Here is a 288,358-nt window from a genome sequence, read left to right as displayed (position 1 = left end):
TTTGTTCTGTTCATTTCAAATGAACATGTATTTGAAGACTATTAACCTCTCTACAGTATGAGCTCTGAGGGACACATCTACATTTCTAGCATACAACCTTCTATCTGTCTACAGAACTCCCTCTCTCCATCTCTCTCTCTCTCTCGGCCCCCCCCTCTCTCTCTCAACAGTCACAGCAAATTCTCTTTTCACAAAATGTTTCTTCAAAATGGCAACTACATCCAACCTCGATTTCTTGTTTATCCAAGGCCAAGTTTTTAGTGAACCTTCCAGTGAGCCTTATCTCCAGGAGACCTGAGAGAGGGAGAGAGAGAGAGAAAGATAGAAAGTGAAAATGAGAGAGATAGACAAACTGACAGAGAGAGAGCCAGAGAGAGAGACATACAGAGATAGAGAGAGAGAGATAAAAAGAGAGGGAGAGATACAGATCCCTCTGATAATCCCTGAACTCTCTCCCTCTCTCAGGGAGACTGCCTTTGAAGAGATAGATCACCCAAGTGTGAGGCTTGGGTAAGTGAAGTCACCGGGGGGAAGACAGTGAAGCCTGAAAATGATCTCTCCCCTTCTAGATCAATCATCCCCACACAAGCAGGATGGTAAGGTCCTGTCAATACGGCCCATCAATATCACTCAGCTCAGACTGGGAGTGAGGTAAGTAATGGCAACATCTTTTAATGGGCTAGCTATACTCCTGGTCTGCATCCCAAATGGTTCTATATTCCCTATTTAGTGAACTACTTTTAACCTGTGTCTATACGGATCTGGTCAAAAGTAGTGCACTACAGTTTATAAGAAATAGGGTGCCATTTGGATCACGGACCAGACCTTTATGATATGCATCTGCCGGACTTCGTTTGCTTCCACGTCATGTCTTCCTTTGGCACCACCGACCGGCTGGATGGCTGACTGGATGGCTGACTGAGTGGCTGGGTGGTTGGCTGGCTGGTACTGTTAGCAACTTTTCCTCAGTCTAGTCTGACAGTTTTTTCCATTCTCTTTCTGACAGTTTAGAGTTCTTGAAGACTAGTTGGTCTTCATATTGCATGTTCCGAATTGTTTTAAACTGAATCTCAGCTTACAGTATTGTTTTAACTCTTTTGAACTCTGTTCAATAACTGGTTAGAAGAAATGGAGGTTATGGTACTTGTGTAGATGGGCACAATCCACAGTGCACGTTCGATTCCAGTGAGGAGATAAAGATGGAAAACTGAATTAAGTGAGCCATCTAAACCTATTTCATTTCATTACAGAAAGTAAGAACAATGGGAGGGAGTCCTGAGAAAGCCGAAACAAATTGGATCCCAAGACATTTGTTCTTTGAAGACACTTCAGTCCAACAAGTCTCCACTGGGCACAGTTCAATGTCTAGTTTTGATTTAGTTGTCAACTAACATGAATTAAACGTGAAATCAACAAAAAAATTCACCATATCATTGGATTTAGGTTCAAAGTTGGGTGAATCAAATCAAATCAGTTTTCCACGTTGAGTCAACATCATCACATAGAGTTTTGTTGTTGAAATGACGTGGAAACAACATTGATTCAGCCAGTTTTGCCCACTGGGTCTGCTCAACCCCTTCAACTTGATCTTATTTAGGTCAGACATGTTGTAACAGTAAAATCCTGCAAAATACAAATCTTTAAAACCAAGTTGTTGTTTGAATCTTTCCTGGCAAGTCTTGTGGGCTAAGAGAAATAAGCAAGACATCTACGCTTGTGAATAGTTAGGGCTACAAATATATAAATAAGTGGATAGATGAAGAAGCATAGCAGGTTTTCTTATTCACATTGAGTGGGTTGGCATGGAGAGAGAAAGACAGCGAGCGAGAGAGAAATGCTTTGTTGTAAGAATTTTGATTTTGAAGCATTGGCCTTGGAACTGTTTTCATGTTGTGTCATAAGCTATTCTCTCCCCGGTGCAGAGGCGCGTACTGCATGCCACACATGAGTAAAGGTATTAGCAAAGAAATGCATTACAACCACCCAGTATATCAATCAAAGGGAAATACATTGAAATTAGATGTCCATTGTAGTTATATGCTACCTCAATGTTATGTTAGTTATATGTTTACTTTCGGTGACATATTACTTATATGTCACTACGTATGTATAAATTGAAAAAGACATTATTTAATCAAATAGCATAATAATTGTTGTGATATTACCTCAAACATATTTACCAGCCAATACTTATCATCCTCCTACTGCAAATGACTTTGCAATAATATGATACTCATTAATACGATTTCCCAATTCAAATGTGTGTATCAAGGCGCAGACTCTGAAACGACACTAATGGTTTGGATAGTCCTCAATCACCATAAAACAAGGACACATTAGCAATTACATTAGCATAATAATTTAATCAAGAAATACTTGGTAATGATTTAAATTATTTTGAATCGTCAACCACAAAATATGTTTTTGTGCAGATTAATGATTTGTAAATTGAGAGAGTTTTGCTCAGATTAAGACTGTGTCACGTCCTGACCATAGAAAGCTGTTATTTTCTATGGTAGAGTAGGTCAGGGCGTGACATTTTTTTTCTTTCTAGTTTAGATTTTCTATGTTGTTATATTCTAGTTTTGTATTTCTATGTTGGGCTTTGTTTGGGATGATCTCCAATTAGAGGCAGCTGGTCATCGTTGTCTCTAATTGGAGATCATACTTAAGTAGGTGTTTTTCCCACCTGGGTTTGTGGGAGATTGTTTTTGAGTTAGTGTATGTTTCACCTCTTTGTCACGGTTTGTTGTTTTTGTTCTTTAGTTTATTTGTATGTATTGCATAGTTTCACAGTTTAATAAAGAAAATTTGGAACGATACACACGCTGCGCTTTGGTCCGCTCCTTCAGCATACGACAACCGTGACAGACTGATGTCCAATGAAACAGGCAGCGATAAACATTGAGTGAGAGACTTGGTATTAATACATTAATCATATGTAATTATGTTTAGATCAAATAAATGTAAGGCTTATTCCATACAAAGTACCAATTCATAATTAAAAAGAACAAGGTTCCAGTAATGAAGGTAGCTAACAATACAGAATACATTCCTTTACGGTGTCCATTTTAGGACAAATTCATCCATCAAAGTCAGAAGGTGTCCTAAAATGGACTGTAACTGAATCGTGTCTCTTTACCAAAGACAGTGAATAGAACTAGGGCTTTGAAATGTAGAGTGCCTTCGGAAAGTATTCAGACCCCTTGACTTTTCCACATTTTGTTACGTAACGGCCTTATTCTAAAATGGATTAAATAAATAAATAAATAATCCTCAGCTGTCACGTGTGCACCCTCTCCGGCCTCTAGGTCACCAGGCTGCTTGTTATGGCGCACACCTGTCACCATCGTTATGCGCACCTGTGTGTCGTCAGACTCACCTGGACTTAGTCACTTCCTTGATTACTTGCCCTATATATGTCACTCCTTTTGGTTCCGTCCCCAGGTGTCACTGTTTCTGTTTCTGGTCTGTGCGTTGTTCGTGTTTTCTTGTTTTGTATTATGTTACGTTTATTTATTAAAACACTCACTCCCTGAACTTGCTTTCCAACTCTCAGCGCACATCGTTACATCAGCAATCTACACACAATACCCCAAAATGACAAAGTGAAAACAGGTTTTGCTAAATTTTTGCAAATGTATTAAATCTAAAATACAGAAATACCTTATTTACATAAGTATTCAGACCCTTTGCTATGAGATGCAAAAATGAGCTCAGGTGTATCCTGTTTCCATTGACTCCATTAGTAAGATGGCGCCGGAGAAGAAGGCAGACGTTTTACGTGCCCTCATGCGATTTTATTTTTTGTTTGTTTATAACTTATTTTTTTACTTATTTTGTACATGTTGTCGCTACCGTCTCTTATGACCGAAAACATCAGGACTGCGATTACTCACCACGGACTAGCAGAATCCTTTTTTTCCATTTATGACTCTGACGAGCCCGACGCGAAGGATATACTGCGTCCTCGGGAACAGGCCCTGATCCCCGTTATCTGCGTGGAAAAAGAATGGCCGAAGGTCCGGCTGCATTCTGAGAATAAACCCCCACTAACCTCCATTCTGCTAGCAAACGAGCAATCTTTGGAGAATAAAATCTACGAGTTACGCGGAAGATAAAACTACCAACGGGACATTAAAACTGTAACATCTTATGCTTCACGGAGTCGTGGCTGAACGATGACAACATACACATACAGCTGTCTGGTTATACGTACCGGCAGGATAGAACAGTGGCGTCTGGTAAGACAAGGGGTGGCGGTCTATGTATTTTTGTAAACAACAGCTGGTGCACGATATCTAAGGAAGTCGCCTGAGGTAGAGTATACCACACTGTATTCTTTGTAGCTGTTTACATACCACCACAGTCAGAGGCTGGCACTAAGACAGCATTGAATAAGCTGTATTCCGCCATAAGCAAACAAGAAAACGCTCACCCAGAGGTGGCGCTCATAGTAGCCGTGGACTTTAATGCAGGGAAACTTAAATCCGTTCTACCAAATTTCTATCAGCGTGTTAAATGTGCAACCAGAAGAAAAATAACTCTGGACCACCTATACTCCACACACAGAGACGCATACAAAGCTCTCCCTCGCCCTTTATTTGGCAAATCTGACCGGAATTCTATTGTCCTGATTCCTGCTTACATGCAAAAACTAAAGCAGGAAGCACTAGTGACTAGATCAATAAAAAAGTGGTCAGAGGAAGCAGAAGCTAAGCTACAGGACTGTTTTGCTAGCACAGACTGGAATATGTTCCGGGATTCCTCCGATGGCATTGAGAAGTACACCACATCATTCATTGGCTTCATCATTAAGTGCATCGATGACGTCGTCCCCACAGTGACTGTACGTACATACCCCAACCATGGATTACAGGCAGCATCCGCACTGAGCTAAATGCTAGAGATGCTGCTTTCAAGGAGCGGGACTCTAACCCGGAAGCTTATAAGAAATCCCGCTATGACCTCCGACGAACCATCAAACAGGCAAAGCATCAATACAGGACTAAGATCGAATTGTACTACCCCGGCTCTGACGATGTGGCAGGGCTTGCAAACCATTACAGACTACAAAGGGAAGCACAACCGAGAGCTGCCCAGTGACACGAGCCTACCAGACGAGCTAAACTACTTCTATGCTCGCTTCGAGGCAAATAACATTGAAATATGCATGAGAGCACCAGCTGTTCCGGATGACTGTGGGATCACGCTCTCCGCAGCCGATGTGAATAAGATCTTTAAACACGTCAACGTGCACAAGGCCGCAGTGCCAGACAGATTACCAGGACGTGTACTGTGAGCATGCGCTGACCAACTGGAAAGTGTCTTCACTGACATTTTCAACCTCTCCCTGTCCGAGTCTGTAATACCTACATGTTTCAAGCAGACCACCATAGTCCCTGTACCCAAGAACACAAAGGTGACCTGCCTAAATGACTACCGACCCGTAGCACTCACGTCTATAGTCATGAAGTGATTTGAAAGGCTGGTCATGGCTTATATCAACACCATCATCCCAGGAACCCTAGACCCACTCCAATTTGCATACCGCCCAAACAGATCCACAGATGATGCAATCTCTATTGCACTCCACACTGCCCTTTCCCACCTGGACAAAGGGAACACATGTGAGAATGCTATTCATTGACTACAGCTCAGCGTTCAACACCACAGTGCCCCCAAAGCTCATCAATAAGCTAAGGATGCTGGGACTAAACACCTCCCTCTGCAACTTGATCCTGGACTTCCTGATGGGCCGCCCCCAGGTGGTAAGAGTAGGCAACAACACATCTGCCACGCTGATCCTTAACACTGGGGCCCCTCAGGGGTGTGTACTTAGTCCCCTCCTGTATTCCCTGTTCACCCATGACTGCGTGGCTAAATACGACTCCAACACCATCATTCAGTTTGCTGACGACACAGTGGTAGGCCTGATCACCGACAACGATGAGACGGCCTATAGGGGGTAGGTCAGAGAACTGGCAGTGTGGTGCCAGGACAACAACCTTTCTCTCAATGTGAGCAAGACTAGGAGCCGATCGTTGACTACAGGAAAAGGCGGGCCGGACAGGCCCCCATTAACATCGACAGGGATGTAGTTGAGCGGGTTGAGAGTTTCAAGTTCCTTAGTGTCCACATCACCAACGAACTATCATGGTCCAAACATACCAAGACAGTCGTGTAGAGGGCACGACAAAACCTTTTCCCCCTCAGGAGACTGAAAAGACTTGGCATAGGTCCCCAGATCCTCAAAAGTTTCTACAGCTGCACCATTGAGAGCATCCTGACCGGTTTCATCACTGCCTGGTATGGCAACTGCTCGGCCTCTGACCATAAGGCGCTACAGAGGCTAGTGCGAACGGCCCAGTACATCACTGGGGCCAAGCCTCCTGCCATCCAGGACCTATATAATAGGCGGTGTCAGAAGAAAGCCCATAGAATTTTCAGACTCCAGTCACCCAAGTCATAGACTGCTTTCTCTGCTACTGCACGGCAAGCGGTACCGGAGTGCCAAATTTAGGACCAAAAGGCTCCTCAACAGCTTCTACCCCCAAGCCATAAAACTGCTGAACAATTCATAAAATCGCCACCGGACAATTTACATTGACCCCTCCTCCTGGAGTTCAATGTCTGTGATGAGAGAAAACTGAGGATGAATCAACAACATTGTAGTGACTCTACAATAATAACATAAATGACAAAGTGATCCAAAACACGGCAAAGGAATGCACTTTTTGGCCTAAATGCAAAGCCTTGTGTTTGGGAAATATCCAACATAACACATGACTGAGTAACTGCCTCCTTATTTTAATGCATGGTAGGGGCTGCATCATGTTATTAGTATGCGGACATGGGCAAAAACCGGGACGTTTTTTCAGGATTAAAAGAAAGCTAAGCACAGGCAAAATCCTAGAGGAAGACCTGCTCCGGTCTGCTTTACACCAGACAGGCTGAATCAAATGCTCAAGAAAATAAATACTATTTATGAATCCAGATCATCAGTGTCCTCTATTCGAGGCCCTTAGTGGTGACAAGAGTTAGATGTGATCAAAGAGGAGCCACTAAAACTTCTTAGCATACCTTTGACATTTACCAATTATGACATCTAACTGGAGGGAGTAGCTTTGTAGTCTACTGATATACTCTATCCTCCTTCTCAGCCTTTGTAGGTCAGGACAGAGAGAAAAAGAGAAAGACTGAGACAGAGAGAGAGAGAGAGAGAGAGAGAGAGAGAGAGAGAGAGAGAGAGAGAGAGAGAGAGAGAGAGAGAGAGAGAGAATGAGACAGAGGAAGAGGAAGAGGAAGAGAGAGAAAGACACACAGAGAGAGAAAGACCGAGACAGAGAGAAAGAGAGCAAGAGAGAGACAGAGAGTCTGTCTGCCTGTTTATCTCTGTCTGTGCATAGCGGAGCTTAGACTAACAGAAAAACAGATGCAGACGGCTTTATCTGCCCCCGTTACTGGGACATGTTCATGGCCCTCGCACCTCCAGCTGAAGACACCCTCCACTGCTCTGGGTTGGAAGATTAGTGAGGGCCCCTCTCTCTGTAACCTGGTGACTCAGCCCTGGCTCTTTATCACACTAGCCGAATGTACTCCCATTTTGCAGTTTTCACTGCTGCCATCCCTTGTGTCTCTCCAATGATGCAGGGAGATTCACAGGTCTACTGTGGTTAGGTTTGCTGAAGCTCTGTCTGACACTCCCAGAGCAATGCCCTGTTTGTCTAAGGTGTTGAAGTTGAGAAACGGTGTTTGAGATTGCAGCGGGCGGCCATCTCGATTGGAGTATACCAGTGACATGGCATGTTGGCTTGCTTTCCATAGCAACGATAATCAAAATTGGAAAAACATTTTAAAAACAATTCTAATAAATACAACAGCCAATGGTTGAAAACGAAAATACTCCAAACTTTATAGATTTTTTTTATCCATCAGATGTCTGAATTATAGCACATAATACATTATCGTTACGACCACAGAAACATTTGTAATGACCTGTCAAACACACTTCGGTAATGGCTAGAGGAAGACCTGATGCTCCTGTACTGCCCGCATTTGAGTGATGGAAATGCTGATGATCTTCTTGGCCTTCCTGCGACACCTGGTGTTGTAGATGTCCTGGAAGCCAGGCAGTGTGCACCCAATGGTGCGTTCGGCTGCAGCGTACCATCCTCTGCCTTACAGTCAGCGGCGGTGGAGTTGCCGTACCAGGCTGTGATGCAGCCCGACAGTATGCTCTCGATGGTGCTCCTGTAGAACATTGTGAGGCCCATCTGGGAGAGGCGTGTGGTTTGACCATTTCCGCTCCTCAGAGTTGTGTACACCGAGGAACTTGAATATTTTGACCGACTAGCCCTTGAACATGTCATATATCTAACTGAGGCACATATACTATTCTTTTTGTATCACAGAGTATTTTAAAAATACCTGATATGCTAAGACGATAGTATATGAATGCATCATAAGAAAAACAAGTGATATTGTACGATAAATGTAACCCTGAATTCATACCAAAACCAGTATAACAGGGAAAAACGAATGGCACAAGCAAGAGTGGGGAAGAGTTGCCAGAGCAAAAATGAAAGCAATCAACCCGGTGAGATTTAAGTGACAAGTGGATTTTGCGCCTCAAACACAGGAAATAGATGGCTGAGACACAGGAAATCAATGGCTGAAACAGGAAATAGATGGCTGAAACACAGGAAATAGATGGCTCAAATACAGGAAATTGATGGATGAAAAGGAGAGATCCTCAGGTGGACGAGTCATGTGCGTTGCTACAGTATTTTCCAGGTGGGGATGCAATATCATTATCACATATCATTATCACATTATCCTTCTCACATATCATTATCACATTATCCTTATCACATGTCATTATCATTGTAACACATCATTATCACAACCGCATATCATATTTCCATGATCATTATCACATATCATTATCGGTATCATTACCTAGTTAAATAAAGGTTAAATTAAATTAAATAAAATCATATATCATTATCATGATCACATATCATTATCATTAGAATTATCATGGGGATCCACATGTTGTAGATACTCTACACCACAGCCTACTGTATGGCTAGTAAATGTCTTAATAGAGTTAACTTGTGGCAATTTCTCATTCAAAGCGACAGATGAGCTGAGAACCAATTAATCCAGAAATTAAAGGATTGGTGCGAGATTCTGGCAATTTTATACTTACCCAGTGTCAAATTGCATGCAGTTTGAAGGATCTGAAGGTGATATGCTAACTAGCAATAGCGCAATGACTGGAAGTCTACCAGTACAGCTAGCGCTAACACTAATGCAAACTATCTTCAAACGACTCAAAAAACTACCTTAGGCATCCTTCAAACTGAGTTCATCTGAGTTCATCTGACTCTGGGTAAGTAGAAAAACAACTTTATTGCCAGAATCTCACACTATCCCTTTAAAGAGTGTACTAAAGAAGTAATGAGTGAAGGAATGAATGATAGAAGGAAGGAAACTGTCCTTGTTGTCCATCAGTAACCCTATATGTAGACTCTTTGCCATCTTGTCATGATTAGCCCCATACAGATGAACTGAACCATACCACCAATTCCCAACATGTCCCAATGATTTACTATGCATACTCCAAGAATATAAAATCAATTCCCCTGCAGTATCTTTTGAGAAAATGTTTTGGTATCTGTTCTAATGAAAAATCTATGTTTTCTATTGTTTTTCTAATCTTGTTGTTTCTACAGCATTTCTGTATTACATTGTTTGTTGGTCATACAACTTTTTGTTCTCAGGCCTTTGTTTGTTCTCTGTTTCTCCATAACACAGATATCAAAAGAAGTATACCTCAAAGATACACTCAGGAATTGAGGTTGCATATCTTACCTGAGAGGATTAGTAGCTAGGACAGAAAACTACTGTTCAACACTGTGCTTTATTTCTATGAAAATAATCTAGAAGTAAATAAATTCGTACTCACAGCACCTTACAACAATGCTGCCAGCTCAAAGATCTATGGGTCCATCATGGATGACCAAGTTGAAGGTGAACGATAGGACGAAAACCTTCCTGGTATGTCTGTCAGCAGCATCAATATAGAGCATCTCAAGTTTTAAGCCAGCCAACATTTGTAATCAATAGCCTCAAGGTTAGAGAAGCAGCCAAGCAACTGGAGGGTTGTCGGTATGAATCCCACTGCTGACGGGGGGAAATCTTGCGAAAGTCATTGGGTGCTTCACTTCGGCTGCTCCAGCCTCTTCAACCTTATGTGTGTGTTTACCGAAGGGGTTGGGAAAAAGCAGAAGACACATTTCCATCTTGTAGTAGGACATGATCTGCTGTCCCTACAGAACATTCCCTAGTCCCTACAGAACATTCCCTACTCCCTAAAGTACATTCCCCACTCCCTACAGTACATCCCCCAATCCCTACAGTACATTCCCCAATCCCTACAGTACATTTCCCAATCCCTACAGTACATTCCCCAATCCCTACAGTACATTCCTTATTCCCAACTCCCTACAGTACATTACCCACTCCCTACAGTACATTCCCTACTCCCTACAACACATTCCCTACTCCCTACAGCACATTCCTTACTCCCTACAGTACATTCCCCACTCCCTACAGTACATTCCCTACTCCCTACAGTACATTCCCTACTCCCTACAGTACATTCCCCACTCCCTACAGTACATTCCTTACTCCCTGCAGTACATTCCCCACTCCCTGCAGTACATTCCCTACTCCGTACAGTACATTCCCTACTCCCTACAGTACATTACCCACTCCCTACAGTACATTCCCTACTCCCTACAGTACATTCCCTACTCCCTACAGTACATTACCTACTCCCTACAGTACATGCCCTACTCCCTACAGTACACCCCCCCGTCGCCCTAAAGGTTCATTCATCTCTAATCAGACTACATGACTCATTGTAGAATCCTCCAATATATGGTTAGGGTTAGTAAAATGAATAGAACAACTCATTTCACTTTATGACATAGACCTGGTGTTCACATCGATACAGGTGTTGGATCTCAATTTGACCAGTTTCTCACAGCAGGAAAATAATCAGTCAGCAACAGGAAGTGAGAAGTATTGTGTCAATTATAATTAATGTACATTTTTGTAGGGGTTGATATATTTTTTGTGACATTTGAAAGTGGAAATTACAAACTTTAGAAGCCTTTTTAAACCTTGAATACACTAGAAGTTTGCATTTCCTGCTGTGCATGAAAATTCTCAGCAACAACAGGGGGATCCTACATCTGTAAGATCCTACATCTGTATGTTTTCTTATGCTAATATATTTTCTTACGTGTTAGGTTCAGAAGTATTTGGATTTCTTTCAGAGCTATGAGCATGGCACGCCCTCTCAAGATCAGTTAATATGACCTATTGTCACAGGATCCAACGAAAGTGGCGCCCCTCCTCGGTCGGGCGGCGCTCGGCGGTCGTCGTCGCCGGCCTATTAGCTGCCACCGATCGTTGTTCATGTGTCTTTTAGTTTTGTCTGTCTGTTCCGCACCTGTTTTGTGTCTGTCATTAGTGGGGGCTTATTTAATGTGTGTTTTCAGTTGGGATTTTGTGCGGGATTGTTTATTGTCCACTCAGGACGGTGGGAGGTATTTTGTGTACGTTGTGTTTTCCGACAGTTTTTGTCAAAGGATTTACCGGGCTGCGCTCCTTGCCTTTTGTGCCGTGGAATATATATTTTTTGTGTTTTATGGGAAAGTGTTTCTCCCAGGCAAACTTTGTGTAGCGCCCTGTGCTTTTCGGCCTTTGTGTGTGTCAGTTCATTAAAAGACACTCACCTCCAGCACCTCTGTCTCCTGCATCTGATTCCGCCTCTACACCAGTCCAAATCAGTCGTGACACCTATGATGAGTTCTTTTGTCTCCCAGTTCACCTCTGACGAACTGACGTTCATGGTGTTATGATTGCAGCTCATTGGTTAGTCCTTGAGAGTCTATAGCCATGAATAAACATGCACTTCATAAGTCTCTCCCACTTCCCACTGTGATCCTGCGGTGAAAGGTACATTTTCTAGGACTTCATCTCCATAAATGCACCTATTCAACTAAAAACCTACAGAAACAGCTAACTTCGGGATCCTTTATGATCCTCCACCTCTAACTTACCCTGATGCAGCAACTGTATCTATCAACTCTGAAAGGTGCCGAAAGGCCACCACTTCTGTGGCCTCTGGGGGGGGGGGGCACATGTTTTCCCCTTGTCAGAGCTCTCCCACTACTTCAGGATTGTATCCAAGGTGCCATTTTTCCAATAGATTCATCACCTTTTCCTGTACCGTTGAATATACATCAGGGCATACCTCTCTCTCTGGAGAGCAGTGAAATCATTCCCCTCCCCTCTTCCCTTCCTCCTTCTCTGCTGCTCCGAGACTGTCTAAAGGCATAAAGCACCTCCACTTCGATGACAGATGGGAAATGTGTATTGAGAGTTCTGCTTGGTGGAAAGCCTTTAAGGTAATGGGAAGCAATATCTTAAAAAGCGCTCTAATGCACTTTTGAAAACACTTACAAAAAGTCTCTGAGGGGATGACTATTAAAAGTTACGGGTTTGTGTGTCAAGTCTGAAATTAAATGACGTAAAAATGCCTTTTTTTGGCTGTACCAATGTTGAGTTTTGAGTTTTGGGGAACACATGGGAGAGAATTTTAATTTAGCTAATTTACACCCAGAGCTAACTTTGTTCTATCCCCTGGCCACAGTCTCAAGAATTCATCTGCAATTGCATTCACAGACAGCGATACTGTAGTCACTGCATTATTATACACACTGCAATTGCTTTTCATAAATCATTTATCCAAAAACTAGATTGCCTTTTAAATGCCATTTGTATAGGGGTTCAAAACTGAAAAGGTCGTCCTATCACACTCCATGAAGTCCTACCACACTCTAATCAACCTACAAAGTCAAGGCAGTACAATAGGATCCTTCATGACTCTAATTGGCCTATAATAACAGGGCAGTTCGATGGGATCCTTCATGAATCTAATCGGCCTATATTAACAGGGCAGTACAATGGGATCCTTCATGACTCTAATTGGCCTTTAATAACAGGGCAGTACGATGGGATCCTTCATGACTCTAATCAGCCTTTAATAACAGGGCACTACAATGGGATCCTTCATGACTCTAATTGGCCTTTAATAACAGGGCACTACAATGGGATCCTTCATAACTCTAATCAGCCTTTAATAACAGGGCACTACAATGGGATCCTTCATGACTCTAATTGGCCTTTAATAACAGGGCACTACAATGGGATCCTTCATAACTCTAATCAGCCTTAAATACAGGGGAGTACGATGGGATACTTCACGTTCTAATCCAGTGGTTATCAAACCTCTCCCTGGGGACCCACCAGCCATTCCATGTATTTAATCTAATCCAGAGCAAGAACACCTGATTCAACTTGTTGACTATTCATCAAGCCATTGACTGAGTCAGGTGAGTTAGTTCAGGGCTACAACAAAATTGTGAAATGTCTGGGGGTCCCCGAGGAGAGGTTTTGAGAACTGCTCTAATCAGCCTATAACAAGAGGGTACTCCAATGGGAACCTTGATCGCTGTAGCAAGGTGAGAAAGCTAGAAAGCAAGAGAGCTGACCCTGGCTATCAGGGAGCCAATGGCCTTTGACCAAAACATTTAGGTGATCACAGATAAGCATAATGAGCTATTGCTTCCAAAATGACTCACTTTAACGCCTCGGAGAGCAATAGCCTTCACAAGCACTTGAGGTTGGAAATAACCCAATGTATGAGAGGGTTTTGACCAATGAGGAATTAAGACTGTGTCCGTCTATCAGTTTATTTAATTACCCCTATACTGACTTACTGACTTCGCAGTTAAATATGTCCAAAATGTAAATCCTCAAAGAATCATCTGGCTGATGAATAGAAATATAATACTACATCCACAGAGGACATTTCTTGTATTATACTGTAGACCAGAGGTGTCAAACCCAATCGACGGAGGGCCGCGTGTCTGCTGGTTTTTGATTTTTCCTTTCAATTAAGACCTAGACAATCAGGTGAGGGCAGTTCCTTACTAATTAGGGTCCTTAATTCATCAATCAAGTAGAAGGGTGGAGCTAAAACCCACAGACACTCGGCCCTCCGTGAAATGAGATTGACACGTGCTGTAGACTGTAGATGCCAAAATGATTTAAAAACCTTGTGTACAGTACGTTATGTTCGTTAAATATGACATGAGACCATTGCAACCAGTATAAAATGGCGCCGTAAGAAATGGCATCAGTTTTACGGGCGCCCAACCAATTATGCTATTATGTGTTTTTTCTCTCGTTATTTGTAACTTATTTTATACATCATGTTTCTGCCACCATATCTTACGGCAGAAAATAGCTTCTGGATATCAGGACAGCGATCACTCACCTCAGATTAGATGAAGATTTTTTCTTCAACAAGCAGGACGCACAGGACATACTGCTAACTCCCGACAAGGCCAACATCCCCGTTTTTGCAAGAGGAAGAGACGCAGATACAGAGGACACAGAGCCGGATGCCTCGTGAGGGCCCGCAGAAGGCGAGTGGGAAAGCTGCCGTTCCCGGCAATATTACCGTCAATATCACTCGCCAACGTGCAATCATTGGACAATAAATTAGACGAGGTACGATCACGAATATCCTACCAACGGTACAACAAAAACTGTAACATCCTATGTTTCACGGAATCGTGGCTGAATGACGACATGGATATTCAGCTAGGGGGATATACGCTGCACCGGCAAGCTAGAACAGCGCACTCTGGTAAGACGGGGGGGGGGGGGGGGGGGGGGCGGTCTGTGCAAATTTGTAAACAACAGCTGGTGCACGAAATTTAGGAAGTCTCTAGATTTTGCTCGCCTGAAGTAGAGTATATTGTGATAAATTGCAGGCCACACTACTTGGCTAGAGAGTTTTCAGCTATACTTTTCATGGCTGTTTATTTACCACCACAGACAGATGCTGGCACTAAGACTGCACTCAATCAGCTGTATAAGGAAATAAGCAAACAGGAAACCATTCACCCAGAGCCGGCACTCCTAGTGGCCGGAGACTTTAATGCAGGGAAACTTAAATCAGTTCTACCAAAATTCTATCAACATGTTAAATGTGCAAACAGAGGGAAAGAAAATCTAGATCACCTGTACTCCACACACAGAGACGCGTACAAAGCTCTCCCTCGCCCTCCATTTTGTAAATCCGACCACAAATCTATCCTCCTGATTCCTGCTTACAAGCAAACATTTAAGCAGGAAGCACCAGTGACTCGGTCCATAAAAAAGTGGTCAGATGAAGCAGATGCTAAACTACAGGACTGTTTTGCTATCACAGACTGGAACATGTTCCGGGAAACTTCCGATGGCATTGAGGAGTACACCACATCAGTCACTGGCTTTATCAATAAGTGCATTGAGGACGTCGTCCCCACAGTGACTGTACGTACATATCCCAACCAGAAGCCATGGATTATAGGCAACATTCACAGTGAGCTAAAGGGTAGAGCTGCCGCTTTCAAGGTGACAGGCTCTAACCCAGAAGCTTACAAGAAATCCTGCTATGCCCTGCGACGAACCATCAAACAGGCAAAGCGTCAATACAGGGCTAAGATTGAATCATACTACACCGGCTCCGATGCTCGTCTTATGTGGCAGGGCTCGCAAACTATTACAGACTACAAAGGGAAGCACAGCCGCGAGCTGCCCAGTGACACGAGCCTACCAGAGGAGCTAAATCACTTCTATGCTTGCTTTGAGGCAAGCAACACTGAGGCATGCATGAGAGCATCAGCTGTTCCGGACGACTGTGTGATCACGCTGTCCGTAGCCGACGTGATTAAGACCTTGAAACAGGTCAAAATACACAAGGCTGCGGGGCCAGACAGATTACCAGGACGTGCGCTCCGGGAATGTGCTGACCAACTGGCAGGTGTCTTCACTGACATTTTCAACATGTCCCTGATTGAGTCTGTAATACCAACATGTTTCAAGCAGACCACCATAGTCCCTGTGCCCAAGAACACAAAGGCAACCTGCCTACATGACTACAGACCCGTAGCACTCATGTCCGTAGCCATGAAGTGCTTTGAAAGGCTGGTAATGGCTCACATCAACACAATTATCCCAGAATCCCTAGACCCACTCAAATTTGCATATCGCCCAAACAGATCCACAGATGATGCCATCTCTATTGCACTCCACACTGTCCTTTCCCACCTGGACAAAAGGAACACTTATATGAGAATGCTATTCATTGACTACAGCTCAGCGTTCAACACCATTGTACCCTCAAAGCTCATCACTAAGCTAAGGATCCTGGGACTAAACACCTCCCTCTGCAACTGGATCCTGGACTTCCTGACGGGCCGTGCCCAAGTGGTGAGGGTAGGTAGCAACACATCTGCCACGCTGATCCTCAACACTGGAGTCCCTCATGGGTGCGTGCTCAGTCCCCTCCTGTACTCCCTGTTCACCCACGACTGCATGGCCAGGCACGACTCCAACACCATCATTATTAACCTGTTGGGGATAGGGGGCAGTATTTGCACGGCCGGATAAAAAACGTACCCGATTTAATCTGGTTACTACTCCTGCCCAGTAACTAGAATATGCATATAATTGTTTTATTTGGATAGAAAACACCCTAAAGTTTCTAAAACTGTTTGAATGGTGTCTGCGAGTATAACAGAACTCATTTGGCAGGCCAAAACCTGAGAAGATTCCAAACAGGAAGCGCTCTCTCTGACTATTTCTTGGCCTTCTTGATCATCTCTATCCAAAACAGGGGATCTCTGGCATAACGTGACATTTTCTAACGCTCCCATAGGCTCTCAGAAGGCGCCAGAACGTTGAATGGTGACTTTGCAGGCCATGGTTGAAAAACAGTAGCGCATTTGGATAGTGGTCGATCTGAGAACAATGAGACTGGGGCGCGTGCACGTGCACGAGCCGACACCATGTTTAAATTTTTTCGTCTTTGAACGAAAACAGGGTTTCCCGGTCGGAATATTATCGCTTTTTTACGAGAAAAATCGCATAAAAATTGATTTTAAACAGCGTTTGACATGCTTCGAAGTACGGTAATGGAATATTTTGAATTTTTTTGTCACGAAACACATCGGGCGCGTCACCCTTCTTTACCCTTCGGATAGTGTCTTGAACGCACGAACAAAACGCCGCTATTTGGATATAACTATGGATTATTTGGAACCAAACCAACATTTGTTATTGAAGTAGAAGTCCTGGGAGTGCATTCTGATGAAGAACAGCAAAGGTAATCCAATTTTTCTAATAGTAAATCTGAGTTTGGTGAGTACCACACTTGGTGGGTGTCAAAATAGCTAGCCCGTGATGGCCGGGCTATCTACTCAGAATATTGCAAAATGTGCTTTCACCGAAAAGCTATTTTAAAATCGGACACCGCGATTGCATAAGGAGTTCTGTATCTATAATTCTTAAAATAATTGTTATGTTTTTTGTGAACGTTTATCGTGAGTAATTTAGTAAATTCACCGGAAGTGTTCGGTGGGAATGCTAGTCACATGCTAGTCACATGCTAATGTAAAAAGCTGGTTTTTGATATAAATATGAACTTGATTGAACAAAACATGCATGTATTGTATAACATAATGTCCTAGGAGTGTCATCTGATGAAGATCATCAAAGGTTAGTGCTGCATTTAGCTGTGGTTTGGGATTATGTGACATTATATGCTAGCTTGAAAAATGGGTGTCTGATTATTTCTGGCTGGGTACTCTGCTGACATAATCTAATGTTTTGCTCTCGTTGTAAAGCCTTTTTGAAATCGGACAGTGTGGTTAGATTAATTAACGAGAGTCTTGTCTTTAAAATGGTGTAAAATAGTCATATGTTTGAGAAATTGAAGTAATAGCATTTCTAAGGTATTTGAAAATCGCGCCACGGGATTCCACTGGCTGTTGAGTAGGTGGGACGCAAGCGTCCCACTGGCCCAGAGGTTAAGTTTGCAGATGACACAACAGTGGTAGGCCTGATCACCGACAACGATGAGACAGCCTATAGGGAGGAGGTCAGAGACCTGGCCGGGTGGTGCCAGAATAACAACCTATCCCTCAACGTAACCAAGCCCAAGGAGATGATTGTGGACTACAGGAAAAGGAGGACCGAGCACGCCCCCCATTCTCATCGATGGGGCTGTAGTGGAGCAGGTTGAGAGCTTCAAGTTCCTTGGTGTCTACATCATCAACAAACTAGAATGGTCCAAACACACCAAGACAGTCGTGAAGAGGGCACGACAAAGCCTATTCCCCCTGAGATGGGTCCTGAGATCCTCTAAAGGTTCTACAGCTGCAACATTGAGAGCATCCTGACTGGTTGCATCACTGTCTGGTACAGCAATTGCTCAGCCTCTGACCGCAAAGCACTACAGAGGGTAGTGCGTACGGCCCAGTACATCACTGGGGCTAAGCTGCCTGCCATCCAGGACCTCTACAGAGGAAGGCCCTAAGAATAGTCAAAGACCCCAGCCACCCCAGTCATAGACTGTTCTCTCTACTACTACATGGCAAGCGGTACCGGAGTGCCAAGTCTAGGACAAAAAGGCTTCTCAACAGTTTTTACCCCCAAGCCATAAGACTCCTGAACAGGTAATTGAATGGCCACCCGGACTATTTGCATTGTGTGCCCCCCCAAGCCCTCTTTTTACACTACTGCTACTCTCTGTTTATCATATATGCATAGTCACTTTAACTACACATTCATCTACATACTACCTCAATTGGCCCGACCAACCAGTGCTCCCACACATTGGCTAACCGGGCTATCTGCATAGTGTCCCGCCACCCACCACCCGCCAACCCCTCTTCTACGCTACTGCTACTCTCTGTTCATCATATATGCATAGTCACTTTAACCATATCTACATGTACATACTACCTCAGTGTATGTATGTAGCCTCGCTACTTTTATAGCCTCACTACTGTTATTTTTCACTGTCCTTTTACTGGTGTTTATTATTTCTTTACTTACCTATTGTTTACCAAATACCTTTTTTGCACTATTGGTTAGAGCCTGTAAGTAAGCATTTCACTGTAAGGTGTACACCTGTTGTATTCGGCGCACGTGACAAATAAAATTTGATTTGATTTGAACCACTCCATCATGCTTTTTCCAAACCAAGAATCAAAGTTCCATAGCTTTCATTTATTATTCAAAGTGAACAGCTATAGTAATGCATACATCAGTGACACGGTTGGAGTCATTTTCATACTGGTCCCCATTGAGAGTCAAACCAACAACCCTGGCGTTGCAAATGCCATGCTCTACCAATTTGGACTGAGCGAATCCCTATAGTACAGTCCCTTCTCCCTGTAGTACAGTCCCTAGTCCCTAAAGTACAGTCTCTAGTCCCTACAGTACAGTCACTAGTTCCTACAGTACAGTCCCTACTTCCTACAGTACAGTCCGTAATCCCTACTGTACAGTCCCTACTCCCTACAGTACCTAATCCCTACAGTACAGTCCCTAGTCCCTACTGTACAGTCCCTTCTCCCTACAGTACATAATCCCTACAGTACAGTCCCTAGTCCCTACAGTACAGTCCCTAGTCCCTACTGTACAGTCCCTACTCCCTACAGTACCTAATCCCTACAGTATAGTCCCTAGTCCCTACAGTACAGTCCCTAGTCCCTACAGTACAGTCAGTTCTCCCTACAGTACAGTCCTTAATCCCTACTGTACAGTCCCTACTCCCTACAGTACCTAATCCCTACAGTACAGTCCCTAGTCCCTACAGTACAGTCCCTAGTCCCTACAGTACAGTCAGTTCTCCCTACAGTACAGTCCTTAATCCCTACTGTACAGTCCCTTCTCCCTACAGTACCTAATCCCTATGGTACAGTCCCTAACCCCTACAGTACAGTCCCTAATCCCTACTGTATAGTCCCTTGTTCCTACAGTATTCAGGTACACTGGGGGGGGGGGGGGGGGGTGAGTGGGGGAGAGGGAGAGGATGGAGGACTGGGGATGATGGGTGAGGGTGAGGTGGAAGGGGTGATGGGGGAGGGGTGATGGGGGAGAGGTAGAGGAGGGAGGCACAGGGAAGGGAGGAGGAGTGTTGACTATTCCTGTGAACTGTGCCAAAACTTCTGAGAGAGAAAGACAGACTGCACGAGATATGGGAGATTAGGGTATCAACAGAACATGTGTTTCCTGAAATAAAGAGAGTCCTTTTAAAAAGTAAAAAATAAATAGCCTCAAAGAACATTATAGGGAGAACACAACTATGATTTTTCATGCAATGTGTTTACCGGTACTGAGAGCTTTTTGATTAGCTGAAAAGGTGCTGTATGATGTATTGTAGATGTTTCAAAATTCCAACTACTCATTCACTGATGGACAGACAAGAGGCAAAACAACAAGTGGAGTGGTGTGCAGACAGTCTATCTAGTGCAGAAAAAAAAAAATTTACGGGGGAAAAAATTCAACAAAATCATCACCCTCTCCAAGAGCTATAGTGGTTGCCATTCTACAATTTTTGTGTATAGCAGATTGAACTCTTCTCTCCCAGAAAGTCATATGTCAATGTGTGAAGGCTAACCTTAACAAACTGTCTTATGAAAAATACAGTGGGTATGCACCAAATGGCAGCCTATTCTTTATGTAGTGCAATACTTTTGAACATACAGTGTATTCAGAAAGTAGTCAGACCCCTCGACTTCCGTCCTCAATTAAAAAAAACTGTTTTCGCATTGTCATTATGGGTTATCGTGTGTAGATTGATAAGGAAAAAAAATAACTTAATACATTTTAGAATAAGGCTGTAACGTAACAAAATGTGGAAAAAATGAAGGGGTCTGAATACTTTCCGAATGTACTGTAGATAGGCCCTGGTCAAAAGTGGTGCAAGATAAAGGAAATAGGGTGCCATTTGGGATACAGTCAGGGTTATTTCAGGCTGCTGCTATTTGGGATACAGTCAGGGTTATTTCAGGCTGCTGCTATTCGGGATACAGTCAGGGTTATTTCAGGCTGCTGCTATTTGGGATACAGTCAGGGTTATTTCAGGCTGCTGCTATTTGGGATACAGTTAGGGTTATTTCAGGCTGCTGATATTTGGGATACAGTTAGGGTTATTTCAGGCTGCTGCTATTTGGGATACAGTCAGGGTTATTTCAGGCTGCTGCTATTTGGGATACAGTCAGGGTTATTTCAGGCTGCTGCTATTTGGGATAAAGTTAGGGTTAATTCAGGCTGCTGATATTTGGGATACAGTCAGGGTTATTTCAGGCTGCTCCTTATATGAAAAGAAACAGACTGGCAAGTTCTCTCACTGTGATTGATCAAGTCAATGTGACCACTAGGTTTCTTGATCATAGCCTCTACCCTCTGTCCCCTCGTGTCATGAGCTCGTGGAAGAAGCAGTTACCCCTCCTTTCTCTTTCCCCCTATGTCCCTGCTGGCTTGTGGATATAGCTCATTTAGTAGGGCCGTTGGAAATATCTGCCAACACTGCTGCTCTCTCCTCTCTTAAAATAACCTCTGAAGCCAGGCGAAGCAATGTGAAGGGCCTCACTTCAGGGCTACAAAAGGTAGATTGTGTCTTTTCCTCTTAAAAGAAAAAACGAACAATTTAAAACCCATGGGGTGGTTGTCAACAGTGGCTATCCATCCAATGAATACACAGGAAAATGGTGGCCAACTGAAAGATGTCCCTTTGAACAGCTAGTGGCTATGAAAAGCAAATAAACAAATAAAATAAAATAAAATGTTATTGTTCACATACACATGGTTAGCACATGGATGAGCGATGGCCGAGCGGCATAGGCAAGATGCAATAGATGGTATAAGATACAGTATATACATATGACATGAGTAATGTAAGATATGTAAACATTGTTAAAGTGGCATTATTTAATGTGACTAGTGATCCATTTATTAAAATGGCCAAGGATTTGAGTATGTATGTAGGTAGCAGCCTCTGAGTTAGTGATTGCTGTTTAACAGCTGTTTTTCAGTCTCTCGGTCCCAGCTTTGAAGCATCTATACTGACCTCACCTTCTGGATGGTAGTGGGGTGAACAAGCAGTGGCTTGGGTGGTTGTGCAGACCGCACCACCCTCTGGAGAGCCTTACGGTTGAGGGCGGTGCAGTTGCCGTACCAGGTGGTGATACAGCCCGACAGGATGCTCTCAGTTGTGCATCTGTAAAAGTTTGTCAGGGTTTTAGGTGACAAGCCACATTTTTTCAGCCTCTTGAGGTTGAAGAGGAGCTGTTGCGCCTTCTTCACTACACTGTCTGTGTGGGTGGACCATTTCAGTTTGTCTGTGATGTGTACACAGAGGAACTTAAAACGTTCCACCTTCTCCGCTACTGTCTGATGTGTGTGTGTGAACACCTTAACAATGGAAACCTGTGAGAGTGGCTCTTTATATACATTCTATTGATAGTCTGATATTTCAAGGTTATTGAACTGTTGAAGGAAAATATTATTTCAACCCAGCGGGAACATCTGGTTGAAATAAGTCGCCATACTGCAATTTCAACCCCAGTAGCACAGGGACAAACCATACCTTGTACAAAATTGAAAAACAAAAGAGTGAATTGAATGAATTCATTCCAATAATAAACTGATCCTTTGCCCAGGGAGAGACACACAGACATCATTCAGTGTCTCTAAGTCTGCTCAGGCCCTGCATGACATTAGATAACTCATGTTAGTAACAATGTTCCTACTGGGAACACTGTCGCACAGCATGCAACAGACTATGAAACGTGTTGTGTCATCGCTCGTTAATTAGCATTGCCTGTGACTCTCTACTGAAAAGGACACAGGAAAGTTCAATGTGACCCTATGAATATCCTTGACATAATGCATTGTCTTATAACACTTTATAAGCGATGTATGATGTATTATAATTCATGACATAATTACCATACTATTATTTTCAATAATAATAATAATGACTAAGCAACTCTGAGAAGAGGGGGTTAGAAGATTAGTAACAGTTCTCAGAATCGAATTATATTTAACACCTGAAAATGAATGGCAAACCCCCAACTCTTTCTCTTTCCTCACTTCGGCATATAGATGAGTTCCCCTTATCTGCTTCTAACACAGCGGTTGCATCTGCCTTGGTTTTGTTTACCTGTCAAATAAGAACTAATCTATGCCAGGGTTTGGGTTGGCAATGTTATGTTTTGAAACGGCTCACCTTTGACTCAAGTACGCCTGCTACATGTTTCTGTTTGGAGTTGAATATATATTTATATTCTTGATGTGTACAAGAGGTTGCAGATGTTTTGATCTAAGACAATGGCCTTCCCTGTGGCTCAGTTGGTACGGCATGGTGTTTGCAATGCCAGCATGGTGTGTACAACACCAGGGTTGTGGGTTTGATTCCCATGGGGGGCCAGTACAAAAAAAATAAAGCATGAAATGAAATGTATGCATTTGCTACTGTAAGTCGCTCTGGATAAAAGCGTCTGCTAAAATATATAATATAAATATACAATGTGGCTTCTACTTTGGTCAATAATTGATGCCAAGGACACATTAATAGGACTTTGATTTCTCTCTCTCCCTCTCTTTCATTATACCTCTCTCTTTCTGTCTCTGCCTCTCTTTGTATCTCTCATTCTCTCTCTCCACCCCCCTGTCCTTTCTTTTCTTTTCTTTTCTTTTCTTGTCTCTCTCTCTGTCTCTCTGTCTCCCTCTTTCTCTCACTATTTTTCTCTCTGTCTCTCTCTCTCTTTCTCTTTCTCACTCTCTTTCTCTCTCTTTCTTTCTCTCTCTCTCGCTCTCTCTCTCTTTTGCTCTCTCTCTCCATCCCCCTGTCTTTCTTTTTTCTCTCTCTCTCTCGCTCTCTCTTTCTCTCTCACTTTCTTTCTCTCTCTCTCTCTCCCACCTTTCTCTCTCTCTCTCTCTCTCTCGCTCTCTCTCTGTTCTTTAGGCGTTACTGGAGATGCGACAGATCCTCTCTCTGGTGACACGTTTCGGTGGTTGAATGAATCATCTAAAGGCCATTGTTTCCTATCAAGCAGAACCCCAGTCAGATAGGGATGAATATAACTACCTACCTATGGAGAAGTTCTTCTTTATTTCTCTTTAATGACTAATTGAGTTGGAGCTGAATCAATGTTTGTCCTATGAGACACAATCAGAGGCATGAACGTTGAATAACACTGTCACATAAATTAACTGGGAAAGTGCATCAACCCTGACAGGCACCAAAGTGATTCATCTCGGGGGAAAATAAATGATCAATTTAAACAATTTCATATATATAGCCGCGATGATATATGCGTTCGGTTTTAAATGCCACATCTGTGTAGGTACCGTGTGCATCTGAAACGCACCGCCACCACCAACCATCATTTTTCTCTAGAATAATCCTGGTCTTTACAGCATTAGAGAACTTGTTATTGTCATTATATTTTGTGTACGTATATATGTGTTGAATCACAAGACCTTGACATTTGCATGTTGTTTATTAACATCTCATTGAACTAAATGGGAACCGGATGAAAACATTTCTAATCTTTTTATACCATCGTGCTCCCCTGAACCAACGCCCCATCCAGAACTTCCTCCCAGGTCCATTTCTCCCGCCAGTCCAACTCGAAATCCCTTTTCTTCTGCTGCTTGGTCCTTAGTTGGTGGGAGATTCTGTCACAGTTTTCGTCGGTAATGGAGGACCAAAACGCAGCAGGTATGTGTAAGCTCATCTTGACGTTTATTAACTTCCCAAAATGAACGTACAAAAATAACAAAACAAGTGAACGAACGATATACAGACAGTCTGGTAAGGCACAAGGCTAAACACAGAACAATCTCCCACAATTAAACAAACAAACACACCCAACTAATATAGGACTTCCAATCAAAGGCAACACCACACAGCTGCCTTCAATTGGAATTCCACCCCAATTAACCAAACATAGACATACAACTAACTAGATAAACATAGAAATACGTAAACAAAGATCATAACCCAAAAACCCGGAAATACTAAATCAAACACCCTTTTTCCAAAACACCACCCCGAACCACATAAAACAAATACCCTCTGCCACGTCCTGACCAAACTACAATAACAATTAACCCTTATACTGGCCAGGACGTGACAACACGTCTGTACAACAACCCTATTCTAACCCACAGAGAGACCTTGAGAATACGTAGCACCTGAAATCACTGTCATTGTGAGGAACACGTGTCATACCCTGCTTTACACCACATATTACAGACACTAAATGCCATTCACAATTAGTTCAAGGTTTAATGAATTACTCCTAGTGATTTATCAACATGATTTAGTATCCATAATGACCTCCGTGGCTACCCACAAGCCACCAGGAGACAGTAACCATATGGCATACAGTAACCATATGCCATTAATGTCTCTGAACGGTCCCACTGTCAAACTGAACTGTCTAATGCCACACCTCGATGGACACCCTTCCATGACGTAAATTATCCCATACAGGCCCTTTCTGATTGGTCAACACATATAGGCCCGATCTGATTGTTGGTTAACACTTTTAATGCGGGGATGAATAGCCTAAAAAGGTTACCAATGTTATTATTCACCAAGTAATAAGAGGGGGGAGGGAGAGGGACTGTGGTGGGAGATAGAAGGCAAAAATATTTGAATTGCCTTGCTTTGCCAAGCACCCACTTTGTATCAGATTATTGGACTGGTATGCTACTCTGTATATCATACTTAATTCATCACATCCGAGACCTTTAGAAGAGACATGATCAAACAGAATAGACATGACCAGACAGACAAAGAAATTGGAATTGCTGAGACATCTTCTTGTTTCTGATCTTAGATTACCCCAACAAAATGGTCTGGCATTACAAAATAAAACTGAAGCGTGGTATTTACTGTGACCTATCTCAACTCCCCGTTGAGGTGTCGGTCTCTTGACGTGTGTCCATAATGTTTAGACACCAACCAGGGATCTCAGACTTCAATGCACTCACAGCAACCGTGATCAAAATGACGCAACTAGAAAGGAGTAGCTGGAAGTATATGTAGGCCTACACGTAGTAACTGCATAGAATAAGCTGCTAGTAGAAGTTGTAATAGCTACATGTAGAAGTACAGTAGCAGTAGAAGTGGTAACCAGTGGTAATTAGTAGTAGCTAGATTTGCTATCGAACTACGTTTGGTGTTCAAAAGGACAAGATGAAGGTCTCCATGTTTCTCAACACCGTGGCTACCTTCCGTTTGAACTCTCACCTCTAGAAAAGCCTTTCTGAGACATTCCTGTAAGCCCTGTGTCAGCGGTTATAGGGTGGCTTGGCTCGATACACAAAAGCAATTAATCTGGCCCTGTATTCCTCTGTGTGTGATTTGAAGCCTGGGTGACCTTCACCAGTAAATTGACCGCCAGAAAGACCTCTTTTATAACCTTACATGGCAGTCTTGAACCGCGTGTCGGCATGAATGATCTGACTCTGGGTTTGTTGGACTGAAATAGTCTTTCTGGAAAAGGGGGGGTTGAAGAGCGCACTGGTGGTGGTGAGTCATGGCTAGTTGTTTTCCGCTAAGGATTGTGCTATGGCAAGATCACATTGGTTTGATCTACAATGAACAAAAAGATAAATACGTTTACATTATGGCAGAGGCTCTTATCCAGAGGGACTTACAGTAGTGAGTGTATACATTTTAATTCATACTGGTCTCCCGTGGGAATCAAATCCACAACCCTGGCATTGAACGTGTCATGCTCTACCATCTGAGCCACATGGGACCTGCAACATGTAAAGTGCTGGTCACATGTTTCATGAGTTGAAATAAAAGATCCCAGAAATGTTCCATACGCACAAATTAGTTTACATACCTTTTAGTGAGCATTTCTCCCTTGCCAAGATAATCCATCCAACTGACAGGTGTGGCATATCAAGAAGCTGATTAAACAGTATGATCATTACACAGGTGCACCTTGTGCTGGGGACACTAAAAGGTCACTCTAAAATGTGCAGTTTTGTCACACAACACAATGCCACAGATGTCTCAAGCTTTGATGGAGTGGTCAACTGGCATGCTGACTGCAGGAATGTCCACCAGAGCTGTTGCTAGATAACTGAATGTTAATTTCTCTACCAACGTCGTTTCAGAGAATTTGGCATTACGTCCAACCGACCTTACAACTTCAGACCACGTGTATGGCGTCGTGTGGGTGAGCGGTTTGCTGATGTCGACGTTGTGAATAGAGTGCCCCATGGTAGGTGTGGGGTTATGGTATGGGCAGGCATAAGCTACGGACAACAAACACATTTTATCGATGGCAATTTGAATGCACAGAAATGAGATCCTGAGGCCCATTCTGAGGCTCATTTTTTTTAAGGTGTCTGTGACCAACAGATGCATATCTGTATTCCCAGTCATGTGAAATCCATAGGTTTTGGCCTAATTAATTTATTTCAATTGAATGATTTCCATATAAGGGAAAGGAAAAGGGGGATACCTAGTCAGTTGTACAACTGAATGTATTCAATTGACATGTGTCTTCCGCATTTAACCCAACCCCTTTGAATCAGATATGAACTGCAACTCAGTAAATTCTTTGAAATTGTTGCATGTTGCGTGTATAGTTTTGTTTAGTATATTTCTTGGGTGACTCAATAGCTGTACGTTTGCCATTGCCTCAAAATGGCGGCCTATAGTAATGGACTCATCAAACCTAATGTGGATTTCCCGTTTGGCAGGAAAACGCTGTTGATGTGTCCGAGCCCTAAAGTGGAGATAAGATAAGATCATATTCCCTAATTAACCAATTGCTCTTTTGAATTGAGACAACTGCTTTTGCACGATAGGCATTATCTTTACACATACAAAACATTGATGATAATAATTTTACCATCTCCTTGGTTTTATCTACAGACAATGCAACACACATTACATTCTGGATGAAGTCATCACAATTGACTAAGTTTGTCCAAAGACGATATTATCACCTAGGCCTCTTTACTCAATCATTATTCTCCCTCCCTCCTCATTATTCTCCCTCCCTCCCTCCGTATTTCTCTGTCTGTCTGTGTCTCTCACTTTCTTTCTCTCTACTCTCTCTGCAAACAAAATGGCTTATCCAGTGTTCCATCTGAATGACATGGAGATAATTATCGAAGTAAGGCCTCATCGGAATTCACCAGAAGCCCTCTCTTTCTATGAGACAATGTTACTATTGTGCTAAAATCCCTGTCAGCTATTTTTATCATATCAGCAGCCAGATCTGGTTGTCACTGAATTCATAGCAGAGAGTAATGAGTTTATATGCTCTGGAAAAATAGGGCGGTGGCAGTTGACAGCTTGAACGAGAGGAGTTTCTCGATAAACCAACCAACACCCTAGGGTTGTCTGGCAACTGAGGGGAGGGATGGAAGGATGGGGGGGGGGGGGGGCAATGAGAAATATAGTTATAATCAGGGGGGAGAAAATGAGATGAAGAAAAATATTGCATGATTACTATTCTGTCCAATGAGTGTTTACTGCGAGGAAACAAAATGACGGACGGCGGCCTGTGATGAGTGTGATTAAGTCGTAGTCCCTGATCGAATTAGAAGGTGAGCCACTGTGCATTAGGTTGGATTGCGGATTTGGAATTGTGCAAATGACTTGTCGCTGTGTTCTGGTAGGAAAAACACTTAGAATTTGTGCCATTTTATGGTGATGTTTGGAAACTGGGGTCTCCAGAACGGTTGTAACGAGATACATTTCTCATGAAGTTAATGTACATTATCTGTCATTACAGATTGTTGGCGGTGATGTTTTTGATAGTTTTCGATAGTCCTATAAGCATCCAAAGAGACACAAAAACAGCAATGGTGTTATATGTAATGATAACTGACCTTAAGCTATACGGAATCACCAGTGCTTGACTTGAACTGAAATAGGCGCCGGTACTCATTTTGGTTGGCGGTACTGTTTATATTTAGGTGCAGGAGCTCCACACTACTTTCTATAAGAGGAACAGGAGCTCAAGCAGTAGATAGTGTGAGGTGCCGTTACTCGGCTCCGGTGAGCTCCTGCCCAAGTCCTGAGAATCACAGTAACATACCTTTATGGTTGAAGAGAACAGCCTACATAATCTGTAAGCCTCACGTTCACTACAAAAACACAGAGGAATGATTCAGTCTGTTTTATTTCCTCGCACCCTATCCATCACCATTCAGGTGAGACACCTTTTTAATGAATCTGGATCACATCAAATGATCACATTCATCATGTAGACACGCACAATTCGCCAAATTGTTGTTTGAAATGGAAAGAGGGACTGACAGGAGACATATTCCCCCATCAATCGTCCCTCCATCCTGGGACTAGAATAGATTTGAGAAGTGCCGAATAATAATGTTTTGTTCTCCCCATAGACACATACTTAATGAAACGCGCTTTTGGAAATGTCGTTTTGTAAAGTAGCATGGAGTAGTCTGAGTAGTGCTTTATTCTCTTATCATCAAGCTGAACTGTATGTAGCTACTACAGAGGAAGACAATGAACAGCACAGGTCATCAAACTCGAACCAGGCTAACATTTAGTCGTGCAATTAATGAGAGGAAGCTTAAATAAAAAGGAATGTTGATAACAGGACACAGAGCATTTATTATGTAGCAACCTCCAAGGATGATTGGGTGGGAAAACATGGTACATTTGACAAGATTATTTGAAAATAATCCCCAAAATGACATCTAGAACCTAAATAGCCTCAACATCACTACAGTAACTCCAAATATATCACAGCATTTGACGACTGTGGCATGACACTCAAATCAAATCCAATTGTATTTGTCACATGCCCCGAATACAACAGGTGTTGAACTTACAGTGAAATGCTTACTTACAAAACCTTAACCAACAATGCAGTTTTAAGAAAAATACCTAAAAAAAAATAAATAAATAAAAGTAACAAAAAGTAACAGTCTACACCCGTCTCTCGCAAACGTCAACATGAAAAACCCAGACACCTATCTGCGTCCTATCAACTGGTGGCAATATGAGGCAGTACAATCTCGTCATAAAGACTTCCTTGTTTTTCCATGGTGGTACCAATGATCCAACGGTCCGCAGCCCTCTCTATCTTTCACAGCCCAATCAGAGCTTCCCATTCTGGAGGCGTGCCAGGTGAGAGAGTTGGTGAATAACCAGCTAGGCAGAAGACCACCCAGTGTTTATTTAGTACTGAGAGAGAGAGAGAGAGAGAGAGAGACTGAGAGAGAGAGAGAGAGAGAGAGAGAGAGAGAGAGACAGAGAGAGAGAGACTGAGAGAGAGAGAAAGGGAGAGAGAGAGAGAGAGAGAGAGACAGGGTTTGTTGGCAGGGAAGATGGCATCAGGGAGATTGATGAGGTTGCTGGATTTAATTACTTTTATTGGTGTTTTTGGCACAAGGTATCTTTGAGCTGTTTTTAGGGAATACAAATCACAGGCGTTGCAGGATTCACAGAATGGGCTAATCTCTCTTCTTCTCTCTAGCTTGTCAGTCATCATACCTGGAGAGAGACATATGTAAGACATGCGTTCCTCTCTAGGAGGTGTGGAAATATCAATGAAATACAAAGGTTTGGGAGAATTTCGGACACGTTTTGTGTCTGTTTGAGGTATCAGGATAGAATGAGCAGCTGTCCTTACATGCACCCAATATAGACCTCTATAAAGTTTTAGTTCAACATGATGTTGCCCAATAAAAACACACCGTAATATTGATATCTAGGGGTCATCTCTTTATTATGACAGATGTTACGCCCAGTGAGTCAATGGACAGATGTTGAGAGAAAGAGAGAGAGAGAGACATAGAGACAGAATAACATAAAGACAGGGACAAAGAGACAGAAAGGGACAGAGAGACAGAGAGACAGAAAGACAGGGACAGAGAGACAGAAATACCAGGACAGAGAGACAGAAAGACAAGGACAAAGAGACAGAAAGGGACAGAGAGACAGAAATACAAGGACAGAGAGAAAGAAATACAAGGACAGAGAGACAGAAATACAAGGACAGAGAGACAGAAATACAAGGACAGAGAGACAGAAATACAAAGACAGAGAGACAGAAAGGGTCAGAGAGACAGAAATACAAGGACAGAGAGACAGAAATACAAGGACAGAGAGACAGAAATACAAAGACAGAGAGGTATATTGTTGAAAGGACTCCTATAGGTTGGCTGGTAATTATTTAGCCATATTGTGTGGGAGCAACAGTGAAGGATCTCCTCAGGTTTCTCAGCTGGCAGGAGATAAAGAATAGCTGCATTAGAGGAAATTCATTGGGGTCCTGTGTGTGTGTGTGTGCGTGTGTGTGCGTGTGTGTGTGCGTGTGTGTGTGTGTGTGTGTGTGTGTGTGTGTGTGTGTGTGTGTGTGTGTGTGTGTGTGTGTGTGTGCATGAGTAAGTTAGTCTAGAGAGGCTGTGTGCGTGTGCGTTTGGTCGGTCTAGATTTGGTCGGTCTAGAGAGCCATAACCTTCAGAAGACTGGTGATCACCCCCTTAGCTGTCGGTAGTAGAAGAGACACTCAGTACAGGAGTCTCTGTTGATGTGGTGATGACTGATGACAATAGGTGTTATTCTGAGGTGTGGATTGTACAAGCAGGTAGGGGGGATTGTAAAGAAGTATCCACTACTAGATAAGTCTTGTTTATGGAAATGATGGCATGGGTGTGTGTGTGTGTGTCTGTGCTTCCGTTTGTGTGTGTGTGTGTTTGGGTATGTGTGTGTGTTTGTGTTTGTATGAACTAACTATTCAGCACATTGTTTTTGATAAGAACGGATATATGAGGTCTCTTAGGAGCCACAAGTACTGCAATGTTTTATTGACTCGATAGAGGATTGTGAAACTCCTGTCAGATGTGGAGAGGACGAGCAGAAACAAAGGAATGATGCACCCGCGAAGAGAGATAAATAAGAAATGACCTTCGGTTATTAGTGTTCATTTTGTGTGCTGCTGGAGTCAAAGCGTAAATTATTACTTCACATGAACATCCTGATGCCCTGAGGGCAGTTCACTACTTCCATTTTGAGGCAAATGTCCTCACTGTCAGATTTCAGTACCGTATCCCTCACCTTGCTCAGCTAGCATAGCAAGTATGATGGAAATGTGGAAAGTCAGAGTTTATCAGGAAATAGGGATCCCCAACCTCCAATTCCAAAGAAATGCATGAGATTACAGTGATCTTTTTCTTTGTTAGAGTGAAGTAATGACAGCAGGGAGAAAGAGCTTCAAATGAGACAACATGGACTATATCACAGAAAAAGTATTGAATATGTAACATATTAATCAGAGAATTTGGCCTCTTAGTTTACATGTTAATCTCCTGCAAACAGTCAGACACACATATAGAGTACAGAGCCAAAACAACCAAAAATGTGTCACTGTCCTACTACTTTTGGACCTCAGTATATAACCACCTGTTTAGCTGCGGAGCCATACTGCTTACTAAGTATTGTTTGGTAAGGACAAAACATAGCATCCCTGAGGCGTTACTGTTTTCAGTGCATCAGAAGCAATCTGCCTTGCTCGATACTGTCTGTCACCACATCCCGTTTCTTTTCTCCTCGCAAAAAAAAAAAATAGGGTGCGTCCCGAGTGGTACCTTGTTCACTTTTAAGTGCACTTGGCAACACTTGCCCCTATGGACCCTGGTCAAAAGTAGTACACTATATAGAGAATAGGGTGCAATTTGGCACATTGCCTAGTCCTAGGTCTTCATTAGTGATGAAACACTGCAAAAGAGGTAATTTGCAACAGATTTGTACCTCGAGGGCCAAACCATTGTCACCCAATTTCAGCTGTATTATTCTGCACCCCTAGAATCAAGTGACCTGTCCTCTGCCTCCTCTCCCTTTTTCTCCTAATCATTTTCTCTAAAGAGAGAGGCATAGACGTGTGAAGAGTTCTGTTTGGGAGGTTATTTTGTCCTGGCTGGTGATTACATAGGCTCCAGATAGTGTGTGTGTGTGTGTGTGTGTGTGTGTGTGTGTGTGTGTGTGTGTGTGTGTGTGTGTGTGTGTGTGTGTGTGTGTGTGTGTGTGTGTGTGTGTGTGTGTGTGTGTGTGTGTGTGGGTGTGAGAGTGCGTGTGGTGTGTCCAACTTGAAGTGGCCCTTTGGTTGATAGCGCCTCACAGGACGCCCTGCTCTCTCCAAGAAACGGGCAGGTTTTCCAGTCTTCAATAACATCCCTCCCCTGAGGAAAAGTCATTGTCATTTCTAGTTGTTTGTCTGCTCAGTTTTGAGGACGGCTACGTGTTCATCAGTCCCAATTCTGTTCAGTTTGACACTTTGCTGATACCTCGGTGTGTCTGGTTCCTGGAGAGGAAACGGGAAACCGAAAAGGATCCCCATATAAGACAGTCATAGGTGTGTATGTTTGATAATGAGTGTCGGGGACTGAACCAGGCAAGTGCACCAAAACATAGGACAGATTGATGAGGCATTACGTGATGTAATCTGGCACAAAATGGCAGAACATGGACAGATTGATGAGGCATTAAATGATGTCATTTGGCACAAAATGGCAACCCTGCACCTGAGACTATTTCTCCCAGTTTCCCTAGGGATCACTGATTGATAGGTGTCACCGTGGTGGTAAGGTTTGTCCAGAGTACCGCCCATTAACCTGACTAGGAAGAGTTATTCACCTCAACTTCAGTTTAGAGAGATGGAGGAGCAGGTCAGAGGTATTGAAATAATAAGCAACTGAAGATAAAGTTGATATAAACTTTAAAGGTCTCAACCTATTACAAAGTTTCCATTGTATAACTTGAACTATGTTGATTTTTCTGTTCAAAGAAGATAGGTTCATGCCTTGTGGGTATATTTACTGACTGCAATTGAGAGCTACAAGACTGATTAATTGAATGCATGTTTCCAGATCCGCGAGACTATGTTGTAATAGGTCAACAGGAATATTCCATATACTTTGAGGGAAGAGGTCTTAAATTGTCAAAGTGTTCTTGTCCTAGCCAATTGAAGGATTAAGCTGGAGGGATTAAGGGGTGTGTGCATGCATGAATCAAAGGTCTTGTTCAAATACACCCTCTCTGTTTGGATTTCAAATGAGTTGAGGCATCAACTACTTTGATAATGCGTATTGGTTCTTTTCTTCTACTTTCACTTTGCATTTCAAGGACTTTTGCCGAAGTGTACATATCACTTGGCTACACTTGCAAAAAATACTATATCTTACAGATGACAGAGAAAAAAATATGCTTTGCTTTTAGATGTCAGGTTCGCTCTTGAAGTGAAAAAGATTTGTTTGCAGGTGAATTTGTTCTTTGATTGTGACAAGGCTCCATTTCTGAAAAACATGTCCTGATCATAAATTAATCTGATGACAACTGTACAGAGGCCACAGGCAGAAATTGTCATATGGCTGGGCCTGAGTAAAAGTGACTGGGCCAACATTTTCCAGCCAAAATACAGCAAAAATACCCAAACATCAGTCGTGTAGTCGTGGTGCATGGAGAAGTGGGTATACTCCAATTTTTTCCCAACATTTCCCAAACGTCCTGCCTGGCGAATGAAAGGCGTGAAATATTCTATGAGAAACAGATGTAGGCTACACTGAATGACCTAAAATCATGGCAATGAGAAATACATCCACCATGATATCCAGAACTAAATAATAGACCTAGCCCTTATGGCTGATATGTTAAGCTAAGGGACCAGATAAGCACAGAGGTAAGAAAATAAACAGATTTCTGTGGTGGTGCGTTACATGAGACCGGGATACTGGAGGAGTTCCTACACTTTACAGCAGCTGAAAGCTTGGATGCTAGTCGCTGTTTGTTCATCTCTGTATTGTGCGTTTTGCTAGAGGAGAATTATTGGTTACAAAAAAAAGCCTAGGCCACATTAAATTCCATACACCATGGTTTTCACATATTTCTGCCCTAATATTACTATTATTGTATAACTTTTCTAGGCTGTAGTCTTTGCCACATGATGTCTGTCGGCCTAGGCTATTTCATCTATAAGGGAAATGGTGATCGCTACCTGGTCAGGGCCCTGGCCTAAACCTCATAGCCTGTCCCTAAAGCTCTTCTATCGAGAAGCAAAATGAAGAGGCTAAACAATAGAACTCGTGAGACATGGGAATAAATGCACAACTCTCTTTTTGAATGCGAATATTAGGACTCAGAAAACAGAAAAGAGTGCAGAGCTGTCCAGTTCTGACATCTTTGATCTGATTCTCGTGCGCTCAGCCAGCACCGGCCAAGTCACATTACCTGCCCATGTGGCTGAATGATATAGGCCTTATGCTATGGTTTCACACTCACACTTTTCAAACAAATATTGATTTGTGTTTTTGTAGGCGCCTTTGTTCATGATTTCTCTAGTGTACGACATAATTGATAGGGCGTATGCCTCCGCTACACCACTTTGAGACGCATTAGTGGGGGATTAAGAAAAACTTGACTATACACTCCACTGCCTAACGTATTTATGGGAAAATGTGTGTGATCACATTGCATCATTTAACGCATAACACAGGATAAATGTGACCAAAAAACATAACAAAGTTGCCTCGACAAACAAGCCCGTTGTAGCAAAATAGGCAACGACAGAGCCTTTTAAAACAACATTGCTTACAAAACAGCCCGATGAATGTCTGAATCTGACAGTAAACAAACATAATGAAATACACAACATGTCTATCACTTACATATTCAGAGAGAGAGAGAGAGAGAAGAGAGCATCAGGCAAGTGTGCAGAGGTAAAATGGGAAATAATATGCTGTCACAAAATACAGATGATGGATGAAGCGTTCAGTCTGACAGTCCAACCTCATGAAATAATCAACATATTATCAGATCAGGTCGACCACTCCCACTCAAAGGAGCGATCTACAGTACAGGTCGGTGGATTCAGGACCATGGTCAGCGCATTGGCCGGACACCAGCTCGGCACTACATTGGAATATGGGCAAACAGCTTATTGCACAAGAAAGAATATAATGCCCTGAAAGTGTCACCATTTTTTCCATATGAAAACAGCCAAACACAATACAATGCAAACACTTTGGGCCTGTATCTCGAACTGTATGGCGGGCATAAAATGAATAGATTACTTTGAATTAGCAAACGCTGCTGTATAGGCATTCAGACATGAAAACATATTATCATTAAATATAATACCACAGAGGGTATGAATATAATTGCTCACTTTAATAAAAAAGCCTGGCCTACCAAGGCAGGCATGAAAACATGAAAACATCACACATAGCCTAATATCACGGTGGGTATGAATACAATAGCCCACTGGAATCAAACACATACAGTGCCTTCAGAAGGTATTCATACATACGTATTCCACATTTTGTTGTGTTACCACCTGAATTCAAAATGTATGAAAAAAATAAAATAATTCTCACACATCTACTCATAATACCCAGTAACGACAAAGTGAAAACATGTTTTTCAAAGTTTTTTAAAAATGTATTGAAAATGAAATACAGAAAATCTCATTTACATAATTATTCACACTATTTTTCTGTGACACTCCAAGTAGAGCTCAGGTGCATGCAATTTCCATTGATCTTCCTTGAGATGTCACTACAACTTGATTGGAGTCCACCTGTGGCAAATTCAAATGTTTGGACATGATTTAGAAAGAATCGCATGCGTCTATATAATTTCCCACAGTTGACAGTGCATGATAGAACAGAAACTATACCATGAAGTCCAACCGGGCAAGAAGGACCTTGGTCAGTAAGGTGACTGAGATGGGAGAACCTGCCTGAAGGGCAACAGTCTCTACAGCACTTCACCAATCTGGGATCCCAGCCACTCCTGAGAAAAAGGCACATGGAGGTTGCAAAAGGGCACGTGAAAGACTCTGAGAGCATAAGGCAAAATATTATGTGGTCTGATGAGACAAAAATATAACTCTCTGGCAGGAATGCAAAGTGCTAGAGAAAACCAGGCACAGCTCATCACCCGTCTAACACCATCCCTACTGTGAAGAATGGTGGTGACAGTATCATGCTATCGGGATGCAGGGACTGGGAGACTGGTAAGGATAGAGGGAACAATGAATGGAGCCAAATACAGGCAAATCGTTGATGAGAACCTGCTTCAGAGTGCAAAGTCCTTAAACCAGGGGCAAAGATTTACGTGGACAATGACCCCAAGCCTACAGCAATAGCAATGCTGGAATGGCTTCAGAACAAGAATGTGAAAGTCCTTGAGTGTCCCAGCCAAAGCCAAGACTTGAATCCCATTGAAAATCTGTGGAAAGACTTGAAGATTGCTGTTCACCGCCGCTCCCGATCTAACTTAAAAGAGCTTGACAAAATCTGCAAGGAAGAATGGGAGAAAATCCCCAAACTCAGATGTGCAAACTCAAAGCTGTAATCGACACCAAATAATGTCATAACGTCATAATGTCATAACAGCTGACGTAACTTGTCATAACCTGTCATAATATGGTCATAACACTGTCCTTACACATATATTTAGACCTGGTGTGACATTATTGCATTATTTTATGACTGGTTATGACACCTACATAAGAGTGTAAAAGCCTACAAAACCTACCACACATGGCAAAACATTCCATTACACCATAGCCTACTTGTCAACAGTATGTTTATGTTATATAACATTTTATGAAATTGTCCATAATAAATGAACATTGAAATTATGCACACATTGATGTCAGACATGCACCTACCCCAATGCTCTGTTCCTGATGACTGGGATGAATGCAGGAGCAGATTTCAGGAGCAGGACAAGACACCATCTTTTTTTACTGATGACTATAAGGGCATGTACAGTACGTGATAGGCCTATCTGGCTTATATGATTATGATGGTCATAATGCTTCTTGACAGTGCCACAAGAATGGCGCCAAAGGGGATGGCTCACGTTCGCGTTGTTTAGAACTTATTTTTTTACTTATTTTGTACATAATGTTGCTGCTACCGTCTCTTATGACCGAAAATAACTTCTGGACATCAGGACAGTGATTACTCATTTCGAACTGAACAAACATTTTTTCTTAAACGAGTCCGAAGCGAAGGATGTATTGCTTCTCGGGAACGGGCCCAAATCCCTGTCATTTGCGTGAAGAAAAGACAGAGAAAAAGGGGGCGGAGGTCAGGCTGCCTTCTGAGAATTCGTAGGCGAGTGAGTAAACCTCCACTACCATCCATTCTATTGGCCAACGTGCAATTATTGGAAAACAAAATGGATGATATATAAAATCAAGACAATCCTACCAACGGGATAGTTGGTAGGACTGTCAACTCTCCTTCCAGACCCACATTAAGCATCTCCAATCCAAAATGAAATCTAGAATCGGCTTCCTATTTCGCAACAAAGCCTCCTTCACTCATGCTGCCAAACATACCCTCGTAAAACTGGCTATCCTACCGGTCCTCGACTTCGGCGATGTCATTTACAAAATAGCCTCCAACACTCTACTCAACAAATTAGATGAAGTCTATCACAGTGCCATCCGTTTTGTCACCAAAGCCCCATATACTACCCACCACTGCGACCTGTATGCTCTCGTTGGCTGGCCCTCGCTTCATACTCGTCGCCAAACCCACTGGCTCCAGGTCATCCACAGGTCTTTGCTAGGTAAAGGGTTGAATAAATAACTGCTATAGCCTACTGCTCTTCTTTCAAACTACTCGTGTATCAGGGCACAAGGCGAGACCCAGATGCAGACACAGGAGGCAGATGGTTGGAGTGTTAGATGTTTAATGATCCAAAAAGGGATAGGCAAGAGAATGGTCATGGACAGGCAAAAGGTCAAAACCAGTTCAGAGTCCAGGAGGTACAGAGTGGCAGGAAGGCTTGAGGTCAAGGCAGGCAGAATGGTCAGACAGGCGGGTACAGAGTCCAAAAAAAGGCAAGGGTCAAAACCGGGAGGACAAGCAAAAAGAGAATAGAAAAGGCAGGAGCATGGGAAAAAAACGCTGGTTGACTTGGACATACAAGACGAACTGGCACAGAAAGACAGGAAACACAGGGATAAGTACACTGGGGAAAACAAGTGACACCTAGAGGGGTTGGAGACAATCACAAGGACAGGTGAAACAGATCAGGGTGTGACACCGTGAGTTCTATTGGGTGCTGAATATAACATTCAGCAAAAAATAGCTTGATCTGTCACATGATCTCAGTATATATACACCTGTTCTGAAAGGCCCCAGAGTCTGCAACACCACCAAGCAAGCGGCACCATGAAGACCAAGGAGCTCTCCAAACAGGTCAGGGACAAATAATATGGCACCACAACAAACCTGCCAAGAGAGGGCCGGCCACCAAAACTCACGGACCAGGCAAGGAGGGCATTAATCAGAGAGGCAACAAACAGACCGAAGATAACCCTGAAGGAGCTGCAAAGCTCCACAGCGGAGATTAGAGTATCTGTCCATTGGACCACTTTAAGCCGTACACTCCACAGAGCTGGGCTTTACGGAAGAGGGACCAGAAAAAAGCCATTGCTTGAAGAAAAAAAATAAGCAAACCTGTTTGATGTTCACCAAATGTCACGGCCGTCGTAAGGAGTAGATCAAAATGCAGCGGGTCCGTGAAGGCTCATATTTACTTTATTTAGAACACTACACAAAACAAGAAAACGAAGAAACCAACGACAGCTAAACAGTTCTGCAGGCTAACCATAGCAGTGCAAAAACAACACCCACAAAAGACAGGTGGAAAAAGGGCTACCTAAGTATGACTCCCAATCAGCAACAACGATGTACAGCTGTTCCTGATTGAGAGCCATACCAGGACAACACAAAGAAATACACAACATAGAAAGAACATAGAAATACAAAACATAGAACAATACCCAAAAACCCCTGACAACACAAAACAAACACACCCCTGCCACGCCCTGACCAAACTACAATAACAAATAACCCCTTATACTGGTCAGGACGTAATAGTACCCCCCTGCCCCCAAAGGTGCAGACCCCGGATGCACCTGAAACAAAAACTAATAAAAAACAATAACCCACAACAAAACAAATCCCCAAAACTACAGGGCAGGTAAGGGAGGGTGGCCACTGTCACCGACGGTTCTTGTGCAACACCCCCCTCCCCAATCCTCCTACCACGGAGGTGGCTCAGGCTCCGGCCTTAGTCCCCAACCTAACCTGTCCACCCCCGCTGAAGGCTCAGGGCTAAGGCGCGTCGCTGGAGACCTCAGGCTGATGCGCATCGCTGGAGACCTTGAGCTGATACGCGGCGCTGGAGACCTCGGGCTGAAGCGTGACTCTGGAAGCTCCGTACTGGAGGGCATCTCTGGCTGTGCCGGTTCCGAACTGAAGGGCGACTCTGGTTGCGCTGGTTCCGGACTGAAGGGAGACTCTGGCTGCGCCGGTTCCGGACTGAAGGGTGACTCTGGCTGCGCCGGTTGTGGACTGTAGGGAGTCTCCGTCGGCTCCGGACTGTGGGCCGTTTCTGTCGGCTCCGGACTGTGGGCCGTCTCTGGACTGTGGGCCGTCTCTGTTGGCTCCGGATTGTGGGCCGTCTCTGTCGGTTCCGGACAGTAGGACGTTGCCGGACGCACTGGATGGGGAACTGTCGCGGGAAGCTCTAGACGGGGCACTGTCGCCGGAAGCTCTAGACGGGGTACTGTCGTCAGAAGCTCTGGACGGGATACTGTCGTCGGAAGCTCTGGACTGGAGCTGCGCACTGAAGGCCTGATGTGTGGGGCTGGCTTAGGAGGCGCCAGACTATTTTCACGCACCACAGGGCTAGTGCGAGGAGCAGGAGCAGGACGAACTGGACTGGGCTGACGCACTGGAGGCCTGGTGCGTGCGGCTGGTACTGGAGGTACCAGACTGGAGACATACACCCTAAGGCTACTGCGAGGAGCGGGAACAGGACGTACTGGACTTGGCTGACGCAGTGGAGGCCTGGTGCGTGGTGCTGGCTTTGGAGGCGCCAGACTGGAGACACGCACCTCAGGGCTGGTGCGGGGAGTGGGAACAGGATACACTGGGCCGTGGAGGCGCACTGGCGATCTCGAGCGCAGGACTGGCACCACCCATACTGGCTGGGTGCCCGCTTCCCCCCGGCAACGCCAGCAACGCTGGCACCGAGCACACCGGCCTGTGGATGCTCGGCCTCAACGCCGTGCGCATCACCCCATAGCACGGGGCCTGACCAGTACCACACTGCCTCCGGTAAACACGGGGAGTTGGCTTAGGGCTCAACCCTGGCCCAGCCTCTCAGGCTTCCATGCCAGCCGGGTTCCAGCATAACACTCCCGGTCCTCTCCAGCCTTCCTCCATGGTCCCTCTCCGGCTAGGATCTCCTCCCAAGTCCACGACTCCAGATAGCTCCTCTCCAGCTCCTTACCCCGCTGCTTGGTCCATTTGTGGTGGGAAGTTCTGTCACGGCCGTCGTAAGGAGTAGACCAAAATGCAGCGGGTACGTGAATGCTCATATTTACTTTATTTAGAATACTACACAAAATGAAAAAACGAACGACAGCTAAACAGTTCTGCAGGCTAACCATAGCAGTGCAAAAAATAACTTCCCACAAAAGACAGGTGGAAAAAGGGCTACCTAAGTATGGCTCCCAATCAGCAACAATGATGTACAGCTGTTCCTGATTGAGAGCCATACCAGGCCAACACAAAGAAATACACACATAGAAAGAACATAGAAATACAAAACATAGAACAATACCCAAAAACACAAAACAAACACACCCCTGCCACGCCCTGACCAAACTACATTAACAAATAACCCCTTATTCTGGTCAGGACGTGACACCAAAAGGCATGTGGGAGACTCATACATATGGAAGAAGGTACTCTGGTCAAATGAGACAAAAATTTTGCTTTTTGGCCATCAAGGAAAACGCTCTGTCTGGCACAAACCCAACACCTCTCATCACCCCGAGTAAACCATCCCCATAGTGAAGCATGGTGGTGGCAGCATCATGCTGTGGGGATGTTTTTCATTGGCAGGGACTGGGAAACTGGTCAGAATTGACGGAATGATGGATGGCACTAAATACAGGGAAATTCTTGAGGGAAACCTGTTTCAGTCTTTCAGAGATTTGAGACTGGGACGGAGGTTCAACTTCCAGCAGGACAATGACCCTAAGCATACTGCTAAAGCATCACTCGAGTGGTTTAAGGGGAACATTTAAATGTCTTTGAATGGCCTAGTCAAAGCCCAGACCTCAATCCAATTGAGAATCTGTGGTATGACTTAAAGATTGCTGTACACAAGGAGCTGGAGCTGGAAGGGTTTTGCCTTGAAGAATGGGCAAAAATATCAGTGGCTAGATGTGCAAAGCTTATAGAGACATATCCCAAGAGACTTGCAGCTGTAATTATACAAAAGGTGTCTCTATAAAGTATTGACTTTGGGGGATTCAATTGTTATGCACACTCATGTTTTCCGTTTTTTTGTATTATTTCTTGTTTTTTCACAATAGAAAATATTTTGCATCTTCAAAGTAGTAGGCATGTTGTGAAAATCAAATGACACAAACCCCCCAAAAATCTATTTTAATTCCAGGTTGTATGGCAACAAAATAGGAAAAATGCCAAGGGGGTGAATACTTTCGCAAGGCACTGTACATAGGGCTACAGTGAGGGAAAAAAGTATTTGATTCCCTGCTGATTTTCTACGTTTACCCACTGACAAAGAAATTATCAGTCTATAATTTTAATGGTAGGTTTCTTTGAACAGTGAGAGACAGAATAACAACAAAAAAATCCTGAAAAACACATGTAAAAATGTTTAGAAATTGATTTGCATTTTAATGAGGGAAATAAGTATTTGACCTCCTCTCAATCAGAAAGATTTCTGGCTCCCAGGTGTCTTTTATACAAGTAACGAGCTGAGATTAGGAGCACACTCTTAAAGGCAGTGCAATTATTCGCAAATGTAAGAAACACAAAAGAACTGTCAATCTCCCTCAGCCTGGGGCTCCATGCAAGATCTCACCTCGTGGAGTTGCAATGATCATGAGAACGGAGGAATCAGCCCAGAACTACACGGGAGGATCTTGTCAATGATCTCAAGGCAGCTGGGACCATAGTCACCAAGAAAACAATTGGTAACACACTTCACCGTGAAAGACTGGCAGTGCTCCTCCTGCTCCTCCTTGCACAAAGGCGGAGGTAGCGGTCCTGCTGCTGGGTTGTTGCCCTCCTACGGCCTCCTCCACGTCTCCTGATGTACTGGCCTGTCTCCTGGTAGCGCCTCCATGCTCTGGACACTACGCTGACAGACACAGCAAACCTTCTTGCCACAGCTCGCATTGATGTGCCATCCTGGATGAGCTGCACTACCTGAGCCACTTGTGTGGGTTGTAGACTCCGCCTCATGCTACCACTAGAGTGAAAGCACCGCAAGCATTCAAAAGTGACCAAAACATCAGCCAGGAAGCATAGGAACTGAGAAGTCGTCTGTGGTCACCACCTGCAGAACCACTCCTTTATTGGGGGTGTCTTGCTAATTGCCTATAATTTCCACCTGTTGTCTATTCCATTTGCACAACAGCATGTGAAATGTATTGTCAATCAGTGTTGCTTCCTAAGTGGACAGTTTGATTTCACAGAAGTGTGATTGACTTGGAGTTACATTGTGTCGTTTAAGTGTTCCCTTTATTTTTTTGAGCAGTGTATAGATAGATTTTAAGCCATCTTGATTGGGTGGGCCAGTTCAAGCTGGCCCTGCCATGGCTTCGCCTCGGCAACTGTGTAAATGAACTGCAAAAGTGACTATATTCTGATTTTAAACCATATTCTCAATATCTAGCTCTCAGCAGTTAGCAAACCATTTCACATAGAGCAAGCACACTCTTACAATATGTTATCCCTTTGTTAAAAGAGACATTATACAAAAGCTTGTAATCATGAAAATCACCATTATTTTGTGAAGTTTACACATTACCCTCTTCATGTGGCTATATAAAACAGTCTTCACACGAACATGAAACATCAACGATTTTGCCAGCTTATGATTATGAATGAGGTTTTGAATGTTCAATAATGTTGTTCCTAGGAGATAAATTAATTCCAATAAAGCAATCTCCACTAATCGTTTTAATAATCACCTTGGCTGAAGCACACTTCAGGAGCGGTAGCTACTCCTACGTATTGTACTCAGGCTTCATGTTGAGAGGAGCACTTGTACAAACACCACAGGGACTCTCAGTATGGTTGAGAAAAGGCAGCAGTCACTAGATTCTTTGATAGGTATTTCTCTCTTATATACCAACCTGAGTCATTACACAATAGATTGAAGAGTCATTTTCTCTGGCACTAACTTACCAGTCATTTTGGATATTTTCCATTCAGTTTGGATTCAAATCCTGCACTTTTAAGAGTCTACTAGGAATTGTAGAACAGTGTGCCTTATTATGACAATTTAATATAGTCAGCTCACTATAGCACCCCAACATGATTGGTTAGTTGATTGATTGACAATTGATTGACCCATTGGAAGGTCTCATCTACTGTCTACGGTCCTTTCCCTCTATCCTGGGTAGGAACTGTTATGTTAGCTGATGAATGATTGTAAGGAGGCTTGCGATTCCATTACAGTATTGACTATAGCTACTGGATCAATATAATACACAAGTGGACATTAGATGCAATTGCATGTTGATTGGGTTGATCCGCATTGATGAACACCCATTCACCCAACCATGGTTCATCCACCCTGACCACATGACCAATCCCTCTGTGTATCAATCAATTAGTGACCAGTTGAAACTAGTATTTCTCACATATACATTACCAGATGTACAACCCTTCTAATTTATGTGAAGTTAACATGCTTGGATATTTCAGTTACCTATTTAGCTACAGCGCCTTTAGAAAGTATTCACATCCTTTGGCTTTTTCTGCATTTTGTTGTGCTACAAAGAGGGATTCAAATGGATTTCATTGTCATTTTCTGTCAACAATCTACACAAAATTCTCTGTAATGTCAAAGTGGAAGAACATTTCTAAAATGTGTAATAAAATACTAATATATCTTGATTAGATAATTATTCAACCCCCTGAATCAATACATGTTAGAATCACCGTTGGCAGCCATTACAGCTGTGAGTCTTTCTGGGTAAGTCTCTAAGAGCTTTCCATACCTGGATTTTGCAGCATTTGCCCATTATTCTTTAAAAAAATTCGTCAAGCTCAGCCATATAAGCTTGATCATTGCAACACCACCACTTTCAGGTCTAGCCATAGATTTCCAAGTAGATTTAAGTCAAAACTGTATCTCAGCCACTCAGGAACATTCACTGTCTTCTTGGTAAGCAACTCCAGTGTAGATTTGACCTTGTGTTTTAGGTTATTATGTCTGGTGGAAAGCAGACAACCAGGTTGTCTTCTAGGATTTTGACTCTGCTTAGCTCCATTCCCCAGTCCTTAACGATTGCAAGCATACCCATAACATGATGCAGCCTCCACTATGCTTGAAAATACTGAGAGTGGTGCTCAGTAATGTGTTGTATTGGATTTCCCTTTGTATTCTTTGTAGTGACTGGGTGTATTGATAACCCATCAAAAGTGTAATTAATAACCTCAACATGCTCAAAGGGATTTTCAAAGGCATTTTTTACCCTTATTTTTCCAGGCAAGTTGACTGAGGACACGGTCTCATTTACAGCAACAACCTGGTGAATAGTTACCAGGGAGGAGAGGGGATGATGAGCCAATTGGAAGCTGGGGATGATTAGGCGGCCATGACGGCATGACACCAGGGTTAACACCCCTACTCTTACAATAAGTGCCATAGGATCTTTAGTGACCATAGAGAGTCAGGACACTGGTTTAACGTACAATCCAAAAGACAGTGTCCTACACAGGGCAATGTCCCCAATCACTGCCCTGGGACATTGTGTTATTTTTTTATAGACCAGACAAAAAAGTGTCTCCTTCTGGCCTGCCAAGACTACTTCCAGCAGCGTCTGGACTCCAGGGACAGACCAGGACCAACCCTGTTTAGCTTCAGAGGCAAGCCAGCAGTGCGATGCAGGGTGGAAGTGGGATGCACACTTCCATCTACCAATAGGAGTTTTTCTTTTTACATTTCTTTTTTGTTGCCTGGTCTTTGTGGTTGAATCTGTGTTTGAATTTCACTGCTCGACTGAGGGACCTTACAGATAATTGTATGTGTGGGGTACGAGATGATGTAGTCATTCAAAAATCATGTTAACCCCTATTCAAATCAAATCAAAGTTTATTTGTCACGTGCGCTGAATACAAAGGTGTAGACCTTACAGTGAAATGCTTACTTACAGGCTCTAACCAATAGTGCAAAAAAGGTATTAGGTGAACAATAGGTAGGTAAAGAAATAAAACAACAGTAAAAAGACAGGCTATATACAGTAGTGAGGCTATAAATGTAGCGAGGCTACATACAGACACCGGTTAGTCAGGCTGGTTGAGGTAGTATGTACATGTAGATATGGTTAAAGTGACTATGCATATATGATGAACAGAGAGTAGCAGTAGCGTAGAAGAGGGGTTGGCGGGTGGTGGGTGGGACAGAATGCAGATAGCCCGGTTAGCCAATGTGTGGGAGCACTGGTTGGTCACGCAAATTGAGGTAGTATGTACATGAATGTGTAGTTAAAGTGACTATGCATATATGATAAACAGAGAGTAGCAGCAGCGTAAAAGAGTGGTTGGGGGGGGTGCGCATACAATGCAAATAGTCTGGGTAGCCATTCAATGACCTGTTCAGGAGTCTTATGGCTTGGGGGTAAAAACTGTTGAGAAGCCTTTTTGTCCTAGACTTGGCACTCCGGTACCGCTTGCCATGCGGTAGTAGAGAGAACAGTCTATGACTGGGGTGGCTGGGGTCTTTGACAATTTTTAGGGCCTTCCTCTGACACCGCCTGGTGTAGAGGTCCTGGATGGCAGGCAGCTTAGCCCCAGTGATATACTTGCGGTCAGAGGCAGAGCAATTGCCGTACCAGGCAGTGATGCAACCAGTCAGGATGCTCTCGATGTTGCAGCTGTAGAACCTTTTGAGGATCTCAGGACCCATCCCAAATCTTTTTAGTTTCCTGAGGGGGAATAGGCTTTGTCGTGCCCTCTTCACGACTGTCTTGGTGTGTTTGGACCATTCTAGTTTGTTGTTGATGTGGATACCAAGGAACTTGAAGCTCTCAACCTAATCCACTACAGCCCCGTCGATGAAAATGGGGTGTGCTTGGTCCTCCTTTTCCTGTAGTCCACAATAATCTCCTTAGTCTTGGTTACGTTGAGGGATAGGTTGTTATTCTGGCACCACCCGGCCAGGTGTCTGACCTCCTCCCTATAGGCTGTCTAGTCGTTGTCGGTGATCAGGCCTACCACTGTTGTGTCGTCTGCAAACTTAATGATAGTGTTGGAGTCATGCCTGGCCATGCAGTCGTGGGTGAACAGGGAGTACAGGAGGGGACTGAGCACGCACCCCTGGGGAGCTCCAGTGTTGAGGATCAGCGTGGCAGATGTGTTGCTACCTACCCTCACCACCTAGGGGCGGCCCGTCAGTCCAGGATCCAGTTGCAGAGGGAGGTGTTTAGTCCCAGGATCCTTAGCTTAGTGATGAGCTTTGAGGGTACTATGGTGTTAAACGCTGAGCTGTAGTCAATGAATAGCATTCTCACATAAGTGTTCCTTTTGTCCAGGTGGGAAAGGGCAGTGTGGAGTGCAATAGAGATTGCACCATCTGTGGATCTGATTGGGCGGTATGCAAATTGGAGTGGGTCTAGGGTCCATGCAATTTATTATGTGACTTGTTAAGCAAATGTTTACTCATAAACTCATTTAGTCTTGTCATAACAAAGGGCTTGAATACTTATTGACTCAAGATCTTTCCATTTTTTATGAATTAGAAAAATAATTCAAAAACATAATTCCACTTTGACATTACGGGGTATTGTGGGACAAAAAAATCTAAACGTAATTCATTTTAAATTCAGGCTGTAACACAACATAATGTGTAAAAAGACAAGGGCAGTGAATACTTTCTGAAGGCACTTGATAAAACAACGTTTGGCTAAATCGCCATTAAATCGGGACATTATCACCAGCATTGATCTGCGGCCAATTTGTGAATCAGCAAAAAAGGTGTTGGGTGTGGGGAGGGAAAAACCAATCGGCCCCCTGTCCGCCATGATATTCACTCGTTTATGAATCCTCGGAGGGTGTAAAGGTTAAGAACTGTCATCAGATTAGCCATTGATTTCAATTAGTGCTGCCTGCTACTGAACAACCTTTGTCTGTCTGCGATCACTGCTCAGGTATTGATTCGCCAGGCTTGTTCCATTACGTTTGATTGCTGCCGGGGCACTGTCAGTTCTGAGAACCTGATTACCGTCTTTTCTTGCTCCCTCACATTTCCAACCACCCCTTTTTAGATAGATCCATGAATAAAGGTTTATAAAGGTTGCTAATAAGGTTAACCCCCGCATTGCATTCATATATGTATTTCGAAAGGTCAAACGGAGATATTATGGCTGTGGTAAAGGAAACAAAAAGGCTGGGAATGGCTCATTATGAACAGGGTACAGAGAGGCCTGGGTACCTGCCAACAGCACAGTCAGGTCAGACAATACACTATATACACTGGCTGACTAAGAATAAGGACACAATACAAATAGTCTTACAGCAGTGTTATAATAGGACAGTAGCTAGTTGAAATACATAGAGTTGTAAAGTGATAAACCAGTTTCTGGTTTCAAAACATTTTTTCGGATAATTCTGATTTCATGTAAAGATTTTGTTATATTATTGAAGAGCAAGGCTAAAACATTTCATCATTTCTCCAACATAGAGAAATATACTGATATCTTTTCCCACACAAACTGAAGTCAATTAATTGGGCCCCCACACTGGTCTACAGTACATCAATATTTTAGCCTATTCCACCATAGACTATACTCAGTGACAGCCATGCTAGTACAGGGCATTCAAATTGGAACTGAGCCTAGTCTCAAAATAGCTGCATCTACAAATCCACAAACATCACCACTCTGCTTGGTTAAATTAAATGCATTTCAGGCAATTAATGTCGTATAAATACCTATTACCATTCTGACGCTTGGAAGTTATGGAGTTTCTTGAAACTTTGAAATTAGTTTATTGATCCTCTTTGTTCTACCTATAACACGTTCTCTCGTCGAAATAAGTATTTTCATAGAAAATGTTTTATGTGTTTTTTCCCTTTGTTTTGCAGCAGAAATTGGTTAAATGAATACCAATGTAATTATTATTTACTTGTCTAAGTTAACGATCATTTAATAAAATTCAGCAAATGTATAAGTGTACATGAAATAATTCATTTTTACTCTGTGATCTGCACCACGATTTTACATACACCAAGTTAACCACTAATTAAGGCTTTAAAACTTCCAGCAAATGTTTTTTTTTTACATTGGTAGAACACTTTAGCAGAAGATGAATGCTTTTGTCAGACCACACTCCCACAAACTCCCCCAAAATAGAAGCATGACTGTCATTTACAAGTGTTCAAGCCTTCACCCACTTCCTAGCTGCCCAAAATCAATTCTAGAACGTCGCTAATTGGCCAGTAATTTTTGAATTTCCAGGTGGACGTTCAGAGAAGAAAAGTTATGTTTGAACTGTATAGAATCAATCAAAATAGTCTTCTATAAAAATATACCCATTTTCCTTTATTTGTCATTAAGGACCCAGGAGTTTCAAATAAAAAGGAATACTTCATACAAAATATTCCAACTGCCTACAAGGCCACTCATTGCTGCCCATTCACTGGGCTCTCATTTGAACACATTTTTAGCTCAAGAGAAGTCGGGGTAAGGCATGAAAAATACGAATCAATTACGATATTTTTCAGCTTTCGCTTTTGTTAAAGAACAAGAAACGACTAGTCTGGAATCCCTGGAATCCCTGGGAATCCATGGTGTGTCAGTATATTTTCTCTTCTGAGGTCTGGCATAACACAAAGATACAGTTCAAAGCTCCTCCATAGCTCAAAACCATTTAGTATTAAAATAGAGAGGGATAATCAGGATTTTTGACATGTATCTTTTTCTTTTATTCTCTGCAGGCCATGGCGTTATAGAGGACAGAGGACATTCCAGTACAGCTATACACAGGAGGAATCACGTAACCCTAGAAATGTCATCATCTTAATCACCTTTACCAAGCCCCAAAAATGGAAAACAGCATTGTTACACAGTACAGTAGGAGCCTACGATCTAGATATAGTCCACGTCTTATACGTCCAATGAATGTCCTGCTTTGAAAAGCCTCCATGACAGAGGAGGACGCCACAGACCTGTTACACCAGAGGACTGTCTCTCTCAGTGTGCCCGTCCATTCAGGTCACCCGCTGGAAAAAAATATGAATGTTTTTCATCCATATTAAAAGTCCTCTCTGTAGCTCCCTTTGGGGGAGTGCTTCACCCCTTCAACATTGTGGAGGGAGAGTGGTTAGTATTCCGATTGATAGATTACAAGGCTATAATCTCACCTCTTGAAAGGCACACAGTGTTGTAGGGATGGGATGCCACAGTGGGAGATAAAAGGATCTTCATGTCTAGAGCATTGGGCTGATTTAAATATAAGCAATGCTAAAACACAAAGTAGAATAGAGACGAGTTGAAGAATATATTAATTTTCAAATATGAGCAAAGTGTAGCCTATTCCACTGTGACCAGTTTCGGCCCAGTTTGGGAAACATGTTTGATTTAAATGTGTTTTTTAAATATCTGAATAAGTCTAGGTTGGCTCTGTCTTGTGGTTAAGTAATGCATTAATACTAAGTATAGTTAATTACAATAAATTGAGTCCATGTTTTATGCACAAGGGTAAACAGAAGAGCAGATTATACAGTATTTTAAAAATAAATCTAAGTATATTGGAATTTTTTGGATCAAAATCTTATTGTTAGATCTTGTAAATCATATTAATATGATTGAAGATTAAATTAACATTATACATTCATTTAAAATTAAAACAGCTCTCTATATTGTCATAACTGGTGAATGAACAATAGCAGTATCAAAGGCAGGTAAGATAGCTTCATAAATCATATTCAGGGCTAAAATATTTGAGTCCAAATTTGAGACTTCCCATTGAATTGTTTGTTTCATAGGTACCTACCTATAGGCCAATATGAAGTCATGAGTTTTAACCAGAAATTCATTTGAGTTCTCTCCTTTCAATCCCACTCCCGTTTACTGACAAGGGAGTCTAGGACATTTGTCTGTGTCTGTAATAAGCTTGTGGTTTTACATATTGCACAAGTAAGGATGTTTGATTTGTAACTCCAAAGTCTATCAAGAGATATTTACGCCTGGTTGATTTAATACATCTGTAGTGCTGTAGCAGCTATAGGGCTGCTTCCCAAATGGCATCCTATTCCCTATATAGTGCAAGAGCCCTGGTCAAAACTAGTGTACTAAATAGGGAATAAGGATGCCATTTGGGATGCAGATAAGGATTTCTAGGACTAGGAGGTAAAGGAGGCCAGATTTACGGCATAAATTTGCCAGTTCCAATGTTCAGCCCTTTTCAGTAGATCTGAAGGATTAGTCGACAGCTAACGCATCTGCTCAGACATAACTACATGTATGACTACATCTGTATGGAATCAATATCTCATACTTTTGTGAAATTGAGTTTGGGAGCGGGTATGGAAGAGATGCTGAGATGGCCAGTTATTGGAGAACTTAGAGAATGTGATTTCACCCACAAAGGGGTTGGAAGAATTAAGATTCTTGTTTCTTTTCATTGTTTCTGTCTCCTTTTTATGAAAACATGCTTAGCATTTTAACTAGATAATCGCCTTCATAAGAGTCTAGCATGCTAAACAGGTATTTATGGTTGATACATGATTCCATATGTTCCTATGCTGTTCTTGACTAGGTACAGTATAGGCACTACATTTTGGGGATTATTCTAATACAATTTATGCAACAGTACAACACAACAACACCTACATGTCTCAACCATCCTACTTACTGTACCCCTTACCGCTATCTGGTCCAGTTTCATCATCACAAACTTCATACTGAATACTGATAGACCCGTATACCAACACACAAAATAGACAAGGAGTGCACATTCACTTTTTTTGTCCCCATGCAGTGTAGGCACTGCAGATAACCGGCTCTGAATGATTTGCACTTTCTTTTCCCAGTAGGACAAAAGCGACATGAGAATCCTCTCAGACTTCTAATCAGCGCTTTGGCTTTAGTCTCTGCATGGAAAACACTTGGGCAGAGAGATCTACTCTTAATAAGGATGGATTGTTAGATCATATGCTGTCTAAATTTGATCACTCTGTTATCGCAGAGAATTTTAAAATGCAAACGTGTAATGTATTCTATGTTTAAAAAGGCTTCAAAGTTTGCCATTTAAAATGTCAGATTGCCCTAATGAAAAATGTATCAACCCCTTCAAAATTATAATTCACATAATAATGAAAATGTCCTGTTCTTACAATTATTTTCCTGCTGTGAGAAACTGATCAAATTAAGACATACTATGTCTGTAATATAGGCCTAATCAATACAATTATCAGCAAACTCGGAAGCACTGTAGCTATACAGTCTGTTGATGTAGATCCAGGTAAAGCCCCCCCATATGTTACAAAACCAGCCAGCCAGCCTGTGAATACATCTACTCTTGCTATGTCTTAGGGTCCTAGGCCTGCCTATCTATGCCTTAAAGCAGTGTTTCCCAACCCTGGTCCTCAAGTACCCCCAACAGTATACATTTGTATTGTAACCCTGGACAAGCACACCTGATTCAAATTGTCAGCTAATCATCAAGCCCTCAATGAGTTGAATGAAGTGTGTTTGTCAAGAGCTACAACAAAACTATACACTGTTGGGGGTACTCAAGGACCACTGTTGGGAAACATTGCCTTAACCTGTCTGAATGTGTGCATTTGTATTTAAAATCATACATTATTTCCCTATCCATTCAACTCTATTTGGATTTTCTGAATACCCGGTATGTATTAGGGAAACAGGGCTATACATTTTGTTCAACAAGTGACTTAGTTTGACAACATTTGCCCTTGTAAATACATCTATAATGTATTCACATTGCACAGAAAATGTCATTGCACAACCCCCCCCCCCCCCCCCCCCAAGTGCTAACCAACTGCTGATTTGTAATTCTAATACAAGGCGGAAAAAAGCGGTGTTGTTTTCTTGTGCGAGGTCTAGCTGGAGCAACTGTGATTTAGTTTGCTCTGATACCCACCTCATTATAATGACAGCAGCTCTTGCAAAACAACAGGGAAATAACCATCACCTAACTATTAACTCTAATTAGTAACTTCATGCACACTTCTCAAGCCTCTAACAGCCATGTTCATATCAGAGCGTCTTGATCCATCAACATACGATACAGTATGTTACACATGTAAGACATGATAATACAAGGTTCTTCCCTTGCTGCTTCGGTCCCCGCTTGTCACAGAAACGATTATCTCTCACACTAACCGCATCAACAGTAGGGTTCCCCATTTAATTTGCTCAATGACGGAGGATAGTAATGAGCCTTATTCAATTTTCTAGCATGTTGTACAGTACATTAAGGCTGCGGGTAGAGCTTCAGCCTCTTTATCAATGTTCTTGGACATTATGAAGGTCCACATGTGTAGTGTTAATGTCTTTATGATAAACTCTACCACCCTGTAAACCTTCAACCTTGTAAACTGGAGCAAAAATAAATCCAACATGTATCTGCATTCATCAATGTGATCTAATTCTGATGAACAATTTTTGATTACTGGATGACTATGTAACAACATATTACTGGAGTAGTCACACAGTTATTGCACAGGTATATGATCAACTTAATGTAAAATAGAAAATAAACTTAATGTAAAGGTAGAAGAAAAACATACAGCAAAGGTATAAGAGAAGCTTAATGTAAAGGTACAAGAGAAACGTAATGGAAAGTTATAAGAGCAACTTAATGTAAAGGTATAAGAGAAACTTAATGTAAAGTGTTACCCAATAGCATCATAGTTTTGACATGTTTTCATATGCTAATTAGGAACCATGGCCTTCTCCACTTGTAATCTTACTGGCAAGAAGCCTACATAGCTCTCAAGGCTTTTCACACTGATGAATAAATGACAAAAATTCTGCCGTTCCTTTCAAAATCCCCTGCAATATCTTAATTCACCCCCTTCTCCTGGGAGTTGTGTGAGCAGCAAAGGGCCCATGATTGGCTTCCTTCTTGTCTTATTAAAGGAGAACGCGCCAGGTAGGCTCCCCTAAGCCTTTCCTCTGGCCTTTATTAGAATCTTGTGCAAACACAAGCCACACAGAGACGGATAAACGGTTGTATACGTAGCCCTTACCTGCAATCAAATGACCTAGTGGCCTCATGGGTGGAAGGTTATTCATATTTTTCATAACTTCATATTTAATAAACATAAAAAAAATATCAAATAAACACAAAAAATCTGGTGTTTCTATGTCAAACAGTTTAGTTATAGTTCAGTCTTCTGTACAGTATATAGAAAGTGTAATATTGGGAGGCAAACCCAAAACTGAATACATTTCAACTGTATATCTGACATGGTACAGGTGTCCTCTTTTTAAGCCCATAACCATGTGTGTGAGGTGTAGACTTTTGTTTCAAAGTAGATTTGTTTAAGACAACCAAGAAACACTCTGTGTGACCCTGATTTAGCCCACAGCAGTAAAAGGTTAGGTGTTTTTAATTTTCTCTGTTGTTCATTAAGGGTAAATACTACTTACGCATTATACGACAAGGCTTAGAAGATGTTAATTGGACTCGTTATGTGAAAGTTTAATGAATTATCGCAGTAAATTGACTGAAATAACAAAAACATACAAACACTGCATTCCTTTCAGTTATATTATGCACATTGTCATTGATTCAATCATCAACTTGATTTTTGGGATGATAAATGCAATTACAATTTGTGGCCGTTTCAGCCACATGATCTGTCAATGTTAAATCAAACGCCATATCGTGTCTTGGGCTAGTTGCTTCGTCTATCCTTCTCATTAACCTCTTGGCCCCAAAATGAAGTCTAACTGTCATCCAAAATGCTCAGCTCACATTTCATATCAAGATTCAGAACTGGGGACTTATTGTTCCTATCCAAAAACGTACATTTTTGGAGCATTTTCTTTCTACTTTCTCCTTCTGTTCTCTTGATCTGTCTTGAGGCTTCTTAATGCAGCAGTGATTTGTGAGGTCCACAGACGAAGACAGGGTTGATGGACTCACAGCAGCCACCCTACTATAACATCCTTCTGGTTCAGTAAAGCGTGTTGGTTTAACAAGTTCATGACAGCCAATGTTCAAGAATTGAATCCCTCCGGGGAGGCAACAGAAATATCCAAACTTTTTCCTGTTGCCTCTGTTGTGTGTATCTTACCTCACACGCACACAGAGATGAGCACATGCACGCACACACACACACACTACAGCACTTCTCTGCTAACAGTAGAGAGGCAGTACAGTAAGCAATCTTAACTGACCCCCCCTCTCCCACCTCCACCTCCATTAACGCTCTTGGCTGCGCTGGCAGATTTCTTCTTCATGGCCCTATTTAAAATAACGCTGACGTGCTAACAAATCTGACAATTAGCTATTTTTCTGTTTTAGTAACTCCACTGCAGTAACAATGAGTTCATATTTCCTTCTACTCCACCACACGCCGAGGAGGAGGGTGGGGACCTGAAGGAGAAGACGGCCCCGGAGAAGAGTTAATATAGACGTCCTTGTACGCAGCTACTTCGGCTTCGCTCTGCGACAGGCGTTTTTTAAACGGTGGTTATTAAACACCACCAGTGAGAAAATCACTATACATAGCACATGTCTCTGACCACACTATTAGCAGTGCAAAGCAAGACCTTTCTACAGTGTGTATCATCAGTGGCTGTTAACAATGTTTATTTTACACTTTTGTCATTTAGCAGAGAATCTTATCCAGATCAACATACAGTAGTGAGTGCATACTTTTTCATACTGGTCCCCCATGGGAATCAAACCCACAATCCTTGCATAGCAAGCACCATGCTTTGCCAACTGAGCCACATGGGACCATATCTGACGTTTATGAAAGAGCAAGGGATGTTGTGTTAACATGCCCTCAGCCTGGCCTACTGTGGAGGTATATTATCTTGATGTACTGGCTACTGGAGCCTACTCATCCTTCCTTACATTCATTTGACTCCCTGTGCTATAGCAAATTTGTGTTTGCATTATCGGCATGGATCTGGACTTCTGCGAGGGATTGCAGACAAAGGCATTCCATTTTCTTGACGAGTGAATATTTAGTGTTCATTGCAGGCCCAGTTGAATGGACCGGGTCCTTTTGAAGAGAAATCCTTCACAAGCGGTGCTACTGTCTCTATGCCTCCGGGTCTCCCAGTGTGTCTGAATGCACCGTCTCCCTGCTTGGTATTTCTATTCACCAAAATGATGTTTCTGACACTCCGAATATAAGCAATAATTGAAAACCGTCTTTGAAGAGGTTTCTTGCAACGTTGTGCAAAAAATGACAAGGACGTAAAGGCCTACAGTGTCACTCTCTAACAAAAGGGCATTGTGCTAATGCATCTAAGCTACAAAAGGCACATTATAATATTTATGATTTGATCTAATTAGTTGGGCAGAGGCATGGCATTGGCTCTTGGTAACGGTTGCTGTGCTTACTGGCACATGCTAATTTCTGTAATTGTGTGAGCGGAACAAGACCATTTATGGGCATTAATTTGAAAAACAAATTAAAATAGTTTTTACGTGGTACCTTCTCAATAAGATACATTCATTTGTTAAGGGTCAAACATTCATTTCAGTTTATGTGACTGGGAGAACCCTTAGCCTAGCATATTCCACTTTATATTAAGTTGTCCTACACCTGTGGAGTTACACTGTAATTAATCGAGTAATAACATGTTAATAACTGTGACTTTGATGTGAGGTTCTGCTCACATTATGTGCATAACGTGGTAAACTATTGGTGAATATTTGATTTTCCATACCACTTCCACATTTACAAAGGTAACTCTCCCATATATAGTCAGGATGGTAACCATTCACAAGATACCAAGACCGAAGAGTATTAAATTAATACAATATAAGAACTCTGATGATACAACCGGGAGAGTACTTTTTCAAGGACGACATAAAACATATTTCATTTACATGGTTTTTAAAGATGGTGTATATTAAAGGTATAAACTAATCCAATCAGAACAGGCTGACAAAGAGCTTGATATTTCAATAAACATCAAAGCCTCAAAGAGCCTGCGTTCGGTTTTGATGCTGAAAAGAAATGTTATTCAAGATACTGACAATGTAATTTCTGAATAATATGCTCGTGCAACCTTGATGTGTTAGCCACGTAGATTGTTTCAAAGAGGGTTTTGAGTTAAAGCTCTGTTTTTTCTTCCTGAAGGCAATTTCGTTGTTAAGAATCTCCTCATCGACAAGATAATAGTCAACAGTGTAAGGGTAGTTGTCGGGCTTGAGATAAAAGGAAGAGGACATGTAACTGGTCACTGGTGATGACCAGAATCACTTGGTCTCTGATAACCGTACTAGGTCATGTAAGGGTCTTAAAGGGAAGTTCAGTATTTTATAACATAATGCTGATAACCGTACTAGGTCATGTAAGGGTCTTAAAAGGAAGTGCAGTATTTTATAACATAATGCTGATAACCGTACTAGGTCATGTAAGGGTCTTAAAGGGAAGTTCAGTATTTTATAACATAATGCTGATAACCGTACTAGGTCATGTAAGGGTGTTAAAGGGAAGTTCAGTATTTTATAACATAATGTTGGATGGTTCCTCACATTGACAGCAGTCTATTGGCCTGGAGAAACCATCAACCATGGTTTGGTTTTCTTCAAACAGCCACTGCCATGTCAACTACCAGGTCATGTAAGGTGCTTAATTCAGTTGTATACCAGCATTGCCTGCAATGTGTTACCCAAAAGTGTGTTACCCAAAAGCCTATACAAAGCGAGTGTGACCAAAATGTGTTTTCATCAATGAATTCTCAACTTATGTCACTTAAAACCATTTAAATGCCTTCAATCTTAATCAGCAAAGTGGTCCGTCAAGGAGCAGGAAATACGTGCCAAATTCTATCTTTCACACACGAGCAATAAAGCATGTCGACTAGTCTAGTGGCTGTCTTAATATTGGCAGACGTAGGTGAAAGCGCTTTCATGACTATAGAAAAAAAAACGTCTCTCGAGTGTTATTGTCTGTGACAACTAATCTCCATGCATTATTAAGAGACTAAACCAGAGAGTGATTGAGAGGAAGGAAGGAGAGAGAAAAAGGAGAGAGAGAGAAAGGAGAGAGAGAGAAAGGAGAGAGAGAGAGGAAGGAGAGAGGGAGAGGAAGGAAGGAGAGAGAGAGAGGAAGGAAGGAGAGAGAGAGAGGAAGGAGAGAGGGAGAGGAAGGAAGGAGAGAGAGAGGAAGGAAGGAGAGAGGGAGAGAGAGGAAAGAGAGAGAGAGAGAGAGAGAGAGAGAGAGAAAGAGAAAGAGAGAGAGAGAGAGAGAGAGAGAGGGAGAGAGAGAGAGAAGATATGCAAGCCGATACAAGCCATGGCCCCAGATTTTGATCTGGAGGACTTGTGTCAAAAATGGTGACATAAACAATGTATCTCGCAGGGCCCATCAATAACACCCAAAGAGCTCCTAATGGAGGTATAAAGCTGGACAGATAAGAAGTTTGGCCAGGGGCATCCATAAATCACCGCCTCAGAATGACCTATATAAAAGTGAATGGCCGTGACAGGCGCACATAAATTACAAATGGATACTGTATTATAAGAAGTATTACTATTATTATAATTATCAAGGAGCCATGGACACCTTAAGTACATATAATATATTAAATATTCGGGGTAAGTGCTGCGGGTTACAGCACATTGGGGCAATGTGATTTATAGTACATAGACAATATTGTCAGCAATTGAGGCCTATGCTATAGTGATTGATTGATTTGTCCTATTAATATCAACACTACAGTTGTCATTGTTGGTGTTAGATATCTGTTTTTGCATGACCATTATCTCTGGGCAATTTCCTAGAACAACTATATGTCTGGTTTACCAAATACCAAATATCCTTTGTACAAGGATTTATAACTAACTAAACTAACTAACTAATCCCTGTTGTTTACATGTGGCTGTATTTGTTTGATTAATCAGCCAAAACAGTTTGATGCGTGAGGATCAGGAACATTTGTATCATGACCTTGAAAAGATGTTGACTTTGCGGTTTAGAGTTGAATCCCTGGGGGATACTCCATTATACTCCATGAGATATATTATCACCTACTTCTTCAATCTAACAAGAAAATGACCTTTCAACATAACATAGAGTTGGAGATGAGAATGAACTCATCAAAGATGAATTGCAAAACCGTGTACACTGCCTTCGTACATCAAACTTCACATCTTGCCTCAAGCCACCATTCCAAACCCCAGACAAAATTATTTCTGAATCTTCACTGTGGAGCCAAACATGGAACAAATGCCATTTGTGATGAAATTCTACATGATCGGTTTGATCTCACAGTGCATTACTTCACTGTTCTTTTAATCTTTCATCAGCATCAACCGCTTAAAGCTCCAACTGTACTGTCCCAATCACTATTACTATAATGAAGAACGCTCCAGCCGGCCCATTTATGACTAGAGCCTACATCAGCAGTATGGAACTGAGTCAGACAGTAGTTGCAGTGAAGCCTAGGCTTTAATGCTTCCTACTTCAGATAAATGTCTGTTTTTTAGTCAGAAAGGTTAATTTCCCAAAGACATCAGGTTAAAACTTTTTGGATGTGCCAAAACTTCTATCAGACTCCTTTTTCCCCATCCAACCCATGATAAGATGTCTGGGATTTGCAGGAAATTCAGCTGAACTGCAAACTTGCATCATTCCCCGTCCTCTAGCATAGGCCCGGTAATCAAGTGGAACTGGTTGAGACAGCTCTTCCACCTTGCATTGCTAACAGAGCTGAATGAAAGAGTTCTGGCCGCTGACTGGTCGGTGAAGTAGTTTGTCCCATTCTGTAACAAGTTCTGTCCAACGCTTGAGCAATGGGAAAGGCAGCTGCCTTTACCTCACTCGCCACAGAGAACGATAAAGAGAGTGAGAGATGGAGAGACCGAATGAGTGAGAGAGCAAGAATGAGGAGAGAAGGAATGACAGACAGAGAGAGAGAGAACAAGACAGAACACCAGAGAGAGAGAGAGAGAGTTAGAGAGAACAAGAAAAACGGAGAGAGAGAAAGAGAGAAAGAGAGAGAGAGCGCTGAAAATCATTTAAAGCTAAATGGCAACTAAGAATAGACTTTGAATCAATCAAGCACAGCTGTCTGGTGGCAGAATTAATATGTCCCTTAGAAAGCAACGCCTTCCCCCAAAGTCTGCAGCCTGAGCCAGACATACGTTTTCACAGCACATCGCTGAAATATTAGCACGGCCAAAAGACCAACATTTTTCTACTTCTAGAGCTTCACTTTTGTGAACCATGTAAAATGAGATAACAAATTAGGCATTTCTGAGGACGATAATAGCCTTCCCTGTGGCTCAGTTGGTAGAGCATGGTGTTTGCAACGCCAGGGTTGTGGGTTCGATTCCCACGGGGGGCCAGTATGAAAAAAATATATATATATGAAATGTATGCATTCACTACTGTAAGTCGTTCTGGATAAGAGCGTCTGCTAAATGACTAAAATGTAAATGTATAGTCTAACAGTCTCCCCTATAATTACTTTCAAAACTATGAAATGGTTGATAAACAGAGCATCTCTAAAACATTAGCAGTCAAAGCACTTTTTTTTTTTTTTACTTCTTCTGCTTCACTTCTGTGTCTAGTACCAAACATGTAAAACACAATATCCTACACAAATTGTGATTAAGTATCATTAAAGAAGAGTATGACTTGGTTGATAAAAGACGAGAACATAGTGTTTTGTTGATTCCTGTTGCCTTTTAGCATGCCTTCAAGCATGTTTTCACCAGATACAAATACCCAGATGAAAATAACTTTAACACATTCTATTTTTGACCACTTATAAAGAACATGAAATCCATCATACAGCAACTGCATTGAAAATGTACCTCCAAACAGCTCCCCTGTCTTTGTACCAGTATGTCAGTTACTGGTCTTGTGTTCTTGCTTTGATTTAACAACCCAGAGCTGCTAGCTACCTATCTCCTGAGAGTTAGAGTGACCTGTCTTGAAGGACCACTGTGATTCTAAGCCTGTGTGATGGACTCTCTGTATCCCTTCTCTCCAACAAAAAGGTCCCTTTAAACCTTACAAGCTAGTTGGAGCCCTGCAGCTTTGCACATTTCTCAGATGTATTTTGTGGAATACAGGTCTAGTTTCTCAGCACTTACAGCTATTGAGAAAGAAGCTAAAAGAAGTCCTGGAGTCTAGACACAGTGATCTGGTGTAACATCTCTGTTATGTGTCAAATAATGAGAAATTCACATGTGCAGAGGTTAACGCCATTAGTTCATTGCATGCATAATGCCATGAACATTAAAGACAACAAAGTCTGGTCCTTAACTTGCAGAAAGACACTTTTTGCATGTATCTCTCAGAGAGCTACGTAGAGTTTTACAAAGAATACTTAAGCCTCCTTCCACTTGCGCTTGTGAAAAGCTCATCGCTGCCAACGATGATATAATGGATGTCAAGTGAAACTCAGGCTCGCAAAAATCCCCACGTCCCATTTATCACTCTAAATCATTTCCTGCAGATTTCTCAAGACTACATTTATTGAATGCATCCATCTTTCTCTTGCTGGAGCTGCAGACAGAAATGGATGGTCAAGGAGCCTGGAGATTAAAGGACTACCCTAGCCCCACAGAGCAAGGTTGACAGTTCCTAAATGCTAACCACTGTTCATATCAGGTGCACATTTTGCCAGCACACTCACACACAGGCACATATGACTTGAGAGATAAAAGTGAAATGGCTGTATATTCAACTCTGTTGATTGGAGTGCTTGAGATCAACAATGCTTGTTTTCAGTGTTGTGAAATGTGAAGTGCTTAGTACAAATCAAAGACATGTCCTGTAGCCTACTGTAGTAACACAGCTGCAAATTTCAGCTCATCAAACATTGATTACATTTTGCTAACTTTAGGTAACCATGAATTGCTGTGACAGGTTGATACCAGTACAGAAACAACATGTGTGATGCTATGCTTTGTCATTTAAAGTCTGCATTAAGATAGTGCTTAACACAGCACTGTGCCCGGAGTCTCAAGCTCAACCACTAAATGGGTTAAAGAGATTTTGCACAATTGAAGATATTGACCGCAAGTGTTAACTATGCCCCCTCAGTGTTCTGTAGCTTAAAATGACTTGAAATGTATTCCGCCATTATGCATGGGTGCACCCCACCTCGCACCCTCTCGACCGACCCTCCGTAGAAATTGTTTCCTGCTTTTGCATGTGACCAGCCAAGAGGTCGTGACCCTCATTAAAAGATGGAGAAGCGGAGAGGGACCTTTTTTAGATTGCTGAATAGACTGCAGCCGAATTAGAATAAAGCTTTGAATGTCGAGCTGGCTGCTGCTGGCTGCTGAGAAAATGTTTCCTGTTTCGCCCGCAGTACCATTTCTATACGTAATCACCTAGCTCATGAAAATTGCAAAGGTAGCGGTGAATTATTTAAAGTGCCTAGCGTTGAAAATGATGTGTTGCACAGTGTCATAACTATCTATGGTGGTCCAGAGTAGACATGGAAGTCAAAGAAGCGAGGGAAGTAGATAAAAAGAAATCTTCGTAACTGATTTTTCTTTCTCATTCATTTATAGTGCTTACATTGGGTATTCCTCTGTTCTCAATATTTCTTTATTGGTACTCAAGGGGCTTTCTTAAACCCGAGCCAGGGTACTGTAGGACTCGAGAAGAGATGGAACGAGGAGAGAGGGAATGGAATAAGAAGTCGGAATAAAAACATATATGCATATTTGACATTGCTAGAAAGGGGTATTATATACTTATATGTTTCCTAAGGGTTATTCATGTCCAAGATTGTTTACCATAGATACACTACAAATATGTTGTTTTTATCTCATTATAATATATTCATTAACAGTATAAGAGTTCCTTGTTTTCTTTCCGCTGACCAAAGAGGAAACCCAGTCATTTTACCTTTATTTAACTAGGCAAGTCAGTTAAGAACAAATTCTTATTTTCAATGACAGCATAGGAACAGTGGGTTAACTGCCTGTTCAGGGGCAGAATGACAGATTTGTAGCTTGTCAGCTCGGGGATTCAAACTTGCAACCTTTCGGTTACTAGTCCAACGCTCTAACCACTAGGCTACCCTGCCGCCCCATTAGGAGAGAAAATATTGAAAATAGTTTGGTGTTTAACACCAGGGGAGTTCTGGGCTGATATGAGATGATTAACTGCAATCTTAATGTAATCCTTCAGGTTTCTGACCTCTTCCTTGTAATACAACCTTTTGCAGTAAGAATATAAATAGGTACGAGTCAAGCTAGGAGTAAATTAAAACTATGTTTCATATTGTGTTAGTGCAGATATATAGGTTATTAACTACGAGAGTAATGATGCAATGTTTTATGATATAAGGTAATGGCTATATTGTGTAATCGCAACAGCTATCAAACCAAGCCAGGCGTGCATTAACTATGGGTTGATTCAAACAATATTTATTTGTAATGAGATCATAAAGCATTATTGGTCATAAAACTGTGCATATCTGATCCAGTGGTTCTTGTGCTTGTTGAGTCATGCTTAGGTCCTCATAATTCTGGTGGCTTATGAGGTCGGTCGCTATAATGCTGGTGGTTGATGAGGTCCTTATAAATACATATTAATCACTGAAATATGAATCCCTTTCTGTCTGCGACGACAGGGAAGAGGATGGAATGGGAATCTGGCATTTTAATGAAGGTACAGTACAGGCTAAAAGTCATGACCACTACAGCAGAGGGGAAGTACCTTAGGTCTTGGATTTGGTTCCCCTAGCAACCTTTTCCTGTCTTTTCAATGCAACTAACGACTCACAACCAAATAAGTCAATTAAGACCTAGTTCATTCACAATGATGTCTTTAAATACAGTTATGGGGTTTGGCCAGGAGAATAAGTGTGATGACATTATATTTCAACACAGATATGTAATTAGGCAATGACCTTTTTATGCTGTCTGGTGATTTTATCTGTTGTTTTCTTCCGCCGAAAAGATATTCTAGTCAACTCACTGCAGCTACGGTGATTTGCTTTTCCCTCAGATCTAGTCACTCAGCCCAGGGTAGCAACTGGCCTCACATAATCACTGCCTCATGGGCATAGCCTTCACAGCATTTATATGCAGATTGCTTGTTAAACATTTGAAGACCGAACACTACCAGTGCCTTGGCAATTTCCCAACCCCCTAATGTCAAATGCAGTGCGCGTTTTAAACTGAGCCTTCACCAATTCCAGAGTATCTATTTTTTCTTACAGAAATCTTTAATTAACTTTCCATAACTACCTAATAAAATGGACAAACTTTGTCAACTTCTGCCACCTTTTCCCCTGCTTCATTAGTGAGTTTTTCACTGCCCAAGTGTCACTGGTACATTTGCATGCTTTAATTAATTTGGCTTTTTATGATAATAAGACACCTGAAATATTATCGGTGACATAATCCATTTAAACAATGACCCTATGGTGATGTATGTTTCATTCCGAAGTCTTTATGATGAGCCATTTTCCCTGCAATATACGATCCGAGGGTGTGTGTTTGTGTTATGAATAACCATCCATCTCACTCCTATTTAAAAAGCCAGTTACCCAGCTGTATTCTCAAATATATTTTAATACTGCAATGGATGAATAAGAGGTATAAATTGTGCATAATGGCTCATATTTCATGGCAACCCTGCAAAATATTAATGGCTATATACCGAGGTGTTGCTATGCCGTGCACATCAATAGTGGAATCAACAAGCAAGCAATCATATTTCTTAGTAGTTTCTGTGACAGGCCTACTGGAATGCCTGTTTTGCATTGTTTTCCCTAAAGTTTAATTTTGGCTACTACATGACGGTTAAGTTTTGCAGAATGATGATTGTTCAAAACAAATCTTTCGTTTCCCCATTTGCCTTTTAAATGTAGGTCGTGCCTCCCGAGTGGAGCAGCGGTCTAAGGCACTGCATCGTAGTGCCTAGAGGCATCACTACAGACCCGGGTTCGATCCCGGGCTGTGTCACAACCGGCCGTGATCGGGAGTCCCATAGGGCGGCGCACAATTGGCCCAGTGTCGTCTGTGTTAGGGGAGGGTTTGGTCGGGGGAGCTTTACTTGGCTCATCACGCTCTAGCGACTCCTTGTGGCGGGCCGGGCGCCTGCAGGCTGATGACGTCTTCAGTTGAACGGTGTTTCCTCCAACAAATTGGTGCAGCTGGCATCCGGGTTGAAGTGAGTGGTTTGGTGGGTCATGTTTCGGAGGACGCATGACTCGACCTAGGCTGTTAGGGAGTTGCAGCGATGAAACAAGAACGAAATTGGGGATATAAAAAAAGGGAGTAAAATACAAAAAATTCAATAAAAATTACACAATTGAATTTTATGTCTAAAAGTAGGACGTTTTAGTTACTCAGTGGCATATAGTGAATGACTTGGAAACACTATTAAGTCATAACTTGTAATAAAGTATAACTGATAATAAGTATAACTTTTCTGTGATGCAGATCCTTCAGGTCTTAAACAGTTGATCAACTCAAACCTCTACTAGTTGTTGCAACATGTTGGCTGCAGCACCATGTAGCACACTGCAGATTCTAAGAATACTAAAATAACGGAATAGAGCTTTTGCTCCATTCCAAGTTCTCTCAAATTCAAGTCTGTCGACACCTGTGTTTAGTCAAGGTGTCAAACACACAGAACGCTGCAATTTCTACCTCCTCATTACCCATCATCCTTTGCTCCCTTAGCTCCTTCTCAACCCACACGTTACAAAGCAAAACAACAACCTCGATCCGACACAACCCTATTTAGGCTGCCACAGTGAAATACGCACTGACACAGATTTGGCACCTTGCCCTTCCAACCAATTTGATTAAATATAATCTCATTGTCCAGGCCGGGCTAATGAATGAGTCACCTTTGTCCAATAAACACTACAGCCGGCTAGAGGAACATGATCTCTTGAAAATGCATCCAATCTGATGATATATCAGCCAAACAGAATGATTGATTAACTGTTTTGCTCACCAATGCCCTTTTATAAAGCCATAGATTGCCAAGCCGCCGTTTTAGCAGCCTTACCCAAAACAACGATCCCCGCCGATAAATCGTCCATGCCGACCGATAGGGCGACTATTTAGTCATAAATATGCATAGTGAACTCAATCACTCAACATGTCATATATACACAACGGTCCTAGCCAACAATCTAAGCCTCTGCGTAAACAAATGTGTTATTTATTTAGGTTCATGTGTGGGTGTGAAGACGTTTGCGGTGTGAAATGTGAGGGTCAGCTGTTTTCAGGTGATTTGTTTTTCTACTGTGTGTGGTTTGGGCCATGTTAATATGGCAAGTGTGTACGAGCTATTTCCATGATTGAAAATGTTCTAGTTATAGCCCTACTGGAAATAGAACACTTAGTTGTTTTCCTTTAAGGAACACGGTTTCTTCCATCATGTACACACTGCAGTATGTGTATCTAGCGTGTTGGGTTTTCAGACGATTTGGTAGTAAACTAAAACCAAAATGCATTTAATATGTACAGAGCTCCGTCTGCTTTAGGGAATAAACACATTATCAACACATTGAAAATTCCGAACCACAAACTCTCTGAGTGAATACATTAGGAGGAGCATGGCCATGAAGAGCCCCAGGAGACCCAGTACTAGTGCCCCTTGATGAAACCAAAGGAAACCCCAAGTGAGTGGATCTATGTGTATTGGTAACAGCTTGACTCTGGGTCTGAGCTAGATAGTTTACGGTCACAGAGCTGTGGAGCCGGGTGCTGCGATGCAAACCAAACCATGAGATCTCTCTACAGGCTACGAGCATTTTTCACCTCTTAATTACAAGACATGATGCATTAAACCTGAATGTTACATGTTGACAATCTGCATAGTAAACAGGTGGGATAGTCAGCATCATTAACACTTTGAAAATTCCTCCCTTAGACATTAATATTGATACATCCACTTGTTCTATTAATTGAGTTAATGTGAAATTACACAGTCAAAACATTGAGGGATAATTTTGTGATCGTTTCTCACATTGGTGGTCAAAGAGGGACTAAAGGTGAGAATGCAGTGATGGCAACAATAATATTCGACTAGCTTCTCTGTGCAATTATTCACCAACGCATCACAACAGGGCATCACTGCTAACAGTTCGTGAGAAGCAAGACACATCTCTTATTAAACGGTTTTCTCAGACTGGCACAACAAGAACACTGACCGTGTTGCAATTAAATTCTGGCCCATGCCTCATATTAGTGCTTAATTAAACTTTTCACAATTATATCATTTGCAAACTCTTCCCTGGGTCAAAGTTGTCAGGGTGGCGAGGGGGGTAGAAACTTAAAGACATCATTATCTCGGTTCCACTAATAATTATTCTCTCAGGCTGGTGACTCTGTTCAGATGTGAGGTCAATTACAAATATACTGCATAGAGGTGCATGCAGTAGATGCATATTCAACCTGAGGAATGACGACATTGCTACCCTGCTGCATAAATTCCTCCACTGAACACGTTTGGTACATGGTAATAGGAGGTGGTGTGTGTATGGACCAACTTGGCATATTAGCTCAGTTTTGTTTTTAGTCAATACATTTAACAATTTTGTTTAAAGGCTTTTTAAAAACGAGTTTTCGATCGCCTAACTGTAAAAATGGACCCCTGCACAATCGTCACTTGCTGTAAATAAACTTCAAGGCCCAGGCATTTCAAGGATCGGTTGCGTGCAGGGTCTTCCTATCAGACTACCTATGCCCTTAGCGTTGGATATCCTGACTCCATTCATATGCAGGTTGAAGCTCTTGGATCGTGATCCATTGATCTGCTGGTTTAAGAACAGCCAGTGGTCGTGAAAAATAAGACGTCACTCTTTCAGCTTTAACAGGGGACTGAAACACTGTCACAGTGTGTAGAATAGCGGACCCAGAGTAGCCAATGGAGGTGATAGGTGGGAATGAGGAGGACCTGTGGTTGCAGAAAAAAATTGTATACGATATATTGCACATTTGGGATTTTCAGGAAGCATGGCTTGGCTTGAAAAACAGTTGTCCATAGCAACTTTTAGGATACAAGAAACTCACAAAAATGACGGATGATGGCGACTCTAAAGCTCAGCCTCTCAATTAGCTATAAAAAATATTTCCTAGTCAGACCATCATTAATCTGTTCAAAACAAATCAAATTGTATTTGTCACATGCGCCGAATACAACAGGTTTAGACCTTACCATGAAATGCTTACTTACAATCCCTTTACCAACAATGCAGTTCAAAAAATAGAGTTAAGAAAATATTTACTAAATAAACTAAAGTACAAAATAACACAATAAAATGAGGCTATATTCAGGGACTACCGGTACCGAGTCAATGTGCGGGATTACAGGTTAGTCGAGGTAATCTGTACATGTAGGTAGGGATAAAGTGACTACGCACAGACAATAAACAGGTGTCCTGGCTAATAGGCCTTATTTAGGAACATACTGTTAACCTCTCTGGTATCATTGGGACGCTAGCGTCTCACATCGACAACAGCCAGTGAAATTGCAGGGCGCCAAATTCAAACAACAGAAATCCCATAATTAAAATTCCTCAAACATACAAGTATTATACACCATTTTAAAGATAAACTTCTTGTTAATCCAACCACAGTGTCCGATTTCAAAAAGGCTTCACGGCGAATGCACACCATGCGATTATGTTAGGACAGCGCCTAGCCGTCCATACAGACATTTTCCAGCCAAGGAGAGGACTCACAAAAGTCAGAAATAGCGATTAAATTAATCACTAACCTTTGATGATCTTCATCTGCTGGCACTCCCAGGACTCCATGTTACACAATAAATGTTCGTTTTACATTTACATTTACGTCATTTAGCGACTTACAAATTGGTGCATTCACCTTATGATATCCAGTGGAACAACCACTTTACAATAGTACATCTATATCTTTTTTTTTGGGGGGGGGGGGGGGGGTAGAAGGATTACTTAATCCTATCCCAGGTATTCCTTAAAGAGGTGGGGTTTCAGGTGTCTCCGGAAGGTGGTGATTGACTCCGCTGTCCTGGCGTCGTGAGGGAGCTTGTTCCACCATTGGGGTGCCAGAGCAGCGAACAGTTTTGACTGGGCTGAGCGGGAACTGTGCTTCTGCAGAGGTAGGGAGGCGAGCAGGCCAGAGGTGGATGAACGCAGTGCCCTTCTTTGGGTGTAGGGACTGATCAGAGCCTGAAGGTACGGAGGTGCCGTTCCCCTCACAGTTCCGTAGGCAAGCACCATGGTCTTGTAACAGATGCGAGCTTCAACTGGAAGCCAGTGGAGTGTGCGGAGGAGCGGGGTGACGTGAGAGAACTTGGGAAGGTTGAACACCAGACGGGCTGCGGCGTTCTGGGTGAGTTGTAGGGGTTTGATGGCACAGGCAGGGAGCCCCGCCAACAGCGAGTTGCAGTAATCCAGACGGGAGATGACAAGTGCCTGGATTAGGACCTGCACCGCTTCCTGTGTGAGGCAGCGTTGTACTCGGCGAATGTTGTAGAGCATGAACCTACAGGATCGGATCACCGCCTTGATGTTAGCAGAGAACAACAGGGTGTTGTCCAGGGTCACGCCAAGGCTCTTAGCACTCTGGGAGGAGGACACAATGGAGTTGTCAACCGTGATGGCGAGATCATGGAACAGGCAGTCCTTGCCCGGGAGGAAGAGCAGCTCCGTCTTGCCGAGGTTCAGCTTGAGGTGGTGATCCGTCATCCACACTGATATGTCTGCCAGACATGCAGAGATGCGATTCGCCACCTGGTTATCAGAAGGGGGAAAGGAGAAGATTAATTGTGTGTCGTCTGCGTAGCAATGATAGGAGAGACCATGTGAGGATATGACAGAGCCAAGTGACTTGGTGTATAGCGAGAATAGGAGAGAGCCTAGACCTGAGCCCTGGGGGACACCAGTGGTGAGAGCACGTGGTGCGGAGACGGATTCTCGCCATGCCACCTGGTAGGAGTGACCTGTCAGGTAGGACCAGGGGCGGAAATCCCGGGGGGGACGGGGGGGACACGACCCCCCCATCCTGGGAAAAATATGATTTGTCCCCCCCCAATATATCACTGAAACATAACTATGTAATTTAAATAATATTAATAATACGCAATGAAAGCAATTGTGCTGATTATAGACACTTAATAGTGCATTTTTAAGTTTCAAAACATTGCGACCCCCCCACCCTTTGCCTCACAATGGTTTGATCCACTGCCAGATCCTTAGTTGGCAAGGTAACAGAGGGGTCGTGTCCATTGTCTGAAAGGCACTCAATGAACGTAACTGACATAAGGTTAATCCAGTCAATCGCGCACACACAATAGCTAAATATGCAGAGCTAGCGCGCAAATATTAACTATTAAGCTAGCTAGTACCTATTCCATTTATGTGGCGTCGTCAAAGATGGAATCTTTGCTATCGTCAATTTATTCCAAGATCAGCATGCAGAGTCCCTGTGATAAGGTTAGCGATACACTGAAGTCCAAACTGAACAGAACTACACTCTCTTCTACCATTGTCTTAAATATATTTAATGGTCTCGTTGCAAAAGCTAAATTGTCGCAAGGGAACTTTTATTTATTTATTTTATTTCACCTTTATTTAACCCGGGTAGCAAAGATTATAGCAAACACCACTGAAACTGAATTGGTGCTCGCTAGCTTTGCAAATTCAGCTATTGTTGGAAGCCAGCCAATATGAAACAAACTATTAAAATTACAAAAGGTTGCAGCATATGTTGTGTAAATGGTGAACTCATACAGCTGTCAACTCTTGTCATTTTAATCCGTTTCACATTTGCTAGCTACCTTTTAGATCGAAGCCCAAATAGAATGATAGAAGATGATAGAAGCCCATCTCCTACTGTAAATAACCTACACACTGTGTGTGTGTAGCCAGCCAGCCAGCCAGGTAGAAAAATGGCAGAAAAATAAAAGACGGACATCAGAGTATTTTTCAATACACCAAAATGCATAGTAAGAACCCTAGTAGCCTAATATCTCAAAGACTAGTTGATAAAATGTTCATAAGAAAGAAATGAAATTCTAATGGAAATGTTTCACAATGATGTCATTAGGCAGAGCAGGCAACATATGGCACACAGACAGCAGAGTTGGGGACAGATATGCAGGGACAGACTGGCAGAGACAGGGAGTCTCAGGTAAGTTTGTTGAGTCTTTGTTTGGCAACATTATGAAAGGTTCTCCATTTTTTTGACTTGTAAAATAGGAACATAATTGGAAAATGCCATGGATACCCCCACTCTCAACTTAAACTGGTGACTGAACTAAGATTTGTTAAAGGCAATGGTATTGCTGTTGTGATTAGTTGTGTAGTTTTGGGTACCGGTAGTTAGGAGTACGGCAAACACCTTATTTCTTTGGTTCCTCAATATACATTTACCATATTACAATGTAGGCTATGTGTTACAGCACTACTTTCGGTGTCCCCCTCAGGAATTGCTCTTGAGAAAATTTCATGTAATTGTCCCCTCCAAAGTTAATATCAGATTTTCGCCCCTGGGTAGGACGCAATTCAAGAGTGAGCCACGCCGGAGATGCCCAACTCGGAGAGGGTGGAGAGGAGGATCTGATGGTTCACAGTATCAAAGGCAGCAGATAGGTCTAGAAGGATGAGAGCAGAGGAGAGAGAGTTAGCTTTAGCAGTGCGGAGAGCCTCCGTGACACAGAGAAGAGCAGTCTTGAAAACTGACTGATTTGGATCAAAAAGGTAATTCTGAGAGAGATAGCAAGAGAGCTGGCCAAGGACGGCAAGCTCAAGAGTTTTGGAGAGGAAAGAAAGAAGGGATACTGGTCTGTAGTTGTTGACATCGGAGGGATCGAGTGTAGGTTTTTTGAGAAGGGGTGCAACTCTCGCTCTCTTGAAGACGGAAGGAACGTAGCCAGCGGTCAAGGATGAGTTGATGAGTGAGGTGAGGTAAGGGAGAAGGTCTCCGGAAATGGTCTGGAGAAGAGTTGAGGGGATAGAGTCAAGCGGGCAGGTTGTTTTGTTCAATAAAGTCCCTCTTTATGTCCAAAAACCTCAGTTTAAATTGACGCGTTATGTTCAGTAATTGCAGAGAGCCAAATCAAATTACAGAAATACTCATCATAACCATTGATGAAAGATACAAGTGTTATACATAGGATTAAAGATACACGTCTTGTTAATCCAGCCGCTGTGTCAGATTTCAAAAAGGCTTTACGGCGAAACCACACCATGCGAGTATGTTAGGACAGCGCCTAGCCACAAGAAACCATACAGACATTTTCCAGCCAAGGAGAGGACTCACAAAAGTCAGAAATAGCGATTAAACTAATCACTTACCTTTGATGATCTTCATCTGGTGGCACTCCCAGGACTCCATGTTACACAATAAATGTTTGTTTTGTTCGATAATGTCCCTCTTTATGTCCAAAAACCTCAGTTTTGTTGGTACGTTTAGTTCAGTAATCCAAAGGCACAAAGCGCGCTCTCAACATCCAGACGAAAAGTCAAAAAAGTACAATAAAAGTTCGTAGAAACATATCAAACGATATTTAAAATCAATCCTCAGGTTGTTTTTGTCATAAATAATCAATAATATTTCAACCGGACAAAAGCTTCGTCAATAGAAAAGGAGAAACAAGAAAGGCACGCTCCCGATCACGCGCTGGACTCATGTCTGGAAATTTCCACTGTCCACTCATTGAAAGTGCTCTATCTCCCGCGTTTTTCAGAGTAAAAGCCTGAAACAATGCCTAAAGTCTGGCCACATGTAGAAGAAGCCAAAGAGATTGTGAACTGGGTCCTAAGTCTTCGTATGGTGGATAGGCTGTCAATGGAAAAACAGCCTTTCAAAATAAATCAAATCAAATTTATTTATATAGCCCTTCGTACATCAGCTGATATCTCAAAGTGCTGTACAGAAACCCAGCCTAAAACCCCAAACAGCAAGCAATGCATGTGAAAGAAGCACGGTGGCTAGGAAAAACTCCCTAGGAAAAACTCCCTAGAAAGGCCAAAAACCTAGGAAGAAACCTAGAGAGGAACCAGGCTATGAGGGGTGGCCAGTCCTCTTCTGGCTGTGCAGGGTGGATATTATAACAGAACATGGTCAAGATGTTAAAATGTTCATAAATGACCAGCATGGTCAAATAATAATAATCATAGTAGTTGTCGAGGGTGCAACAAGCACGTCCGGTGAACAGGTCAGGGTTCCATAGCCGCAGGCAGAACAGTTGAAACTGGAGCAGCACGGCCAGGTGGACTGGGGACAGCAAGGAGTCATCATACCAGGTAGTCCTGAGGCATGGTCCTAGGGCTCAGGTCCTCCGAGAGAAAGACAGAAAGAGAGAATTAGAGAGAGCATATTTAAATTCACACAGGACACCGGATAAGACAAGAGAAATACTCCAGATGTAACAGACTGACCCTAGCCCCCCGACACATAAACTACTGCAGCATAAATACTGGAGGCTGAGACAGGAGGGATCAGAAGACACTGTGGCCCCATCCGATGATACCCCCGGACAGGGCCAAACAGGCAGGATATAACCCCACCCACTTTGCCAAAGCACAGCCCCCACACCACTAGAGGGATGTCTCCAACCACCAACTTACCGTCCTAAGACAAGGCCGAGTATAGCCCACAACGATCTCCGCCATGGCACAACCCAAGGGGGGGGCGCCAACCCAGACAGGAAGACCACGTCAGTGACTCAACCCACTCAAGTGACGCACCCCTCCCATGGACGGCATGGAAGAACACCAGTAAGCCAGTGACTCAGCCCCTGTAAAAGGGTTAGAGGCAGAGAATCCCAGTGGAAAGAGGGGAACCGGCAAGGCAGAGACAGCAAGGGCGGTTCGTTGCTCCAGCCTTTCCGTTCACCTTCACACTCCTGGGCCAGACTATACTTAATCATAGGACCTACTGAAGAGATAAGTCTTCAGTAAAGACTTAAAGGTTGAGACTGAGTCTGCGTCTCTCACATTGGTAGGCAGACCATTCCAGAAAAATGGAGCTCTATAGGAGAAAGCCCTGCCTCCAGCCGTTTGCTTAGAAATTCTAGGGACAATTAGGAGGCCTGCGTCTTGTGACCGTAGCGTACGTGTAGGTATGTACGGCAGGACCAAATCGGAAAGATAGGTAGGAGCAAGCCCATGTAATGCTTTGTAGGTTAGCAGTAAAACCTTGAAATCAGCCCTTGCCTTAACAGGAAGCCAGTGTAGGGAGGCAAGCACTGGAGTAATATGATCAAATTTTTGGTTCTAGTCAGGATTCTAGCAGCCGTATTTAGCACTAACTGAAGTTTGTTTAGTGCTTTATCCGGGTAGCCGGAAAGTAGAGCATTGCAGTAGTCCAGCCTAGAAGTAACAAAAGCATGGATTAATTTTTCTGCGTCATTTTTGGACAGAAAGTTTCTGATTTTTGCAATGTTACGTAGATGGAAAAAATCTGTCCTTGAAACAGTCTTGATATGTTCTTCAAAAGAGAGATCAGGGTCCAGAGTAACGCCGAGGTCCTTCACAGTTTTATTTGAGACGACTGTACAACCATCCAGATTAATTGTCAGATTCAACAGAAGATCTCTTTGTTTCTTGGGACCTAGAACAAGCATCTCTGTTTTGTCCGAGTTTAAAAGTAGAAAGTTTGCAGCCATCCACTTCTTTATGTCTGAAACACAGGCTTCTAGCGAGGGCAATTTTGGGTCTTCACCATGTTTCATTGAAATGTACAGCTGTGTGTCGTCCGCATAGCAGTGAAATTTAACATTATGTTTTCGAATGACATCCCCAAGAGGTAAAATATATAGTGAAAACAATAGTGGTCCTAAAACGGAACCTTGAGGAACACCGAAATTTACAATTGATTTGTCAGAGGACAAACCATTCACAGAGACAAACTGATATCTTTCCGACAGATAAGATCTAAACCAGGCCAGAACTTGTCCATGTAGACCAATTTGGGTTTCCAATCTCTCCAAAAGAATGTGGTGATCGATGGTATCAAAAGCGGCACTAAGATCTAGGAGCACGAGGACAGATGCAGAGCCTCGGTCTGACGTCATTAAAAGGTCATTTACCACCTTCACAAGTGCAGTCTCAGTGCTGTGATGGGGTCTAAAACCAGACTGAAGCGTTTCGTATACATTGTTTGTCTTCAGGAAGGCAGTGAGTTGCTGTGCAACAGCTTTTTCAAAAAAATTTGAGAGGAATGGAAGATTCGATATAGGCCGATAGTTTTTTATAATTTCTGGGTCAAGATTCAGCTTTTTCAAGAGAGGCTTTATTACTGCCACTTTTAGTGAGCTTGGTACACATCCGGTGGATAGAGAGCCGTTTATTATGTTCAACATAGGAGGGCCAAGCACAGGAAGCAGCTCTTTCAGTAGTTTAGTTGGAATAGGGTCCAGTATGCAGCTTGAGGGTTTGGAGGCCATGATTATTTTCATCATTGTGTCAAGAGATATAGTACTAAAACACTTTAGTATCTCCCTTGATCCTAGGTCCTGGCAGAGTTGTGTAGACTCAGGACAATGGAGCTTTGGAGGAATACCCAGATTTAAAGAGGAGTCCATAATTTGCTTTCTAATGATCATGATCTTTTCCTCAAAGAAGTTCATAAATGTATTACTGCTGAAGTGAAAGCCATCCTCCATTTGCGAAGGCTGCTTTTTAGTTAGCTTTGCGACAGTATCAAAAAGAAATTTCGGATTGTTCTTATTTTCCTCAATTAAGTTGGAAAAATAGGATGATCGAGCAGCAGTGAGGGCTCTTCGATACTGCACGGTACTGTCTTTCCAAGCTAGTCGGAAGACTTCCAGAAGACTTGAATACACTATCCAATCTCGGAAGACTTCCAATATAATAGTACTTCCTGGATGGATTTTCCTCAGGTTTTCGCCTGCCATATCAGTTCTGTTATACTCAGACATTATTTTAACCTCTATGGGCTAGGTGGCACGTCACCGTCCCACTCTATTCAGCAGCCAGTGGAAGAGCGTGGCGCGAAATACATAACCTCAAAAATGCAATAATTTCAATTTTTCAAACATACGACTATTTTACACCATTTTAAAGACAAGACTCTCGTTAATCTAACCACATTGTCCGATTTCAAAAAGGCTTTACAGCGAAAGCAAAACATTAGATTATGTTAGGAGAGTACATAGCCACAAATAATCACACAGCCATTTTCCAAGCAAGCATATATGTCACATAAACCCAAAACACAGCTAAATGAAGCACTAACCTTTGATGATCTTCATCAGATGACACTCCTAGGACATTATGTTATACAATACATGCATGTTTTGTACAATCAAGTTCACATTTATATCCAAAACCAGCTTTTTACATTGGCATGTGATGTTCAGAACATGCATTCCCACCCAAAACTTCCGGTGAATTTACTAAATTACTCACCATAAATGTTGACAAAATACATAACAATTATTTTAAGAATTATAGATACAGAACTCCTTTATGCAATCGCTATGTCAGATTTTAAAATAGCTTTTCGGCGAAAGCACATTTTGCAATATTCTGAGTACATAGCTCAGCCATCACGGCTAGCTATTTTGACACCCGCCAACTTCGGGGCTCACTAAACTCAGAATTACTATTAGAAAAATGGTATTACCTTTGCTGATCTTCGTCAGAATGCACTCCCAGGACTGCTACTTCCACAAGAAATATTGTTTTTGTTACAAATAATCCATAGTTATGTCCAAATACCTCCATTTTGTTTGTGCGTTCAGGTCACTATCCAAAGGGTAACGCGCGAGCGCATTTCGAGACAAAAAAAATTGAAATGTTCCTTTACCGTACTTAGAAGCATATCAAACGCTGTTAAAAATCATTTTTTATGGTATTTCTCTCGTAAAATAGCGATAATATTCCAACCGGACAATAGTGTATTCATTCAAAGAGGAAAAGAAAAAACAGCATGGTCGCGGGACCGCGCATATCCAATCTCTTTGTCACCAGGCAGACCACTGACAAACTGAGCTACCATACTCTGCCCAGAGACAGGAGACGCCTCAATACACTTTCTGAAGGCTTTAGAGAGCCAATGGAAGCCTTAGAAAGTGCAACGTTACCCCAGAGATACTGTAGTTTCGAAAGGGACTAGAAAGAAGAACTACAAATTGTCAGACAGGCCACTTCCTGCTTGGAATTTTCTCAGGTTTTTGCCTGCCATATGAGTTCTGTTATACTCACAGACACCATTCAAACAGTTTTAGAAACTTCAGAGTGGTTTCTATCCAAATCTACTAATAATATGCATATTCTCGTTTCTGGGAAAGAGTAGTAACCAGTTTAAATCGGGTACATTTTTTATCCCGCCGTGAAAATACTGCCCTCTAGCCCAGACAGTTTAACAGTTTTGGAAACTTTATAGTGTTTTCTATCCAAATCTACCAATTATATGCATATCCTAGCTTCTGGGCCTGAGTAGCAGGCAGTTTAATTTGGGCACGCTTTTCATCCAAAATTCCAAATGCTGCCCCCTACCCTAGTGAAGTTAAGAGTAGCACCGAAAATTTTCGACCAACCTTTAATTGGCGATACTCCTCAATTACCAACTTGGAACACATGTCATTTTAAACTTCCATGGCTAGTTTCAAGGGGTTTGTTTGAATTTACAAAATGATGTGTTATTTATTTTGCTACATGAAGTACAGTGCATTTGAAAAGTATTCAGACCCCTTGACTTTTTCCACATTTTGTTAAGTTACAGCCTTATTCTAAAATGAATTAAATATATAGTTTTTCCTCATCAATCTACACACATTACCCCATAATGACAAGGCAAAAACAGTTTTTTAGAAATGTTTGCAAATTTAATAGAAAAGAAAATGGAAATATCTAATTTACATAAGTATTCAGACGCTTCACTCAGTACTTTGTTGAAGCACCTTTGGCAGTGATTACAGCCTTGAGTGTTCTTGGGTATAATGCTACAAGCTTGGCACACAAGTATTTGGGGAGTTTCTCCCGTTCTTCCCTGCAGATCCTCTCAAGTGCTGTCAGGTTGGATGGGGAGCGTTGCTGCACAGCTACAGTATTTTCAGGTCTCTCCAGAGATGTTTGATCGGATTCAAGTCCGGGCTCTGGCTGGGACACTCAAGGACATTCAGAGACTTGTCCCGAAGCCACTCCAACGTTGTCTTGGCTGCGTACTTAGGGTCGTTGTCCTGTTGGAAGGTGAACCGTCACCCCAGTCTGAGGACCTGAGCACTCTGGAGCAGGTTTTCATCAAGGATCAATCTGTACTTTGCTACGTTCATCTTTCCCTCAATACTTATTTGCCTCCCAGTCCCTGCTGCTGAAAAACATCCCCACAGCATGGTGCTGCCACCACCATGCTTCACCGTAGGGATGGTGCCAGGATTCCTGCAATGTGTCACTTGGTCTTCAGGCAAAAGAGTTCAATCTCAGGTTCATCAGACCGGAGAATCTTGTTTCTCATGGTCTGAGAGTCTTTAGGTGGCTTTTGGCAAACTCCAAGCGGGTTGTCATGTGCCTTTTACAGAAGAGTGGCTTCCATCTGACCACTCTATCATAAAGGCCTGATTGGGGGAGTGCTGGAGAGATGATTGTCCTTCTGGAAGGTTCTCCCATCTCCATAGAGGAACTCTGGAGCTCTGTCAGAGTGACCATAGGGTTCTTGGCCACCTACCTGACCAAGGCCCTTCTCCCCTGATTGCTCAGTTTGTTTGGCCAGGCGGCCAGCTCTAGGAAGACTCTTGGTGGTTCCAAACTTCTTCCATTTAAGAATGATGGGGGCCACTGTGTTCTTGGGGACCTTCAATGCTTCAGACAATTGTTGGTACCCTTCCCTAGATCTGTGCCTCGACACAATCCTGTCTCAGAGCTCTACGGACAATTCCTTCAACCTCATGGCTTGGTTTTGCTCTGACATGCATTGTCAACTGTGCGACCTTATATAGACAGGTGTGTGCCTTTCCAAATCATGTCCAATCAATTGAATTTACCACAGGTGGACTCCAATCAAGTTGTAGAAACATCTCAAGGATGATCAATGGAAACAGGATGCACCTGAGCTCAATTTCAACTCTCATGGCAAAGGGTCAGAGTACTTACGTAAATAGGTTTTTCTGTTTTTGATTTTTAATACATTTCTAAACATTTCTAAAAACCTGTTTTTGCTTCGTCATTATGGGTTATTGTGTGTAGTTTGATAAGGATTTTGTTATTTCATATATTTTAGAATAAGGCTATAACGTAAGAACATTTGGAAAAAGTCTAGGGGTCTGAATACTTAACAAATGCACTGTAATCCATCAATGTGTATGCCACCATCTTATCTATTTCAAATCTTCTCGTATTGATCAACACAGGCGAGTGTCATGACATGCAGCCGTTTCCGGCACACACCCACCCACCGCAATCAATGAGAGAAGATTAGACATAGACAAGATGGTGTCGTACACATTGTTGGACTACATCATGGAGCAAACATTTATTTAATTTAATAACGGGGCAATTTCTCAATTCTAAGTCCCTGCAACTTGACAACATCACCTACCTAATAATGCCTTCCAGCCAGCTGGAACAGTAATAATGGTCTGACTAGGCAATATTTAATAGCTCCCACTGAATAGGGTTCCTACTGCAGCGAAGACGAGGCCTAAACACTAAACAGCATAACTAGGAATTACCCCTTTTCCAGCTCTAAACAGAGCCTACTGTAACTCTGACCTTTACTAGGACTAAAGAGTCAATCAGGACAGCTAAGGTCAACATGGAGACAGTTGTAAAATGGAGTTCAACCCTGAGCTGAGAGAAAAGGACAGCATTTCTACCTTTGCTCCTGAAGCTCAACACAACGATTAACCAATGAGAATGTACATTTAATTAGCTGAACTTTACTTTGTTAATTAGACAAGGCAATACTGTAAAAAACTTGATTTAAGTTAATTGCATGTATTACTTTAAATTACCATATTTAGTCAAGTACACTAAAAGACATAGAGCTGCATAAAATAGAACATGATTAGAGCTATTACTTAGGCACACTGAAAGCAAGGCTGAGAAGCACACTAATTATCTAACTCACCACACCTGTGCAATCAACTTGGTAGCAAACAATAATGTATATAAACCTTGGATTACAGATGGTATGTATTGGCCAATGAGAGGCTTAGAAGTCACCAGTCGACCATATTGGCACTTCCCAGAAGAAACAGTCCTCCATAGGAATGTTTCAAGGACAACATTTCATGTGTTTAAGTCATTTTTGTTGTTGTAGTGGGGACAGTAACATTAGAACTTTCAGAAAAATGACACTTTAAGGAAAAATAGTTTTTTATATTTATATGTTTAGCTCACATAATATAATTTAAAAGTATGCATTAAGGTGTCTGTAACAAAACAAACGTGGCAAAAACAAATGTAGACATTAATATATGCATTTCTTAAGCTTCCCAAAAAAAAATATTACGGTGAGGAAGTGTCCAGATGGAGGCACATTGTCTTCAAAACAGCGCCCCCAGTTAACCATCTAGTGTATATATAAATTATTGGTAGCAAACAATTAAAAAAAGGTCTATAGCCAGAGATCTGCATATAATGATGAGGTGCTCATGTCTCCACTCTAACAATGGGAGTCGTTGTCTCAAATGTAAGAAGGCAGAAGGTCATTAGTTACCAAAGCCAAAGTCATAAACCCCGCCCATTTCTACAATCTTTGAAAGGACATCCCAGCATCAGTGCAACAGAGCGAGAGACTGATGCGCCTATTGAAATAAAAGCCAGGCATCTGTCCTATTATTTTTAAAGACACTTGATTCATGAAAAAGTCATCATAGCATGGTTGAGGTAAACAATTCAAAAAAAAAGTCACAACTGCAAGATCTAAAACTGTGATCCCATAACAGATTGTTCTGTTCTAGTCTGGTGAGTCCAAATTTGAAGCTATGCTTTCCTCTTTCAGTACAGTGGGCTTCTGAAGTAAGAGTCATTAATAATTATCATTGCTTCACTCCGAAGACTCCCGGTAATGTTCAGTCTGCAGCAAAATATTAATATTTCAGCCCCGGTAGTGAAAGCTTTTAAAGTAGTCGCTCATCTAATCCCTCAAATGGATTAAGAGTGATCTTTTTCCCCCTCTTACCTGGGCTCCTCCAAAAAACTTTTCAGCAGCAGATGATGTTGATGAGAGTGCTAGGAAGTTTAGTCTAGAGCTCTGTTGACAGACTGCTTTTTTTTCTGATGGTGGATGGCTCATCTTCAGTCCCTTTGTTCTTTCTTGTTAGCAGGGCACTTAGGAACTGAAATAAGTTGAATTAAATAAAAATGAACTGTATGTAACAAGTTGAACTAAATACAACGGAATTGTAAGAAGTTTAAATAAATACAATTGAACTGTAATAAGTTGAACTAAATGAACAATAGGGCTTAAGTGTAAAAATTGTACTGTAAATAACAGTAAATCAGACATCAAATCATTCACAAACTGTCTTTATGGAAAGGACTCTGTTAATATTCCGGAAGATAATTATTTATTCTCATTGTTGTTGATAATAACTGCAACCATTTACAATTTGCAGCTCTATAGTCCAATTAAGCACCCTGAAAGAAAACATACATTTGGAGGCTTAAGTGAATTAAGGAGAGTACAATAAGTGCTTGATCAAGTACAAGTCGGTTGCTCCCGAACTGCACAGAGTGGCAAAACAAACCTTCTTCAAGATCACCCAATGTGAAAAATTTGGAACAATTTTTTTTTTTTATATTAACTTTCCACAAGGTAATCAAAACAACAATAACAACAAAAAACTATCTGGTATTCTAACACCATTCAGTGTGTTGAACAAGAAAGTCTCTGATGATAAATTCTATTGGCTGGCTTCAGTGGGTCCTTGTTATAAAAGCTACTGTACATGTCTAATGCTTTTATGACTGAGGCTTTTGGTTTTAGCTGGGTGACATCATTGCTAAGCTCTGGCTTGGTTCATTAGGGGAGATCTCTCATTGCCATAAAACCTGGGTCTCTCAGTTCTGTTTAAACGGATAATCCAATTAACCATGTCCCAATGTCTCACTATATTCACTAGACATTGGGGTCGATTCAATTCAAACGGAGCCAATTTAGAAGAAAGGAATTGAAATTTGAATCATGAATTGGAAACGGGGGTCTTAACATAACCACCCACGGTCAAGCCTACTTTTGTGACTTTTCATTATAGCAATTGGGCTTCTGATTCTCCCAAAGTCTGACTTTGGGTTTGAAACCTCATATTGTTATGGATGGACGGTCGGGCAATTAATCTTTCTGAGAAACAAACATCCCAAAACAGTGGAAATTGAAAGTGTTGAACTCTGCTGTTGAACTCTTCTCAATGAGTCACTGCCAACTGATTGCTCCTGACCTGATGATTGAACCCGGCAGAACCACACAGAGGGTGAATACCAAATAAAGGCTGTAATACGGGAAACATCTCTATTCAATAGAACTCTCTGTTTGAGACTCCACAAAGTAGAAAGAAAAGAACCATTCACTTGATCTCTTGTCTTTTCTAGCTTTTCCTGGAGCTGGAGACATTCGATTTTTTTCCCAAGACTTCAGTTCTTCCTTTTCCCTTTATTCTAGTCACCACTCCTTTTACCCCTTTAGAAAAAGATCCATTTGGCTGTGTTTAGACAGGCAGCCCAATTCTGATCTTTTTTTTTTTAACAAATTGGTCTTTTAACCAAAATATCTGATGTGAAAGGATCTCATGTGATAGGTCAAAAGACCAATAAGTGGAAAAAATATCAAAATTAGGCTGCCTGTCTAAACGCAGCCTATATGTAGATCATGTATTGGACAACTTCCTTGTTCGAGAGCTACTTTTATGAAGGGAATGTTTTGGCAGATAACTATATAAAAAGCCATGGCTTTTCTAGGTTGTGTCTGGCGATTTCAATTACTTGTTTGTGTTGGTGTTGCAGGCCTGTTTAATAGAGCCTATGGTTTTTATGATAGGCTATCTGTTGCTGTGGTGTTGAAATGTGGCCCTGGGAGCTTCACTAGGGAAATGCAGGGCTGCAGTAAAAGTAATTGAATCCCAAATGTATGAGTAGAAGTTGTAGCTATGTAGCATGGAGGCCCAGTTGATCATCGGTCACAGAAACTTCTAACCTGAAATAACAATTATAGCCTAAAAAAGGAGGTTCCGTGACTAAGTTACATTTCAATCAACTATTTGGATTACAAACGAGACATACATTTTCTTGTTTTTGAAAGAGTCCTTCAGTGAAGTTTCTTGTATGTCCTTCAGAAATCTTACTCAAAATATTCAAAGGGTAGTCTGAATCACCCACGCTTGACACACCTCTACAGTCACCTTCAGTCAGATGGCATCTTATACTTAACCGCCCTCCTTATGCGTCATGATACTGTACCTCCTCTCTCCCAGTCCCTCTTTCTGTGTGACTCATTGACCTTGTCGTGCATTCATAGTCCAAGTGCATACGAGAACACTACAACTGGGAACAAATCAGACAAAGTAGGGTCTGAATATCATATTCCGCAACATCCTCCAAATCAATTTCTGCTATTGACAGGGCATTGATTCTATGTGAATGGATGGCGTGTCCAGACATGGATGTGAGATGATGGGGTGTGAGACTCTACCACCCACTCACACACACACACACACACACACACACACACACACACACACACACACACACACACACACACACACACACACACACACACACACACACACACACACTCTCAGCCAGGCAGCCATCTCCTCAATCACTCCCATCATCATGTCTATTGCTGTCTGCCTCAGTGTGTGTGTGTGTTTGTGCCTGTGTGCACACTGGGGGAAGAAAGGTGTGATAAGTGTCTTCCAGCCACGTGGGGCCTGCCCATCGCAGGACCATTAATCCAATCCAAAATGTCTGCTTAATGCAGTGTGCCATGGAGAGAGGCAATACTTAATATATTTTAGGTCTATGGTAGGACGTCAGGGGATTTAACACTTTAGGCCACCAAGAGAGGAGAAACATTCCAGTACAATGGGAATTCTATACCAATGACGGTGAATGAAACATTAAAAATACACATTGGGAATTGGATAGCCCACCACTGATCTAAAACCTTAACAAATACCATTAGATCGGTTTTTCATCTGAGGCCGACGTTATAGGCTACTTGGATGAAAGCCAAGAAAATCCATATTTTTATATCTCCATTTATTGTTTCAACAACTCTTTATGTTCTGAATATTAAGAAAAAAACAACTATCAAGGTGGTTTGTGTTAGTTTGTATTTCACGCTATGCATTTAAATGCTCATCAGCGCAACAATTATCGCATACATAATATATAGCGTATCACGTCATTAAAAGGCAGAGAAAAACAAACAGCTACATTTCTGGCGTGTTTGTGTTTCCCCCCCAAGTTACTGACATTGACCGTTTGCCCAGTCTAGGGACCTATGCCTTTTAAATGGTAACACTCTTCTTTCTGATGTGTGAAGAGAAATTAACATTATCTCATTATGATAAACGTACCTAGGCTATATGTTTACTCCAGTGTTCTTCACTGGCGGCATCTCTCACGTCATGAAATATTTTCAGATAAAAAAAATATTTACGGCGTCAATTTGGCACGGAGGCACGTTCTAGCAAGTCCCAGGTGACCTTGAGTCTCTTTTAGATGTCGGATGTATCGTGTAGGCAAGTGAACGACCTCACATTTCATATGATGTTCTCACATCACACGTAGAGAGATAATCTAAAGCAGTGATTTCAAACTCATTCCACAGAGGGCCGCGTGTCTGCGGGTTTTTTGGTTGTTCCTTTCAACTAAGACCTAGACAACCAGGCGAGGGGAGTTCGTTACTAATTTGTGACCTTAATTCATCAATCAAGTACAAGGGTGGAGCGAAAACCCGTAGACCCTCGGCCCTCTGGAATGAGTTTGATACATGTGATCTAAAGTATATATTCTATAATAATTGTCATGCCCATATAGAGGTTATTTAAATCTTAATTATTGCTTAATACGTCATACCTCTGTGATCCGTAACATTATGCATAATTTGAGTTTAATTAATATTTTCTAATTTCGGACCCCCCCCCCCCCCCCCCCCAAGAGCAATATCACGACTATAACTTTAAAGCAATTAAAAAGATTCATCTTTCATCTTCTGAGAAATGTGATTGAGAAGTTGACTCTTATGCACAGTAGACCTAGGCCTACTGGTAGATACAATCTACAGCTGTTAGGGACATTGTTAACAAGACCATAGTAATAGCCAACAACATTGACAAAGGAATCATATAAACAATAGTATTTAAAGAGAGAGCGAATAAGATTACATACGTACGATAAATGCTAACAAATTATTTAATGCGAAATTATTTATTAATGCGTCGTTCTTGGTGAGGGGAAAAAACACAGACGCAAGAAGAAATCTCGCCTATCTTTTCCCCTGGATTCTACCAGCTCCTCCCCCGCGCGCGCAGGGCTTCATTTGATCATATCCTTCATCTGGGACCACTTCGCCGAGTCGCACTTTTTAACGCTGCAGAACAATTGGACGAGCCACAATTTGCGAGGAGGTCTGTTGCTTAACATCAATTACAGTCACAAAGGGAAGAGAGTAAAAAAAAAAGTATTGTATCCAGACTGAGCATCTTTCTTTGCCACCAGCTATGGAGAGGGTTGTGAGATTATGCCCTATTTGGCACAATAACGTTTTTTGGTTTATGCTTTTGATAATCATATATTTCTTTCTAGCCGCTAAATCAGAGCTAACTTGCAGATCATGTCAGCCGGGAGATAAGGGGCGTATTAAGGAATTACTGTTTAAAACGGACACACGAGAATTCGCAACAGGGTACGGAGAGGAAGTTATTGGAAATGGAGACGGGGCAATTGCTTCACGGAGTTTAAATTCTGCTAGTGCAGAAACTCAACAGCTTGATTGCGCAGCTGGGTCCGATGAATGCATCCAGGGGAAATACATCTACTCAAGGCGAAAACGGAATACTGACATGCTGTTCCGTTCCAAGAACGCACTACTCGATGGAGGAATGCACTACGGTGGTGGTAAACAGAGAAAATTCACCCCGCGCGGTGAGTACAAAGTTTCCAACCTGAAAATGAACCGTCATGCAGGAAATACAGATGTCGGGAAGACTCGCGCAGATTTAATTCCCGACATCTCACACAAGCACCGAGTTCGTAGGAACAGCCCGAGAGCTAATATTGGGGACGATAAAGTGAAGTTCTCCGGCTCACCCAAGAGAAGGGAGACACTACCTCTGAGTTACTCTCGAGAGGGCATCACCTCACCGGCTGGGCGCAGCAGAGTGACACGGTCCGAATTGCGATGGAGCAACGAGGACAGGAGAGCGGCCAGTTCGAGGCAGGACGAACTCAAACTCACCAGTTCAACCTTCGCTTTGACCGGAGATTCCGCTCACAACCAAGCCATGGTGCACTGGTCTGGGCAAAATAGCAGTGTAAGTGAATACTTGTACAGTTGTCTTAAAATAATATTGGTCTATGTGCACATTCACGCAGCGCATCAATGGAGAGAAAATGTAGCCATCAGTTTGACTTTAGTGAAATTGCGTGTGTGTGTGCGCGCGATGGTGCGCTTATAGAGTGTGGGATTCACAGGATAATTGCCAAAGCCAATTCGACATGCATCTCTTTTGTTGTTAAGTGATATCATCAAGTGCCTGAAGAAATCATGGCAGAGACACTCAAGACAGATAACACAATCACCTCAGCATTTGCTTATATGAGACAGTTTCCCCCATACTTTTCAGAGAGAGTCTGTCTGACCCTTCTCCCCATTCCTCATTACCCACACTTACTCCTGTCTGGAACGAAACTGATTTCATTTCAACACATCACCAGCTCTCATGCCCCCAGTGTTTCTGAGGGGGCTTGAAAAACCATCTTCCAAAGTGTGACCTTATGCATTTGAGGCGGGGGGATATCAAATACACCAACAGTATGACCTATTTATTCTGAGGCAGTAGTTAAATGGTCATCCTTGTCTCTTGCTAAGGGTTTCCTAATACACAGTGGTGCACATTTTTGTTCCTACCCAGCGCTAACACACTCTACTGAACTGTACTCTATACTGTACTGAACTCTACTGTAGTGTACTGAACTGTACTCTATACTGTACTGTAGTGTACTGAAATGTAGTGTACTGAACTCTACTCTATACTGTAGTGTAATGAACTGTACTCTTCTGTGCTGTACTCTACTGTGCTGAACTTTGATGTCCAAACTTGTGAAACATAGACATCTATGATTGGTTCAGATTTTGTCCAGTCTGGACCAACCAAATTTGGTCTTATTTGGGGGCAGAGCTCATAAAAATAATAGCCAGTGTGTAGAGTTATACCCAGGGACCCATGATGAAATTCCATTACTGTAATTATGTTACCGGGTGTAAATTCAAGTCAATAGCTGTTTGAATACTTGCACTAACCATACTATTTGTGATGTAAATTGAGAATGTAGTATACTTATTGGTCATAGTATGGAGAGAGTTAGTATGCCAAAAGTTCCCAGATGTCATACTACATTCATCAAAATATGAAGTATACACGCAGTGGACACTTTTTTTCTGTACTTTTAGGGCCCATAATGCAATTCTTCAGGAAATGGGCATGGCTTTACAACCATTTTCAGATTTGAAGAAAATGGCAGAAAATATGCAGCTGAAGTCCAACGAGAGCAGATAAAAATAAATTGCTTTAACTAATTATGACAAATGTTGAGCAATTTATTAAAGTAATGACTTTTCAAGTAAGTTAAGTTACACGTTATGTTGGCTGACAATGTGTTGGCTACTCTATCCTTGTGAACCGCATATCATTACACCAGTAGGTACTACTGGTATGGTAGCTAGCTACCTCGTTAGTTGGCTACTAATACATTGAACTTGCCAGTATATTAACTATATGCTAGCTAACTACCCAACGTTTATTAACTTGATTATTCACATCATTCTTAGCTAAGTGGTAGAGTCATTGTGAGTTCTCAGTGGACATAAATTCGCTCTGGCTATCTACTCCGATTTCAGAGCACTCTCGTCTGAGTGTACCAGAGCGAGAATAACTGATGAATTTACGACCGCTCAACACCTGTTGAATATGGCCGGTGTCAGTAAACATCAGCAAAAAAGCTCAATTAAATTTTTGCCAGCAGGACAGTTACAGTCACCAACGCTCTGGATAACATGAAAACAGCCCAACCAGCTCTGCTGTGGCGAGGAGTAAAATGGTCATAGTGAGGTGTTTTCTCATTTGTCTCTGGAAGTAGCTAGCCTGTTGCTCGTGTGCTTGACTGCAGTGCCGTTGTGATGGTCAGAATGCTTGGATCAACCCTACCCCTTGGCCAGTGTGCGCTCTGAACGCTCAGAGGGGAAACGCTCAGAATTTACAAATGGACAAAAATGTCTAGCTAGTAATTTATGCTAACAAGCTAGCAAGAGGTTGCATAGCAACAGAATCAACTTCCGGTAGACAGGCTTAGATCTAGTATGCTCAACTGAAAGGATACCATTCGTTTAGAGTATACTAAAAGGAACTAATAGTAAGTAGTATATACTCATTAAGTATGCAGTATGTTGGTATGGGATTTCGAACACAGCCAATGTGTCGTGTCATAGCTGACACCCCATTCTTTCTGCAGACATCGTTGAATCTTAATTCGGAGCAGATATTTACGATTTTTGGGGAAAACGTGGACCCATAAAAAATGAAGGGAGTTTGGAAACATAATTTGTCAACTTTGCATCTGCACAGTTCTTCCAGTAAATGTGTTGGTTTGTTGAACTTTGAATTCAATGTTATTTTTTATTTTTTTTGATATACATTTGTTGAATAGAAAAATTTGAGGCACAGCATAATTCTGTTACCGTGGAATTGCCCAGCAGCATCACCGCCATATGGAACCTGTGCTGTTTTGTGATATGAATAGATTGGGTTCTAATTGTGTGCAACTGTGAAACAATTCCCCCCTCTCTTCTCACTTGTGACGCAAGTAACTTTGTAATGAGCAAGAATAGATCTACTGCATTAAATATGTAGAGTTGTTGCTGTATGCAGAAATAAATAGAGACTCTTAGATTTTTCCCATCTCAGCGCTGCTGCAAATAAACAGATAGTTGACAATGCTTCGTGGAGCAGAAATGGAGGTGTCTATGTGTCTTTTTATTGGATGTGTGCTGCTGCTGTATATCTAACCTATTGGGCATTTACATAGTTAAGGTTATTAATGTTCCCACATGCTGTGTTTGTGCCAGATTGGAATATGAAGGAATATGCCTTCTCATAATAGCCCAGGAGACAGTGGTGGATTAAGTGATGAGGTCATGCAGTAGAGGAGATGAAGAGGTGTGTGTGTGTGAGAGAAATACTGTATGATTTTACATGTAGATGATGGATGATTCAAATGTTAGCCTCAAAATTGAGCTGAGATAATTTGTACATTCTGATCATTGTTTGGAGAGACGTTGGGACAGGCTTGGGATTTTAAATCTCATGGAAAGGTTACAGCAAACACACCAGAGTCCCAACGGGGGATATGTGGCACTAGCATATTCCTTGCATGCACATAAAAGTGTGCCAGGAGACTGCATATTTACATTATTGAAATGTCAGGGTATTAAATACTTTGCTTGTCATTCAAGATAACAAGATGCAGCCTGACACAGTCAATCCATGTAACAAGTTTACTCCGCATCTTTGGACTGCCTCAGAAGATATAGAATGTGCCCACATGCATCATGGGTATTTATATGGATTGAGTGGTATGGAAGTCAACGGCCCAATGCCGAATTTACCCCTTTGCCTAAGCACTTGTGGAGATCTGGTAGGTTAGGTAGAAGTTTAAACTACATTGCTTACACCAATCAAATTCTATCGGTTCTCCACAAGTGCATAGGGTGTAGGGCTTTGGGGTCCATTTGAGATTGGGCCAACATAGTGTTGAAGCTTCATCCTTGAATTCATGTTGCCACAGTACTCATCAGTATCGAGTATTGCTCAGAAACGTCTTCACTTTAGTCATAGCAGATCTGGGTTTAAATAGTATTTGTTTTCTGTCAAATATTTCAGCTGTGCTTGCCTGGTGCAATGGAACCAATGGAATCGTCCCAAAAGTGCCAACCCCGCCCATCTGGGATTCCATGAACCCAGGTCTGAGTCATATAATCAGAATCAATGAGCCAGAACCAAAGCCAGACTTGAACCAAGCTAGGAGCCATACTCTGGTTCCATTCGCCCAGTTGAGGCAGTTCTTTCTTAAGACAAAACCCATACTGAAAATGAAATGAGTTTTTAGCTATACAATGATCAAACATACTTCGAAACAAAAGCATTTCTCAGAGAAGTTTCTTTATGAGCCGAACAGAAGAAGAAAATCAAACGTTTTAGTAGCCAATTAGTGAGTGAGTTGATCACAAAGTTGGTGGAGAAGTGTGTTGTGAGAAACCAGCTGTCTCGGTTTGACGACGGTCTCTCTCTGGCTGTTCCTATGTGTTGAGGGAATCTATTTATGGTTCTGTACAGCAGTCGTCTCATACAGAAGTGGTGGCACATTTGCAGCAAAAAAATAAGAAAGTCCTCTTTCAAACTAAGATCTGTTTTTCTACCACATCAAATGTTCTGTAATTTGCTTGTGTACCAACAATTTGATGGTGTCAAGTTGACACGGGTCCTGCTTGCAGTAGTGGCCACGGCGTAGCCAGTCGTGTTAAACCGAGCACATTTACAACCTGTTATCCAAGATGGCTGAAAATCAAACAGGCAATTTAAATGAGCCGTATGCTAAACTGACAGACCCACACAATCAGGGCCACAGCAGTTAAACAAGGGAACACAACCATAGAAATGTACTATTACATATTCATTGGCCCTGCCAGAAATGGCCAGAGAAGAGTTTGTGTTTTCTGTTGCTATTTCTTTCCAGTCATTTGGCACTTTATTATTATCCTGCACCACCAACTGTGCTGTTCCTGTATTCCCACTCCTCACACCCCAACTCCCATGTACAAAACAGTGAGTCACAGTAACATCACTTGAATACGAACAACAATAACAGCAGCCTAACAAAGGCGCAGTGCAATCCACTCTTTCAATTATCCCCCATCTCCAAAAGGAATTAGCGATAGAAACAAATTTACTTGCATTGCAATGGGATTCCCTTCGAACTACAGTGGCAAAGGGGCTAATGGTAGTACTGAGCAACTGGTAAATATCTAGTCATATTCTATAATAGATACAAATATTTGTCATAATGTGCTACATTCAACAGTTGGTTGGTGGTTGTGGTACTGTACACACTAATATTTATTTGTATAGACAGACATACAATCTTGTGATAACTACTGTATCAATACCATATGATTGGCTTATCTTAAGGGAGAACATTTCCCAAGCTCTGTTCCCCCCTCCACCACCTCCCACTGGTAGGAGAGTTAACTCTGGTGTCTGTCTGGGATAATTGAGCCGCAGGGTATGTGCTGGGTCAGGCACTGATCAGGCGGCGGGCCCGCGGAGGCCGTCACGGTCCACTAGCCAGCGTTTATTTACCAGTCTGGCTAACAGCCCTCCCTCGTTTGCCTGTAAACAAAACCCACCAGGCCCAGGTTTGCTCTTCGCTTCTCACTTTTCTTTCTCAGACAACTCCCAGAGGATTATTCACAAATAATAGACGGCCTGAGTTGGAAAACCTTAACAAAATCTAGTAGCGATATTGAAGGCGTCAGCTTTCCTTGTTGTTATAGAGCCCCAGACTCTGCATGCATGGACAAATAATAAAACTGAGTTTATAAGTAATGTACCTGGGTGGCACTCTAATCCAACCCTAGGAGGCCTCAGGAGTGCACACTTCATTTCAGTAAGTGCCCTTTTCCCCTGCCTTCCACCCTCCTCCACTCACTGTTGGATCCTGTCGCAGTCATATTTTGATGATTTCATCATCTTTCATGTTTGCTTGCCCTGGACAATATTCCAGGTTCCTGTAGTGTTAAGTGAAGTAGATTAGTTATTTACCAATAGAGATTGAATCAAGTAAAAGCCAACTGGTAGATGATGCTTGCTGAGAGCTTGGGGGTAAATAGATTGCAGGGCTGTAAATGTAGGTGAAATAATAGTGTTTTTCATGCATGGTTTGGTGTCAAGATGTTGGACAGCAGGGATGGGAAGCCATTGGAGCACATTACTGCTATAAAATATACTTATCTGTCATTAACTATACAATTTATTTAATTCAAACCCATTCATTTTGAATATGTTTACAGATTTTATAGTTTTCACCAGCCAATTCAGCTGAAATGAACAACAAAACATTTTGTCACTTTCCTTTTTGAAAGTACCCCTAGTTTACCTTTTGACAAATGTTGGTTCATTCGGATAACTAACTCGCACTCAAATAACAGTCAGTGGTGCAGTCATACAAGTGCTAGTTCTCCCTCTCAGCACATCACACGTCTGGATGGATTCCCTCTTCATAATATCCAGTGACACGTCATATACCAGGCAGGTGGTGGTAATGGCATATTATCCTCTCTGGTTCCCCTCTCCTGCTCACTGGTGGCATTTATTTAAAGCCATCTCACATGCACTCATACACACTTAGGCAGACGGCGATGGACATGATGATGGGAGTGATGGTGATTGAGGAGCTGGCTGTGTGTGCTGTGTGGGAGAGATGTGAGGTGTGCTTAGCAGGGCCATGACATTAGAGGTGCATTGAAGCGCGATGGAAAGGCCTGGCTTCAAGGTGGAACACGATCAGTCTCTGCGAGAATTCATCCCTGTTCGGATATCGGCCTATGATTTATGTATATACTGAAGAGTAGGGAGACATCTGAGGATGACTAAAATATGGAAGGGGTTAATCAGAATGACTGAGTTATGAATCAGGTTTTTCCCTCTGCATGTGTTTCAGGAAAATGCTAAATGACTTGACAGTGAGTAGGAAATAGTAATATGTATATTTGTTGTGATGGGTGTTATGGTTGGTGTCATGCATCAGGTTAGACTACTTTAAAACAAAAACCCTGTTGACTTCTGGTAGAAAAGTTATGTTCACTATGATGTGGGTACTGTTGATGTCCACACCTGCTTCAAAACTGCAAAAAGGCACAGAAAATATGAATCATTGGTGGCATCATATTCTTACAATTACTTGAGCAGGGAAACACAATGCATTTTGTGACTCAAGTGTTGGATTTCCTTGATTGCCATGTTATTGAGTTGATTATCTTCTGTGTGTGTACGTCTCTGCTCTCCGTATGGAATAGAATGTGCCCAGTGCAGAGTTTTCATATTAGATTTGTTTGGTCAGATGTATTATTTCAGATTTGATTGTAAATGTTGAGTTTCACATTCAAGGCCTAGCCACTTTGGCAGTGAGTTGAACCACTCATGTTCGTAGCTCCAGTAAGTGGAGTTTGTCCTTTAACCAGAACTGGACAGAAATAGTAGAGGTTCCAACCTCCCAGTAGGAGGATGGTTGAGTATCTGGACCGTTCATATACTCACACATCCTGCTAATCCCATTGACATTTTGGACGTTTGATACAGCATGAGGAACATTTTGATGCATCAAGCCACTTTTCCACGTCTATCTTGCTAATCACATCGAGAAATTGAACGTTTTATACGTCCATCCAGCAACTTTTTCCCCAGTCGCGAGATAAGGCATTTGAACGACACCTTTTGTAAAGCAATCCACGGGAACAGCTGCATGATTCCAGATCTGATGATTATGTCCCTTCAGTAAATAGCTACAGGAAGATGGAGACGGATGGAAAAGAAACAAGATGAACATTTCTGGAATAGGTTGTGCTGCAACACACAGAGATACAACACACTCCTCCAGACACATACAGTAGGCCCTATATCAAGATGCCAGAATGGGTTCAGCTTTCAGCTAGTCTTCTTCTCTCTCCTCCTTAAACTCAGGCAAATAGGAATGAATTGGGATGAATCGCCGTGCACAGAGTGTGTACACATTAGTAGTTTCCTCGGAGCTCGTAGCAGCTCGTGTCCCCTTTCGCCATTCAGATTGACAAGGATGATTGTTGGCAGCTATTGAAAGACAGTCGGATGTCCTCTTTAGGCAGCCAGACAGTCCCATCTAGGCCCATCTCCGCACTGATCAGGTGCAGAATTGTATGTGGCACAAATTGAATGCCAGGCAATCTGTGACCCCGAGGAGTATGGCTGAAAGCGAAGATAAAAATGATTATTTTTTTTCAATGAAGAAACGCTGGGGAGGCAGACGGGGTGAAAGAGATGAGGTGGGATGAGATGACTGGCTCCAGTTAATTGACCAGGTCCAGATAAAACAAGGAGACCGAGAATGGTAACCCACCCCCCAAAAAATATAGAATGGCATTTGCTCTCCTTAGGAACCATCAGCCGACATGTGTTTCTCCTTTCAATAAATAGCTGGTTATGTCTGGCGCCGTCTATGGGCACTGCGACAAGATCAAACTCGAGATTAACCTTGTTTTTGCCCCACTTACGCTCTGGAAAACCGACATCTCACAATACAAGGGACTTTCAAAACCAAAAAGCGAACGGCAAAGTTCTCTTCTCCTTTTCTACCACACCCACTGGAGGTAGTTTTTTAATAGATTACGACTTTCTATGAGGACAGATAGGATTACTGTGCATTAATATCTATACGTTCCCCTCTGTACGTGACTTGGCTCTGTATCAGCTTCAGCTCAGAGCTTCTTTTTAATCGTGGGCTGAGAAATGACAATGCTATTATATAGAACATATATACAGTTTTTATTTTTGTCACCCATTTTAAACGAAAAATAATGTTATTTTTTTTTTATATTGCACCGGTTAATTAAGTCCACACAATATTTCTCCAGCTGGACGTGAGAGAGAGATCTTACATGTGTTATTGAAATTCCCCCTAAATGTTATTAAACATGCAGCTCGCTTTTGCCCAGAACAGAGAATTCTAGTTGCCCGCTTCCGCTGCTACCCACTGACAACATTAAACAACTGGAAAAAGGTTTACCACAGTGGTGTGGTTGCACACAAAAAGGGTTGAGTACCAGCTATTAATACAGTACAATACTGGATAGGTTCCGCAAATTAAAAGAGAGATTAGTTAATTTCCTCTTCCGTTTTTCTAAAAATGAACTTGTTCATTTAGATGATCTCAGTTCTTAAAGTGAAGGAGAGAGGATGAATATGTATAGGTAGAATCAACAAATGAACATGATGATTTATCTGTAGAATTAACCTTTTAGTGAATGAATTCAACTCAATCTTTTATGGTATGTAAATGACATCCTATCCGATGTTAGATGAAAAAGCACATTGGCTGTACCTGGCATGCATCGGTGACTGTTCACACTCTACTGATCATTTCAGTCTATATTCCCTTGGCAACATAGATATTGGACAAACTCTACTTACATTTTCAGTATACAATATTCCCTTGAGAATATTGCAGATTGGACTGTGAAGAAGTAACACTTTCAGCTGTCCTTTTGTGAACCTGTAAGGACTCAATTCTTCCCTCGGTAGCTTTAGATATTCTAGTCAGGTGAGTGGTGGCCCTATTAGCAGATTGAATAGAGGTATTAATATTAAATGAGGATTTATGGAAGAAAAAACCTTCCCTAGAATGCAACATCAAACAGCTGTGAGCGTGGAGAGGAAGGGCCCCCTGTCTTGATAAGGTGAGAGACATATCAAAGGCAGGTGTGAATTAATATGTTAAATAAATCATGCCCAGAAAATGTTAATTCCTTTGAATCTCTAAGCTGGTGCGTGCATATGAAAAAATACATAACTTTGAGGTGCAAAAACAAACCGATGTCTAATCTCATTGTTTACACAGTAAGATAATGTTTGTTCAGTAAATTAGTTTAGCATGTTTTTTTGGTGTGAGAAATCTGAGACTGACTGGGGTTGTAAAGCTTTTTTTAGCGTTCTGATATGTGCCTTGGACTGGTTCCCACCGGATTTGGTAGATCTGGAGACCGGGCGGCCATTTTGGTTCTGTCTTTGAAGTAAGGAATGGTTTGGATGAAATTTGCAGAGATAAGCCTGGTGCTTTTGGCAGCTCCCATCTGTGTGAAACCTCATTGAAAGACATGTCGGAGACTGATGAAGACATCTGGAGATACTACCTGCCACATCTGCCTGCCACAACTACCCGCATCCAAATGCGTTTACCTCAACAGCCCTCATCACTGCCAAATTACCATGTAGCCTTCAGATGAAGCTTTGATCGGGCTGCTCTCAATGTCGCAGCTCCCGGAGCCAACCGTCAACCATCAGTCTCCATTAGCTGCCACCAAAGTGACGGTTTTGACACCACACATAGGCTAGGCTACAGTAGAGGCATCCTGACTGGACTTTGTCTTTTAATCTCTACTCTCATAGTCTAGAGACCGGATATGGATGTCCGTTTCTCTTGTTGTTTTTCCTGGTCATTGACCCCATGTGTGTAATTGAGCCGTAGGTGTTCAGTGGCTTTGAATCCCATCACCATGTGCTAATCACCATCATCCACCAACCTCACGGTCATCCCCATCTCACCGATCTGATTTCCTGCATCTAAATGTTGTTACATATTAAATGTGCCTAGAATATAGTTGCATTAAAAGGGATGCTTTTTGGTGTGTCATTTCAATGTAAAGTTGTAGAGGGGGACAGTGGGAGTGCAGGTGGTGGTTGATTTCATAGTGTCTGACTACAGCGGGGCTTAGCTCATTAGTATTTCTGGGCTTTCGATTGGTGCACCAGGAAACAGGGACTTAATTAGTTCATCCACTCAGCAGCGATATGCTCATGGGGTTCACCGAGCCTAAATAAAGGCTTCTACCATTCAGACAAAGATGAATTCTCAGCCCTCTTCGTTGACATGGAGTTCAAAAGAAATCATCCAAGACTAGATACGTCTGGTGGTCTTGGTCAATTTAGTTCTGTCTCTGTGTATTACCTGTTTCATACTTCTTTGTAATGCCAAGATGCTCCAGATAGATGGGAGAGATTAGAGAGACGGGGATAGGGATATCTACCTTCACTCTTTCCCAAAGACCTTCATGGAGGAAGCTTGAGTGAGTCCTCTTGCGAGATTAGGTGATACTGTATTAGATTATTTTAGCATGAGTTGCGATAGAGAAGGGACATATTTCAACCTGCCAGATAGGGGGCTCATGGGAGCCCTGGTGGTGCGACACTGTATTACCTCCCAACTGCCTCCAACGTGGAGGATCGAAAGGAGTTTGTACATTCCATTATTCATGAATCAGTCATTTATTCATTATACATAGGTGGGGTTTTTCTAAAGCAGGTGGGCCTTTTTGATATTTAAATGATTTTTTTAATGGGACCCGGCCTTTTATTTTGAGGAAAAACAACATAACGTGCTTGACCAAACATCTCGAGTGTTTCTTTGTTTGGTGCTTCAATGACTATCTTTTCTAGGGATGTTTAAGAGGCAAAACCAGACCAATGTTTTCAGTCATTTTAACAATATACATCACCAAGTCTGTTTCATGCCCTTTCTTACTTATCTGAAGATTGGATCAATTTACACAACCACTGTATTATAAAACCTTATTGCTATTCACTGTTGTAATATAATTATGGTAATTTAAAGTCATTTTGTAATTTTAACAGTTAAAGAAGATTACATCCATTTTCATTTAATTCTATAAAAGCAGACTTACTGAACCATAATCACACGTCATTTTGTAATTTTCAATTTGACAACTGGTTAAGATGTTTTTTCACACGCTGCTAATTAACATCTACTTTTTAATCAAGTAATGATCTAATTAGGGGAACTTTTGAAACTAGGTTAAAAGCCTGTGCTAGCAGACATTAAACCATAATGATTCCTTCTAACACACAATATGATTATAACTTAGGTCTTTGGAAATGAAATCACTCCTACACGTACAATGGTTCATTCATAATCTGTCCATTCAATGCTTCCAATTCCAACTTTTATGTGGTTTTCCTCTTTTTAACAGAGAAATACAGAGGCATATGTACACCGGCAACCAGTAGGAAGTCACCTTTGACCTTTCCTCTCTACTTGGTACACTTCCAGTCAGATGGTGCCATACTGGGATGTGCCATCCAAATCAAAGTGGACTCTTTCCTCCTCTGGCGGCCTGCCAGATCCTACTATGCCAGGTTTGCCAGGTGCTCAAGGCCCCGATGCAAGGACCGAAGGCAGGTAGCCCTCCCCATGCCAGATGGCCCAACCCTGGGGCTACGTCACCGAGACCTCCCCCTGGGGCCGTCTGCCACTGCCCGCTGGTCATCACCACCAGGGGTGCCAAGAAGACCCATAACCATCCCGTTTAAATTTAAATCAGAGAGATCAAAGAATCAAGAAACTGTGCTTTTAGTGAACTTAGGTAACTGATGGTGCCTCAGAGTAGTCACTTTCCTAGCACTGCGCTTCCTATGTCTTATACCCTGCCCATTGTGATTTAGCTCACAGAAGGGGCAATCAAGGCGGGGTTCATCTCAAAATGACTTTGCCATTAACATTAAAGCTTATCAATGTAGGATAGCAAGGCAGAGGACTCTAGGCTTTAAACATACTGTACCAGCAGTGCTTGATTGTCCGTGGCTTGATTTACTTCCAATCAAATAGAAAAAATACAATGGTATGCAGAGGATGGCGAGAGGAGCTAGAAGCAAAACCGTCCAGTCTTTCCACATAACGCACACATCCCTCCAGGCTTGTCCAAGGTCAAGGTCGGCCGGCAGAACTGACTGCAAGCATATCTATTCACTTCATATCTGTAAAAACCTCGACTGGTTGTCTCATGCGAAATAACCCAAGGTCTGCAGAGCTGTTGCCTACAGTGGCATCTCTTTGGATGAAGAGATTGTGGAAGCAGATAACAAGTTTAAAATGGTGTTTTATACAAATGCGGATAATTCCCTGAGACGATAAGTGTTGTTTAAACAATACGGGGGGACGCAATCCCACAAACAACGCACTTTTGTGAATGTTGAATGTGATTCGAAATAATTGTTTCACTACCAAACCATTTGCACAAAGACAAAAGATTCAATTGAATTTAATCAATTATGCTGACATAAACATAATATACTCAATAAAAATATAAATGCAACATGCAACAATTTCTATTTTCCCTTCTAAAGGGCTTTATTACAGCTGTCCGGGTGGCTGGTCTCAGACAATCTCACAGAGAAGAAGCCAGATGTGGAGGTTCTGGGCTGGCTTAGACATGGTATGCGGTTTTTAGTCCGGTTGGATGTACTGCCAAATACTCTAAAACGACGTTGGAGAAATGTACATTCAAATTCTCTGGCAACAGCTCTGGTGGACATTCCTGCAGTCAGCATGCCAATTGCACACTCCCTCAACTTGAGACATCTGTCATTGGGTTGTGTGACAAAATTGCCCATTTTAGAGTGGCCTTTTATTGTCCCCAGCACAAGGTGCACCTGTGTAATGATCATGCTGTTTAATCAGCTTCTTGATATGCCACACCTGTCAGGTGGATGGATTATCTTGGCAAGGGTGAAGTGCTCACTAACAGGGATGTAAACAAATTTGTGCACACAATTTTAGAGAAATAAGGTCTTATGGAATGTTTCATGAAACATATGACCAACACTTTACATGTTGCTTTTTATATTTTTGTTCAGTGTAGTTTGTATGATATTGTTTGCACTTTTCCATTTTGTTATTTCATTGTAATTTTTTTTGCTGGATAAGCTATGTACAGAGGTGGATGGCATCTCACCAGGGAATAGTACCATCAACTCAACATCATTGTCTATAGGGATTAACAGTAATTTTAGAGACCAGTAAAGGTACTACTACAATACACTCTTAGAAAAAAGGTTTCCTAAAGGGTTCTTCAGCTGTCCCCATAGGAGACAGCCGAAGACCTTTCCCCAGAGGGTTCTACATGGAACCAAATAGGGTTCTCTATGGGGACAGCCGAAGAACCCTTCTAGCTTCTAGATAGCACCTTTGTTTTCCCTAAGATTGTATGGTAGCTCTTGTATTCCTCTGTTGATCGGAGAAAGAACAATATTTGCTTTGTGTGTTGCCACCTCAATGCCAGATCCCTCTGTCCTTTCTCTCTCTCCTGTCAGATTTTGACTGAATTGGGTTAGACATGTGAGGCACAAAAACAGAAGCATCGCTGATGAAAATGACAATGCATCTGTCGTGTTGTTATATTGAGATGTAAAAAAAGAAAACTACCTTCCAAGCAACAGCAACTTATGTAACCCTGGCTAACCACAAGCTTCTGGGACAGTTGTGTTGCTTACATACAAATAATACTGAATATACATTGTGAAAAAAGTTGATCGCTTATAATATTCAAATATGGAATGGCTATTATGAAAACTATTTGGCACTTAAAGGGAAAATCCACAAAAAAACTATCTAGAAAATGAAATGCAAAACAGTTTGGGACTGTATCAACAGTAAACTAATTAATTAACAAAAACAGAATTCAATATATATATTTTTTTACTAAACCCTATGGATATCAATGCCTGATAGTGTGCTGCAGACTAATATATTCAAAGTATATTCTGTTTGGAGTGGTAGTGTGGCATCTATATTCAGTGTTCAAATTCCATGGATCGCGGTGTCGTGCACAGGGACCTGTCTTGTCTGTCTCCTTCCTTGTGTGTGCTGGTGAGTAGACAGGGCCTGAATCCTCCTCCATGTTTTCTCTAGTTTCCCTGCCTGCTCCTTCTCCTCCTCCCTGGTTTATCTTTGCCACATGCTTTCCCACCTCCCAGAATAAATGTGACAGCTAGAAATGACATCGTGCCAATGTGTAAGATGCCTAAGATAAACTGCTGAACATGTTCAACTGTTAAACACTGATGTTAACGTCTGAAAAACACTGATGCTCTGAATCCTCTGACAGAAGGGTAGATGTGAGGAAATACAAATAAATGGTGCATTTGTTTAAATTTTGAGCTAATGTGCTTCAGACGTCTAGCTCCATCTTGAATTTGTGTTTTATGACTCATGCCAGAGAGCTGATTAGATTGCATCATAATACAGTCTGCTGTACAGCGTAGTTTACTGACTTAGCAAATTTCACCATCCAGATATTTGTTTGTAAACAGGTAACACATTCAGCCGGCATTGTCACGTGAGATTAAGTTATTGCATTGGATTTACTTCTCACTACTGGAGATCCATTTAAATATTGTGTTAAAGATGTCTCCAACAAGGGAGTGTGTGCGCGTGTTTTTTGTGTTGGGATATCTTCCCTTTGCGATCCTTGAGCATTCACAAAGTCTGGACTTGTTTGAAGTGATCTATTTTTATCTGAGGGAAATTTTTGTTTGTGCCTCATATGCAAGCGCTTCCTCCACCTGGGACTCTTAAATATTGCTGGTTTGAGCATTTTTTTTACTTTTTAACAAGCAAATTTGCAGTTGCTGCAGCTTTTTTTATGCCTCTGTTTCCACTGCTGCTGAGGTCTTATGAAGCGCTCGCGCTGTGTTTATAAGGTTTCCCTCTCCTCTCGCTACACCTCTTCATCTGAATAACACCTTAAAACCTGAGTACTTCAGCTTCCCCCAACTCCTATGGCAGGGCCATGTAGATAGAAAACAGGTATGCTACCTAATGAGATTTCCTCTATCTTTTTCCCCTTGCCCGGGGGTCTACGAAACGAAAGCCTGCTTAGTTCAAACGGGTAGCTACCTTATTACCGTATTCCTCAGTCGAAGGACTCCTTCAGATTCACACCTCAAGCAAATTCCCATCGTGTTTGATCCGTCAGCCCCGGCTGAATTGATCGGAGGTAAATCAAAGGTGCTGTACTCCAGCAGCATGAAAGGGAGGAGACACGCTGCACACCAAAAGTCTTCTACTTTGGCTTTCCAAGCTTTTTAAAATTAATTAGAAATAAAAAATCTATAGATTAACAGTTAAGTTTTGGTCAGAACTAACGAAGACGTTGGCTCGTTAGACAGTAGTCCACATGACGTTATGTCATTTTTGGGGCATCAAGTCCCTGTATGTAGGGTAATTACAGTAGAATAGTTTGATACTTTTTCATCACAGGCTAAAAAGTCTACATACATTGATCGGCATTGGGATAACACTGATTGGTAACTAATTATTATTATCTTGAAGATGTCAGTTTATGGTTGGATTAGGTCAGTTTTCATCCATTTATATCATGAAATTCTTCAATTGAGCACTTTATAATAGGCACCTATCAAATGGTGAGGTCTTCGCAATTGGATAGCACCTGTCTGATCTTTTGTACTGTGCAATACTTTGACATAGACTTCAACCCCAACGCTCAAAGGATGGATTTTCTGCTCAAGGTTTGGATTCTTTTTTCCCATCCAGAGGAAATCGGGGAAGTCGTGATTGCCAAACAGATGACTTATCGGAGAATTCCCCAATATGTTAAGTCTTTGGCATTCCTTAGTTATTCATGAGGTTGTTATGGCAATAGTATTAGAGACAACGTTAGGATTCGTAGGAGAGAGAGAGAGTGAAGTCTCTGCTAATGGAATCTGCTAATGAATAGAGTGAGGGCAGTCTTTTCATGACCATCAATCATTTAATTGTTAATTTCAATGATTAATGTTGGCTTCAGTTTCATCCACCAGAGTTGCCTGTCTGTTGCTGCACATATTCTGTTCAGAGGATGATTTCAAAGCCTGTGTAACTTGGAAGGGATCCACAGATCACACTCCAATGCAGTGTTTGGTGGTACAGTACATGGACTTACACAGTGATGGAATGAATATGAACTTATGACCAATGTCGACTAAAGAGGGAATACATTTTTCCATGTACTTCAAGTTAAGTTTAACTGGATTTATTAAACATGAGATTGAAAACTCATGAATTTATTGATGCAGCTACAAGACAAGAACCACCTTAGTAATAACACTATATACAAAAGTATGTGGAAACCACTTCAAATTAGTGGATTCGGCTATTTCAGCCACACCCTTTGCTGACAATCGAGCACACAGCCAGGCAATCTCCATAGACAAACATTGGCAGTAGAATGGCCTCACTAAAGAGCTCAGTGACTTTCAATGTGGCAGTGTCCTAGGATGCCACCTTTCCAACAAGTCACATTGTAAAAATTTTGCCCTGCTAAATCTGCCCCGGTCAACTGTAAGTGCTGTTTTTGTGATGTGGAAACGTCTAGGAGCAACAACAGCTCAGCCGCGAAGTGCTAGGCCTCACAAACACACAGAACGGGACCGCCGAGTGCTGAAGCGACACTCACTACCGAGTTCAAAACTGCCCCTGGAAGCAACGTCGGCACAAGAACTGTTTGTCGGGAGCTTCATGAAATGGGTTTGTATGACCAAGCAGCTGCACACAAGCCTAAGATCACCATGTGCAATACCAAGTGTCAGCTGAAGTGGTGTAAAGCTCGCAGCCATTGGACTCTGGAGCAGTGGAAACGTGTTCTCTGGAGTGATGAATCACGCTTCACCATCTGGCAGTCCTACAGACGAATATGGGTTTGAAGGATGCCAGGAGAACGCTACGTGCCCGACTGCATTGTGCCAACTGTAAAGTTTGGATGAGGAATAATGGTCTGGGGCTGTTTTTCATGGTTCAGGCCCGTTAGTTCCAGTGAGGGGAAATCTTAACGCTACAGCATACAGTGCCTTACAAAAGTATTCACCCCCGTGGCATTTTTCCTATTTGTTGCAGGTTGTATCATTTGATTTACACAACATGCCTACCACTTTTGAAGATGCACAATATTTTTTGTGAAACAAACAAGAAATAAGACAAAAAAAACTTTACTTGACCATGCATAACTATTCAGCCCCACAAAGTCAATACTTTCTAGAGCCACCTTTTGCAGCAATTACAGCTGCAAGTCACCTGGGGTACGTCTCTATAAGCTTGGCACATCTAGCCACTGGGATTTTTGCCCATTCCTCAAGGCAAAACTGCTCCAGCGCCTTCACGTTGGATGGGTTCCTGCGTGTGTACAGCAATCCTTAAGTCATTAACCTCTCTAGGCTAGGCGGGACGAATTCGTCCCACCTACGTAACAGCCACGGCTATCCTGTGGCGCGATTTTCAAAACCTTAAAAATCCTATTACTTCAATTTCTCAAACATATGACTATTTTACAGCCATTTAAAGATAAGACTCTCGTTAATCTAACCACACTGTCCGATTTCAAAAAGGCTTTACAACGAAAGCAAAACATTAGATTATGTCAGCAGAGTACCAAGCCAGAAATAATCAGACACCCATTTTTCAAGCCAGCATATAATGTCACCAAAACCCAGAAGACAGCTAAATGCAGCACTCACCTTTGATGATCTTCATCAGATGACAACCCTAGGACATTATGTTATACAATACATGCATGTTTTGTTCAATCAAGTTCATATTTATATCAAAAACCAGCTTTTTACATTAGCATGTGACGTTCAGAACTAGCATACCCCCCGCAAACTTCCGGGGAATTCGCTAACATTTTACTAAATTACTCACGATAAACGTTCACAAAAAGCATAACAATTATTTTAAGAATTATAGATACAGACCTCCTCTATGCACTCGATATGTCCGATTTTAAAATAGCTTTTTGGTGAAAGCACATTTTGCAATATTCTAAGTACATAGCCCAGGCATCACGGGCTCGCTATTTAGACACCCGGCAAGTTTAGCACTCACCATAATCATATTTACTATTATAAAAGTTTCATTACCTTTTGTTGTCTTCGTCAGAATACACACCCAGGACAGCTACTTCAATAACAAATGTTGGTTTGGTCCAAAATAATCCATCGTTATATCCGAATAGCGGCGTTTTGTTCGTGCGTTCCAGACACTATCCGAAATAGTAAAGAAGTGTCACGCGCTTGGCGCAATTCGTGACAATAAAATTCTAAGTATTCCATTACCGTACTTCGAAGCATGTCAACCGCTGTTTAAAATCAATTTTTACGACATTTTTCTCGTAGAAAAGCGATAATATTCCGACAGGGAATCTCCTTTTCGGCAAACAGAGGAAAAAATCCCAAAGGCGGGGGCGGTCGGGGTCACGCGCATAAGCTCAGTGTCTCTTGATCGGCCACTTGAGAAAGGCGATAATGTGTTTCAGCCTGGGGCTGGAATGACGACATTCTGTTTTTTCCCGGGCTCTGAGCGCCTATGGACGACGTGGGAAGTGTCACGTTAGAGCAGAGATCCTTAGTAAATGATAGAGATGGAAAAGAAGTTCAACAAATGGTCAGACAGGCCACTTCCTGTAAAGGAATCTCTCAGGTTTTGACCTGCCATTTGAGTTCTGTTATACTCACAGACACCATTCAAACAGTTTTAGAAACTTTAGGGTGTTTTCTATCCATATGTAATAAGTATATGCATATTCTAGTTACTGGGTAGGAGTGGTAACCAGATTAAATCGGGTATGTTTTTTATCCAGCCGTGTCAATGCTGCCCCCTAGCCCTAACAGGTTAACACAGATTCTCAATTGGATTGAGGTCTGGGCTTTGACTAGGCCATACCAAGACATTTAAATGTTTCCCCTTAAACCCAATGAGTGTTGCTTTAGCAGTATGCTTAGGGTCATTGTCTTGCTGGAAGGTGAACCTCCGTCCCAGTCTCAAATCTCTGAAAGACAAACAGGTTTCCCTCAAGAATTTCCCTGTATTTAGCGCCATCCATCATTCCTTCAATTCTGACAAGTTTCCCAGTCCCTGCCGACGAACAACATCCCCACAGCATGATGTTGCCACCACCATGCTTCACTGTGGGGATGGTTATCTTGGGGTAGTGAGAGGTGTTGGGTTTGTGCCAGACAAAGTGTTTTCCTTGATGGCCAAAAAGCTACATTTTGGTCTCATCTAACCAGAGTACCTTCTTCCATATTTTTTTCTTTAAAACCTCTTCAGCGTCTGATTCCCGTTAGTGGGATCAAAATCCAGCGAAAAATCATATCGGCAATTAGCATTAAAAAAAATATTATATTTTTTATAGATCCACCTCTCCTGAATCGACCCACGTCGTCCGATTTCAAAAAGGTTTTACAGGAAAAGCAAATCATTAGATTATGTTAGATGAGTCCATCGTAAAAAGCAGCAACATAGCCATTTTCCGACCAACCACTTGCATCACAAATAACCAAAAAACAGCTAAATGCAGCACTAACCTTTTACAAACTTCATCAGATGACACACCTAGGACATCATGTTATACAATGCATGCATTCTTTTGTTCAATAAAGGTCATATTTATATATAAAAACAGCATTTTACATCGGCGCGTAACGTTGACTGACTATTTTCCCCTCAAATGCGTCCCGGGAAACAATGCTACAATTCCCTAAATTACTATCCGATAACGATTTTTAAAATTTATATTGTCAATCTAACATTTTATAGATGAATATCTCTTGAGAACACCTGTCATACCAGATTTTTAATTAACTTTACTGGGTAATCACACTTTGCGATAAAAGGAGATGCGATACTCAGAAAATGAGCTAATATACAGAGCTCGGCGCCATCTTGGAACAATCGCATGTCACATCTCATCTTGTATAATATTGTCAATAATCGCCTACCTTTAGTTGTCTTCATCAGAAAGCACTTCCAGGAATCCCAGGTCCACAACAGATGTATTTTCGGTCGAAAAAGTCCTTCCTTCACGTTCCATTAGCCTGCTGTTGGTAGCGCGTCCTAGGGCTCTCTCCAAATTCTCCGACGTGCGCAGCCTGAAGTTTCGGATAAAATGAGATTTTCCCGCCTGTAGGTTCGTTCAAACATGTCAAACGTTGTAAAACATTAATCTTCAGGGCCTGTAACACCAAGAGAGCCAATAAGATTCGAGGGGGATGATTTCATTGTTTCAAACCGTTTACAAAGTTGGGGGTAGACATGGCCGCCGGCGTCATAATGGTGATGGCCCATCCCCTGTGACCAATTTCCAATGCGTGTCATTCACTGAGTTTCGACTGTATAAGGCTCAAACCACTGTGAAAAGACTGGCGACATCTAGTGGAAGCAATAGGAAGTGCTCACTGAACCATTGTTAACGGTGTGATTAATAGGGAAAGATGAGAAGTCGAGTCCACAATTCAGAATTCCACTTCCTGTTTCAATCGGTCTCGGGGTTTTGACTGCCATTTGAGTTCTGTTATACTCACAGACACCCTTCAAACAGTTTTAGAAACTTTAGGGTGTTTTCTATCCATATATAATAAGTATATGCATGCCCTAGCTTCTGAGTTTGATTAGTAGGCCGTTGAAAATGGGAATGATTTTTTTTCAAAATGCGCTGTGGCGCCCCCTATCCTAGGGTATCCTCGAGGTTTCTTTAAGCAATGGCTTTTTCCTGGCCACTCTTCCGTAAAGCCCAACTCTTTGGAGTGTACGGCTTAAAGTGGGCCTATGGACAGATACTCCAATCTCTGCTATGGAGCTTTGCAGCTCCTTCAGGGTTATCTTGAGTCTGTTTGTTGCCTCTGATTAATGCCCTCCTTGCCTGGTCCGTAAGTGGTGGTGGGCGGCCCTCTCTTGGCAGGTTTGTTGTGGTGCCATATTCTTTCCATTTTTTTAATAATGGATTTACTAGTGCTCCGTGGGATGTTCAAAGTTTTGGATATTTTTTGTATTTTTTTATAACCCAACCCTGATCTGTACTTCTCCACAACTTTGTCCCTGACCTGTTTGGAGATCTCCTTGGTATTCGTAGTGCCGCTTTCTTGGTGGTGCCCATTGCTTAGTGGTGTTGCAGACTCTGGGTCCTTTCAGAATTGGTGTATATATACGGAGATCATGTGACACTTAGATTGCACACAGTTGGACTTTATTTAATGAATTATGTGACTTCTGAAGGTAATTGGTTACACCAGATCTTATTTAGGAGTTTCATAGCAAAGGGGGTGAATACATATGCACGCACCAGTTTTCAGTTTTCATTTTTTTAGAATTTTTTGAAACAAGTTATTTTTTTCACTTCACCAATTTTGTACTATTTTTGTACGTCCATTTACATGAAATCCAAATAAAAATATATTTAAATTACAGGTTGTAATGCATACAAAATAGGAAAAATACCAAGGGGGTGAATACTTTTGCAAGGCACTGTACATTGACATTGTAGATGATTCTGTGCTTCCAACTTTGTGGAAGGCCCTTTCCCGTTTCAGGATGACAATGCCCCCATGCACAAAGCGAGGTCTGTACAGAAATGGTTTGCCGAGATCAGTGTGGAAGAACTTGACTGGCCTGCACAAAGCCCTGACCCTCAACTCCATCAAACACCCTTGGGATGACTTGGAATGCAGACTGCGAGCCAGACCTAATCACCAAACATCAGTGCCCGACCTCACTAATGTTCTTGTGGCTGAATGCTGCGAGGACTTGCTCCCAATGTTCCAACATCTGGTGGAAAGCCTTCCCAGAAGAGTGTCCACATATCTTTTTGTATGATATATTTTGATTTCTTGGTCATTTCAACTATAAATAGTATACACACTCTTGTCTAACAAGTGTCTTGAAAGATTTTATAGCTTTTTTTCACTGTTACTTGCAAAGCTCATCAGGTGTGCAAATTGACCTACTCTAATTTGACCTACGGTAAACCATATCAACTGTCAAATGTGTGAAAGGAGTGGAAAGGCCAACTCGTATGAACTGAATTATACTTAGGAACACTCTACCCGAACCCCCAGTCAAACAGCCCACGTTATTAAAGTACTATTAATTGTAACAAGATACCTTCTTGAGTTGTCACGACCAACTGTCTGTTTATTGCACATCGTCATTTCCAACTATGTTTATGTTGTTGGTGGTAAAACAACAACATTATATGAAAACATTGAACGATATATAAATGAGTATTCATTATGGGGGCGGCAGGTAGCCTAGTGGTTATAGCATTAGGCCAGTAACCGAAAGGTTGGTGGATTGAATCCCTGACCTGACAAGGTAAAAAAAACTGTAGTTTTGCCCCTGAACAAGGCAGTTAACCCACTTTTTCTAGGTTGTCATTGTAAATAAGAATTTGTTATTAACTGACTTGCCTAGTTAAATTAAAGGATAAATACAAATTATTGTACATAAAGCAAGTGGTGGTAAAACAGCGGCAACAACCCATTTGTTTATCTTTACTGTATGACTAAGTTTTGTTAGGCATGACACATCCAAAGAAGGTGGGGAAATTGAGTGAATGAATCGCAATCAAACTCCAATTAGCCACAAATTGGATGGACATCTGTTCCCCTCACCTGATTGTTGAAACATTTCTGTTGATTTACCCATTTCTCTAAGTAGATGTGATCGTCAAGCTCAATATTGTCATTTGGAAAGTGTTTTTGGACTTGATTTCTCTAGTGTAGGCTTGTTGAGTGTTTTCTATGGTCTTTTCCCCCATAGGGCCGTAACTCTCTTTTAATGTCGGCGTCATCTTTTATTTTGACTCCGACCTGTCAGCAGCCAAGGATTGCAAGAGGCTGTTTATCACCATAAGTCACTGTGTGTAGGGTGTTATTACACCTACACACAAGGTGTATGTAAACTTCTGACGTCAACTGTATATAAGTAAAAAGAAGATAATCTTATCCTAAACTAATATAGTTTGTACTAGTCCTCCGATTGCAAGAATCTGTGAATAACGACACCAAAATAAGAACACTAATGTTAAGTGTAACTGGAAACTTCAATAAAGTTCCCGGTTAAACGTCAATTGCTGACATTGCTCAACCATATATTTATATATTCTTATTCCATTCCTTACTTAGCCTCTCTGGGCTAGGCGGGACGAATTCGTCCCACCTACGTAACAGCCAGTTGAATCCTGTGGCGCGATTTTCAAAACCTTTGAAATGCTATTACTTCAATTTCTCAAACATATGACTATTTTACAGCCATTTAAAGATAAGACTCTCGTTAATCTAACCACACTGTCCGATTTCAAAAAGGCTTTACAACGAAAGCAAAACATTAGATTATGTCAGCAGAGTACCAAGCCAGAAATAATCAGACACCCATTTTTCAAGCCAGCATATAATGTCACCAAAACCCAGAAGACAGCTAAATGCAGCACTCACCTTTGATGATCTTCATCAGATGACAACCCTAGGACATTATGTTATACAATACATGCATGTTTTGTTCAATCAAGTTCATATTTATATCAAAAACCAGCTTTTTACATTAGCATGTGACGTTCAGAACTAGCATACCCCCCGCAAACTTCCGGGGAATTCGCTAACATTTTACTAAATTACTCACGATAAACGTTCACAAAAAGCATAACAATTATTTTAAGAATTATAGATACAGACCTCCTCTATGCACTCGATATGTCCGATTTTAAAATAGCTTTTTGGTGAAAGCACATTTTGCAATATTCTAAGTACATAGCCCAGGCATCACGGGCTCGCTATTTAGACACCCGGCAAGTTTAGCACTCACCATAATCATATTTACTATTATAAAAATGTCATTACCTTTTGTTGTCTTCGTCAGAATGCACACCCAGGACAGCTACTTCAATAACAAATGTTGGTTTGGTCCAAAATAATCCATCGTTATATCCGAATAGCGGCGTTTTGTTCGTGCGTTCCAGACACTATCCGAAATAGTAAAGAAGTGTCACGCGCTTGGCGCAATTCCTGACAATAAAATTCAAAGTATTCCATTGCCGTACTTCGAAGCATGTCAACCGCTGTTTAAAATCAATTTTTACGTCATTTTTCTCGTAGAAAAGCGATAATATTCCGACAGGGAATCTCCTTTTCGGCAAACAGAGGAAAAAATCCCAAAGGCGGGGGCGGTCGGGGTCACGCGCATAAGCTAGTGTCTCTTGATGGGCCACTTGAGAAAGGCGATAATGTGTTTCAGCCTGGGGCTGGAATGACGACATTCTGTTTTTTCCCGGGCTCTGAGAGCCTATGGAAGACGTGGGAAGTGTCACGTTAGAGCAGAGATCCTTAGTAAATGATAGAGATGGCAAAGAAGTTCCAGAAATGGTCAGACAGGCCACTTCCTGTAAAGGAATCTCTCAGGTTTTGACCTGCCATTTGAGTTCTGTTATACTCACAGACACCATTCAAACAGTTTTAGAAAATTTAGGGTGTTTTCTATCCATATGTAATAAGTATATGCATATTCTAGTTACTGAGTAGGAGTGGTAACCAGATTAAATCGGGTATGTTTTTTATCCAGCCGTGTCAATGCTGCCCCCTAGCCCTAACAGGATATATCCACGTACTTTTCATTCCTCATAAAGCCATCTATTTTGTGAAGTGCCACCAGGCCCTCCTGCAGCAAATCACCCAACAACATTATGCTGCCACTCCCATGCTTCACGGTTGGGAAGGTGTTCTTCAGCTTGCAATCCTCCCCCTTTTTCCTCCAAACATAGCGATGGTCATTATGGCCAAACTGTTCTATTTTTGTTTCATCAGACCAGAGGACATTTCTCCAAAAAGTACAATCTTTGTCCCCATGTGCAGTTGCAAACCGTAGTCTGGCTTTTTTTTATGGTGGCATTTCAGGTTATGTTGATATAGGACTCGTTTTACTGTGGATATAGATACTTTTGTACCTGTTTCCTCCAGCATCTTCATAAGTTCCTTTGCTGATATGGGATTGATTTGCACTTTTCGCACCAAAGGACGTTCATCTCTAGGAGACAGAACGTGTCTCCTTCCTGAGCTGTATGACGGCTGTGTGGTCCCATGGTGTTTATACTTAAATTCTATTGTTTGTACAGATGAACGTGGTACCTTCAGGCTTTTGGAAATTGCTCCCAAGGATGAACCAGACTTGTGGAGGTCTAGAATTTTTTTTTCTGAGTTCTTGGATGATTTTCTTTTGATTTCCCCCCCCCCCCCCCCCCCATGATTTCAAGCAAAGAGGCACGGAGTTTGAAGGTAGGCCTTGAAATACATCCACGGGTACACCTTCAATTGACTCAATGATGTCAATTAGTCTTTCAGAATCTTCTAAAACCAAGAAATCATTTCCTGTAATTTTCCAAGCTGTTTAAAGGCACAGTCAAATTAGTGTATGTAAACTTCTGACCCACTGGAATTGTGATACAGTGAAATATGTCTGTAAACAATTGTTTGAAAAATGACTTGTCATGCACAAAGTAGATGTCCTAACTGATTTGCCAAAACTGTAGTTTGTTAACAAGAAATTTGTGGAGTGGTTGAAAAACGAGTTTGAATGACTCCAACCTAAGTGTATGTAAATTTCCGACTTCAAATATGGGTATATATAGTTGGTAAAAAAAAAAGCTTTCAGAGCTTTTTATTAAGTGATTCCACTCTCTTTTTCTGCCAAGTGGACACCGTGTGATATGAGGTGACAAAATGTGTCTTGCATATATTTCCTGCAGTGTCTGTTAATGGTTACGCATAAAGTGCATTACTAGTTCCTTCTTGAACATGCTTCGACATCACATACAAGTGCATCAGCAATTTCTTAAATTAAAGTGGTTGTAAAGGAAAGCCAATTTAATTTAATCTATAGGTTTAGGCGGAAGGCCCCAGTTGTAGCGAAAATGTAAGTTAAATGACTTCATTTATCCTTTGCTGGTGAAGATGCCACAACCCTGCTGAGTTGTTTGACAAAAATATAAAACTAAGTTACAGCAAAAAAAAAATTAAGTCAAAATTGTTACTCTTCACTTGGATTCAAATTAATATATTTATATGGGTATTTTTGGATTCATATGAATATAACAGGAGAGTTACGAAGATAAGTAGTTGTGCGAAACAGACGTACTAATGATTTTTAATTTGACATCTGAAGACTGTATGATAATTAAGTTATGCTAGGTCTTGCTGAAGGCAGTGTATCTCAAAACATCTAAATATAAGTAAAAAATTGTTTTCACAAATTGAGATTATTATTATTTGACTTTTTAAACAGTCATATGCATTTATGGATGTATTATGAAACATTGTAAGTGCTTATTTGGCTGTAAGTAAAGGTGTTACCAGATAGTTAAACATTTATTTTTTGTGGTATAACTTATCCTGGACACGTAGGAAAGCAGTTTGATTGAAAAGTGCTAGCTTTGATTCGTTTTCTTTAAACACACAGCTTGCGCCAAGGCAACCTGGCTCGCTGTTGAATTTGATCGCTTTGTGTTTGGAGTTGTTGCAGGAAAGGGAAGCCAGTTTGGATTTCGCTTCACACCAATCACTTCACATCAGGAGCCAAACTTCATTGACAGAAAACTTGAATTGTTGAGTCTCATTGTGTCGTTGTCCTCCGGTGGCTAGCTAGCTAAAATCGGCCATTTTAGCCATGGATGGAGATAAGGATTTGGACTGGTGTTTTTCTTTAATTTTACTTTAATTCTCCGTACTGGTCAATGATTATAATGGTGGTTCTGATCCAACCATACATTGTGCTCCTGCCCTGAGAGGATGGAAGTTCAAGATGGCGCTGACAGAGATGGCAGCATCGCGACTAGCTCTTAGGAAACATTGCAGTAGTTTATTTTTTTTTATGTACATTTTTTTTTTTTTTGTACATTATTAGCTCAGGAAGAACTATTGGAAATTATAGCGGCGGTAACTCGCCAGAACTACAAGCATGATGACCAGGAATACGACTTCCCTGGAGCAGATCCTTTGTTCAATCTCCCCAGAGCAATTGAACTTATTCCAGAGGTCGACCCAAAACATCGCCGGCTGAAGAGAGGCACTCGAGGTGGCCTGCTGGTTCGACTTAGGAGGTGCACACACCACCCACCGCTTCCAAGTATATTACTCACTAATGTTCAGTCTTTGGATAACAAAGTTGATGAGCTAAGAGCAAGGATTTATTTCCAGAGAGACAAAGCCTGTTACATACTTTGTTTCATGGAAACATTGCTCTCTCGGGATACTCTGGAGTCGGTAAAGCCAGCAGGATTCGAAGTACATCGCGCAGACAGGAATAATCATCTCTCTGGGAAGCAGAAGGGCGGAGGGGTGTGTTTCATGATTAACAACTCATGGTGTAATTCTAGGAACATACAGGAACTCAAGTCCTTTGTTTCGCTCAACCTAGAATACCTCAATTAAATGCCGACCGTATTATCTCCCAAGAGAATTCTCCTCCATCGCCACGGCCGTTTACATCCCACCTCAAGCCGAAACCTTGACGGCCCTCAAAGAACTTCACTGTACTTCATGCAAACTGGAATCACATATCTAAGGCTGCATTTATTGTAGCTTGGGATTTTAACAAAGCAAATCTGAGGAGTAGGCTGCCGAAGTTCTATCAACATATTGACTGCACTACTCGCGCTGCTAAGACTCTCGACCATTGCTATTGAAACTTCCAAAATGCTTACAAGGCCCTCCCCCGCCCTCCTTTCGGCAAATCTGACCACGACTGCATCTTGCTCTTCCCGTCCTATAGGCAGAAACTCAAACAGGAATTGCCCGTGCTTCATACTATTCAACTCTGATCTGACCAATCGGAATCCACGCTTCAGGATTGTTTTGATCACGTGGACTGGAATGTGTTCCGGGTAGCTTGTGAAAATGATCTAGACACATACACGGATACGGTGACTGAGTTATAAGGAAGTGTATAGGAGATGCAGTACCCACTGTGACTATTGAAACCTACTCTAACCAGAAACCATGGATAGATGGTAGTAATTGTGCGAACTACTGCATTTTAACCATGGCAAGGCGACTGGTAATATGGCAGAATTTAAACAGTGTAGTTATTCACTCCGCAAGGCAATCGAACATGCTAAACGTCAGTATAGAGAAAGTGGAGTCACAATTAACCTCTCTGGGCTAGGTGGGACGTTTGCGTCCCACCCTAGTCAACAGCCAGTGGAATTCCGTGGCGCGAAATACAAATACCTCAAAAATGCTATAACTTCAATTTCTCAAACATATGACTATTTTACACCATTTTTAAAGACAAGACTCTCGTTAATCTAACCACACTGTCCGATTTCAAAAAGGCTTTACAATGAAAGCAAAACATTAGATTATGTCAGCAGAGTACCCAGCCAGAAATAATCAGACACCCATTTTTCAAGCTAGCATATAATGTCACAAAAACCAAAACCACAGCTAAATGCAGCACTAACCTTTGATGATCTTCATCAGATGACACTCCTCGGACATTATGTTATACAATACATGTTTTGTTCAATCAAGTTCATATTTATATCAAAAACCAGCTTTTTACATTAGCAGGTGACTAGCATGTGACTAGCATTCCCACCGAACACTTCCGGTGAATTTACTAAATTACTCAAGATAAACGTTCACAAAAAAATATAACAATTATTTTAAGAATTATAGATACAGAACTCCTTTATGCAATCGCTATGTCCGATTTTAAAATAGCTTTTCGGTGAAAGCACATTTTGCAATATTATGAGTAGATAGCCAGGCCATCACAGGCTAGCTATTTTGACACCCACCAAGTTTGGTACTCACCAAACTCAGATTTACTATAAGAAAAATTGGATTACCTTTGCTGTTCTTCGTCAGAAGGCACTCCCAGGACTTCTACTTCAATAACAAATATTGGTTTGGTTCCAAATAATCCATAGTTATATCCAAATAGCGGCGTTTTGTTCGTGCGTTCAAGACACTATCCGAAGGGTAACGAAGGGTGACGCGCCCGGCGCGTATCGTGACAAAAAAATTCAAAATATTCCATTACCGTACTTCGAAGCCTTTCAAACGCTGTTTAAAATCAATTTTTATGCGATTTCTCTCGTAAAATAGCGATAATATTCCGACCGGGAGAAGTTGTTTTCGTTCAAAGACTCAAAGAAGAAAATGGACTCTTCACCTGCACGCGCGCACCCGTCTCATTGTTCTCAGATCGACCACTTACCAAATGCGCTACTGTTTTTCAGCCAGTAACTGCAGAGTCATCATTCAACGTTCTGGCGTCTTCTGAGAGCCTATGGGAGCCTTAAAGTGTCACGTTACAGCAGAGATCCTCTGTTTTGGAAAGAGATGACAAAGAAGGCCAAGAAATGGTCAGAGAGGGCGCTTCCTGTTTGGAATCTTCTCAGGTTTTGGCCTGCCATATGAGTTCTGTTATACTCACAGACACCATTCAAACAGTTTTAGAAACTTTAGGGTGTTTTCTATCCAAATCAAACAATTATATGCATATTCTAGTTACTGGGCAGGAGTAGTAACCAGATTAAATCGGGTACGTTTTTTTATCCGGCCGTGCAAATACTGCCCCCTATCCACAACAGGTTAAACGTGTTAACCCTCGCAAGGCTGCCAGTCCAGACGGCATCCCTAGCCACGTCCTCAGAGCATGCGCAGACCAACTGGCTGGTGTGTTTACGGGCATATTCAATCTCTCCCTATCCCAGTCTGTTGTCCCCACATGCTTCAAGATGGCCACCATTGTTCCTGTATCCAAGAAGGCAAACTATGGATCATTACTATGCCTAATTGATGGTGTTTCATGCAGACCTGGGTTCTGATACTATTTTTGAATACTTTGTTTGTTTGATTTAACCTGACTAGAGTGCCAGATGGGTAGAGTTAGCAATTTTGGGTCAATTCCATTGTCAGACAAACTCAGTTTAGCACAGTTAACTATTTAACTTCTATGGGCTAGGTGGGACGGCAGCGTCCCACCTGCGGGACACAGCCAGTGAAATATCAATATAAACAACAAAATGTCATTCAACTTTCTCAAACATACGACTATTTTACACCATTTTAAAGATACACGTCTCCTTGATATAACCACATTGTCCGATTTCAAAAAGGCTTTAAAGTGAAAGCAAAACATTAGATTATGTTAGGAGAGTACATAGGCAAAAATAATCACAAAGCCATTTTCCAAGCAAGGACATGTGTCAATAAAACCCAAAACACAGCGAAATGAAGCACTAACCTTTGAAGATCTTCATCAGATGACACTCCTAGGACATTGTTACACAATACATGTATGTTTTGTTCGATAAAGTTGATATTTATATCCAAAAACAGCATTTTACATTGGCGCGTGACGTTCAGAAAATATTTTGCCTTCAATACTGCCAGTGAATCAGCACAACAATTTGCAAAAATACTCATCATAAACGTTGCTAAAATATTAAACTGTTATTCAAAGATTTATAGATGAACATCTCCTTTATACAACCGCTGTGACAGATTTCAAAAAAGCTTCACGGGGGAAAGCACACTTTGCAACAATCTGAGTACTGCGCTCAGAAAAATACACTAGGCAATACAGATACCCGCCATTTTGGAGTCATCTAAAATCATAAATGGCATTAGAAATATTCACTTGCCTTTGATCTTCATCAGAAGGCATTTCCAGGAATCCCAGGTCCAGAATAAATGTTGTTTTGTTCGACAAAGTCCATAATTTATGTCCAAATAACTCATTGTTTGCGCGTTCAGTAAGCTACTCCAAATGTAGGAAGCGCGCCGAAAATTTCACGACAAAAAGTTATATTTACGTTCGTTGAAACATGTCAAACGTTGTAAAACATCAATCTTTAGGGCCTTTTTAACTTAGAACTTCAATAATATTCCAACCGGACGATTCCAGTGTCTTGAAAAACATTTTGGAACACAGCTACCTCCTCACGTGAATGCACGTAATTGTGGCCTGTCATTCTCTCGGTCATCAGACTCCAGGAGGTCTTGTTCACTCTCTGTTGACTGCAAAAGCCTGAAACACATTCTAAAGACTGTTGACGTCTAGTGGAAGCCTTAGGAAGTGCAAATTGAACCCTAAGTCACTGTATACTGAATAGGCCCAGTCTTGAAAAACTACAATCCACTTCCTGGTTGGATTTTTTCTCAGGTTTTTGCCTGCCATATGAGTTCAGTTATACTCACAGACACCATTCAAACAGTTTTAGAAACTTCAGTGCCTTCTATCCAAATCTACTAATAATATGCATATTCTAGTTTCTGAGCCAGAGTAGTAACCTGTTTAAATTGGGTACGTTTTTCCTCCGGCCGTGAAAATACTGCCCCCTAGCCCAGACAGGTTAAAAGATTCTAAATACAATTTGAACACGGGTCTTGTTTCAAGACAACATTTTGCCAAATAATAAGCAATGTGTACTGATTTCAAATATGCTAAGACTCAGATTATCCAGAGCCAACCATGACAATATCATAGCACAGCAGAGAGCGGTTGCTAGGAGGAGAGAGTTAGGTTTCATTCCATGACAGGTTGTTCTGCTCCTCAGACACTGTTCATTGGATTTTCTTCACTGAATAGGGATTTTGGTGAAAATCCACATAAATCATGTGTGGTATGTTCTGGAATGCCCTGAATTGAGTAGAGTGTCTATTCTCGAATCCAACTTTCTACAGACAGCAAATTTAGCTCCGGCCTATAGCTCTGGATCTCTAGAGGCCAGCGAGTGACAGATTTAAGACTGGTAGCTCAAGCTGCTGTTATTTAGGGTTTAATTTAATTGGCTCAGGGCTTGGTGGGAATAATGTAGATAAGGTAACCAATTTCTATTATTCAAAGGGGATCTGGATTGTATCATACTCCAATTGAAGTGATTCACATTAATCTAACCTTGCCAATAATGTGCTTCTGTTTCCTCAGAACATTAAAAACAATATTGGTCAAGATGTAAATCCCTATTCATATTGCGTTAAGCGGACATTTTTATTTAATTTATTTTAAATCCATTGCAGAATGATGAGCTTTGCAATGTTTTCAGACATTTCAGAACAACCCCAATGCAATACGAGAAAGAAAAGGCTACAGACAGAAGCTTCTCCTTAACCCACCAATAAGGCTCATAAGTCATTTATAGGCATACATAATACACTTTTCCTTTAAATAAGATGGCAGCCCACACCATGTAGTGTATGTGTTGGCAGAAGTCACTGTGGTGTCTTAAACCTACAGTCATAATTTAATAACATGTGTTCCCAGAAAAAGGCATTCTTTACGTAGGTCTTTCATTTTGAATTCCATGATCTGTGCCAAAGAACAGGGAGGAAAAAAAGGTAATAAAACCATTGATCAATAAATGCATAGAGGTTGTTAGATCTCTTAGGAGGTTATTTTATACCACTGAGTGAATGTTCTTTCCATAATGCAATGTAACCTACAGTTGCAACTCAAGAAAACAAACATTGACTTACAAGATTTACAGTTAGGGCTGTGACAGTTAATTAATTTTGGATGGTAATTGGCCCGCCAAATAGCACTATATTACTGTGGCATATGCTGCCATAGTAATAGAATGAGTAGACCAGCATCATTCAAGTCAATGATGGCATAATGCGTGCAAGTTTACCCTTAAGAGCAAAGCAGGAGGTGCACCCATCAATATTTGCTGATTCAACTCACAAAAAGAACATTCCATTACATGAGCCACATCATTTGAATTAACATTCTATATTACCATGAAAATTATTGCATCACAATACAAGGCAGCCATAGTCCGAGTCGATATTCACGTAATAATAAGGAAATCCCCTCTACCACGCACACAAATTGGGGAAAACAAACATTCTTTCCCATTGACACCCAGTGGAAAAGAGCCAACTTCGTCCATTAGTGGTGCGTGGGTAAAATCCCTGGGGAAATTCAAGTCAGGGGGAAAAAGTCAGATTTCAACCTGTGTTGTGATAATTGCGTTGTTAGCTCTATAACCTGTTAGTTCATATGCCTTGACATTGTGCTATATAGGTCTAAGGCCGAGACAGTAAGAAGCCAGTGGCAAAATAAATTCAACCACACCTTTGCTTCATCAAAAAAACGGAGAGTAACATCTGTCCGGTGAAGTCCACAAAACATTTCATTACATGACCTACAGCATGGTCAAACAAGGTAATGTTTCCAACAATTTCAAACCACTAAACAACTATTGATTTAGAACCACGGAGAGTTATCGCTAGACGCAAAGAAAACAGGAGCTCTACCATTTCAACATCATCAAATCACCTATGCTTAGTCTAATACGGTAACAACTAAAAGATACCAAAAACGATTTAGTCCAACGTAAACTATATATGATGTGGCTGTCCATGGAACTGATGTGTGTGTGTGTGTGTGTGTGTGTGTGTGTGTGTGCAAGTAGAAGAAAAAAAACATGTCCTAGGCAACCTGGTTAAAATGCTTGCTCACCAGCCAAACTTCTTTTCATGTGCAACTATGCACCAGGCCAGCTAGTTAACAGCACATTTTATTGGTCACATACATGTGATTATCAGATGTTATTGCGGGTGTAGCGATGTGCTTCTAGCTCTGACAGTGCAGTAATAGCTAACAAATTACATAACATATACTCAATACACACAAATCTAAGTAGGAATGAATAAAGACTATATACATATGGACGAGCGACGTCAGAGCAAAACGGAATAAAATACAGTAGAATAGAGCATATACATATGAGATGAGTAATGCAAGATATGTAAACATTAAGTGAATGAGATACCGTAGAATAGTATAGAAAACAGTATATGCAGTTGAAGTCTGAAGTTTGCATACACTTAGGTTGGAGTCATTAGAACTCGTTTTTCAACCACTCCACAAATGTCTTGTTAACAAGCTATAGTTTTGGCAAGTCGGTTAGGACATCTACTTTGTGCATGACACAACTGACTTTTTTCCAATAATTGTTTCAGACAGATTATTTCACTTATAATTCACTGTATCACAATTCCAGTGGGTAAGAAGTTTACATACACTAAGTTGACTGTCGTTAAACAGCTTGGAAAATTCCAGATGATGTCATGCTTTAGAAGCTTCTGATAGGCTAATTGACATCATTTGAGTCAATTGGAGGTGTACCTGTGGATGTATTTCAAGGCCTACCTTCAAACTCAGTGCCTCTTTGCTTGAGATCATGGGAAAATCAAAAGAAATCAGCCAAGACCTCAAAGATAATTGTAGACCTCCACAAGTCTGGTTCATCCTTGGGAGCAATTTCCAAATGCCTGAAGGTACCACGTTCATCTGTACAAACAATAGTATGCTCAGGAAGGAGATGCGTTCTGTCTCCTAGAGATGAACGTACTTCGGTCCGAAAAGTGCAAATCAATCCCAGAACAACAGCAAAAGAACTTGTGAAGATGCTGGAGGAAATGGGTACAAAAGTATCTATATCCACAGTAAAACGAGTCCTATATTGACATAACCTGAAAGGCAAGGAAGAAGCCACTGCTCCAAAACCACCATAAAAAAGCCAGACTACGGTTTGCAACTGCACATGGGGACAAAATCGTACTTTTTGGAGAAATGTCCTCTGGTCTGATGAAACAAAAATAGAACGGTTTGGCCATAATGACCATCGTTATGTTTGGAGGAAAAAGGAGGATGCTTGTAAGCTGAAGAACACCATCCCAACCGTGAAGCATGGGGGTGGCAGCATCATGTTGTGGGGGTACTTTGCTGCAGGAGGGACTTGTGCACTTCACAAAATAGATCATATCATAAGGAAAGAAAATGATGTGGATATATTGAAGCAACATCTCAAGACGTCAGTCAGGAAGTTAAAGCTTGGTCACAAATGGGTCTTCCAAATGGACAATGACCCCAAGCACACTTCCAAAGTTGTGACAAAATGGCTTAAGGACAACAAAGTCAAGGTATTAGAGTGGCCATCACAAAACCCTGACCTCAACCTTATAGAACATTTGTGGGCAGAACTGAAAAAGTGTGTGTGAGCAAGGAGGCCTGCAAACCTGACTCAGTTACACCAGCTCTGTCAGGAGGAATTCACCCCACTTATTGTGGGAAGCTTGTGGAAGGCTACCCAAAATGTTAGATCCAAGTTAAACAATTTAAAGGCAATGCTACCAAATACTAATTGAGTGTATGTAAACTTCTGACCCACTGGGAATGTGATGAAAGAAATAAAAGATGAAATTAATCATTCTCTATTATTCTGATATTTCAGTCTTAAAATAAAGTGGTGATCCTAAGACAATGAGTTTTTACTAGGATTAAATGTCAGGAATTGTGAAACTGAGTTTAAATGTATTTGGCTAAGGTGTATGTAAACTTCCGACTTCAACTGTACAGTTGGACGAGCGATGTCAGAGCGGAATGGACTAAGATATTATAGAATACAGTGCCTTGCAAAAGTGCTTTTTGGCCATCAAGGAAAACACTATGTCTGGCGCAAACCCAACACCTCTCATCACCCCGAGAACACTATCCCCACAGTGAAGCATGGTGGTGGCAGCATCATGCTGTGGGGATGTTTTTCATCGGCAGGGACTGGGAAACTGATCAGAATTGAAGGAATGATGGATGGCACTAAATACAGGGAAATTCTTGAGGGATACCTGTTTCAGTCTTCCAGAGATTTGAGACTGGGACAGAGGTTCACCTTCCAGCAGGACAATGACCCTAAACATACTGCTAAAGCAACACTCGGGTAGTTTAAGGGGAATCATTTAAATATCTTGGAAAGGCCTAGTCAAAGCCCAGACCTCAATCCAATTGAGAATCTGTGGTATGACTTAAAGATTGCTGTACACCAGCAGGAACCCATCCAACTTGAAGGAGCTGGAGCAGTTTTTCTTAGAAAAATTGGCAAAAATATCAGTGGCTAGATGTGCCTAGCTTTTAGAGACGTATCCCATGAGACTTGCAGCTGTAATTTCTGCAAAACGTGGCTCTACAACGTATTGACTTTGGGGGGCTGAAATAGTTATGCACGTTCAAGTTTTCAGTTTCTTTGTTATTTCTTGTTTGTTTCACTATAAAAAATATTTTTCATCTTCCAAGTGGTAGGCATGTTGTGTAAATCAAATAATACAACCCCCCCCCCCCCCCCAAAAAAAAAAAATTTCCAGGTTGTAAGGCAACAAAATAGGAAAAATGCCAAGGGGGTGAATAATTTTGCAAGCCACTGTATACATATGAGATGAGTAATGCCAGATTTGTAAACGTTATTAAATTAACTAGTGTTCCATTCCTTAGTGGCCAGTGATTTCTAGTCTTTGCCTATAGGCAGCAGCTTCTAATGTTCTAGTGATGGCTGTTTAACAGTCTGATGGCCTTGAGATGGAAGCTGTTTTTCAGTCTCTCGTGTCCCAGCTTTGATGCACCTGTACTGACCTTGCCTTCTGGATGATAGCGGGGTGAACAGTCAGTCGCTCGGGTGGTTGATGTCCTTGATGATTTTTTTTTTGCCTTCCTGTGACATCGGGTGGTGTAGGTGTCCTGGAGGGCGGGTAGGTTTCCCCTGGTAATGCATTGGGCAGACCACACCACCCTCTGGAGAACCTTGCGTTTGTGGGTCGGTGCAGTTGGCGTACCAGGCTCTGATACAGCCCAACAGGATGCTTTCAATTGTGCATCTAAAATTTTGTGAGGTTTTTAGGTGACAAGCCACATTTCTTTAGCTTCCTGAGGTTGAAGAGGCTCTGTTGTGCCTTCTATACCACACTGTCTGTGTGGGTGGTCCATTTGTTTGTCAGTGACGTGTACGCCAAGTACCGTGAAGCTTTCCACCTTCTCTACTGCAGTCCCGTCGATGTAGATAGGGTGGCGCACCCTCTGCTGTTTCTTGAAGTCCACAATCATCTCCTTTGTTTAGTTGACGTTGAGTGAGGGGACGTTTTCCAGGAACCACACACTGAGCCCTCACCTCCTCCCTGTAGGCTGTCTCGTCATTGTTGGTAATCAAGCCTACTATTGTTGTGTTGTCTGCAAACTTGGTGATTGAGTTGGAGGTGTGCTTGGCCACGTGGTCATGGGTGAACAGGGAGTACAGAAGGGGGCTGAGCACGCACCCTTGTGGGGCCCCAGTGTTGAGTCTCAGCGGAGTCAAGGTGATGTTTCCTACCTTCACCACCTGGGGGTGGCCCGTCAGGAAGTCCAGGACCCAGTTGCACAGGGCGGGGTTCAGACCCAGGGCCTCGAGCTTGGAGGGTACTATGTTGTTGAATGCTGAGCTGTCATCAATAAACAGCATTCTTACATGGGTATTCCTCTTGTTCAGATGTGATAGGGCAGTGTGCAGAGTGATGGCGATTGCATCGTCTGTGGATCTATTGGTGCGGTAAGCAAATTGAAGTGGGCCTAGGGTGGCAGGAAAGGTAGAGGTGTTACGATCCTTGACTAGTCTCTCAAAGCACTTCATGATGACAGAGGTGAGTGCTACCTGGTGATAGTCATTAAGTTCTGTTACCTTTATTCTGTACCCAAGAAGGCAATGGTGGCCATCTTGAAGCATGTGGGGACAGCAGACTGGGATAGGGAGAGATTGAATATTGTAAAGTGGTTGTTCTACTCGATATCATAAGGTGAATGCACCAATTTGTAAGTCGCTCTGGATAAGAGCGTCTGTTAAATGACCTAAATGTAAATGTAATATGCCCGTAAACACACCAGCCAGCTGGTCTTCGCGTGCTCCTGTGGATGCGGGTAGGGATGCCGTCTGGGCCGGAAGCCTTGTGAGGGTTTTACTCACGTCGGCCACAGAGAAGAAGAGCCCACAGTCCTTGGTAGCGGGCTGCATTGTTGGCACTGTAATCCTCAAACCGTGCGAAGAAAGAATGTGTTCAACTTGTCCCGAAGCAAGACGTCGGTCTCGGCGACGTGGCTGGTTTTCCTTTTCTGCCATATTATCAGTCACCTTGCCATGGTTAAATGTGGTGGTTTGCGCTTTGTTTCCTGCGACTGCTACCATATATCTTATATGCTTTCAGGTTATGGTATGTTTTTTTGTAGTCAGTGGGTACTGCATCTGCTATACACTTCTTTATAACTCAGTCACCGTATCCGTGTATGCGTCTAGATTATTTTCACAAGCTACCCGGAACATATCCCAGTCCACGTGATCAAAACAGTCCTGAAGTGTGGATTCCGATTGGTCAGACCAGCATTGAATAGTACGAAGCACGGGCACTTCCTGTTTGAGTTTCTGCCTATAGGACGGGAGGAGCAAGATGGAGTCATGGTCAGATTTGCGGGTGGGGGATGGCCTTGTAAGCAATCCAGAAGTTTGAATAGCAATGGTCAAGAGTCTTAGCAGCGCGAGTAGTACAGTCAATTTGTTGATAGAACTTCAGCAGCCTGGTCTCAGATTTGCTTTGTTAAAATCCCAAGCTACAATAAATGCAGGCTCAGGATATGTGGTTTCCAGATTGCATGAAGTCCAGTAAACTTCTTTGAGGGCTGTCAAGGTTTCGGCTTGAGGTGGGATGTAAACGGCCATGGGGATGACTGAGTAGAATTCTCTTGGGAGACAATATGGTCGGCATTTAGTTGTGAGGTATTCTAGGTTGGGTGAAAAAAAGAACTTGAGATCCTGTATGTTCCTAGAATTACACCATGAGTCGTTAATCATGAAACATACCCCTCTGCCCTTCTGCTTCCCAGAGAGAGGTTTATTCCTGTCTGTGCGATGTACTTCGAATCCTGCTGGCTTTACCGACTACAACAGAGTATCCCAAGAGAACCATGTTTCCGTGAAACAAAGTATGTTACAGGCCTCTTAGTTTGTTGATCGTAGGCTATAGATGGGCATATCTGTAGATGCTCTATCAGGACTATCCAAATAAAATGTGACCCACAATCCTTCTCAATGCTTGCGAAACCGGACTTTTCTCAGTGAGATGAGTTAGCAGCGTTCCCTAGACCTTGCCTTTGTCAGTGGCTAACGACCAGCGTTCCTCCCATCCGATCGTGTGTTGTTTTACCTATAATAGTGGATTGATTTATGACTCCCAGGCAAACTGTCTGGGAGTGAGCGAGTCGAAAGTTGGCATTGAACTCATTAAAGTTTATATTATCCAGTGTTTAGCACACTGATTATGGAAAGAGGAGCCATCTGCTTGAGGGACCAGTGCTCCCCTAACAGCCCTGTGTAATTCAACCAAACAAAGTTTGCCTCTCCATCCAAGATGGCCGCCCTGAGGGGAATAGCCAATGCTTCTGTTGCTCTGCGCACTACAGGAGCAGGTGTATCTTGTGATTGAATCAACAGTAGTATGTGGCTGTTCCTTTGATGTCTTCCCTGCCCGCTGCTTTCGTAGCTATCCTATCGGCCAAACGTTTATTAATGAAGTCTCTCTCATTAATCAGTTCCACACAATTGGATTGGCTGATTTTAAATTGAGTCACGGTGCCTCGTCATGGGGTAATATCTCAGGGTGTGTCCCCCACTCTAGACACACTGACACCATTTTATCTTTGGTTCCTGTTCACAGGCTTTGACTGCTGTTTGGCAGCTGTGGATGACACAATGCTGTTGATAGGGTGATATTTAGGATAATGATCGTTTTCGCCTAAATTTGTGTTATGCTTGCTTTTTCTGGAATTGATAGGAGGGGAGTTGACACTGTTGATTATAGATGATGGTAACCTTTAACGGAGTAAATAAGATAAGCCAAATAATGAATCACTAGCAAGACGAATAGTGCCACCACTAGATAAAGAAAGCTGGAGGTCTACTTTTACCGTGTCTCTTAAAACTTTTATGAAAACTAGGACGGCAGACAACCGTTAAGTACCTTTGTACTTTTGACAGAAGAGGTGGGAGTGAATTGATTTAATGTGGCGGATTTCTTTGCTATTTCTTCGATTACTGCTAAAACATTCAACAGAGATGATGGAGAACACACACTGGTTGATTGCTGTTATTAAATCAACAGAGATGAATGATGAATTAGAAAACTATTATTAAAGTGACACGCCCCGTTCTTATCCCACAGATGGGCTTTCATCACTCATGTATTTGAGAAGACGTTTGAGGAAGTTTGAACAAATCATGGTTGAGGAAGTTTGAGGAAGTTTGACAGGAAGTTTCAACAAATCATGGTTGGTTGAGCATCTGCCCAGACCACAGCTGTTCATTTGTTCACTGCAAAGCCTGACCAATACGGTCAGCTGATATGTTTACGGGTATCTAATTTATTTAGTAGTCAATTTTAGTGTCTTATTTAAGTGCTCACTCCATTTCTCACGGCTAATAAAGCTGGAAATCTTGTCAGGGGATAAGAAATGTTCATTACCTTTCAAAGTTCAATGGGTTTTTATATTTTCTGTTAAGAGGGTTTTAAGCGCCTTGTTAAGTTGGCCATTAATTCAGTCCATATTGATCTCTCATCGTGCGCTGGAGTGCTGGCCAACTATCATATTTCCCCAAAACTACCTCTTGATAAAATGCTTACATACTAATCATTTTTGAAAAGTTGAACCCGCACAACCCCTTACTCAAACCATTACTGATCAATGTCGTAAGTGGTAATTATTTGTGCTAGTGTTACAATTAGGTACTGATGTGAAGCGGCTGCTCTTTACTCAGGTATTGATGTACATGTTTAACTTATGGCACAGAAGGGAGAATTTGACCAGAAAGTCAGGATTAATCATTAGCACTTGTTAGCTTCTTTTTTTCCTCTCACTCTCATGGGTCATCACTTCATATTTCTTCAATAGTCTGCCATATTGATCATATGTCATGCAAACGTCTTCCATGTTTCCCTTTACTCTATCCAGTCACTATTCCTTATTGCCAACAGCACCAATGAGCAGTACAGTAACACTCCTGTCATTCCCGAACCAATCAACACAACTTTTTTCACCAGCCACCAAAACTCCCAAGTTTACATCAGAAAGCAAAGTCGGGCACCGTTGTCATAAACGTTCCTTCCTAATATTTCCCTCTGATTCCCTCCAAACCCATCCTTCTCTATCCTCCCATCCATCCCCCTGCTGGGAGATGTAGTCAATTATAGCTGTAGGCATCCGTCCATCTAGACCCCTCCCGGCCCTGCCAGGCTCTAGGTGATTGATCCTGGTTCCACAGCGAGGCTCGGCCCCAGCCATGGCACCGGCCCAAGGCACCGCCACACGGCCACCTCTCAGCCTCCCTTCCGGGGGAGACCTTTTGTTCTCATCACCTCTGAGAACGATGACCTGTCTGAAGTGATTGAGCTCTCCAGCATGTGAAATGGAGGCGGAGGAATACATTTCGTACCTAGGAAGGAGGGGGAGGGATGGAGAACTGTACGCTAGGGGGATGGCAAAGACGAAGGTCACGGGCAAGGCAGGTAGGCAGACAGGCATCACTCAGAATATATGACTGCTGGTTTGACACTTGTTGGAGGGTTGAAACGGTGATGGAAGTAATACGTGAGCTTAGTGATTCAATGGTGCTTGTTCTAGCGCATTTGTAAGATAGTAACTTTTTGATTGGTCATTTCTTTTCATCTAGAAATCCTAAATGATCCCAAAATAGTTCCAACAGATGTTGACTACTTGAAGTACTTCACTTTGTCACATAGGTTTATACGGTCATCTTTTGGATATGATCATGTTTTGTGTCCTTCATAGTTATTAAGATGCCTGTAGCAGCCCAACATGATGGCTTTGTTCCAATATAAACTCTAGCATGCCACTTAGCATGAAGCAATGTATCGAGATAGTGGTATGCTACTGCAGTATAGACATTGGAACGTGGCCGATGTTTTGGTTTACAGCTGTGGATAGATACCACTTCAACGTCAGAGAAAGGACACTTGAGACACACACATTCTGTCAGAACCAAAACAGGAAAAACACAATTATTGATTTCTATGCTGTATTGCCAGTTATGCAGAGACTACCTTGAGTTGGCACGTCCATAGCGTACTCTGTGTTGATCCTTTGCTGTGCTTTGTACTGTTTACTGTTAACGTCCTGTTATCTTGAGAGAAGTTGGCTGTGAGTTTATAACTAAGATACATCAGTCTTTCTAGAGCTGACCAATAGTATGTAAATGCTTGAAAGGCTGCTGTAAGTGTATACAACATACATCAATCCAGTTGCATTATTGAGGGAGAACTGATCATCTAGCTCACGCTTGATCTTTCTACACTCTCTACTCATTGTTTACACTGAGTGTACAAAACATTAAGAAACCTGCTCTTTCCATGACAGTCTGACCAGGTGAATCCAGGCGAAATCTATGATCCCTTATTGATGCCCCTTGTTAAATCCACTTCAATCGGTGTAGATGAAGCGGAGGTTGACATGTTAAAGAACGTTTTTTTTATTTTATTTTTTAAGCCGTGAGACAATTGAGACATGGATTGTGCATGTGTGCCATTCAGAGGGTGAATGGGCAAGACAAAAGATTTAAGTACCTTTTGAATGGGGTGTGGTTGTAGGTGCCAGGCGCACCGGTCTGTGTTAAGAACCTGCAACGCTGCTGGGTCTTTTCACGCTCAAAAGTTTCCTGTGTGTATCAAGAATGGTCCACGATCCAAAGGACATCCCGCCAACTTGACACAACTGTGGGAAGCGTTGGATTTAACATGAGCCAGCATCCCTGTGGAACGCTTTCGTCACCTTGTATAGTCAGTGCCCTGACGAATTGAGGCTGTCCTTAGGGTAAAATGGGGGTGCAACTCAATATTAGGAAGGTGTCTTTTAATGTTTTGTACACAGTGTATATTTCCATTATAAAATGACTAAGTGGTATGCAGGGACACATTGTGTATCAATGCGTTAGTAAAAGTTCAGTCAAACCCATAATGACAAGCAATTTATATAGAAAACAATTTCCAAAAATGCTCATATGCAACTTAAGAAACGAAAGCTCCAAAAACCCACCTTTTAATTCATACGGGTTCTAAATATGATGCAGCTGCTCCCGGCTTCTCCAAACCTGGTTTAGAGGGGGAAAATATGGCATTGATGCATGATCATTTGCTGGTGGAAATGATTGATACCAGCCATTGGATGGACTAAATTGCCACAATTTGTTTAGATCCCTCTGCAGAGAATATCTGAGCATTAATAAATCATTATCAGTCATTAGTATGGAACTGAGAGGGATCGTGTGAGCCTCGGCGCAAATTTGTCTCTTTTTCTATGGGAGACGTGCCACCCGGCAGACCTAAACATATACGTCTTGTCACTTACGGTCCACCCATGCCTGAAATTTTAAACAAGCCAAAATGGTTGCTGTTATGTATGAGGATTGTCGTGCTTATCGTATGTAAGTGAGGATTAATGGGAACGTGACTTATTTTGTGGAATGGCTGTCCGTCCCATCTTCCATCACCGTTCATTTCGGTATTGTCACTCAATGCTCATAGGATTTACCTTTAATTTATCTCTTTAGAATATTATTAGATTAGTATTGACTCATGTCTGTGAACCTGTTTTGATGTATATCCGGAGGTACGGTGTATTAAGTGAACCTATCATTTTATGTTCAATTGGCTAATGCCCCAAGTGTATGATAGGGCAATGCTAATGATACAGAACAAACAACCTGCCAGCGTGATTTCATGACACTTCAACCTATTATCGATTCATTCTAAATATAAATGACCTGCGGTGTAAGCAGCTAACCAAGAGCCTGTGAGAAAGAAATGTGTGGAAAAAGAACAAAAAACTAAAAAACACCTCTGCAGAATCATTTTTCTACCAAATCGTATGTTAAATATAGAGGACAGCGTCAAGGAATGGAGAAGGCTTCAGAAAATAATTAGTCTCCATAGAGGGAGAGAAGAGACACTCATTTCTTTCCATCCCTTGGCCTTTTATTGTACAGGACTTTCTTTTCCATCAATCCCCGAGAACAGAGTTACCATTCTGTTCTTCTTACCTGTGATGTTTGACTCTATTTGCTCAGACGTGAGCATCTGAGGTAATTAAACAGGCAGGAAAACTGGGGAGGAAATCATTTTTGCCGCTGTCGCTCCTTCGAGAGCTAATCGGGCAGATGATACTGCTGTCGATCTGGTTGCTGTTCCTCTAAATGTCACTTGAAAAAGTTGTGCAGAATAACAGACTGTCCTCAGCATGGGACGCCATTTATCGACCAATGATTATTAGATACATAATGCTTTGTGGAGGAGCTTGTAAGTGAAAATTATAGCTTCATCAACTTCGCAGAGGTTCCTCCTGCGTTATCTTACACATTTCCCTGTCTCATTTTGCTATGAACAACATCCCCAAACTGAAAATGTCTAAAATGATCTAATAGGGACATCACTATTATAATCACAACCAAGAACAAAAAAAAAGTCCAACTGTCGAATAGCAATTCCCTGTAGTTTATTTCCTGGGTCTGGTGTAATAAAAGGATCTAGGCGATACTCTCCTCTCCTGATTTAGCGACCGATATCGACACTGCTGGCGTCTATGCAATTTGGCAGTCACCGGGGCCCCGACAATGGTCCAAATGCAAATTGAGGAGACAGCATGACATTTAAGTAAGCACCATGCCTTCTCCTTTGACTTCAGCTCTCCCTCCAGCCTCTAACCCCTGTCTCATCTTGAAAGCTGATGCAAGCGGTGCGAATGCTTCGGTATTGGATTCCCTGAAGGAGGGATGGAGAGAGACGCCGTGTCAGTCTTTTATTCGGAAGGCACTGTGCTAAAGGAACAGGCAATCCGGAACAGTATGAGAGATGCATTGTCCATTGCATGGCTTTTATAGTGGGAATGGCAAAGATGGGTTTTGAGAAAATCATGTTAGACTCCATGTAGAGTTCATTGTAGAAGACTTACTCTGGGCGGACTGTGGTTAAGGCCAATCTATGGTTACCACTTGTGGCTGAGTGAACCATGTTCACAAAGGTGAAAACCCCCAGATATTACAGGCGCTATTCATGAACCTCAATGGACAACAGTAGAGCGTCAGCCTCACATGGGTAGCCTAAAAGCAGTAGATATCAAAGATGTTGGATAAATGAGGATGGTTCACTGAGGCTGTTTACCATTGAAATTGTAGTTATTTGTACTTAACTGGGTGTGTCTCCCATAGACACCAGTGCAATAGCAGCTGGATCTGGTCTACATACTTCATTGACCTTCATTGGACCAGAAATTAAACTGTGAGTGGGGTGTCTTGCTTCCTCTTCCATCTCTGGTAGATATCTTTCCAACACTTCCCAGTTTGGTTTTCAGTACTTACACCTTAGCATGAAGAGTTTCTACAAATCTGATGAATCTCCACCAGACTGGTTGCTTGAATAGCCTCTTAGCTTTCTCCTCATGTACCTGTAATACACTTTTAAAAACTCCAGTGCTAGCCCTTTAAAGAGTATGAGGTGTGGGCTGTAGGTGTCTGGTTCACTGGCCTCAATGCAACAGGGCAGAGGAGAGGTAGAGAGGTAACTGAACTACCCACTACCCATCAACCCCGCTGAGGCCTTTCATTGGACCCCAGCTGACAGCTCCTACACTGTTCCCCAAGAGCCTCCACTTCCAGGTATTTAATATAAGGTCCAGGAGGAGAGGAAAGGCTGGCAGAGGGAGGATAAAAAGTGAGGTAGCTAAAGTGCGAGGGAGAGTAGAAAGAAAGGAAGGGAGACGGACAGAAAGAGTGAGTGGTAGACGGGTATTCAGAGAGCGAGAGGGGTAGTCACAGGAAAGTAGGGAGGGAAAGCGAGAAAAGGAAAATGCTAGACGAGGGAGTGAGAATTTTATTTTGTTATCAACCGTGCTGGCGGCTGCATGGGATTTCCCATGGGACTGAGTGCAAATAGACTATGGGGAGTTGAGTGCTCTCCTAACTTCTCCACCTGCTTCTCCGCAAACCATTGGGGCTTAACGTTTAGGAATTTTAGTAGAAAAACTTTAATGAAGCAAATCCAGCTGAGTGAGGGTTTGGGTGAAATTTAGTTAACACATTTTGGGTGACTTCTTTACTTACATCTCCCCAGATTTGAATTGGCACTGTACATATTAACCCCCCTCCCTCCCAAATGATAACCTCCCTTTTGAAATCAAAGAATCTAGACAAAGTTGTCCCAGAATGTGAGTAGTAATACAATGCAGCGTGGATGACTTGGCCCTATGTAGCCACAGAAGCCAGCATTAGGGTTGAGATTTAGTTGATGGCATAGTGCCCTTAAAGTCCTTGGCATATTGGGTCTAAAGTCACAGTCCTCGGTTAACACACCGTTAGCACTAAATGAGTATTATAAGCTATTTGGTATCATTTGAATGCTCAATGGCATGCAATCATGCTTAAAGGACCAGTGCAGTCAAATCATAATTTCCTGCTTTTTGGATGATATTTCCACACTATGATGGTAATGCCCTTTTTGTGCAATAGCTGTATGAAAAAACAAATGCCAGGAATTTCAGCCTTTTCAGGTGGGATGGAGTTTTTGGCCGTCGCATATTGTCACGATCTGATTACTATAGACCAATGAATGTTTGTCGTTGAATTTACTTATATTCGTTTTCTATTATAAGTAAAGGATATGCTAATCATGAGTTGCATGCTTCGTCACTATATTGTTTTGAACGTTCTCTTGAGGACTGATTCCCGAATAAACGTTCTACTACTCAATCAATGCATTTTCTGAGCTACACTATATATGTATATCAAAGTACAGTACCAGTCAAAAGTTTGGACACCTACTCATTCAAGGGTTTTTCTTTATTTTTACTATGTTCTACATTGTAGAACAAAAGTGTAGAACAAAAGTGAAGACATTTAAAACTGTGAAATAACACATGGAATCATATAGTAACCAAAAAAGTGTTAAACAAATCAAAATATATTTTATATTTGAGATTCTTCAAAGAAGCCACCCTTTGACAGCTTTGCACACTCTTGGCATTCTCTACAACCAGCTTCACCTGGAATGCTTTTCCAACAGTCTTGAAGGAGTTCCCACATATGCTGAGCACATGTTGGCTGCGTGATTGGATTAGTAGCTACTAGCCTGCCAGCCAGAAGAGGGTGGGCATTATTATTAGCTAGCTAGATATCTCATTAGGTGTATAGATCTTTGATATGATTCCTAAAAAATAGTAAGACTTCTGGCTGTTGAATGAATATATAACCCTTATGATGGATCATATGACACAGAGACTGAAAAAATCTGCAGGCCATCAGGCTGTTAAATAGTCACCACTAGCCGGCCTCCGCCCTGTACCTTGTCTGAACCTTGGTCACTGTTACTAGCCGGCTACCACCCGGTACTCAACCCTGCACCTTAGAGACTGCTGCCCTATGTACATAGTCATTGAACGCTGGTCACTTTTATTAATAATGTTTACATACTGTTTTACCCACTACATATAAACTCAGCAAGAAAAGAAACGTCCCTTTTTCAGGACACTCTTTCAAAGATAATTTGTAAAAATCCAAATAACTTCACAGATCTTCATTGTAAAGGGTTTAATGAACCATAAACAATTAACCTCTATGGGCTACTCAACAGCCAGTGTAATCCCGTGGCGCATTATTGAAATACCTTAGAAATGCAAAACCTTAAATTTTTCAAACATATGACTATTTTACACCATTTTAAAGACAAGACTCTCGTTAATCTAACCACACTGTCCGATTTCAAAAAGGCTTTACAACGAAAGCAAAACATTAGATTATGTCAGCAGAGTACCCAGCCAGAAATAATCAGACACCCATTTTTCAAGCTAGCATATAATGTCACATAAACCCAAACCACAGCTAAATGTAGCACTAACCTTTGATCTTCATCAGATGACAACCCTAGGACATTATGTTATACAATACATGCATGTTTTGTTCAATCAAGTTCATATTTATATCAAAACCAGCTTTTTACATTAGCATGTGACTAGCATGTGACTAGAATTCCGACCGAACAATGCCGGTGAATTTACTAAATTACTCACGATAAATGTTCACAAAAAGCATAACAATTATTTTAAGAATTATAGATACAGAACTCCTCTATGCACTCGATATGTCCGATTTTAAAATAGCTTTTCGGTGAAAGCACATTTTGCAATAAGCTCAGTAGATAGCCCGGCATCACAGGGCTAGCTATTTAGACACCCAGCAAGTTTAGCACTCATCAAAGTCAGATTTACTATAAGAAAAATGTTATTACCTTTGCTGTCTTCGTCAGAATGCACTCCCAGGACTTCTACTTCAATAACAAATGTTGGTTTGGTCCAAAATAATCCATCGTTATATCCAAACAGCGGCGTTTTGTTCGTGCGTTCAAGACACTATCCGAAAGGGTAAATAAGGGTTACGAGCATGGCGCAATTCGTGACAAAAGATTTCTAAATATTCCATTACCGTACTTCGAAGCATGTCAACCGCTGTTTAAAATCAACTTTTATGCCATTTTTCTCATAAAAAAGAGATAATATTCCGACCGGGAATCTGCGTTTAGGTAAACAGACAAAAGAAAAGAAAGCATTGGGTCAACTCGGGCACGCGCCTAAGCCCATAGTACTCTGAGCGGCCACTTGCCAAAAGCGATAAAGTGTTTCAGCCAGAGCCTGCCTCGATATCCTTCAGCTTTTTCCCGGGCTCTGAGAGCCTATGGGAGCCATAGGAAGTGTCACGTTATTGCAAAGATCCTCAGTCTTCAATAAAAAGAGCCAACACCCATAAAACACACCTTGTCAGACAGGCCACTTCCAGCATGGAATCTTCTCAGATTTTGGCCTGCCATTTGAGTTCTGTTATACTCACAGACACCATTCAAACAGTTTTAGAAACTTTGGGGTGTTTTCTATCCAAAGCCAATAATTATATGCATATTCTAGTTACTGGGCAGGAGTAGTAACCAGATTAAATCGGGTACGTTTTTTATCCGGCTGTGTCAATACTGCCCCCTAGCCCTAACGGGTTAATGAACATGCACCTGTGGAACGGTCGTTAAGACACTAACAGCTTACAGATGGTAGGCAATTAATGTCACAGTTATGAAAACTTAGGACACTAAAGAGACCTTTTGTACTGACTCTGAAAAACACCAAAAGAAAGATGCCCAGGGTCCCTGCTAATCTGCGTGAATCTGGCTGCAAAGCGGCACGAGGACTGCAGATGTGGCCAGGGCAATAAATTGCAACGTCTGTACTGTGAGATGCCTAAGACGGCGCTACAGGGAGATGGGATGGACAGCTGATTGTCCTCGCAGTGGCAAACCACATGTAACAACACCTACAAAGGATCGGTACATCTGAACATCACACCTGCGGGACAGGTACAGGATGGCAACAACAACTGCCTGAGTTACACCAGGAACGTGCAATCCCTCCATCAGTGCTCAGACTGTCCGCAATAGGCTGGACTGAGGGCTTGTAGGCCTGTTTTTGGGCAGATCCTCACCAGACATCACCGGCAACAACGTCGCCTATGGGAACAAACCCACCGTCGCTGGACCAGACAGGACTGTCAAAAAGTGCTCTGACGAGTCACGGTTTTGTCTCTCCAGGGGTGATGGTTGGATTCGCGTTTATCGTTGAAGGAATGAGCGTTACACCGAGGCCGGTACTCTGGAGCGGGATCGGTTTGGAGGTGGAGGGTCCGTCATAGTCTGGGGCAGTGTGTCACACCATCTTTGGACTGAGCTTGTTGTCATTGCAGGCAATCTCAACGCTGTGCGTTACAGGGAAGACATCCTCCTCCCTCATGTGGTACCCTTCCTGCAGGCCCATCCTGACATGACCCTCCAGCATGACAATGCCACCAGCCATACTGCTCGTTCTGTGCGTGATTTCCTGCAAGGTAGAAATGTCAGTGTTCTGCCAAGGCCAGCGAAGAGCCCGGATCGCAATCCCATTGAGCATATCTGGGACCTGTTGGATCGGAGGGTGAGGGCTAGGGCCATTCCCCCCCAGAAATGTCCGGGAACTTGCAGGTGCCTTGGTGGAAGAGTGGGGTAATATCTCACAGCAAGACCTGGCAAATCTGGTGCAGTCCGTGAGGAGGAGATGCACTGCAGTACTTAATGCAGCTGGTGGCCACACCAGATACTGACTGTTAAATTTTGATTTTGACCCCCCCCCCCCCCCCCCCCCCCCCCTTTGTTCTGGGACACCATTATTCAATTTCTGTTAGTCACATGCCTGTGGAACTTGTTCAGTTTGTCTGTTGTGGAAATATTTGTATGAACATAAGATTAAACATGTTAAGTTTGCTGAAAATATACGCAATTGACAGTGAGAGGACATTCATTTTTTTTGCTGTGTGTGTGTGTGTGTGTGTGTACGTACATGCATACATACATACATGCATACATACATACAGTACCAGTCAAAAGTTTGGATACACCTACTCATTCAAGCGTTTAGAATAATAGTGAAGACAAACTATGAAATAACATACATGGAATCATGTATTAACCAAAAAACTGAATCAAATCAAAATATATTTGAGATTCTTCAAAGGAGCCACCCTTTGCCTTTGACAGCTTTGCACACTCTTGGCATTCACTCAACTAGCTTCAAAGTCATTTGTGGAATTTCTTTCTTTCCTTAATGTGTTTGAGCCAATCAGTTGTGTTGTGACAAGGCAAGGATGGTATACAGAATATAGCCCTATTTGGTAACTTTGTTTTCAGGTTTGAATGAGACAATGTAGTCCCCTAACCTTATTCTTTCAATAAAGTTATTTTTATTAATATTATATTAATAGTGTGTCTTTCCTTATCATATGTAAGACTCAATACTTTCTGTAAATTGTTTTGGTGCAGATGTGTATTGAATTTACTATCAGGATAAGAATGTGTCTGATCATGAAAAATTCCATAGAATCAGACACAAAAACAGAATCAGTCACTAAGAAAGGTCTTCCTTATTTTGTCAGGATCAGAATAGAAATACTTTTTACTGTGAGTTTAACCTTCCAGAGCTTGAGTTGTAAAACAAGAACTTAAAAAGATACTTAAATGCCATGATTTTGACTTTCATTATAACCTTGTTTACCATCTGTTTTTATTATGTAAATAACTGACGAGAAATTATTACTTTCAACAACAGAAAACATTCCGAAATGTCTAATTCAAGAATGTTTACTCATTAGAAACATTTAAACAACTTATAATCTCCAGTATCATCACAAAGTCTATTTTGCAAAAATATGAAAGACTTTGATAATACTGCAGATTATATCATGGGCCTCTGCATCTGAGGCCTAAAACAGCAAGTAGTACTTAGTGTGTCAGGCCTCTGAGGCGCAGTGACCTATAGTCTGCCCTGTAGATAATCATGGCATTCTGCAGTTAATAGATGGCAGACAGGGTATAGGCCAGACAGGCTGTTCTAGTCCTGCATCTTCTGGTGAGCTAGTGCTTGGTTTCCCAAACTCCCCTCCCCCCTTTAACATGGGCATCTCAACAGCAATCGAAGAAAAACACTGAAGGTAGCCTCCCTCCCCCAAACCATTTGTTAAGCTTACTCTGGAAAGGAGGATCTTTTTATTCCTGGTTGTGTTCTGCTCTCAAGGGGAAGAATAAACATATTCTTTTTTTTTTTGTGTTTCGGGTTGTCAGCCCTCAAAGGAAAAGTGGTGAGCAGACGTAGAAGAGGAATGATTGATGTGTGACCTATGAGATGTCTTGATGAAAAAATAATGTAATTCGATAGTCTATTTACTTTCAGAGAAAATCTTTATATGAAAAGTCACTTATGAGATTGCGGATTTCACTTGGCACCAGAGAAGAGTGTGACATTGGCATCTAAAGCAAAGTCCCCAACCCCCTAGTGGGACGAGGACCCAATTTACATAAGTAACATCTTCATTTGCTGTAACACGAAATTAGTGCCTCTGTTATGTTCAATTAACTCTGCGGTTCTCGTTGTAATTAAAAACTCCCGGTCCCCTACTGTTCAATAAGAAGCCCTCGCCAGGACAGAAGGAAAGGAAGAAAAAATAGAAGCGTTGAAAGATAAACTGCTGGTTCATCAGGTTTTCATCAGAAACGACCTTGGCAATCATAAAGGAGCCGGGTTCAAGATATCTTTGGAGGAGAGCCACACTATCCATACGTTGAAAGTTAATGGGGGAAGCATCAGCTGTGGCCAGTCCCCTGACTCCGTTATGGAAGCCCTTGCCAGCTGTTACATGGAGGAAGTGGCGCTTGGCTTTGTTGCGCCCCCTTACTACACATTTCTCTTTAAATTGATTACATTGGGGAGGGATTATGTTCTGCCGTATTATGCTAAGTAGTTTAGCTTTTTTGAGGTAAACAATTCTCCGAATTCCCACTCGAGCCTCTGGAGCTTCTTTGCTCATTGGTAATTGCCGAAATGACCCTCTGTGTTCCGTTTCGCTTTACGTTTTTATCTTACAATCCCACTGGATGTGTTAGGAGGGAGAACCAATGAACTTCTGCTGACTAATCACCTGTTTGATTAGTGTTTTGATTGTCCATAGTCTACATGAGGGGGTGTTTCAGGGTCCCCAGCAATACTCCATAGTCTCTCGCTATTGTAACGGTGCCTCATTGTCAATGATATACTGCAGAGTAGGGAACCCATGCTGTCATTGTAATATGTGGCTATTCCACAACACGCTATTTAGCTCACATGCTTTTATTTTATGCAAGCCATTACTCTTTATTTTACACTGAAGCTGAAGACTTGCAAAAAGGAAAATGCCCGTGTGTCTCTCTCTCTCGCTCCCTGTAACATTATGCATCTAAAGTGGTTGTTTTATGGGATCAGTTGCAGAACTATAAGCCATAATCCCAAATATTTTAAAATTGCTTTCAAATACTTTTTATGTTTAATTCATGAAGTGGTAATATGCAGGTAATAAATCTGGGAGTGAGAAAAGCCAACCCAAACCATATTCATTAGGCATCTGCACCACTTACACGGCGTTGTCTTACAGTATAGGTGGTACCACTCTTTGCTTCACTTACTTTTATGTAAAAGGCTTTGCTGTATCTACAGTTTCTTTGAGTGGATGAATATTGGCCTGTTGAATGCCCTAGCTAGCTGGATGAATATAGGCCTGTTGAATACCCTAGCTAGCTGGATGAATATTGGCCTGTTGAATGCCCTAGCTAGCTGGATGAATATAGGCCTGTTGAATGCCCTAGCTAGCTGGATGAATATAGGCCTGTTGAATGCCCTAGCTAGCTGTCAATTCTCCTTATGTCTATCAAAGTTTGGTGCCAGGAGTTCTTCCTGGTCAGCTCACACATTTACATAGAATTTGGGGCTAGGAGTTATTTTCTTGACATATGTTTGACATTTTATGCTTGACATTTTAGTCATTTAGCAGACGTTCTTATTCAAAGTGACCTTACTGCATTCATCTTAAGATTGCTTGGTGAGACAACCACATATTACAGTCGTAGTATGGCCTGACCCGGAAAACTTAATTCATCGTGAAGCTAACATAAATAAGTGAATATTTTGGTTTCAATGTGACCATAGCAGTTAACATAAAAAAATGTAAAAAAGATTGTCCCAAATTGCCAGATTATTGACCTTACCATGTCCCAAGCCCCAGACATATTAGAGTTCCACGGCACCCCAGTTACCTTGAAACCATGTTTTATTCATCACAGCAGAAAATGTGGCCTTGAATTTTTCCATGTATTTATATTTAAAAAAAAAGTTATGCTCATTAGGCTTGAGGTACGGTTATTTAAGTCCGTGTCCAATTTTGGGACCTTGAACATTAGAATAATCTAAGTTCTCATTACCATGTTGGTAAAGACCAGCTTGGCATGTTTGCATCCAAGTTGGCAGAGCTGCTTACACCTGCAATTTCCAATACAAAGCCCAACAGGCCCAGTTTACTCTAAAATGATCTGCATAAATTACTTCTATATTAAATTCTGCATCCTTGCTGCTGTACTCAGGAAATGCAGTCTCTCCGTGGGGATACCAATGCACTCTATTTATACATAGTGGAGTCATAATAGGCTAATCTGAGACTGTACTGCTAGTCCACTTTCAGAGATAATGAACATTTCCTGTCATGAATCCAGATTTGGCCAATTAGCTAGATTGACATTAATGGCATGCAACATGACTGCAGTTTCCACTGTATACTTATACAACCAAGTAGTTATAGATTATTAGGTATTGTCTTAAAAAGATCTGAAATCAAAGTTGAATGGTCGCGCAAACAGATTTGCAGGTGTGATAGTTGGTGCAGTGAAATGCTTATGTTACTAGCTCAAATACAAATGCACAAATACGGAAAAATCAAAACAAGAAATGACAGAACGAGTCCAATTTAACTATCCAGGGGTATTGGAGTACGTGTCAGAATCCATAACAGAACATCACATTTACACACAACCTTTAATGAATACCACAGCTATGTATTATAGAACAATTAGGATGACATCATTCTAAAAACTATAAAGAAGCCTCCCAGGTCAGGTGACCATTTTTTAAAAGAAAGGAAAAACCACCTGTATTTTTGGCACAAGGTATACTGTAAGTGCATCTTCAGAACCAAGCATCATGCTGTGGAACGCTGCTCGTGGGTATTATAGGTTGCTGACGACAACCTGTCAGGGACCGGGAGGCGAAATGCACGTTAGTCTAATGGAGCAGGCTACCCGTGGCAGGAAGACGGGCATGCGTGCAGTGCCTCTGTGAAAGAGTAATTTATCACCCAAAAAAGTTAAGTCCCAATCAATGAAAATGTAAAGCGAGGCCCCCTTTTATTCTATTTGTGCTGATACCAGCTCAAAGCACCATTATTGAAGGGGCTCAGAATCCATTTGCAAGCCCCTGGCACAACTCCTAGTCATGTTCCGAGCCGAGTAGCCGACACAGATACTGTTAAAAAGACTCCCTTTTATATTGAGGAGCTGGGAGATGGAGACAACAAGGGCAGATGGAAAGCAGTAGAAGAAGTGGAATCAATGGGAAGAGGGGCACGTGCACCAATTATGGCCGTGATTTAAAATGTAATCTCATAACAGGTATTAAAATACTTTTCCTGTTGAATTAATTTTACATTGCCGAGGTGATTATTCCCAAGTCTGGAAGCCAAATAGTGTGACACGGTCTTTTTGTAGCTGGAGTGTTAGCGGTACCCTCTTAGCATCGAATACATAATGAATGTAATTTCAAAAGCTGCTGTTTCGGTATAACAAATTCTTCCTTTCCCCCCTTTTTTGTCTCCTGATCGGGTTATGTATGTTCTCATACTCCGACACAGTTTATTTCGCTGACGCAGGTGACTTTTTTCCCACTTAGTCGTCAAAATGCACGGCGCGGCATGTTAGGGGTAAGCTAGTGTGTCAGCCACTGATAAGGGAAACTTGAGATATAATTCACCCTTGAATCTTTATGGTTCTCGCTAAGCGCTAGCGTTTGAAAGTTCCAAAGGAAGTCTTGATCAAAGTGAATAAGGCTGTGCAATAATGACGAACATTAATCTTCGCATTATGTATTCTACTAATAATATACAGATATTTTCAATGAACAACAAACAGTACATACCCTGAATACAACAATGCTGATCATTTCTAAGACAAACCTTCAGCCAGTGTCCCTCAAACAATTGACTATTCCTCCTTGTTCATTTAGCCGTTTTTATGGTCCTCAAGCTCCGCTCGACAAAGACATAAAGACCTCTTTGTTGGATACTGAGGAAAACACACTCTGTGTTTTAATGGCCACTTTTATAGTAAACGAAGGCATACAGAATGATGATGCCATGCTATATAATATCCAACTGTTGTGGTGTAGTGGATGGGTTCACAGTCAATGTAATGCTGATGACATAAGGTGGAACTATCGACAACTCGCCCTGATTTAAAGCTAGAATTCTTAGTTGCTACATCCATTTCTGGACTTATAGATTATTGATATGTACCTATTGGTTCTTGAAGAATATAACTTATAAATGCCTCATGAGCTTAGTTCTGTTGTACCCCATCAAAACCCAAAATACAAGCTTGTTTTACTCCAATGTTTGTAAACAATGTAAATGTTTAGCACTGTATAGCCTCAAAACATGGTTAAAACTATAATTGTTATCTTGTCCTTGCATCCAAATCTTTGTGTATGATTTTGAGTGGTTACATTTCTCCAGGCCCATCCCTCAGCTTTTTATCCCCCCCAAAAAGTAAACTGTTTCGATTTAAGGATTTTAGCTTTAACAGTGATCACAAAAATTCTGAGTAACAACTTTCAAAGCAGAGTTACTTTCCCATTGTTCCTCAAATGCAGTGTATGATATAACATTTTATAGCTCTGAGTCTCTACTTTTGTATAATGTAAAAAGCACAATTTCAAAACTTGCTGAATCCAGTTGGTGAGTCACGTATATGAAACTCAGACTGCTGAAAACTTAGACTGATATTGTCCTTCTAATAACCAAAAACGTTAGGCCTTTTACTGTAGTTTGTGATGATATGGCATCAGCGGATACTTGAGTGTCAGCTGCATCTTGACACTTCTACCCCATAAATCATCTATGCAATACCTTCCAGAGTGGTTCCTGGGTAAAGCTGTACAACTCTACCATGATAATCAGGTTTACCACCTGTTTGAATAGCTGGAGGTACGCTGTTTCACCTCCCAGAAATCAAATTATGCATCATTTGATGCCATTTTCACAGCGACGTAATGCAATTATCCCAAAGGTCTCCAAGCTTATCCGTTCACTTTTTTTTTGCTTTATGCCTCCGTTGGTGTTTTACCAAGAAACTGTTGTCTTTGAGGGTTGTTGTTTTTGTGAAGGTTGAGATTTTTTGAAAATGTCTTCTCTTTAAACTCTCCAGATTTGTTGGTCTGGTAAGGAGGGATTTGGAATACATTTAAAGCAATCATGTTATGTTTTTTTTTTTAAAGGCACTGCGCAACAGTTGCAGTCTTCTCCAGAGATGTCTGCACAAACCAAGCCATCTGTTCAGAATCATTTATGCACAAATTGCCCTAGCACTTCACTATGTGATGTAAGACATTCCATTTCATTTTACCCCCATTACATTCATATTCTCTTCAGGGTTTATTGCTACAACTAAGGTTATGTTGTTTATAAGGCTACTGACCAAATAATCTAATTTTACATTTCCTCTTCAGGTATTGTCCTGGAGTTATATTCCATATATATGACACATGTCATTTAGATGTCAATGTAAAGATGTCATGCAAACACATAGGCCTACTTATTGTCCAAATAGATTATACCACGGATGTCATTTGTATGTGAAAAGTAGATGTCTACCGGCATACTGAAGGCTGTCATGCATTCACATGTCGACAATGGAATAAGGGAAGGATGACATTTTAGTGTTCAGGGGAATCACAGGAGGGATCAGGCTTTAGAGAAGGGAATCGGTCAGAACATGGACAGATGAAATTGCAGACAGATTAGATATCAATAGGCTTCATGTTCACAGTGGGAAGGTAATCAGAGAAGATGTGATTCCATCTCAATGGACTCATAAGCTCCTTGGCCAGCGGTGAGGATTCGCTGATCCCTGACCTTCTGTTTTAAAGGCTGAGGATTTTTAAGTCATGAGATACATGCTCTATGATACAGCTTCTACCCCCAAGCCATAAGACTTCTAAACAAGGCTGCTGAATGGCTAATCAAATGGCTACCTGGACTACCTGCAGTGACCCTTTTTGCACAAACTCTTTTGCACTGACTCGATGCACACACACTGGACTCTAGCCACACACACTGACACTGACATCCCAACACACACACTACACACTTACACACACACTTACACACTCACCCCATACACTGCTGCTACTGTCTATTATCTATCCTGTTGCCTAGTCCCTTTACCCCTACCTACAGTATATGAACATAGCTACCTCAATTACCACGTACCCTTGCACATAGACTTGGTACTGTTACTCCCTGTATATAACCCTGATATTTTCTACTCCCTATATATAGCAATGTTATTTTTACGCTTTATTTTTATTATTTCACTGTTGGTCTACACCTGTTCTCTACGAAGCATGTGACAAATACAATTTGATTTGATCCTGATGAAACGGCTATATCGCAGACTTATACAGACAGATGCTAGGCTCCACCATAAGGTGCGAGTCTAAGCACATCAGATGAATTTTCCCGTATTTAGAAATGCGCCGTGCCAGCGACGACGCTAGGGTTCCAGGGCAGAAGAGGGGAAAATTCACATTTTCTCGGCAGGAAATAGCCAATCCAACCAGGTATGATAGCTTCAGAGATGGGGGTCAGATGGATTTGCCATGATATTTAATGTGGAAAGCTTTCTCCCCTCCTTTGCAAATTACACCATATTGGAAAAATCAGCTGGTTTAAGAAATCCATGAGATTAGATTCTGATACATTATGGACCGAAAGGGAACAATATAATCACAACACTTGATTCTGCTGAAGAGACAACTGTGTTTGCGCTCTCCCCCGGAATGCTGAATGTGGTTTTAACCCTCTCAGCACAACACAACCGGTCTATAGGTCGTTATCAATACAACGTCACAATAAGGTGCAGAGTGTTCGATTTGCCTGCAGGGGGGCAAGGATCCCCAGTTTAAGGGACTGTTAATTATTTGGCTGTAATATCATCACCTCTTTAAGAGCATACACTCTTAGAAAAAAGGGTTCCAGAAGGGCTTTTCGGATGTCTCCATGGGAGAAACCCTTTTGATTCCAGGTAGAACCCTTTTGGTTCCATGTAGAGCCCTCTGTGGAAATGGTTCTGTATTGAACTCAAAAAGGTTCTACCTGGAACCAAAAAGGGTTCTTCTATGGGGACAGCCGAAGAACCCTTTCAGGCTCTTGATAGAAAAAAAGGTTCTAAGAGTGTAGTCAGAACATCAAATTTCCCATTATTCCATGCAAAACAATTGCACACATTTATTTCTATCATCGGAGTTATACAGCAAGTAACTGTTTGTTTTTCATAATCAGTAAACCTCAATTGATCAGGTAATTTCAGATACGGAGGGTAGCCTCATGATATCTCTCAGTATTTGCTAACCTAAATTGTATATTTGAGTGTTACAAAATAAAAGTGAGTTATACCAGACGCGTATGAGTGGTTTAGTTTAATTTCCCATCCTTTGTGGGCTCTGCCTGTAAAGCAGCAGAAGGGCACATTTGCCGATGTACTGTTAGCTGATAATGTTTACTTTGCAAGCTACCAGTAGAAACTTTGTGCAGTTGGATAAACATACAGTATAGTGGTATGTAGATCTAATGTGCTTTTTCTCTCCAGCTAATGTAGGCCTACCTAGCGAAGTTAGCTAACAGCCCATTTTCAACATTGTTTTTCTGAGTGTTTAATCACAATTGCTGCTGACAGACATGATAGATGATTGATTGATGGACCAGGTCAAATTGGCTAGCAGCCAAATTGAACTCTGTACCATATTGTGAAGTTTTATTGATAGGGACCTATAGTTTCCCACACTCATTTAGGAACCTAAATGGACAAGTAAAAACACACACGAATGACAAAGTGATGAAACCACATCCTTTTTTGTAAAGGTGCTAAAATACAGATAGTCGGCGAATAAATGGAGATGTCTCATAGACTCTCACTATCCCTTACTGTACCCACGTTCCACTATATCTCAAAGATATTAACTAAATTACTTAAGCCTTAGCTCATTAATGTATCAACAGTCTTTCCAATGAACTGTTCATGTGTTAGCATCCTTGTTTTCTAAGACATCATCTCTAGCATCTCAAGGTACAATAACAAGGTCAGAAAGTGAACGAGGCAATGCATCAGAAGTCTCCTCTAATCCTCCCAACCATCCCATTAGACCACCTCTCCTCTTTGCCTTTCCAGGCAGTACCTAATTGGTCCCTGCATGTTATTTCAGCTTATAAATGATCTGATAGTTAAAAAGAGGCAGTCTTTTTCATATCAGCGTGGAAAGATGTGAAAGCTCATTAATAAAATTCTGCAAAGTCTTCAAGAAGGTCAGACAGGTCAATATGGGGAATTACACACGCACACAGTCTTAAAAAATGCTGCCAGCGGTAGCATTTATTCCATTCATCTAATTAGACAAAAAAATCAAGACCATGCATCCTGTTAATTGGTCTAATTTATATCATTCTTTCTTTTCAACTGAATGTGGGAGTTTTAACTGGTTGGAGGCATATTTTAGTGTCAGATCTGCTTAACATTAACAAGCATTTTAATGTGATGTGGGTGGTGTGTCGGCATGACTTTGTGTGTGTGTGAGAGAGTGTGTATCTGTTTAAAAAGTCATGCTGTCTTTCCTTTAGCACTCATCACCAGCCCTGGTGTCAGATCCTATGATGTCGAATATCGGCGCTACTCTGTCAAATAACTTCTTTCTCCATCACTAATGAAAGTCTGATTCTCTCACTGTAAATTCCCCATCGCTCTGATTTCCCCATCGCTCTCCTATAAAGGAGTACCCTCAGTTAATGCATTTACATGTATATTAACATATAACAGATCAATAAGTGTCAATTCCATTTAGAGGGTTAGAGGGTTACTCATCATAATTTGTTTTGCTGTTAAAGTTCAGTGAGATATATTGACTGTGTATTACTAGGCAGTAATAAGGCATCAGTTTTATTATCTCAGGGGAATATTTGCAATAGGGATTAGACCAGATGTCGAGGGAAGTAATTTACTAATGTTTGTGTGAATATCCCGAACATTTACCTGTATGACAGACTGTCTGATGACAGAGAAAATGTTTCATATTAGCTAACTGTAACACGCCCACTGTTTTTAGTTCTCCTTCCAATCAGTTTGTGGTGAGACAGGACATCCATGTCTTACCACTGATTATGCAGCCGTCTGCATAGATTCTGTTGGCTCAGTCATTGTTTACCTATGCAAAGATATGATGTTGTGTAGGTTTATAATCCACACACATCTGGCAGGTTAGGCAAACATCGATTGGAAACTGTAACGGCAGCAGCAGAATGCCTAGCATGTTAAACACTTCAAGTTTTCTCTTCTGGCTCGAAAGAGCTCGGATTGGTCTGCATTACTTAAGTTTTACCCCCTTTTTTTAACACATTACTACAATTAACACTGAAATAGTTATACACTATGACTGACTTGACTTATTTACTTGACTTATTCAATTTAGCTCCCAGTGGAGCAAAGAGCCTCAACAGTGTTTATCCACTTAGCCCTGTCTGCAGTAATACACTAAAGATATACAGATCTAGGATCTTAATTTGATCGCTCTTTTGTTTCTGAGAATTCTCCTGTGCCCGCACTAACACATGGTTGTATTGCACTTTTCATGTAGCCTACTTTTGGCCAGCTAATAGGTTAACCACTGATCAAACAACAAAAATGTACTAAAAGTTCAAACTCTGTTATTGCAGGATTATTTTTCTGTCACATAGGTCAAATTAAGATCCTACATCTGTATCAAAATATATTGTACGGGTATCATTTGAGTGGAAAAATGACAAAATCAACAACTATCCAAAATCTACCCGAAGACACAAACATTGTTCACTGCAGAACTCAAATCCACCATCAACCCAGATTCAGTCATTCGATGAACACCAGGTTTTTCATGCCGTTTTAGCCTCGTCACATGTTAGCCGCCACTCCATAATCTAGTGCCTAGCGCTAAAATGGCGGATGGGATTCTTATAGCGATCATCCCATAGCATGCTGATGGGCCCTGACGTCTGCTTGCTCCAGTTAGCTCCCTGCCTCTAGCCTAGCCGTGGAAATCTGTCTCGTCTGTCTATTTCTGCACATCAATATGAAAAAAAGAGCTGTGCCTGCCATCACCATCGAATGCCGGTACAAAGAGATGGAAATGATTGGATTGAAGAATGGAGGTAGGGGATGAGAGGAAGGCTGGAAAGCTTGTTTGGGTATGCACAGAGATTGGATGTATACTGTATTTATATATTAGTCAGTCGGAGAACAAACTAGTTGTGGTTCTGATGAGTCCTCCGTTTTGTGTAAGTACTGTATCTGTACTAGTATAAAATTATAGTGTTGAATAGTTTCAGTAACATTTATACAGAATCATTACAACTATTCCTGAGGAACCCAAATAATGATAATGGCAAACAACTGTGGACATTTGCCAAAATATATTATTATTTCAGATAATATTCTCATTTGCCATTCATATCACTTGAAATCAGGAGAAGTGGCTAGTTTGTAGTACAGTGGATTCCGTCTCATACATGGGTAACAATTACCTCCTGTGACCTCGCCAAGTCAATACATCCACTTATTACTAATTCCATCTGGTAAATACGGTGGACAGTACGATTGGTAAGGTAAGCTAAGTGCTGAATTGGCAGAATTTGGAATGCTGGAAATGAATTGGAATGAATGGATCAGGCTTGTTTTCTTAATTTCAGATATTCTCTTGCATCCCTTTGCTAATAATAACCATATCCCCAGGATACACAAAGTGAATTACATCTAACTGAACTTTGCGTAGCTGTATTGTACATATTGTACAATAAAGCCGCTCTCTACATTTCTTTAATCATAAAACACATTTCAAATGCGAATTCCCTCCATGTGTTTTTCAGATTTATAATGAATTTCTTTGGGGGCCCACAAATCAAATTAGCTGGCGACCTTTTTACAGTTAGCATACATTTGAGATTGAAGATTTAATCATCAGGTAACAACTGTCTAGGGAGAGGGAGTTTAATTTCACAAAGTCAGTGTCAAAAAGGACAACTTCATGAAGGGTTTGTTTCAAGTGTTTGGATTTAAATGCATCAATTTAGAATGGTATTAGTACATACTGAACAACAGTATGTTTTTAGAGTTTATTAATTAGTATGCTCAATCTCTTCCACTGACACTTTTCTCCACAGACCGGGCTGACTTTTTGTCCCTGAAAAGTAAGCAGAATGTCCCTATCCGCCAACTTGTACACTGTATTCTGCAGAGCAGCTTATTTTAGCCGTGCCTTTCAAACGGGACTTTTCTCCCCTGCATTACAAGAACACGTGGAACAACCTGCAACAAAAAGGTCAGCTTCCCTTGGCTTTCTATGGATCCTGCCTGAGTCTTTGTCGATTAGTCAATAGATAAAACTTTAAACCAGTTATGCGTCTCTCAATTGTTAATTCCCCTTTCCATAATCTCCCTGCTATCCCTAAGGACTCATTCGCTCTCCATTTTAGCTGACCAAGGAGAATCCCATTCCCTTTCTCCTTTCTCGGGCCTATAGAGGTGAGTGGATCTGTGTGTGCTGCTGTTTGTATATGTGAAGTCACAATAAATAGACAAGAGGATAAGGGGAGTGGAGGTTTATGTCCTACCAATAACCTCCAGGGTTTATTGCTTTCAATTGTCTCGTCACTGAGGAGTTCCTTGTATACAGTAGCCTCCTCTCTCCATGAGAGATTGAACAACTCTCCTCCCAGTGGCCTGGTCTATTAATTTATGCATTAACTTGGACGCAATCCAGTCTCACATTTCTAAAATGCAGCCAGTCATCAGCTCTCCAAGCCCAAATAATTATTCTAAGTAATTGGATATAGTGTCAAGAACACCATTAAAAACAGTAAAGGGGGCCGGCGGACGCGGGTCAACCAACCAATCAATCACTCCCGATCCCGAACCACTAACCAATAGTGGCCTCCCGCCTGTCCGTTACACAACAACTCATTATTGTTGAGATTTTAAATAGCCGTATGGTTCTGCCTGGACTTGCCCAGGCATGTCCCTCTGTAGTAAACAAATACACCACGGCTCACTAACCCCACTATTTACATGATTCACTGGGACATCTATGCAAAGGTCAACGCTAAAGGTGTCGCGGCAATTCCCGAGCTTAGAGTACTACTGTTCGTGGCGTGGAATGCGCATCCATATGATGATATACCATAAGTAATCAAGGAGGTGATAGAGGCCTATAAATTGTACTTGAATGGAGTTTACATTACAGTGAAGCTGAGGCTATTTATTAAGCGCTGTGTTGAAAGGAGAGGCCTTGGGGAGACGGACATTGATCGTGTTTACATCATGTCCCCTGTATTACCTAGTTAATGACACCGTTCAGATCAATGAATCTGATTGCACCCCCTGTAAATGGATTTGGTGGATGGTAGCCAATGAGATCCTCTCCAGATGACACTTTAGAAATGGGTGCCATTGACTCGACAACTGGTTGTGTTTTCCCCCTTGCTGGCTACAGTGTTGGTCTCGTCTGGTCCTATCAATCTTTTGGTGTTTCTGGCCCTAGCATGGCGGCTTCCCTTCTGTCCTTGTTTGTGTGTGGCCTCCTCAGCCAAGGCTGGCGCTAACGGCCTGGCCTTGAATGATTTCCTGTGTCGACTGGGTTGAAGTCTTGGTCAGATCTGACATCATGGGGAGATTGATCAAACTCCATTGGACTGTGATTGAAACCAGAGTTCTGTCTTCTCCTTCCTCTTGTTTTTATTTGTTTTGCTTTATACAGGAAATATTGAATATTCTGAATACTGCTATCTCTAAAATTGACGACATTGTTGACTATTCGGAATACTGCTATATCTCTGACATTGATGACATTTTTGACTTCTGAATGCCATACATTTTCTTACTGTAGCTTATACAATGCTCTCTTGTGCTGAAATTGAGTGTGCCTATTGGTGTGCAGCGCGTGTCTCTTATTCTATTACCAGAGTATGAAGCTCAGCAGCAATTGCTCCCGTATTGATACAGCTTTCTGTGTACACGCTAGAATACGGCTTGTTCCAACCCCCCGGGGATCCGTTTTATCATCTCATTACAGTGACGTGCAAGACAAGGTTAAGACCCCCGTTGATTGCAATTCTCATTCCTCTGTGTTCTCGTGTTAACGGCTATCTCTTTAGCCACCGCGTCAAACTCAGCCACTTGAAAAGCTTGTTTCTAATTTGTATCGTTTTTATCCCTCAACGTAATATCTACTTTGGTTTGTCTTTTTTCCAACGTGTTTTATTTGACGCAAATTAAGCACGTGAATGATGTAGATATTGAGGTGCCTCACACAATGGTTACACAACAGAGCTGAACAACAACAAAAAGGTGGTCTGTCATGGCGGTGGTGATTGCAACAGTAGCAGTAGGTGGGCCGTGATGAATCCAAGGGAGGGAAGTGTTGGTTTAGACTGTGGAGCTGTACTGCTAATCACCTTTAATCACATGCAAATGCTGGGAATCAGGAGTCTTTGATTCTGAATAATGGGAACAAAGCGAGAGATTGACAGAGAAGAGCTTGTTAGCTACTACCACCATCTCTCTCCCCCCTCTCTCTCTCTCTTGCTCTCTCCCTCTTCCTCCTTCGCTCTCTCTCTTCTCCCTTCTTTTCTCTCCCTCTTCCTACTTCTCGCTCGCTCTCTCGCTCTGGCAGCAAAGCCTGGAGGGAGTGTTCATCTGCCTTCGGCCCCTACTACTTAAACTACCCAGCCCCAAACTGGAGGCAAATCAAGTGAAATCAATGAGAAAAAGTGGACTGATTATTTTCCCTCAGATAGAGAGAGGGGGAAGAGATTGCCTTTGCGGGATGGATGGATGTAGCTTTGTAAATACCTTTTATCATCCCATTAGTGAGCTGATGCTACTTCTGAGGATGACCATCTGAATAATTAATCTGCAATGAGCGAGATTCTTTTTAGCTTTATTTGTCACGCTCCATGTGTCTAGTAGTGTAGCGACTGTAGTTAATAATCTCATGTAGGTTGTGTTGTTAACACAGGGGGAAAACAGCCGCTAGACTAGCCTCTTGGGCCTCTGTAGTCTAGTACCAAAATCCAAGTCAGCCACAGCATTTTACTCATAGACTCGGTTTTGCATCCAGTCTCAACTTTGAGTATGTATGTGTTGTGTAGTGCTTTCATATCCGCACCTTTCTGTCACTGCTAACATAAAACTTGATATTCAAATCATTGAAAATCATATACCCACAGACTTGTCATTCCCATTCAATACCACTAGAAACTTTGAGAGTGTCTGAGTTTCATAGTGCTTTCATATCTACACCTTTCTGTCACCGCTAACATAAAACTCGATTTTCCACGTTGACAGTTCAAGGTTTTATGGGTTATTGCAATATTCCCCGGGGATATGTGAACGGGTTCATTGGATTAACATTCATATATTCAGTTTTATTTGTCAAATGATCAGGAGTGAGCAACCACATTCCTCTCTCGCGGCACGGAAGTGATGTACTATATTTAACCAGTGGGTGGATTGTAACCTACTTTGGAAGTTAAAACTCAATTGTTGGAGCTCTGGCTTTTCATTCTACGCAGGCAGGAACCTTACCTACTTGGGATAATGTGAATAGTCCTGTTATCTTTTGTCTAGAGCGAGAGTGTCCATGAATTCAATTTCAATAATTGTGTCAAGTGTTATCTTCCCCTTATGGCAAAGTACTAAACAATGATTTATTACCCAACTCAACATTTTCAGACACATCATTCATTTGAAGACCCACGTGCGCACATACACACACACACACGCTCATTTGCACTCGCGCGCGCACACACACACACACACACACACACACACACACACACACACACACACACACACACTCAAACCCCAAAAACAATAGATTGTTCACAATCTCTGCAGTCTATATGCATAATTCATGGAGGTATACAGTACCAGTCAAAAGTTTGGACACCTACTTGTTCAAGGTTTTTTCTTTATTTTTACTTTTTTCAACATTGTAGAATAATAGTGAAGACATCAAAACTATGAAATAACACATATGGAATTGTGTAGTAACCAAAAAAGTAGCCACCCTTTGCCTTGATGACAGCTTTGCACACTCTTGGCATTCTCAACCAACTTCATGAGGTAATCACCTGGAATGCTTTTCCAACAGTCTTGAAGGAGTTCCCACATATGCTGAGCACTTGTTGGCTGCTTTTCCTTCACTCTGCGGTCCAACTCATCCCAAACCATCTCAATTGGGTTGAGGTTGGGTGATTGTGGAGACCAGGTCATCTGATGCAGCACTTCATCACTCTCCTTCTTGGTCAAATAGCCCTTCCACAGCCTGGAGGTGTATTTTGGGTCATTGTCCTGTTGAAAAACAAATGATAGTACCAATAAGCGCAGACCAGATGGGATGGCATATCGCTGCAGAATGCTGTGGTAGCCATGCTGGTTAAGTGTGCTTTATATTCTAAATAAATCAGTGTCACCAGCAAAGCACCATCACACCTCCTCCATGCTTCACGGTGGGAACCACACATGCAGAGATCATCCGTTCACCTACTCTGGGTCTTGCAAAGGAATGGCAGTTGGAACCAAACATCTCAAATTTGGATTAACCAGACCAAAAGACAGATTTCCACCGGTCTAATGTCCATTGCTCGTGTTTCTTGGCCCAAGCAAGTCTCTTATTGGTGTCCTTTAGCGGTGGTTTCAGCAATTCGACCATGAAAGCCTGATTCACGCAGTCTCCTCTGAACGGGCTGTAATCTGAGGTGCAGTTAGTTAATTGCTGATTTCGACTGGTACTGTATAAAAGTAAATTCAACAGTGTTCAATTTAAATGAAGTCGGGGAGCCCAGTAGTTTATTTATATATATATATATATATATATATATATATATATATATATATATACATACATACATACATACATACATACATACATACATACATACATACATACATACATACATACATACATACATACATACATACATACATACATACAGTGAGGGGAAAAAAGTATTTGATCCCCTGCTGATTTTGTACATTTGCCCACTGACAAAGAAATTATCAGTCTATAATTTTAATGGTAGGTTTATTTGAACAGTGAGAGACAGAATAACAACCAAAAAATCCAGAAAAACACATGTCAAAAATGTTATAAAATGATTTGCATTTTAATGAGGGAAATAAGTATTTGACCGCTCTGCAAAACATGACTTAGTACTTGGTGGCAAAACCCTTCTTGGCAATCAGAGGTCAGATGTTTCTTGTGTGCAAACCTGGTGGCCAACTACATCTCAGGAGGGATTTTGTCCCACTCCTCTTTGCAGATCTTCTCCAAGTCATTAAGGTTTCGAGGCTGACGTTTGGCAACTCGAACCTTCAGCTCCCTCCACAGATTTTCTATGGGATTAAGGTCTGGAGACTGGCTAGGCCACTCCAGGACCTTAATGTGCTTCTTCTTGAACCACTCCTTTGTTGCCTTGGCCGTGTGTTTTGGGTCATTGTCATGCTGGGATACCCATCCACAACCCATTTTCAATGCCCTGGCTGAGGGAAGGAGGTTCTCACCCAAGATTTGACAGTACATGGCCCCGTCCATCGTCCCTTTCATGCGGTGAAGTTGTCCTGTCCCCTTAGCAGAAAAACACCCCCAAAGCATAATGTTTCCACCTCCATGTTTGACGGTTGGGATGTTGTTCTTGGGGTCATAGGCAGCATTCCTCCTCCTCCGAACACGGCGAGTTGAGTTGATGCCAAAGAGCTCCATTTTGGTCTCATCTGACCACAACACTTTCACCCAGTTGTCCTCTGAATCATTCAGATGCTCATTGGTAAACTTCAGACGGGCATATATATGTGCTTTCTTGAGCAGGGGGACCTTGCGGGCAGTGGCAGGATTTCAGTCCTTCACGGCGTAGTGTGTTACCAATTGTTTTCTTGGTGACTATGCTCCCAGCTGCCTTGAGATCATTGACAAGATCCTCCCGTGTAGTTCTGGGCTGATTCCTCACCGTTGTCATGATCATTGCAACTCCACGAGGTGAGGTCTTGCATGGAGCCCCAGGCCGAGGGAGATTGACAGTTCTTTTTGTGTTTCTTCCATTTGCGAATAATCGCACCAACTGTTGTCACCTTCTCACCAAGCTGCTTGGCGATGGTCTTGTAGCCCATTCCAGCCTTGTGTAGGTCTACAATCTTGTCCCTGACATCTTTGGAGAGCTCTTTGGTCTTGGCCATGGTGGAGAGTTTGGAATCTGATTGATTGATGTGGACAGGTGTCTTTTATACAGGTAACAAGCTGAGATTAGGAGCACTCCCTTTAAGAGTGTGCTCCTAATCTCAGCTTGTTACCTGTATAAAAGACACCTGGGAGCCAGAAATCTTTCTGATTGAGAGGGGGTCAAATACTTATTTCTCTCATTAAAATGCAAATCAATTTATAACATTTTTGACATGCGTTTTTCTGGACTGTTTTGTTGTTATTCTGTCTCTCACTGTTCAAATAAACCTACCATTAAAATTATAGACTGATCATTTCTTTGTCAGTGGGCAAACGTACAAAATCAGCAGGGGATCAAATACTTCTTTCCCTCACTGTGTGTATGTGTATGTATATATGTGTATGTGTGTGTAAAATATATATATATAGATATATACATACATACACACACACACACACACACACACACACACACACACACACACACACACACACACACACACACACACCCACCACACAGTAGCTCACTGTGAAGAAAGTGAATCCTGCCATCTAATCAGGTCATTAGCATTGTAGGTGGCAGAGTCAAACTACAGCATTGAAAATCTGCATTTTCACCTTGGATGTGTATTAGTAACTTCAGAGTTGTCTTCCCACCATGGTGTCTTTTTGTTTCTGTTCTTCTGCTGATGGGACTAAGCACATACAAGCATGGCAGATACCTACTAAGTACATCAGTACAATATAACATCTTATTAACATAGTATCCAACCTGGAATATACACTGCTCAAAAAAAATAAAGGGAACACTTAAACAACACATCCTAGATCTGAATGAAATAAATAATTTTATTAAATACTTTTTTCTTTACATAGTTGAATGTGCTGACAACAAAATCACACAAAAATAATCAATGGAAATCCAATTTATCAACCCATGGAGGTCTGGATTTGGAGTCGCACTCAAAATTAAAGTGGAAAACCACACTACAGGCTGATCCAACTTTGATGTAATGTCCTTAACCTCTATGGGCTACTCAACAGCCAGTTGAATCCTGTGGCGCGTTATTCAAATCCTTAGATATGCTATTACTTCAATTTTTCAAAAATGTGACTATTTTACACCATTTTAAAGATAAGACTCTCGTTAATCTAACCACACTGTCCGATTTCAAAAAGGCTTTACAACGAAAGCAAAACATTAGATTATTTCTGGCTCGGTACTCTGCTGACATAATCAGACACCCATTTTTCAAGCTAGCATATAATGTCACATAAACCCAAACCACAGCTAAATGTAGCACTAACCTTTGATCTTCATCAGATGACAACCCTAGGACATTATGTTATACAATACATGCATGTTTTGTTCAATCAAGTTCATATATCAAAAACCAGCTTTTTACATTAGCATGTGACTAGCATGTGACTAGCATTCCCACCGAACACTGCCGGTGAATTTACTAAATTACTCACGATAAACGTTCACAAAAAGCATAACAATTATTTTAAGAATTATAGATACAGAACTCCTCTATGCACTCGATATGTCCGATTTTTAAAATAGCTTTTCGGTGAAAGCACATTTTGCAATATTCTGAGTAGATAGCCCGGCATCACAGGGCTAGCTATTTCGACACCCAGCAGGTTTAGCACTCATCAAAGTCAGATTTACTATAAGAAAAATGTTCTTACCTTTGTTGTCTTCGTCAGAATGCACTCCCAGGACTTCTACTTCAATAACAAATGTTGGTTTGGTCCAAAATAATCCATTGTTATATCCAAACAGCGGCGTTTTGTTCGTGCGTTCTAGACACTATCCTAAAGGCTAAATAAGGGTGACGAGCATGGCGCAATTCGTGACAAAATAATTCTAAATATTCCATTACCGTACTTCGAAGCATGTCAACCGCTGTTTAAAATCAAATTTTATGCCATTTTTCTCATAAAAAAGCGATAATATTCCGACCGGGAATCTGCGTTTAGATAAACAGACAAAGGAAAACAAAGCATTCGGTCGAAGCGGGCACGCGCCTAAGCCCATAGTACTCTGAGTGGCCACTTGCCAAAAGCGATAAAGTGTTTCAGCCAGAGCCTGCCTCGATATCGTTCAACGTTTTCCCGGGCTCTGAGACCCTATGGACGACGTAGGAAGTTGCATCAATGCCTTCCTCTTGCAGGAACTGCTGACACACTCCAGCCACATGAGGTCTAGCATTGTCTTGCATTAGGAGGAACCCAGGGCCAACCGCACCAGCATATGGTCTCACAAGGGGTCTGAGGATCTCATCTCGGTACCTAATGGCAGTCAGGCTACCTCTGGCGAGCACATGGAGGGCTGTGCGGCCCCCCCAAAGAAATGCCACCCCACCATGACTGACCCACCGCCAAACCGGTCATGCTGGAGGATGTTGCAGGCAGCAGAACGTTCTCCACGGCGTCTCCAGACTCTGTCACGTCTGTCACGTGCTCAGTGTTAACCTGCTTTCATCTGTGAAGAACACCGGGCGCCAGTGGCGAATTTGCCAATCTTGGTGTTCTCTGGCAAATGCCAAACGTCCTGCACGGTGTTGGGCTGTAAGCACAACCCCCACCTGTAGACGTCGGGCCCTCATACCACCCTCATGGAGTCTGTTTCTGACCGTTTGAGCAGACACATGCACATTTGTGGCCTGCTGGAGGTCATTTTGCAGGGCTCTGGCAGTGCTCCTCCTGCTCCTCCTTGCACAAAGGCGGAGGTAGCGGTCCTGCTGCTGGGTTGTTGCCCTCCTACGGCCTCCTCCATGTCTCCTGATGTACTGGCCTGTCTCCTGGTAGCGCCTCCATGCTCTGGACACTACACTGACAGACACAGCAAACCTTCTTGCCACAGCTCGCATTGATGTGCCATCCTGGATGAGCTGCACTACCTGAGCCACTTGTGTGGGTTGTAGACTCCGTTTCATGCTACCACTAGAGTGAAAGCACCGCCAGCATTCAAAAGTGACCAAAACATCAGCCAGGAAGCATAGGAACTGAGAAGTGGTCTGTGGTCACCACCTGCTGAACCACTCCTTTATTGGGTGTGTCTTGCTTATTGCCTATAATTTCCACCTGTTGTCTATTCCATTTGCACAACAGCATGTGAAATGTATTGTCAATCAGTGTTGCTTCCTAAGTAGACAGTTTGATTTCACAGAAGTGTGATTGACTTGGAGTTACATTGTGTTGTTTAAGTGTTCCCTTTATTTTTTTGAGCAGTATACATATCAACGTACAATTTCCAGCCATGCATTTTGACTAAAACCCTTTGGGTATGTCAACAAGTGGGTTTACAACACTGAAAATGTTGGTCTTAAAGTATACAGAAAACGATATCACTGTGGTTTCTGGGTAATATTGTCAGAAGAAAAAAAAAAGAAAAAAACATTTTTAACACAAGACTGGCTAATTAGGCCCCAGAAATAGGCATCCCAAAACCCAGAACATTACTATAAATGTTTGGTATTTATACTAACATTTCCTACCCTGGGACATTGCTCTCAAATGACACATTTTGAACCTCAATGGAGACAAATTTTTGGTGGGATATCCAAGAATTTGACAGTTGACTTGAAAATCAAGGTTTCGCAGCTACATTTTACTTTCATATCTGGGATTGGCATGGATTGTGAAATATTTCCAAAATATGAAACGACAACAGCTAATCCTACAGAGAGAAGGCATGTTGTCACGATGATCCCTCCGGAGTTTGACAGATTCAGGTTTTTGAACATCTAGGAAGATGAATCATGTTTAGATATGATATTTATATATTTGACTTGTTTTTTCTCAAGACTATAATAGATATGAGGTGTAATGCATTCCTTATAGATGAAAAACACGGAGAAGCATTGAGTGCGAGCGGTGTTTACTACATGGTTACGAAATTGCATCTTGAACACTCAAGACTCCAGAGTGCATCCACCTACTACAGTATCTGAATATCTGAGACGATACCTGAAACATTAACGAGAGTGAGGAATACGAGATTGTACTTTAGCATGCAGTCAGAAAAAAACATGACAACTCTCTCTCTCGTGATTACAATTTAGTGAAAGAAATACAGAATAAAAAGGGGATTTCAGGAAAAAAATTGTTTTATATGAATGCCCTGAATTGTGTGCTTAACATGTCTCATTTCTGGGAGTTTCACAGTCAGACAAAGCTGTGGCTAGGATCCCTATGTTTTCTATTTGTTTACAGTTCTGGGCTCTCTTTTTTTCTCCCCTTGTCAAGGACAATCACCAGATAGCGGGAAACACAACGAGCCGTTTTCTGGCAACAAAGGCACCCAGTGTGTGTGCGTTTTTCTGTGTGTGTGTGTATTTATGTGTGTGTTTGTGTGTGAAAGAGAAACTCTAAGCACTTAAGTCTTTGCAGAAACACAGCTGTTATTGATCCGCACCCTGAGCTCAAACCTCTCTGCATTTCTAATACCCCCTAAAATTCTGCCAGCCAGAGTCTTAGCATAACATTTGCAAACTCCCTCCAACTGGCCTTCAATGCACTTTGAAAGTTTTACTTATTCGAAAGGGGACACTTATCTTAATACAAACCTCACCAGGCCCACCACCTCGAACATTTTCTGAAGCCCAATGATTTACTTCAATGTGGGGTTTTCAGCATAATGCATCCATAAACAGAGCTGCCGCCTCAACCTGCCACAGCCACGTAAACCCAAACACCTTCCAAGCTAATGAAAGTCACAGTCCTCCATCTTCTCTCCTTCAAACAACTCCTAACCGCTTCTGGTAGAATGACCTTCTTGTTGTTCTTTTTCTCTCCCTCACACAACTCTCTCCCCATCGTTAGTCCCTCTCAGATATCTTCATTTTTAAAAGTCTGTCTTTTCCTTCTATTGCTCGGCAAGGTAATATTTACAGTAGGAGTCTACCCACGGGCCTAATTGGCAAGCTCGGTAATGTAGCATATGCACTTTCCAGCGGGGAGACCATCTGACACGGACGCACGCTGATGGCCACCCACATTAGGCTCCATATGTGGCAGACAGAAGGGTCCGCATGCACACTGTCCTTCAGCTAATGATGCCAGCTACACAGCCAGCCCCGCCTGGCCTGCTCCGCTTCTACAGCTCTGCTTACTTTGCTTTTAAAGGACTTTATCTGTCCAGGTTATTGGTTGTTTGAGCGAGGGCGAGGTGATAGAGAACCTGGCTCTAGTACACAGAAACAGGTGGAGGAATAGGCATGGAGTACAGAGATACATTGGCACAAGGGCAACTGCTCTGTCAAACAGATATAGAAAAACTGAATTTAGAGGTTTGGTAGAATTTAGGAGAGAGCAAGGAGGGACAGAGCTAGAGAGAGAGAAGCCTTGTGGAGGTGGTTGTGTGTGGGTGTGTGTGTGCGCCTTTGTGCACGTGTGTACGTGCCTGTGTGTGAATTCTCCCTCCAGCTGGCCAGCAAAATGGACTGGGTCATTAGCATGCATTGGTCTCATCTGCACATGTAAGGTTATTCGTCCCCTGGGGTAATTCTCTCCTCACCGTAGTATCTACCACTCAGACGCTTAGAGGAGACACCGGGCTACATTGTGAACAAGCTCTTAATTTAAACGAGTTTTGTGTTGATGGGTTCTTCTCTCTAACCTAAACTCCTCCACAGGTCGACCCAAAGCAGCCGTGTGTGTGTGTGTGTATCGGTTCAGTGCGTTCCGAGGCCGCAGATGTTCCATCATACATAATACAGGGTGATCAAAGGGGCCTGCCTCACAGTGTAATTCCCCACTGCAGAGGTGCATCTGTTCTGGCGTTGTAACTCACTCGCGGGGCCCCCACGCTGGCGGAACACACTTCACAAAGTCACACAACTCCCACGGTGACTCCTCCTCCGCCACGCCTGCCTCCACAACATGCAGCGGGAGGTAGACTCGAAGGTATCCGAGGGACAGGGAAACAGTTGGATATTGCCATGACGCAGCGTGCAGCCAAGGAACATTGTGTAGCCGGTCTTGGAGACGGCATGTACAAATTGTTTATAGGCTCCGGTTTTTGCTGTACACTATGGACTTTTTCTCCCCCCTGAATATGCATACAGTGCAGTTCCTCTTAGACGTTTCAGACCGCCTATGGGTTTTTGTAGGGAGAAAAATAAGCTATGTAGATGATGCTAAGCTCATCTGGATGACATGAGGCTGATAAAGAAGACATGTTGTTACTGACCTCTGCGTGTTGTATGACATCCACAGCATTTGAACAATCCCGAAACTGTCAAACCCATGACGTCATACTCCAGGCGATTCCACACAGTTTGCAACATGCTAACAGACAGACAGCAAACATTGCGTGACATGTCAGGGGTCTGTAGTACCATGTTAAAGTAGACTGGTAAACTACAGATGTGCTTGGTGAATAGCTCCACCGCCACAAATTGCAATGAATTTGAAATATACCTCTAGTCATAAAGTAAATAGATTGCGAGTGCTTCTGTAGTTCTGTGCTTCTGTAGTTTTGTGCTTCTGTAGTTCTGTGCTTCTGTAGTTTCCGTGCTTCTGTCGTTTCCGTGCTTCTGTCGTTTCCGTGCTTCTGTCGTTTCCGTGCTTCTGTCGTTTCCGTGCTTCTGTCGTTTCCGTGCTTCTGTCGTTTCCGTGCTTCTGTCGTTTCCGTGCTTCTGTCGTTTCCGTGCTTCTGTCGTTTCCGTGCTTCTGTCGTTTCCGTGCTTCTGTCGTTTCCGTGCTACTGTCGTTCCCGTGCTTCTGTAGTTCTCATTCTGCTTCGGGCAGAATGCAATTTATCTGTTTTTTCATTTTCCCTGAAGACTTGGCTCGACCCAGATTTTCCTTCTAAATCCCATGCACTTTAAGGGTGTTACAGTTATAAAGAATATTTACAGTGCCGCGTTTAGATTGAATAGGATATGATTAAGTAATGAGCTCTTAATAATTAGTCGTCACACGCTGTTCGTCTGATGTATCTTTTAGTTATTTTCGCTGACAGTTCAGCTGAGCTTGCTAGTCAGTAGTCAGATCCCCTGAACAAGCTAGCTGGAGGACACATTTGTGTAATGTGTTCTCTATCAGGTAGACCGTGAGTTTCCCAAAGACAGAACTATGCCTTTTCAGTCCATTTTCATGTGTCGCTACAGAGGTTACATATCCAACATTTAATATCTTCCTGTCTGTCCCTTCTGTTTTCTACTTTGAAAGGATGTGATGGGTGATTTTAGAAAGTATGGAAGAAGCATCTTGTATTACACAAGTGATCATGAAATAAAGGGACACCACTTGAACATGGGAAAGGAAAGGGGTTGCCTAGTCAGTTGTACAACTGAATGCATTCAACGGAAATATGTCGTCCGCATTTAACCCAACCCCGCTGAATCCGAGAGGTGCAGGGGGCTGTCTTAACATCCACGTCATCGGTGCCCGGGGAACAGTGGGTTAACCGCCTTGCTCAGGGGCAGAATGACTAATTTGTACCTTGTCAGCTCGGGGATTTGATTCAGCAACCTTTTGGGGATGTAAAAATTGTTGATGACCTGTGGCTTGTAACTCCAATAACAGATAATTTCCTTGGATTTCGCATACTGTAGAAGAAACACGATCTCCTTGACTGCTGACAATGTAATTCAGGACGAATCATCAAATGTTTTGAAATGCTATGTGAAATGTGATTACACTTATGTTTAAGATGAATTGTGTGTTGAAACGTGCATTTTTTTGTAGGCTCTGTATTAGTGTATTAATAAGGAATTCTCTTCATGTCTTGCAGGTGATTCTCATGCTGACCAAGCTGTTTGACTTCAACCTGAACAGTGTCACAGAGAGCTCATTGTGGAGGTAAGCACATCATACTTTGTCATTGCAAGTCTTCTGTGTACATTTCTGTGTAAAGTCTTCAGTGACTGCCTGTATATCGGATTTTAGCAGCAACAAGGTTGTTTCATGTTCTGTCTCCTTTGTATACCACATTGTAAATACATAAGTGCATCACCATAAGAGGTTGACAAATCAAAGGCTTACACGAAATCACCTTGAATATTTAAACGGTGCAACTTGCCCCCTCCTCATTGAGGAGACTTTTCGCCAGAAAAACGTACACCTGTCGCCAGAACCTTCCAGCCGACCGACCAGATGTTTAACTCAGCCCAAAGCAAACAGGCATTAGTGTGAATATGAGTCACAGCTACTCAGACAGCCAATGTGCTCTCCAGTGTTGTCCAAGTGCACTTACTTTGACTGGCCTTGAGTGCAGCTCAAGCGAGTCTCATTGCACTTTCAGCTCAAGGGGCTACTCCGCATTACTGAAAACTGAATTCAAACATAATCCACTCCCTTGGCTATAGTTGTAATATCTTGTATTTGTAGGTCTACAGGTTGTGTTCTTGCTACCTTGAGATTCGGTGCCCAATAGGTTATTTGTGACGTACAAGTATGTTTGAGACTTGGCTGAAAATAGAATGTGTTTGACTGTCCATTGGGAACTCCGCGGTTAGAGGATTTTAGTTGTTCTTCTATAGACTCCTTTCAGTGGAACATGTTTTATGACGTCTCGCCTTATTTTACCCCAGGCTTTCGTAGAAAGAGGGACAAATTGAATGCTCTTACATTTGTTCCACTTGGCATTCATTAAAGTTGATAGAATGCGGTTTTGGCATTTAAGAGACTTTGTAACAGGAGGCCTGTCAAATCTGTACAAATCTCAGCGGTGCGGGGCTGCTGGAACATTGCGGCCCTCATATGAGAAAGAGGAAAACAGAAAATGGCCCTCAGGACTTTCCAGTGATTTCAGCGGCCTTGTCCACAACAGATCCATGGGTCACCCCAAGGCCTATCTCCCAACCACAGCAGTGGTAAATGTAGCGTTAAATGACTGTCTCCACTTAAGTCCTAACCACTAGCCTTTAGTGGCTTAAGTTGTGGATGGCTCAAACGTGAACGGGCGTGACACCTCCTTACCCTGTTAATGGTGCGTCTAACATTGACTGTTCCCTCACTTCATGAGGGAGAGACGGAGACGCTGGTAGTTTAAGAATGGAAGACAGCCATCAAACCTGGGGCAGAAATGGGAGGGGGTACAAGCCCAACCTGCTGCTCTCAAAGCGGAGTGGAGAGAGAAATGCTATCGGAGTGCACCGAGGCAGTCATGAATTAATTTGGAATACTCAGCAAAGCTGCCATCCGTTGGACGTTTCAAGCTGTTTATTGTTTACGTTGCACCCCGCTAATGCGATTAGCGACCTCTAGCTAACCATCTCCAGATACCCCCCACTCATTGATTAATCAAACTCCAATAGGGAAGACAACAGGGCTTCGGGCTGCTGCTGCTGTCATAGTACAGTAGATATATGGGGGAAATCTAATTGGGTGTGTACTGGGGGTGCTCTAAGTCTCCTCCCAAAATAAAGTTGTTGTCCTTGAAAAGAACTCAACAAGGCAGTATCACGCTAGTCCGGTATGAATAAAAGGGCTTGAAATTGAACCCTCAGCTAAAACAGCTAGGTATATGATGTGAGGGGGGGTGGCCGATAGTATTGGTTTCATTGGTTCATGTCGAGAGTTGCTGCACCACTAAAAGCAAGTCATTGGGCCTTAAATCACAGCAGCCATATGATGGGGTTCTATGAGGAGCAGATCAATAGCCAGATGATGTCATTGTCCTGTGGTCCAAAGTGTCGATGGATCCACCCGTTGATAGATGCTACCGCTGGTATTCAGGAGTTCGCCCATATTTAATCGACATGGAAACCATCCCATAATAAATCTGAAAAAGGGAAAATGAAAGTCACCAGGCTGGTGTCATGGGGCTGGGCTATTTGTGTGTTTCTGTTTGTTCTTTGTCAACTTCACTACAAAAAAAACAACTTCAAAGTTGTAACGCTTCCATTTCATTTGAGTTTCCAAAATCAGGATTTAACATTTCTATAAGCACAGGATGAATGAAAACCCTCTATCGAAGTCAGTGATTGCTTTGTTTGTAGTAGTAACAAGCATTGAAGGGTGATGCATGCATGGTGTATTTTTTAAGCTTTGCCTGCTTTGTGTGTGTGTGTGTGTGTGTGTGTGTGTGTGTGTGTGTGTTTTAGCTGAACATGAAATAGCTCCTTGATTGAGCCTCGATTCTCTATGAATAAAATGAACCTGGCAGGGGAGATAAGTTGTTCAAACTTCGAGACGTTCTGGAATGTCACATCCCAGACGGAACACAAATTTCACATTAGTACTCTGACCATCGCTTAAATATTTCAGCACAATCCCCTTTCATCCACTGTTAGCTTTGACTCAACTGTTGGGATCCAAATTGGGTTAGTAGTTTTATGCAGACAGATATGGTGAGACTTTGAAACAACAGAGTTGTGCTACCTAGACACGACCTCCAAAAAACTTCACACATTATTTTGCCTTTTCAGTATTCTTTTCAAAATCCACTCAAACATTGCTGTTACTTCCTTTTAAAACAGGAAGCTTTGTGTGAATGACAATGTAGGAGGCCACGTGAAAACTTTACATAAAAGCTAGTCTCACTCATGGTTCAATGGCTTCATCTTTGACCAGCCATAGAACAGTCCACTTGAGACTACGCAGCCAGTCTTTCAGCTTTACGTGAAGTTTTTCACTTTGTGCCTTTTTCTCCTAACAGTTTGGACTGAAGGAGTAAATGACATGATTTGACTTAAAATCTTTTCCTGGACCATAACAGAGAAACTATTCCAGAACAATTGCTATTGTTTCTGGTGATGCTGTTTTGAATTCTGTGCTGTTTTTAAAAGAAGAGCTGGACATTGGTCAGATAGTTGGAGACATATACACCCTGGCTAGGTTATGGTTGTTTATCCCTTGTAATCTGAGCGTGTCGTCGTAGAACAGCGAACCACAAGGAGGTGGGACTTAATTGTGCATGCTTTTTTTTTCTCCTACTAAACATTCTCCAGAAGATTTTTAATTACAACAAGTAATTCATCAAGTCTTCATCAAACACTCTGATTAAATTCCAGGTCAACCGACTACGGAACCACTTACCAGAAGCTCAACGAGAAAGTGGGGACGAAAACAATCCTCAGCTACTTGTACGTCAGTCCCAACAACAAGAGGAAGGTAAGGTGCATTTATGCGTCTTTAGTGTTGTTTTGTCTTATCTCATAGTTAACATTCTAGTTTTCTGCCTGCTTTCTAAATGCCACTCTGTGTGGGGTGTTTCTTACACTGTAAATGCTGACAAATGTCCTAACTCATATAAAACAGCCCACTTGACTCAATTTCGAACGATCTGTCAGTATAACTTCAAAGTCATTTTGTAGTAGAAAATGTTGATCTACTCATTGCGGTGCAGTTGGATACACTTTTTATTTTTTTTATTTCACCTTTATTTAACCAGGTAGGCAAGTTGAGAACAAGTTCTCATTTACAATTGCGACCTGGCCAAGATAAAGCAAAGCAGTTCGACAACATACAAAAACACAGAGTTACACATGGAGTAAAACAACATACAATCAATGATACAGTAGACAAAAATAAGACTATGTACAATGTGAGCAAATGATGTGAGATAAGGGAGGTAAAGGCAAAAAAGGCCATGGTGGCAAAGTAAATAAAGTATAGCAAGTAAAACACTGGAATGGTAGATTTATAATTTGAAGAAAGTTCAAAGTTAAAATATAAATAATATGGTGCAAAGGAGCAAAATAATAAATAAAATAAATAAATACAGTAGGGGAAGAGGTAGTAGTTTGGGCTAAATTATAGATGGGCTATGTACAGGTGCAGTGATCTGGGAGCTGCTCTGATAGCTGGTGCTTAAAGCTAGTGAGGGAGATAAGTGTTTCCAGTTTCAGAGATTTTTGTAGTTCGTTACTTACAAAGGCACGTCAATGGACTTGCAATGCTGATGTCAACTGCCAATATAAAACGAACATACGTTTTTGAAGTTAGTACTGCCATGTCTGTTTGGTGCCTCTGTCATCTTCAACAGTATCCGCCACATCCATTAAGCCATGCTAATCTCCACCCAGAGAGTTTGCAGTGATCTTCTAAGAAAATACTTCCAATCGTTAATATTTATACCGACCCTATAATTTCTCTCTTTCCGGAACTAATGAATTATAGACCAGACAAAACAAAAAGGAAGGAAGAAGAAGGATTTAATAAATTCCAGTGTTTTTTAATCAAAGGATAGACAAGCTCTTCATATTTGTGACCGTTGCCCCCCCCCCCCCCAACCCCTGCACCCCCAACCCCTTCTCCCACAACCCTCAAGAGGAGCCATCCTGACGATTTGAATCATTAGTCCCATCTCCCTTCATCCTTCCATTCTCACATTCCTCCCTTTTAACAAGACTCTAATCGGAACAGGTCATTTTCTCCTAGTTAATTCTTGTCTAATAATGAAGATGAAATGTGCCCCCTAACCTCCACTCCACCTCTCCTCACCCCCGTGTACAGTCCAATGAGAAAGCTTCTGTCATAGACCAGGAAAGAGGTGTCAAGCTAATGTTGAGAGGACGGGAAAAACAGCAGTGAGCTTTATCATTGCTGTGGACTGTCATGTGGAATGCTAGTCCGTTTTGTTTGGAACATGAACACTTTGTATTAACAAGAGGTAGGAAGTAAGCCTAGATAATCGTGCAAAATAAAAAACAAAGTCCAGGAAAAGCTTGTCAAGCTAACAGATGTGGATAGTGAGACGTACAGGGAATACAGTATAGTGAGCTTTACCATTTCCTTTAAATATAGTGTGGACTGTTAGCCTGTGGAACATTAGCCTGCGCTGTTTTGAAAAGTTTTATTGACAAGAATGGAAGGTATAGGCCTTGACAAGAATGGAAGGTATAGGCCTTGATGTTGCTACAAAATAGAAACTAACAAGCTACTAAGAGTCAAGTAGCCTGTAATCTTACAAAGACCTTACTGGGCCGTACCAAGTAATTCAACCCGTCTCTGCAGCAAACCTTCTAGCTTATACACTGACTGTACAAAACAGTAGGAACACCTTTTGTAACATTGGTTTGCCCTCAAGACAGACTCAATTCGTTGGGCCAATGGACTCTACAAGGTGTTGAGTGTTCAAAAAGGATGTTCATAATGTTTTGTACACTCAGTGTATGTCTCTCTAAACAAAACACAGCTAGTGGGTTTCTAAAATGGCAACAGCATACTACTGCAGAGCCACCCCTTTAACACAACTCAGGTGATATGACGTGTAAAAATTAGTAACTGGGTGCTAATGACACACACACACACACACACACACACACACACACACACACACACACACAGCCTGTTGGACCCAGGTTACCTTTGTCATCATCACTCTAGCTAGTTGTCACCCACGCTGTTGGGGTAAGTCAACCTTCTGTTGCTGCAGGGGATGGAGGAGTAGAGAGGAGTGGAAGAGATGCATGGGGTCACTGGTGTACAAGGACCAGTGGAGACCAGTCAGAAACAATGGACCACTATTTTATCACTGAGATCAGAACACTGCATGTATTCTGACTCATTCTGAGTATGAGAATGCTTATAAGGGAAACACTTGCGAAGGCAAATAACCGTACTATCAGTAGTTTCTAGTTTTATTACTTGTATGTATGGGATACGCATGGTATACATCATCCAACTAAACACTTACTGGCAGGTTGTCACGTCCTGGCCAGTATAAGGATTAATTGTTATTGTAGTTTGGTCAGGACGTGGCAGAGGGTATTTGTTTTATGTGGTTCGGGTGGTGTTTTGGTAAAAGGGCGTTTGATTTAGTATTTCCGGGTTTTTTGGTTTATGATCTATGTTTATGTAATTCTAGGTTTAGTCTAGGTAGTCTGTTTCTATGTAGAGTTAATTGGGGTGGACTTCCAATTGAAGGCAGCTGTGTGGTGTTGCCTTTGATTGGAAGTCCTATATTAGTTGGGTGTGTTTGTCTGTGTATTTGTGGGAGATTGTTTCTTGTCTAGCATGTATGAGCCTGAGAAGACTGTCGGTATATCGTGAGTTCGTTTTGTTGTTTTTGTGTTCATTTTGATTTAATAAATGTTCAAAATGAACAAACACAGTCCTGCTGCACTTTGGTCCTCCCTCACCGACGATAACCGTGACACAGGTTCCTTCTGGACAGTGCAACCGCAATAAAACATAATACAAGATGATAGAAACATCAAGTTAATGCTTCCATACAATAGAATAAACATTTTAGCATAAGTATAATACAGGAAGGCACAATTTACAGTCCAATATTTACACATTTGGGCGGGGCACAGTGTATAAATTGAGCAGTATAATAAGTCTTGTAGCAGCCGTTGTGATATGTCTGTGTGGGTGAGTGCATGTGTGCTAAGGTGCAGAGAATCAGAGCAGAGCAGTCCAGTTGACGAGTAACCACAAGCAAATAGTGGATAAACAGGTTTTAATACAGAGAAACGTAAGAAATAACGCGTAATGACGGTAAATATCGAGAACCCCTCTGACATGCTTGCAGATCATTATCTTGTATAAATGTTTGGTAGGGCGGCTAATGCTTCCAGAAAATGAAAGGAATTTGATGGGGGGCTGATTGAGCGACGGACAGATTCAGACAAACAACCTCTCTGGTTCATTCTCAGAAGCAGTGATATTTTTTGGGGAAGTAATAGCTCTGTTTTCTGTGAAAATGGCAGAACAAGCTCAATTTTGGTGGCCTCTGGTACATTCTAATGCCTTGATTCCATCCAAAATACACCCCTAAATTATAGAATAATTGAATGACTTTTCCTCGCATTTTGGTAAAATTTGTTGTGGTATTAAGTAGAAAGACATTACTTTATAGTAAAATGATTGAAATGTAGTGTGTTAGTAGTTTTAGATATTGTCTAGGCCTAGTCCTGAGCACAACTATTTTCTAAGTAAGATAACCTCTTTAACATTAAACCTGTCTTGAGATTCAAGTCACATTTACAGTCTTAGTTCAACAGGTATGATTGAAGAATGAAGCAGGTGTTAGACATGGGCTTTGCTAAACAGAAAGCAGCAGTTTCCTATTAACTTTAATTAAATCAGTAGGCCTATATCAATATCTTTCATACTAGCGTATAAGTATAATTTACTTGAACTTTTGTATCCTTCAATCTGTATCATATTTTGGACCAGAATGAGGCTCTCTCCACTTCTTATTGTTCCTGCAGTGAGAATTCAACATCTTCGTTGAATGTTTTCATAATTTATCTGCAGATAATCGACAAAAAAGCAGGAGTAACCTACCAGTATGCAAATTAGGGAGCCAAAACACAGTCTTTTACCGATGAGATTCGGTTCCATTCACCTAACAGATCCATTAAAAAAAAGAGCTGTTAGTTCGCAAACAACCCATCACTAGGCTACACTGACGAGTCATTTTACAGTCACTGGCAAGTTTTATTATTATTTAATTTTTTTCATGGTCTTCGAATCCTAGGAAAAAACAAACTATCTTTTGGTTTACATGTCCCGATGCGATACCATGGACATAACTACATTGTATGATTTATGAATAGCAAAGGGACATAGGAGATTGACTTTATTCAGTCAATTCGAAACCTTTTATAAACTAGTCAACACTTACTGTTCAGTAATCAATCAAAGCACAGTAAATAGCCTATGCTCCCCGACTCATGCGAAAGACTGACAGGCGTCTGTCCTATCAATAGATCACTAGAAGATGCATATCATTCATTTTAGTGGCAGAGGGCTATATGGACTTTTCTGACTATTTAATTGAAACTTTTAAATGAAAAAATGCCTAGTTAATTTATGAAGTGGAAAAAGTAGCCGGCTTACAATGAGTGTTATCGGCTATTTAGCCGACGGCCGGCGCTTATGGAAAATACTGAAGAATGCTTCCTCTCATGAACATATTGACTAAAGCAGCAGTCATCGGCACAAATGTTTCAGGCGAAGGCCTTAATTATTTCTGTGTGTGTGTGTGTGTATGTGTGTGTGTGTGTGTGTGTGTGTGTGTGTGTGTGTGTGTGTGTGTGTGTGTGTGTGTGTGTGTTGTGCTCCAAAACAATGACAGCCTCTGTCCAGCTCAGACAGCATCAACAGGCAGGTGGGTGGAATATGAATTTGCTTCAGATGAGATCTCTCCCACTACAGAGTTCAAATACTTGCATTCATTGCCACTCTTTTTGGAACAAGCACGTATTTAAGTGCACATTTATTTTTAATGTCCTCAAAGTAGTAAAGACAAACTCTTTACAAATGTTCCCATCACTTCCCAAAGAAGTACAAATGAGGGTACGTACAGATGTAGGATCTTCATTTGATCACTCGTTTGTTGCTGAGAATTTCCCTGCACTGCAGGAAATGCAAACTTCTAGTGTATTCCATGTTCAACCCCCACTAAAAAATGTCCATTAATTATAATCCACATAATCCACATTTCATGTTGCTGCAGGATTATTTTCCTGCTGTAGCACACTGGTTCAAATCTTTAAGTGTCTATTCACGTACCAATGCGTCAATCTAAGTAACATAATAAAAAAATCCCCATTAAAATCTGTCAGTTTAAGCTAGAGATATTGGCTGCATCTGCGGTGGAAGGTGACCGAGCTACAGCGGTATTTGTCAGACCATGAGACATCCCGAAAATCGGTCTTCTCACGAAAACATCTGTAGCATCCGAACGGTTTGGTCAATAACCTCTGGAAAGGGGAGAATCTCACAAACACGATGGTGTTCTTCGTTTTGCTCTACAACCCCCACAAGTGTCACAGGACTCATCGAAGGTAACCCATGTAATTGAGTGGAGGTTGCTTTGTGAAAAAAAAAACATAAGGGGTTATTAAGTATGTGTCCAAAAAAACTAAAATATTCCCGGAGCTTTCTTATATTACCCAGATATAGACATTTTACATTTACATTTTAGTCATTTAGCAGACGCTCTTATCCAGAGCGACTTACAGTAGTGAATGCATACATTTCATACATTTTTGTTTTTCTGTGCTATAGGACAGACACTTTGAAACCTTTTTCCTTATGATTTATTTTTTGACTTTTTTGGGACATTTATGAATGTTTTTCTATAGACTATAGTAGCAAACAACAAATTCAATATTTTTTATTTAAAAAAAATTACAATATTTTTTGGGATACCTAAAGGGCTCCTAAAATGTTAAATCAAATAGCTAAATGGTCCATCATATTAGCATCTTTAAACAATTCCAGATGTCATTTTAGTACTAACCTCATACATCAGTAAATTGACTAACCAGTGTCTGTATATAGCCTTGCTACTCTTATTTTCAAATGTCTTTTTACTGTTGTTTTATTTCTTTACTTACGGACACACATACCTTTTTTCCACCCTCCTATTGGTTAGAGCCTGTAAGTAAGCATTTCACTGTAAGGTCTACACTTGTTGTATTTGGCGCACGTGACAAATAAACTTTGATTTGATTATAAAGCAGCTCCACTCCCATCACTTAAAGTCTTACTTTCAGCCTTGACTGTAAGATAACACGCCAAGGTTACAACACGTGATTATTTAATATGAATGCTAAACTCCGTATGCAAGGATATCATTAACTGCAAACATCTGTCTTAATAGCTATAATGGATGATTAGCTAGCTGCAACACATGGTGTGATAACTTCTGTATGCAGGATACATCCCTAATACAGGAACACTCCAAAAGCAAAACAGGGACGTGGATCTACCATGGGAGCCAGCTAGCACTAGTATGTTAGTTTAGCGTGCTAGCAACTGGAACTGCCATGGGACCCAACTGGCTCTAGCATGATAGTTTAGCATGGTGCAATTTACCTGTTCCTCACCATCCTTCAGCTGGTGGAGGTAAACACTAGCATGGGAGTGGTTACTCATCTCACTGTTCTTTATGGGAGACAATACAGTCGTGATCTGAGTCGAGGCGAGTTAGCCATGCTCTGGATGAAGGAAGGGAGTATCTGTGCATGTGGTGGTAAATGTGATGGAAGCGAATAACCTAACGGTGGAAAAATATATAGAACATCTGTCAGCCCTAAGGCACAATCTACAAATGAGAGCGAGGCAAGAACACTAAGGCCCATGAGCAGGCTGAGAGAGAGGCGGAGAAAGACGGAGGGAGGGAGAAGCCCTTGGAGTGCTTCCATAATCTCAAACAGATCGCATCGCATGACGCCACGTGCAATTATTCTTACATTCCCTTCTGATTTATTAATGTTCCACGTATCGTGATTGTTTGTGACGAAACAAAATCAAGGGTGTGGCAAAACAGCATGCTTCCTTGCCCTTTAAGTAGACCTACCTCAAACTTTGTTGCGTGCCTTCCTTGTATGACCTCATTATGTGATGCAGTGGAGAGGGTCTGCACTCCAAAAAATATAATTTACATATTTGTTTAATTCTAGAGGCAACGCAAACAGTATTATCATTAATATGCTTAATATTATCCATCAATCCCCGATTAGATGTGCTTGTTGTACACAACACTCCACCAAGTCTTCCAATTTGTTTTTGTGTGTGTGTGTGTGTGTTGGGTGGTAGGGGCTAGAATGGGAGTCATAAAGCCCCAATTACCGTCAGTGTGAAGATGCAATGTTAGTGTTGGTGAGGTCTGGGCCGGAGTGCAGTGGAAATGTCAAGGAGATAGTCAATTAGTCTAGACTTCAAATGCCTGGGCTCAAGAGACAGTACTTGTGTTTAATAAGGAGAGTTCAAAGTGTTGCAACTCCTGGTTGGCTGGTGGACTCCATCAGGGAAGGAAAAAGAAAGAGAAGAACTCATTATGTAGTCCAGAATAGAGAGCTGTAATAGTGTATGCAAAAGACAAGACAAAGTTTTAAGGGAGTGATCAAATTCGGGTGAAATGAAGAGGTGAACTAATGACAAGGTAATAATGATACAGCGCCTCTGACTAGAAATCCAAAAAGATGATCCATGCACCATTTTCTGTAGTGTGTTCTCACTTGTTCAATGTCCCTCTTTCTCTTCCTCCCGCTTGGCCCTCATTTCACTTTGGTGAGACCTTTGCCCGAAGCATCCCAAGTCTCCCGGCTGACATTTTTATTACCCTCCTATGAAGACTTCACTTCTTTTCCCATGCCAGACCTTGTCCCTGCTTGATTGCCCTTTTGCCCGTAGCCTCAATTGGGCATCTACTCGGTCTCCCATCCAAAGCAAGACCTGGATTGTGTTTAACTGGACAAAAACGGACTGAAACAGAGGAAGAGACTACCTGGACCTGTCCACTAAGAAATGCTCATTTTAGTTTTCCTTTGTAAAAACATTTTAAAACCTGCCCTAAATGAACATAACCCTGTAGTTATTAAACCCATTCAATCCCTTTCTATTGCTAACATGTTCTCCATAAATAGGTTATGCCATGGGTTCAAAGCAGCAACTGCTAAATAACGCCTAGGGTAGATCTTTAGTAAGCGCAAGTACAGTACATTGTATTAGCAGATGAAGAGACTGAAGTCCATTAGGCAGAAATGATCTCTCCAAGGCATTGTAGGGCTTTTCATTAAAGATGTATTATCTTTCCTAGGTCTTAGTGTGTTAGACTGAGATTTCTTACAAAGGAAAGAGGAGGCCATTTTTATTACTTCCAGATAGGCATACAAAGGAAATGAAGCAATTCTGCCCGTAATTAAAATGCACTGTGGACAATTAACTCAGTTGTAATAGCATTATTAAGATACATTCTTAAGACATTAATATAGAATGTCCATGTGAATATTGGAACATTTCACTCACAGTCGATATGTACATTCAGATTTACTGTAGTTCAAGAGCATTATGTCTTAAAAGATTTACGCAATATGATCTTGCTGCCTTTTCTCCTGCCAAGTTGGATGGTTTCTATTCATGATTTTCCCCATGGGAAAAACCCATAAACTTCCTATCCATCAAACTCTAACTTATTTGCTGGGGAGGTTTCTTCTGTTTTTGGACACATTTTGGAATCGCATTAACTCAAAATATAAATTGGACTATCTGACCAGGTGATGCAGAACTCTGCCAAATTGTTAAGTTTTAAACAGAGGAAGTTGTTATTTTAAAACTCTGGGGGTCCGCGAAAATATATATTTTATGAACATCGCTAGAAACAGAATGAACACATTTTAAAATTACATACCTACAGTAGAAAATAGGATATTGTCTTATTTCTAATGATGTCAACTTTATTTCTCAACTCTTAATATTGAGCAAGTTACACTCATTGGAGCCAATTACACTCACTTGAGTATCTGACATAGGCTTTGAAAAGCACCTGCGTTATAGGCTACCAGTGCAGCAAGTGCCACTGTCTGCTGGTAAGCTTTCTTAACTCGGACATGCTGTTTTGCCAACACATGGCTAACCTTTGTTTGAACAGCTGCTCTTAGCCACTGGTGTAGCGGAACCCCCCCCCCTCTGGGGGCTGATTAGCTCGTCAACTCGCACCTATGTCTAAATTGAATTCATGTTTTTAATCATTTTCACAGTAACCCTCATTTTTTAATTTCCACATGTAGCAAGCGACGTGTTTGTTGTCCAACTACATTTACATTTACGTCATTTAGCAGACGCTCTTATCCAGAGCGACTACATGGCAGTAGGTTAGTCAGACAATATAGTTGTCATGCATCTAATTAGCCTATTTCTCAGCAGCGCCGGAGGCAGCCAGCCTCGGACTCCTCACCTAATTGGCTATCAACAGTTCAAAAAAGTTCGGTGAATCAGGTCAGACTCGGATGGAGAGTGAGTGCATTGTTCAAGATGGATGAACAAAAGGCAAGACCAACTGGTGCACAAAAACGCAGTGAAACGAAACACCAGGTGGAAGCTAGTAGGCCTAGCTATGCAGCAGCAAGCACTAGCAGCCTGCCAGTCCAGACTGAGACCTCACTGCCCGGGCCCCGCTAGTGCCTGAGACCCCCCCCCCCCCCCCCCCTTTCTGTGAACATTGTTTAGCCTACGAGTGATGAGACGGATAGCCCACAGTGTGGAGTCTGAGTTTCAGTGTGTAATATAAATAGGCTACCATGCTAAATACTGTATATAGCTATAGATAGGCTAGTAGGCTAGACTGCATTGTCTGCATAATGAAACAATCCCTAGAAAGCTATTGTTTTGATCATTGGCATTAATAGACTGGTTTTTCGCAGCATGAACGTTCTACCCAAGCTGTGCGAGAGCGTGTGGACAGCAAAGGTAGGCTATAGGTCTACAGGACAGTTGTATCCTATTAAAAACATACATTGGTTACTGATTAGTATGTTGTTGCATAGAACATGCATTTTACAATCTGCAATGTTTGAATGTCCTACTTTAATTACCCAGCAAGTAAATACCTAATTGCAACCAGTCAGCATTCTAAATAGCAGCATTGCAACACTGTAGGCCTATAGCTTAGTGAAACATACATGTTAGGCTTAACATGAGAAAAGGACCACCCAAAAAAACAAAACATGTATCCAATAAAGCAAAGCTATAGGCTACTACAAGCACTAGCACCAATCTGAATCCTATCGATAGGCAGCCACATATACGTTGCAACTTCAGAACCACGGACAGCGATCGGAAGTCTATACTGAGGGGCTGACGCATTAGACTTTGCGGGGGACCAGAGAAACTGCGCTACACCAGTGCTCTTAGCCAAAATGTGTTTGGAGTTACACTTCCTCTTCCAATTATAATGTGGGGAAGTCAAAATGTATAAAAACTATACCAAATATATGAATTACTTCTCCTTGCCATTTATCATTCACCTGATAAGACAAGACGTGACAGAAAAACGTTTTTTCTAACGTATGATGGTGGTTCCTGGGTCGCTGATTTGCCTGGGAGGGGGGTCCCTTGGCAAGAAAAGGTTGAAGACCCTAGGTCTAGTTATGTTGGGTATTGTGTAATTTTGACATGGGCCACTAGATGGTGGCTGATTCATGGCTTCTACACTACTGTGCTGCTCTTCAGACATCTCTACAAGGCTAAAGAGACAGTCGAGACTGACCTTTTTGTCTGAGGAGTTCACTTACTGGTCACCGACAGTCCATCTATGACATGAGCGAACAAGAAACTCCTATTGTTTTCTGTTCAACAGCAAACGCACCTGCTGCTGGTTTACAGGAAGTAACATCTGCCATGTTGCCCATTCAAACTCTCATAATCACGTCTGGGTAGTCAAACTAGTAGCAACATGTCAGCCTAAAAGTGGGTGTCTGTTGTTAGGAGCTACAATTTAGTGAGTTCTACTTTCCCTCCACTCTTCTCCATGAATTTCCTTGAAATCTTGCCATTTGAACTTCCTATAATGCAAAGAGAGTATATTTGTCGCTTGGGCACCGACTGTGTTACGCTTGGATTTAGAGAGATGCTTCAAAATCCAATTACTGTGACTGGAGTGAAATGGAAAATATGGGCCTAATTTCATTAATATTCTATCACTGAGTATTTACTGCTGCACGACTATTAACTCACTGTGTTATTCCTCGCACACTTCTTAAACGTCTTGCAGTTGGTGGCTGCTTCATTATCCTTTGGTCATTTTGAACCTCTTTGGCCTCATAAACTAAATACATGCACATGCCCATACATATACACACACTGGCGCGTGCACACACATGTACACACACACAATGGTAGCAATTCAGGCATGCCCTCTCTTTTCCTCGTGCTCCATCAGGGGAAAGTGTGAAGTGTCGAAATGAACAAAATGCCAGCGTTTGTGTGGATTACAGAGCATGGAACTCTGGAGAAAGTTTCAGGGTCAGCATGATTCCTTTTTAGTTTTTCTCTTATTTAGAAAACTCCGGTAAAGTGAAGGATTTAATTGGGCGGCATAACATTACGCAACATTTGGATATGCATTTTCAGAGTTTTTTTGACCAGAGTGAGATGGTTCCTTGAAATTACACTTGGAAAAGTTGATTGAGTCAACATGTTCAGTCTGTCATTTCCTGTCTAAACATGACACCGTAATGTCATGTGATGAGGATGTTGACATTTCTATGCAGTTTTTAATATAAATCTGTTAAATTACGAGGTGAAGCTCCAAGATAGCGTATCTAAAGATACAGCTATGTCTAAACAGTCATATAATTTTGCATGATGAGGATGTTGTTGAAATGTTTATACAGTTTTATATGAATTTGTAAAATGACAAGGTAAAGCTCTGTCATAACATAGGTCTAAAGGTTTGACGCTAAACGTATATTATCCATGTTAAGTGAAGATTAGTTTTTAGATAAAAGTATGACAGCTGAATGCTTGGCAACTTCATTGCCCTGTTTACTGCTCATGGTTAATGTCATCTTATGAAGCAGAATATAGTATTCAACACAACTCCTACAGGATTCATTCCCTCACTGCCACATCTGTCCAACTCTTTCCCTCATTTCTCTCTCATCTGAAGGTTATAAGTGGAACTAATCAGATACACAACCACATCCCCGAGACGCTCACCAGAATCTTCCTAACCCATTTTCACGTCGCACTAGGATATATCGATTTCCATATTCTAACAACAAATTATTGAAATAAGTCGTCATGTGAGTGTTCCAGAATTCATGAAACCGCTTATAATCCTCCCTTCACAATAGCTGCATTAGCCTACATAGGCTAGGCTAGAATAGGGCTGTATCGCCATAGGGTGTTGTTTCCATATTTATAGGAGCAGACAAAGTTTTAATAGTGCCCAGAGTTAAAACACTGTTAATTGTGTATGGAATGTAAAAATAAACCGTGTTGGGTGCTGCATTTGATATTTGATTGGATTGGTCAGCATGTGGATCACGTTTGGTGCTACGCTAGCTAGCTCACTGTGATTGATTAACTTGTGTTTGGGGTCGGCCCACTATAGCTACCATTACCATGCATAGTTTGACAAATGACTTAGTCTCAGCCGCGCCTGCTCAAGCTTGCTATGTTATACAGCCAATGGTGCCTGCTGGAAGTGTGTTAGACGTTTTACCTCATGCCCCATTCCCAAATCCACCCCTATTGATGGTAATCAGGGAAACTTAGGAGATTTGTCAAATGGGGAAACCTGTTTAAATCACCTTGGGTTGTTGGTTGAAGGTTGTGTCTCCCTACTCTGTTAACCTTTTCTCTATCCTCTATAACCCAGTCAGCATGGTTCCATAGCGGTGGGATCCCTGCACAACTGATTTCATTAATGACAATTTGCTACTGTAATGCGACCAGTGGTTTTGCTGGGGTTGGTGAACTCCCGAAATATGGTGGTGTGAGGAGACTCCTAGACTTCGACGGTTTGAGGGTTCCATAATGTCTTGACACTGAAACTGTGGAGGTTTCAGTCGTTGTCTGACACTGAAACTGTGGGCACTACTGGGATGGATGAGTTAGGATAAGTGCCAATCAGTTCATGGTTTTATTAACATAGTGACTCGAGAAACGCATATACACACACACACACACACACACACACACACACCACTTCCTTCCCACTGTGCTACTGATAAGGGGTTATGTAAGTGTTCAGGATGACTGATTCAATTACATTTGCTGCTGATTATATCTTTTGATATATGTGTTTTTTTCTCTCTTGGCACAATCACAGGGAAAAAATTGTGAACCTCCAAGAAAAGAACAAAGCTTGTGGGAAATTAGAGCTTTCAAAGCCTGACTGAACAGAGAGCAGGAGAAAAAGGGAGAGAAATCTGAATGCGTTACCCATACACACTCGCTACAAGATAGGCAAAGGGTGTGTTAAAAGTCTGTCTGTACAACAATAATTAGGATCTAGCAGAGCGAAACACAGGTTTATAAATGAGATGTCTAACAAGCAGGAGATGACAGTGAGTCTAAAGACGCCAATTTAGAACCACAAATTACTGACATATCTGTTATTAAATGTAGACTTTATAATCAAATCATTTAATTTAATAATAATATATATTTTTTCAATCAACTTCAAACTCTCAAGCTGCCCATCACATGGATTCACTGGCGGTCGGTGACGTTTAAGATGAGGGAGGATGAGCATGGCCTTATTTCTGTTACCAGCTCAATGTACAATCGATCGGTTTAGGTTACTACATGATACTAGATTTTTCCCTACCCCCCTCATGAGGTTGCTACAATCTAACCTATGAAAAGTTTAGAACTTGGTTGCAAAGGTTGAGAGAGACATTTGAGTAAATCAAGGTGACAGACAGTGACACATTCAATACTTTGCACACTCTTCGCTGCATCTAGCTGATCTAGGGTGTAATCATTAGTCCAACAGTTGCAAACGATAGTTTTTATTCAGGTATGTTTATCCCTGTTTCATTACGTTTGCTTCTGTTTAAGAAATGTTTTTCCAACATAATTGGCGGAATAAATACACCCTAATCACACGCAAACACAGTTCACTTTCATAGCAGCCACATACAAACAGCATGATTATTTTGCTCATTGTATAATTCTTTCTTGCATCTACACACTCTCCTCCGCTCACGTTTTCCCTTCGCTTGTGGACTTCAGTACACAACACATCAGCTGTCTGTGACCAGGCGAAAAAACCTTTCCAAGCCAAACCTTCATATCATCATAACCGCTAACCGCGACACACAGCCTACATCATTGTCACAATACTAGCTAAGGTCATAGTCAACAAGGTTACTAGAACTAACGTGTTAGTAAACCTGCTACAATCATGCAGTACAGTGTACAGGCAGCAAGCAGTTTAGCAGTTACACCGATGGGCCCTGGTAGCAATACATTAATAAAACCAAAAGCTTACCTTGACTTGGAAGAGTTCCAGTGTTGGATAGCCATAGCCAGCTAGCTAACATAGCATCCCTCTCTGTTTGAGCCAGGTGTTTGTGTAGGCTAAACTAAACTCAGCAAAAAAAGAAACGTCCTCTCACTATCAACTTAACATGTGTAAATATTTGTATGAACATAAGATTCAACAACTGAGACACATAAACTTAACAAGTCCCACAGACATGAGACTAACAGATTGGAATGTGTCCCTGAACAAAGGGGGGGGGGGGGTCAAAATCAAAAATAACAGTCAGTATCTGGTGTGGCCACCAGCTGCATTAAGTACTGCAGTGCATCTCCCCCTCATGGACTGCACCAGATTTGGCCGTTCTTGCTGTGAGATGTTACCCCACTCTTCCACCAAGGCACCTGCAAGTTTCCGGACATTTCTGTGGGGAATGGCCCAAGCCCTCACCCTCCGATCCAACATGTCCCAGACATGCTCAATGGAATTGAGATCCCGGCTCGTTGCTTGCCTTGGAAGAACACGGACATTCCTGTCTTGCAGGAAATCATGCACAGAACAAGCAGTATGGATGGTGGCATTGTCATGCTGGAGGGTCATGTCAGGATGAGCCTGCAGGAAGGGTACCACATGAGGGAGGAGTATGTCTTCCCTGTAACGCACAGTGTTGAGATTGCCTGCAATGACCACAAGCTCAGTCCGATGATGCTGTAACACACTGCCCCAGACCATGACGAACCCTCCACCTCCAAATCGATCCCGCTTCAGGCCTCGGTGTAACACTTTCTTTTATTGCGGAGTTTAGCTAGCTGCATTCGCTATCTAAGTGAAAGTGAAAAAAAATACAACAAAATATAGCTCTCTCTCTTGCTGCTTCATTTTTAAAGAAATTAATTTGTTAAACTGTTCAACTATTGTCTTTCTCTTTGAGTCAACTACTCACCACATTTTGTGCACTGCAGTGCTAGCTAGCTGTAGATTATGCTTTCAGTTCTAGATTTCTTCTCTGATCCTTTGATTGATTGGGTGGACAACATGCCGGTTCATGCTGCAAGACCTCTGATAGGTTGGCGGACGTCCTCCGGAAGTTGTCATAATTAATGTGTAAGTCAATGGAAGGGGGTGATTTTGTATGGAAGTCGTTGTACCCAGAGGAGGACGGAAACTAGCTGTCCACCGAGTACACCATGGTGCTACCCTATAGAGTGCTGTTGAGGCTGCTGTAGACCTTCATTGCAAAACAGTGTGTTTTAATTAATTATTTGGTGACGTGAATATGTTTGGTATAGTTTTTTCTAAAAAGGATAACTGTTTTAATGTTACACAATTAAAAAAAAATAGATATTTACTGAGTAGGATGGTCCTCCCCTTCCTCCTCTGAGGAGCCTTCACAGCATGGATTACCAAAATATATACCATTTAAATCGGAGTTATCTGTATCCAACACTGATTCAAACTAAGCCTCACTCCCAAGCAAACAATAATATTTCCCAGTCTTCCAGGACCAGCTCCCTCAATGGCTAGCTCTGATTATATTTCTGTCTGCTCTCATTCAGATCATGCTTCTGACTGACCCAGAGGTGGAAAGCAGCCTGCTGATCAGCTCCGATGAGGGAGCCACCTATCAGAAGTACCGCCTCAGCTTCTACATCCTCAGCCTGCTCTTCCACCCTGAGCAGGAGGACTGGATCCTTGCCTACAGCCATGACCAGAAGGTAAGAGGAGAGGGAGGAGAGAGAACTGACTGACACACGCGCACACACAGAGATCACTTAACTACTGTATCTGGTAGCTAGCTATAGTCTCTTTTTGTCATCAGAGTCTTTCTGTCTTTCGTTGGTTTTGCCCTCTGTCAGACATCAAAACAAGACGAGCTGTTATGATTTTTTTTTTTCTAAGTGTCAAATCGCCAATTGGCAACCCATCCCGTAAGGGATTAATTGACACACAAACAAACATTACAATGATTCACTATGGTAAGTAAATGACCATTCTTCTGAGTCAGGCGGTGGGGTGATTGATGTGGTGGCATCATCTGGGGACTATTTAGTCTGCAGTTGAGTGAGGTGCGTTACCGGGGCGGGGGGACGGGACGTGATTAGCATATCCAGTGGATTTAAACTTATGATAGCCCTCAACTAAGAAACTGAGTGGGTTTTAAGGTTGATTGCCACTCGTCTAAACTACAATATATTACATCGATTTAACAAAGTCAAGTGTTCATAACTTACTCAACGATTTGCTTTATTGTAATAAATTCAGTTTCTGTGTCTGAGACTAGAGGCATATACTCCATACATACAGTTGAAGTCGGAAGTTTACATACACTTAGGTTGGAGTCATTAAAACTCGTTTTTCAACCATTCCACAAATTTATTGTTAACAAACTAGAGTTTTGACAAGTAATTTAGGACATCTACATTGTGCATGACACAATTTTTCCAACAATTTTTTTACAGACAGATTATTTCACTTATAATTCACTGTGTCAGAAGTTTACATACACTAAGTTGACTGTGCCTTTTAAACAGCTTGGAAAATTCCAGAAAATTATGTCATGGCTTTAGAAGCTTCTGAGAGGCTAATTGACAACATTTGAGTCAATTGGAGGTGTACCTGTGGATGTATTTCAAGGCCTACCTTCAAACTCAGTGCCTCTTTGCTTGAGATCATGGGAAAATCAAAAGAAATCAGCCAAGACCTCAGAAAAAAATTGTAGACCTCCACAAGTCTGGTTCATCCTTGGAGCAATTTCCAAACGCCTGAAAGTACCACGGTCATCTGTACAAACAATAGTACGCAAGTATAAACACCATGGGACCGTGCAGTCGCCATACCGCTCAGGAAGGAGACACGTTCTGTCTCCCAGAGATGAATGTTCTTGGGGCGAAAAGTGCATATCAATCCCAGAACAGCAAAGGACCTGGTAAAGATGATGGAGGAAACTGGTACAAAGTATCAATATCCACAGTAAAACGAGCCCTATGTCGACATGACATGAAAGGCCGCTCAGCAAGGAAGAAGCCACTACTCCAAAACCGCCGGACTACGGTTTGCAACTGCACATGGGGACAAAGATTGTACTTTTTGGAGAAATATCCTCTGGTCTGATGAAACAAAAATAGAACTGTTTGGCCATAATGACCATCGTTATATTTGGAGGAAAAAGGGGGATGCCGAAGAACACCATCCTAACCGTAAAGCACGGGGGTGGCAGTATCATGTTGTGGGGGTGCTTTGCTGCAGGAGCAACTGGTGCACTTCACCAAATAGATGGCATCACGAGGAGGGAAAAGTATGTGGATATATTGAAACAACATCAGTCAGGAAGTTAAAGCTTGGTCGCAAATGGGTCTTCCAAATGGACAATGACCCCAAGCATACTTCCAAAGTTGTGGCAAAATGGCTTAAGGACAACAAAGTCAAGGTATTGGAGTGGCCATAACAAAGCCCTGACCTCAATCCTATAGAAAATTTGATGGCAGAACTGAAAAAGCCTGTGCGAGCAAGGAGGCCTAGAAACCTGACTCAGTTACACCAGCTCTGTCAGGAGGAATGGGCCAAAATTCACCCAACTTATTGTGGGAAGCTTGTGGAAGGCTACCAGAAACGTTTGACCCAAGTTAAACAATTTAAAGGCAATGCTACCAAATACTAATTGAGTGTATGTAAACTTCTGACCCACTGGGAATGTGATGAAAGATGTATAAAAGCTGAAATAAATCATTCTCTACTATTATTCTGACATTTCACATTCTTAAAATAAAGTGGTGATCCTAACTGACCTAAGACAGGGAATTTTTACTAGGATTAAATGTCAGGAATTGTGAAAAACTGAGTTTAAATGTATTTGGCTAAGGTGTATGTAAACTTCCGACTTCAACTGTAGGGCCATATATTCAATCTACTACATATTGCTGTATATGGAGCCATACTCCATATATAGTGCCATACTGTATACTCAATAGTCCCCATATTTCCCCAAAATAGTGCCATACACTCAATATACTCCACATTCTTCATAGAGTCCTACTGTATATGTGGCTCAGGTGGCCCTACATGAGGATTTTCCGGTGCAGTTTGGGGACTTCAGAGGACGAATCCCTAAGTCCCTTAAGCTCCTCATCCGTTAAATGTAGGCCCGGCATCCCTTCCAATAACTTTAGGAGAAAGCAAAACCAACAGAGGTGAACCCCGATAAACAGTCATAAGCACCTTTAATAAAGGTTAAACGTGTGTTAGATTCCCTTAGACCGAGCGTTTGACTAATTCCTTTTCTCCATGACTCAGGGATTTGATATCCCCTACAGTATTTTCAGGCAAGGCATCAAAGGTATAAAAAATGTGGCGATTAATCATCAACATTCTAGTCCATGGGAATGAAGTGCATATGTTTTAAGAATAAATAACCATCTAATATATGAGACGCTGTCTGATGATGGTAATTACCGATGAACTACTGAGGCAAGAGATGGTAATATGTAAAAGATATATTCCAGACCTGCGATTTATAGCAATTTTGAGAATGACCATTACCATTAATAAATGCCTTGCTTGCAGCCAGAGCAATTTGGGCCTAATGTTTCACATCTGATAAATAATTAATGTTTCTCTTTTTTTTCCTGAGGTACTTAGTGTACCTTGGGAGGTGTTTGGCTGTAGTTATAAGATGCACCTGGCCATGCATATACACCGGGTGTAGAAAACATTAAGAATAGCTTACTAATATTGAGTTGAAGCAATGTCAGGGTATTGACTCTACAAGGTGTCGAAAGCATTCTACAGGGATGCCAGCCCATGTTGACTCCAAAGTTTCCCACAGTTGTCAAGTTGGCTGGATGTCCTTTGAGAGATGGACCATTCTTGCTACACACAGGAAACTGTTGAGCATGAAAAACCCTGCAGCGTTGCCGTTCTTGACACAAACCGGTGCGCCTGGGCAAACGTACAAAATCAGCAGGGGATCAAATACTTTTTTCCCTCACTGTAAATGCTACGCCACGCCCACGAGTGTTAGTTCATTCTCCGCAATGAGTCTGAATACAAGTACCTCCCCCGACGATTTCTTGAATGCAAACAAATTCTAAACATTTTGATTGGTCCCAGAAGACTATGGGTTGAGCCAGAACACACGTGGGTAAAGCAGTGGGTTTGAATACTGGCTTTGATAACCTGATTGGTTAGAAATGATCCTATCACTGATGACTTTGTTTTGTACAACACCCCTCATTTTGACGTCACGACAAATGGCTTCAATGATGGCAGTCTTAGACGAGCAGCGGAAGAATTCAGTTTGAGTCGTCAGGCAACCTCTCTACCTCCCTCCATTCCTTCCTCACTCCCTCTCCCCTACTCCCTTTCCTTCATTTCTCTTGCAGTGGGCCCTTAGAGCTATTTCTCCTCATTATTTGCATGTCCTAGATTGAGGGACTTCTAGAAAACACACACACACACAGAGAGATCACTTAACTACTGTATCTGGTAGCTAGCTACTGTCTCTTTTGTCATCAGAGGCTTTCTGTCTTCTGTCGGTTTTGCCCTCTGTCAGACATCAAAACAAGGTGAGCTGTTATGAGTCAGGTGGAGGGTGAGGGTGAGGGGTGAGGCAGCATCAGTTGGACTATTTTCTCTGCCGGTGATTGAGTGGCGTAACCATGGCGAGAGGTTATTGTCTGACTCATTACTCATATTCAGATATGACAAAGGGAGAGCGAGAGATTAGACGAATTAGAGACTTCATTGGTGTCTGTGGATGTAAGCTAAAAGTAGTCCTGAATGTAGCCCTGAACTTTCCTGAAAGCGAGTAGCATTCACACAGTGGGTTGATGATTGTTGACATAACGACACTAGACTGTGTAATATTGGTCCCGTGTGGCTCAGTTGGTAGAGCATGGTGTTTGCAACGCCAGGGTTGTGGGTTCGATTCCCACGGGGGACCAGTACGGGAAAAAAAGGGTTGTGGGTTCGATTCCCACGGGGGACCAGTACAGGGGAAAAAATGTATAAAATGTATGCATTCACTACTGAAAGTTGCTCTGGATAAGAGTGTCTGCTAAAACGTTTACAAAAAAAATATATAAAAAATAATATGTTAAGTTCAACTGAGTGGCAAAGTCCATTAGTCATAACTTGCTCAAACTGATTTGCTCATACTTTAATTAATTCAGTTCTTGTGGCTGAGACCAAAGCCGTATATAGAGCCATATACTCCATATCAGTGCATTCAGAATGTATTCAGGCTCCTTGACTTTTTCCACATTTTGTTACGTTACAGCCTTATTCTAAAATTGATTAAATAGTTTTTTACCTCATCAATCTACACACAATACTCCATAACGACAAAGCAAAAACAGGTTTTTAGATATTTTTGCAAATGTATTAAAAAACAACATATCACATTTACATAAGTATTCAGTCCCTTTAGTCAGTACTTTGTTGAAGCACCTTTGGCAGCGATTACAGCCTTGATTCTTCTTGGGTATGACGCTACACCCTTGGCACACCTGTATTTGGGGAGTTTTTCCCATTTTCCTCTGTAGATCCTCAAACTCTGTCAGGTTGGATGGAGAGTGTTGCTGCACATCTATTTTCAGGTCCAGAGATGTTTTATCGGGTTCAAGTCCAAGCTCTGGCTGGGCCACTCAAGGACATTCAGAGACTTTTCCGAAGCCACTCCTGCGTTGTCTTGGCTGTGTGCTTCGGGTCGTTGTCCTGCTGGAAGGTGAACCTTCGCCCCAGTCTGTGGTCCTGAGCGCTCTGGAACAGGTTTTCATCAAGGATCTCTCTGTACTTTGCTCCGTTCATCTTTCCATCAATCCTGACTAGTTTCCCAATCTCTCTACGGTGAAGCATGGTGGTGGCAGCATCATGCTGTGGGGATGTTTTTCAGCTTTGTCATTATGGGGTATTGTGTGTAGATTGATTGAGGGGAAAGAAATTGTTGTATCCATTTTAGAATAAGGCTGTAACATAATAAAATTTGGAAAAAGGGAAAGGGTCTGAATACTTTCCAAATGCACTGTATAGTGCCATACACTCAACATACTTCATATATTTCATAGATTCCTACAGATGGCCCTACATGAGGACTTTCTTTTGCTGTATGGGGACTTTTGAGGACCAATACCGAAGTCCCTTAAAAGGAAACTTCACAATTTTTAAACTTCAAATTCATCATCTCCAGCACCACACCCAACATCAACATATTTGACAAATGTTTGGTAGTAAAAAAAATTTAGAGGAAGATGTGCATCGTGTGATTCTGACCAATTGTGAGTAGGCATTGACTACTAATTCTCTACTAATTGGTTGATGTCTTTGGAAAGACTAATCTTTCTCTATTGTTTTTACTACAAAACATAGAAATGCGCCATTTTCACATATGTTAATGTTGGGGTGGTGCTGGAGATGATGAATAAGAAGTAGATTTCCCTTTAAACTCCTCGTCCGTTAAATGTAGTCCCGGCATTCCTTCCAATAACTTGATGAGAAAGCAAAACCAACAGAGGTGAACCCCGATAAACAATCATAAGCACCTTCACAAAGGTTAAACGTGTATTATGTACCCTTAGACCAATGGTTTGACTAATACCTTTTCTCCATGACTCAGGGATTTCATATCCCCATTTAAGCTCGATGAATCAGACAAACATATAAACATTGTGCTTATAATTAATTGATATCGGAGTCTAAGGGAATGAAGTGCATATTTTTATCGAGTAAATAATCATCTAATACATGAGACACTGTCTTGTGATGGTAATTGTTGGTGAACTACTGAGATAAGAGAGAAGGTTATTATGCAAAAGATATATTCCAGACCTGCGATATATAGCCATTTTGAGAATGACCATTACCATTAATAAAATGCCTTGCTTGCAGCCAGAGCAATTTGGGCCTAATGTTTCACATCTGATAAATAATAATAATACTTTTTCCAGGGGAGATGCTTATTGTACTTCGGGAGTTTTTTTTGCTGTTGTTATAGGATGCACCTGGCCGTGTGTGTGTGTATATATATGCTAGGCTCTATACACCCTCACTACTGTCTTGACTTTTCTCTTTCTATCTCTGCCTATCTCTGTCTATTTTAATCTCGCTCTCTCTCGCTCTCAATCTCTCACACCCTCCCCTCGTCTCCCTCCCTCCCTTTCTCTCCTGCTCCCGTCTTTCCCCTTCTCTTTATTTACTCTCTATGGTGCCTTGGAGCTATTCCTCCTTGGCATTTCCTAGATTGAGAAACTGGCTCTCTAGCCAGTCTGTATTTCAATGTACAAATCCCTCTCACTCTCCTTCCTCTCCGACTTGCCTGACTAAGTGCTAACACTGCATGTCTCTCAAATGGCACCCTATTCCCTATATGATGCACTACTTTTGACCAGATCCATATGGGCCCTGGTTAAAATGATTGCACTAACTAGGGAATAGGGTGCAATTTGAGACACAACCTCAGTGTGGGGGTTAGCTAATTAGCCAGAGTGATTTCCTGCCTCTCTACCCCTTCTTCTTGCATCTGTTTAATTTAACTCTGTTCCTAATGAAAGTCATAGCTCAGTTCAAATAGCATTTTTCACATTTTCCACTGCCATGTATTGACATAGAAATATATTGACCATGTTCTGTGGCCAGAATAGCATATGCTCATAGGTAGATATTTTATATGGCACATATGGTATGGAAGGAACAGACTGTATAGTACATATGCAGTGCAGTGCAGTACAGTACATGCATAGTAGCATGTTCAACCTGATCTAATGTTATGGAATGGTTAATGATGTTACAAATGGTATTCGTATGTGTTGTGGACTGAATACCTTAATGGTTGGCCGTCACTGGTGTCCTTTGAAGACTATTGTGTAAAGACCTTACGTAATGGAATATCAATTCACTACAGTTCAAATGCCTGCAATTCAGCTTGGCATTAATAGTGGTTCGGATTAGTTTGATAAACATGATTATCAATTGAATAACAATAATTGTCAAGGGGATTATTTGAATGAAAATGTGCTGATATGGAGGTCTGTTAACTGAGGCCTTGACACCCTTCAGGAAAGAGTAAATAACTACAATTTAAAAAAATAAAGAAATATAAACAAACAGTATCACCATTCAGTCGGCCGTTAATAAATTACTGTTTACATGTTATGCTTGATCGCTCACGTTTAAAATGGAAAAAGTCCACAAACTAAAACAATTAAATAGTCTTACGCCTCGTTGACTTCTCTGCTGTAATCAGTAAACTAATACATAATTTGGTTTAGCTGTCGCAGCTGTTTTTGTAAAAAAAAAAAAAAAAGTAACACATACAAACTTTCACAACTTGACCATTCTCTCCTCATTGGCTGGACAGCAGTAAACACATTAAGCTCAGAAAACAACAAACAAAAAACAAAGCCCAATATTGACATTATTCTATCCAATTACCTTGGATAGTTCACAGTAACCAGTTAGTAAGAAAAACAAATACTGACTCCACTATAAATAGTGAAAGAAGCTGCAAACAAAAGGCATTTATTCCATGCTTATTCAGGATATTCAATTGTACCATGCTTCCTTCCCCAAATAAGCTTTCCTGTTTCTTGAAAGAATCCCCCCTCGGCTCATACCATCTACCGATAGAGACTGTGATATCTCTCTGTGTGTGTGAACCATCTCTGTGTAGCAGCTCTCAGTAGAGATTGGGATATCTCAGCAACCTACCGAAGTGCTGACTAGTGAAACAATGCTCACATTGGGACCACGGGCTGTGCCGCGGCTCCCCTGCTAGGCTCCCCAACACACACACGCACACACATCAGCCCCCCCCCCCCCCCCCGCTGTTCTCTAGCCTTGTTAGGAGTATGTAGCCATATCTCCAGTACAATGACACCCTCACCATACTCAATCCCTTTAACAGCTTCATATTTAACATAGGAATGTGTGTGGGGTTTTCACATGGAAGGAATGTGTGGAGAATTGACAGATCGTGTCCTCAGCTTCAGCCCTGTTCTGGTGATTCTTCTGAGGCACATTTTTGTTGCCCTCTTGTGCCATGTAGGTAATATAGCTTCTCAAGAATGTAAATGAACTTGAGAGCAATTTTTCCTACGGAAGTAGAAGTAATTGCATGATTGCATTATTTGTGAAGTGAACAGGACTAATTATATAACGAGTTATGCTCATATTGTATCACATTGACTGTAATGGGAAAATGCTAAACTATATCTGGACTTTTAGGGTTTGTGTTGAATGTTTATTTTACAGTATTCATTTAATCTGTCTTGTCTGACTGAATACAGTATGTAATTCCCATCGGCTTTGTCCCCACAGCTGTACAGCTCGGTGGAGTTTGGAAGGAGGTGGCAACTTGTCCATGAGAGGGTGGCCCCCAATCGATTCTACTGGTAAGCACAGCAACCTATAACCTTCTTCCTGTCTTTCCTAATGTCGAGACTAACTATACATTGAAATCCTTTTTGGTCTTTCCACATTCTTAATGGAAGGATATATGCCAGAGTGAATCCTCTTCTTTGCATTACATTATTGATGAGTCTGCGCCTGTTCTTTCTCAACATGAGATAGCAAGGTACTGACACTCCAAAGAGGTTCAGACTTCTAACGAATGCAGCGGCCCGTTAGGGCTTGTTAGTGAACTCACTATGCTGAATGGTTCAGCATTTGGAATGCAGCTAACGATGTGGTCTTCGTTTGGTCGAGCGTGGCTAGTGAACAAGGGAATGTGAACAGACAGAGTAGTCAACACATGAGTTGGATTTTGGATGAGTTTTGTGATTTCAGTTGGACCTGTTGGAGCTCTGGAGGGTCCTGTTCAATGTTATTCCTAAAGCAAGGTTATATGCAAGGTTTTGGAGTTACGTTTGGAATGTTAATTTGAGGGCGTTAAATGGATTTGGATATGCATGAATTACCTTGTACAATTAATACTGCAAAAAATATATTATTCTTTTGTTTTTTACTTTTCTGTCATGGGATACAGCAGTCCTTGATAATACTTGATAATAAGAGCATTGTAGTTTGATTTGATCTTCTGTTTGAACCATATAGCCCTAGGTCTTTCGAAAGCATGACCTTACTTGACCGTGTCAGTCAAATCCACCCCATGAGAATGCTCTTGTCTTCTATCTATATTCTGCAGGGATTTGATCTTCCTTTTACTGTTTCGTTTCTTGTTATCCTCCTCTGTTCTCCATCTGTTCTACTTCGTAGCTGGTCCCACGTAGCTGGCCAGACACGAACTGTCAAATCCAGTCATTTTTAACACAACTGGCTTAAGTCGGATGTATAAAAAAAGCTTTTGTTGAGTAAATTCGTGAGAAACTGTCAGTGGTAACAAGCTAGGCAGTTCTGGGAGGAGGATGCCTAGAGGGTTTGCTTCTGCACTCCTTGAGTGAGTGAGATGTATTTTTAGGACTGTGTGAACCCTGTTAATAAGGTTTTGGGAAACTTCCTTTCTGACTCAGACCATTGTAGTTGAAAAGAAAAGGCACAGTTGTGAGCAGGTTAACATGTTTCGTCATGAATCTTGTTCTAGAGGCAGCTTTGCAGAGTGTTCGCTAGCACAGCCACAAATTCATAAAATCAGATTTTAAATCTAACCCTAACCTTAACCACACTGCTAACCCTGATGCCTAACCCTAACATTAAATTACAATATAGCCAATTTTGACTTTGCAGCTGGCCCATCAAGTGGAAATCGCTCAGTTCTGACTCGAGGACAGGACTCGTCCCCAAAAAATGTCAACCTGCCAGTCGTGAGCAGATTTTCATCTAGAATCTGGATCACATCTATAGATCACATCCTCTCTGAGTTTATGTGAGGCAAGAGCTCCGTCTCATGACAATCCTTCTCCTAATTTTTACCACTAGTCTCAAGGGAGACAACATCACAGCTAATGAAACGTCAAATCATTATTACTGCCCCTTACATCTTCTCACATTGTAGATGCTGTAGGTTCAAACTCACCCTCTAGTACAGTCTGAGACTTGAAATAGGTGAGCTTAAAGAATGGTTGTTCACCCGTAGAAGAGCAAATGAGGGAGAACTAGAGATGATGCATTTTATCTGGGAAATCAACAATACTGACAAAAACTGCCATATTTAAGATCGGGGGGTGGGCTCTGTGCGTGACATCCTTTCCCTTTGTGTGCTGTCTCCTTTGCTCTATGAAGATATCCCTCTGATTTCCTTTAAGTAAATATTTCAGGCCTGTAATGATTTTGTGTAGCTGCACCGTGTCTGCGGGTGTTCTGAGCAAGCAAATCAATTACTTTCCCTCTTACTAATGATGCCCCATCAATCTGTCAGGAAAGTAAGGGCAGTTTTGTAAGGTTTTGCCTTGAACACGGTAACATCACATGCAACACCTGAGGAAGTTTTCCTTTTTACCTCATTGTACAACCTTTTGAGGTGTTCCACAGGGGTATAGCCTGGGCCCTTGAAGTTTCTGGCAATTGTCATTCTGGTTGTCATTTCCCCTCTGTTCTGAATTTATCTGACAAGCAATGTCATGGATAAGAAGGTACGTATAGGCTCGGTAGCATCAGTGATATCCTTCTGTCTTTCCTTGCTAAAGAATAGTGATGTACCTGAAAGAAATGTGTCTTTTCCCTCGCAGGTCAAAAACGGGTTTAGACAAAGAACCGGGCTTAATTCACCTGGAAACCATCATCTCTGAAGGACGTGAGTAATTCAAGTTTCAGAGTTCCTGCTCTGTTCCTCAATTTTTCCGGTGTCTCTACTGTACCATGAGCCTTGAACTAAAGTGGAAAGGGATTGAGAGGGTATGAAGGGCTATGAGCCACACGATTTAAAGGCGTGGGGGACACACAATGACAATTGAGAAAAGTAATGCATATATTAGAATGCCTTTAAAACCAGAGTGATCCGGATGCTCAACATTCTGAATGTCAATGGAATGGATGGAAACCCAATGGCCAGCTGTCTGTGGTTTGGCAGAACATAATGGAACATTTGAATGGATCTACCTGATACAGTGACGCAATATGCATGATACAATACCAATTCACAGTTGATATTTTTCTACTCTGTCATGAACATGTTATATGTATCCTAACGTCAAAAGGTTGATACAGATATGGAGGTAACCTCATAGTTAATCTACGCCATTGTACTGGGGATACATCTCTCAAAACTTAAGGGGTATTCTCCCCGGTCCTCAACTCAATAGACAAAAATAGAAACTTCCCTCTAATCCCTGACAGAAAGCAAACAACCACCCTTTTGGCCGGAGTGGCAGAATCACCCCCAGGTAGCAGCCACCACAGATACAGACACCCTTGTGACAGTGCAAGCCTTGCCCCTGTATGGCCATCACCATTGGTCACGCGGCTCACTGTGTAAACCAGACAACATAGTTAGCTGAAGCCTAACACACAGGGACAGCCAGTCCCACACCTCGCTCCCCACCTCACACCGCTGTTGAAGGGAAAGAAAGCAATTGTCCTCCCTGGTCCACCATCTGCTTTCCCCTCGCTTTTTGCTCGCCACTTTATTGATGCAATTAATGTGAGACACCTGATGGAAGGCTGGCTCGCGGTGAAGGCTGCCTGTCCCCCATTGGCTAATATGATCATTGGTTCAATGGCTGCGGTTTCTTCTCTCCTTGTGTGCAGAGGCGCTGTACGTCACCTGCAAGCTGCAGAACTGCACCGAGGCCAATAAGGGCAAGCCGTTCCCTGGCTACATTGACCCCAATTCCCTTGTGGTGCAAGACGAGTATGTGTTTGTCCAGGTAGGTAATTGCCCATATCTGACTTGAACCAGAACAGAGGTTTGTGTGTAAGAGAACATGTAATAGGATTATCAGAAATGTTGAAGATCATTTTACTCTTAACCTCTATGGGCTAGGTGGGACGCTAGCGTGCCACCCGTGGTGCACTCCATCAACAGCAGGTGCATTTCAAGAGCGGCAAATTTGAATCCAAATAAATGTCAAAATTCTAATTTTTCAAACATACAACTATTTTACACCCTTTGAAAGATAAACATCTCCTTAATCTAACCACGTTTTACGATTTCAAAAAGGTTTTACGGCGAAAGCATAAATTTAGAGTATGTTAGGACAGTACATTTACAAGAGTTGTGTGTAATGTTTTGTCAAGTCAAAGACAGGGTCACCAAAACCATAAAACCAGCTAAAATGATGCACTAACCTTTTACAATCTCCATCAGATGACACTCCTAGGACATTATGTTAGACAATGCATGCATTTTTAGTTCTATCAAGTTCATATTTATATCCAAAAACAGCGTTTTACTATGGCATTGATGTTGAGGAAATCGTTTCCCTCCAATAACCGGCAGTCAAGTCAGCGTCACAAATTAAATAATTAAAATTAGAAAACATTGGTAAAATATTATATTGTCATTTAAAGAATTATAGATTTACATCTCTTGAACGCAATCAACTTGCCAGATTTAAAAATAACCTTACTGGGAAATCACACTTTGCGAAAATACTATGTAAATAATCCATTACCTTTGATTCTCTTCCTCAGATGTCACTTCCAGGTATCACAGGTCCATAACGAATGTAGTTTTGTTAAAAAAAGCTCATCATTTATGTCCAAAAATCTCCGTCTTGTTAGCACATGATCTAAGCCAGCCGGACTTCTCGTCATGAACGAGGGGAAAAAATATATTTACGTTCGTTCAAACATGTCAAACGTTGTATAGCATGAATCATTAGGGCCTTTTTTAACCAGAACATGAATAATATTCAAGGTGGACGAATGCATACTCTTTTATAACGTATTGGAACGAGGGTACCCAACATGAACTCGCGCGCCAGGTGTCTAATGGGACATCATCGTTCCATGGCTCTTGTTCGGTCAGATCTCCCTCCAGAAGACTCAAAACACTTTGTAAAGGCTGGTGACATCTAGTGGAAGCAATAGGAAGTGCCAAAATATTCCTCAGCCCCTGTGTTTTTCAATGGGATAGGTTGAAAGTCAATACAACACATCAGGTATCCACTTCCTGTCAGAAAATGTCTCAGGGTTTTGCCTGCCAAATGAGTTCTGTTATACTCACAGACACCATTCAAACAGTTTTAGAAACTTTAGAGTGTTTTCTATCCATATATAATAAGTATATGCATATTCTAGTTACTGGGTAGGATTAGTAACCAGATTAAATCGGGTACATTTTTTTTATCCAGACGTGCAAATGCTGCCCCCTAGCCCTAACAGGTTAAGTGTTTATTTTAAGGCTATTATGTATTTTTGGGATTGGTGCGTTTTACTGATAAACGTGTTTTATTGATGTAATCCAAAGGGGGGTGTGTGTGTGCGAGAGAGACCATGTAATACGTTTATTGGAAATGTATTATAACAGGTTATATTAATCAGGGCTTTAGTATGTAGTACGCTTGATGGGTCGTATATCTTGAATGTGTTTTCATTCAATGGTTTCATGACCTGCAGGTGTCAACTGGTGGGCGTCCAATCTACTACGTGTCAGCCAAGCGGGAAGTCTTCACACCCATGAAGCTGCCCAAATACACCTTGCCTAAGGTATAACCCACAGACACACATGGGCATACAATGGTCGATCAACATTCCAGGATAGAAGCAGGGAGACCGAGTAGAGGCAACAGAAGCAGGGAGACCGAGTAGAGGCAACAGAAGCAGGGAGACCGAGTAGAGGCAACAGAAGCAGGGAGACCGAGTAGAGGCAACAGAAGCAGGGAGACCGAGTAGAGGCAACAGAAGCAGGGAGACCGAGTAGAGGCAGCAGAAGCAGGGAGACCGAGTAGAGGGTGCAGAAGCAGGGAGACCGAGTAGAGGGTGCAGAAGCAGGGAGACCGAGTAGAGGGTGCAGAAGCAGGGAGACCGAGTAGAGGGAGCAGAAGCAGGGAGACCGAGTAGAGGCAACAGAAGCAGGGAGACCGAGTAGAGGCAACAGAAGCAGGGAGACCGAGTAGAGGCAACAGAAGCAGGGAGACCGAGTAGAGGGTGCAGAAGCAGGGAGACCGAGTAGAGGGTGCAGAAGTGTCTAGGGCTCATGCCGGGAACAAACCGGGATCCCTGCTGCAGGAAGAAGTATATGGTTCCGGAAGCAAGAGTGTTACCCACTCGACCAGACTCCAGTCCAGTGGTTATATAGCTATCTTTCAACCTACCTTAAATGCATCAAAAGAATAATCTCTATGGGAATTCAAACCTAAGCCATCATGAGACCAATACTGGAAACAACACAGGTAGCTTTCTATCCAGCATCCCTTTGTTATTTATGAGTGAACTGAGGCCAAAACCAACTGCCATTGTTTCTGGCATTGTTATTCAATGCACCTATATGCCTGTGGCCTCTCTTGTGTCCTTCCCGCCTCTCCGTTGACAATTAAACATGTTTTATTCAATCAAGCCATGGGCCATCCTAATCTCTCTCGCTCTCTCTCGCTCTCTCTCGCTCTCTCTCGCTCTCTCTCGCTCTCTCTCGCTCTCTCGTTCTCTCGCTCTGTCTCGCCACACTGAGGTGTTGCAGGCGCAGCCAGAGGTAGATGAAATTCACTAGCGAGAACAGCTTGTGTCCCTCTGTGTTAGTGCGGGCCGACGAGCACACAATTCAAGTTAATAAGTGTAATATCCTCCTCGCTGGAGTTACGTTGGTGAGAATGAGGTCGGATACTGATTTATTCTTCTGATTAAACCCAGCGGGGGTGCGATGGTAAATTGGGTAGACGGAGGTTCTCGAAAGGCCACTGTAATACACCGTTGACATATTACTATTAACAGGCGTTGATTGTGGGTACATGGAAATCAAAACTGATTCAAAGTGTCCATTTTTCAGGTTAATCAAGGGAGAGGTTAGATTCGATTATAATTAGTTATTTTCGTATTTTTTTATTACGTTCCTTATTATGTGCTGGATTTAATAGAATGCATTCTAAATGGGTAGATGCATGCAAAAGTTGTCAGGGTTGAACTATCATCTCCATGGGGGGGAGCTACAGTAGTTAGAGAGAGTATCAGATCACTTACTTCTGAAGCAGTAGATTGTTTTTCTGTTACCATTTTGAGAGTTACATACTGCATCACCTCTGTAATTTGATAATTACATGGGGATTTTAAAATTAGACGTTTGAGTCTGTTGCTTGATAATCTCTTCATTAAGTTGTTCATTCCAGTGTAATTTCACTGTAATTACTATTGTGTCATTATTTTATTGTGTAAGTGAAATTACAGTTGGCCTGCATGTCATTAATTAAACCTGATTGTTTCACCAATGCAATCTAATTGAAATTGTTAGCTACCAACTAATTAATGAATTGTAATGAAACAAAATCGCTGTAAAAATGATTAATTTAAATGTTCATTTAACTCAATGTACCAAACATTAAGAACACCTTCCTAATATTGAGTTGCCCTCAGAACAGCCACAATTCGTCGTGGCACGGACTCTACAAGGTGTTGAAAGCGTTTCACAGGGATACTGGCCCATGTTGACTCCAATGATTCCCACCGTTGTGTCAAGTTGGCTGGATATATTTTGGGTGGTGGACCATTGTTGACACACACAGGAAACTGTTGAGCGTGAAAAACTCTTGACACAAACCGGTGCGCACGGCTGGCACCTACTACCATACCCCATTCAAAGCCACAAATATTTTGTCTTGCCCATTCACCCTCTGAATGTCACACATACACAATCCTTGTCTCAATTTTCTCAATGCTTAAAAATCCTTCTTTAACCTGTCTCCTCCCCTTCATAAACACTGGTTGAAGTGGATTTAACAAGTGACATCAATAAGGGATAATAGTTTTCACCTGGTCAGTCTGTCTTTGAAAGAGCAGGTGTTCCTAATGTTTTGTACACTCAGAGTATATTAGTCTGTAATTAATTACATGATACAGTATGTATGCAACTTAATGTCAAATGTAACCTGCTGACGTTCTTTCTCTGCTAGGATCTGCATGTGATCAGTACGGATGAGAACCGGGTGGTTGCGGCGGTACAGGAGTGGAACCAGAACGACACCTACAACCTGTACGTGTCAGAGACTGGAGGGGTCTTCTACACCTTGGCCCTGGAGAACGTAGTCAGCAGCATGGGGCACGAGGGCAACGTCATGATAGACCTGTATGAGGTAAATGTACAATGTCATGATCAACCTGTATGAGGTAAATATACAACTCAATGATAGACCTGTATGAGGTAAATGTACAATGTCATGATCAACCTGTATGCGGTAAATGTACAACGTCATGATAGACCTGTATGAGGTATATTGTACAACGTCATGATAGACCTGTATGAGGTATATTATACAATTTCATGATAGACCTGTATGAGGTATATTATACAACGTCATGATAGACCTGTATGAGGTATATTATACAACGTCATGATAGACCTGTATGAGGTATATTATACAACGTCATGATAGACCTGTATGAGGTATATTATACAACGTCATGATAGACCTGTATGAGGTATATTATACAACGTCATGATAGACCTGTATGAGGTATATTATACAACGTCATGATAGACCTGTATGAGGTATATTATACAACGTCATGATAGACCTGTATGAGGTATATTGTACAACGTCATGATAGACCTGTATGAGGTATATTGTACAACGTCATGATAGACCTGTATGAGGTATATTGTACAACGTCATGATAGACCTGTATGAGGTATATTGTACAACGTCATGATAGACCTGTATGAGGTATATTGTACAACGTCATGATAGACCTGTATGAGGTATATTGTACAACGTCATGATAGACCTGTATGAGGTATATTGTACAACGTCATGATAGACCTGTATGAGGTATATTGTACAACGTCATGATAGACCTGTATGAGGTATATTGTACAACGTCATGATAGACCTGTATGAGGTATATTGTACAACGTCATGATAGACCTGTATGAGGTATATTATACAACGTCATGATAGACCTGTATGAGGTATATTATACAACGTCATGATAGACCTGTATGAGGTATATTATACAACGTCATGATAGACCTGTATGAGGTATATTATACAACGTCATGATAGACCTGTATGAGGTATATTATACAACGTCATGATAGACCTGTATGAGGTATATTATACAATGTCATGATAGACCTGTATGAGGTATATTATACAACGTCATGATAGGCCTGTATGAGGTATATTGTACAACGTCATGATCGACTTGTATGAGGTATATTGTACAACGTCATGATCGACTTGTATGAGGTAAATGTACAACGGCATGATCAACCTGTATGAGGTAAATATACAACGGCATGATAGACCTCCTGTACATGTACAAAGTAAATATACTGGAGATAAGATAGATGCACCTGTTTGTGTGGGTAACACTGATGCCTGCAGCACAAATACGTCATCCTGTCTCCACTGCTTCTCTGAATCGTCCTCCCTCTCTGTCTCTCTACTCATCTCTACCTATCTCTGTCTCAATAATATATACATATAGAATATATATTTATAATTTGTATATGTATACAGTGAATATACTGTAAACAAGGCAGGAGTGTGGTGAAGGAGCATGCTTAATTTCATGATTGATCTGTAAATACACTGGAGAAAAGGTGTAATACACATACAGGTTGACAATGCTCAAGGTTGGCATGTAATTTTAGAAACAGAGGTGGTTTGCACAAGAGTGTAACCTTGAGATACCAATTGCCTTCATCTTTCCTGAGACCGGAAGTGAAATGCTGCCTGTGGAGCTATGCTCTGGAACACCTATATCACATACTCTAGTGGTACAGTATATAGGCCCAGGCCTATAGTAGGCTTTGAAGTGTGGAGTCCCTGCGGGGCCATGATATCGAATGTTGGCAGAAGTACAAACTATACAGTTTCAAGGTGTTCGACCCCCAAGTACAAGGTGTATTGAAGGATTTCCAATCACACAGTTGACAGATGGAATGAATAAATCACTGATAATAACCATCACACACAGCCTCGTTTCAATGCAATCTTCCCAAATAGACCTATTCTTTCTCTATATTACCTACTCCGGTAATATTAGATTATATTGACTAGCGATCAATGTGGGAGAGTTTAAGAACCGGGAGGTGTAGAGAATAAAGTCATCTCCTGTCACTTTTGGAAGTAAACCGAGTTGCTGTTCCATTTTCAAACGCGCTTTGGAATGAACACAGAAGCAGTTTCAAACTGCTGACGCGCACATTCTTTTCTTTGATGAGTAACTGCAGACATTAGCTTACATACCTGATACAAACGAGGGGCCCGCTGTAAACCAGATTGCCAGGGAAGAAAATAGCAGCTCTGAATGGATATCAGCTCCATGGAAAATCAAATAATTAGGCTGTTGATGATATACCAGCCGTGTCTAAACCCCTCATTTGGCCTTGCGGTCGGCGATAGAATCAAATCCAGTCCCTTGATTGGGGTCGGGGACCCGAAACACAGCATATGCTAAAATCTGAGCTCCAGGCGAGATTGAAGTATCTGTCAATTATTGACGAGAAGGGAGTGCTTGGCAGATGCACGTGAGGACTTCAACTCAGTTTCATATTCAGAGTTATTTCCCAAGCCCCCAAGTCAGATTAAGTTAGGACACACGTATCTTACTACGGTCTCTAGAGTCTAGACGATAAATCGCTTCTTACTTATTTTGTAATAAATGGATTTTAGCAAGATGTTATCACGCTTTTATGGTTCTAGGATGTTTGTGTGTAGTTCTAGAGGGGATCTACTGTAATGTGCATCATAATATATTGTGCTCTGCTTAATTAGGGAGATGTGATTGTGTTACAGATGTTGGATCTTAATTTGATCTCTCGTTGCTGAGAATTTTCCTGCGCTGCAGAAAATACATATGAGCTTTGTGATTGACATAAAGGAACTGAAAACCCGCACTAACACACAATTATGTAGCCTACTTTTTGCCAGCTAACAGCCTAACCACCGATCAAGCAACATTTTGGACTAAACGTTCAAATCCTGTTGCTGCAGGATTATTTTGCTGCGATTAATATAGGTCTAATTAAGATCTGACATCTGTATCACAATCATATCTCCTGCATTAAGCAGAGCACAATATATTATGAAGCATATTACAGTAGATCCCCTCTGGTGCTGCACACAAACATCCTATAACCATAAAAACGTGAATACATCTCGATAAACACCATATAATATATGTTTGTATTACAAGATAAGTAAGACGTGATTTATTGTCTAGACTCTATGAAAATGCGTAATATTAGTCAGGTATTTTTATCCCTCATCCATTGTTTTGATGAGACAGCCTGCTCTCGTATTTTGTTCATAAAAAGTGCAAAATGTAAGTTTGTTATGTTAATAAAAGACAAAAAATACCATAAGACCACTTTCAGTTGAGAACAATGTGTCTGACCGTTTCCCTAGAAATAGGTCTAGAACCTTCCTTGAAGTAACCACTCATTATTAGACCAGCTAAAATGTGGTGCTGATAGCAGGATATAAAATAAGAATTACATCTTCCAAACATGTTTTCCCTAATCTCTATCTCCTAGGTGGCGGGTATAAAAGGGATGTTTCTCGCCAACAAGAAGATGGACAACGTGGTGAAGACTTATATCACCTACAACAGAGGGAGAGACTGGAGGCTACTGCAGGCTCCCACTGCTGACCTGAGGGGCAACAGCATCCGCTGTGAACTAGTGAGGACACACAAAAACACACACACACAGATGCACGCACGTACCAAACACACATGGATACACACACACACACGTCATAACACTGTTGGACTTGTCAACGGGGCCTTGTCAGAAGTTGACTGAGCCGGGCCGTTGCCGCGGTGGTGAGGGAGGGGGGATAGAGCTCTGAAAGAGCACTGCTCGTCAAAGCTGAGCGCTCCGGAGGTTGTGCAGTGGAGGAAGCTAGCGGAGCTGAAAGGTCAGCCATTTTGATTTTGATCCAGTCCAATAAACTGATCTCACGTTTAGAGCTGGATATGTGTCATAAAGAGAGAGCCAAACAATGCCCTTCTTTTCTTTGTTTCTCCACAAACTTGAGTGTTGATTGTTCATGCTAGCTAGTAGCTACTTTCAGTGGCCAAAGTTGAGACCTTTGCTGTGTTGTTTGTGGATATCAACTCTATTCGGTGTCTTTCTAATAGTTAAGTGTGCTGGCCGTCTAAAAGTAACACAGATTTGCTCTAATGGTCAGCTTTATTACAGTGTACATTATAGATACAGGTCCCAGTCAGCCAAGGGGTAGAGCATAGCCCCCTTTTAGCTCCCTTTATACACCCCAAAATAATTACCCTTTGATAAAGTAATTAGTGATTCAAAAGCGCACCTCGCCTTCACCCAGTATGATGCAGTCATTTGTCAGAAAATGTCAGCCTTTTAATAAACTTCTAAACACACACAACACACATGCTCGCACTACTGGCATTTGCAGTGTCCTAATGAGAATTGTGTAGCTAAAGGTTATTCCAATCAAAACTAATGGTGGAAGGAGCCAATGGGGAGTAGTGTTTGTGTGAGGATTTATGATGGGGGGGGGGTGGGGGGTGGGGGGGGGGGGGGGTGTGGGGGGTTGTGTGTGTGCACATGCGTGCGTGTGTTCCTGTGCGTGCGTTCCTGTGTGTCAATAAATCCCACCTCGATTTGCTTGGGGGTCTTCTCTAATGAGTGTTTGTGTTGACATACAGTTAACTCTATTCTGTTGTTAATGAGTCAGGCTAACTGTTCTGTTTGTCCTTCCTCCCCAGCCATACTGCTCCCTACACCTCCACCTACATGTGTCGGCCAACCCCTACACGTCGGGGAATATCGAGAGCAAGGACTCTGCCCCGGGGATCATTGTGGCCTCAGGTAGGTGAACATGGTATTTTCTTTAGTGACAGTGTGGATTTTTAAAGTTACGTTTATTGCGAAAATTTTGTGAAGCTCAGATACTTGAGGTGTTTCTTTTGACTTTATGAGTTGAGTTTAGACAATTTACATACCTTATCGTTCCGGGAAGAACATGTCCTGTGTTAAAGTTTTCAAACTCTGGCAGTTATACAACTCGGGGGGCTTCATTCACGTTGCAAATATATCTGGATTTAAATGATGTACTCAGCCCAAAGCACTTCCTGAAAAGTTTCTGATCCAGCATACTTTAGGACGGCCATGCATAATATTTGTTGTTGGCCCATACTGACGTCCCCGCGCTGTCACCACTGTGCGTTGTATACAGATAGATTTACTAGCTAAGTGCTACACTTGGGAATTCTGGAGTGGGACAGAATCTTCAGAGTGCCTGCTGTTCCTCTTAAGTGCCTTTTCTTTTTCTCCTCCAGTCACTGCCTGACTAGTGCCCTTCTATTGTCTTTTATATTGTGCTGTATGGAACTGTTGACTCTTTGTGACACACTGCTCATCACTGGCTTCACATGGCCCTTTGTCAGATATGACATTCTCCCATTTGCACATGAACAGAGACTAAATATATGGTTTCGCAATGTTAAAATACCACCTTTGCCACCCAACTGAACATGTTTCTATTTCAGTGATAATGCAGAGAAGCCGGTGTTTGGAGGATATATTGGCACGGGTGTTGTTAGGCCCGAGATGAAGTCAATCACTTCAAACTGAAGCTGGAAAGACTGCAAACTAGCTGCACTTTGTTTCGTTTGACCTTTTTTTCAATTGACATTTCTTTGTATACATCAATAAAAATGATGCCAGCTGATTCATGATTTAAACTGGCTGAGAAACGTTGCCTGCCTGCCTGTCTATCTGTCTCGTCCTGACTCCCGACACGTTCATTACTATGGGACAGCTGGAGATTGAATTTGAATATTGAATCAATGAGGGACAGACAGCAAGGTTTCTCTGCTGTTGAAAACTAAATATTAGTCTAAAAGAAATGTGAGATAATGTCTAGATTATCTTTTTATAGTGGAGATAAAGTTTATGAAGTGCCTGCCTGGGCTGATGAGACGGTGGATTGCGCAGTCAGATGGAACAGAGTAAATAGGCATTATAACGTCTAGCTTTAGCCGGTGGTAACTTGTGGAATAGACACCAGCTGGAATTCAGTTTTAACCAATCAGCATTCACTATTAGACCCACTTGTTGTATGAAAAGGGACAAAAACAAAACACCAAGCCCTACCATCCACAGTGAGTTTTTCTCTCCCACAGGAACCTAGGTGGCAGCCTGTCTGTGTCAGCTCAAATTTGTGGCCTAACACAGGAAACCATATTCCAGAAACCCACAGTGGTGCCCAAAACTATACCCATCATGGTTTAGCCCTTTATGGCTGCCGAATGGGCATCCAGGCACAGGAGTGCATATCCGCTCGATGCACTCATCATCTCCCCACCGTTAGTGGAGTAAAACAAACACCACAGGAGGATCAGCGACATTGATGTGTCCCAAATATCACCCTGTTCCCAATATAGTGCACTACTTTTGACCAGAGCCTATGCACTAAATAGGGAATCGGGTGTCATTTTGGACTCACGATCAGCATCAGTCTCAGAATGGCTTCCCATTTTAGCAGCATTTTAATTCCTGCTGGGCTAGACTAGTCTATGACATATCTCCACACTCCTTAGGAGTCAGGAGTGGGTCTAGTCTACTACTAGACAGTGCCATGGGGTCTCTGGAGAACTCTACGGGGTAGTATAAATGGCATAGTATGACAGAAGGTCTATCGCTAGTACAAGTAGAATTGTTATTACAGAACATCTCTGTATCCGTTATATAGAATATTATTACATTTATATTTTACATTTTAGTCATATAGCAGACGCTCTTATCCAGAGCGACTTACAGTAGTGAATACATTTCATACATTTTTTCCCCGTACTGGTCCCTCGTGGGAATCGAACCCACAACCCTGGCGTTGCAAACACCATGCTCTACCAACTGAGCCACACGGGACCATATATCCATAATGTAACTGACTGACTGTGTTCAGCTGAGTCATGGCTCTGGGACAACAGCTGTGGGACCAGTCATTCACATACAAACACACAAATAGTGTTTTCACATCTCTGTATCCATTCAAAGTAGGCTACTGCAACCGACAGTGTTTTGCTGGGTGATAGATCTCTAAAGCAACAGCTATAGGGTACTTAAGAAGAGCACTGTTTCACCTCGACACTGGATAAAAGCCCTTAATCCTAGGGTACAAATCTAATTCAATCACGTTTCATTTGTCACATGCGGCGAGTACAACAGGTGTAGACTTTACCGTGAAACGCTTGCTTACGAGCCCTTCCCAACAATGCAGAGTTTAAGAAATTAGAATAAAAAGAAAAATAGTAACACAAGAGGGATATAATATAGAAGAATGGAGCTGCATACAAGGGGTAGATCAATGTGCAGTAGTACGAGGTATTTGAGGTAGATATATACATGAAGGGGAGAGCAAGAGGGAGACTTCTTCTCCTCTAGCCTCCTGTTAAACCACCTGACTAATTAGCCACTAAATGGGAGTAATTATAGTAGACTCAACAGCCTCAATCTGATAGAGGATTCTGGATGGTTAATACAGCACAGTAAATGGACTATATTACTGTAATGTGTGTTAGGAAACCGTTTTAGTTGTCATTGTATGAAAGGACATGACTGACTTTGACTCTAGTGTACAATCTGCGTCCTTCAGGGAGAAATAACATCAATCACTTCTGTAATTTAAGAAACATATTTTATTAAGGTTATGGAATTCCACAGGCAGCTGTGGAATTTTGGATTTGATTTAAATCAGCCCCACACCCACAAGGATATCAATAGTTTAGCACTTGGCTAAAGTCATACGGGACTCTCTCATCCTGAACACTTCACCCAACCTCCCCCCCACTCCTCTCCTCAGGCTCCATCGGAGCGGAGTTGACCACCAGCAACGTGAGCATGTTCATCACCTCGGATGCCGGCAACACGTGGAGACAGGTAAGAGGGAGGGAGGGAGAGAGAGATCCCCAGGATGGTGTTTAATCCACCACCTTGCCACCCGCCGCTGTGATTTAGTGTAGATAAACCCTGCCTTTGCCCGTACAACGATGCCTGTGGGTGGATTTCAATTTAAGGGACCTCGTGTCTAATTAAAGGAGGTAGATGATGAAGGGATGGAGGGAGAGGGAGGGAGAGGGAGGGAGAAGGGAGGGAGATGGAGGATGGAGGGAGGGAGATGGAGGGAGGGAGATGGAGGGTGAAGGGAGGGAGATGGATGGAGGGAGAAGGGATGGAGGGAGGAGGGAGGGAGGGAGAAGGAAGGGAGGGAGAAGGAAGGGAGGGAGAAGGGAGGGAGGGAGAAGGGAGGGAGGAGGGAGAAGGGAGGGAGGAGGGAGAAGGGAGGGAGAGACGGACGGATGGACGGACGGAGAGGGGTGGAGGGAGAGACGGATGGACGGACAGACGGACGGAGAGGGGTGGAGGGAGAGAGGGAGACGGACGGACGGACGGACGGACGGACGGACGGACGGCGAGGGGTGGAGGGAGAGACGGACGGACGGAGAGGGTTGGAGGGAGAGACGGACGGAAGGACGGAGAGGGTTGGAGGGAGAGACGGACGGACGGACGGAGAGGGGTGCTAGGGAGAGACGGACGGACGGAGAGGTGTGGAGGGAGAGACGGACGGAAGGACGGAGAGGGTTGGAGGGAGAGACGGACGGACGGACGGAGAGGGGTGGAGGGAGACAGACGGACGGACGGACGGACGGAGAGGGGTGGAGGGAGAGACGGACGGACAGAGGGGTGGAGGGAGAGACGGACGGACAGAGGGGTGGAGGGAGAGACGGACGGACAGAGGGGTGGAGGGAGAGACGGACGGACGGAGAGGGGTGGAGGGAGAGACGGACGGACGGACGGAGAGGGGTGGAGGGAGGGACGGACGGACGGAGAGGGGTGGAGGGAGGGACGGACGGACGGAGAGGGGTGGAGGGAGAGACGGACGGAGAGGGGTGGAGGGAGAGACGGACGGACGGAGAGGGGTGGAGGGAGAGACGGACGGACGGAGAGGGGTGGAGGGAGAGACGGACGGACGGCCGGAGAGGGGTGGAGGGAGAGACGGACGGAGAAGGGTGGAGGGACGGACGGACGGAGAGGGGTGGAGGAACGGACGGACGGAGAGGGGTGGAGGGAGAGACGGACGGACGGAGAGGGGTGGAGGGAGAGGCGGACGGACGGAGAGGGGTGGAGGGAGAGACGGACGGACGGAGAGGGGTGGAGGGAGAGACGGACGGACGGAGAGGGGTGGAGGGAGAGACGGACGTTCGGACGGAGAGTGGTGGAGGGAGAGACGGACGGACGGAGAGGGGTGGAGGGAGAGACGGACGGACGGAGAGGGGTGGAGGGAGAGACGGACGGACGGAGAGGTGTGGAGGGAGAGACGGACGGAAGGACGGAGAGGGGTGGAGGGAGAAACGGACGGACGGACGGAGAGGGGTGGAGGGAGACGGACGGACGGACGGACGGAGAAGGGTGGAGGGAGAGACGGACGGACAGAGGGGTGGAGGGAGAGACGGACGGAGAGGGGTGGAGGGAGAGACGGACGGACGGAGAGGGGTGGAGGGAGAGACGGACGGACGGAGGGGTGGAGGAAGAGACGGACGGACGGACGGAGAGGGGTGGAGGGAGAGACGGACGGACGGAGAGGGGTGGAGGAAGAGACGGACGGACGGACGGAGAGGGGTGCAGGGAGAGACGGACGGACGGACGGAGAGGGGTGGAGGGAGAGACGGACGGACGGACGGAGAGGGGTGGAGGGACAGACGGACGGACGGAGAGGGGTGGAGGGAGAGACGGACGGACGGAGAGGGGTGGAGGGAGAGACGGACGGACGGAGAGGGGTCGAGGGAGAGACGGACGGACGGAGAGGGATGGAGGGAGAGACGGACGGACGGAGAGGGGTGGAGAGAGAGACGGACGGAGAGGGGTGAAGGGAGAGACGGACGGAGAGGGGTGAAGGGAGAGACGGACGGAGAGGGGTGGAGGGAGAGACGGACGGACGGAGAGGGGTGGAGGGAGAGACGGACGGACGGAGAGGGGTGGAGGGACGGACGGACGGAGAGGGGTGGAGGGAGAGACGGACGGACTGAGAGGGGTGGAGGGAGAGACGGACGGACGGAGAGGGGTGGAGGGAGAGACGGACGGACGGAGAGGGGTGGAGAGAGAGACGGACGGAGAGGGGTGAAGGGAGAGACGGACGGAGAGGGGTGAAGGGAGAGACGGACGGAGAGGGGTGGAGGGAGAGACGGACGGAGAGGGGTGGAGGGAGAGACGGACGGACGGAGAGGGGTGGAGCGAGAGACGGACGGACGGATGGAGAAGGATGGAGGGAGAGACGGACGGAGAGGGTTGGAGGGAGAGACGGACGGACGGACGGAGAGGGGTGGAGGGAGAGACGGACGGACGGAGAGGGGTGGAGGGAGAGACGGACGGACGGAGAGGGGTGGAGGGAGAGACGGACGGACAGACGGAGAGGGGTGGAGGGAGAGGGGCGAAGTGAGAGGGACAGAGGGGTGGAGGGAGGGAGAGGGACGTGGAGGGAGAGGGAGGGGTGGTGGGAGAGGGGTGGAGGGGGACAGAGGGGTGGAGAGGGAGGGAGGGTGTGGAGAGGTGGACAGAGAGGGCTGGAGTGAGGGGTAGAGAGAGGGAAGGAAAGAGGGACAGAGGGGTTGGAGGGAGTGGGGTGGAGGGAGAGAAAGTGGATTGAGAGGGGTAGAGGGGGACAGAGAGGGGTGGAGAGGTGGACACAGAGGGCCGGAGGGAGAGGGCCGGAGGGAGGTGGATGGAGAGAGCGAGAGGGGTGAGTCAAGGCAGGGAGGGAGAGGGGTGGAGAGGGAGTGGTGGAGAGGGAGAGAGCGGGGAGAGAGGGAGGTGGAGGGATAGCGATGGGGTGGAGAGAGGGGGAGAAGGTGGGAGAGTATTGGAGGGAGGGGGGCTGGAGGGAGGGAGTGCGGGTAGGAGTGGGGAAGAGGGGTGGAGGGAGAGAGGGTGGATTGAGAGAGGGAGAGGAGTGGAGGGAGGGGTGAAGGGAGAGACGGACGGACGGAGAGGGGTGGAGGGAGAGACGGACGGACGGAGAGTGGTGGAGGGAGAGACGGACGGACGGAGAGGGGTGGAGGGAGAGACGGACGGATGGACGGAGAGGGGTGGAGGGCGAGACGGACGGACGGAGAGGGGTGGAGGGAGAGACGGACGGACGGACGGACGGAGAGGGGTGGAGGGAGAGACGGACGGACGGATAGGGGTGGAGGGAGAGACGGACGGACGGACGGAGAGGGGTGGAGGGAGAGACGGACGGACGGAGAGGGGTGGAGGGAGAGACGGACGGACGGAGAGGGGTGGAGGGAGAGACGGACGGACGGACGGAGAGGGGTGGAGGGAGAGACGGACGGACGGACGGACGGACAGAGAGGGGTGGAGGGAGAGACGGACGGACGGACGGACAGAGAGGGGTGGAGGGAGAGACGGACGGACGGACGGACAGAGAGGGGTGGAGGGAGAGACGGACGGACGGAGAGGGGTGGAGGGAGAGACGGACGGACGGAGAGGGGTGGAGGGAGAGACGGACGGAGAGGGGTGAAGGGAGAGACAGACGGAGAGGGGTGGAGGGAGAGACGGACGGACTGAGAGGGGTGGAGCGAGAGACGGACGGACGGATGGAGAAGGATGGAGGAAGAGACGGACGGAGAGGGTTGGAGGGAGAGACGGAGGTAGAGGGGTGGAGGGAGAGACGGACGGACGGAGAGGGGTGGAGGGAGAGACGGACGGACGGACGGAGAGGGGTGGAGGGAGAGACGGACGGAGAGGGGTGGAGGGAGAGACGGACGGACAGACGGAGAGGGGTGGAGGGAGAGGGGCGAAGGGAGAGTGGGATGTGTAGGGAGAGGGGCGAAGGGAGAGTGGGATGTGGAGGGAGAGGGACAGAGGGGTGGAGGGAGGGAGAGGGACGTGGAGGGAGAGGGAGGGGTGGTGGGAGAGGGGTGGAGGGGGACAGAGGGGTGGAGAGGGAGGGAGGGTGTGGAGAGGTGGACAGAGAGGGCTGGAGTGAGGGGTAGAGAGAGGGAAGGAAAGAGGGACAGAGGGGTTGGAGGGAGTGGGGTGGAGGGAGAGAAAGTGGATTGAGAGGGGTAGAGGGGGACAGAGAGGGGTGGAGAGGTGGACAGAGAGGGCCGGAGGGAGGTGGATGGAGAGAGCGAGAGGGGTGAGTCAAGGCAGGGAGGGAGAGGGGTGGAGAGGGAGTGGTGGAGAGGGAGAGAGCGGGGAGAGAGGGAGGGTGGAGGGATAGCGATGGGGTGGAGAGAGGGGGAGAAGGTGGGAGAGGATTGGAGGGGGGGGGGCTGGAGGGAGGGAGTGCGGGTAGGAGTGGGGAAGAGGGGTGGAGGGAGAGAGGGTGGATTGAGAGAGGGAGAGGAGTGGAGGGAGGGGTGAAGGGAGGGAGAGGGGTGAATGGAGAGAGCGAGGGGGGTGAGTGAAGGGAGGGAGGGCGAGAGGGGTGGAGGGAGGGAGAGTGGGGGAAAGGGAGGGAGATGTGGGGAGGGGTGTCTGATGTATTCTCATCATGCTGATTTGAGCCATAACTCATTTCAGGTTTGTGTGTGTGTGTGTATGTGTGTGCATGCCTATGTGTGTGTACTTTCATTCATTAGGTTGCTCTTTCATCAACATTAAAGTCCACTACTAAAACAAAAATGTTTTGGTAATCAATAACGCTAGTAATTTAATGAGTTTATAATTTATACCTTTTGTCTTTCAGATTTTTGATGAGGAGTACAGTGTTCTCTACCTGGACCAAGGAGGAGCCCTGGTGGCTATAAGACACACTCCACTCCCCATCCGACACCTATGGTGAGTCTCTATCCCTCTCCCTCCCTCTCAACCCCTCACTCTTCCTCCCTCCGCCCCTCTCTCGATCTCTCTCTCTCTCTCTCTCTCATTTTTCTCTCTCTCTTTCATTTCTCTCTCTCTCTTTCATTTCTCTCTCTCTCTCTTGCTTTCTTTCATTTCTCTCTCTCTCACTCTCTCTTTCATTTCTCTCTCCCTCGCTCTCTTTCTCTTTTCCTCTCTCTCTTTTCCTTCCTCTCTTTCCCGAGGAAGACTCAATCCTCACGTTCCCACAAGCCCGATAGCGTAATGAGTATGTCTAAGAACATAGGAAGTGATTAGTGTAATTCCAAACCAATAGGCCATGAGATATTCTCCTCCTTTGACGATTGCCATTCAATTTCACCTTTCCCTGCTTGTTACGTCATGTAAGCCTTGCCTTTCAGTGCCTTTTAGAATGCAGTGCTCATATCCTGTGTCATGGTGGAATAATTTAACCTCAGTTTATCAGTTTGATGAGACACTGGAGAAGATTTGTGTTTTCTCCCATAGAGATATATATAACACTGTAATATTATACACTGTAATATGTTCTAATTCTGTCCATCAGTTATGGTATGTGTTATTATATTGCTGTGGTTTCTACCATAAAGATACAGCATAAAATACTATAATACTGTTAAATACACTAATGGAGTTTTTATTCTATTGCTATGGTCTCTCCCATAGAGATACAGAACAAAAGTAGTTATATTTCTATGGTTCCTCTCGCAGGATGAGTTTCGACGAGGGGAGACAGTGGAATAAATACAGTTTCACCATGTCGCCCCTGTTTGTGGATGGGTTACTAGGGGAGCCGGGGGAGGAGACTCTCATCATGACGTAAGTCAACTTTATTTACCCACTTTTGAATGAGAGGGAGAGACCGGTAAAGGGGAAACTCGGAGCCGAAAAGGGCTGGATGCAAGATTCAAACGTTGGCCCAGAAGTGTTACTGTATGTTGTCCGTATAGACTAGAGCGCTACCACTACACCACACAGTGAAACCAAATCCCATCTGATTGCAGATAAACATTATGTTTGATATGTTAACATAGTGAATTGAGATTGAATGAACCGTAACCGTGTTAGATGTGTTAACATTATGTGCGAGAGTGGGAGTTTGCTCGTATCCAAACCCTGGTAGTAACGGCAGCGCTGACTGCTCATTTTCCCTAACATGAATGGAATAGATCCCTCTCAAGGTTTAGCCTCACATCAAAACCATCTGTCTCGGGATTATGATCACAGAGACATCAGTGGTGTTGGGAGACCGGCGACAGCAGAGCACTCCGTTTGAAGAACACGAGGAACATCATCAAAAATAAAATAGACTATGTCTGAAGGACCGAAGAGGAAAGTACGACTCTACAACTTCTTTCTGCATTATGTAGCAACATTGACTCAATAGTTTTAAGAAACACAGCATATGAAGTTTTCTGTCTTTTCGATAACTTCTTTCGTTCTAGAATGACCCACTTAGCTATACTACATGAGATGATACTGCTCTTATTGCACTTTTTGGTGTAAAACTTTGACGGCTGCTGCATAAGGTTTCCCATAGCCCTTACATCAGTCTTTTGTAACACCTGTCATCACCGTAACTGAGTGACGGAGAGACAGTTGACTTTGTAGTCGGCTCGGCAACAGAAGGATAGGCCACAGCTGCTGAGACTGGGAGAGGGAAGGACAGAAGTGGGGCGAGAGAGAGATGAGGGGAGAGACAGACAGATGATGGGAGGGAAGGAAAGAGAGAGCGGGGAAGATGGAAGGAATTTATAGGATAAATGACTTTCTCCCTGTAGGCCCAGAGTGCTATACACTTCTCTGAACCAGCTGAGACAGACAGGACTGTGGGATATGATACTTTTAGGAGATTGTTGACAGCCTACTACAGCTGTTCTGCATCTCTGTGTATGGACACCTCATTATTTATCATTTTCTTATCAATTAATAATGATTTTACAGTTAGTGACAGTTATGGACCAGCGCCTCAGTCCGTTAATTGATGGATTGATTGTGATAAATTTGTTGTTTGGTTAGCAGAGAGAGGAGGTCAATTCCAGTTAAACTCCCACCCAATTTTCTCTGAGAAGGAATGTTTTCTGAGACGTGTGAATGTTAATTTGATGTGGTGTTATAACCTTGACTTTCGGTTGAAGTTTTTTGTTGAATCTGAGGGAAATACACACCCTGTAAGACATATCTCTTCTTTTAAAGTGATTCATTTAGATTCCATAGTACACATTCCATTAGTTGCCAAATGCCGTTTCTCTAAAGCTTTTAGTAACAACTGTCCTGTTCGTCCAAGTCAAAGAAAGAAAATATGTTGAGTCCACACTTTTTACATTCCTCTAGCCAACTACTCCTAAGTATATTTTATTCAGCTCAGAAGTGTCTTGTCTTGACTGATGCCTCGGTCTGACCACTGAGGGACTTCCTAATATGGGTGCCATACCTGACACACCTTAGTTTGACTAGTGTTTTTCCCTCTGCCACCTTCTGTACTTATAACCAGACTGCTGTGTTTCAGTGTAGTGTACCTATCAGTGTTCACAGCTGCTGTGGCTTTGCTAACTGACAACCAGATACCAGTGTACCTTTTCTGCTGCAGCTGTAAGGTTCTTTGCTGTTTGCAGGATCTTTGGCCACGTCAGTCACCGGTCCGAGTGGCAGCTGGTCAAGATTGACTTCAGGTCCATCTTCAACCGGAGATGTACAGAGGGGGATTACCAAACATGGCACCTACACAACCGGGTAATGGCACCTACATAACTCTGTCTGCAGAAGAACTAGCTTCACAGGCCTACCTCAGCCTGGTCATTTCAGCCATGGATAGCTCCTAACATGTAGAACACTAACAACCCAACTCTGTGCTTTATGACCAAAGAACTTCCATTGCAAGAAGTTGTGAGCACTTTATATTTTGCACTTACCTCTATTTTGAAGTGTCACCCAAACTTTTAACATGGGGATAAAACTTGTAACTTACTCTGACTTCTTCAAAAATATGTCTAACGTCAGGAAAATGTTATCAAGTTAAAGCTGCAATATGTAACTTTTTGGGCGACCCGACCAAATTCAGTTATAGATCTGTCATTCTCATTGAAAGCAAGTCTAAGAAGTGGTAGATCTGTTCTATGTGTCCTACTTCTATGCTTCCTGTTCATAAGTTTTGTTTTTGAGTCTCACTTACAATTTTGTACACCAGTTTCAAACATATTTTTGGTTACGGAAAATATATTCCACAGTGGTTTAGATATTACAATGATTCTCTACACTATACTTGCCACATAAACTGAAATTAGGCAAACTTTTAGAATTTTAGCAACCAGCGGAGCAATTTCTGCATAATGCGTCTTTAACCTGCTACATGAACATTTCTGTCATTTCCCAGACTCTCTTATCCAGGTTAAGTGCCTTGCTCAAGGGCACATCGGTATATTTTTTCTCACCTAGTCGTCTCGGGGATTCGAACCAGCGACCTCTCGGTTACTGGCTCAGCGCTCTTAACCACTAGGTTACATGCTGCCCCTACTGCTACTATGTGTGTTCTGGGGCCATTCCCACAAACCTCCATCTCTTATCATATACTTGACAGAGAGGTCTAGATCGACCGAGACCCTTGATAGAATGAAAAACAGTTTTGGCATGCAGTGTACTTGCTTGATCACTCCCTTACCTCCACCCTCTGCTTTGCGTTGAGCTCTTGAGTGTGGGCTGGACAGGTGCCGGGCGTTCCTCTCCCTCAGGCCCAAAAGCACTTAGGCATAGTCCCTCTAATTCTTGCTGATGTCTCTACAACGCTCCTTATAAAACACTGCATACGTTTGAGCCAGAGCGAATGCTCTACCTCATGCCTAGACAGACCCAGAGCCAAACATAAGGATGAGACGGAGAGGGCTTCTTTATTCTGACCAAGCTACCATAATTGACTCAGACAGCTATATGATTGGGCTGGCCCTAACGATCAAAACATATAGCCATGGAAGTGGACAACAGTCCAATTCAATTATAGAGGTAAACATTGCAGAACAGATTGGGAACTGGCCCAAAGGAAAGGCTGTGGTGTGTGTGTGTGTGTTTTATAAAGCAACAGTCTGTGGCAGGGTAAGGTGTTGAAATAGCAGATTGGTTCCAAATGGTCTTAAAGCCACAATCAGGCCATTTGTGTTATCACATCGAGAGAGAGAACCAACTCTGCCTCTGAAGGGTACACTCCTCGAGCCTCCTGTTAAACCACCTGACTCCACATTCAGTGTATTTGCTGTCATAGTCCAAATTCATATGTATGTAATCTACATAGGTATCCCTATTTGAAACAAGAGAGAGACACCAACTCTGCCTCTGAAGGGTACACTCCTCGAGCCTCCTGTTAAACCACCTGACTCTACGAGAGAGAATGGCAGAACTACTGTTTTGCCCCTAAAAAAACCCCATTTTGATTCATCCAGCACGGCCCTACGTACCAAAACGAAAAATCTACATGTTTTTCCGAAACTAAGTCAAGCGAGCTGTAACAGCTTGGGTGTAGGATACATGAGAGAGAGGTGTCTTAAGTTTAGCAACGCTTACCGCTAGCACACCACACATGAGCCTCAGTGGGCAGCGATGCAAAATAAGCCCATGTAAAGGAAAAAGCAACGGCATGCCTTTTCACACACAGTATGATACATGCATGGTTCACCGCACTGCAGTAAATTATGTATGGCGATGGGGTGAAATGTAACAAAAGAAACCCATTTTCTCCAAAATATATTTTCAATTTGGAAAATATATCCACAGGGCGAGCCGTGCATCATGGGAGTGAAAAGAATCTACAGGAAGTTGAAGCCCATAGCCAGGTGCGTTATGGGTAAGACATACTCGGTCACGATGACCTCGGCGCCCTGCGACTGCACAGAGGCCGACTTTGAGTGGTGAGTAGACAGATGTGTCCCACTTCACATTAAGTACCCCTAAATTATGCATAAATTACGCATAAGTAGGTACAGTGTAAATACAATGTAAGTAAACTGGCACATAATACACATAGTAAACATTACACAAGTTAACGGTTTACTTGAATGGAATAGATAGATCAACTAACCGGAACTGGCTGATGGTACTTGAGGAGAGACTCCAACACACTACTCGACCACAAACACATCTAGCGTTACAACTTCTGCCTAAGCCGCCCTATCAATATACCACTGGCATATGGAGTGGAGGATGAAAAAAAGAAGCCTGGAAGCGAAGGTTGAAAAGATAAGGGATCACCGTCATGGTGAAGCTCACTCCAGATTAGAATTGCAGAGGAGACTTAGCTTCTGGATTCTCTTGGAGGCTGCCCCGGCTAAGTGGAATGCAGTCAACTGCACCACTCCAAGCTGTGTGTGTGTCGAAGAATGAAGGAAAAAGCACAGAGAGAGAGGAGGGTTGACAGGATCCAAGTTTGCATGGGGATAGGGAGTGGGATAGGAAAGTGTGTGTGTGTGTTTCTCCTTGAATGTCACCATACGTTTAAGAAACCAACTTTGTCACTGCTTTTGTGGTTTTCTGCTTTTGCCAGTGACTCTGTTCATCAAAGACGCATTTCCAAAGCATATTTGCTACAAACTTCACAATCCATTTCTTTTAATTATCTATCAGTATTATTAATGTTGCTTTTGTTAATTCCCAAATCCGTGGGCCCCTTGAGTGAGGCGGTGAACTTGGAATGAGTTTTAGTAAGAGACAGTTAATCATCGGGCTTAATAGTGTTCATTAACTATCACAACACTTCTGCATGTCGGCCTAATTGGGCCAATTTGTTCCTATCATTTTGAGGATGCGCATGCTGGCAACGTTGCCTTTTAATGATAGGACAAACAAACCAGGGACGGGAATTGAATCACTTATAAAAGTTTACTGTGTAGCATTTCACTCGACTGCTGTTTATTTTGGTATGATCCAAACATTACAGTGACTATGGCTACGAGAGGCGGAGTGACGGCAAGTGCACCCCTGCCTTTTGGTTCCTCCCATCGTCCATGTCTAGAAGCTGTACCACAGGGACTACTTTCATCAACAGCACTGGGTAAGCAGATTTTCCCCAGGACTCTCATTAGCCTCTTACAGATGTTGGATCTTAATTTGATCACCCTGTTGAAGGAGAACTTTCCTGCAATGCAGGAAATGTAAAATTTGTAGTGTATTTGAGGTTTAACCTCTATGGGCTAGGTGGGACGCAAGCGTCCCACCCGTGGTGCACTCCATCAACAGCAGGTGCATTTCAAGAGCGGCAAATTTGAATCCAAATAAATGTCAAAATTCAAATTTTTCAAACATACAACTATTTTACACCCTTTGAAAGATAAACATCTCCTTAATCTAACCACGTTTTACGATTTCAAAAAGGTTTTACGGCGAAAGCATACATTTAGAGTATGTTAGGACAGTACATTTACAAGAGTTGTGTGTAATGTTTTGTCAATTCAAAGACAGGGTCACCAAAACCATAAAACCAGCTAAAATGATGCACTAACCTTTTACAATCTCCATCAGATGACACTCCTAGGACATTATGTTAGACAATGCATGCATTTTTAGTTCTATCAAGTTCATATTTATATCCAAAAACAGCGTTTTACTATGGCATTGATGTTGAGGAAATCGTTTACCTCCAATAACCGGCAGTCAAGTCAGCACCACAAATTAAATAATTAAAATTAGAAAACATTGGTAAAATATTATATTGTCATTTAAAGAATTATAGATTTACATCTCTTGAACGCAATCAACTTGCCAGATTTAAAAAGAACCTTACTGGGAAATCACACTTTGCAATAATCTGAGCACTGCGCCCAGAAAAATACGCGTTGCGATACAGACTAGCCGTCATGTTGGGGAGATCTAAAATCGAAAATACTATGTAAATAATCCATTACCTTTGATTCTCTTCATCACATGTCACTTCCAGGTATCACAGGTCCATAACGAATGTAGTTTTGTTCAAAAAAGCTCATCATTTATGTCCAAAAATCTCCGTCTTGTTAGCACATGATCTAAGCCCGCCGGACTTCACTTCATGAACGAGGGGAAAAAATATATTTACGTTCGTTCAAACATGTCAAACGTTGTATAGCATAAATCATTAGGGCCTTTTTTAACCAGAACATGAATAATATTCAAGGTGGACGAATGCATTCTCTTTTATAACGTATTGGAACAAGGGTACCCAACATGAACTCGCGCGCCAGGTGTCTAATGGGCCATCATCGTTCCATGGCTCTTGTTCGGTCAGATCTCCCTCCAGAAGACTCAAAACACTTTGTAAAGGCTGGTGACATCTAGTGGAAGCAATAGGAAGTGCCAAAATATTCCTCAGCCCCTGTGTTTTTCAATGGCATAGGTTTAAAGGTAATACAACACATCAGGTATCCACTTCCTGTCAGAAAATGTCTCAGGTTTTTGCCTGCCAAATGAGTTCTGTTATACTCACAGACACCATTCAAACAGTTTTAGAAACTTTAGGGTGTTTTCTATCCATATATAATAAGTATATGCATATTCTAGTTACTGGGTAGGATTAGTAACCAGATTAAATCGGGTACATTTTTTTATCCAGCCGTGCAAATACTGCCCCCTAGCCCTAACGGGTTAAAAAGGCTTCTGAAGTTTGTAATTTTCCCTTACAAAAATGTTCAGTAGCCCTTTCCTGCCGTCAACGACCAAAATAGCTGTTTTTGGTGGAATGTTATTAATATTTTTCATAGAAACACCGGATTTTAGATGTTTTTATGTCAAACAGTTTTGGTATATTTCAGTCTTCTGTGATGTGTATATAAAGAGTAATTTTGGGATGCAAACTAAAAATGGAATACATTTCAACTCTATGTCTGACATGGTACATGCGTCTTCTTTTTTTAAGCCCATAACCGTGTGTGCGAGTTGTATACTCTTGTTTCAAAGTAGATTTGTTTAAGACTACCAAGAATCTCACTGTGTGACCCTGATTTAGCCCACTGCAGTAAGATGTTATTTTCTGGCTCAAATTAAGTTCCTACATCTGTATGTACACTCATTCACTATTTAATTAAAACTGACTGCAAAGGTACACTTGGAATAAGGATATTTCAAATGACAGGGCATTATTGTAAGAGAACGTATTCTCAATATCCAACCTGCCAACCTGCTAAGGTCGTCCTTCTCTATGCTCATGTATCCATCAGCAAAGCTTCTAACCGCGGTTGTGACCTATGTACATTCAGCTACAGGAAGGTTGTGTCCAATAACTGCACAGCGGGAGTGATAGCAGAGTACACGGCCAGGAGGCAGCACTGTCCTACCCAGGCCCCCAAAGGCCTGCACCTCGTCACCAGTGAAGGAAAGCTGACAGCTACGCTGGGCACCAATGTCACCTTCCTGGTGTTTCTTGAAGAGGTGAGCGTTTTTTTTCCTAAGGAGCAATACAGTAACTGGCTCCCTGTTCATTCAGACCGGGCGCTGACTTTTAACTCAGTATTGTAAAATGTATGTCAACTCTCCACTTCTGTAATAGCAACAAAATACTCTCTATTATATTACTATGCCATTACATCTTCATATAAAGTGTTAGCAAATAACATGTTCATGGAAATGTTATTTCAAACATACCTACAGTAGCTACTGTAAGAATACCGTTTTCTTTCTTCAATCGTTGATGACTGTTCCCTCCTGTATAGGGCGACGGAGCCAGGACGAGCATCATGGTGGACTTCGGTGACGGTCACGCTCTGACCTACTCCAACGTGAGCTCCATAGAGGATGGGGTCAAGCACGTCTACAAGGCTGTGGGGATCTACCGTGTGACCGCTACGGGAGAGAACAGCCTGGGGTCGGAGAGCGTGGTGCTGTACCTCCACGTCACATGTGAGTCCGTCTCTCTCACTGTGGGTTCACCAAGTCATGGTCTTCATCCTCCGTACTTCATGTTTGGTCTTCAACCTTTAACATGTGAGTGTAGTTTTATCCCTTACCGTACCTTACCTTATGTCAGTGTAGCCCGTAATCTACAGACATATGAGTGAGGTAGTTATACAATTCTGACACACAAAATTGTTCCTTTGCAGACTTTTACTTGCGTAGAACAGTGTTTCCCAACCCTGGTCCTCGAGTACCCCCAACATTATACATTTGTATTGTAGTCCTGGACAAACACACCTCATTCAACTCATTGAGGGTTTGATAATTAGTTGACAAGTTGAATCAGGTGTGCTTGTCCAGGGTTACAATAAAAATGTATACTGTTGGGGGTACTTGAGGACCAGGGTTGGGAAACACTGGCATAGAACGCTATATTTGTTATCTGTTTGTGTAATATGCATGTCATGGTCCGACATCAGTGGAGATGAAGGTAGCCTAAATCCATTACAATTCCAGTCAAGCCAAAGCCATTTTCTCTATATAATACCCTTTCAGGGTACCCCCACTCTAACTCTAACATGCAAGTCATTCCCGTCTTCTCTGTGATGATGGGGCTGACCACCACTGGTGGTTTCATGGGTGACAGATGTAACGTAGTTGACTTATTGATCAGGGAGCTGTGGGACCTTGCAATCTGTCCATCTTGATGTGCCAGCCGTTCCAAATGGGACCAGCCAGGCCTCAGGAGTGCCAGGGATGAAAAATAACACACAGATGGTGACCACAACGTCCCAGAATGGACCAGATCCTCTGAATGCAGCGCACTTTTTGTTGTTGTTGTTATGTGCCTTCAATTCATAAGGGCCCCATAGACGGATACTCTGAAGTTTTCTGCTTACCTTCATTTAATTCAAGGCCACAAAACTTTAAGGAGTCAATTGGTTCACTGTAGTATGTATTTTGTGTGCTTTCATTTCATATCATAAGGGGCTACAAACTTACTTTGTGGATTCAGTCATTTCACTGTGATGCATTTTTGGGGCAGATCATTTTGAATGCAACTTCATCCATTTCATAAGAGGCCCCAAAACGTTGTGGAGTCAGTCTCGGTGGGTTCACTGTCATGTATTTTTGTGATTGAGTAGGTCAGCTGGAGTATATCCATCTCTCCGCTCCCTTTGTGGCAGTGAAGAGCAAGGAAGTCAACCTCACCGCTGTGCTATGGCCTAGCCAAGTGGGAACAGTCACCTACATCTGGTGGTTCGGAAATAACACTGAGGTAAGATACTTCAATACTGCTGGGACTTGTAGTTTTATTGTATGCTCATCCTTCACACTGTAAGATAAAGTGACGTGAAGAAAGATTTGTGCCAGATTTACAAATTAGAGCAGTATTTGTCTGACTTAATTCAAAATTTGTTTTGTTTGGTTGGGCAATGAGCTACTAATGCAGCTGCTAGCTATTCTAATACATGAGGAAATGATCCAAAATTAGCATGTCTGAGCCATTTCAAGAACAAATGGAGATCCAAGTAACGACAGAGAGAACTGCTGGTGTCTCATGGAACTCTCTCCGGACAGTTCTATGTAGCACAGCTGCGATCATGGTTCCTTGGGGGGCGATGTGGGTTGTGTTTATGTCTGTGGCTGCCTGCCTGCCTCCCGGCTGACACCTCTGTAGTGTAAATAGTGGTGTGTGAGATGTTAACAAGGTTGATAAGGGCCTCCCATGGGAACCCCCTTGCTCTCTCGCTCTTCCCCTTTCTCGCTCTTCCCTTTTTCTCGCTCGCTCTCTCTTTCTCTCTCTCTTTCTCTTTCCAGCCGATAATCACCCTGGAAGGGAGCGTGGCGTGCACATTCTCCCAGGAAGGCGTCAACACTGTCACTGTGCAGGTGTCCGCTGGGAATGCCATCCTGCAGGACCGGAAAACCATCGCTGTCCACGGTGAGCTGTTTTTTTGTTTGGTTTGTATTGTAAACAGCCAGACAGCCATGTATACTGCCAGAGGTTGGTTTCTAGTTGACTTTGTAGATTTTAATGCACTGGAGGTTGGCTAGTAAGTATGATTTTAAAGTACCGTAATTTCCGGACTATTAAGCGCACCTGAATATAAGCCTGAATTAAAAAAAATATTTATTATTTTGAACATAAGCCGCACATGTCTACAAGCCGCAGGTGCCTACCGGTACATTGAAACAAATGACCTTTACACAGGCTTTAACGAAACACGGCTTGTAACAAAAATAAATAGGCTTTAACGAAACACGGCTTGTAACAAAAAATTTAAAATGAGTAGTAAGCTTTAGTTGTCTTTTTACACTGAGTCAATTCCTCACGCTGCTGTTTCCAACGTCTTAACATCGACTCATTAAGACCAAGCTCCCGTGCAGCAGCTCTATTTCCTTTTCCAACAGCCAGATCAATCGCCTTCAACTTGAAAGCTGCATCATATGCATTTCTCTGTGTCTTTGCCATGATGAGAGTGACAAAATGACTACCGTAATCAGAATGATGGGAAGTTTGAGAGCGCTCGATTTAATCTAAACAGTAAACAAAAAAGTTGTTTGACCGTAACCCGTTTGTCAATTTCATTGGTCTAATGAAAGCTTCATGCCGCCAAAAAACTGAGCACGTCACAGAATGTGTTTTTAAAAAAAAAAAAAAATTGAAAGCGGGAAAAATCCATATATTAGCCGCGTCATTGTTTAAGCCGCGAGGTTCAAAGCCTGGGAAAAAAGTTGCGGCTTGTAGTCCGGAATTTATGGTAGCTATTTAGAGGTAGTTAAAAGTATTGTTTACTACTCATTAATTTGACACATTCATTATTTCAGACAATAGGACAGAAATAGAAAAGCATCATCATCAGCTGATCATCATATAGTTGTTTCTCTGTGTAGAATATTTCAGGTCACATCTACTAGCCTTCTCATCTAACCTGGATGACCACAACCCCGACGTGGCCGAATGGAGACTGGACGTCAGCAGAGTCATCAAGAACTCCATGGTCAAAGTGAGTGGTCCTTGTATCTAACTGTATATTACAGGCATACACTCACACACAGAGTATATACCGAGCAGAAATATAAACGCAACATGCAACAATTTCAATGATTTTACTGAGTTACGGTTCATATAAGGAAATCAGTCAATTCAAATAAATTCATTAGGCCTTAATCTATGGATTTCACATGACTGGGCAGCGGCACAGCCATGGGTGGGGCTGGGAGGGCATAGGCACACCCACTTGGGAGGGCGTAGGCACACCCACTTGGGAGGGCGTAGGCACACCCACTTGGGAGGGCGTAGGCACACCCACTTGGGAGGGCGTAGGCACACCCACTTGGGAGGGCGTAGGCACACCCACTTGGGAGAGCATAGGCACACCCACTTGGGAGAGCATAGGCACACCCACTTGGGAGAGCATAGGCACACCCACTTAGGAGCCAGGCCCAGCTAATCACAAATCCCCCCCCCCCACCTCAAACGATCCCACAGGTAAAGAAGCCAGATGTGGAGGTCCTGGGTTGGCGTGGTTACGTGTGGTCTACGTGAGGCCAGTTGGACGTACTGCCAAAATCTCTAATGGAGGAAGCTTCTGGTAGAGATATGAAAATGATCTGGCAACAGCTCTGGTGTACTTTCCTGCAGTCAGCATGCCAATTGCACACATGTCAGGTGGATGGATTATTGTAGCAAGGAGCACTAATGGGGATGTAAACAAATTTCTGCACAACATTTGAGAGAAATAAGCTTTTTGTGCATATGGAAAATGTCTTTTTTTTAATTTCAGCTCATAAAACGCTTTGTTTATCAACACTTTGGCGTTTATATTTTGGTTCAGTGTATTTAGTCTGTGGTCCACTTTACAATACATTCCCTGTGACCTCAGGTCGTGACTGAGATGAATCCACGTTTTATGATAACTGGCAAGGGAAAATTACTTCAAGTACATTCTAAATTGCTGTTGCACTGCCTTCCCTGTCACATTGAACTATGGAATTGCTGGTCGCCTGTGAGTTCAGGGTCGTATTTGTGGAGGCCATACATGTTCAAATAAATCTCACTGAATGTCTGATTGTCATGGTTTAGTGAATTTAGGACAAGCTGGACTGTAGCTCCGAATGTAATCAACCGTCAGTGTGAGGGACATGCACTGCATGAACGAAAGTATGTGGACACCTTCTCGCTGAATGTCACATTCCAAAATCATGGGGATTAATATGGAGTTGGTCCCCGCTTTGCTGCTACAACAGCCTCCACTCTTCTGGGAAGGCTTTCCACTAGATGTAGGAACATTGCTGTGGGGACTTGCTTCCATTCAGGTCACAAGAGCATTAGTGAGGTCTATGGTGGAAATTCTAACCAAGTTAGAGAGACTTTGTCATTTCTTCAAACAATGATCATTATTTAATATCGATTAATTATTGCAATAATGAAGCTGGTCGACCCCACACTCTTGATTGATGGACCGAGAGCTCAACAATACTTAAAAGAATTGAGGCCCCATATAGCAGACCTAAAAATGCTTAGACATGGCTGGTTCCACCCCTCCCATGCAGATTGGGGCATCATAAGCCACCTTGGGTCCCTCTTGTGGTTATGTGCACCGGGTGTTGTTTACCCCTACCTGGCATAGTTTTTCAGAAACAAAGATGATTAGGACAAATAGGGGTTTGCTCTACTCCGTCCAGGCTCTCTCTATCTCAGGTCACCCCATGTCCTTGAGTAAACTCACAGACCAGCTGCAGGGAGCTAGAGGAGAACTATCCCTTTACAGAAGCACAGCATTAGTAGTTATGAAAATCTCTTAGTATTTGTTAAGCATATAATTGTTAACTATTAATATTAAAACAAAGCAGGTAAATGCGTAATCTTTCTCTCACAGGTCGGGCACTGATGTTGGACGATTAGGCCTGGCTCACAGTCGGCGTTCCAATTCATCCCAAAGGTGTTCGACGTGGTTGAGGTCAGGGCTCTGTGCAGGCCAGTCAAGTTTTTCCACACCAATCTCGACAAACCATTTCTATATGGACCTCGCTTTGTGCACGGGGGCATTGTCATGCTGAAACAGGAAAAGGCCTTCCCCAAACTGTTGCCACAAAGTTGGAAGCACAGAATCGTCTAGAATGTCATTGTATGCTCTAGCATTAAGTTTTCCCTTTTCTGGAACTAAGGGGCCTAGCCCGAACCATGAAAAACAGCCCCAGACCATTATTCCTCCTCCACCAAACTTTGCAGTTGGCACTATGCATTGGGGCACGTAGCATTCTCCTGGCATCCACCAAACCCGGACTCGTCCGTCGGATTGCCAGATGGTGAAGTGTGATTCATCGCTCCATAGAACGCTTTTCCACTGTGTTGGGACACTAACCGAGGCCAATGGCAGCAAGCTTTACACCACTCCAGACGATGCTTGGCATTGCGAATCATGATCTTAGGCTTAGCTGCTCGGCCATGGAAACCCATTTCATGAAGCTCCCGACAAACAGTTTTTGTGCTGATGTTGCTTCCAGAGGCAGTTTTGAACTCGGTAGTGAGCTACGCACTTCACCACTATTTGACGAACTGACTTGTAGGAAAGGTGGGATCCTATGACGGTGCCACGTTGAAAGTCACTGAGCTCTTCAGAAAGGCCCTTCTACTGCCACTGCTTGTTTATGGAGATTGCATTGTTGTATGCTCAATTTTATACACCTGTCAGCAACAAGTGTGGCTGAAGTAGCCTAATTCACTAATTTCAAGGGGTGTCCACATACTTTTGTATATACAGTTGAAGTCGGAAGTTTACATGCACCTTAGCCAAATACATTTAAACTCAGTTTTTCACAATTCCTGACATTTAATCCTAGTACAAAAATCCCTGTTTTAGGTCAGTTAGGATCACCACTTGATTTTAAGAATGTGAAATGTCAGAATAATAGTAGAGATACATTTCAGCTTTTATTTCTTTCATCACATTCCCAGTGGGTCAGAAGTTTACATGCACTAAATTAGGATTTGGTAGCATTGCCGTTAAGTTGTTTAACTTGGGTCAAACGTTCGGGTAGCCTTCCACAAGCTTCCCACAATAAATTGGGTGAATTTTGGCCCATTCCTCCTGACGAGCTGGTGTAATGGAGTCAGGCTTCTAGGCCTCCTTGCTCGCGCTCGCTTTTTCAGTTCTGTCCACAAATTTTCTATAGGATGAGCTCAGGGCTTTGTGATAGCCACTCCAATACCTTGACTTTGTTGTCCTTAAGCCATTTTTCCACAACTTTGGAAGTATGCTTGGGGTCATTGTCCATTTGGAAGACCCATTTGCGACCATGCTTTAACTTCCTGACTGATGTCTTGAGATGTTGCTTCAATCTATCCACAAAAGTTTCCTGCTTCATGATGCCATCTATTTTGTGAAGTGCACCAGTCCCTCCTGCAGCAAAGCACCCCCACAACATGATGCTGCCACCCCCATGCTTCACGGTTGGGATGGTGTTCTTCGGCTTGCTAGTCTCCCCCTTTTTCCTCCAAACATAACGATGGTCATTATGGCCAAACAGTTCTATTTTTGTTTCATCAGACCAGAGGACATTTCTCCAAAAAGTACGATCTTTGTCCCCATGTGCAGCTGCAAACTGTAGTCTGGCTTTTTTATGGCAGTTTTGGAGCAGTGGCTTCTTCCTTGCTGAGAGGCCTTTCAGGTTACTGTGGATATAGATACTTTTGTACCTGTTTCCTTCAGCATCTTCACAAGGTCCTTTGCTGTTGTTTTGGGATTGATTTGCACTTTTCACACCAAAGGACGTTCATCTCTAGGAGACAGAACGCGTCTCCTTCCTGAGCGGTATGATGGCTGCATGGTCCCATGGTGTTTATACTTGCGTACTATTGTTTGTACAGATGAACGTGGTGCCTTCAGGCATTTTGGAAAGTGCTCCCAAGGATGAACCAGACTTGTGGAGGTCTACAATTTGTTTTCTGAGGTCTTGGCTTATTTCTTTAGATTTTCCCATGATGTCAAGCAAAGAGGCACTGAGTTTGAAGGTAGGCTTGAAATACATCCACAGGTACACCTCCAATTGACTCAAATGATGATAATTAGTCTATCAGAAGCTTCTAAAGCCATGACATCATTTTCTGGAATTTTCCAAGCTGTTTAAAGGCACAGTCAAATTAGTGTATGTAAACTTCTGACCCACTGGAATTGTGATACAGTGAATTATAATCTGTCTGTAAACAATTGTTGGAAAAATCACTTGTCATTCACAAAGTAGATGTCCTAACCGACTTGCCAAAACGATAGTTTGTTAACAAGAAATTTGTGGAGTGGTTGAAAAACAAGTTTTAATGACTCCAACCTAAGTGTATGTAAACTTACGACTTCAACTGTATAATGTACTTCAAATCCGCACATGACATGTTGGATAGACATTGTAGTATCCACAAAATGTATTGAATTGCTCATACTATTCAGTATATTTGAGAACGGAAATCATACCATATTTGATACAAACAGCTCAGGACCAGAGAAGTATGATAATTTCACATCTAAGATGTTAGTAATAATGTATCACAGTGAGTATCACAGAAATGTATCACAGTCACACTAATTATGATCATACAGACAATTCCTATTTTTCGATGCCACTGCTTTCCACTTTGATGTGCTTAGTGACATGAAAAGCGATCCAGTCTGGTCCTCTTTCTGTTCTTCCCTTTCCTCTTCCTCCTCTCCATCTTCCTCCTCCTCTTTATCTTCTTCCTCTCCCTCTTCTTCCTCCTCTCCCTCTTCATCTTCCTGCTCTTCCTCTCCATCTCCCTCCTCTTCTTCCATCTTCCTCGTCTCCATCTCCCGCTTCCTCTTTCCCCTTCCTCTCCCAAATCCTCATCCTACCCCTCTCCCTTCTCATCTCTCTCTTCTTTCTCTCCCTCCTCCCCATCTTTCTCTAGGCCACAGGGGTGAGCCCGGAGCAGCTCCTTGTCACCGTCCTACCAGGGTTGCCCACGGCAGCAGAGGTTTTCCTCCTGCCAGACAAAGAGTTAACGGAGGGCAAGCCAGAGAAGAACTCAGCTCATTTAGACCAGGTATGATCGATTAAATAACAGGCATTTTCTGTGAGTTTGAAACATAGACATAACATATTATAGGCCTTAGCCTTATTCAAAATACATGATATAAAGGTTTATTCATGCTTGTAACAGGTTAAAAAAGCATATGTCAGTGTTACCTGTCAGTTAACTATTAGCAAAATGGGTATCTGACAACTAAGTTTTCAGAATTTCCATAAAAGTAAACTATAAAATTGAATACATCATGTTCCTATATTGATTCATGCCAGATGTTTGAGTAGGAGCATACTTTTTATGTGTTAATTTGACAAATACTTATCACTGAATGACATTTGGAGCTATATTTTAGGGGGATATTACTCTGCTTGTTGGATGTTTGGGTTTGACAGCTAAGCACTTGTTTTCTTGCACCAACATGTTCGCCATCTGTTGATTTCCTTGTTATCCCATTTGGCATAATTTAGAGGTCTCCACTGAACTAAACATGAGTAGGCTTAGAAATATTCATTTTTCTAACATTCTTCACTAATACATAGCTGTGTTGGTCTATACTGCTACATGGTCTGAAAACTGAATTGCAACGTATTTGTATGGCTTATAAGGCTTCATATTTTCTCCAGTAGATGTCAATATTGTCCACATGGGCTTACACGCACACACATGCACACACATGCACACGCACACACACGCACACGCACACACGCACACACACACACACACACACACACACACACACACACACACACACACACACACACACACACACACACACACACACACACACACACACTACAGAATATCAACTAGCCTCATCAATAAGTGTGACACGCTTTTAAAAGTCATCACTGTGGACAACTTTACTGTAGAATACCCCGAGTCATCTCTGTGAGAGGGCGGGGGTTGCAGTCTTTCACAGGAATAAACCCTGACAAAGATAGTGTCTCTGCTAATACTGGCCACTGAATCACCAGCAGGTATCAAGATGTACTGAATTAGCTCCAAGGCCCATATAATAGATCATGGATGATTATTAAAAAGATGTGAGTAGAATAGAACCAGGAAGAAATGAATTGTATTCTCCCCCCCCCCCCCCCCCTTCAAATCTACCTGGCTATGGCAAGACCCTTCTCACTCAGGCCCCAGCAATACATCTTTATTCAAGGTTTGCATCTTGAAAGTGTAATGTGCGGTTGTGCTTATTAGAATGTATAATAGATTTAGTGACCCCGATACACAGTGAGGAAAAAGTAATTATTCATAGCTATAGTCTAATTTTAAACTTGGTAAGAAATAAAAGAGGGAGCAATGTGAAGGACTGGGAGAAACTACTCATATCACAATTCATTTGGTAAATGAGGCAGATAAAATTAATGAAGCCTAGCAAAGAAATAAAATTGATTCCGCAGGGAAAAGGGAATTTGTTTAGCCAGGGTCTTTCTATGCATGACCTGCATATATATTCTCTGTATTAGTCTTTGGCCTGAATGCAAAGTAAAAAGGATACAACTTTGTTAAATGACACATCTGACATAATGTATTACAGTTTAGATATATAATGGTACAAATCATAATTTGTGTGATTTGATATCATATGGACGGTATAGTTCAGGGGACTATGTCCAGACTAAATTGGAAGCATCATGAAATGGAACATTGTATTCCAGCTGTAGCCTCAAGGTCAGGGTGATATGTCTGATTTATGTCCAAACTGCACGTTCTCTGTGCAGAAGGTTACTTGTCGCTCTAAAAACCGGAGTAAAAGCAAGGTTTTTCATCAAATAGCCCTGCATTATGTATTAAAGTGGTGAGAACCTGCATGGATTCATCTATAGATATTTCACTTTAAATGGGTTTCTGGATGGAGGGAGCGTGCAGTGAGCCGTGGGGGTGTGTAGTATCAGCGAGTCGTGGGGGTGTCTAGTATCAGCGAGTCGTGGGGGTGTCTAGTATCAGCGAGTCGTGGGGGTGTCTAGTATCAGCGAGTCGTGGGGGTGTCTAGTATCAGCGAGTCGTGGGGGTGTCTAGTATCAGCGAGTCGTGGGGGTGTCTAGTATCAGCGAGTCGTGGGGGTGTCTAGTATCAGCGAGTCGTGGGGGTGTCTAGTATCAGCGAGTCGTGGGGGTGTCTAGTATCAGCGAGCCGTGGGGGTGTCTAGTATCAGCGAGCCGTGGGGGTGTCTAGTATCAGCGAGCCGTGGGGGTGTCTAGTATCAGCGAGCCGTGGGGGTGTCAAGTATCAGCGAGCCGTGGGGGTGTCTAGTAGCAGCGAGCCGTGGGGGTGTCTAGTATCAGCGAGCCGTGGGGGTGTCAAGTAGCAGCGAGCCGTGGGGGTGTCTAGTAGCAGCGAGCCGTGGGGGTGTCTAGTATCAGTAAGTATGTGGTGGAAAGATCTGCCTCAGCATGATATGCATGAGATGAAACTCATTCTGAAACGAACCAATACTATGACTAGAGTAGGTATACTATTTAATGATGTCTTATATTCTGTCTCTTATACTGTATGGTGAAGTGTATTGAGAGGTTATATGCAGTTTAGATACAGTTGGATTTGATTTAGTGTTGATCTATAGACTAGCGGTCAAGAGCATTGGGACAGTAACCGGAAGGTTGCTCGTTTGAATCTCTGCTCCGACTAGGTAAAACATTTGTTAATCAGTCACATGCGCCGAATACAACAAGTGTAGACCTTACCATGAAATGCTTACTTACAAGCCCTTAACCAACCATGAATGCAGTTCAAGAAAGAGTTAAAAAAATATTTACCAAATGAACTAAAGTAAAAAATAATAAAAAGTAACACAATAAAATAACAATAATGAGGCTAATAACGATACAGTGGTTTAGTCTAAGGTAATTTGTACATGTAGGTAGAGTGACTATGCATAGATAATAAACAGCGAGTAGCAGCAGTGTAAAAACAAATGGGGGGGTCAATGTAAATAATCCAGATGGCCATTTGATTAATTGTTCAGCAGTCTTATGGCTTGGGGGTAGAAGCTGGATAAAAAACATACCCGATTTATTCTGGTTACCACTCCTACTCAGTAACTAGAATATGCATATACTTATTACATATGGATAGAAAACACCCTAAATTTTCTAAAACTGTTTGAATGGTGTCTGTGAGTATAACAGAACTCAAATGGCAGGTCAAAACCTGAGAGATTCCTTTACAGGAAGTGGCCTGTCTGACCATTTATTGTCTTTCTTTGAGATCTCATTCCATTACAAAGGATCTCTGCGGTAACGTGACACTTCCGACGACTCCAATAGGCTCGCAGAGCCCGGGAAAAACCTGAATGTCGTCATTCCAGCCCCAGGCTGAAACACATTATCGCCTTTCTCAAGTGGAGATTCCCTGTCGGAATATTATCGCTTTTCTACGAGAAAAATGTCGTAAAAATTGATTTTAAACAGCGGTTGACATGCTTCGAAGTACTGTAATGGAATACTTAGAATTTTATTGTCACGAATTGCGCCAAGCGCGTGACACTTCTTTACTATTTCGGATAGTGTCTGGAACGCACGAACAAAACGCCGCTATTCGGATATAACGATGGATTATTTTGGACCAAACCAACATTTGTTATTGAAGTAGCTGTCCTGGGTGTGTATTCTGACGAAGACAACAAAAGGTAATGACATTTTTATAATAGTAAATATGATTATGGTGAGTGCTAAACTTGCCGGGTGTCTAAATAGCGAGCCCGTGATGCCTGGGCTATGTACTTAGAATATTGCAAAATGTGCTTTCACCAGAAAGCTATTTTAAAATCGGACATATCGAGTGCATAGAGGAGGTCTGTATCTATAATTCTTAAAATAATTGTTATGCTTTTTGTGAACGTTTATCGTGAGTAATTTAGTAAAATGTTAGCGAATTCCCCGGAAGTTTGCGGGGGGTATGCTAGTTCTGAACGTCACATGCTAATGTAAAAAGCTGGTTTTTGATATAAATATGAACTTGATTGAACAAAACATGCATGTATTGTATAACATAATGTCCTAGGGTTGTCATCTGATGAAGATCATCAAAGGTGAGTGCTGCATTTAGCTGTCTTCTGGGTTTTGGTGACATTATATGCTGGCTTGAAAAATGGGTGTCTGATTATTTCTGGCTTGGTACTCTGCTGACATAATCTAATGTTTTGCTTTCGTTGTAAAGCCTTTTTGAAATCGGACAGTGTGGTTAGATTAACGAGAGTCTTATCTTTAAATGGCTGTAAAATAGTCATATGTTTGAGAAATTGAAGTAATAGGATTTTTAAGGTTTTGAAAATCGCGCCACAGGATAGCCGTGGCTGTTACGTAGGTGGGACGAATTCGTCCCGCCTAGCCTAGAGAGGTTTTAAGGAGCCTTTTGGTGCTCTGGTACTGCTAGCCATGTGGTAGCAGAGAAAACAGTCTATGACTTGGATGACTGGAGTCTCTGACAATGTTTTGGGCTTTTCTCTGACACCGCCTAGTATATAGGTCCTGGATGGCAGGAAGCTTGGCCCCAGTAATGTACTGGGCCGTACGCACTACCCTCTGTAGCGCCTTACGGTCAGATGCCTAGCAGTTGTCATACCAGGAGGTGATGCAACGTGTCAGGATGCTCTCGATGGTGTAGCTATAGAACGTTTTGAGGATCTGGGGACCCATGCCAAGTCTTTTCAATCTCCTGAGGGGGAAAAGGTTTTGTCGTACCCCGGCTTGGTGTGTTTGGACTATGATAGTTCGTTGGTGATGTGGACACCAAGGAACTTGAAACTCTTGACCCGCTCCACTACAGCCCCGTCGATGTTAACTGGGGCCTGTTCGGCTCGCCTTTTCCTGTTGTCCATGATCAGCTCATTTGTCTTGCGCACAAATATATGAGCAATATACACTGCTCAAAAAATAAAGGGAACACTTAAACAACACAATGTAACTCCAAGTCAATCACACTTCTGTGAAATCAAACTGTCCACTTAGGAAGCAACACTGATTGACAATAAATATCACATGCTGTTGTGCAAATGGAATAGACAACAGGTGGAAATTATAGGCAATTAGCAAGACACCCCCAATAAAGGAGTGGTTCTGCAGGTGGGGACCACAGACCACTTCTCAGTTCCTATGCTTCTTGGCTGATGTTTTGGTCACTTTTGAATGCTGGCAGTGCTTTCACTCTAGTGGTAGCATGAGACGGAGTCTACAACCCACACAAGTGGCTCAGGTAGTGCAGCTCATCCAGGATGGCACATCAATACGAGCTATGGCAAGAAGGTTTGCTGTGTCTGTCAGCGTAGTGTCCAGAGCATGGAGGCGCTACCAGGAGACAGGCCAGTACATCAGGAGACGTGGAGGAGGCCGTAGGAGGGCAACAACCCAGCCGCCTTTGTGCAAGGAGGAGCAGGAGAAGCACTGTCAGAGCCCTGCAAAATGACCTCCAGCAGGCCACAAATGTGCATGTGTCTGCTCAAACGGTCAGAAACAGACTCCATGAGGGTGGTATGAGGGCCCGACGTCCACAGGTGGGGGTTGTGCTTACAGCCCAACACCGTGCGCCACTGGCGCCCTGTGCTCTTCACAGATGAAAGCAGGTTTACACTGAGCACGTGACAGACGTGACAGAGTCTGGAGACGCCGTGGAGAATGTTCTGCTGCCTGCAACATCCTCCAGCATGACCGGTTTGGCGGTGGGTCAGTCATGGTGTGGGGTGGCATTTCTTTGGGGGGCCGCACAGCCCTCTGTGCTCGCCAGAGGTAGCCTGACTGCCATTAGGTACCGAGATGAGATCCTCAGACCCCTTGTGAGACCATATGCTGGTGCGGTTGGCCCTGGGTTCCTCCTAATGCAAGACAATGCTAGACCTCATGTGGCTGGAGTGTGTCAGCAGTTCCTGCAAGAGGAAGGCATTGATGCTATGGACTGGCCCGCCTGTTCCCCAGACCTGAATCCAATTGAGCACATCTGGGACATCATGTCTCGCTCCCTCCACCAACGCCACGTTGCACCACAGACTGTCCAGGAGTTGGCGGATGCTTTAGTCCAGGTCTGGGAGGAGATCCCTCAGGAGACCATCCGCCACCTCATCAGGTGCATGCCCAGGCATTGTAGGGAGGTCATACAGGCACGTGGAGGCCACACACACTACTGAGCCTCATTTTGACTTGTTTTAAGGACATTACATCAAAGTTGGATCAGCCTGTAGTGTGGTTTTCCACTTTAATTTTGAGTGTGACTCCAAATCCAGACCTCCATGGGTTGATAAATTGGATTTCCATTGATTATTTTTGTGTGATTTTGTTGTCAGCACATTCAACTATGTAAAGAAAAAAGTATTTAATAAGATTATTTCTTTCATTCAGATCTAGGATGTGTTGTTTAAGTGTTCCCTTTATTTTTTTGAGCAGTATATTTCCCTCACTAACTTTAAACATCAGCTTTCTGAGCAGCTAACCAATAGCTTCAACTGTACATACCCCATCTGTAAATAGACCATTCAATCTACCTACCTTATCCCCATATTGTTTTTATTTACTTTTCTGCTCTTTTGCACCGCATCATCTGCACATCTGTCACTCCAGTGTTAATTTGCTAAATTGTAATTACTTCGGTACTATGGCCTATTTATTGCCTTACCACCTCATGCCATTTGCACACACTGTATATACTCTTTTCTCTGATATAAAAAGCTCCAATAAGTTGATTTAGAAATCCTAATACTCTAATTATTATGTAAATCGATGCGCATATACTTTAAATTGATGTTTTTTGTTGTGTTTGTCTCTCCCTCTCTAGCTCTCTGAAATCTTGCTTAGCGCCCTCAACCAAAACCTGGTCCAGTTCACCCTTCGGCCTGGGGTCCAGGTCACAGTATACGCTGCACATTTGTCAGCAGGTAAGTGTCTGCATCTCTTCGAATACAAATACCTGCATTTTGTTTGTGTTTGCTCGGTGTATTGAGGATAACTGGGTCTTTTTAATGACTATATAGATCGATAGAGATAGTTCTAGATAGAAATAGAGAGCCAGGGCCCGTATTCAAAAAGTGTCTCAGAATACGACTGCTGATCTAGGATCAGTTTTGCATTTTAGATCATAACAAATAAGATTATATGGAAAGGGAGGACCTGATCCTAGATCAGCACTCCTACACTAAGACTCTTTGTGAATACAGGCCCAGGAGGTCTATTTCCTGCCCAGCGACTAACACCCCCCCAACCCTGTTGTCTGATTGGCTCCCATCATGTAGCTACACAGAGACATTCAGAGAGTGAGCATCGTTACAAGTATGTGTGCCTCTTCCTTTTGGGGATGCTGCTACTGTCCTAGGGGCTTATAAGATAAAGAGTAAGAGAAGTCAATAAATACTTACCGTATCAAAAACGTAATCACAATACAATTTTATGTATTTTTTAATAAATTATTTTGTTATGTTTTGTATTTTATTAATTAGTAGGTGTCACTTTTCATGTTGACTTCTTAAACGCATGATTTACTTGTTCTCTATGGAAACTGTTTGGAATTCAATGTATACTGTACTGTGTGACTCTTGTCTCCCACTTCTACAGCGCCCCTAGTGGACACGAGTGAGAACCACAGCGGTTCGGCCATGCTGATGCTGCTGTCAGTTGTGGTTCTGGGTTTGGCGATATTTGTCGTCTACAAATTCAAAAGGTACAGTGCTCATGATATACTATAGAGATGATCTCTATAACCCATATCTGGTTGTAAGTTGCCAGGACGTTGGGAGAATGTTACTAACCAAGTGGGAACGTTCCTGAGTGTTGACAAAACATTTTGAATTGGCTAGGACACTGAGGAGTGATCTATGATCTCACTGTTCGACTAGGGTCTAATCCCACTTCTGACACCAATTGTGAGCTATGAGCTACAGTATAATTATGGTTATACATCAGAAAGTACATTGGGGAAAATTACTAACCAAATGGGAGTTACTGAGTGTCTAGACATTTGGCATTTAACAAAAATACTGTCTATCAAACGTCTGTGTGAAAACTTTCAGTTTCAAGGGAGAAATGGCTTATCTCTTTCAACTTTCTTAGAATCCTTTTGTCGAGGCATTTTCTCTGTCCGCAAATGAAATGCCAGTCAGCCTTCAGGCATTATCAATATTTAGCCCTTTGAGCTTTGCTAGTTGACCTTTCTGAAATGTTAAATTATTTCCATCCACCATGGTACAGTTCTGTGTGAAAGGGCAGTAGGGGTCAATGAGACGAGATCTATAGAGAGAAACAGAAGAGGGAGAGCGAAACAACGCATAGGTCTTAGAACATAAATGTGTTTATACAGTAGAATGTCTAATTGCGTTTTTACATACAACTATATATACAAAATTAGACATAAGGCCGGAAGGCATTGAAACAAAGCATTTAAGTCAACTGGGTATATCTCCTGGGTGCGGCTACACATTATTGGGTTGTAAAGAGGAGCATCAGAATTATTTGGTCCCCGAAGCAGGCAATCCCTCTCCCATTTTATTAGTCTGGCAAATTTCTTTATCCCCCGTCTCATTGTAAATCTTTCCTCAAGGAAGATCCCAGGCCTCAACGTCTATGCGCAGATGCAGAACGAAAAAGAACAAGAAATGATCCCGAGTCCAGTAAGTCCGACGGAAAGCACCCTGGTGTCCCCGAACACTCCGAGGGAGCTGGTGACTTCTCCGGAGCTTATGGACACAGAGTTGAACATACGGCCCATCGGTGAATGAATACGCCACTTTTATAAAACTGTTTTTCTTTTTCTTTTCTTTTTTTTAATGAGTTACTAAGTCTAGTACTACAAATTTAATTTAACTTCTACTGCAATTTCTTGTCATATAATTACATTTGTTCCATCGCTTTCACATACTATATCGGTTGCCATGAATATAATCTTTTGTCATTCACAAAAGATACTGTCACTGAGGTTTTGATTAATAAATTGATAGCCCCATTCCACTCAAGGTTTGAGCAAGAGCCTCATTCATTGTGGAGAAATGTGACTTAACTCATACTGACTCGAATGTCTTCTGACATCTTTCCTCATGTCTCTGTCTCCCATCATTTTCTCCTTTAAAGGATGCATCAAACCTCACGCACATGTCAAGTTCTCAACGGAACTCCCCACGTACATCAACGTTTAAAAACTCTGGACAACTCCGAAAACAGCAACTCCATTCTGTGTCATGGACTTTTTGAATCATTTGAGCGGACACAATGGTTTTGAGCTTTATACCTGTGCATGTTGGACTTTACTGACTTTGCTGACACTTACTGTGCTCTGTGAAAACCAGAAGAAACTGTATACAGGTTTTTTTTTTTATACATAATATATGTCTATCCAATAAAAAATAATTTTTAATGAAATGTATTTATACAAAGTCAAGTACATAACTACAAATGGAAAGCCAGCATGATCTAAAGAAAAAAATGCATAAAAAACAACTCTTTTGGTTAGCTTACTGTAAGTGTCTTACATCCTTTTTCGCTACTGTGTGTCGCTAACAGAGGTGGTACACTATTTATTCATAAGAATATACTTTAAAGTATATAATTGAATTTAAAATCACATTTATTTTGTAAATCATGAATGTCTGTGATATTTGTGTATTTTAATAACAAATTGCAAACTGAAAACGATATCAATTATTAATACAACCATTTTGTTTCCGTTCCGTTCACTGTCTCGCGAAAAGCTGATTATGGCACAATACACTTTTGTACTAAAATGTTTTGTTTTTGCTTACAATGTAGTAATTCGAAGACAGATACAGGGTTTGGTTGTCTCTCTTGATTTGGTGATTTTATTGAACTTTGCTGTTAATCTCTACACTATGAGCTATATTTAACGAGAAACACTAGTTGTATGACACTTTGTTTTTTTCCCAGTGTAATAGCTTGCCTGAGAACCATGGTGCTAGCCTGCTACCATGATAGGGACTTCAAGATAAGTCAATGTAGATTCATTAAGTTTTCAGTTCCCTCTGACACCATGCATTAGTTACACTTGATTTCATAGAAGAGAAATGGGCAGAAGACAGTTATTTGGCGGGCATCAAAATCAGTCAATATCCTCTCAAAGTAACCTTTTTTCCCGAAGTTAACTGATGTCCCAATTTGGAGGTTGCGAAAGTTAAAATGAAAAACAGCTGCTTTAAGATGAAATATCAAATGGAGCGTTCAGAGTGAAACAAGAGTGGGCTGCCTTTTAGAGCAAGACACACCAGGGCATTGAAATCGGGAGAACAGAACAGCAAGTCTAGTCGGGAATTTAGTTAATGTAGCCAGTCAAGCTCAATGCTGGTTAAGGTTGGTGACACATTTAGGCTAATGTCCCCCAGTCTTGGCCTCGTGTTCTCCATCTCTGTAGCGTATTATACCCCCTTTCAAGAACCAAAGGAAATAGAGCGCAGACAGTAGAGGATGGTAGGGTACATGGATGGTTAACTTGTTTTGAGAAGCAGGGTTAGACGCAGTCGAACCCTGAAGTGTTCTGACAGACGTGATTGTTTGGTTGATGGTTATGGCATTTCAGAAGGCCCTTATTGTCCTTGTCGTTCCATAAAGACAATTATGGTGGAAAAATGTGGATATTTCTGAAATGTTCATGTAACCATTATTCTACTGTAGCTGGACAGTGATGCTAAAATATTCCAAGTGACTTGAACTATGTAGCATACATATTGTATACACACATACGAACACCCACCCACCAACACACAACCTAGAATGTACAGTACCAGTCCAAAGTTTGGACACCTACTCATTCAAGGGTTTTTCTTTATTTTTACCTTGTATAATAATATTGAAGACATCAAAACTATGAAATAACACATGGAATCATGTAGTAACCAAAAAAGTGTGAGATTCTTCAAAGTAGCCATCCTTTGCCTTGATGACAGCTTTGCACTCTCTTGGCATTCTCTCAACCAGCTTCACCTGGAATGCTTTTCCAACAGTCTTGAAGGAGTTCCCACCTATGCTGAGCACTTTATGGCTGCTTTTCCTTCACTCTGCAGTCCAACTCATTCCAAACCATCTCAATTGGGTTGAGGTCGAGGGATTATGGAGGCCAGGTCATCTGATGAGGCACTCCATCACACTCTTTCATGGTCAAATAGCCCTTACACAGCCTGGAGGTGTATTTTGGGTCATTGTCCTGTTGAAAAACAAATGATAGTCCCACTAAGCGCAAACCAGATTGGATGGTGTATCGCTGCAGAATGCTGTCATAGCCGTGTTGGTTAAGTATGCCTTGAATTCTAAATAATTCACAGAGTGTCACCAGCAAAGCACCATCACACCACCACCTCCATGCTTCACGGTGGGAACCACACATTCAGAGATCATCTGTTCACCTACTCTGTGTCTCACAAAAACATGGCGGTTGGAACAAAACATCTAAAATTTGGATTAATCAGACCACCGGTCTAATGTCCATTGTCCATTGCTCATGTCTCTTGGCCCAAGCAAGTCTCTTCTTCTTATTGGTGTCCTTTAGTAGTGGTTTCTTTAGAGCAATCCGACCATGAAGGTATGATTCACACAGTCTCCTCTGAACAGTTGATGTTGAGATGTGTCTGCTACTTGAACTCTGAAGCATTTATTTGGGCTGCAATTTCTGAGGCTGGTAACTCTAACGAACTTATCCTCTGCATCAGAAGTAACTCTGGGTCTTCCTTTCCTGTGGCGGTCCTCATGAGAGCCAGTTTCATGATAGCGCTTGATGGTTTTTGCTACTGCACTTGAAAAAAACTTTCAACGTTCTGGAAATGTTCTGCATTGACTGACCTTCATGTCTTAAAGTAATGACGGACTGTTGTTTCTCTTTGCTTATTTGAGCTGTTCTTGCCGTAATATGGACTTGGTCTTTTACCAAATATGCTATCTTCTGTATACCACCCTAGTCACAACACAACTGATTGGCTCAAACTCAGGAAAGAAGGAAAGGAAAGAAATTCTACAAATTAACTTTTAACAAGGCACACCTGGTAATTGAAATGAATTCCAGGTGACTACCTCATGAAGCTGGTTGAGAGAATGCCAAGAGTGTTTAAAGCTGTCATCAAGGCAAGGCAAAGGGTGGCTACTTTGAAGAGTCTCAAATATATAATATATTTAGATTTGTTTAACACTTTTTTTTTGGTTACCATATGATTCCACATGTTATTTCATAGTTTTGATGTCTTCACTATTATTCTACAATGTAGAAAATAATAAAAATAAAGAAAAACCCTTGAATGAGTAGGTGTGTCCAAACCTTTGACTGGTACTGTAAATCAAGAAAGAAACAGGACAGTGTTCATGTCTATGACCTTAGAAATAAGAGGCCTTTTCACATAGATATGGACTGGACTAACTCATTGTTACATTGCGATCTTCCAATAGTGTTTCATAACAAAGCTTCTTAGATATTTCAATATAAAAAATACAGCCCATTCTCTGGTTTAAATAATGTATATTTGAGGCTGCATGCTAGTACTTTTTTAAATAACAAACCTAATTTCATCTTGTTTATTTTGTTTAATTTTTTACTTACAAATCGACAAGAACACAGTAATTTCCTCTCAGAAAGAATACTATAAAGTTGCTATTATTTTATGTATATCAAAAACTATGACATTGTAACAGCTTTTGGCTAATGTTTTAACAAATGACTGGTTGAACTACAGAATATATAACTCCATCAGAGCAGCAGGAAACTCTAGCAATATGACCCTATATTTACTCCTGATTATCATCACATTAAAGGATTTGAGAGACTTTTCTGAGTGAATGGTCTCTTTTAACGTAGGTCCTCGAATAACAAGCTTTCGTGCTCCATATAAGTATTTTTGACCTATAGAACAATGGCGGGGCTCTCAGAACCACCCCTTAGGCAATATTCAGCTGAGAACGAATCCACCAGGCCCAAGTTAAGCACCTTCTGCCTTTGAATCCTTCAGGTTCACATATGGAGGCGGACAGGTGGAACTTCCTGGAAGCTCTCCTGGCAAGTGATAGGGAAACTCTGGGCCAGGATGTTCAGACATATTGTGATGTCACAGGACAGGATGTTATAACATACTGTGATGTCACAGGACAGGAACCCAAGGTGTGGGCTGGGCTGTATACGAACGACAGACTAGCTAGAGTAAGAAACGGGCATGTCCAGTTCTCAACAGCCCGAATGTCTTTGTTTCTAAAGCAGTTCTAATATGGACATTGCAAAACCTTGTTTAACATCTGAAACAAGGTCTGATTTCTACCAGTGAAACCAGCAGTATGGTGTTCATTTTAGGACATTATCCAGATGTGTGAAGGCATTAAAAGGAAACCAGCAGACACTCACACTTCACGAGGACTTGATTTTGTTCATCCCTAAGCTATAACTTCGCTCTCTTCCCCCATAGAGTTAGTGAGATTATTTTTGTAGACAGAGTTTTATTACTGTAAAGCTTTTATATAAAAATACAAAAGTTTAGGTGTACAATGTTTTTTGTTTTGACCTTAAATGTGCTGTGTGTAATTGTTTTATGCATTTACAATCATATTTATTAAATGGAAAGAAAGTTGATGTTAAGTGTTTTCATTTTCTTACAATATTTGTAAAAAAAAACAATACTATGTATTTGAGGGAAGTTATATTCAACCTATAAAGAAAATTGAATCAAACAGGTGTTGGTATTTTCTTATCCAGGCATACATGACAAATACATTGACAAATGTTGCATTTACCTTTACATGCATACTTGGTAAATACAATGACAAATTTATTTTCTCATATGCATACTTCGAGAGATATATAAATTGACATGCAGATGTGACTTAGCATCTCATAAGTGATTCCAGTAATGGTGTACTTGAAAATATGTCAACTTTAAGTAATAGCACAAACCTTACCATGCATAAAGCACTCAATATAGCCTATTCTTTTATCACAACAATGACTTCACTATAAAATCCTCATCACGCTTCCTGTCCTGTGAGGGTATCTGAGGCAACATAACGCAAGAGTGGTGATAATTCTGACGGTAATACAGAACCCTGTGTCCCTAACAAAGGGTTAATGGGAGAGGGAGAAAGAGAGGGAGCGATGGAGAGCGTGACAGAAAGAGAGAGGGAGTGAAAGAGGCAGAAAGATGATCAAGCGATAGAGACAGATGGAGAAGAGATGGGGATAGGGACAGAGATATGGAGGGAGGGAGAGAGAATGATGTAGGTGAGAGAGAGAGCGAGAAAGACCGAGAGGGGGAGAGGGAGAGCAGAATTGAGAAAAAGAGAAAGACAATGGAAAGAGAGATGGAGACTAGAAAAGTAACGTCCGGGGCCATTAGTGATGCATGGTGACGCTGCATCAGACTGACTTGAGGGACTCTTTAATCGTTCAAAGTCAGACCAGGGCCGGTGCCCTGGGAGACGGAGGGGAGATTAACAAAAGATCAATGCCAACAGGGGGCCAGCCCAGCGCTCCCTACTGCTGCTCCTGACATCTCAAGGAAATGGACTGCAGTGCCCCCAGAGACCCAGCAGCTAGAGCGCACATCACAGCACAGTGTAGCCCTGCTGCCTATATAGGGCTGGTATTATTAGACTGACGGTAGAGACACACAGACACAGAGTAGGGCGTTTAACACTGTTGAAGTAAAACATGCGATGATGACGTTCAGCTTGCAATGCCAATATTAGCCCGAGAGAGAGAAGGAAACCAGTGAGACACAGGGGTAGCCAACTCTGCCTCCGACGTGTATACTCTGGAACACTTCTCCTCTAGCCTCCTGTTAAATCACCTGACTCTACGAGAGAAAGAGAATGGCATCAAACACTTTTAAGTTAATCATGTGATTGCATTTCTAGTGTGACTTCAATGGTTCATCACCCCAGGAACATGATACCTACAGGGACATGATACCTACAGTGCCTTGTGAAAGTATTCACCCCCCTTGGCATTTTTACTATTTTGTTGCCTTACAACCTGGAATTAAAATAGATTTTCTGGGGGTTTGTATCATTTGATTTACACAACATGCCTACCACTTTGAAGATGTTTTATTGTGAAGCAAACAAGAAATAAGACAAAAAAAACAGAACTTGAGCGTGCATAACTATTCACCCCCCCAAAGTAAATACTTTGTAGAGCCACCTTTTGCAGCAATTACAGCTGTGGATGTGTTTCTATAAGCTTGGCACATCTAGCCACTGGGATTTTTGCCCATTCTTCAAGGAAAAACTGCTCCAGCTCCTTCAAGTTGGATGAGTTCCTGCTGGTGTACAGCAATCTTTAAATCATACCACAGATTATCAATTTGATTGAGGTCTGGGCTTTGACTAGGCTATTCCAAGACATTTAAATGTTTCCCCTTAAACCACTCAAGTGTTGCTTTAGCAGTATGCTTAGGGTCATTATCCTGCTGGAAGGTGAACCTCCATCCCAGTCTCAAATCTCTCTTTGTTGCCTCTCTGATTAATGCCCTCCTTGCCTGGTCTGTGAGTTTTGGTGGGCGGCTCTCTCTTGGCAAGTTTGTTGTGGTGCCATATTCTTTAAATTGTTTAATAATGGATTTAATTGGTGCTTCTTGGGATGTTCAAAGTTTCTGATATTTTTTTTATAACCCAACCCTGATCTGTACTTCTCCACAACTTTGTCCCTGACCTGTTTGGAGAGCTCCTTGGTCTTCATGGTGCCGCTTGCTTGGTGGTACCCCTTGCTTAGTGGTGCCCCTTGCTTAGTGGTGTTGCAGACTCTGGGGCCTTTCAGAATTGGTTTATATATACTGAGATCATGTGACAGAGCATGTGACACTTACATTGCACACAGGTGGACTTTATTTAATTAATTATGTAACTTCTGAAGGTAATTGGTTGCACCGGATCTTATTTAGTGGCTTCATAGCAAAGGGGGTTAATACATATGCACTTTATTTTTATTTTATTTTATTTATTTATTTATTTTTTGAAAGAAGTTATTTTTTTCATTTCACTTCACAAATTTGGACTATTTTGTGTATGTCCATTACATGAAATCCAAATAAAAATCTATTTAAACTACAGGTTGTAATGCAACAAAATAGGAAAAATGCCAAGGGGTTGAATACTTTTACAAGCATTGTACACATAGCGTTTGATCATTGATGATCAGTAATACATCGGTTTTAGCAATGACTGTAATCCTGGTCCCCTATCATCCCTTATAGAGTTAGCCACCCCTGATAATGTCAACTTCAATAGTCCATGATGTCATGTTGAGTTAAAGCCCAGGCTTAAAGTCAGGGAGTCTAGCGCTGAAGAAAAGAAGACGTAATTGCTTGAAGAGAGAGGAGGTTTAAAGGGAAGGACAGGAGGAGGACAGGAGAGTGTGTGTGTTTCTGGTGGAACAGCGCCCTGGGTAATTAAAGCCCCTTCTTAGCCTTTACATCAATCAAAGACAAGGAACTGCATAGTTATAACACAGTCTAGGAGTACACCCCCCATTCTCATCGACAGGTCTGCAGTGGAGCAGGTTGAGAGCTTCAAGTTCCTTGGTATCCACATCACCAACAAACTAACTTGGTCCAAGCACACCAAGACAGTCGCGAAGAGGGCATGACAAAACCTATCCCCCCTCAGGAGACTGAAAATATTTGGCATGGGTCCTCAGATGCTGAAATGGTTCTACACCTGCACCATCGAGAGCATCCTGACTGGTTGAATCACTGCCTGGTATGGCAACTGCTCGGCCTCCGACCGCAAGGCACTACAGAGGCAACCCTAGTCATAGACTGTTCTCTCTGCTACCACACGGCTAGCGGTACCGGAGCGCCAAGTCTAGGACCTAGAGGCTTCTAAACAGCTTCTACCCACAAGCCATAAGACCCCTGAACACCTAATAAAATGGCTACCCAGACTGTTTGCATTGCCCCCCCCCCCACACCTTTACACCGCTGCTACTCTCTGTTGTTATCATCTATGCATAGTCACTTTAATAACTCTACCTACATGCACATATTACCTCAACTAACCGGTGCCCCTGCACATTGACTCTGTACTGGTACCCCCCTCTATATAGTCTCGCTATTGTTGTTTTACTGCTGCTCTTTAATTACTTGTTACTTTTATTTCTAATTCTTATCCTTATTTTTTTAAACTGCGTTGTTGGTTAGGGGCTCGTAAGTAAGCATTTCACTGTAAGGTCTACACCTGTTGTATTCGGCGCATGTGACTAACACAATTTGATTTGATTTGATATTCCTCTGAAGGCAACTCGAGAAGTAGCCCTTTCCTGCAGTCAAATTACCTAGTGGTCTCATGGATGGAATGTTATTCATGTTTTTCAGAATTTCATAAAACCCGCCAAAAATCTGGTTTTTCTTTGTCAAACAGTTTTGCTAAAATACAGTCTTCAGTGATTTATATAAAGTGTAATATTGGGATGCAAACTATTTTCATTTTATTTTACCAGGTAAGTAGACCGAGAACATATTCTAATGTACAGCAATGACCTGGGGAATAGCTACAGACGATGAATGAGACAATTGGAAGCTGGGAATGATTAGGTGGCCATGATGGTCAGATTGGGAATTTAGCCAGGGCACAGTGCCATGTGATCTTTAGTGACCACAGAGAGTTAGGATATCCGTTTAAAGTCCCGTCCCATCATGACTTTGTCCTGTTGGGTGAGGGTCATAACCCCCCCTTCTCACTCTCCCCCCACCAGTTTATGACCCCCCGAAACTCTCTCTCTCCACTCTACAGAATGGACTTTTGGAAAGCCTTTGTTACCACAGAGAAAGACTCTACAGGATGGTATCATCAGACAATATTTCTGTAATGGAAGGGTCCGTCCCGTATGCGGGATCAACATCCAGCGTAAAATCATTTCGCCATATTCATAACCGAACAATAGAAACATTTCATATATATATTTTTTCAAATATAGGACTATTTTATATCGTTTTATAGATACACCTCTCCTGAATCGAACCACGTTGTCCGATTTCAAAATGGCTTTACAGCAAAAGCAAAACATTAGATAATGTTAGAGGAGTATATCGTCAAAGTATTCACATAGCCATTTTCCGACCAACCACATGCATCACAAATAACCAAAAAACTGCTAAAGGCAGCACTAACCTTTGACAATCTTCATCAGATGACACTCCTAGGACATCATGTTACACAATACATGCATTCTTTTGTTCGATAAAGTTCATATTTATATATAAAAACAGCATTTTACATTGGTGCGTGACGTTGAGAAACTATTTTCCCTCAAATGCATCCGGTGAATCAGCGCTACAATTTACTATATTATTATTCTAAAACATTTTTAAAACGTAATATTGTCATTCAAAGAATTATAGATGAACATCTCGTGAAAGCACCTGCATTGCCAGATTTTTAAATAACTTTACTGGGAAATCACACTTTGCAATAAACGACGTGGTATGCTCAGAAAAATAGGCTAGCAATACAGGTCTGCGCCATCTTGGAACAATCGAATATCAAATCTACTCTTGTATACTATTGTAAATATTCCCTTACCTTTGATTATCTTCATCAGAAGGCACTTCCAGGAATCCCAGGTCCACAACAAATGTAGTTTTGTTCGAAAAAGTTAATAATTTATGTCCCAATAGCTTCTTCTTGTTAGCGCGTTCCCGAAGGCTACACAAAATGTTCCGTCATGCGCGGGTCTTCTCATCACAAAAGTGCAAAAAAATTATATTTAAGTTCGTTCAAACATGTCAAACGTTGTATAACCTCTCTGGGCTAGGCGGGACGAATTCGTCCCACCTACGTAACAGCCAGTTGAAGCCTGTGGCGCGATTTTCAAAACCTTTGAAATGCTATTACTTCAATTTCTCAAACATATGACTATTTTACAGCTATTTAAAGACAAGACTCTCGTTAATCTAACCACACTGTCCGATTTCAAAAAGGCTTTACAACGAAAGCAAAACATTAGATTATGTCAGCAGAGTACCAAGCCAGAAATAATCAGACACCCATTTTTCAAGCTAGCATATAATGTCACAAAAACCCAGAAGACAGCTAAATGCAGCACTAACCTTTGATGATCTTCATCAGATGACAACCCTAGGACATTATGTTATACAATACATGCATGTTTTGTTCAATCAAGTTCATATTTATATCAAAAACCAGCTTTTTACATTAGCATGTGACGTTCAGAACTAGCATACCCCCCGCAAACTTCCGGGGAATTCGCTAACATTTTACTAAATTACTCACGATAAACGTTCACAAAAAGCATAACAATTATTTTAAGAATTATAGATACAGACCTCCTCTATGCACTCGATATGTCCGATTTTAAAATAGCTTTTTGGTGAAAGCACATTTTGCAATATTCTAAGTACATAGCCCAGGCATCACGGGCTAGCTATTTAGACACCCGGCAAGTTTAGCACTCACCATAATCATATTTACTATTATAAAAGTTTGATTAACTTTTGTTGTCTTCGTCAGAATGCACTCCCAGGACTGCTACTTCAATAACAAATGTTGGTTTGGTCCAAAATAATCCATCGTTATATCCGAATAGCGGTGTTTTGTTCGTGCGTCCCAGACACTATCTGAAATGGTAAATCAGGGTCGTGCGCATGGCGCAATTCGTGACAAAAAAAATCTAAATATTCCATTACCGTACTTCGAAGCATGTCAACCGCTGTTTAAAATCAATTTTTATGCCATTTTTCTCGTAAAAAAGCGATAATATTCCGACCGGGAATGTCCATTTAGCTAAACAGAGGAAAGTAAACAAAGCTTTCGGTCGACGCGGGTACGAGCCTGAGTCTCACAGTACTGTAACCAGCCACTACCCAAACGCGCTACTTTTTTTCAGCCAGAGCCTGCAAAGCCACGATTCAGCTTTTTACCGCCTTCTGAGACCCTATGGCAGCCGTAGGAAGTGTCACGGGACAGCTAAGATCCTCACTCTTCAATAAACAGAGACAAGAAGAACGACACCTTGTCAGACAGGCCACTTCCTGAATGAAACCTTCTCACATTTTTGCCTGCCAAATTAGTTCTGTTATACTCACAGACACCATTCGAACAGTTTTAGAAACTTTAGGGTGTTTTCTATCCATATGTAATAAGTATATGCATATTCTAGTTACTGGGTAGGAGTGGTAACCAGATTAAATCGGGTACGTTTTTTATCCGGCGGTGTAAATACTGCCCCCTAGCCCTAACAGGATAACATAAATCTTTAGGGCCTTTTTCAACCAGAGCTTCAATAATATTCCATGGGGACGGTTGCATTGTCTTTCAAAACGTTTCGAAAGGGGAGGGTAGCCAGGGGCGCCCGCATCATAATGGTGATGGCCCTCCCCATGTGACCAAGATCAACAGCCTCTCATTCAGTCAGTTTTCACAGTAGAAGACTCAAACCACATTGTAAAGACTGGGGACATCTAGTGGAAGCAATAGGAAGTGCTCAATGAACCATAACTCACGGTGTGATTTATAGGCAAAGTGCTGAAGTTGAGTCCGCAATTCAGAATTCCACATCCTGTTACGATCTGTCTCGGGGTTTTGACTGCCATATGAGTTCTGTTATACTCACAGACACCATTCAAACAGTTTTAGAAACTTTAGGGTGTTTTCTATCCACATCTATTAATTATATGCATATCCTAGCTTCTGAGTTTGAGTAGGAGGCCGTTTAAAATGGGCACGTATTTTTTTCAAAAATCGCTGTAGCGCCCCCTATCCTAGGCGAACTTCAAGAGGTTAAAGAATATGATGTCAGATCAGTCATTGTTTTGGTAGATTGTTACTGATGATAGGATGACATAATTGTATCTTTGAAAGTCTACACATTCTAGTTATCAGATTTACATCAAAATGTTACAAAACGTATGTGATTAAACATGAAAGTATTTGTGAGAAGATAAAATGTGATTTTAGCTTCTAAATGAGAGAATTGTTTCATAAGTAAACTTATGCTCAATCAGTAACCCCACCCATGGGAGCACAGACATTGGTTAGAAGGATGAAACACGCCCCTTTTCCTCCCCAGTACAAAAGCCCCCGTAACGATCATTAACATTTAGTTCCAGAAATGTGAAGACTGCTGTCCGAACGTTAAAAAGGGCGCATTTCAACGTGGAGGTGACGATCACCAAGCTGGAATGGTGAATTTCGACTAGACTAGCCAGAATACAGCATGAGCTGATTATGGAATCTCGGTATGAACTTTGAACTATTATTCACTAAAGAAGAAGTGGTACATCCTAGACGTCGAGTTATCAGCTGCAGCTGTGAACATATGTGGCCTAGGAAATAACAGACAATCTCCTAAGAACGACAGGGTACTTCAACTTATCCGCTCTACAACACTACGACCAGAAAGATTATTCAAAGGACAATGGCGATCTCTGCTGGGCAAACCAGTATTTCACCTTTGACCCATCTATCAAAGTGCAGCTGAGTAAATATATATATCTTGCATTCTCCTTTTCTGAATGAGTGGTTATTAGAATGCAAACGATTCTGCGTTTACAGAAGCATAGCTTCTCAAGGTCCAATAGAGACCCAATTCCTTTGTCCCTCAGTCTTCCCTCTCTTTCCTTCAAAACCAACCCCCTTCCTTTGTGTAACCAGCCATCATATTGGGTTAGTTCATGATTTCATAACATGATTAGTAATCGATGTATGATCAATCCTGTGTATATACATGTAATTCTGTGTGATTAGTAAATAAATAATTAAGCCAATTTGTGTATTGCTGATTCAACTTGTTAGCCAGGGTTCGTGCAGATAACCAAGTACTTTATGACAATCAGAATGAGACTGAATGAGGTGACGGTTAATAATTGACTACTATTGATACAAAAGGTCTTCAGATCTTTAAGAGAGTTTATTCGGAAGACAGCAGCTCTATAAACACTCTTCCGTGGTGCCCCAGGTTATTAATGAGTTAATTGTTGCATGGTTTAATTCAATCACGTAATCAATTAAACGTTAGGTAATTGATTTGATAAAATAGCCTGTCATCTCATTTAATCAGTCAGAGACACAACAGCACCCTATTTTATTTAATCAGAGGAAAGAGTGCCTCCTACTGGCCCTCCAACACCACTTCCAGCAGCATCTGGTCTCCCATCAAGGGACCAAGCAGGACCAACCCTGCCTAACTTCAGCGGCAAGCCAGCAGGAGGATGCAGAGTGGTATGCTTCTGACATGGTACAGGTGTCTTCTTCATTTTTAGCCAACACCTCAAAGTCTAGCAAACACACACCACCCAGGAACTGTAGAAGTACATCACACAGTGAACCATTGAGGTTAGAAACGGGACCTCTAATACAGGGACGCCAGCGTGCAGTGTAGCAGTAACAAACCAGCCATCCTCTCTCTATTAACTCCACATGATGGAGCCTGTGTCGTGTACTTTAGAGAGGGAGCTGGCTGTCCCTCGAGGAAGGAAGGAAGTAGGGAGGAGGAGGAAGGGCGAGTGAGGACACTGGTGAGGGAATGTCACTTTGGTCCTCTCCTCAGTGATTTGCATGCTCTAATATTAATTGCCATTGGAAATGCTTTATTTCAATAAAGGGGGTTCCCTGAGGGGACAGGTCTGCAGAGAGGCTTCAGAGCAGAGAGTTGGAGGGAGAAATGCCTTTGCTGGTAACCTTCTAAAGCAGCAGAGTGGAGAGGGACTGGTAAGAAGTCTGCAGACAGAAGCATGCACACATACATACACACAAACACATGCATTCCAAACAAACACACACACCCATATGAAACACAATGGCAATTTTCTTGGGAGGAGGGTTGTATATGAAAGGGAAACATTCGCAGAAAGACAACACACACACAAACACACCAACCCATACAAATAATAAATTTTATAGTTCTACTGATTACTCCTTTAATTCATTCTAGGGGCGTTCTGTGTATGCAATATTTTGAATGAAGACTAGGCTGCTACAATAGGCCTTTTGTTTTGACTACAGAGGGTGTTTATCCATTGAGCTTACAATTAATGTGATTTGACGATGATGTCCCTACAGGACGCTCGACAAGGATTTGACAATACAACAGACACACACACACACACACACACACACACACACACACACACACACACACACACACACACACACACACACACACACACACACACACACACACACACACACACACACAGTAGGCCAGCTGTACGTAAACAGGCACACGGGCATGCATATGTGTACACCCTCCCATACACATGGTCGTGCACACTCATACACACTCAAACACACAGAAACACACGCACAGTAGGCCAGCTGTACGTAAACAGGCACACACGCATGCATACATGCACACCCTCCCACACACATGGTCGTGCACACTCATACACACTCAAACACTTACACACACACACACACACTCCTCACCGCCTTCCCAAGATCATTAACGTACAGTACCCGGGAGTTTAATGGTCTTACATGTTAATGTTCTCTCCTTGGAAGAGGAGCTTACAGCCAGGTAGTTAAAACTGAGTTCAATGCGGTTGGACTCTTTAGTTATTGGGCCATGGTGCTGAATACTGAATACACACACACACACACACACACACACACACACACACACACACACACACACACACACACACACACACACACACACACACACACACACACACACACACACACACACACACACACACACACACACACACACTTTCTCGCATAATGATTGGTGAACTCATAATACCTTCAGACTATTTTACGATAAGTACAACGGTAAAAAGAAAAGACAGACAACATTCAGAGAAATAAAGGCAATAGTCATTATGAAGCAGTTTATTGTGCCACTGTTTGCTTTTGGTGTTTAAACGTTACTAGCAACTCAAACAAATATGAAGCCAAGATGCAGTAAGACTGACAGGTTTTCATTAGAATCCACTTGGGTGCCTCATATTCCTCGCTTATCTCTGTTTCTGTGATAGCTCTGTTTAAAACTCATTTGCATTGTGTTATGAATGCTGTAGAGTAGAAGTCTTACTTTAAGTTGAATAATGGAGTCAAATCTAGTTTTGTTTCTTAAAGCGTGTATTCTGAATTGAAAAAGATGATCCAGCTGATAATCAACACAATTCTTCCCAAAAAGCTTCTTTTTAACTTCCTGTTCATCTTTTCTGTGATTCAGTTGAAAGGAAATCTAAGAGATTAAAATGGATTCATAATTAATTGAGGAAAAATGAAATTCTCATTAAACCTGAATCAAACGAATTGGCGCACAGACAGTCATATTATCTGATAATATCCCTGAAAGCCATATCTCTTGATGATTGCCAATTAAATGCATGACATTTTTCCTTTCCTTTGGCACTTGTGAGTGCAGAAACCAGGAGCTATCGTAAGCTTTTAGTCAAACTAAACGTTTTCATCATTCATGGGACTAAAATGCAATTTATGTGAACTATACCAGCGCAGGGAATTCTTCCATTAGACAGCTGGAAATGAAACAGAGCGTAAATTATCAGAAGTGCTCAACATGGCGCAACATGTTGGCAAAACATTTGTCTAATGTAGGGTTTCTTAAACTATGGGTCGGAACCCAAACTGCGCCCTGGGCATGTGAGAGGTGGGCCTCGAGTTATGAGAATACGTCTATAATTACCCACTATTTCTTCTTAATTTGGGTCATTGGATGACGATTTGGGTCCTGGGAGAATGGTCAATTTCTCTTTTGGGTCACGAGCTAAAAAGTTTAAGAACCCCTGGTAATGGGTACAGTACTTTGCTTGGACTTTAAGACCTTTTAGTAGAACATCATAGAGAGTTTATTATGTGTATTTGTTGAGCAACAGTCATTGGAGTACCATTATTTATCCAATACTCTGACGATATGAAAATGGTCATGTTTCAGTTTGATGGTGTAGGGCCTGGAGTTTTTCCTGTTCACATCCTTGTCACATGATCAGGAAAATCTCCTGGCCCTAGTTATGAGGGGTTTTAAAGTTAACAGTAACAGTGGTTATGCTTATCAAGGTGTGGAAACTGTCTGCAGCAGTACACTTTTCCCTCAACAGGGGGAGGTGTGGCTCTGTCATGTTAAAGTATCTTACACTGTGAGTAGATCTGCAACATACTGAGAGAACAGACCATAGTAAAGAGTTCGGTATGGCTTATCAAACAGTGGCAGTTCACCTCCATAGAAAGGTTAGGTCTATACATTGAGCATGTATTTATATTTATTATGGTACAAGTTCTTTATAGATCACTGTACTGTATGTTCCATGCAGGCACACGTCTGTGGTACAATATCAGTAGCTTATTGTTGTATGAAGTTTGATACGGAACAACAAAACAACATCAAAACAGAACCAGAGAGAAAACGGGTGGACACCCACTGATGGGCGCCGGGTTAGTGTGTACCATATCGTAGCACCGAGAGTGACGTCACTGATGGGCACTACGACTAGAACTCACACTGAGATCCCGTGCCTGGGTTCAGAGACATCTTACATCTGCAGCAATTGCAGATTCTCCTGCTTTCTGCATATGCTTCTTCTGACGGGGCTACTTTTACCCCTGCAAGGATAGAGGGATGAGTGGAGAAGAGAGCAGGATAGAGGGGGTATAAGTAAGGGGAGTAGGGAGGGAGAGGGAGATGTGGGAAGAGAAGAGAAGAGGATAGAGGGAGGGAGGGAGGGAGGGAGGGAGGGAGGGAGGGAGGGAGGGAGGTTTGTGAGAAAAGGAGCTGTTAGGTCATGTTGTAATTATTGTATTATTACCCATCAGAAAGATATCTAGCAGGAGGCTGTCTGACAGAAAGATCACCGACTGGGAGGTGAATCATCATCTTCTTCTCAAAACCTCATGCCTCTGTCATAAAGGCTTTGGAAGAATGGGAGTTAAATTTAGACTTATACACAGAATAGGAACAGCACACAACTGTGGTTATATCCAGGCGTGGTATGTGTCATACGATATTGGCACATAGCTGAGTAAAAGACTGCCTCTATCATGCAGGCTAAGGCTCCATGGAAGTTGGAGAGAAATTAAATAGACACATCTGTTGTTATATCCAGGTGTGCTGTATGTGATAAGATACTGGCACATAGATATAGGACAAGACAAATGTCTATATCTGTATTATAATACACTAAGGATTTTAAGATGAGGGAGGATCTCCTCCTACAATGTTGGGACGCTTTTCTTCCTTTTACACTCAAAAGAAGTGTGTCATCTTCCCACATGGTATTGTCCACTTTACACTGAGTATGCCAAACATTAGGAACATTTTCCTAATATTGTGTTGTATTTTTGTGTCCCACTTTAAACAAAGTACAACTTATAAAGGTTTTATATAGCATACAAAAGGCTTCATAAGCACTACATAAATGTTTCACAAATCATCTATAATCATGTGTCATACTCTATAAATGGTGTGTAAAGAATGACATAGCCATTCCAACCAAAGGGTGAAATGCCAAATGTGACATAACGCACTACGTATGTTTATACACCATTTATAGAGTATGACATATGCTTATAGATGAAGCCTTTATGTATACTGTATATTAAGCCTTTATAAGCTGTACTTTGTTTAAAGTAAAGTGTTTTCAGGAAGGCAGTGAGTTGCTGGGCAAGAGCTTTTTTTTTTGAGAGAGAGGAATGGGAGATTCCTGGGTCAAGGATTGGCTTTTTCAAGAGAGGCTTTATTACTGCCACTTTTAGTGAGTTTGGTACACATCCGGTGGGTAGGGAGCCGTTTATTATGTTCAACAAAGGAGGGCCAAGCACAGGAAGCAGCTCTTTCAGTAGTTTAGTTGGAATAGGGTCCAGTACGCAGCTTGAAGGTTTAGAGGCCATGATTATTTTCATCAATGTGTCAAGAGATATACAGTGCCTTGCAAAAATATTCGCCCCCTTGGCATTTTTCCTATTTTGTTGCCTTAACCTGGAATTAAAATAGATTTTCAGCAAGGGCTGATTTCAAGGTTTTACTGCTAACCTACAAAGCATTACATGGTGTAAGGGCTGTCGTCGGAAGAAGACCAAGGTGCAGCGGAGTTAGTGTTCATCATTGAATATTTAATAAAGAAAGAACACTATACAAACAAAACAAGAAAACCGACAGCCAAACAGTCCTGTCAGGTGCAAAACACTAACAGAAACAATTACCCACAAAACCCAAAGGAAAAACATGCTCCTTATGTGTGACTCCCAATCAGCAACAACGAGCTTCAGCTGTGCCTGATTGGGAGCCACACACGGCCCAAAACAAAGAAATACTAAAACATAGAAAAAGGAACATTGAACGCCCACCCAATGTAACACCCTGGCCTAACCAAAATAAAGAACAAAAACCCCTCTCTATGGCCAGGGCGTTACACATGGGCTTGCTCCTACCTATCTTTCCGATTTGGTCCTGCCGTACATACCTACAGGTACGCTACAGTCACAAGACGCAGGCCTCCTAATTGTCCCTAGAATTTCTAAGCAAACAGCTGGAGGCAGGGCTTTCTCCTATAGAGCTCCATTTTTATGGAATGGTCTGCCTTCCCATGTGAGAGACGCAGACTCAGTCTCAACCATTAAGTCTTTACTGAAGACTCATCTCTTCAGTAGGTCCTATTACTGAGTGTAGTCTGGCCCAGGAGTGTGAAGGTGAACGGAAAGGCTCTGGAGCAACGAACCGCTCTTGCTGTCTCTGCCTGGCCGGTTCCCCTCTCTCCACTGGGATTCTCTGCCTCTAACCCTATTACAGGGGCTGAGTCACTGGCTTACTGGTGTTCTTCCATGCCGTCCCTAGGAGGGGTGCGTCACTTGAGTGTGTTGAGTCACTGACGTGGTCTTCCTGTCTGGGTTGGCGCCCCCCTTGGGTTGTGCCGTGGCGGAGATCTTTGTGGGCTACACTGCTATACTCGGCCTTGTCTCAAGATGGTAAGTTGGTGGTTGAAGATATCCCTCTAGTGAGGGGGGCTGTGCTTTGGCAAAGTGGGTGGAGTTATATCCTGCCTGTTTGGCCCTGTCCGGGGGTATCATCGGATGGGGCCACAGTGTCTCCTGACCCCTCCTGTCTCAGCCTCCAGTATTTATGCTGCAGTAGTTTATGTGTCGGGGGGCTAGGGTCAGTCTGTTAAATCTGGAGTATTTCTCCTGTCTTATCCGGTGCCCTGTGTGAATTTAAGTATGTTTCTCTCTCTCGGAGGACCTGAGCCCTAGGACCATGCCTCAGGACTGCCTGGCATGATGACTCCTTGCTGTCCCCAGTCCACCTGGCCGTGCTGCTGCTCCAGTTTCAACTGTTCTGCCTGCGGCTATGGAAACCTGACCTGTTCACCAGATGTGCTACCTGTCCCAGACCTGCTGTTTTCAACTCTCTAGAGACAGCAGGAGCGGTAGAGATACTCTCAATGATCGGCTATGAAAAGCCAACTGACATTTACTCTTGAGGTGCTGACTTGTTGCACCCTCGACAACTACTGTGATTATTATTATTTAACCATGCTGGTCATTTATGAACATTTGAACATCTTGGCCATGTTCTGTTATAATCTCTACCCGGCACAGCCAGAAGAGGACTGGCCACCCCTCATAGCCTGGTTCCTCTCTAGGTTTCTTCCTAGGTTTTGGCCTTTCTAGGGAGTTTTTCCTAGCCACCGTGCTTCTACACCTGCATTAGTTGCTATTTGGGGTTTTAGGCTGGGTTTCTGTACAGCACTTTGAGATATCAGCTGATGTAAGAAGGGCTATATAAATACATTTGATTTGATTTGATTTACAAAACATGCCTACCACTTTGACGATGCTGAATATTTTTATTGTGAAACAAACAAGAAATAAGACAAAAATCTGAAAACTTGAACGTGCATAACTATTCAACCCCCCCCCCCCCCCCCCCCCCCCCCCCCCAAAGTCAATATTTTGTAGAGCCACCTTTTGCTGCAATTACAGTTGCAAGTCTCTTGGGATATGTCTCTATAAGCTTGGCACATCTAGCCACTGGGGTTTTTGCCCATTCTTCAAGGAAAACTGCTCCAGGTCCTTCAAGTTGGATGAGTTCCTGCTGGTGTACATCTTTAACCCCTGTGCGACATCCAGCGAAAAATCATATCCCTATTAGCATAACAAAATGTAATAATTTTTTTTTTTCTTTTTTTTTCTTCAAATGATATCGTTTTATAGATACACCTCTCCTGAATCGAACCACGTTGTCAGATTTCAAAAAGGCTTTACAGCAAAAGCAAAACATTAGATTATGTTAGAGGAGTATATCGTAAAAGTAGCCACATAGCCATTTTCCGACCAACCACATGCATCACAAATAACCAAAAAACAGCTAAATGCAGCACTAACCTTTGACAATCTTCATCAGATGACACACCTAGGACATCATGTTACACAATACATGCATTCTTTTGTTCGATAAAGTTCATATTTATATATAAAAACAGCATTTTACATCGGTGCGTAACGTTGACTAACTATTTTCCCTCAAATGCATCCGATGAAACAGAGCTACAATTTACTAAATTACTATTCGAAAACATTTTTAAAATGTAATATTGTCATTCTAAGATTTATAGATGAATATCTCTTGAAAGCACCTGCAATGCCAGATTTAAAATTAACTTTACTGGGTAATCATACTTTGCGATGAAAGGGGATGCGATACTCTGAAAAATAGGCTAACGTTACAGGTCAGCACCATCTTGGAACAATCGCATATCACATCTAGTCTTGTATACTATTGTCAATAATCCCTTACCTTTGGTTGTCTTCATCAGAAAGCACTTCCAGGAATCCCAGGTCCACAACAAATGTATTTTCGTTCGAAAAAATGACTCCTTTATGTTCCAAGAGCTTGTTCTTGTTAGCGCGTCTGAAGGCTGATCCAAAACTTCGTCGGCCACGGGACAGCCATTTCGAGAAAATGCATTTTTTTCCCATTTAGGTTCGTTCAAACATGTCAAACGTTGTATAACATAAATCTTCAGGACGTTTTTCAACAAGAGAGCCAATAAGATTCGAGGGGGACGATTGCATTGTTTTTCAAAACGTTTCGAAAGGGGAGGGTAACCAGGGGTCATAATGGTGATGGCCCTCTCCGTGTGACCACGTTTCACAGCGTCTCATTCATTCAGTTTTAACAGTAGAAGGCTCAAACCACTTTGTGAAGACTGGGGACATCTAGTGGAAGCAATAGGAAGTGCTCAATGAACCATAGCTCACGGTGTGATTAATAGGCAACGTGATGAAGTTGAGTTCGCAATTCAGAATTCCACTTCCTGTTTCCATCTGTCTCGGGGTTTTGACTGCCATATGAGTTCTGTTTTACTCACAGACACCATTCAAACAGTTTTAGAAACGTTAGGGTGTTTTCTATCCACTAGTATTAATTATATGCATATCCTAGCTTCTGAGTTTGAGTAGGAGGCCGTTTAAAATGGGCACAAATTTTTTTCAAAAATCGGTTTAGCGCCCCCTATCCTAGGGGAACGCCAAGAGGTTAAGTCATACCACAGATTCTCAGTTGGATTGACATCTGGGCTTTGACTAGGCCATTCCAAGACATTTAAATGTTCCTCTTAAACCACCCGAGTGTTGCTTTAGCAGTATGCTTAGGGTCAATGTCCTGCTGGATGGTGAACCTCCATCCCAGTCTCAAATCTCTGGAAGACAGAGACAGGTTTTCCTCAAGAATTTCCCTGTATTTAGCGCCATCCATCATTCCTTCAATTCTGACCAGTTTCCCAGTCCCTGCCAATGATGAACATCCCCACAGCATGACGCTGCCACCCGCATGCTGCACTGTAGGGATGGTGTTCTCAGGGTGATGAGAGGTGTTGGGTTTGTGCCAGACATTGCGTTTTCCTTGATGGCCAAAAAGCTCAATTTTAGTCTCATCTGACCTTCTTCCATATGTTTGAGGAGTCTCCCACATGCCTTTTGGCGAACACCAAATGTGTTTGCTTATTTTTTTTTTCTAGCAATAGCTTATTTCTGGCCACTCTTCCGTAAAGCCCAGCTCTGTGGAGTGTATGGCTTAAAGTGGTCCTATGGACAGATATTCCAATCTCCTCTGTGGAGCTTTGTCGCTCCTTCAGGGTTATCTTTGGTCTCTTTATTGCCTCTGATTAATGCCCTCCTTGCCTGGTCCGTGAGTGTTGGTGGGCGGCCCTCTCTTGGCAGGTTTGTTGTGGTGCCATATTCTTTCCATTTTTTAATAATGGATTTAATGGTGCTCCGTGGAATATTCAAAGTTTCGTGTATTTTTCTATAACCTAATCATTATCTGTAGTTCTCCACAACTTTGTCCCTGACCTGTTTGGAGAGCTCCTTGGTCTTCATGGTGCCCGCTTGCTTGGTGGTGCCCCTTGCTTAGTGGTGTTGCAGACTCTGGGGCCTTTCAGAACAGGTGTATATATACTGAGATCATGTGACAGATCATGTGACACTTAGATTGCACACAGGTGGACTTTATTTAATTAATTATATGACTTCTGAAGGTAATTGGTTGCACCAGATCTTATTTAGGGGCTTCCTAGCAAAGGGGGTGAATACATATGCACACACCACTTTCTGTTTTTCCGTTTTTAAATGTGCTATTGTAGATGTTAGCAACAAGTCCGCCTCTGTGGGATGTGCGGGGATATGGTCACTAGTGTAACCAGGAGGTGAGGCCTCATTTAACCTCTTACATCTTGACGTTCCGCTCCCGGAACACCTGCTCCAATATCCAATGATAGGAGTGGCGCGAATTACAAATTCCTCAAAAATACAAAAACTTCAATTTTTCAAACATATGACTATTTCACAGCATTTTAAAGACATGACTCTCCTTTATCTAACCACACTGTCCGATTTCAAAAAGGCTTTACAGCGAAAGCAAAACATTAGATTATGTCAGCAGAGTACCAAGCCAGAAATAATCAGACACCCATTTTTCAAGCTAGCATATAATGTCACAAAAACCCAGAAGACAGCTAAATGCAGCACTAACCTTTGATGATCTTCATCAGATGACACACCTAGGACATTATGTTATACAATACATGCATGTTTTGTTCAATCAAGTTCATATTTATATCAAAAAACAGCTTTTTACATTAGCATGTGATGTTCAGAACAAGCATACCCCCGCAAACTTCCGGAGGAATTCGCTAACATTTTACTAAATTACTCACGATAAACGTTCACAAAAAGCATAACAATTATTTTAAGAATTATAGATACAGACCTCCTCTATGCACTCGATATGTCCGATTTTAAAATAGCTTTTTGGTGAAAGCACATTTTGCAATATTCTAAGTACATAGCCCAGCCATCACGGGCTAGCTATTTAGACACCCGGCAAGTTTAGCCTTCACCAAAATCAGATTTACTATTACAAAAGTTTGATTACCTTTTGTTGTCTTCGTCAGAATGCACTCCGAGGACTGCTACTTCAATAACAAATGTTGGTTTGGTCCAAAATAATCCATCATTATATCCAAATAGCGGCGTTTTGTTCGTGCGTTCCAGAAACTATCCGAAATGGTAAATCAGGGTCAAGCGCATGGCGCAATTCGTGACAAAAAATGTCTAAATATTCCATTACCGTACTTCGAAGCATGTCAACCGCTGTTTAAAATCAATTTTTATGCAATTTATCTCGTAAAAAAGCGATAATATTCCGACCGGGAATCTCCTTTTCGGTAAACAGAGGAAAAATCACAAAGACGGGGGCGGCCAGTGCACACGCCTAAGCCCACAGTCCCTTGATCGGCCACTTGAGAAAGGCGATAATGTGTTTCAGCCTGGGGCTGGAATGACGACATTCAGGTTTTTCCCGGGCTCTGCGAGCCTATTGGAGTCGTCGGAAGTGTCACGTTACCGCAGAGATCCTTTGTAATGGAATGAGATGTCAAAGAAAGACAATAAATGGTCAGACAGGCCACTTCCTGTAAAGGAATCTCTCAGGTTTTGACCTGCCATTTGAGTTCTGTTATACTCACAGACACCATTCAAACAGTTTTAGAAACTTTGGAGTGTTTTCTATCCAAAGCCAATAATTATATGCATATTCTAGTTACTGGGCAGGAGTAGTAACCAGATTAAATCGGGTACGTTTTTTATCCAGCCGTGAAAATACTGCCCCCTAGCCATAACAGGTTAACACAGTAAATTCATCAGGCATAAGCCATGTTTTAGTCAGGCCAATCACATCAAGATTATGATCAGTGATTAGTTAATTGACTATAACTGCCTTGGAAGTGAGGGATCTAACATGAAGTAGCCCGATTTTGAGATTTGAGATATCACAATCTCTTTCAATAATGACAGGAATGGAGGAGGTTTTTATTCCAGTGAGATTGCTTAGGCGAACACCACATGTTTAGTTTTGCCCAACCTAGATCGATGCACAGACACGGTCTCAATGGGAATAGCTGAGCTGACTACACTGACTGTGCTAGTGGCAGACTAAGCTGGCAGGCTGGCTAACAGCCTGCTGCCTGGCCTGCACCCTATCTCATTGTAGAGCTAGGGGAGTTGGAGCCCTGTCTATGTTCGTAGATAAGATGAGAGCACCCCTCCAGCTAGGATGGAGTCCGTCACTCCTCAGCAGGCCAGGCTTGGTCCTGTTTGTGGGAGAGTCCCAGAAAGAGGACCAATTATCTACAAATTCTATCTTTTGGGAGGGGCAGAAAACTGTTTTCAACCAGAGATTGAGTTGTGAGACTCTGCTGTAGAGGTCATCACTCCCCCTAACTGGGAGGGGACCAGAGACAATTACTCGATGCCGACACATCTTTGTAGCTGATTTACACGCTGAAGCTATGTTGCGCTTGGTGACCTCTGACTGTTTCATCCTAACATTGTTGGTGCCGACGTGGATAACAATATCCCTGTACTCTCTACACTCGCCAGTTTTAGCCTTAGCCAGCACCCTCTTCAGATTAGCCTTAACGTCGGTAGCCTTGCCTCCCGGTAAACAGTGTATGATCGCTGGATGATTTGTTTTAAGTCTAATACTGAGGGTAATGGAGTCGCCAATGACTAGGGTTTTCAATTTGTCAGAGCTAATGGTGGGAGCCTTCGCCATCTCAGACCCCGTAATGGGAGGAGGAGAGACCAGAGAAGGCTTGGCCTCTGACTCCGACCCGTTGTTTAATGGGAAGAACCGGTTGAAAGTTTATGTCGGCTGAATGAGCGACACCGTTTGTGCATTCCTACAGCATTTCCTTCCAGAAGCCATGAGAAAATTGTCCGGCTGCGGGGACTGTGCGAGGAGATTTATACTACTATCTGTACTTATTGGTGGTACAGACGCTGTTTCATCCTACACTTAAATTACCCTTGCCTAACGATTGCGTCTGAAGCTGGGCTTGCAGCACAGCTATCCTTGCCATAAGGAGATCGTTCTCCTGTATATTATGAGTACAGCGACTGCAATTAGAAGGCATAATGTTAATGTTACTACTTAGCTTCGACTGGTGGAGGTCCTGACGAACCACGTCCAGATAAAGCGTCCGGGGTGAAAAAGTTGAATGAAAAAAGTTGAGCGAGGGAAAACATTGAAATATAAAACGTAAAGTTGGCAGGTAGCAAAGTAAAGTTAGCAACAAACCGCACAGCAGAATGTAAACAAGTCTACACGCCGTGATTTGATATACAGTAGGCTACATGTAGGCCTGGATTATTTTAGATTTCAATAGTCTAACTTCTAGGATCCTCTGCACTCCAGACTCACTCATTGCTATGTGTGAATTTCAATGACTTAACAAGTCAATAGGCTAACATTGTTTTATGTTCACAGCTCAAATTTGAAAGCAGTGCTTCATTGTCCTCAAAGACAAACTGCATTAAACAGAATTAAATACTTTTCTTACCGTCAGTAAGGTATCCCATCATCAGCACTGCTGCACTTATAACCTTTGGCTTAGGTCAACTAGGCCTACATAGTTGAAGATTGAGTGATGCCTTGCTGTCCTGTTTATCCCAACTTTTAAATTGGTAAACCCACTATTTTTTGCATAAGACCACTGTTGATACAGACCCAAAATGTTTTGTTTGTCAGCAGTCAAGTTTTCAAGATATTGGATATTTGTGCCCGGGGACACTTTGCTTCTTGAAAGTCTAATATCTTGAAAATGTACAGTGACTTCAGAAAGTAGTTAATACCCCTTGACTTATTCCACATTATGTTGTGTTACAGCCTGAATTGAAAATTGATTAAATATTTTTTTAAATGTCACCCATCTACACACAATACCCCATATTGACAAAGTGAAAACATGTTTTTAGAAATATCTCATTTACGTAAGTGTTCACACCCCCGAGTCAATACTTTGTAGAAGCACCTTTGGCAGCAATTACAGCTGTGCATCTTTCTGGGTCAGTCTTTAAGCGCTTTCCACACCTGAATTGTGCAACATTTGCCCATTATAATTAAAAAAATTCTTCAAGCTCTGTCAAAGTGGTTGTTGATCATTGCTAAACAAACATTTTCAGGTCATGCCATAGATTTTACAAGTAGATTTAAGTCAAAACTGTAACTTGGCCACTCAGGAACATTACCGTTTTCTTGGTAAGCAACTTCGATGTAGACTTGGCATTGTGTTTTAGGTTATTGTCATGCTGAAATGTACATTTATCTCCCAGTTTCTGGTGGAAAGCAGACTGAACCAGGTTTTCCTGTAGGATTTTAACTAAGCTTAGTGCCATTCTGTTGATTTTTTTATCCTGAAAAACTCTGCAGTCCTTAACAAGTACAAGCATACCCATGACATGATGCATCCACTACTATGCTTGACAATATGGAGAGTGGTACTAAATAACATGTTGAATTGGATTTGCCAAAAACATAACACTTTGTATTCACTTTTTTTGCAGTATTATTTTAGTGCCTTATTACAAACAAGATTCACATTTTGGAATATTTGTATTCTTTAAGGACTTCCTACTTTTCACTCTGTGAACTGCACTGTTGTTGATCCATCCTTAGTTTTCTCCTATCACAGCCATTAAACTCTGTAACCGTTTAAAAGTCACCATTGGCCTCATGGTGAAATCCCTGAGTGGTTTCCTTTCTCTCCGGCAACTGAGTTAGGAAGGACCCCTGTATCTTTGTAGTGTCTGGGTACATTGATAGACCATCCAAAGTGTAATTAATAACTTCACCATGCTCAAAGGGATACTCAATGTCTGATTTATTTTTTATCCAACTACCAATAGGTGCCCTTCTTTGCGAGGCATTTGAAAACCTTCCTGGTCTTTGTGGTTGAATCTGTATTTGAAATTCACTGCTTGACTGTGGGACCTTACAGATAATTATAATTGTGGGGTGCAGAGATGAGGTAGTCATTCAAAAATCATGTTTATTCAACACTTTTATTGCAACTTTTAAGTCCATGCAACTTATGTGACTTATTAAGTACATTTTCACTCCTGAACCTATTTAGGCTTGCCATTACAAAGTGGTGGAATACTTACTGACACAAGACATTTCAGCTTTTCATTAAAACATTTTTTTTATTATAAAACATAATTCCACTTTGACATTATGGGGTAGTGTGTGTAGGCCAGTGACACCAAATCTCAATTGAATACATTTTAAATTCAAGCTGTAACAAGACAAAATGTGGAAGAAGTCAAGGGTGTGAATACTTTCTGAAGGCACTGTAAATACCAAAATATACATTTCTGAGGGGATTTTCCCTTCAAACTAACTCTAAATTCTTTCAATTAAGGTTGTCAAATAAAGCCAGATACCTGAGTCAAATAAGCACTAGGTCCAAAACATAGGCAACAAATGTGAGCTGTTAGATTAGTCACCCCAGAAAGGTACAAATACAGCATGCACAATGGACATGCAGGACCAGACCGAGCCTACAATACCATGACCATTTTGTCTCATTATTCCCATTTCGCTGTTGTGACAGTTGGAAAGAGGAGGGTCTCGGCTTTCTGTAGGTATGACATTTATTTCCCAATTCTCAATATTGACCGTTTTAGCACCGATTTGACTTTGAACCGAATTATACTGCTATTGTTGTTGTAATACCTCAACAGGGAAAGAAATGACATTGAACACTGCAGTCTCTGAGAAGCCAACGTGTATGCTAAACCTTATGTCTGTTCTTTCCTTCATCCTCGGAGTATGTCCAAAATACTGAACACATTTGTACAGTACCTCTACTTGAGGTATTTTTACCACATGTGGTAAATGTGCAATTTTTTTTAAAGAATTAACAATCATACCCGCCACCAAGACTGGCATATTCTCATACCCACCTATAGTACACATAGTTACATCTCCCATATATTCCATCTATGCATTTTACTTGACTTCCATTAGGTGGCACTGTGCACACAGTCTTGAGCAAAAGTGTAATGAATAGTCTGATGACTTTATCCATCTTCAAAGTTTAACTAAGCCATTATTGACTCATCAGTTTGTCTGTATTCTCAATTCACATCAATAAAATCATCACTTTATTATCCACTTAACATTTTATGGCCGCTGCAGTTATAATAATTTCATAATTACAGAAAGAAACCCCCATCTTACCAAAGTAGCCTAGTCGACACTCTTACACAATGCAGACTTGAGTCAGCAAAAGAGAATGGCCTATACCATGTTTGGTGACACACAGTGTATTAGATAGGGACTTCTCCATCACTTTAGGTGCTGAGTACATCAGCTCATGCCAGACTGTCAACAGTTGGTGCAGTACTTGTATGCTAAAAGTGATTAGCTGGATGTGCACTGTCAATGTTTGGCACTAACTATATGACTGCTTTGTCTATCGTCCGATTGGATGCAACCGGTAGGTGTTCATCCAATAGAAATTGGGGCTCATTTTGGGCTTAGATTTTCTTCTCATGCATTTCTATGGTGTAGAATTGATGGTGCTGTCTTGTCTCGAATGAGCCAAGGCATCTTATTGGCCCACATGTACGTCTTGGAATACTCAAAAATGCCAACTCTCACTTATAAAATATTATAGTGTTGGTACCTTAATTGGGGAGGATGGACTCGTGGTAATAACTGGAGCGGAATCAGTGGTATGGTATCAAATACATCAAACATACTCCGTTCTGGTCATTATTATGAGCCGTCCTCCCCTCAGCAGGCTCCTGTGAAAGTAATGTATATATATTTCTACGATTGGTACTGCAATTGGATTGAATGTTGCACAGTGGGTGTTATTGAGAAAGAATGGCTGTTATAGCCCCTTGGCCTCTGGTGATAGACAAAACTCTCATAAATAAACATGTGTGTTTGTTGGAAACTATGCAGGTCTTTCTTGACACTCTGTAGCCCTTCCAGGATATAAAAAAATATACATTTCAAAGGATTTAAAAACAGGTGGTGCAGGTTCAATGGATGCCACTGAAAGCTGCGACTGACTCGTGGTAAATACATCTGTGATATCGGCCCTGATTTTCATGTTCTCAAAATGAGTGTTCATCCGCAATACTGTATCACCATTCCCCATCTGGGTTATGCATGTATTCAACAGCCTTATACTATCAGAAGAGCTGGCAGCTCCAAAAAGAATCCCATTGAGTTCTTAATATTGAATTTGTCTTGGATCATGACAACCCCAATGAAGTTTGAGTGGTGTGTTTAAAAGCAACATCAAATGACACCAGAAGAGCTACATAGAACAGTCTGGTAGCAGCTCAACATCCATGCTTAGTTAGGCCAACTGCATAAGCTTGAATATCACGCAGGACAAATGTCAATGAGGACTGTATAATAATAATTTTGAGATGCAAAGGGAATCCCAGATCTCTCTCGCTCTCTCTCATGTGGTCCCAGTCTAGTGTGTTGACATTGGCCCTTTGAAAGACAACTGCAGCTCAGCAGCCCAATGCTGCTCCTGACTGTCAGACCTGGGTTCAAGTATTATTTGAAATCTTTCAAATACATATATTGTTTGCTTTATTCTGCCAGGAGTGCAAGATGGGCGGGGTTTACACTTTTGCAACTATTCTAATAGTTCCACTGCACCAGACAACCTCAATCAAGCCCAGCTATTTGATTTCAAATAGTCAGCAAATATGGGTTTAAATACAATCTATAAAGAAAACATTTCACTATTACAACATGGCAACATGGCTAGCTAGCTGCAATCGAGTGGCTACTGTTAGCTAACACCTCTGTCCTGAAGCAAGCACCAGTTATCCTTGAGCTAGCTTCGAGCTAGGCCCATATACCAGCTAACTTCTTGGGCTACAGTACCTCTTTTACCAATTGGCCTGACCCTTTATTGTCGACACGGAGCCCCGCCGATCAATCACGACTGGTCTGCCGACGTAATCATCCGATGTGGTTTCAACAGGCTTTTCCGTTGCAATGTTGCCGAAGACCCATCCGCTATCCCTGGCCCGCTAGCTTTCTGAACGCCATTGTCTCCCACTCACCTAGCGTAGTAGCAACTACCGAACAGCTCCCTGACTCACCTATTGCTGCTCTTTGGACCCTATGATGAATCGACTACACAGCTGATGCCTGCTGGACTGTTCACTAATACGGTACGTCTTTTTTTTTCTGTCGGCCCCAGCCTCGAACTCATGTCATGTGCATACCTAACTGACCCTCTTTGCCCATTCATCGCCATTTACCCGTTGTTGTCTTAGCTCACCCGATCAACACCCGTGATTGCTTTATGCCTCCCTCTAATGTCAATATGCCTTGTCTACTGCTGTCTTGGTTAGCACTTAGTGTTTTATTTCACTGTAGAGCCCGCAGTCCCGCTCAACATATATTAGGTGATGTGATGCCCATGTGATACCCACTGTGACTATTAACCTGTTGGGGCTAGGGGGCAGTATTTTCACGGCTGGATAAAAAAACGTACCCGATTTAATCTGGTTACTAATCCTACCCAGTAACTAGAATATGCATATACTTATTATATATGGATAGAAAACACCCGAAAGTTTCTAAAAGTGTTTGAATGGTGTCTGTGAGTATAACAGAACTCATTTGGCAGGCAAAACCCTGAGACAGATTCTGACAGGAAGTGGATACCTGATGTGTTGAATTACCTTTAAGCCTATGCCATTGAAACACACAGGGGCTTATTAATGTTTTGGCACTTCCTATTGCTTCCACTAGATGTCACCAGCCTTTACAAAGTGTTTTGAGTCTTCTACTGTGAGATCTGACCGAACAAGAGTCTTGGAACGGTGATGGCCGATTAGACTCTGGCGCGCGAGGTCATGTTGGGTACCCTCGTTCCAATACGTTTTAACCTGTTTAGGATAGGGGGCAGTATTGACACGGCTGGATAAAAAACGTACCCGATTTAATCTGGTTACCACTCCTACCCAGTAACTAGAATATGCATATACTTATTACATATGGATAGAAAACACCCTAAAGTTTCTAAAACTGCTTGAATGGTGTCTGTGAGTATAACAGAACTCATTTGGCAGGCAAAAACCTGACAAGGTTTCAGGCAGGAAGTGGCCTGTCTGACAAGGTGTCGTTCTTCTTGTCTCTGTTTATTGAAGAGTGAGGATCTTAGCTGTCCCGTGACACTTCCTACGGCTGCCATAGGGTCTCAGAAGGCGGCAAAAAGCTGAATCGTGGCTTTGCAGGCTCTGGCTGAAACAAAGTAGCGCGTTTGGGTAGTGGCTGGTTACAGTACTGAGAGACTCAGGCGTGTGCCCGCGTTGACCGAAAGCTTTGTTTACTTTCCTCAGTTTAGCTAAATGGACATTCCCGGTCGGAATATTATCGCTTTTTTACGAGAAAAATGGCATAAAAATGGATTTTAAACAGCGGTTGACATGCCTCGAAGTACGGTAATGGAATATTTCGATTTTTTTTGTCACGAATTGCGCCATGCGCGCGACCCTGATTTACCATTTCAGATAGTGTCTGGGACGCACGAACAAAACGCCGCTATTCGGATATAACGATGGATTATTTTGGACCAAACCAACATTTGTTATTGAAGTAGCAGTCCTGGGAGTGCATTCTGACGAGGACAACAAAGGTAATCAAACTTTTATAATAGTAAATATGATTATGGTGAGTGCTAAACTTGCCGGGTGTCTAAATAGCTAGCCCGTGATGCCTGGGCTATGTACTTAGAATATTGCAAAATGTGCTTTCACCAAAAAGCTATTTTAAAATCGGACATATCGAGTGCATAGAGGAGGTCTGTATCTATAATTCTTAAAATAATTGTTATGCTTTTTGTGAACGTTTATCGTGAGTAATTTAGTAAAATGTTAGCGAATTCCTCCGGAAGTTTGCGGGGGTATGCTAGTTCTGAACGTCACATGCTAATGTAAAAAGCTGGTTTTTGATATAAATATGAACTTGATTGAACAAAACATGCATGTATTGTATAACATAATGTCCTCGGATTGTCATCTGATGAAGATCATCAAAGGTTAGTACTGCATTTAGCTGTCTTCTGGGTTTATGTGACATTATATGCTAGCTTGAAAAATGGGTGTCTGATTATTTCTGGCTTGGTACTCTGCTGACATAATCTAATGTTTTGCTTTCGTTGTAAAGCCTTTTTGAAATCGGACAGTGTGGTTAGATTAACGAGAGTCTTGTCTTTAAATAGCTGTAAAATAGTCATATGTTTAAGAAATTGAAGTAATAGGATTTTTAAGGTTTTGAAAATCGCGCCACAGGCTTCAAGTGGCTGTTACGTAGGTGGGACGAATTCGTCCCGCCTAGCCCAGAGAGGTTAACCTCTATGGGCTAGGCGGGACGAATTCGTCCCACCTACGTAACAGCCAGTCTTATCCAGTGGCGCGATTTTTGAATCGTTTGAAATACTATTACTTCAATTTCTCAAACATATGACTATTTTACAGCCATTTAAAGACAAGACTCTCGTTAATCTAACCACACTGTCCGATTTCAAAAAGGCTTTACAACGAAAGCAAAACATTAGATTATGTCAGCAGAGTACCAAGCCAGAAATAATCAGACACCCATTTTTCAAGCCAGCATATAATGTCACCAAAACCCAGAAGACAGCTAAATGCAGCACTCACCTTTGATGATCTTCATCAGATGACAACCCTAGGACATTATGTTATACAATACATGCATGTTTTGTTCAATCAAGTTCATATTTATATCAAAAACCAGCTTTTTACATTAGCATGTGACGTTCAGAACTAGCATACCCCCCGCAAACTTCCGGGGAATTCGCTAACATTTTACTAAATTACTCACGATAAACGTTCACAAAAAGCATAACAATTATTTTAAGAATTATAGATACAGACCTCCTCTATGCACTCGATATGTCCGATTTTAAAATAGCTTTTTGGTGAAAGCACATTTTGCAATATTCTAAGTACATAGCCCAGGCATCACGGGCTCGCTATTTAGACACCCGGCAAGTTTAGCACTCACCATAATCATATTTACTATTATAAAAGTTTCATTACCTTTTGTTGTCTTCGTCAGAATACACACCCAGGACTGCTACTTCAATAACAAATGTTGGTTTGGTCCAAAATAATCCATCGTTATATCCGAATAGCGGCGTTTTGTTCGTGCGTTCCAGACACTATCCGAAATAGTAAAGAAGTGTCATGCGCATGGCGCAATTCGTGACAATAAAATTCTAAGTATTCCATTACCGTACTTCGAAGCATGTCAACCGCTGTTTAAAATCAATTTTTACGACATTTTTCTCGTAGAAAAGCGATAATATTCCGACAGGGAATCTCCTTTTCGGCAAACAGAGGAAAAAATCCCAAAGGCGGGGGCGGTCGGGGTCACGCGCATAAGCCAGTGTCCCTTGATCGGCCACTTGAGAAAGGCGATAATGTGTTTCAGCCTGGGGCTGGAATAACGACATTCTGTTTTTTCCCGGGCTCTGAGCGCCTATGGACGACGTGGGAAGTGTCACGTTAGAGCAGAGATCCTTAGTAAATGATAGAGATGGAAAAGAAGTTCAACAAATGGTCAGACAGGCCACTTCCTGTAAAGGAATCTCTCAGGTTTTGACCTGCCATTTGAGTTCTGTTATACTCACAGACACCATTCAAACAGTTTTAGAAAATTTAGGGTGTTTTCTATCCATATGTAATACGTATATGCATATTCTAGTTACTGGGTAGGAGTGGTAACCAGATTAAATCGGGTATGTTTTTTATCCAGCCGTGTCAATACTGCCCCCTAGCCCTAACAGGTTAATTATTTAATTTGTTGTGCTGACTTGACTGCCGGTTATTGGAGGGAAACGATTTCCTGAACATCAACGCCATAGTAAAAAGCTATTTTTGGATATAAATATGAACTTGATAGAACTAAAAATGCATGTATTGTCTAACATAATGTCCTAGGAGTGTCATCTGATGGAGATTGTCAAAGGTTAGTGCATAACTTTAGCTGATTTTATGGTTTTGGTGACGCCTGTCTTTGAATTGACAAAACATTACACACAGCTATTGTCAATGTACTCTCCTAACATAATCTAACTTTATGCTTTCTCGGGAAACCTTTTTGAAATCGGACAACGTGGTTAGATTAAGGAGATGTTTATCTTTCAAAGGGTGTAAGATAGTTGTATGTTTGAAAAATTTGAATTTTTACATTTATTTGGTTTCAAATTTGCCGCTCTTGAAATGCACCTGCTGTTGATAGGGTGCACCACGGGTGGCACGCTAGCGTCCCACATAGCCCCAAGAGGTTAAATCCTTCCCCAACCAGAAACCAGTTCTTATAGCCTTTAGCCGTACCCTTATCCTACTCCTCCTCTGTTCCTCTGGTGATGTAGAGGTTAACTTGTTTAGGATAGGGGGCAGTATTTTCACAGCCGGATAAAAAAACGTACCCGATTTAATCTGGTTATTACTCCTGCCCAGAAACTAGAATATGCATGTAATTTTGATTTGGATAAAAAAAAAAGACTAACGTTTCTAAAACTGTTTGAATGGTGTCTGTGAGTATTACAGAACTCATATGGCAGGCCAAAACCTGAGAAGATTGCATACAGGAAGTGCCCTCTCTGACCATTTCTTGGCCTTCTATAGCCTCTTTATGGAAAATAGAGGATCTCTGCTGTAACGTGACATTTTCTAAGGCTCCCATAGGCTCTTAGAAGGCGCCAGAACGGGGAATGATGACTCTGCAGTCCCTGGCTGAAAAACAGTAGCGCATTTGGATAGTGGTCGATCTGAGAACAATGACACTGGTGCGCGCGTGCACGTGAAGAGTCCATTTTACATTTTCAGTCTTTTAATGAAAACGACATCTCCCGGTCGGAATATTATCGCTATTTTACGAGAAAAATCGCATAAAAATTTATTTTAAACAGCGTTTGACATGCTTTGAAGTACAGTAATGGAATATTTAGAATTTTTTTGTCACGATATGCGCCGGCGCGTCACCCTTCGTATAGTGTCTTGAACGCAAGAACAAAATGCCGCTATTTGGATATAAGTATGGATTATTTGGAACCAAAAGAACATTGGGTGTAAAGTAGAAGTCCTGGGAGTGCATTCTGACAAAGAACAGCAAAGGAAATCCAATTTTTCTTATAGTAAATCTGAGTTTGGTGAGTGCCAAACTTGGTGGGTGTCAAAATAGCTAGCCTGTGATGGCCGGGCTATCTACTCAGAATATTGCAAAATGTGCTTTCACCGAAAAGCTATTTTAAAATCAGACACAGCGATTGCATAAAGGAGTTCTTTATCTATAATTCTTAAAATAATTGTTATTTTTTTGTGAACGTTTATCATGAGTAATTTAGTAAATTCACCGGAAGTGTTCGGTGGGTATGCTAGTTCTGAATGTCACATGCTAATGTAAAAAGCTGGTTTTTGATATAAATATGAACTTGATTGAACAAAACATGCATGTATTGTATAACATAATGTCCTAGGAGTGTCATCTGATGAAGATCATCAAAGGTTAGTGCTGCATTTAGCTGTGGTTTTGGTTTTGTGACATTATATGCTAGCTTGAAAATGGGTGTCTGATTATTTCTGGCTGGGTACTCTGCTGACATAATCTAATGTTTTGCTTTCGTTGTAAAGCCTTTTTGAAATCGGACAGTGTGGTTAGATTAACGAGAGTCTTGTCTTTAAAATGATGTAAAATAGTCATATGTTTGAGAAATTGAAGTTATAGCATTTTTGAGGTATTTGTATTTCGCGCAACGGGATTCCACTGGCTGTTGACTAGGGTGGGACGCAAACGTCCCACCTAGCCCAGAGAGGTTAAATAATTGTTATATATTTTGTCAACGTTTATGATGAGTATTTTTGTAAATTGATGTGCACATTCACCGAACGTTTTGGTGGGAATACATTTTCTGAACATCACGCGTCAATATAAAATGCTGTTTTTGGATATGAATGTGAATTTCATCGAACAAAACATACATGTATTGTGTAACATAATGTCCTAGGAGTGTCATCTGATGAAGATCGTCAAAGGTTAGTGCTTCATTTAGCTGTGTTTAGGGTTTTATTGACACATGCCCTTGCTTGGAAAATGGCTGTGTGATTATTTTTGTCTATGTACTCTCCTAACATAATCTAATGTTTTGCTTTCGCTGTAAAGCCTTTTTGAAATCGGACAATGTGGTTACTTCAAGGAGAAGTGTATCTTTAAAACGGTGTAAAATAGTTGTATGTTTGAGAAAGTTGAATTATGACATTTTGTTGTTTTTGAATTTGCCGCCTTGATATTTCACTGGCTGTGTCCCGCAGGTGGGACGCTAGCGTCCCACATAGCCAATAGAAGTTAACACCCTGGCCGTCCAACAATCTAAGCTAGATGCCCTCAATCTCACACAAATGATCAAGGAACCTTCCAGGTTCAACCCTAAATCCGTATGCACGGACACCCTCATAGATATCATCCTGACCAACTTGCCCTCTAAATACACCTCTGCTGTTTTCAACCAGGATCTCAGCGATCACTGCCTCATTACCTGCGTCCGTAATGGGTCAAACGACCACCCCTCATCACTGTCAAACATTCCCTAAAACACTTCAGCGAGCAGGCCTTTCTAATCGACCTGGCCCGGGTATCCTGGAAGGATATTGACCTCATCCCATCAGTAGAGGATGCCTGGTTATTCTTTAAAAGTGCTTTCCTCACCATCTTAAATAAGCATGCCCCATTCAAAAAATGTAGATCTAAGAACAGATATAGCCCTTGGTTCACTCCTGACTTGTTTGCTCTTGACCAGCACAAAAACATCCTGTGGCGTACTGCATTAGCATCGAATAGCCCCCATGATATGCAACTTTTCAGGGAAGTTAGGAACCAATACACACAGTCAGTCAGGAAAACAAAGGCTAGCTTTTTCAAACATAAATGTGCATCCTGTAGCACAATTTCCAAAAAGTTTTGGAACACTGTAAAGTCCATGGAGAATAAGAGCACCTCTTCCCAGCTGCCCACTGCACTGAGGCTAGGAGACACTGTCACAACTGATAAATCGACAATAATCAAGAATTTCAATAAGCATTTTTCTACGGCTGGCCATGCTTTCCACCTGGCTACCCCTACCTTGGCCAACAGCTCTGCACCCCCCGCAGCAACTTGCCCTAGCCCCCCCACTTCTCCTTCACCCAAATCCAGATAGCTGATTTTCTGAAAGATCTGCAAAATCTGGACCCCTACAAATCAGCTGGGCTAGACAATCTGGACCCTCTCTTTCTAAAATGCAATTGTTGCAACCCCTATTACTAGCCTGTTCAATCTCTCTTTCATATTGTCCTAAAGACTGTAAATCTACCGTGATCATCCCCCTCTTCAAAGGGGGAGACACTCTAGACCCAAACTGTTACAGACCCATATCTATCCTGCCCTGCCTTTCTAAAGTCTCCGAAAGCCAAGTTAACAAACAGATCACCGACCATTTCGAATCCCACTGTACCTTCTTAGCTATGCAATCTGGTTTCCGAGCTGGTCACGAGTGCACCTCAGCCACGCTCAAGGTCATAAGCGATATCATAACCACCATCGACAAAAGACAGTACTTTGCAGCCGTCTTCATCGACCTGGCCAAGGCTTTTGACTCTGTCAATCACGGTAGACTCAATAGCCTTCTCAAATTACTGCCTCGCCCGGTTCACCAACTACTTCTCTGATAGAGTTCAGTGTGTCAAATCGGAGGGTCTGTTTTCCGGACCTCTGGCAGTCTCTATCGGGGTGCCACAGGCCTCAATTCTCGGGCCGACTCTTTTCTTTGTTTATATCAATGATGTCGCTCTTGCTGCTGGTGATTCTCTGATCCACCGCAAGGCAGACAACACCATTCTGTATACTTCTGGCCCCTCTTTGGACACTGTGTTAACAAACCTCCAAACAAGCTTCAATGCCATACAACACTCCTTACGTGGCCTCCAACTGCTCTTAAATGCTAGTAAAACTAAATGCATGGTCTTCAACCGATCGCTGTCCTCACCCGCCCGCCCGACTAGCATCACTACTCTGGACGGTTCTGACTTAGAATATGCGGACAACTACAAATACCTAGGTGTCTGGTTAGACTGTAAACTCTCCTTCCAGACTCAAATTAACCCTTTCACGCGTGAGTTCCAAATATCTCTAACGGTCGCCCCAGCGTGAGTTTTTTTATGCACGTGATGTTCGAACGTTCTCTCCATTCCAGGATGTGATTGTTACATAAACAACAACACTGAATGGCTCAGAGTGGGAGTGAGAGGTTACCGTGATTGACTGCCTAAACGCGCAATTTGTATCAATAAATCACTATCAGAAAATGTTTTGTGTGGTATTATTGATATATTTACTATTTTATTTACGTTTTTCAATTACCCGTGATAAATCATGCGTTCCGATTTTTGCAAAAATTGTAAAGGGCGCATAGTATGTGTGTAAAATAATGTTTTGAAGGTTGTACTGATTATGATGAGCTAAGCTAATTCCAGCTTTGTGTATGGAGCCATGTTTGTTGACATACAATGCATTCTGGGTTTCACTTGATCGTCTGTCGGACCAAAGATGCTATAACCTGTTGGGGCTAGGGGGCAGTATTTTCACGGCTGGATAAAAAAACGTACCCGATTTAATCTGGTTACTAATCCTACCCAGTAACTAGAATATGCATATATATATGGATAGAAAACCCCCTAAAGTTTCTAAAACTGTTTGAATGGTGTCTGTGAGTATAACAGAACTCATTTGGCAGGCAAAACCCTGAGACATTTTCTGACAGGAAGTGGATACCTGATGTGTTGAATTACCTTTAAGCCTATGCCATTGAAACACACAGGGGCTGATTAATGTTTTGGCACTTCCTATTGCTTCCACTAGATGTCACCAGCCTTTACAAAGTGTTTTGAATCTTCTACTATGAGATCTGACCGAACAAGAGCCTTGGAACTGTGATGGCCGATTAGACTCTGGCGCGCGAGGTCATGTTGGGTACCCTCGTTCCAATACGTTTTAAAAGAGAATGCATTCGTCCACCTTGAATATTATTCATGTTCTGGTTAAAAAAGGCACTAATGATTTATGCTATACAACATTTGACATGTTTGAACGAACGTAAATATATTTTTTCCCCTCGTTCATGAAGTGAAGTCCGGCGGGCTTAGATCATGTGCTAACAACACAGAGCTTTTTGGACATAAATGATGAGCTTTTTTGAACAAAACTACATTCATTATGGACCTGGGATTCCTGGAAGTGACATCTGATGAAGAGAATCAAAGGTAATGGATTATTTACATAGTATTTTCGATTTTAGATCTCTCCAACATGGCCGTTTGTCTGTATCGCAAAGCGTATTTTTCTGGGCGCAGTGCTCAGATTATTGCAAAGTGTGATTTCCCAGTAAGGTTATTTTTAAATCTGGCAAGTCGATTGCGTTCAAGAGATGTAAATCTATAATTCTTTAAATGACAATATAATATTTTACCAATGTTTTCTAATTTTAATTATTTAATTTGTGGTGCTGACTTGACTGCCGGTTATTGAAGGGAAACGATTTCCTGAACATCAACGCCATAGTAAAACGCTGTTTTTGGATATAAATATGAACTTGATAGAACTAAAAATGCATGTATTGTCTAACATAATGTCCTAGGAGTGTCATCTGATGGAGATTGTCAAAGGTTAGTGCATCATTTTAGCTGGTTTTATGGTTTTGGTGACGCCTGTCTTTGAATTGACAAAACATTACACACAGCTATTGTCAATGTACTCTCCTAACATAATCTAACTTTATGCTTTCGCCGTAAAACCTTTTTGAAATCGGACAACGTGGTTAGATTAAGGAGATGTTTATCTTTCAAAGGGTGTAAGATAGTTGTATGTTTGAAAAATTTGAATTTTGACATTTATTTGGTTTCAAATTTGCCGCTCTTGAAATGCACCTGCTGTTGATAGGGTGCACCACGGGTGGCACGCTAGCGTCCCACATAGCCCCAAGAGGATAACAAAATGAGGTGAGTAAGGGTTCACTCATTTTTTGAGAACTTCAGGAAGTGAATGTGGGATGTGAATGATGGTAGACCACACCCCTTCAACAACTCATCTAGTCTTCTCTTATTATCTTCGGTTTCTGTGAGGTAAAAAAGCATGGCTGCGCGCTGAAACTAATCGTCGGATTACTTTCGATTTCTAGAAAGTGTTTTACTCAATTATTTTGATCAACGGTGAGCTCACCTGTGATGTGATTAATTGTACATAGTAATTGCTATTAGCTAATTCAAAGTGTAGTTTATGTCAGCCGAGAGTTAGAAAATATGACCGCTTGTGTTGCGTCAATCTTTCCTCAGCGCTAGGACAAATGTAGCCTACATTTTTCCGGTTAGGATGATTGTGTTATGCTATAGATACTTCTGTGAATATCTGAACATTGCATCCAAAAATAAACTGCTCACATTCTGGACATAACTTTGTAAGGACTGTGTTTGTGTAAATAGTTTCTGAAAAAAGTGTGGCCAGCTCAAATGTTGATTGTTGCGTCATTCGAAACTGGCCGTTCTAAATGAGCGTTCTAAATGAGTGTTCTAATCACCCGGGGTGTGATTGTACGCTTCAGGGACCACTGTAGAACGATCACACCCCGTGTGATGGTACGTGTGAAAGGGTTAAGCATCTCCAATACAAAATGTAATCTAGAATCGGCCTCCTATTTTGCAACAAAGCCTCCTTCACTCATGCTGCCAAACATACCCTCGTAAAACTGACTATCCTACCGATCCTTGACTTCGGTTATGTCATGTACAAAATAGCCTCTAACACACTACTCAGTAAATTGGATGTAGTCTATCACAGTGCCATCCGTTTTGTCACCAAAGCACTATATACTACCCACCACTGCGACCTGTATGCTCTCATTGGCTGGCCCTTGCTTCATATTCGTCGCCAAACCCACTGGCTCCAGGTCATCTATAAGTCTTTGCTAGGTAAAACCCTGCCTTATCTCAGCTCACTGGTCACCATAGCAGCACCCACCCGTAGCATGCGCTCCAGCAGATATATTTCACTGGTCATCCCCAAAGCCAACACCTCCATTGGCCACCTTTCCTTCCAGTTCTCTACTGCCAATGACTGGAACGAATTGCAAAAATCACTGAAGCTGGAGACTTACAGTGAGCACCATAATTCATTGGACAGCTTCATTTGCATCGACACTGCTGTCTTCCTCATGTTGTCACACCCCAACAACTGTCATGCCCTGACCTGAGAGACGTGTTTTATTTCTCTATTTTGTTAGGTCAGGGTGTGGGGTGGGCATTCTATGTGTTATATTTCTATGTTGTTTTTTCCTTTGATTGGCCTAGTATGGTTTCCAATCAGAGGCAGCTGTCTATCGTAGTCTCTGATTGGGAATCATACTTAGGCAGCCCTTTTTCCCTCCTTCAGTGTGGGATCTTGTTTTTGTCCAACTCAGTAAGCCTGCAGAACGTGACGTTTGTTTTCATTATTTTGATTTAGTGTTCTGAGTTACAATAAAGAAATATGAGCACTTACCACGCTGCACCTTGGTCTACTCCTTTTGACGATCGTCACAGAAGATCACACCACCAAGAGACCAAGCAGCGTGGTCCGGAGCAATGGACCTGGGAAGACACCCAGGAGGAAATGGCATCCTGGTCTATTGAGGAGATGAGGAGGAGTATATCCAGGGATTTGGAGGAATTAGGGGCAGGAGAAAAGTGCCTCCCATGGGAACAGGTAGAGGCAGCGAAAGAACGGCAATGAGGGAAGCATGAGAGGCAGCCCCCCAATTTTGGCGGGGGGGCCACACGGGGAGATTGGCAGAGTCAGGTTGGAGACCTGAGCCAACTCCTCGTGCTTACCGTGGGGAGCGAGTGACTGAGCAAGCACCGTGTTATGCGGTGATGCACACTGTGTCGCCAGTGCGCATTCACAGCCCGGTGCGCTCTGTGCCTGCCCCACGTACCAGGCCTCCAGTGAGTATATCCAGCCTGGTGCCTGCTCCTCGCACTTGCCCTAAGGTGCGTGTCACCAGTCTGGCGCCACCTGTGCCAGCCCCACGCATCAGGTCTCTAGTGCGCCTGCCCAGTCCGGTGTGTCCTGTTCCTGCTCCTCACACTCGCCCTGAGGGGCGTGTCACCAGTCTGGCGACACCTGTGCCAGCCCCACGCATCAGGCCTCTGGCGACAGTTCCCAGTCCAGATTTTCCAGCGACAGTTCCCAGTCTAGAGCTTCTGGCAACAGTTCCCAGTCCAGAGCTTCCGGCGACAGTTCCCAGTCCAGAGCTTCCGGCGACAGTTCCCAGTCCAGAGCTTACGGCGACGTCCCCCAGTCCGAAGCCTCCAGCAACGTTCCCCAGTCCGGTGAGACCTGTTCCGGCTCCACGTAAGAAGCCTCCAGTGATGATCCATGGCACGAAGCCTCCAGTGATAATCCATGGCCCGGAGCCTTCAGTGATAACCTTTGGCAAGAAGCCTGTAGGGAAGATCCATGGCCCGGAGCCTGTAGGGATGATCCATGGCCCGGAGCCTCCAGTGATGATCCATGGCACAAAGCCTCCAGTGGTGATCCATGGCGCGGAGCCTGCAGTGACGATCCATGGCATGGAGCTTGCAGCAACGGTCCCCAGTCCGGAACCTCCTAAGACGGCCCACAGTCCGGAACCTCCTGAGATGGCCCACAGTCCGGAACCTCCTGAGATGGCCCACAGTCCGGAACCTCCTGAGATGGCCCACAGTCCGGTGTCTCCAGCGACGGTCCGCAGTCCAGAGTCTTCAGCGACGGTCCGCAGTCCAGTGTCTTCAGCGACGGTCCGCAGTCCAGAGTCTTCAGCGACGGTCCGCAGCCCAGAGCCTCCAGCGGCGGCCCGCAGCCCAGAGCCTCCAGCGGCGGCCCGCAGCCCAGAGCCTCCAGTGGCGGCCCGCAGCCCAGAGCCTCCGGCGATGATCTACGGTCTGGTTCCTCCTCCGATGATCCACGGTCCGGTGGCACAAAAGCGGAGGGATCAGTGTGCTACGCCCCGAACCGGAGCCGCCACCATGGGTAGATGCCCACCCGGACCCTTCCCTATAGTTTTAGGTTTGCGGCCGGGAGTCCGCACCTTTGGGGGGCGTACTGTCACGCCCTGACCTGAGAGAGACTATTTTGTTAGGTCAGGGTGTGGGGTGGGCATTCTATGTGTTATATTTCTATGTTGTTTTTTTCCTTTGCTTGGCCTAGTATGGTTTCCAATAAGAGGCAGCTGTCTATCGTTGTCTCTGATTGGGAATCATACTTAGGCAGCCCTTTTTCCCTCCATCAGTGTGGGATCTTGTTTTTGTACAGCTCAGTAAGCCTGCAGAACGTGACGTTTGTTTTTCGTTGTTTATTATTTTGATTTAGTGTTCTGAGTTACAATAAAGAAATATGAGCACTTACCACGCTGCACCTTGGTCTACTCCTTTTGACGATCGTCACAACAACAACCTCCAAAGGCAATAGCAAAGTCTAGAATCAATACTATTCATCAACAGCTCTCCTGCATTCACTAACGACACAAATGAATACACCTGCCTAACGACACACATCTGTGAAGCCAATTCAACAAATACTTGTAGTATCTTAACATGGGGGGACCATGTACAAAAGGTGCTGCCATTTCTAATCGGTTCATCCGATATGTATGAAAATACCCTCAAATTAAAGCTGACAGTCTGCACTTCTTCCTCATTGTCATTGTATCCTTTCAAATGCAAGTGCTAGGGTACAGAACCAAAATAAAAAAATGGTCACTGTCCAATGAGTTACCCACTGTATATCTCCCTCACTAACTTTAAGCATCAGCTGTCAGAGCAGCTTACCGATCACCTGCCTGACGCTCTTTTCCTCTCCACTACAGTTCTGCCCGCTCTGACTCTGGTCCCTGATTCCTGTCCCACATCTCGTCATCCTGCTACTCTGTCCTGGATTCCTCACTCCACTACTCCCCTGGATTCCTCCTCGGACCTGCTTACCCTATCTCAACCCCTCTCGCTCCAGCCTCAGCCTCCGGACCTGGTCTCCAGCAACCCGCCCGATCTTCCCCTGACCTGCACTCCATCTTCCCCCTGTGTTCCAATAAATACCTTGGTTACTTCATCCCCGTCCCCTTGTCCGAGTCTGCCCTTGGGTTCACCTGTTCCGCTCCGCCTAACAATATGGATGTTTATCAAAATTGGATTTGTTTTCGAATTCTTCATCTGTGTAATCTGAGGAAAATATGTGCCTCTAATATGGTCATACATTTGGCAGGAGGTTCGCAAGGAGATTAGAACTGTGCATCTAGCCTGTCTTCTCTTGAGAGCCAGGTCTGCCTAAGGTAGCCTCTCTCAGTACCAAGGCTATGCTCACTGAGTCTGTACATAGTCAAAGCTTTCCTTAATTTTGGGTCAGTCACAGTGGTCAGGTATTCTGCCACTGTGTACTCTGTCTCTCTCTTGCTCTCTTTCTGTCCCTCTCGCTCTGTCCCCCTCTCTTTTCTCTTGCTCTCTTTCTGTCTGTCCCCCTCTCTCTCTGTCCCTTCTCTATCTCTTTCTGACCCACCTTTCTCTCTCTGTCCCTTCTCTCCCCGTCCCTTCCTTTGCCCTCTATATTCATCACACACGTTCTGTCTCTTCCCCTCTCTCTTACCTTCGATAGGTATTCTTCCGGTGTCTTCTGTGATTGGACATTAGCTTTTCGCTCTAACTCTGAGAAGCTGTGATAACTTCAAACGTTTCCTGGCTTATTTGCATTAGCGAGGCTACGATGACAGAGAACAAAAGCGAGGTGAAATGCTGCCACGGGAGATGCGACTAACAGGCTATTTGCACATGTCCTTGCACCGTGCAGCCTAGAGTAATTATCTATCTCTCCGGGAGTCAAACGCTGAGCTCTATAATGGCAACATTCTGCTACAAATGTGATCATCTTTTAGATATGCATCATTATTCTTCCCTTTCCCTCATCTGTCTTTGAGGATATTGAAAGTTGATGGTACAAGGTCCATCACAGACATCAGAGACTGTGCTAGACAAAGGCTTTGTACAGTTGAAGTCGGAAGTTTACATACACTTAGGTTGGAGTCATTAAAACTCGTTTTTCAACCACTCCACACATTTCTTGTTAACAAACTATAGTTTTGGCAAGTTGGTTAGGACATCTACTTTGTGGATGACACAAGTAATTTTTCCAACAAATGTTTACAGACAGATTATTTCACTTATAATTCACTGTATCACAATTCCAGTGGGTCAGAAGTTTACATACAGTAAGTTGACAGCTTGGAAAATTCCAGAAAATTATGTCATGGCTTTAGAAGCTTCTGATAGGCTAATTGACATCATTTGAGTCAATTGCAGGTGTAATTGTGAATGTATTTCAAGGCCTTCCTTCAAACTCAGTGCCTCTGCTTGACCCCATGGGAAAATCAAAATAAATGAGCCAAGACCTCAGAAAACAAATTGTAGACCTCCACAAGTCTGCTTCATCCTTGGGAGCACTTTCCAAATGCCTGAAGGTACCACGTTCATCTGTACAAACAATAGTACGCAAGTATAAACAACATGGGACCACGCAGCCGTCATAGTGCTCAGGAAGGAGACGCATTCTGTCTCCTAGAGATTAACGTACTTTTGTGCGAAAAGTGCAAATCAATCCCAGAACAACAGAAAAAGACCCTGTGAAAATGCTGGAGGAAACAGGTACAAAAGTATCTATATCCACAGTAAAAAGAGTCCTATATCGACATAACTTGAAAGGCCACTGCTCCAAAGAAGCCACTGCTCCAAAACCGCCATAAAAAAGCCAGACTACGGTTTGCAACTGCACATGGGGACAAAGATTGTACTTTTTGGAAAAATGTCCTCTGGTCTGATGAAACAAAAATAGAATTGTTTGTCCATAATGACCATCGTTATGTTTGGAGGAAAAAGGGGGAGGCTTGCAAGCCGAAGAACACCATCCCAACCGTGAAGCACTTCTGACCCACTGGGAATGTGATGAAAGAAATATAAGCTGAAATAAATCATTCTCTCTAATGTTATTCTGGCATTTCACATTCTTAAAATAAAGTGGTGATCATACCTGACCAAAAACAGGGACTTTTTACTAGGATTAAATGTCAGGAATTGTGAAAACTGAGTTTAAATGTATTTGGCTTAGGTGTAACAACAGGTTAAACTTCCGACTTCAACCGTATGTGTTTTTTCAGTTTCCTCCGTTGCTACCGTGGTGGCCACTAGCTCTCTCCACATCTACATAGGCATCAGACAGATGCATTATCGCCCTTTGTCTCTGGGGTAACGCAATCTATATCACATTGGCAGCACTAACAGATTATCAATATCAGTGTCTTCCAAACTCTGCAAAAGGCCTAATTCAATTTGCTATAAAGATCACACTAGTGGTCATTGAACTAGAGCAGCTAGGCCCCAATACTCTTAATTAGCTGCATATCTTTGCATCAATGTCAGTATAGAAAACAAAAAAGATGAGCAAAGGAGAACATGTATTTGTAATTAACATTGGGCCGTTAGCCACCAAGCTAACGTTTGCAACAACAAATTGGAATTCCTAATATGTCATGTATATAGTAAATTCGTAACATATTGTACAAATTGCAATTCATAATATATCATTCAAATTCTAATTCGTAACATATAATACAAAATGGATGATGGACATCCACAAATTAATACATACCATACGAAACGTAACATATCATACAAAATGGAGGGAGACAGATTTAAGATTTTGTTATGTCTAGTTGGTATATACTGAACTGCCAATCCACACAATTTAATAACTTCAGTAATATTACGACTTTGTATGATTTGATTCTGTAGCTATTATTAATCATCAGTCAACACTTGTATTATACCTATTACAATGTGTGTATAATGTGATAAATGTATCCCTGGAATCCTCTGTGAGCCAAAACAATTGTACTGCAGCAGATACATTAATTCAACATAATTCATACCATAAACAATATGACAGCACATGATTCATTGGCGGTGATATATACATTGCCAATGTAGGACAACAACAGTATGTTTACCAACAAGCCCGACTCAATCAAATCAACAAGAGCATCAACAAGTTTTTTTGTGACTACCTCACAAAGCTGTGGCACATAAAAGGAAGAAAAATGTAATATTTGGAGTCCCATCCTCCTACACTGCTGGTGATGAATGGGAGCGAGGCAGCAAAAGCTGAGGTCATCAATCATAGACTAGACAATTAATACATTTTGTATGAGGTAAGCCAGCAAAGACCTGTTCCACATCAGCAGAAAAAAGGAAAGCTATTCCAAACCAAACCTTAGCTATTTTAGCTATCGAAGCAACAACACAGAGGATTAAATGCAGTTCTTACAAACAAATGCATGTCTAATAGATACACACACAAGCACACATGCACACATACAGACACAAATACATGCGTGGACTCACATACACACACACACACACACACACACACACACACACACACTCACACACACACACACACACACACACACACACACACACACACACACACACCCAACAGCCCTCCCACCACACACACCCTTGTATTACGCCTGTCAATTTGGAATTGAGCTAAGAGCTAAGACAATCCAGCTTGTACTGTAATAGCCCTAGCCATAAACCTCATCATTATCAGGCTTGGCATGTAACTCACAGTATTTTTACGCTAACATGTGATTCAAGCCAGTGGTCGTTCACAGCCAGCGTTTGACAGCTCTAAAGAGACGCTCAACCAATATGCAAGAAGGATCACCAAAAACGCAATAGCAGAGGTGAGTGACACTGTAAAATAGAATCTGTAATCATAATCAACTGCTCCCTATAACTTAAGTTCAAATAAACACTGATTATATATACACACACACACACACACACACACACACACACACACACACACACACACACACACACACACACACACACACACACACACACACACACACACACACACACACACACACACACACACACACACACACACTCTAGGTCGAGATAATGTGAGAGAAAGTAAGAGTAAGATACAGTGTATTCCCGTGGTAAAATAAATATACTTTTTTTTGTGTTAGTCTGATTTTTTAAATGAGGCACATGGAACTGCTCCATACACCCTATACATTTGATTTTGCAGAAATGTACAATACCGGTCAAAAGTTTTAGAACACCTACTCATTCAAGGGTTTTCTTTCTTTTTACTATTTTCTACATTGTAGAATAATAGTGAAGACATCAAAATGATGAAATAACACATATGGAATCATGTAGTAACCAAGTGTTAAACATGTCAAAATATATTTTATATTTGAGAGTCTTCAAATAGCCACCCCTTGCCTTGATGGCAGCTTTGCACACACAGCTTTGCATTCTCTCAACCAGCTTCACCTGGAATGCTTTTCCAACAGTCTTGATGGAATTCCCACATATGCTGAGCACTTGTTGGCTGCTTTTCCTTCACTCTGAGGTCCAACTCTTCCCAAACCATCTCAATTTGGTTGAGGTTGGGGGATTGTAGAGGCCAGGTCATCTGATGCAGCACTCCATCACTCTCCTTCTTGGTCAAATAGCCCTTTCACAGCCTGGAGGTGTGTTACGTCATTGTCCTGTTGAAAAACAAATCATAGTCCCACTAAGCCCAAACCAGATGGGATGGTGTATCGCTGCAGAATGCTGTGGTAGCCATGCTGGTTAAGTGTGCCTTGAATTCTAAGTAAATCACAGAGTGTCACCAGCAAAGCACCCCCACACCAAAACACCTCCTCCTCCATGCTTCACGGTGGGAAATACATATGCGGAGATCCTCCGTTCACCCACACCGCGTCTTACAAAGACACGGCGGTTGGAGCAAAAATTCTCCAATTTGGACTCCAGACCAAAGGACAAATTTCCAACGGTCTAATGTCCATTGCTCTTGTTCTTGGCCCAAGCAAGTCTCTTCTTATTATTGGTGTCCTTTAGTAGTGGTTTCTTTGCAGCAATTCGACCATGAAGGCTTGATTCACACAGTTTCCTCTGAACAGTTGATGTTGAGATGTGTTTGTTACTTGAATTCTGTGAAGCATTTATTTGGGCTGAAATTTCTGAGACTGGTAACTTTAATGAACTTATCCTCTGCAGCAGAGGTAACTCTGGGTCTTCCATTCCTGTTGCGGTCCTCATGAGAGCCAGTTCCATCATAGTGCTTGATGTTTTTGCGTCTGCACTTGAAGAATCTTTCAAAGTTCTTGAAAATGTCCATATTCACTGACCTTCATGTCTTAAAGTAATGATGGACTGTCATTTCTCTTTGCTTATTTGAGCTGTTCTTGCCATAATATGGACTTGGTCTTTTACCAAATAGGGCTATCTTCTGTATACCCCCCCCCCCCCAACCTTGTCACAACACAACTGATTGGCTCAGTTGGAAAGAAAGAAAGAAGGAAATACATTCCACAAATTAACTTTTAAGAAGACACACCTGTTAATTGAAAAGCATTACAGGTGACTACCTCATGAAGCTGGTTGAGAGAATGCCAAGAGTGTGCAAAGCTGTCATCAAGGCAAAGTGTGGCTATTTGAAGAATCTCAAATATATCATTTGTTTAACACTTTTTTGGTTACTACATGATTCCATATGTGTTATTTCATAGTTTTGATGTCTTCACTATTATTCTACAATGTAGAAAACAGTAAAAATAAAAATAAGCCTTGAATGAGTAGTTGTTCAAAAACTTTTGACCGGTAGTGTACATTGGACTGTTAAGAATACAGCATGTTCTGGCTGTAAATAAACTACAAATATTGTGAGTAGTTGACACTTGCTCCAGATGAGCAGTGGAGAGAGCAGTCTGTACATGTTCAGTGAAAGATAATCACAGAATTGACATTAAGTTGCTTGTTCCTGCGTAAAAATATTGTCTCTAAAATAATTTTCTTTATAACAACTTTGTAATATTTAAACTATTCATTTACCCTGTGAAATATTTAACAATATTG

At 42.2% G+C, this 288,358-nt stretch overlaps 1 protein-coding gene across 2 annotated transcripts; it reads left to right on the top strand.

Moving 5' to 3' along the window:
* Positions 1-85,713: 85,713 nt before the first annotated feature.
* On the top strand, positions 85,714-242,127 carry LOC106564712 (VPS10 domain-containing receptor SorCS1). 2 transcript variants are annotated; one of them, XR_006757943.2, is made up of 27 exons: positions 85,714-86,686; positions 163,435-163,502; positions 166,658-166,757; positions 182,880-183,038; positions 191,632-191,705; positions 193,938-194,002; positions 194,956-195,074; positions 196,768-196,857; positions 199,251-199,430; positions 202,841-202,987; positions 204,049-204,151; positions 207,147-207,223; positions 212,034-212,125; positions 212,876-212,983; positions 214,780-214,897; positions 216,926-217,059; positions 218,085-218,198; positions 220,372-220,543; positions 220,825-221,011; positions 222,151-222,284; positions 222,827-222,950; positions 223,904-224,016; positions 228,933-229,067; positions 235,821-235,920; positions 236,594-236,699; positions 237,580-237,745; positions 238,103-242,127. XR_006757943.2 is itself a non-coding variant. In XM_045691193.2 (27 exons), the coding sequence occupies exons 1-27, from the start codon at positions 85,874-85,876 to the stop codon at positions 238,165-238,167; spliced, it is 3,867 nt and encodes a 1,288-aa protein (XP_045547149.1). In that variant the 5' UTR covers positions 85,714-85,873; the 3' UTR covers positions 238,168-242,127. The 2 variants fall into 2 exon arrangements, 1 of the variants encoding a protein (XP_045547149.1); XM_045691193.2 differs by having other exon boundaries at positions 237,576-237,745.
* Positions 242,128-288,358: the final 46,231 nt, after the last annotated feature.

The sequence above is a fragment of the Salmo salar genome, chromosome 12 (genome assembly GCF_965601325.2).
Source record: "Salmo salar chromosome 12, fSalSal1, whole genome shotgun sequence".
Lineage (NCBI taxonomy): Eukaryota > Metazoa > Chordata > Actinopteri > Salmoniformes > Salmonidae > Salmo > Salmo salar.
The sequence above is the reverse complement of the archived record's forward strand: the minus strand, read 5'-3'. Positions and strand labels throughout refer to the sequence as shown.

Coding starts and splice junctions, on each gene's coding strand:
- LOC106564712 (XM_045691193.2), top strand. CDS start 85,874: ATGGAGAGGGTTGTGAGATTATGCCCTATTTGGCACAATAACGTTTTT. Junction 183,039..191,631: donor CCTACAGCCATGACCAGAAG/GTAAGAGGAGAG, acceptor TTGTCCCCACAG/CTGTACAGCTCGGTGGAGTT. Junction 204,152..207,146: donor GGGGATCATTGTGGCCTCAG/GTAGGTGAACAT, acceptor TCCTCTCCTCAG/GCTCCATCGGAGCGGAGTTG.